This window comes from Ictalurus punctatus, chromosome 23 (assembly GCF_001660625.3).
Source record: "Ictalurus punctatus breed USDA103 chromosome 23, Coco_2.0, whole genome shotgun sequence".
Taxonomy (NCBI): Eukaryota; Metazoa; Chordata; class Actinopteri; order Siluriformes; family Ictaluridae; genus Ictalurus; species Ictalurus punctatus.
The window spans coordinates 12,601,479-12,889,836 of record NC_030438.2 but is presented as its reverse complement, the minus strand read 5'-3'; the positions used below and the strand labels follow the sequence as shown (position 1 = coordinate 12,889,836).

At 38.7% G+C, this 288,358-nt stretch overlaps 11 protein-coding genes and 2 long non-coding RNA genes across 29 annotated transcripts in view; 7 read left to right on the top strand and 6 right to left on the bottom strand.

The window, feature by feature from the left end:
• Window positions 1-6,998: 6,998 nt before the first annotated feature.
• On the top strand, window positions 6,999-27,535 carry epb41b (erythrocyte membrane protein band 4.1b). The gene is made up of 26 exons (XM_017453769.3): window positions 6,999-7,119; window positions 8,969-9,068; window positions 9,173-9,277; window positions 9,444-9,486; window positions 9,571-9,646; window positions 11,292-11,510; window positions 12,001-12,088; window positions 12,202-12,354; window positions 12,779-12,873; window positions 13,080-13,225; window positions 13,405-13,509; window positions 13,754-14,065; window positions 14,254-14,373; window positions 14,934-15,674; window positions 19,686-19,883; window positions 19,969-20,142; window positions 21,315-21,455; window positions 23,395-23,565; window positions 23,697-23,900; window positions 24,170-24,373; window positions 24,467-24,559; window positions 24,748-24,920; window positions 25,141-25,170; window positions 25,364-25,426; window positions 26,482-26,664; window positions 26,787-27,535. The coding sequence occupies exons 2-26, from the start codon at window positions 9,006-9,008 to the stop codon at window positions 26,814-26,816; spliced, it is 3,930 nt and encodes a 1,309-aa protein (XP_017309258.2). The 5' UTR covers window positions 6,999-7,119; window positions 8,969-9,005; the 3' UTR covers window positions 26,817-27,535.
• A 269-nt stretch (window positions 27,536-27,804) lies between these two features.
• On the bottom strand, window positions 27,805-35,705 carry LOC124626230 (uncharacterized). 2 transcript variants are annotated; one of them, XR_006980927.2, is made up of 2 exons: window positions 35,481-35,705; window positions 27,805-30,925 (listed from the first exon to the last, which is right to left on the bottom strand). It is a non-coding gene; the product is annotated as an uncharacterized LOC124626230 (long non-coding RNA). The 2 variants fall into 2 exon arrangements; XR_008393309.1 differs by having other exon boundaries at window positions 35,499-35,705.
• A 6,281-nt stretch (window positions 35,706-41,986) lies between these two features.
• Window positions 41,987-58,371, bottom strand: l3mbtl1b (L3MBTL histone methyl-lysine binding protein 1b). Of its 4 annotated transcripts, none has more exons than XM_017453800.3 (21): window positions 57,977-58,371; window positions 56,206-56,322; window positions 53,472-53,643; window positions 53,155-53,329; window positions 51,578-51,692; window positions 51,429-51,480; window positions 50,182-50,276; window positions 49,990-50,094; window positions 48,950-49,085; window positions 48,568-48,659; window positions 48,312-48,463; window positions 48,151-48,227; window positions 47,927-48,012; window positions 47,725-47,835; window positions 47,305-47,419; window positions 47,047-47,146; window positions 46,231-46,431; window positions 46,059-46,120; window positions 45,218-45,366; window positions 43,303-43,365; window positions 41,987-43,181 (listed from the first exon to the last, which is right to left on the bottom strand). In XM_017453800.3, exons 2-21 carry the CDS (start codon window positions 56,314-56,316, stop codon window positions 43,053-43,055), a joined length of 2,298 nt encoding a protein of 765 aa, XP_017309289.2. In that variant the 5' UTR covers window positions 56,317-56,322; window positions 57,977-58,371; the 3' UTR covers window positions 41,987-43,052. The 4 variants fall into 4 exon arrangements, with proteins under 4 accessions (XP_017309289.2, XP_017309293.2, XP_017309290.2 ...); XM_017453804.3 differs by having other exon boundaries at window positions 45,218-45,363; XM_017453801.3 differs by lacking the exon at window positions 57,977-58,371 and adding an exon at window positions 57,535-57,941.
• A 4,009-nt stretch (window positions 58,372-62,380) lies between these two features.
• sgk2b (serum/glucocorticoid regulated kinase 2b) lies at window positions 62,381-71,160 on the bottom strand. Of its 4 annotated transcripts, none has more exons than XM_017452703.3 (12): window positions 70,962-71,160; window positions 70,722-70,797; window positions 70,076-70,142; window positions 68,688-68,728; window positions 68,537-68,594; window positions 68,296-68,379; window positions 68,023-68,154; window positions 67,754-67,866; window positions 66,624-66,843; window positions 66,338-66,493; window positions 66,158-66,247; window positions 62,381-64,193 (listed from the first exon to the last, which is right to left on the bottom strand). In XM_017452703.3, the coding sequence occupies exons 1-12, from the start codon at window positions 71,023-71,025 to the stop codon at window positions 64,050-64,052; spliced, it is 1,245 nt and encodes a 414-aa protein (XP_017308192.1). In that variant the 5' UTR covers window positions 71,026-71,160; the 3' UTR covers window positions 62,381-64,049. The 4 variants fall into 4 exon arrangements, with proteins under 4 accessions (XP_017308192.1, XP_017308193.1, XP_017308194.1 ...); XM_017452704.3 differs by having other exon boundaries at window positions 68,688-68,725; window positions 70,962-71,159; XM_017452705.3 differs by having other exon boundaries at window positions 70,076-70,139; window positions 70,962-71,159.
• An 11,616-nt stretch (window positions 71,161-82,776) lies between these two features.
• On the top strand, window positions 82,777-131,101 carry ptpn3 (protein tyrosine phosphatase non-receptor type 3). 3 transcript variants are annotated; one of them, XM_047150137.2, is made up of 26 exons: window positions 82,777-83,168; window positions 92,480-92,542; window positions 102,266-102,428; window positions 102,665-102,772; window positions 103,285-103,327; window positions 106,668-106,746; window positions 106,854-106,898; window positions 107,167-107,219; window positions 107,618-107,735; window positions 107,895-107,982; window positions 108,119-108,207; window positions 108,903-108,966; window positions 109,070-109,422; window positions 109,522-109,635; window positions 109,742-109,832; window positions 110,985-111,062; window positions 111,169-111,225; window positions 111,310-111,466; window positions 112,966-113,129; window positions 113,227-113,317; window positions 113,774-113,838; window positions 124,995-125,135; window positions 125,424-125,552; window positions 127,234-127,379; window positions 129,766-129,901; window positions 130,019-131,101. In XM_047150137.2, the coding sequence occupies exons 3-26, from the start codon at window positions 102,285-102,287 to the stop codon at window positions 130,097-130,099; spliced, it is 2,634 nt and encodes an 877-aa protein (XP_047006093.1). In that variant the 5' UTR covers window positions 82,777-83,168; window positions 92,480-92,542; window positions 102,266-102,284; the 3' UTR covers window positions 130,100-131,101. The 3 variants fall into 3 exon arrangements, with proteins under 3 accessions (XP_047006093.1, XP_047006092.1, XP_017308667.1); XM_017453178.3 differs by lacking the exon at window positions 92,480-92,542 and having other exon boundaries at window positions 82,782-83,168; window positions 109,070-109,200; window positions 109,297-109,422; XM_047150136.2 differs by lacking the exon at window positions 92,480-92,542 and having other exon boundaries at window positions 82,778-83,168.
• Window positions 131,102-131,322: 221 nt separating this feature from the next.
• epb41l4b (erythrocyte membrane protein band 4.1 like 4B) lies at window positions 131,323-169,320 on the top strand. Of its 2 annotated transcripts, none has more exons than XM_017453180.3 (23): window positions 131,323-132,131; window positions 144,731-144,835; window positions 145,113-145,155; window positions 148,778-148,856; window positions 149,416-149,460; window positions 150,168-150,220; window positions 150,371-150,491; window positions 156,383-156,470; window positions 156,697-156,785; window positions 156,876-156,945; window positions 157,931-158,100; window positions 158,369-158,478; window positions 160,098-160,128; window positions 160,264-160,297; window positions 160,470-160,585; window positions 164,460-164,599; window positions 164,686-164,801; window positions 164,923-165,006; window positions 167,755-167,819; window positions 168,111-168,206; window positions 168,383-168,506; window positions 168,595-168,686; window positions 168,917-169,320. In XM_017453180.3, the coding sequence occupies exons 1-23, from the start codon at window positions 131,883-131,885 to the stop codon at window positions 168,978-168,980; spliced, it is 2,184 nt and encodes a 727-aa protein (XP_017308669.1). In that variant the 5' UTR covers window positions 131,323-131,882; the 3' UTR covers window positions 168,981-169,320. The 2 variants fall into 2 exon arrangements, with proteins under 2 accessions (XP_017308669.1, XP_017308670.1); XM_017453181.3 differs by having other exon boundaries at window positions 131,324-132,131; window positions 168,595-168,644.
• Window positions 169,321-172,480: 3,160 nt separating this feature from the next.
• Window positions 172,481-191,677, bottom strand: esrp1 (epithelial splicing regulatory protein 1). 4 transcript variants are annotated; one of them, XM_017453175.3, is made up of 15 exons: window positions 191,314-191,659; window positions 190,891-191,019; window positions 189,683-189,796; window positions 189,411-189,525; window positions 188,556-188,651; window positions 188,408-188,462; window positions 188,167-188,277; window positions 187,827-187,959; window positions 186,425-186,467; window positions 186,024-186,325; window positions 184,359-184,595; window positions 182,197-182,395; window positions 180,722-180,926; window positions 177,330-177,498; window positions 172,481-174,279 (listed from the first exon to the last, which is right to left on the bottom strand). In XM_017453175.3, exons 1-15 carry the CDS (start codon window positions 191,443-191,445, stop codon window positions 174,169-174,171), a joined length of 2,151 nt encoding a protein of 716 aa, XP_017308664.1. In that variant the 5' UTR covers window positions 191,446-191,659; the 3' UTR covers window positions 172,481-174,168. The 4 variants fall into 4 exon arrangements, with proteins under 4 accessions (XP_017308664.1, XP_017308665.1, XP_017308666.1 ...); XM_017453176.3 differs by having other exon boundaries at window positions 182,209-182,395; window positions 191,314-191,658; XM_017453177.3 differs by lacking the exons at window positions 172,481-174,279; window positions 177,330-177,498 and adding an exon at window positions 177,505-177,836 and having other exon boundaries at window positions 191,314-191,668.
• Window positions 191,678-195,735: 4,058 nt separating this feature from the next.
• LOC128628996 (uncharacterized) lies at window positions 195,736-201,391 on the bottom strand. The gene is made up of 3 exons (XR_008393295.1): window positions 200,732-201,391; window positions 197,364-197,463; window positions 195,736-197,053 (listed from the first exon to the last, which is right to left on the bottom strand). It is a non-coding gene; the product is annotated as an uncharacterized LOC128628996 (long non-coding RNA).
• Window positions 198,621-225,752, top strand: virma (vir like m6A methyltransferase associated). Of its 3 annotated transcripts, none has more exons than XM_017453553.3 (23): window positions 198,621-198,730; window positions 201,398-201,510; window positions 204,184-204,270; window positions 204,501-204,549; window positions 207,373-207,538; window positions 207,676-207,795; window positions 208,421-208,621; window positions 209,085-210,267; window positions 212,568-213,101; window positions 213,210-213,364; window positions 214,505-214,587; window positions 215,641-215,734; window positions 217,773-218,314; window positions 219,444-219,679; window positions 219,853-220,332; window positions 220,444-220,582; window positions 220,764-220,880; window positions 222,276-222,436; window positions 222,542-222,638; window positions 222,841-223,007; window positions 223,278-223,624; window positions 223,729-223,872; window positions 225,417-225,752. In XM_017453553.3, exons 1-23 carry the CDS (start codon window positions 198,668-198,670, stop codon window positions 225,602-225,604), a joined length of 5,466 nt encoding a protein of 1,821 aa, XP_017309042.1. In that variant the 5' UTR covers window positions 198,621-198,667; the 3' UTR covers window positions 225,605-225,752. The 3 variants fall into 3 exon arrangements, with proteins under 3 accessions (XP_017309042.1, XP_017309041.1, XP_017309043.1); XM_017453552.3 differs by having other exon boundaries at window positions 208,421-208,651; XM_017453554.3 differs by lacking the exon at window positions 220,764-220,880 and having other exon boundaries at window positions 208,421-208,651.
• On the bottom strand, window positions 225,702-242,666 carry rnf41l (ring finger protein 41, like). The gene is made up of 9 exons (XM_047150134.2): window positions 242,416-242,666; window positions 237,465-237,653; window positions 237,202-237,309; window positions 235,687-235,893; window positions 233,330-233,469; window positions 231,257-231,283; window positions 230,910-231,072; window positions 227,218-227,338; window positions 225,702-226,988 (listed from the first exon to the last, which is right to left on the bottom strand). The coding sequence occupies exons 1-9, from the start codon at window positions 242,664-242,666 to the stop codon at window positions 226,740-226,742; spliced, it is 1,455 nt and encodes a 484-aa protein (XP_047006090.2). The 3' UTR covers window positions 225,702-226,739.
• Window positions 242,667-245,643: 2,977 nt separating this feature from the next.
• Window positions 245,644-269,108, top strand: rad54b (RAD54 homolog B). Its single transcript, XM_017453555.3, has 15 exons — window positions 245,644-245,749; window positions 246,409-246,625; window positions 247,807-248,041; window positions 256,503-256,634; window positions 257,243-257,539; window positions 259,568-259,730; window positions 261,181-261,406; window positions 261,623-261,830; window positions 262,651-262,790; window positions 262,948-263,250; window positions 263,602-263,753; window positions 266,143-266,404; window positions 267,475-267,541; window positions 268,210-268,410; window positions 268,750-269,108. The coding sequence occupies exons 2-15, from the start codon at window positions 246,419-246,421 to the stop codon at window positions 268,980-268,982; spliced, it is 2,826 nt and encodes a 941-aa protein (XP_017309044.2). The 5' UTR covers window positions 245,644-245,749; window positions 246,409-246,418; the 3' UTR covers window positions 268,983-269,108.
• On the top strand, window positions 250,499-255,222 carry LOC124626224 (fibrinogen silencer-binding protein). The gene is made up of 2 exons (XM_047150209.2): window positions 250,499-252,449; window positions 254,465-255,222. Exons 1-2 carry the CDS (start codon window positions 252,052-252,054, stop codon window positions 255,036-255,038), a joined length of 972 nt encoding a protein of 323 aa, XP_047006165.1. The 5' UTR covers window positions 250,499-252,051; the 3' UTR covers window positions 255,039-255,222.
• A 5,204-nt stretch (window positions 269,109-274,312) lies between the features above and the next one.
• cdh17 (cadherin 17, LI cadherin (liver-intestine)) overlaps window positions 274,313-288,358 on the top strand; it is a 15,375-nt gene continuing 1,329 nt past the window's right edge. Inside the window, exons 1-18 of one of the 2 annotated variants that reach the window (XM_017453855.3) lie at window positions 274,313-274,466; window positions 276,104-276,163; window positions 276,512-276,607; window positions 276,914-277,051; window positions 277,802-277,940; window positions 278,039-278,197; window positions 278,271-278,429; window positions 279,309-279,508; window positions 279,650-279,781; window positions 279,973-280,123; window positions 280,278-280,493; window positions 281,308-281,384; window positions 281,479-281,670; window positions 281,836-282,080; window positions 282,617-282,747; window positions 283,764-283,988; window positions 284,148-284,258; window positions 284,412-284,528. In XM_017453855.3, coding sequence (XP_017309344.1) covers window positions 276,119-276,163; window positions 276,512-276,607; window positions 276,914-277,051; window positions 277,802-277,940; window positions 278,039-278,197; window positions 278,271-278,429; window positions 279,309-279,508; window positions 279,650-279,781; window positions 279,973-280,123; window positions 280,278-280,493; window positions 281,308-281,384; window positions 281,479-281,670; window positions 281,836-282,080; window positions 282,617-282,747; window positions 283,764-283,988; window positions 284,148-284,258; window positions 284,412-284,528 — 2,533 coding nt within the window. In that variant the 5' untranslated portion in view covers window positions 274,313-274,466; window positions 276,104-276,118. Of the gene's footprint in view, window positions 274,467-275,627; window positions 275,735-276,103; window positions 276,164-276,511; window positions 276,608-276,913; window positions 277,052-277,801; window positions 277,941-278,038; window positions 278,198-278,270; window positions 278,430-279,308; window positions 279,509-279,649; window positions 279,782-279,972; window positions 280,124-280,277; window positions 280,494-281,307; window positions 281,385-281,478; window positions 281,671-281,835; window positions 282,081-282,616; window positions 282,748-283,763; window positions 283,989-284,147; window positions 284,259-284,411; window positions 284,529-288,358 lie in introns of those variants that run through there. The other variant, XM_047150204.2, reaches the window with a different exon arrangement.

Sequence of the window (288,358 nt, the reverse complement as noted above, 5' to 3'; positions counted from 1 at the left end):
ATATATATATATATGCGCACGGTGGCTAGCAGTAGTTAGCACGTTCGCCTCACACCTCCAGCAAAGGGGGTTCGATTCCCACCGTGGCTCTGTGTGTGCGGAGTTTGCATGTTCTCCCCGTGCTGCGGGGGTTTCCTCCGCGTATTCAAATACTAAAAAAATGCACACTTTGTTGTCAATAACAGTATACTTTATTACTTAGCTATACTGCTTTGTACAACATACTTTCATCATTACATACTCATACACAATACAGTATTTTAAATGTGTTACCAGTATACTAAAGGAATTACTTTGGGGACTTTTTCCCAGTGCTGAATGCACTTGTTTTCAAGGCCATTAAAATAAATAACATATACCACCATCACTAATGAAGTTACATATTTCAATAACAAGTCCAACTGTTTTTATTTAAACTTTACATGGTTTCAGCATTTTAGAACTGAACAAAATTAACTGAAAAATGCTTTTTATTAAAAGAACACTGAAAATTATTGCACCAACACCCATACTGACCCTCTATACACAAACTACACATTATGCTCCTTTTTCTGGCTGAACTGCTCATTATTACACTTGCATCTGATGGCCGCTCAAACATCAGAGGCAGTTGTCTGCAGAAACTCGTGAAGAACAGCATCTGTTAACAGAATAGACAAGAGATAAGTTCAGATGGCACGTTAATACAACTTTCTTCAGCTTCCACTACATTAGTCTGTCTAAATACTGTACAGAACCAATACTATTTTTGAACAGTAAATAAAAGGATAAGTGAGAAATTGTATCAGTATGGCATGTCAATATTGCTTCCAGTATATAGTCGAACATATACAGTAAGCAACAGAAGTCAGTACACCCCTGTGCAACATCGCAATATAACTTACATCAAAATCAACACAAAAATGGTTTACTGAACAAAATTCATATTTACCAAGGGTGCCAATATTAGTGGACAACACTGTAAATATAAAATTATCCAAAACTGTTCATTTCAGAGTTTAATAGTATAGAAGTTTCTCTTATAAACAGTCAAAAATGAATACTTTAGAACGACTGTATTGAAAATTTAGGCTCCAAAGTAGAAACTCAATGCAGCAAAAGTGAATACACCTGTGGTCACTGACATAGAAGTTAGAAAACCTGTGATCACTGAAACTAAATTGATTACACCTGTGAATTCCAGTTATCCTAATTAGATGAATATAGTTATACAATGACCTGTGAACACCAGAACTTATTCAGTTTTGGACCTATTGGCTGTGTCTATCTGCATGTCTGCATCATGGCTCCACATTGAAAAGAACTGCCAGAGGAACTGAGAAATCTGGTAGAAGAGACTTCAAAAAGACGGAAAAGAGTACAGGAAGAACAGTGACCAAGTAAAACTCAGAAGAAACACAGTTGCAGCAGTAATTAGGAGGTATAGAACAAGCCATAATACCATTAATCAGAGCCACAGTGGCCGTCCTCCTAAAATGACACCATGGGCAGTGCACTACTTGCACAATCTAGCTCTGAAAAACAGACCAACAGATGCTTGAGACTTGGCACAGAGGTTATCAATGGAAATTTTCTGTGACAGCTCAGACAGTGTGAAGGACACTGCATAACATCAACCTCCATGGATGACATCCAAGAAAAAAATTCCTTCCTTGTTCTTCAGCAAAATCACTGTAAGTTTAAACTTACTTATTTGCTAAAGAAAATTAGAAGCAACCTGATGAATATTGGGAGCACATTCTTTGGTCAAAAGGCCAACATAAATTTGTTCATGTTCAAAAGGTGCAAAAGGTGCTGGGATGACATTTAGAGATGGCACCTTGGATGTCTGTGGATATACCAAAACACTAACTGAAAGATAACTACCAGTCTCCAGAATCTTGGCAGAAAATGAATATTCCAGCATGATGATCCAAAGCATGCTGCCAAAATTACAAAAGAGAAAAAAATTGAATATTAAGAACTAAAATATTGTCACTGAAGAATGGCAGATAATCTCTCCAGAAATTTGTGCAACACTGGTATCCTCCATACTGAGGAGGATTGAGTCTGTCATTAAAAATAAAGGTGGCTGTACAAAGTTTTTTTTTTTTTTTTAAATACAAAATTTTAATTTCAGTAGGTCTGGGTTGAAAATATCGATTTCCAGATTTTAATCTATTCTCATTTTGAAGACCCAACATCGATTATTAAATCCCAAGAATCGATCTTTTAGTCTGTGCTGTTTTTACTAAACATTATTTGTAGAACACCTACCATAATAATCGCAATAATATTTGTGCTTTGTTACTTCTGATATGAAACTAAGTCTCAGCTTTCAAATTCTTTCCATTTTATCACGAAATTCAAAAAACAAATACCGTTTTGACACTCTTGTCCCAAATGGCACACTTCATGCAGACTTGCGGTCTCGTGGCCTTCAGTTGCATGCGAGTCTACGAGTCCGTAGTGTGTCCCATTTGTGATTTTATTGCTTGTGAGGGTTCTCGCAGGGTAGTAGTTAGCACACTCGCCTCACACCTCCAGGGTTGGGGGTTTGATTCCCACCGTGGACCTGTGTGTGCGGAGTTTGCATGTTCTCCCCGTGCTGTGAAGGTTTCCTCCGGGTACTCCGGTTTCCTCCCCCAGTCCAAATACATGCATGGTAGGCTGACTGGCATGTCTAAAGTGTCTGTAGTGTATGAATGGGTGTGTGAGTGTGTATGTGATTGTGCCCTGTGATGGATTGGCACCCTGTCCAGGGTGAACTGCGCCTTGTGCCCGATGCTCCCTGGGACAGGCTCCAGGTTCCCCATGACCCTGAAAAGGATAAACTGTATAGAGGATGGATGGAGGGTTCTCGCGAGCGCCCCCTTTAGGCCCTCGATGCAGTCTTCTTCGAAAGCCCTCACTGCTGCAGGCTCACAGCAGTCCGCTACTTAACAGTGTTTGCGACAGTCCAGAAAGCAGAGGAGGAGTTTAGTTGATGTGTGAAGCGGAGGAGGAGTTTCAATTGCAGGTTTTAGCAAACATGACAGAGTACAGGATTTCTAAGTGTAAGTTTTTGTTTTTATAATTAACAATCATTTAAAATGTAACTTAAATGTACTCTAGCTTTTAGTAATATTTCATTATATAGTTTGAAAATAAGAAATGTGAAATTATAGTCGAAATCTTACTCTTTCTGTCATCAGTTTGTCGAGTCCATCCCAAAAGCCGTCTATTAACAGCCCCATCGCCCTCGTGAACTCCCGCCTTAGTGCCCCATAAGTCTGCATTAGGGGATGTCACCAAAGTGTGGACTCAGAGGAGAGTCACAAGGGTGGAGTGTGCTATTTGGGACAGGGCCAATGCGGCGATCATCTGTCCCACTTTACTACTAGTTATAGCACGAAATAAACATGAATAAACATGAAACTTACTGAACTGTATTAGCTCTCATGTAATCGCCCAATCTGCGTTTCAACCGCCAATTAAACAGCTTGTAAACAATATGTCACATAACCCTACATTTACCCCAGGAAAGTCATTCAAGGTCCATAGCTCTGATAGTTATCTAGAGAAAAATAACTCTAGAGAGGAGCATTTTGCTAAATATATGCACTATATTACATATTCATTATATTCATACTCATACATAACCTGTTAGTGATTTCACATTTATTGTATGTTTGAATAAATCTGTCATGAAAACAAGTTATTACAGCCACCGTTTAAATGTTTATATTTCAACAATGAATTGGAGTAGAAACATAATTATATAATTGAAAAGTTGCAATAAAAACCGCCTTAGTTAAATGTAAAATGTTTGTATATTACTCAGTTTTTATGAGTGTTGATTATTATATCTAAAATAAATAGAAATTGAATTTGGATTTGGTAAATTTAACCTTTAATATTACAGCATTGTACCAACTAACAGGGATCCCTGTGTAGTTTACAGCAATAGCTGAGAGATTGTTTTCCTTAAGAAAAATTGGCATATACTGTATCTGATATGTATCAAACAAATCAATACTGAATTGAATCGCAATCGAATTGAGAGCTTGTGAATCAAAATCGAATTGATTCATGAAATCTGTGTCAATACCCAGCCCTAAATCTCAGTAATGAAAGGTGTACTTAATTTTATTGCACAATTCCTACTGTGGGGCCCGTATTTTTAATATAGTAAATAAAAACTGCTAGTTTTTCATTTTACATACGACCAAATAGTCTACTGTTCCACTTAGAAGTAATGCAATTACTGAGAGGTGATACATTTATATATTTTAATTTTTATTTTCTTATATTTGTTATTGCACTGGTGTGCACTCACTTCCGTTGCACACTGTATTTAACAGTTATTGGTGTTTTTTTCCCAATGGCCATATGATCTTGCAGCTATAAAATTACAATTTTGAGTAGTGCTTTGTAAGTAGACAAAATATAACTCAAGACAATTACACACCTCTTGTGGCCTGCACTTTGGCAATGTCCAGCTGTCTTTTTGGGGGGCCCCCTTTCCCAGATTTCCCTGTCAGGGTGGACTGTGCAAGAACATCCTTTGTGAAAACCATCAGCCAGATCCTGGGCAAAAAAATGGTGATGTGAGAGCAGTTCAGTCGCTGGAAAGCCCTCTTCGGAACGGTCACTGCACTGCCAGCCAAGGGATGCTATATAGAGAGAGAGGGAGAAGGAGAGGCAATTAACAAATGAATACATAGTTGGGAGAACTCTGCTCTGCTAAAACTCATTTAATAATCTTGTATGGTAGCACTACTTGTTTTGTTCTCTGTTTGATATACCGCTTTGCTTGTATTTCCTCATTTGGATAAAGCATCTGCTAAATAAATGTGAATATTAAACTGGTCTATGATCTTCTGCAAGTAAAGGGCAATAATGCAATCAGACCTATATAAAGAAACAACAAAACCAAAACAAAAGGTAACCAGCTTCCCCCTAGAACATCTTTCCCTAACACTAACCCATATTTTGTTTAACACATTTCTTGGTCACTGCATAATTCCATATGTATATGTATTTCATAGTCTTAATGTTTTCATTATTGTTCTAAAATAGTACAAACTAATAAAAATAGAAATCTTTCTATGAAGAGTTTTGTGCAAACGTTTGACATTTGTTGCTTTTTTGTCTGCTTCCACAAGGTACAACAATGTCCAGTTATGTCCTGAGAGTAGTCTGCAACTGAGTAATCTGGAAATATTTCCAACTGAATGATTATAATATAATCATTCATATAATATGGTACATATAATATGGTACTGTTCTGCCATGCCCCCCCCCCCCCCCCCCCCCAAAAAAAAAGGGGTTATCATGACAAATATGATTGTGAGACAAAGAGGGAGGTTGTTTTTGCAGGTATGTCAGTGGAAAAAGTGAATCGTTGTCTGTAATGTATGCAATCGTTTTTGCCCATTCTCTAAATGGGTGCCAAATACTGCATTTTAAGTTATTTTGATAATTATCTTTAACACCTACATGTAACTGATATATATTTAAATATTAGAATATTCAAATAAAATATGTGCTCTTCATTAATTCTCAACTGATCAGTTTTTAAAGTCTGAGATTCAAAAAAAGACACAATGTTCAAATTAAAAAATATATATCTTAAATTATTAAAAGGCTGGACATTTAATTCTGCAAGCCTCATTCAAATATATATAATTACATTATTTCACAATGCCATTTTTAAATATCATTATAGTCTGACAGCTGGTATCTCTGTATTCAGTACCTTGTAAACTGACGTCTGCTTTTTTGCTGAAAAGCTTCCCCGGGGATTCGATTAAATTTGTAAAATGTTTGTGAATGAACAGATCCATTACTGTCACATTTTATTTCCATGATTGGTCTCTCACTGTTTAGCTCAGGGGTTCTCAAATTTTTCAGCCAGTGACCCCTTTAGATGTAGATATAAAAATCCATGGATGCCCAAAGAGCAGTTTTTTTTTTTTTTTTTAAACATTCTGATAGTAGGCTTATTATTCAACCTTGTACAATAATATTCTGGATTTTTGATGAAGCCATAGCGCATTCTATTCCTGAACCATCCACAGACAGGACAATGTTATTTTTCCAGTTATAAGGTATGGATTAAACCCATTTCATTCAAGTGATCAGTTAAACAGGCCAATAACTATGACGCTTGAAAGTTTTTGAATTTACTATATATCTGCATAAATATTAACTAAAACTTCATCAGATTTTCACACAAGTACAAAAAGTGGACAAAGAGAACCCAATTAAAGAAATGAGACAAAATATTATACTTGGTATTTATTTATTAAGGAAAATGATTCAATATTACATCTATGAGTGGCAAAATTATGTGAACCTTTGCCTAGAGTCAGGTGTTTTCAATCAATGGGATGACAATCAGGTGTGAGTGTACGCCCTGTTTAATTTAAAGAACAGGGATGTATCTTCACATTACATGTTTGATGAAGTGTATCATGGCATGAACAAAATTATTTCTGAGGACCTCAGAAAAATAGTTGACAACAACCCTAAGCACACAAGTCATTCTAACAAGGAATGGTTAAAGAAGAATAAAGTTAATGTTTTGTAAAGTCAGATTCCTGACCAATCCAATAGAAATGTTGTGGAAGAACACAAAGCAAACAGTTCATGTGAGGAAAACCTCCAACATCCCAGAGTTGAAGCTGTTCTGTACTGGGGAATGATTTAAAATTCCTTCAAGCCGATGTGCAGCTGATCAACAGTTACTTTTAGTTATTGCTGCACAAGCGCAGCAGATACTAAAAGCAAAAGTTCAGAAACTTTTTCCACTCTATTTTTGTCTCATTTGTTTAACTGGATTCTCTTTGTCTACTTTTAGGACTTGTGTGAGAATCCGATGATGTTTTATTTCATAATTATGCAGAAATATAGACAATTCTAAAGGGTTCACAAACTTTCATGCAGTTCTGTACCTGCAGAAATGCCCTGTACTCACTGTAGTACAGTAGTTACTGTATGCATACTAAAAGATAGCCTAGTTTTCTTTTGAAGCTCTCTTTGCCCTTATCTGAGCTGTAACGTCATGGAAGCTTCGGTTGAGTTGCGACCTGAGTCCTCACTGAGTTCTAGAGTAAGCAAATGAAGTGAGAGCTAATGAAGATTTCACTTGACCAGGTAAGCTTATAGTTTTATTGGTTTCAGTGATTTTGCTTATAGAAATAGTCTGATTGTGTGTAAAAAATAAAAAATAAATAAATAAATAAATAAATAAATAAACAAATGCTAAAAAATGCAATGTAGTACAATGCAAGAACTAAGTACAAACAATGGGCACGTCTAACCTATACCGTCAATAGCGTGATTGCTTTTATAACATGGTAAATAGAAAGTAAATATAAATATATATTTTTTATATCACTGTAAAACTAAATAATGTACTTAATAGATGGGATAGGCAATCTAAGGATAATCTACAGATTATTATTTTAAAAAATTTAATACCTGATTGATTTTAAATTGTGTTCCAGTTGAGAGTAAGGTTTGACTGAGGATTTGGAGAAATGAAAGTGATGATTTTAAGTCATTTAAATATTTTGGTAAACATTAGAACAATCAAAGAAACATTACTTCAGCATGTACTATCACTTGACAGAAGATAAAAAGAAGTTAAAGAAATATGCTGCTTAAGTTTATGTTAATTCAATTACATAGCACTCAAGTTTAATTCTGAGGAAAATAGCAGGAGCTATGAGGCATTTTGCTTTTTATCAGCACATATTCCTGTCGATAAAGTATTAAACCACCAACATTAATCAGACAACTTTATCAAGCAAATTTCAGTTTTTTAATCGTATTTGCTTGTATTTTGATTGGTGGAATAGATTATGTACAGTATTTATATATAGTATATATGTGTGTTTATTCCCGCATGTACGTGTGTGAGTGGGTTTATTGAGGGGGTTCTATGTTTATCTCCTTAAAACACCCATAGCCCTATCTTTCAACAGAACTGTGCAGTGTGGGCAGGGCAACTTTCCATCCCTCATACATACATAGATAGGAATACAAATGCACTCTTCAAAAATTACACAGTAAATGCTCTTGGTAAATTAAGGTTTTATCCAATAATTCTGTAGTTTTTAGTTATTGAGCCATAAAGCGTTGACTGTTAATAAGGTTAAATATGTCTTTGTTAAAAAAGAATAATTATAATAATCATCATCATTATCATAATCATAAAAATAACAAATGGCCATATCCAGTCTATTATCCAGAGTTTTCTTCTTGAAAATAGATAATTATTTTCAAGATCTTTATTTATGGGATAGAGGTCATTCTCTATAGTTTCTAGATAAACATGCATGCACATAATAATAATAATGAATATAATAACAATTATAATAATTATTAATATAGTTTGCATTAATACATTATGTGTGTATGTATGTTTTTATATACATTTATGTGTATGTATATGCACTGTGTGTGCGGAGTTCGGATGTTCTCCCCGTGCTGCAGGGGTTTCCTCCGGGTACTCCGGTTTCCTCCCCAGTCCAAAGACATGCATAGTAGGCTGATTGGCATGTCCAGAGTGTCCGTAGTGTATGAGTGGGTGTGTAAGTGTGTATGCGATTGAACCCCGCCTTGTTCCCCCTGCTGCCTGGGATAGGCTCCAGGTTCCCCGTGACCCAATAAGATAAGCGGGGAGCTTGTAATATATAATATTATTAAAAAAATATATTATTTAAATGTAGTTCAAAAGCGAATTGTTGTTGTTTTATTGTTAGAATATAGATAAAATAGCTTCTCCTCAATGTTTATTTTATACAATAATTTTGCTCTGTTTTATGAAGATGTCAATAATTCTGGAGTGTTCACTAGAATCAGAGACATAACAGAAAACAGAAAAGTCTTGTTTTTAATCTTAAGTGAAATTTTGGTCTAAAATGTCTCATATATTTAGTAGCATGTAAATAACATTTTTATAATTACTAAACTTTTGCTGTGTCGTAATTCATTTCAGATAAGCTTATAAAAATCAGTGTTGAAGAAGAGTAAAGATGGCGATGTTCCGTTACCGAGTTATACTTTTGGACGACATGATCATTGCGAGGGACCTGGAGGTCAGTTCCCAGTCCCAGTAATTACCTCCCAATAATTCTATCAATAATCTGTTTTACAAAAAATCTCAGATTATGAGAGCATTTTTATGTATCTGTGTTTATAGAAAAAAGCAGTGGGCCAGGTTCTGTTTGATAAAGTCTGTGAGTATCTCAACCTGCTGGAGAGGGACTATTTTGGCCTGGCAGCATGGGATTCGTCCAACAACAAGGTGAATGATTTCATTCTAGATATTTTGATATCCATGTTAGAGAGTATAACATTTAATTACACAAAGGAAGTGTTATATTAAATTTTTTATCTGATTTAAATATGGCTTTATAGTAGTTACTACTTGTAATATAGTACATTTCTGACATTTTATTTTTCTTCTGCAGGTGTGGCTGGACCTTTCTAAACAGGTTCACAAGCAGATCATAAGTGCGTAATGTGGTGTTCAGAACATATCAGATCTGTGTGTTTGTGTGCATTTATTTTTATGGTCACTGCTGATTGTGGTTTTAGGTCCTGATGCTACATTTACATTCAGTGTCAAGTTTTACCCACCTGACCCTTCTGTATTGGCTGAGGACATCACAAGGTAAAATCTCTCTCTCTCTCTCTCTCTCTCTCTCTCTCTCTCTCTCTCTCTCTCTCTCTCTCCTTCTATTGACATAGGTAGACTATATGCGCAAAAGTTTGTGGTAACCTGACAATCACACCCATATGTGCTTTTTGACCATCCCCTTCCAGATTTAGTCCCCCTTTCCTGTTATAACAGCCTCCAATCTCCTGGGAAGGCTGTCTACTATATTTTGGACCATGGTTGTAGGGATTTGCCCATTTAGCCAGAAGAGCATTAGTGAGATCAGACACTGATGTCAGGAGAGGAGGCCTGGGGTGCAGTCAGTGTTCCAGTTCATCCCAGTAGGGTTGAGGTCAGGGCTCTGTACAGGACACTCAAGTTCTTCCACTCAAACCTTAGCAAACCATGTCTTCATGGAGCTCGTTTTATGCACAGAGGTATTGTCATGCTGGAACACATCTGGGCCCCTTACTTCCAGTGAAGGGAAATTGTAATATTACAGCATACAAAGACATTCTATAAAATTGCGTGCTTCCAACTTTGTGGCAACAGTTTGGGGAAGAACCACATATGGGTGTGATGGTGAACACAAACCTTTGACCATATGGTGTATTTCTGTAGCTAATGCTATGCATACACCTACCCTTAACCTTATCTGCAGCCTCAGTAACCAAAAGGACATCTTTTGGCTCTTTTAGTTTTTGCATTTTCTGTGAAAAAAGCAGTCAAAACTGTCAGATATTTCTACGCTTGTGGGCACATTTGGTCCCCATAAAAATATAATAACCTGCTCACAAATACAAGTACACTTAACACCATTAGCTTTTCCATTGACCTGGGATTTTTTTTCTTTAAAAATTGGAAATAAACAGAAGGTTTTTAGAAATTTGATTAATTAAATTATGTAAGCAAATTTGTGATATTGACCGCGTTAACTGCTTTATCAAATTTTCCTCATCCCTAATCACATCTATTGAAGCATGTGTTTAGATGATACGCTGATGGATTTGATCTAAAATGATCCATAAGTTTTTGCACAAACTTGTGGAGTCCATGCCAGCTCAAGTGCTCACTGTCATTAAAGCAACAATGGGACATAGCAAATACTAAGAAACTCTGAAGTGCATGTAAATATTTCAAAGATTCTACTTTTCACTCAATTTTTTGTCATTAATCTGTAATGAATATTGTTGTATTAAATTGAATGCAGATGCAATGCAAATGTATTAAAAAAGAATGCAAAATAGAAGCATTTTCAATAGTGGTCTCAGTCTTTTGGATCCCACTGTATATATTACAGTATTAAAACATTATCTAAACATATCCCATCCTAAACTGAAATGTGCTAACCAAGAAAACATATTTTGTGTCATTTATTTGTAAAAAGCTGCCATTTCTGTCCAGTATTTAAAAAATACCAGTAAAATGCATTTACAATGTCAAAATGTCTGTTTTGTATAATTCTTTGAATGTTTGGCTCCTGTATAGAGAGAGACACAGTAAACACATCACACGCTCATCAAGCTTCAACAAAAGTTGTTCAAGCTGTTTAAACATGTTTCAGTTCCATGAGAATGTTTGCCCATTGATATGTGTGTGTATAACCAATTCGCTCCATGTATTTATTTACTTCTTTATTCATTCTTATTTTTTTCCTCAGATACTTACTGTGTCTTCAGCTAAGGACAGACATCCTGACTGGCCGTCTGCACTGTCCATCAGATATGTTGACAGTTTTGGGATCATACGTGATCCAGTCGGAATTTGGGGATTATAATCCTGAGTTACATGGGAAAGAGTTTTTCAGTAATATTCCCCTCGCACCAAGTCAGACTCCAGAGCTGGAAGAGAATGTGACAGAGCTGCATCGTACACTCAAGTATTTGGGTTATCCACAAACATACCAAATATAATCTCATATATACACATACATATACATATATCTATATCTATATCTATGTCTATATATATATATGTGTGTGTGTGTGTGTGTGTGTGTGTGTGTGTGTGTGTGTATGTGTATATGTATATATATATATATATATATATATATATATATATATATATATATATATATATATATATAAATGTTCAGCATCATCATGTGTAGCATGTTCAATTTAGTAACCATAGAACATAAAATATAGTAAAAACAAAAAGGATACATTACTAAAAATGACAAAGATGTTACTGTTACTTTAAAAGGAAAAAAATACAAAAGTATATTTTAATTCTTAAATCTAATTCAAGTAGAAGATAAGATTTAGGATTCTTCTAAAAAAAAAATAAAAACAGCAATACACATGCTTACACACTTACACGGATCCATATAAAATACACAAAGCAATTTTCTGTATGTGTCAATGCAGACCTATGAGTCCTGCTGAAGCAGATCAGCTTTTCCTAGAGAATGTCAAGACGCTCGACCTGTACGGAGTACACCTGCATCCTGCCAAGGTAACATGAGGAAATGTGCTTGTGTAGTGTATCATGCTGGCATAAGTTTTTCTTTGTGTCAGTATGTAAATATATTATTTGATTTGTTTGTGTTTATCGGTCTGTGGGTATAGGATGCCAGTGGAGAAGATGTGATGCTGGGGGTATGTGCTGATGGTCTAGTGGTGTATGAGGATGAGGAAAAGACACTGAGTTTCAACTGGGCAAGAGTTCTGAATATGACTTACACACGCAGCAACTTCCATCTCAGGATTTTTGACTCAGAGGTAAGCCTGTGTATCATACGCCTAACATGCTGCCTCAAGAATGGAAATCTTTTTTATTATTATATTATTATCAATATTATTATTATATTTCTTTTTTTATATATAAAGAATATATGTTATTTCTTTACATATTGTTTGGGAAAATTAAACTATCCTGGCTAATAACATGAGTTGACAAAGAACTCTTGAGAAACAATTTTTACTAAGAGTGTATTAGCAATAATAATACTTGTATAAGATATTTGATGATGATGATGATGATGAAAATGAAGATGATGATGATGATGATGATGATGATGATGATGGGGGAAACCAGCAGAATTAGAACCTACCAAGCTATTTTAGTAATAAAACAATTTAGTAGACATTAATCTTGAATATGAAATTGTGAATATATGAGCAATTCTTTTTGGATCCTAACCAGGATGGATCTGAAAATACCATCAAATTCATCCTGCCCAGCTACCGTGCCTGCAAATGCCTGTGGAGAAATGCTGTGGAGCATCATGCCTTCTTCAGGTAGCAGTTTATAGATGGTGATATACAGTTGTACACAGCCATAAGTATCATAATTTGTAGTAGTCCCCAAAGGAACCCTAATTACAACATAGTATGTAATTCATCTGAATCAAGCTTCTGGTGCAGTTCAAATGAGAGAAACCATGAAGTACTTCATATTTCTAGACACATAAAGCAGTAAATCAATATTTAACACATGCACTTAGGAACCGAGACAAGGCCCCAGAGGGACTGTTACGCTTGGGTTCTAGGTTTCATTTCCATGGGCGCACTCAAGCAGAATCTCTAGAAGCCAGCTCCACCACCAAGAGACCAGCTCCACACTTCTCACGCTCAGCCATCAAGAGAAAAGGTGCGTGCGCTTTGTGAATATCGATTTAAGGCTAAGATGCTTAACCCACCTCTGAATACGCATAAATTTCATTGCATAAATATCTCTGTGCTACTTTTAGTCGCCAACAGTGAATACAGCCCAGTGTTTTTAAGAATACATGTATGTGTGTCAACTGCTGCTAATAATTATTCTTCCAGCAAAAGAGAGAAGCCTTGTGGCTTTGAAGCGCCCAAACCGAACTGAGGTTGACGATTGGTTCCAAGTGCTTGGCTCTGATGAATCATGGCCTACTACTGGCCCAGGTAGAGTCCAGTGAAACTATCTATATCCTGTTCAGGCCAAAATATGATTATGATGGTTCACAAATTGTCAACCATCACTGCATTAGACCTGCAAAGCATTTTATATAATTAATGTAATTAATTACATTAAAAATAGAAAATACATAGAAAATCAAACTCCAGACCTTTTAACCCCAAAAAAGTCCTAATCCTGCTGGAAACACTGATAGAGATCAAGCATTAATATTTTAGTTTTTACCTTCAGTGTCCCTGCAGTCCTCTCAAGCTGAAGAGCAGAGAGAAGAGCTGGAGTGGAAAGAAGGAACCTCAGAGAAGAGTATAAGGGTTGTCAAAATAAGACAAGAGGTTCAGGCTGTGACAGAACAACATGAGGAACTGGAAATGGAAAGAAACCTAATGAGGCTAGATATGCACACAGACAAGGACAAACTAACAGGTGGAGAGATCCTTGCTTATAAAGAAAGAGAGGAAGTGGATGAGCAGGATAACGAGTGGTTTCATCTGTTGGGTGGGCGCTCCTTTCACACTCAGCATTCTTTGTCATCCTTATCTCCAGGTAAATTTAATCTTCTCCTCTCTGTTTGTCTGTGCTTGCATTTTAACTCTCCTTTTCAACATTTCCTTTCCACTTTAATCATGATTATTCTTAGTTGTTCCATTGTCATGAAAAAATACAGCAGGCCTGAATTAAATTTGTTACTGCATGACTACATTAACATTTTCCCATCTAAATGTTTTGCACAGATACTGGCATTATGGAAAGTGCTACATTGCAGCTTTGGAAACTGCAAGCTGATGATTGGTATGTCCTCCTCGAACCCCGTACTTATCAGCCCACTTTTTGGACCCTGAAGAACCTATCATGTGAGTTCTGATTTTGCAGATTGTTACTAAGGAGGTTTTCAGGTACTAAATTTCATAGCTTGTGTACATACAAGTGGCTAAAAATTGTCTTCCTATCTTTTCATGATAAATAGATGGGTCTGTCTAACCAAACTATCCCTAAAGGCCATGCAGAACAATCCTAAATAAATGAGTCAGTGAAGCCAGACTGATACCCAAGCAAACTGAAAATCAGATCATTCCAAATCTTATTTTACAGCCCAAAATCATGGCTACCAGTACAAATATATTATAAAGTTCTTTCATCAAGGTCCTAAAATGTGAATGAGCAGACCAATTCACTGACACAATCATACAGTAAGAGGAGTGTTGCAGTTTCACTGATGCGTTTACTGATTGCATTTAAAAATAAACTTCAGCTCATATATTTGGCCTGCAAAGCTTTTGATATAATTAACGAAAATAATGCAGAAAATCCATCTCTAGACCTGATGATAAAAAAGTCCTAATTCTGCTGCTAATCTGCTGACCTGGCAACACTGATAGAGATCAGGCAATAATATTTTTGTTTTTACCCTCAGTGTCCCTGCAGTCCTCTCAGGCTAAAGAGCAGAGAGAAGAGCTGGAATGGATAGGAGGAACCTCACAGAAGAGTATAAAGGTTGAGGCTGTGATTGAACAGCATGAGGAACTGGAAATGGAAAGAAACATACTGAGACCAGATGCTGTTGGAGAAAATCTAGAGTTGGATATTGAAGGCAATGAGCAAATACTAAAAGTTATGAGGGAAAAAATAGTACAAGATGGGGATGTGGAGGAAATACAAACAGTAGTAATGTATGAGCAGAGAGCACAAGAAGTAGAAACTTATACTGGACAATCTCAGAAGGTTTTTGTTGAACAAAGAATGAGAGGGATGGAAGGAGTAGACACAGTACATGAATTGATGTTAAAGACAAGGCAGGTAGTGTCTGAGGAAAATATAGAGGAGTTAGAGGAAACATTACAAGAAGTGGAGAGTATTGAACAAAGACTGCAGGACATAGAAAGGCTGAAAGTCAGATTACAGGAAGTAGAAATTTTGGAGCAAAAACTAGCAAAAGTGCAGCAGGCAGGGAGACAACGAGGGGAGAGCGACGACTGGTACATTTTGCTGGAGCACAAACTGATGGAATCTTCAGCACCTGCAAGAATATTAAGAGTGGAAACTTCTGAACAAAAGCTGCAGGATATTAAACAGAAAATACAAGAACGAGAAGAGAGAGGTGACTGGTACCTTTTGCTGGATCGCAAACCCTTGTTGGTATCTTCAGCAAATGCAGGTATGCAACTTCATTCAGATCTGTAAAGGTTACTGAACGGCATATATGTCATGTGTGTTTGTCTGCAATTATAATATCCAATAATAATTCACAAAAAAACTTTAAAGGGTTTTAAAGGTGTCTTGAGTCTGTTAAAAGCAGTATACTGTATACAATAAGCAATATTCTAATGAATTGCTAGTTTATACACTAATTGGAAACACTTTTTTGAAATACACCTTTATTGGGCCTCCACAACACATTCATATCAATTGCATAACTATATTATAAAGCAGTACTGGAGGATTTATGTCAGACTTGTGAAGTGACAGTTAGATTTTTACATAGTATGCATCTGTTTTTATGACATAAAGGGAAATAATATCCAAGACTATATCTTATCTATATCTGCTTCTGTATTTTTCACTGACCACTTTAATAGGAACACCTGTACCACTGCTAATTTATGCAATTATCCAGTCGCAGGAATCTGAGGCTACAGTAGGCACAGGTTCATCAAAACTGGACAGGTGAAAACAGGGAAAAGACCAGGCGAGATTTTTGCACCGTCAGCTGTCCAGTTTTGGTGAACCTGTGCTCAGTATAGCTTCAGATTCATGTTCTGGGCTGACAGCAATGGAACTTAATGTGGTCATTTTGCTGTTGTAATTCATCCTCCTCAAGCTTTGGCATGATTTTTGTTTTCTGAGATGCTTCCCTGCTCACCACAGTATGTACAAGGGTTTTTATTTGAGCTACTGTCACCTTCCTGTCAGCTTGATCCAGTCTGGCCATTCTCCTCTGACGTTTCTCATGAAAAAGGTTTTTCACCTACAGAACTAACACTCACTGGATTTTTTTTCTCACCATTTCGTGTAAACTCTACATAATTATCTTATTAAGGAAAATCCCAGGAGAACCCACCCTCCCCCCGCCCCCGCCCCCCCTCCTGATTTGATTATTGCATGCTTGAGCAGGATCACAGGTGTTCCTACTAAAGTGGCTGGTAAGCATAATGAATAGTTATTTCAAATAGTGTAAGCACAGTCATGAAGCTTTGAGGCATTCTCTTACTGTTATCTTACTTTCTGGGAGCTGTATTTACAGCATGTAGTCATCTGAACTTGGAATTGGATGTAGATTAACTAATGTGGTGGATGTCCATCTGTATCCAAAACTATTTCAATGCTACTTTGTTTATAAGAATCCGGTCCATCAGGAGAATAAATTATTTTCAAGTGGTAATCAATTTTGCACTTATAACACTGTTATGAAGCACTAATATGTAGCTGTAGTATTATTTTAATTTGCCTGTATATCAGTTTAATGCAGAGGTGGGTAGAGTAGCCAAATATTTTACTCAAGTACAAGTAAAACTACTCAAGTAACAGTAAAAGTAATAACGTTAATAATTACTTAAGTAAGAGTAATAAAGTATCCATTGAGAAGACTACTCAAGTAGCAAGTTACTAGCTACTTCAGATCTGATTAAAATGAAGGGAAAATCCTGAATCTCCTGAAAATCAGGAGAACTCACACATCCCTTTGAAAGTCTTTCTGTTCTGTTTATATGATACAAAATCTGGGTTCAAGATGAAGCAGCATATCCCAGTCCTGTAACAACACACAACCTGTCATTTTCAACACAAAATCTCACACACACCCCAAAAAACTAACATTTTCCCAACAGTTGACTGTCTTTATTTTCACAACATGTTAACACAAACTTTTCAGCATCTGTATTTAAACAAGACAACTGAGAACAAAATAACAGTCTATGGAACAGAACAGAAGAGAAAGTATGTGTAGAGAGACAGTGTGTGTGTGTGTGTGTGTGAGTGTGTGAGTGTGTGTCCTCCCTTCAGCGCTCATGTCTTCCCCCTCTTCGGCCATTATCTTCCAGGACTGAGCCGGTTGTGAGTAGTTGTTGTGTCCGCATTCAGACCTCTGCAGTGTATCGCGAGACTCGCCACCTCATTATACGTGATATAAACTAATTATTAAAACTACATATATTCATTAATATTTAACAGTAACAGAAGAAGGCCACTGAATGTAGGAAGTAAAAGTACATATCTGTGATTAAAAATTAGCTTGAATAAGAGTATAAGTATGGCCAATTAAATCTACTCTGAAAAGTACTTTTTTTTTCAAAAAGTTACTCAAGCAAATGTAACAAAGTAAATATAGCACATTACTACCCACCTCTGGTTAAATGAATAGGAATGGAGTGGGTCACAAAGATGTTGCAAGGCTTCAGGAATGTGCTGTTAGTAAAAACAAATTGATCACTTGCATGATAAGAATAAAAACTACATTAAAAATAGAAAAAAGAAAACTGAAAGCTCTTTTCTCTTCTTATAATACAAAGCCTATACGGTCACCACACAAGTTTTGACCTAATCCTTTCATCTATATAAATGATTTTGAATGTGTTATTGAGACACAGTGTAAGTACGTAAGATGTCTTTGAAAAATAATGAATATTCTACATAAAATATAACTTTGATAAAAAGCATTAACAGCACTAAACTAAACAAAGTCAGTATTTGGTATGATAACCCTTTGTCTTTACATCATACTGTACATCAGTAGTCTCAGATATATTCTGGGAAGATTTAAAAGGAAATTGACTGGGAGATTTTTCGGAGCAGCTTGGAGAATTTGACACAGCTCTTCTGGTCATTTTGACTGTCACACTTGCTTCTGTTTTTGGAGCTAATCCCTAATAGCCGGTATTCACTTTTTGGTCTGAAAAGTGGTCTGCTGCATAGTATGTTACCTTTCTTACTGACCTACAAACATTTTCTGCTACATTTAATTTTGGAATTTTAGGTTGGAAATATAATGCTTGGAAATGTAATTTTTTTTAACTGACTTAATAATGCAGAAGTCAAGCATCTAAGACAATATCAGTATTGAAAAATTTACAGTGCCTAAAACATTTGCACATTACTGTATATAGAAAATCTATAGTGGTAATTTACTATATAAGCCTATATACAATGGTATAAATTCCATCCACGTCATCACTTCTGTATTTTTAAAACTACAAGGTCCTACCACGGACACAGCAGAACAAAAAGCAGAGATTAGATGGTGGATAGAGGCGAAACTCCAAAAAGCAAACACTCTAACACCTGTCCAGATGAAAGATGACTGGCTACAACTGTGATACAACTAAAACCACGTCAATTATTTTATATATTCACAATAGCTACTACTTCGGACAGATGACTCTATGGAAAAAACAACAGTATTTTCTTTGTAAAATATTGATGACTAAAATAGTGACATATTGATCAGTGTGGAATGATAATAATATAACCTGCTCATAATGTTCATATATTCGTATGAGTAGTTTATAGATTGCCTTAAGTGATTTAGTACAGCTAATTTGTATGATATTATAATTTTAGGTTCTACCTTTGTAGAAGATTCTAGTTTGATGTTAACCCCATAGAGAAATGATTACAAATTGAGCATTCTTGGGACCTCATGAACGGTCAAATGATCTCCAGGCATGTCTTACCACAAAAGTACTAAATATTAAGGATTCAAATTCAGAAAAAGGATTAGAGCAAGCTTGGTATGCATGGGAGACCAAAATGTAAAGATAGGAACACTGGGCTCACATCCGTGACCACAAATAGTAATTTAACTCTGTGACTCAAGATCTGATGATTCAATATTTAGACATGTACAGTATATACAGGTGCTTCATTTGATTTTACGAGTTCTGAATGTGAGGTGTTCTGGACATAATTCTAGTTGATGTTTTTGGCATTGCAATAAGCAAAAAACCCTACCTATTTGACAATGCACAGTCAGTGATGGAGCCCAGTGATCATACTGCAAGGGCAAACCTTAAGAAGGAAGTCATAAACTTAATTATTTGTGCCATAAATTCCACAGGCAGTTTCTGAAGCCACGGTGCCACTTACTTGCATTACTTCCAATCAAAATGTTATTTGTTACAGACATCCATGTACATACAGTATATGTATATTTTCCCCCCTTTTACATTATTAGCGATTGATATCCAGTCATCTTCTGTACATATGGCAGAGGAACACAATAACTTGGGCGAGGAAAAGAAATGGAATGAAGAGAGAGCAATTCATCTGAGAGAAACACAAACAACTTTACCAGCACAAAGAGAAGAGCAGACACAGATACTGGTGGATAATTACTGGTTTATCCAGCAGGATGTTTCTCCTAAAGAAGAAGGTAAACCCAGAGATATATGAACACTCACACACGTACTGTATGAATCTGCAAAATCACATGTATTGTTGTATCTTGTTTATTGCAGTGTTTGCTAAAGCTGTGGATGTTTACAAAGAGACCACAGAGGAGGAAGTACAGCTAGTTGAAAAGGAAGTAAAGACAATAACATTTGAGGTGGACAGAAGAGAAATGGTAGAAACATCTCATGAAGTGGTTCAGATGAATCCAGTACCTTTTGAGAAAAGAGGTGATCCTTCAGGTGAGTTATATATTACTAACGTTTGCTGAGTCACAGTTACATGTCTCATTTCTCCAGTCCCAAACACCTTTTCTTCTCTTTTTATCTCTCTTCATAGTAAATACAGAAATTGTATGGATTGGGTTATTGTATTGATTCTTCAAATGACTGACCAATTCGTTGTCTGTAAAATTGGATCCAGCTGGAGTCTGTAATCATATTATTATGTTTTTACAGCTTAGCATCTCACATAATTTATATTTGATTACAGATTCTGACATAACATTAATATACGCTACCTCACCAACACATTAGGAAGTTGGCTTAATTAGCCAGCTAACTAACAATAACCAAAACATCAACTGTTAGTTAACTAACTTTACATAATGTAAAATGTAATTATGTGAGTACAGACACTCGCTGGCCACTTTAATAGGAATACCGGTACCACTGGTAATTCATGCAATTATCTAATTGCAGGAATTTGAGGCTACAGTGGGAATAGTTTTATTGAAACTGGACAGGTGAAGACAGGAAAAAAAACAGCTGAGATTTTTCCACACTTCAACTGTCCAGTTTTGGGGAAGTGGATTTTTTCCCCTCATCATTCAGTGTTAACTGAATAGACTGCAGGAAAATCCCAGAAGTCCCCCTCCCATTCTGATGTTTGATGTGAACATTAAGTGAAATGTTTGACCTATATCTGCATAATTTTATGCATTGCATTGCTGTCACATGATTGGCTGATTTGGTTATTGCATGAATGAGCAGAATCCTAGGTGTTTCTACTAAAGTGGTATTGTGTGGTATAAATGGTATAAGTGGTACTATATGGGTCATTCCATCTCAAGTGGTCCAATGCAGCTTGCTCGACAATTTTTAACTTTCCTAATTTTTTTCTGTGATTACCTCTATGTATTGTACAGCCTTCTGCTGTAAAAATTGTGAGGTTGGATGTAAACTCTGCAGGACAGTGGACCTCAAGGGCCAGATTTAAAGCACCAGCTTGATCTATCATTTTGGTACAGGTGTACAGTTGATATGCATGAATAGATTTGATCCAAATTGCAATTATTGCAATTACTTAACTTTGCAATTATTGGACCACTTGAGATGGAATGAGCCATATAACGCCATGTACAATGGTATAAATTCCATCCACATCATCACTTCTGTATTTTTACAACTGCAAGCTGCTTCCACGGACACAGCAGAGCAAAATGCAGAGATTAGACGGTGGATAGAGGCGAAACTCCAAAGAGCAAACACTCTAACACCTGTCCAGATGAAAGATGATTGGCACATTTTGCTGGAATCTTTACTTCCTCTATCAGGTACAACTAAAACCATAATCAAGTATTTTATATATACACAGTAGCTACTACTTTGGACAGATGACTCTATGGAAAAAAAAATAACAACCGTATTTTGTTTGTAAATTATTTATGAATAAAATAGTGACATATTGATCAGTATAGAATGATATATTAATATAACTACTCATAACGTTCATATCTTTGTATGAGTAGTTTATAGTAGGGATATTGTATGGATTGGGTTATTGTATTGATTCTTCAAATGACTGACCAATTCACTGTCTGTAAAATTGGATTTCACATCATTTATATTTGATTACAGATTCTGACATAACGTTAATATACGCCACCTCACCAACACATTAGGCAATCAGCTTAACTAGCCAGCTAACTAACAATATCCAAAACATCAACTGTTATATAACTAACTTTATATAAGGAATACCGGTACCACTGGTAATACATGCAATTATCTAATCACAGGAATTTGAGGCTACAGTGGGCATAGTTTTATTGAAACTGGACAGGTGAAGACCAGGCGACATTTTTCCACACTTCAGCTGTACAGTTTTGGTTAACTGGATTTTTTTCCCTCATCATTCAGTGTAAACTCTATAGACTACAGGAAAATCCCAGAAGTCCCCCTCCCATTCTGATGTTTTATGTGAACACTAAGTGAAATGTTTTGACCTATATCTGCATAATATACTGAATTGCATTGCTGTCACATAATTGGCTGATTTGATTATTGCATGAATGAGCAGAATACCAGGTTTTCGTACTAAAGTGGTATAAGTGGTATAGTGGTAATTGACTATATTGGTCATTCCATCTGAAGTGGTCCAATGCAGGTTGCTCAACTGTTTTTAATTTTACTTTTGTTTGAAGGTAAACTCTGCAGGACAGTGGACCTCAAGGGCCAGATTTGAAGAACCAGCCTGATCTATCATTTTGGTACAGGTGTACAGTTGGTATGTGTGAATAGATTTTATCCAAATATGGAAGCACAGTGTTCAGTTGGGTGTTTTACAAAGCAGTAATTGACTACAGCACAGAACTCACTTACTGCTTTTATCATAGGAGAAAAAACACCACAGCGCTGTTTATAACACTGTTCATTTGTAAAACACCCAACTAAACACTTCCATATATGGATCAAATCTATTCACGCATACCAACTGTACACCTGTACCAACATGATGGATCAGGCTGGTTCTTGAAATCTGGCCCTTGAGGTCCACTGTGCTGCAGAGTTTACCTACAATCGCAAACTCACAATTTTTACAGCAGAATGCTAATATAGAGGATTTATTTCTGTTAAAAATTTTAGATTCGTATTTGGTCCCCCACCAGGGATATTCAACCCAAAATTAAAAATGCACTTTCTCACACCCATAAAAAATAAGAGAAGTCTCAAACCTGAAATGTTCTGCATTCGGACTTACACTATATTTACCTAGGTATCCCCTAAAAAAAAATAAGATTGAGACTCAAACCCTTCCCATTATAAATTGACCCTAAATGTGGAACTGTAAGTAATATTAAGCACTTCATTTGGACTTAAGTTCTAAGTCTAAGGAACAAGAATGTGCAAAATATTTATATTTGTACATGTACCTTGTAATGTGCTCTAGAGATCAGTTTTTGTTCCAAGGAGCTTGGCCCATGTTGAGCTGAGATATTGAGGTTTCCATAAACAATGGTATAACCAAAATTTGTTGTGTGCTATGACACAAAGATGCCCGTTGTAGTTAAACCAAGTAAAATTATATTTTTAAAAAGCTGTTGATTTTGAAATAACAATATCACTCAAAAAAACATTAGGAAAGTTAAAAAATGGTCGAGCAACCAACTTTGCAATTATAGGACCACTTGAGATGGAATGACCCATATAACTCCATATACAATGGTATAAATTCCATCCACATCATCACTTCTGTATTTTTACAACTGCAAGGTGCTACCATGGACACAGCAGAGCAAAAAGCAGCGATTAGACGGAGGGTAGAGGCGAAACTCCAAAGAGCAAACACTCTAACACCTGTCCAGATGAAAGATGACTGGTACATTTTGCTGGAATTGCTTCCACGATGTACACAGACCATGCAACCTGCACTACCCCTGTCAGGTACAACTAAAACCTAACCAAGTATTTTATATATATATATATATATATATATATATATATATATATATATATATATATATATATATATATATATATCACTGTACACTGTATGGCTTTTTTGATTTCTGAAGATGCAGCAGGCCTGAGATTTCAGCAAACAGTCACAATCGAGGAAAAGGAAGTAACATTTGACAAGAAGCCGATGATCATCAAAGAGAAGCAAGTGATAGTAGGAGGAATGGAAAAGAAAATTCCTGCCACAATGCGTGAGGATGAAGACAACTGGTTTGTGCTTTTTACACCAGCACAGATTGAGAAGAAGGCCATTTCCACAGGTATTATTAACTAATTGTAATTTGTGGTTAAATTCAATCTCTATTTTTTATCAGAATCAGGCAAACTATAGAATTACAATATAGCTTTGCTAATGAGCAAACCATGGTTGATTGCCAATAAATCTATTCATCCTTACTTTTTAAGTTGTATTTGTTCTCAATTACATTTAAGAGATAAACATAAAATGTAAACCCCTCCTGTGTGCTAAAAATAGGACAGTGGTGTAAATTAATAGGCTTTGTTGACTTTTATATTGGTTGTGCTGCAGCAGGTGTGTCAGAGATGTGGATTCTGGAAGAAAAGAGATTAAGGGAGGTGCAGAAGGGGCGACTCAGAGAGGATGTGAAGAGAAGCCATGTGGTGGAGGACAGAAGACTTCATCCCTCTGTGCCTGGACTAAAAGCAGAAGGGCGTCATAGGGAAGTGATTGATGACTGGTTCCTCCTGCTGGAGCCTGTTTCTAAAAAATCAGGTAAAAAAAAAACTTTCTAGGCTCTTTAAGTCATCTTTCTGTCCTGCTCTCAGATCTTATTCTTATCTCATCTCTTTCAATATGTCTTGGCAGTGAGCGTGGACAGGAGAGCTGAGGAAGATCGGTGTAGGAAGGAGGAGTTGTTTAAGAAGCAAACCTTGGCAGAAGATAGAAAAAAAGTGGCAGGTAAAACATGGCATTAGTGAACATACAGTATATTTGTGTTTATAAAAGGAAACATGGTGGAACTGGTTAATAAGAAAGCTTTTTAAGGACCTGATAGATGAAAGTGTTGTGATTGTGACTGGAAACCACTGGGCTAAATAGAGTTCAGTGACTGAATTTCTACTTCTCACTTTTTCTTCTTTTGTTAGGATTCAAACCTCCTTCAGTTTCTGTCATCGCACTGACTCCAGCTGACCAGCCAATGACATCAACGCCCACTGCACAATCTGTTCGCATCACAAGACCCACCTATCAAGAGGAGAGTCTAAAGAGACTAGACATCACGCAGGAGATCACACAAGACATAACGCAGGAATCTAAGGTACAAACACACCAATAATAAACAAATAATTAAACCGTGTTCTGTATTGTATGTGTATTATCTGTGAGCAGGACAAAATGTAAGTAGTGAATATTATATGTCCATATTGTATTGACATCCACATTTCGGGGGTATCGTTTGTTTAAAAAGGCATAGGACTAGGTTTAATCTGTAACGGATAAACTTTTCCAGTGACCATCACCTTTCATTGCCTCTACAGGTGGAAACAGAGTCCATCATTAAGAGAAAGGTTGGCCAATCAAGCTTTGAATTTGTCTGTATTATTATTTCTTACTGTTCACTCTAAAATGCATACAAACCCAAGATAAATTCATAAATGCATATAATATATATGATATTTACATAAAATGGATGGGTACACAAAGACATACTGTACATCTGCTGCTCCACTTGTTGCCTTTTTGTTTTTTATACTATTACAGAGAAGAGAGAAGAGAATTGAGGGTGAATCCATTTACATCCGTCACAGCATTCTAATGTTAGAGGTTTGTAAACATTTAACTAGAGATATATTTATTATTCAATATTTGTTCATTATTTGTTTATTAGAAACACACATCTATACACATCAGTTTTTAATCAGTCTATCATGCGGCAGCAGCACAATACATAAAGTCATGCAGGTACAGGTCAAGAGCTTCAGTTAATGATTTCATCAAACATCAGAATGGAGAAAAACATGTTTTTAGTTATTTCAGTTGTGGGCTACACACAGCAGAAGATCACATTGTGTTCCACTCCTGTTAGCCAAGAACAGGAATTGACTGAGATCACATCTTTTCCCCATTTTTGATGTGAACATTGGCTACATTTACATGCACATCAATAGCACATCAATGGCAATATTCTGATTAGTATTGAGTCATGTAAACACCACAATCTGATTCCCCAAATTCTGAATCCCAACCCTGGAATATGCCTGTTTTCCTTGGAAATTTGTTGCATGTAAACACCTTATTTAGAAAATCCACTTAAAGGAGATATGTGCGCATGCTCAGTCTGCAAGGAATTGTGGGTGCTGACAGACAGAAGGTAGGCTAGGTATTTAGGAATGGCAACTCAGTCATACTTACAACAACCATATATACAGGAATTTTCTGATGCCTATACACATATAAACATCGTATTCAGAACATGACTGTAACCCGAATATAGACCTTAATCAGAATTTGATGTGCATGTAAACATAGTCATTGAAAATAGCTCTTGACCTGTATCTATGATTTTAAGATTGAATAATTACGTGAATGAGCAAGTGTACAGGTGTTCCTAATGAAGTGGTCGGTGAATCTGTGTGGTACATTAATTAATACATTGAGGGAAAAAAGTATTTGATCCCCTGCTGATTTTGTACGTTTGCCCACTGACAAAGAAATGATCATTCTATAATTTTAATGGTAGATTTATTTGAACAGTGAGAGACAGAATAACAACAAGAAAATCCAGAAAAACGCATGTCAAAAATGTTATAAATTGATTTGCATTTTAATGAGGGAAAATTAAACCCCCCCCCACCCCCCACCCCCCCACTCTCTCTCAGGACTCTGATGTGACTCAGGAGTTGGTGTTGAGGCACCATGCCAGCGTCAGCAAGTTAAAGCGCCTCTTTATGGAAGACTTGCCTGTGTTTGGTCCCACTGAGTGGGACAGGCGTCTCTCATCATACACTCCTGTTGTCTACCCCAAATTACCCAATGGCGAGCTATTTACTGGCATAGACATAGTGAGTCTCACACACCTCAAACATTAGATCACATTTCTGTGTGAAATTGATGGCTGTATTTGTCCAAAGCAGAACAAGGACTTGTCTCTTATCCATCACTGACAGATTATTTTATTTTCCAGATGGGAGCAGATGGATTATTGGCCATGTGATTTCGCTCCAGCCTGTTATCCAGAGTGAATCCTCTGTCATATCAACAGAACCTATTTTCTTTGTTACACCATTTTGTCATTGATGCATTGCTATTATTACTTGGTAATATAAGCTGTATACAGTTTTTATTTTTATCTGCAGTAAATACTATAGAACCTATATTTTGTAATACTTAGCATTACAGTGGTTTGTGGCCTAAAGCAGATGTCTAATATCTGGTAACGAATGTGATGATATCACTGTTGATGTAGGCTTGTCAGTATTCAGTAGCTACATTTTAAAAGCTGTGGAAACCTAACAAGAATCAGAATTGAAGCAAAATATGTGTAGGTTTGTTTGGGTAATATTAGCATTATGCCAGTCATCAGAGACCAATTAAAATTATCAGAATTAAACCCCAAACTCAGATCACTTTTAGGATTGCAGACGTTCTTCAGCCAGTATTATCAGGATCTTGGAATGGTTGTTGAAATGCTTTTATTGTCATTATGTGTATAGGTGTGGTTTTCAAAATAAATAATAAGAAGAAGAGGCAGAAGAATAAAAAAATAGACTTAGATTCACTTTGTAAATGCCCAGTTATAGTTTGTTTATTAGGTTTACAGTCTGTATATGTAGATAACACAAAATTCCACTTACAGTCTGTTTGCACAAGTTTTGTTGATTTATTCTTGTCATGACAATACTTTATTTGCCATAAAGTCTGCTAAAATATTAAGACATATATATATTATAGTTGTATATATATGCTTATATGTGTGTGTGTGTGTGTGTGTGTGTGTGTGTGTGTGTGTGTGTGTGTGTGTGTGTGTATATATATATATATATATATATATATATATATATATATATATATATATATATATATATATATATATATATATATAGTCCCAAGAGAAACTGCTGATGTAACTTCTGAGCTTTGATAAATATGGCCCAGGATGTGATGGGGGAGGTATTAAGTATGTTCTTTCTCAGGGGTTGGTCCCCCTTTATACACTGTCTGACATTTCTTCAAAGTCATCTCTTTGAACAAATGCATACACAGACACAGAAATGCAGTAGTCGGCTATAAATACGTTTGCAAATGCAGTATAACATTCAAGAAATGATGTCTGACAACAGTGAAGATACAGCACGAACAGTAAAAAATACATTATTTTTGAAACTATGAAAACTATTTCATAAAGAATCAATCCTTCTGCAAATTATTTTCTTTTGCCAGCTCTCCACAACGCAGACACAAACGAAACATGAACAACGATTTGTCAGCAATGATTAATTATTTTTACGAATTCAATATGTTGTAAAAGTAACAGTTTCAAGTAAGACTAATGAATTGTAGTGTTGAGTTAATACCAAAACTGTGCACATCGCTTTTCAGATCTCAGGCATAGCTACAGACTTTGGTGTAACTCTGACAGTTGTATGGGAGTGGGAGTTGCATCGGCACAATTCTGACACAATGCTTATGGACAAATCACATACATTTTACATGTGATTATGTGAATAATATGTGATCACATGTGGAAACCACTTCACTATGTTATGCCCTGAAAGTGCCCATGTGAACTCAAGTAAACATGTGACGTCTTTTGCGCATGTGGAAATATTCATAACTGAAAAATTAATCCACATGCCTTACATTTGAAAAATTAACATGAAAATAAATGAACTGTGTAAAAAAAAAAAAAGGAATGAATCCTGTGTAAACTTCAAATGTGAAAATGAATGAATCATAAAAAAATGAACACAAATAAATACATGTATGTAAAATCTGTGTAAAAAAGAAACATTCACATGAAAATAAAACTTCACACACTACATGTAAAGTGGCTAAAACCACATTTAAATGTCACATGTGAATCATGAGATTATTCACATATCAAGTTCATATGACTTTTTATAAGCAGACTCTGAACTTAAATATATTTTTTATACTTAAAGTAATTAAAGCTGATGAGTGCTTGGTCAGTTTATCCTTTAAACCAAGGGCACATTTTATCGTGGGAGCACATAATTTTATTAATCAGACAGCTCATCAGTCTCAACAGTAGATAATGCATTTTTCACCTTTGTCTAAGCTTGGATGGGAAAAGGTTGTTACACCTGCAAATTATAATATATTCTAAACATCTGCAAAGTTTTGAACCTTCATAGGGGCACTGTGAAATCCTTTATAACAAAGTAGAAAAAAAATATTACACAACCACTACCAAGATCAGGACAATCTGAGTGCTTGGGCAAGAAGGACAACTGTCAGAGAAGTTTCCTAGAGTCCAGCAACAACACTGAAGTGGTTACAGAGCTCACTGGTTGAAATATGAGAACCTGTGCAGACCTCATCAATATCATCAGCTCTTCGCAGGTCTGGCCTCTATGGGAGTGTGGTGAGAAGGAAGCTACGTCTAAGAAAAGCCATGTTAGAAAATCAGAGTGTTTAGGAAAGAATCTGTGACAGGAACAAATATACATTAGTGACACTGAACAGGTTTTTATTTATATCTCTTTAGCTCCAAGGGTCAAATTCTACAAATAGTCTGGAAAAATGTCAGCCTTAATGTTGCCTGGTGCTTTGATAGCACAAAAATAAATATGGAATAAACATTAATGTGGCATTAACATTAACAAACATGAACATTACATTCACCATTAACATTATTGTGCATAATGCTAAACCATAAGCTCTTGGTAAAAATGGTTAAAAATGGCTTATTTAATGTTTCCTTCCTAAAGGAGTTCTACTTCATTTGTAGGGTTACATAGAACTTTTAAAAGTTCCCCCACACAACCAGAGAACCCTTAAGAGTTCTAGATTTAACCTATTTTTCTAAGAGTAATATATTTATGCGTTATACAATCTTAGAAAAATACAGTTCCTCAAGTGCTCTTTGGATAGTTCAGGGTTTTAGGACGCATTTTTGCTCTACGCTTCTACACAGACTCTTTAAGGGTTCTCCCAGAGGGACATACAAAGAACCACTTAAGGTACTAGATAAAAAATTTTAAGCAATATACACACAGATAAAAGAGCTATTTAATTGTTTTAAATGATTATTTGGATAGTTAACGGTTCTTAGCTCCTAAATAGATTCTACTTTGAATCCTTTCTGATAGACCCACAGTTCTAAGATTCTACATTGCACTTATTTAAAAAGGGGTCTTCAGGGGGTCTTTGGATATTTAAGATATTATGGTTCTCTTTAAGGGTTTCCCCAGAGGTACAAACCAAAGAAGCCCAGGCTACTTTAGTTACCATTTTTCTAGTTTAAATATTATTGCAAGAGGAATTATAGAGTGATATTGTGGCTACTTATCCACAGTCTGTGTATACTTTAATGGTCCACACTGTCCTGTATTAATTTCTGCCCAGCTTTCTCTCATTAGAAATACACTTGAATGCTCTGTTATTATTGGCCCCGCCCTTTTACACTGGCCCCTCTCATCATGGGCTGGTAAGTGCTGTAGAAGGGGTGGAGCATCTTGACCCCTTATAAGGCAGTTGTTCAGCTTGATGACTGGAGAAATCAACATAACAGCATCCCTGCTATCTACAAGGTCAAAGTTCATCTGACTTGAGTTTAAAGAGGCAGAGGAAGGGGAAGAGCACTTAAGGGCTGGATCAGAAATCCCTCCTTGCAGGCAGTGACTGTTGATTTCAGACAAGGCCAGAGTGTGTGTGTTGGTGTTTGTTTCAGGTTGTGAGCAGCTTTTTGAGTTTCGTCGTCCCTCTAGTGTATCATTTTTTTGGCTGGCTTGCTTCAGCCTGTGGTCCCGGTTCTCATAGAGAAGTGTGTTTGCACAAATGAAGATGAAAAGCCCCACTCCCATAATTATAGGACCGACCAATTTAAGTTTTTCTGAGGGTGTGCGGCCAGATGTTGCATGATGTGGCACTGGTCTCCGATTGCGATGGGGCCAGTATCCACCGATGGCCACTCCAATGCCTACAAGCAGCAACACGCCAGCGAAGAGCACACAAGCTCCAGGTGCAGATCGAAGACGTAAACCACCAATCACAGGCCCTTTATCCTTCTGATGTAGTGAATTATCTGATTCTAAAACACTCACACCTGTCACAGTGGGTATATCCATCTCTGACATTCTGCTGAGAAAACAGAGGTCAAATAATTATCATGTGCAGATGACCCACTATAGGTGACCCATGACTAAAAATTATCCTGTGACAGGCTTCTTGCATCTTGTATTATTAGCATTATGCATCAAAAATCATAATAATAATAATAATAATAATAATAATAATAAACTTCCCTAAACATGTCAGTTTATCAAACATAGTGTATGGCCAAAGGTTTGGAGATTCCTGACCATCACACCCATACAGTGGTGCTTAAAGGTTTGGGTACCATTTAGAATTTTCTATATATCTGCATAAATATTACCTCGAACATCATAAAATCCTAAAAGCAACCAAAGAGAACCGAATTAAATGAATGAGATAAATATATTATACTTGGTCATTTATTTAGTGAGGAAAATGATCCAATATTGCGTATCTGTGAGTGGCAAAGGTGTGTGAACCTCTAGGATTATCAGTTAATTTGAAGGTGAAATTCGAGTCAGGTGTTTTCAATCAGTGGGACGACAGCCATGTGCGAGTGAACACCTTGTTTTATTTACAGAACAAGGATCTATCAAAGTCTGATCTTCACAACACATTTGTGGAAGTGTATCATGGCATGAACAAAGGAGATTTATGAGGACCTCAGAAAAAGAGTTGTTGATGCTCGTCAGGCTGGAAACGGTTACAAAACCATCTCTAAAGAGTTTGGACTCCACCAATCCACAGTCAGACAGATTATGTACAAACAGAGGAAATTTAAGATCATTGTTACCCTCTGCAGGACTGGACAACCAACAAAGATCACTTCAAGAGCAAGACATGTAATAGTTTGTGAGGTCACAAAGGAGCCAGGGTAACTTCTAAGCAACTACAGGCCTCTCTCACATTGGCTAATGTTAATGTTCATGAGTCCACCATAAAGAAAACACTGAACAACAGTGGTGTGCATGGCAGGGTTGCAAGGAGAAGATCACTGCTCTCCAACAAGAACACTGCTGCCCATCTGCAGTTTGTTAAAGATCATGTTGACAAGCCAAATCAAATTGTGGTTTAAATGAGAAGGGATATACTTTGAGGATAGAAAACACTGCATTCCAACATAAGAACCTTATTCCATCTGTGAAACATGGTGGTGGTAGTATCATGGTTTGGGCCTGTTTTGCTGCATCTGGACAACTTGCCATCATTGATGGAACAATAAATTCTGAATTATACCAGCGAATTGTAAAGGACATGTCAGGACATCTGTCCATAAACTGAATCTTAAGAGAAAGTGGTTCATGCAGCAAGACAACGACTCTAAGCATGCAAGTTGTTCTACCAAAGACTGGTTAAAGAGGAAGAAATTTAATGCTTTGAAATGGCCAATCAAAGTCCTGACCAATCCAAAGAAATGTTGTGGAAGGACCTGAAGCAAGCAGTTCATGTGAGGAAACCCACCAACATCCCATAGTTGAAGCTGTTCTGTACTGAGGAATGAGTTATAATTCCTCCAAGCCGATGTACAGGACTGATCAACAGTTACCGGAAATAGTTTAGTTGCAGTTATTGCTGCACAGTGGGGTCACACCAGATACTGACAGCAAAGGTTCACATACTTTTGCCACTCTCAGATATGTAATATTGGATCAATTTCCTCAATAAATAAATGGCCAAGTATAATATTTGTATCTCAATTGTTTAATCTGGTTCTCTTTATCTACATTTAGGACTTTTTGATTAATTTGAAAATGTTATGATGTTTTAGGTAATATTTGTGCAAATATATCGACAATTATAAAAGGTTCACAAACTTTCAAGTGCCACTGTACATAGTTATTCCCCAAACTGTTGCCACAAATTTTGTAGCACACAATTATATAGTCAAGTCAATCTTTATTTATAGAGCACATTTAAAAACAACAGAAGTTGACCCAAGCGTTTTGTAGCTCAATCAAGAAATAAATAATTACATGTTTACATAATGCTAATAATAATAATAATAATAATAATAATAATAATAAATCACAACAATATCAATCAATAACTTACTTACTTACTTACTTACTTACTTAATTAATTAATAGCTTTAAGTACAGAATTAAGTATTTACCTATTTCAACCTATTATAGGAACTATTCAAAAGCTAAAGAATAACAATACATTTACAAAGAAGATTTAAATGTGGCTTTTGAAGAAGCTGATCTCATATAGAAAGGATGAATGTTCCAGAGTTTAGGACCTACCACAGAAAAGGTATGATCGCCTCTAGTTCTATAGTGACATATGAGTAACTCTCAAAAGTAGTTGATCAGACCTGAGCGCTCTGGTCGGGGAAAAAGGAAGAAGAAGGTCACTGATATATTGGCTCATGAAACCAGAAAGTGCCTTGTAGACATAAAGCAGAATTTTTAAATCAACCCTGAATTTCATGGGTAGCCAATGTAAAGACACTAATACAGGGGAAATGTGATCCCTCTTTCTTGACCCTAGTAAAAGCCTAACTGAGCCAGCTGTAGACAGAAAAATACAGTTTAAAGGGAGACCAATGTATAATGAGTTACAATAGTCTAACCATGATTAAATTAGCAAGTGAATCATGATTTCCAGATGTTTACTAGAAAGAAAATGTTTTCACTTTAGTGACAGATCGCAGATGGAAAAAATTACCCTTGACAACAACATTGATTTGCTTGTTGAAATGATGAGTCTAAAATTACTCCAGGACTGTCCGCTAATGTACATGATCTTGTATATTCGACAACAGAGGACCTAACTTGGCAAAATGTCCAGGCATATAGGCCTTTGTCTTTGCATACTGTAGCATTAAGATTTCCTTTCACTGGAACTAAGGGACCCAAACTGTTCCAGCATGACAGTACCCCATGCACAAAATGAGATCCAAGAAAACATGCTTTGCCAAGGTTGGTGTAAAAGACCTCGAGTGTCCTGCACAGAACCCTGACCTCAACCCCATTGAACACCTTTGGGATAAACTAGAACTTCAGTTCCTGCCCTCACTAAAGCTCTTGTGGATGAATGAGCAAATCCCCAACAACCATGTTCCAAAATCTAGTGGAAAGTCTTCCCAGAAGAGTGAAGGTTATGATAACAGCAAAGGGGGACTAAATCTGGAATAGGATGATCAACAAGCACATAAGTATTCACAAACTTTTGGCCATATAGTGTACTTATAGTGAATTTTAGGCTAGTTTTGATTGGCCATGCCTTTGTCTCTCACAATCCCGGCAACACTGACCCATATGCTCTAATTATCTGACCTTTTTATTCGGATTTGAATCCTTTAACTCACCTGGGCATTCCAAGATTTTAGCTTGGATATAGTATCCTATGAAAGGGTGCATTTGTTTGTTACAGTAAAAAAAAATCCCTTTTGAGTTTCTCCTGCATGAGGTACTTGCTTTTGGGGGAAAATATCTAAATTAGATTTATCCCCACACAATACATAATATGGGCTCATACTCAGCGTTTAGCCGAATTGAAGCTGAGGCAACATTCAGTTAAAATTTCTGAGTTTTACAGACTGTAAAATATTGGAGCAGTAATACTGGATCAATACTTGACCAATTTATGACTGCAACTGGATAATTATCCTACTAACCCCAGAATCACACTTGCCTAACACATAGCAGGAGTTCTCAGGGAGTCCTTTAAACTGTCAAATAAGTTCCACAGATGCCCCAGTACAGATCTATTTCACATAAACTATACACATATTAGGTGCATTATTTAAATTACTGAAATAACATTTTGGCTATTTATTGGAGCCATAAAGTGTTTTAGTCCCAAACTTTCCAGCACATTATGTTAAAGTTGACATGAAAACTACTTGCTTAGGAGTTCAATACAAATGACCAGTCAAAAAGGTGAATATCTATAAGAATTCCACAATAATAATAATAATAATAATAATAATAATAATAATAATTATTATTATTATTATTATTATTATTATTATTATTATTATTATTGTGCTAAAAAATCTAAATCAAAACCCTACTTAAGAACCACTGGTCTATAATGAAAATAAATGTTAATATTCTGAATTTAAATAGAATCAACAATTCAACAATATATTTGTGTGTGTGTGTGTGTGTGTGTGTGTGTGTGTGTGTGTGTGTGTGTGTGTGTGTGTGTGTGTGTGTGTGTGTGTGTGAGAGAGAGAGAGAGAGAGAGAGAGTGTGTGTGTGTGGTGTCCTGTCGTCCTGTCATGAACTGGCGTCCCATCCAGGATACATTCACGTCTCGCGCCCAGTGTTACCGGGATAGGCTCGTGCCCCACCGCGACCCTCACCAGGATACATTCACGTCTCGCGCCCAGTGTTACCGGGATAGGCTCGTGCCCCACCGCGACCCTCACCAGGATAAAGCACTTACTGAAGACGAAGGACTGAATGAGTGTTTATATATGCGCTTGTTTGTAATTTGGAATTTTGCAATAGCCTGTGTCGTATGTGTACACGTTTATATGTTTAGCCCTGCGTCTCTCTCTCTCACTCTCCACACACACACACACACGCGCGCGCGCGCGCGCAGACGCACAGATACAGTAGTTTTGAACGCTAATTTCTCCCCCCACCTGATTGTGTGATTTTACCTCCTGCTGATCCTCCGAGGTTCCGCGTCCTGATGTCGCTTTACTTTCGGTCTTCGGTGCCCAAATGAACCCGAGAGGCAGATCCGATTTCCATTTAGAGAATCTGTGCGGATCCTTGACCCCCCGCGCTTCTGCTAGGTGTCCTCACTATTCCTAGTATGAGAGCTCAGAGTTTGTGTCTGACAGTTTAATTATCCAGTGACGCAGAGGCAGGATTGGGAGGGGTGTAGTGAAAAAGAAGACGAGGAACAGAGTGAGAGAGAGAGAGAGAGAGAGAGAGAGAGAGAGAGAGAGAGTTCATAAGACTTATTAATGTACCACAGAGAGAGAGAGAGAGAGAGAGAGAGAGAGAGAGAGACTGTATGGTTAAGGGGTCATGGGAAGATTAGTGCAGGCCTGTCTGCTCCCACGGTGGGATGCTGAATTATTCTTAGACTTACTTGGGATTCAGGCTTATTTTACCCACCAAGTCTTTGTGGTCACTGTTTACTAAATTACTGCTGAACTCAAAAAATGAGATGGAGTCTAGATTTAGGGTTAGTTTTTGGATGGTTGTTCCACATATATAAGATTGGTGCATAGATTAGTGTAAAATAAAATCTAATTTTTCCATTTAAAAAGACTTTCTCAGTAAAAAGGCTGATTCAGACAGGGTTACTTTGGGGCATAGTGTGGGATTTTACCAATCACATGGTTATCAATTCTATTTTTAAAGAATCACTTTAGAAAAAAAAATACCTTTGAATTTCAGCTATGATACACTTTTTCTTCCACACTGAAAGAAGTTTCTGTTAAGGTTGACCTCATTCAGAAGTCAGAGTAAGCTCTTTTGTGTTTGTTGTTCTGGGAATTAGGAATTATGCACATCTTTATTTTTGACTCTTTGGAGTTACTCATGGAGTTATCTGCTTGGCAGTTTGTGCCTATAGTTGGAGCTACAGGTTCCTATCTTCCAAAACTGGGGATAGCCTCCTCTAATCTTATCTCTTATACATTATTAGTGCTCTTTTTTGTAGAACTCTATAGACCTCCAGGGCACTTGTTAGCTTCATATGGGCTTTCACTCATCAGCAGAGCTTGCCTTAATAGGTAGCACCCAACACACTCTGTAGCCTTTTCCCCTCCACGCAGCACTTTACTCTCAATCTCCCCACCAGTCACCCCCCCCCTTTTTTTTTATCTCCTCTGAGTATTCTACAGTTGCCATCTAACTGACACCAAGTATTTAGCCTAAAGAATCATGCTGCAAGACTCAGACAGAATTCCAATAGTGTTAGACAGTTAATGAAGCCGAAGTTGGGCACTAGTAATGGGCTCACTTCCTTGGCACTGGCCATCTAATGCAGTGGTTTTCAATTTGATCCACAAAGAGCTGGTGTGGCAGCAGGTTTTCATGCCAACTAAGCAAGAGCCACACCTGATTCCACTAACGATTTGGCAGCAGACATGGCACAACCAAAATTGTTGATTCAGGAGCTGAGACTGCACTCCTTCAAAAGAACCCTGCTCCTCCTCACATTTTTCAAAGCTGCCAATCATCTAGCACTTGAACATGTTCAACTCAAATCAAAGACCCCACTTTACCCTCTGCTTAGCGTCCTTTGTCACTGATCAACACAGACACAAAAATAATAAGCAAGACCCAGCTAGAAGAATTGTAACAGTTATCCGTTTCAATAATCAACCCAGATCAAACTGGATTCATTAAAAACAGTCAACCACTAACATGCGTAGACGCCTAAACTTGATACATTACACATCATATGAAAATCTAGAATCAGCAATAGTAACACTTGATGCAGAGAAAGCCTTTGTCAAAGTGAACTAGAAATTTCTACTCACAGCATTTCATAAATCAGGTTTCGGTGAATCATTTATTCATTGGATAAAAATACTCTACACATCACCAAAGGCCACAGGTATCACTAACAAACTAATATCACAAAGTTTCACACTGCACAGAGGCACTAGACAAGGGTGCTCACGCTCACCATCCCTATTTGCCATTTTTCTTGTAACATTAAACACAGCAATAAGACAAAATGTAAATATTAATGGGATCCAGACAGCAACCATAGAACACAAAATCAGCTTATATGCTGATGATATCGTACTCTTCTTACAAAAACCTATAGAATCAATACAAGAAACTAATCACTATTCAATCGAAAAATTTTCCAAACTTTCAAATCACTCAATCAACTGGAACAAATCATCATTGCTCCCTCTCAACGTGAAACTCTCTGAAACTACAATATAATCTCTACCTATCCCCATAAGCACTGACTACATCACTTATCTTGATACCAAAATATCCACCAAGCTATCAGACTTGCATAAACTCAATTTGAACCCTTTATTGAACACCATAAATAATGATATCCAACGCTGGATAAACCTCCCCCCCTCTCTCATTGGCAGAATAGCATCCATAAAAATGATGATAGTACCCAAAATTAATTACTTATTTTCAGTGATCCCAGTTCAACCTCCTCCTTCTTGGTTCAAATCACTCAACTCCTGTATCGCTCGATTTTTCTGAAAAACAAACCAATAAGAATCAAACAAACCACTTTAAAAAGACCCAAATATCAGGGAAGACTTGATGCCCCAGACTTTCAACAATATTACCAACTCACTAACCAACTCCAATATATAATCAAATGGATAAAGCCCAGTCAGATAAAGATACAAAACAGGCACCATGCAATACAATCAGTATCTCAGACTTACAGATTACCAGTACAGCTATCAAACGCCACCCCTGTTTCACAAGACCAACAATTGCAGCCTGGTGGAAATTTTTATAAAACTATTAATTCACAACTCCTATAACTATCTGAACACACTCCCATATGGCATAACCTCGACTCCACAAACACAGTTAAGACAACAAACATCTCCACATGGGTAGAAAAAGGCACTGCACACCTTAAACACACACTGTATGTCAAAACAAATCCTTTTCATTTCCATATCTAGCCGAAAAGCATGGACTAGACAATAAACATTGACTTGAATGTCTACAACTGAAATCCATTCTATACTCTAAAATCGACCTAAAAGACAACTCATTAGACCTCCCCACATTAGGGGAGGTCAACCACTAAATATATAGCCACCACTAAAGTCTTATCCAAAATATATAAAATAATATGCAAATCCATCTCCTCAATTACCATACCTTGTAAAAGATGGGAAGATAACTTAATCAGTCACACCTAGAAAAAACTTTCGCCGACAGATATTACAGAACATGTCCCTCATAGCTAATAACACTAGTCTGCACCTGATCCAATACAAAACAATCTAAATTAACCATTACACAGGTCATAGGATATATAGAATGGGCTTCCGAGAAATAGACATCTGCAGGCAGTGCACATAAAATAAACTAGACGATTACATACATGCCATATGGGACTACACACCAGTTAAGCACTTCTGCAAACAAATTACTGAGGAAATATCTTGTTTTCTAAATAGCACCATCCCACTTTCCCCTTCACTTTGCCTACTTGGAGATACATCTGGGATCAACACTAAAAAGGAAAATACAGTAGTCCTCCTCATAGTGCTATCCATCGCCAAGAAAACCATACTAACAAATTCACAGAAATCACAGAACAATATTAATATCCCACATTGGAAAAACCTAATAATCAACTACATAACAATGAAAAAACCCTCTGCCTCAATCAAAAATAAAGCCATCAAATGTAACTCTATTTGGACACCACTGAACACCTACATACACCAGGGAATCACCTTGCCAGCAATACCGCTTCTACAGACCAACCACATAATCAAAGCCACACCACAGATCTCAAACAGGATGCTCACAAACACACATAAATAAACTAAACATACATGCGTACAACATTCACAGAATCCAAAGTCGGTGTTATACATATTAATTAACTCAACGGTGCTTTTTTGCGTAACACCGGTTGCAGCAGTATTCATTATGCCACAGTACACGTTTTTTGGGGGCTTTTTTTTTTTTTTTAAAGGAGAATTTGGACAGACTGCCCATCCATGCTTGAACTCCAAGGTCTGTGTTCTAGCTAATATGATGACTCACAAACAGGTCAGGCCAGGCCACATGCCTGCCAGTGATGTCTGTGTTGCATTGCTGGTGGTTTCACCGGACAAAACATTTCAGATGTGCACTGTCTAAATGTTGACTGCTGATGCTCTATTGTGAGCTTATGATATTGCATTACATGTGACAGACACTGCCAGTGTGTTACTTTTACTTTCTTACTGTTAGCATTGGCACAATCACGCCAATCTACTTCAGCTGATCTCTGTGTGAGGGAGCACCTTGCAGTAGAACACCTAGACCAGGATAGAGGAGACTCTCTGGTAGGCTGGTTTATGCATGGTATCAGGTGTAGTTATCACAATACTCTCTGCCAAATGAGAGCAAACTAACGCTATATAATTTGCCCTATGTATCAGCGTCGCACTTTGGACAGAGGTGCAACTGAAATTCACAGTTTAAAACAAGAGGTTCTACTCAACTTATTTTATTGTTCAGAAGGACAGCAGTTCTCGTCTTACATTTAAGAGGGTTAAACTGCTCCTCCCGTTTTGTGTAAGACCTATCCTTGGCCTCTCTCTAGCACCATGGGTGTTTTTGAGAGATATAGGCAAGAAGCCTTGTCTTCCCTCATGGCCGATGACATTAGGCTCTGTGGGATTTTAAGAGTGTAGCTCTGGGGAGTTGTGTTCATTTAACCAGAAGAGCATTAAAGAGGATGAGCACTGACGTTCGGGGTGAATTTGGTACGTATGTATGTATTTGGTGTTCCAATTCATCCCAAATGTGTTCAGTAGGGTTGAGGTTAGAGCTTTGTGCATACCAGTTCTACAGTTCTCTCACACCAACTTTGGCAAATCATGTTGTTTTGGACCTCCATTTGTGCACAGGGGCACTGTCATGTTGGAACAGGTTTGGAATCCTTTGTTTGAGAGTCTTAAATCTTAATGCTACAGCATATAAATCATTCTAGACCAGGGGTGGGCAATCTTATCCGGAAAGTGCCGTTGTGGGTGTAGGTTTTCATTCCAACCAAGCATGAGGCACATCTGATTCCACCTATTTAATCAGTTGATTTTGGCTCTCAATAGATTCAGGTGTGGCTTCTGCTTGGTTGGAATGAAAACCTGCACCCACACCGGCCCTTTCCGGATAAGATTGCCCACCCCTGTTGTAGACAATAGTGTGCTTCCATCTTTGTGGCAAAAGCCCACATATGGGTGTGATGGTCAGGTGTCTATATTGTTTTGGCCATACAGTGTGCTAACAGAAGTTACAAGCTTTTCAGAAGTGGATTATTAGCCTACAGCTGGAGCCCAAACACATGTCCATGTCTCACCAAGAAATAGTCAGTATCAATTGATATATGTGGCATTCACAGCCAGATCATATGTTCCTGTGGGTTTGGTGGAAGCAATTTTGTGAATGGTGTGCATTGCATAGGCTGGATCCAATACATTGCCTGATTTCAAAAATTCTAATTTTTCTCCAGGGACTGCAGCAAATACCCATATATGCTAAAGGTGTATGTGGCTGTAATCTCAATACTCCATAACACCAGTGAGGTGATCACTTTGGGGTCTCATTTTTGAAAGAAACAAGGTTCCTCCATCAGCTGTGTTTCCATAAGAAATCGGGATCTCCCTGTATAGCTACATTTCCATCCAAGTTGCAAATTTAACCTTGGAAAAATTGGAATATTGCATAAAACACTTGCAAATAAAGCATCATATCCATCCCATGTGTTTAAGAGAGGATGTACATAAAGGAATTTATTGGGTAAATGGGTATCGTAGTTTATGCTCATGCCTTCTTATTGAATTATTCTTATTAAATTTAACTTAAATTCTTATTGAATTATCCACCTGAATTGAGCACAAAGTTTTTATGCACATTTTGGAGATTTTATTCATAATGGTAAATGTCGTACTTATATAGTGCTTTTATCCAAAGAGCTTTACGCTGTGTCTCATTCACCCATTCACACACCAATGGTGGCAGAGCTGCCATGCAAGGTGCTAACTTGCCATTGGGAGCGACTTGGGGTTCAGCGTCTTGCCCAAGGACACTTCGGCATGTGGAGTCATGTGGGCTGGGAATCGAACCCCCAACCCTACGATTAGTGGACAACATGCTCTACCACCTGAACCACAGCCGTCCTATTCATATTTGGTGTTTCCATCCAGCATCTTTTATGTGATATCCCAAAATTCAAATAGGCAGTGAATGCACTGGTACATCTACTTGAATAACGGACATAAAAGAAAAAATACCAAACTATGCTTAGAGTAAAAATGATTAGCAAGTTAAATAGATACTTAAACAAAACCTTGACCTATTTTTTTATGCAAATGTAAGAATAAATAAATAAATAAATAAAGCAGAGGACACAATCCTTCTCAATCCATTTTGCAACTCAAATAAATGAAAGTGACAGACTCGCTTGTGTAAAGCTGTAACTCAGAGTTTGTTTTTAATTTCATCCATTTAGACTCTTGAGCATTACAGCTCACATTTCATCTTTTCAATGGAATCTGTCTTTAAGTCTCCCTCTCTCTCTCTCACACACACACACACACACACACACACACACCCTCAAAGATCAAAATACACCCAATCAGTATCACTGTACATCAATTTACAAAATTTTAAATGGATTTCACAAAGCACAATTTCGACACTAATACATAGCAAATTAGACATTCATTTTAAGATGTGACTGAACTAAAAGATTCCCTGATGCAAAGTAAAACATGTACACAGTCTCTCTCTGGAGTATACAGACACACCCACATGAGCAAACACCCACACCCACAAGCATTTCCCTCATCCTAGAGGTCTTACACACCCATCCTGACCATCGTGGATGTGATGTGGGTTCATATACAAAAGTCTGTTTTTTGCATCAATTTAAAAATTACTTTGTACATTTCAAGTAAAAGGTCCACCGATGTGTAATTTGTTCACATTTCTGAAACCAATTATTTATACAGTTAGCAACCATACAAATCATAAATAATAATAATAATGCATTGATATTGCAGTGCCTCAAAACCATGCACTTTTGAGTCCAAAACGTTAATAAAAATCAAATTAGCAATAAGTTAATGAGAATCAAATGATCAAATAACTTTTGAATAAAGTAGCAGATTTCAGTTAGGACTACATACAGAGGATACAAGAAAAATACAGGAGAAGTCAAGAAATTTTGTGCCTGGTTAGCAGCATAGTCCTCCAAAGACCTTTATATTTATACCCAACTTGTACATTCTGATGCCCAGTTCTATAACAGGACAATTACAGAAAACTGCTTTTAAGCAGATAACATTCCAGTCTGTTCAATTTTCTGAAGTACTTATTCATCATAGGGCAACCTCAGTAACTACATACAATGTGGACTCATCACCATCAAGGATGAGTCACATAGTTGGGACATAAAAAAGATGAGGAAAAAATGATTGCGCCTTGTGGTTAGAAGTACTAAGGCAGGTATCCAGGGTGTGGGGGTGCTATTCCTCATCCACACTCCTCAGCATAAGAATGCAGTTATAGATTTTCAGAGCAGGGCCCAGCTTGATACTTAGGATCTTTACAATGTCAGACTGGGTGAGAAGGAGGAAGGCTTCACCATCAATTTGCTATAAAACGACAAACATCAAATTGGATCAATATCAACATCACGAGAAATCAAAACATCATACAATAGATCCGAGAGTAAAATCACTGAAGAAAAAAAAAAAAGTAGTCATTTTATTTTACCTCATTCCTGAAAATGGCAGCATGTTCCCTGCAGCCTGGTAGCTTTCTGACAAAACTCGCAACCTGACAAAGTTTTGCACATAAAAGATGACAATGTAAAGTAACAATGACTGAAATTCATCAATGCACATTAGGGTGGAAAACCCATAAACTGATTAGATAAGTTGGAAAATAACTGAATACATTAAAAGGTGGTAGCAAATAACATATGGTAAGCAAGTTAGCTAGTGAAGTGTATTAATACACCCTAAGAAAAACAAATGAGTTTATGATTATAATCCTCTTCTAGCAAAGTTTCTAATGTAGCACATTGTGTTTGTGCTAGCGTAGCCTGCCAAGCGTTTATGCTATGAGATTTGGTGTTCTGTCCTTGCATACCATGTAAGATATTCGATTCTAACCACAAGGTGACTATGTGCAGGAAGAGAAGACAGTTTAAATGACAGTTTTGTGTCAAACTTTTTCTAAGTTGGTTTTGACGGTGTTTCCACATACACTATATGGCCAAGATTTTGTGGACACCTGACTATAACACTCATGTTCTTTTTGAACATCCCATTTCAGATCGAATCCCACTTTTTTGTTGTTCTTGTCGCTTGGAGGCCAGTCACTGTTGTTGGGGATGGTCCCATATGGACATCCCGGGGACACTTGAAATCCATGGAGATGGCATTGGACTGCAATTGGTGCAGGCAGTTCTGGTGCGGTGTCTTGGGACTGCGGCTGTGGTGACGGTTTTCGACTATAATTGTACAAACAGACTTTGCGCTCGGGTCTCCATCGGTAGACAGTTCATTATTTCAGCAGAACAGACTTTGTGTTGAGACTGTGGTGAATTCCCTGATTACACAGTTGCACTCTTTGTTTTATCGTGTAGCACACAGTTATAGAAGGGAATTATTTATAATTACACTATCAGGTGTCACCCAGATGAGGATGGGTTCCCTTTCTGAGTCTGGTTCCTATCAAGGTTTCTTCCTCATATCATCTGAGGGAGTTTTTCCTTACCACCGTTGCCTCTGTCTTGCTCTTTAGGGATAAAATGTACCGATTTAAAATATAGATCTGAAATTGATATATTTCTATAAAGCTACTTTGTGACAATGTCTATTGTGAAAAGCGCTATACAAATAAAACTAAAAACTTTGTTATTATAATGACTTCCACTATTCTGGTAAGACTTTCCACTAGATTTTGAACTGTGACTGTGGTCAGGTGCTGATGATGGGAGAGAAGACGCCATTCCAATTCATCCAAAAGGTGTTCAGTGGGGTTGAGGTCAGGGCTCGGTGCAGGCCACTCGAGTTCTTCCACTCTGACCTTGGCAAACCATGTCTTCATGGACCTCGCTTTGTGCAGTGAGATATTGTCATGCTGGAACACATCTGGGCCCCTTAGTTCCAGTGAAGGGAAACTGTAATGCTACAGCATACCAATACATCCTATTCAATTGTGTGCTTCCAACTTTGTGGTAACGGTTTAGGGAAGAACCACATATGGGTGTGATGGTCAGGTGTCCACAAATGTTTGGCCATATAGTGTACTTGCATGTTAAAACTGTCTGAAAACATGTCATCCATGCATGCTAATCCACCTAGTAAAAAATGTTCTAACATCAGCCAGACCATGCTTCAGCCAATGTAGTGCAGCAAGTGGTGGGATTTTTGCTATAGTTACAGTATCGAGGTATGCCAATTTTCTTTTAAGCTTCATACCAAATGAAATCTTTTTTTGAGTCAGTAAGAATTTTTTTTTTTTTATCTTGCTGGTTCTTAAACCTACTTGTCTACTGGGCAAGTACGAATAAATAAAAATAATAGCCCAGACATGATTTGTCCACTCATGGCATAATAACCAGACATCAGTGGGCAAGCATACAATACTGAGCATCATCAATAATAAATTGCACTTTTACCTCTTCTGTGTTCCACTTGGCCACTGTCTTTGCACTGAGACCCAGTGCTTCAGGTAACAGTTTGCCATGTTTCTCCCAACAGTGCTGAAACTTGGGTGGCTCCCAGCCACAGAACACAGAGTCATGCAAGAACTGCTGCAGAGAGTCTACTGAGAGAAACACACCAACTAGGTTCTCACATCTAATTACCCTTACCCAAAATTAATTTTTGAATGATGTCATATACGCTCATCAACCACTTATTAGGAACACCTATACGTTCATGTAATTATCCAATTTGTCAGTCACGTGGCATCAATGCAATGCATAAAAATCACGCGGTTACAAAAACCATTTAATGTTCACATCAAACATCAGAAAGGGGAAAAGATGCAATCTTCGTGACTTTGATCATGGTGTCGGAACAGTCTCTAGGGTTTACAGCACACAGTGAGCAGTTGTTCTGTGGGCAGAAATGCCTTGTTGATGAGAGCGGTCAACAAAGGACAGACTGGTTCAAGCTGACAGGAAGGCTACGGTAACTCAAATAACACCTTTTTTCAATCATGGACAGTAGAAAAGCACATCAGAACATACAATACTTCTAACCTTGATGTGGGTGGGCTACAATAGCAGAATCAGCCCATATGCCATGGTCAAAGTTACAGAGATCACATTCTCCCCCATTCTGATGTCTGATGTGAATATTAAATGAAGCTTTTGACCTGCATCTGCGTGCTTTTATGCATTGTGCTGCTGACACATAATTAGCTCATTGAATAATTGCATAAATGAGCAGGTGTAGAGGTGTTGTGAATAAAGTGTTTGGTAAGTTTAAATAAAACCAGCCTTTTTGAATTACCTTTTCCATTTCCTTCATGCTTCACCTGATTCGGCTTTGTGCACTTGGCTGCAGTAGCAGTCCTGCAAAGAAAATAATCAACAAAAAATATACGAGTCATACTTACACACAGCACCAGGCACGTTTTTAATTTGCACCTCATTTCAGTAGAAATATACACAAACCCCCTTACTTGGCTGGTGAGGAGTTCTCAGTGTTGTCATTGTTTTCAGGATTGCTGCCTGTGGGTGTGGTAGAAGGAGTCTGTGTGACTGATTCTGTGCGCCTGTGCCGTGAAGGTCCACTCAGTGTCACCGGCCTCTCTCCGCTCAGCCTGTCAGGCAGCAGCCCTTCCTTATTCAAATTCAGCTCAGAATAGGGACAGCTGACGGCCCTGAGAGAGAGTTTTTTAATGCGTTATTGGTTGAACGTGTTTGAGGTTTGTATGTTTATGAAATTGTTGTCCAATTTTAAGGCATGACGAATGTCCATGAGCATTTCACTTTTGCTTTCGAATTGGCGGCAATTCGGAGCAGCAATTGCTTGAATGGTGGGTTCATTATTATTCTTAATGAATAACACAACAACTACAAAACAGTACAATGACAAACTCCCCGATATTAAACATAGAACTTTTGAAACCATATCTTCTGCCATCGTCTCACCAGTCAGCTTGCCTCACTCTCACTCCTGCTAAATGAAATCTGACTCCTGCTGATCTGTATTGCGACTCTGACTCCTTCAGCTCATGCTGCATTGAGCAGAAATGTTCAGTTTTTAATTGTAGTGTCCGTTCTCTAACTGAACTCAATGAATTTTATTACTATAAAAAGGCAAAACGACAGTGGGGGCAGGGCCTCGGTGGGCAAGTGATGTAATCGGTGTGTGGCCCGAACACCGGTAACACCAGAAACACCATCTATCACAGCAAGCCTAGTAAACAGGAATTAAACAAACCTGACACCTTCAGTGTGCAATATGTAAAAGTGTGTCCATGTCAATTACTAACGTGTAATGTGTTCCATAGCGAGGCCCTTTAATGTGTCCAACCCCATTACATCCTGGAGTAGGGCAGCCTTGTCCTGGAGGCACCTGGGGATCACTAGAACCTGAAAACAACTAAATTCAATTAGTGTTTAACATAAAACACACATAAATGTATGTGTGTGATATTTACAGCATTATACACCAAGCGCAAAAAAGATGATTGTGTATGCATATGCATTGAATTATGATATAATTATATTATGAATTATGACTGTATTACAACTGGGGTTCTGCAGAGGATGACCAGTCTTTTGACACCATCCTACAGGATGCAGTTCGGGGCTATCAGCATCCACCCAGTAATTGTACTCATCGCTCCAACCATCAAAATGGATCTGAAATAAAACCACACACAAACACAACAGAATGTTATTCAACAACATTTTTAAAAAACGACAATTTGTGTGAAAGTCTAAGTGACAATCCAAATATACAGCCAACTTGAAATCATTCTTGCTAGCTAAATACACTGATTTAATTACAGCTGGTGACCAAATGAGAAATGTAATGTTAATTCAGCCTCAGAGGCATCTTGACTTGGAGGTAGTACATTAAGTAACAATACAATTCCCTAAAGCTATTAAAGACATTTCGGGGAATGAAGTAACTGTAACGTATGGAAGTGGTGTAGGGTGTATACCTTGACCCTGTGGTCCTCTGTGTCTGATATAGTGGCAACGCGGATGAGCATGGGGTTGCGTTTGTCCACTGCCTCCAACTTCATTCCCACCTGGAAGCCATGTGGAGGTCTCTGAAAAGGAAGAGCACGTGGATGTTTCGCCATTTGAATTTTAACATCAGAGATTCGGTTTGCTGATATGAGCACGCTCTGTCACACTCACCTGTTTGAAGGCTCTAGCAGGTGCTGCTTGGGCTCCAGTCTCTTCTAGGTATTTCTCCCATGAGAAACATTTTGGTTGCTTGTACTCTGATAAACACAGCAAACACTGTTGTATGTACAACTAAATCGAATCAATTCCATAAAATCTAATCAGTTCATCTGCTGATGTGCAGGTGGACTGGTGTTCCTAATAAATCGGGCAGGGAGTGTACATATTTTGTTTACCTGCAGGTGTGGTCAGCGTTAACTCTGCTTCCTCACAATACCCAACTGGATGAATATACGGGCTGCTAGCATCACACCTGGCAACGGATGCACAACGATTTAAAAGTTTGTACATGCACGTACAGGTAAATAGAAAGACAAACATACACACTCTTTCTTACCAGTAATCATATGTATCATCCCAGTTATCAAAGTGGATGAGGAGGCGGTTATCCACAACGGCAGAAATTGTGGCTACACAGATTAGTGATGGGTTTTTCCTGTCGACAGCCTCGAGCTTCATCCCAGCACGAAAGCCTGAGGGGGTCACTGACTGCAAGGTGTCATTAGAGAACTGTTATAATATGCGCTCTATACACACTGAAGGAGAAGAGTACATGCTGTGTTAGTAGGAGTGCATGGTACACAGCAACTTACAGTATTAAGACTTTTAAAGAAATGTTTGGGTGCCAGCTGGCCTCTACAATTCTTTACATAAGTGTTCCAATTAAATTCACCATCTCTGCAACCTACAAGGACAAGCACACACAATGAAATGAAAATTAATTCTCCAGTAGGTGCTTTTGAAAATTCTGAAGGCGGGATCTCATTACATATTGGTTAAAAGAGAGCATCTAGCCACTAATCACAACTGTTTTATATTTGCATCATATTTACCTACTAACTACAAAATTCTTAACATAACACCAAAACACTGGGAAAAAAAAGACCAGAGGTGTTTAACATTAGCCTGTCACTGAAATTGCTCCAGGAAATTATGCTCATTTCCCTTTGGGTCACTGTCTATTTTATTAACGACCTTTGGGCAGCAGCAGCTTGAGGCCCATCTTCTCACACCAGCCTGGAGGTTTCACATCCCACGAGTCTGCATTGACCCAGAAGTCATAGCACTCAGGATAACCATCGAAATGAAGTCTTATTCTGTAACCCTGGACCTGAGAGCAAGAGAACACAATCACAGACTCTTTACTTCACACACTACCTCAATTAAACGGGATTTTTTGTCAAGAACTAAACAGTGATTAGATTCAGCAATTTAAGCTTCTCAGGAAATACTATAATGTGTTAAATGTGTTTGTTCCTCTAAAACGTTCTCAGGCATATTTCTGCATTTCTGAAAATAGAACCTTCAGCTATCCAGCACCTTGGCACTAATTTAGTATTAGTTTTGCTGCTCGAGAATTTCCTGTGAACTATTTCACTTAGTGCAAATGGTGTCTCTGCAAGCAACCAAAGTAGCTGATGGTACTCTGAGAAAATGCACCGTGCAATCAAACTTCAGTAGAAAAAAAAAAAAAAAAAAAAAAAAAAAAAAAAAAAAAAAAAAAAAAACACCGGTCTCATGCCCCAATAATCATTCAGGGCCATTTAATTGAATTTTCCTTCGGCAGGATGTATGGAGTATCACTATCAGTCAGACCAACCATAATCGTGTTTCTAGTACAGTCTGTGAGATGGGCTGTATATGTGACTAAAACATTTTTACATTTTTTGAACTGCCCCCTCTTCAGGTCGAAACACAGCATCACGTTTGCGCCATCCCAAGACATGAATCATATTTTTGAACCATTCGGTTTATTTGCTTTTGTGTGTGTGTGTGTTTTGTCACTGGTTTTTAACAGATGTTATATACAGCAATTAATAAGAAAGTGTAGAGGTTAACATTTCAGAGTCTACTCCTCCCCTCCCTTCATTTTTTTTGGACCTACATGAAGTGCTATTTTACCAGGGACTTGCATATAGTTGCATTGTTGAATAAACAGTATAATAAAAATAAAAGGCATTCAAATGCTCCCAATTTTAAAACACAGCATGGAGTGACTGTTGATCATGCATTACCTCTGCCACAGTAAGCACACAGAAGAAAGCAGGATGGCAGGGGTCCAGGCCCTCCAACTTCATTCCAACCTTAAACGCATTCCTGCTCTGAGGAAAGGCCTGGTGCTGCAAATCACACACCCCAGCACTTTAACATCCTATCCAAGACATATTGTTTATCATGTGGAAATTCTCATAATTTAGACATCCTACCTCTTTAAATAATTTTAAGGGGGCAGACACAGCTTTCTCTTCCTCTAGGTAGGCTGGCCAGCTCCAAGCCTTCTTCTTCACGGGCGTGGCTGTAACTATGGCGATAGTATCATACCATACGTAAGACACGATCATATTTTGTCATTTTAAACTAGAAACATCTTGATGAAACTGATGATGAACATTTCAGTTGAAGCTCTAAAACATCATAAGATGTCCTTGCTTACTGTCCACATTAAATGGCTTGACAGCGGTTTTGATTCTGTATGCTGAGATATTTCCTTCTGAAACAGGATGTCAGCATGACAGCATGTTTAAGCGTGCGACTGATTTACACGACGGCCAATAGTGCTCGTGATACATCATGCTGTGCTGAATTTAAACAAATTTAACAGTAACTTAGCAAGCATGCTAAATATGCAGAACAGTGATGAGGACAGCCTTTTTTGAAATTTGGAGGATTTCTCACTTCCTACACCCATGTCTGTGGACTATAACAAGGATTATATCCTAGACAAGAGATATTACACTACTCGATAAAATATTTCTTAGTATAACTCCAACGAAGTATTAAGACGAAATCAACAGAATCTAAATTTTCCATCAGTCTAAGGCAGGGGTGTCCAATCTTATCCGGAAAGGGCCGGTGTGGGTGCAGGTTTTCATTCCAACCAAGCAGGAGTCACACCTGATTCCACCTGTTTAATCAGTTGATCTTGGCTTTCAATAGACTTAGGTGTGGCCTCTGCTTGGTTGGAAAGAAAACCTGCACCCACACCAGCCCTTTCCGGATAAGACTGGACACCCCTGGTCTAAGGTAACAAGGCATTCTAGCACTGAACATCCCAAAGCTTGTAAAACAATCTCTAAAATGAGCCTGTCACAGAATCACAAACTTACACAAATTCCACCCTCTTTGAAATAAAAATCTATTATTCATCAATCAAGGGATGGTTGGAAAGGGGAATAGTGTGTGTGAAGACAAAAATGCTCGGACGAGCTTGGATGTTTGCTGCTAACAAGCTGTTACTGTATAGCAAAAAATGGACGTTCATTTTACAGAGCACTTTACTAGACAAAAAATACTAGCAAAGGAAGACTCAAAATTGTTTTGTCTTTGTACTGGAAGGAATGAACTGTAAAACCAAAACTAATTTTTATTAAGATAGAATATAACACTAAGGCACAAGAACAAAACATATTTTGTTTTGATGTTATATGAGTGTACATGCATGATAGAAGGTTACCCAATCTGGCAAGTTTAGCTGCTTTTCTGCCTTTTGAGACTCTAAACTTCTCCTATAAAGTAAAGAACAGTTTATTAGCCACAGTACAGAAACCCACGTTATGTGGTCTGCATGAACTGAGCATGTGATAATGTGTGAATGCACATTACCTCCTCTTCCTCAATGTTGTCTTCCTCATCATCTTCAGACTCCATGAACATCTTCTTCTTCTTCCGAATTCGTTTACCTAAACGTTCACCTTCTCCTGTATCACCTGGAGTCGACCTTCAGAGTCAAACACACACACAAAATTAAACAAATCACTGAAAATCATTCTCGGTGCAGGCCTATCACCAGGACAACATTATTGGCGGGCTTGTGGGGTGCTCATTTTTGACATGTCTCACATTACACTGAAGTATAAATAAAGTAGCTGAGACCTACAACAATTTTATTTAATTAAAAACTGAAATAAATAACATTTACATAATAAACTATAGAAATAATGGGAACACCATTTGTAGTTTCTCCTCTGTAGCACCCCTGTGGTTCAACTCTGCTACAGGCACAGAGAACATGTCTTAGCATCCAAACATTGAGACACGTCACATTATTACAGTAATGTTGCTGCCTTCTGGTGATGCCACCCAGCACCCCTCCCCGAGCTGTACACTATAAGCTATCAGAGAGCTGAGGGGCTTGCTAAGCATTTCTGGATGATACATTATAGTAAATACGTACGCAACAACGAGTTTATTTTACTTCCCTACAACGAATTTTCTCCTTTAGCAACAACACCCTCACAAGCAATGTGAAAGTTGCGAGTTACTAATTATGGATTTGGGAATAGTAATTAATAATAAGGCAGAACAAGAACATTTACTAAATAATTACTAAGTAAGTCAGGACAAGAAGATACATCCATTACATTTACACTGATTCATTTAGCAGACGCTTTTATCCAAAGCAACTTACAAATGAGAGAATACAAGCAGAGAACAATACAGAACAAGTAGTGCTACCATACAAGATTTGTAATTGAGTTCTAGAAGAAGCAAAGTGTGCAGAGTAGAGGTGTAAGAGCCAGAGTAAGGGGTTTTTTTTAGGGGTTGGTTAGGTATTCACGGAAGAGGTGGGTCTTTAGCTGTTTGTTTTTTTTAAAGATACTGACAGATTGTGCGGTCCGGATTGAGTGGTGCTTGAAAGTTTGTGAACCCTTTAGAATTTCCTATATTTCTGCATAAATATGACCTAAAACATCATCAGATCTAAAACAACATTAGGAAACCCACCAACATCTCAGAGTTGAAGCTGTTCTGTACTGAGGAATGGGCTAAAATTCCTCCTAGTTTAGCCGTCAGGCTACTGTCTGTTTAGTTATGAGAACTATAAGCAAATTTACAACTGTAAAACTCAAACCAGAATTTGCATTTAGTATGTTATAATTCAATTTCTTATCATAGCACAGTGATTAATTGGTTTTGTAGTATCTAAAAGAGCCCATTTCATTCTTTTACATTCCATTCATTTGAAATGTCACTGACCTATTTCACTGACAAGGTATTTAAATTTGAACCCATTTAAAATGAAAATCTATCTTGGTAGTATACATGTCCTTATGTCAAAACGCACCTGAATTATTTACTGTGAACTCAAAGTAGATGTCATGTGAACCAACAGCACAGTCCATCTGATTAATATGTATTTCGACTCCAAGTGATTGTCTCACACTTGCATTTGAGTTTACCTTCCACTGCTGGGCTGTACACAGCCAGGACTGCAGAACTTTCCCTGGAGAAAAGACTCCCGTGAACCAGAGTGGCCACAGGACTTGCAGCTGGCCATCTCCACATTGGAGCGATCCTCTCTGCTGGTGCTCATTGTACTGGAGCTACCTGTCTGCGTCTGCAGTCCAGACGGGGCTGTTGAAACCAACAACAACAAAAAAAATAGAACAAACACTATTTAAATGCATTTTACTATGTTAAGGCACGTAAAGAAATTTTGTGGGATTTTCTACATGTTAAACTCAAGTTTGTTGTAGGTTCCCATGTCTATACTCACCCACATCATATGCACGTAGTTTTGCTGTTTCTGCTTGGTTTGAATGCTTGGGTGGCTCTGATGAGCCGTTAGAGGGCGTAGTCTCTGATTGTGGGCATGAGGACTCCTCTTCCTTGTCTTTCGGCTCTGGATCCGTTACGATCTCAAGTGTCCCAAATTCTGTCATCCGGAACTGAGAAAAAAAATAGTTCTTATACTTTCTTATCCAATTTACCATGAATATGCCTCAAGTCATGGTTAAAGTGTGCTGAGAGCTGGCTGGGAGAACGTCAGAATTTAGTAGTCTAGTGTTCTATAGCAATCAGCTAGCTAGTGGGAGTGTAATGATACAGCGTATCGTATCATTCATATTCATATTTATACAATGCTCTCGATTAGTTGTCAACGTACACAGCACATTATAAGAGCAGTTATTGGCATTATGAAATTTATACGCACACAATATATCATTGGAGCAGTTATTAGTGCTTGTGAAAGGCCACCTGCTTAGAAACAGGTTTTTCTTTAACCCCTGTACACTGATTTGATATAAAGAGGACACTATAGTTTCAGAGGGTGTGTGATTGATTAAGTTTAAATACTTATTTCACTTCATGTAATATAAGCCCACTTTATTATGCAGTCTGTTGAATGTATCGTTCCGTACGCAGACATAACGTATAAAAAGCCTCATATCGACCGATATGCCGTATCGTCACAGCTGTATTAGCCAGCAGTAAGAACACACAACAAACCTCTCTGCAGGATTCCCGGCTGATTCAGTCGAGGTTGGGAAGTTCATAGCTGCACATATGAGACTCTGCTCAATACAGTGCAGAACACAGGATTCAAAAACCCATCTGAGCTTGAGAGAAATGTGTGACTTTCTGAGCACAACTAGCTAACAGCAGAATGGGAATAAATCACCCTGCGCTTCAGACACGCCCCCTTGAGTCATGGCAGCTGGGTTGCCAGGGAGTTTATGCCAAATTGGGATAGGGTTGAAACAACAAATCAGAAATGTGTGCATGCCATGGTGAACTTGTTTCCCCGTGCAAAGACTTAGAAAAAGAGGAAAAATGTGCTTCCATTTCAAATGTCCAAACTTTTTGGGCTAGTTTCAGATGTGAATTTCCCTCTGGAATTAATAAAGTGAGCTGTTTATCTTTTTGAGCTGTTCTTGAGATGTAGTTGGGATTGAATTTCTGGTGAGACCGGGCAACCCTGAAAACCAGCGAAAGCTTGACCAGATGTTTGTTTGCAATTTAACACCATGCTAGCTACCACGGCTATTTTCACAGAAGGAAACAAGTTAAAATTTAGAAAAATATGAAGAATTTACATACATTTTTTTACATACACAAGTTTATCTTTGATAAACAAACAATCTAAAACTAAATCTGGCCTCACTTCATTAAAATCTTTTCATATGAATAAACCGAATAAATTTAATAGATTTTTTAAAAAAGACTCCTAGAGGATGCGAAACCGTCAGTCAGTAAAACAGTGTGCCTCAGAGATATTGCTTTGGCATGGGGGCATAAAGGAGGATCTTCAGCCCTTAATAGAAACTTGAGTGGGTCTGGAGTGGCCTATTCGACAACGGGTGTAAATGATAGGGTCCCAGCGATTATCCAAGTAGAAACAACATATTCTACCAACAACAGGGCTGATTTCGTAAAGTTTATTTGTCTTGGCCAGATGTTTATTTAGCCAAGTTTAATTTAGTTGCTTTCTAATGCACAGGGTTTTTATTTTTATTTTTATTTTTGCACTATACGCTAAAGGTCTGAATGGCTCACAGAAACACTGTCATTATTAAGTCTCAATGTTGGAGTTTTAATGTATTGGTCTTTGATATTGTTGAATGTTTTAATCAACTCAAATGGACTGGACATATTCAAAAAAATACCTATTTTTGTATTGAAAAAATACAAAAACCTATTGAAAACATATTGTAACATATCACTGTATTATATACTGATATTGAATTTTGTGTAATGTTACACCCCTACTAGCATGCACAATAATTTACCATGAAATGAAAACAGTGGCTACTGATACATTTCCAGCATTCAGCAACTGAATAAAAAAAATCTTCTGGACTTACAAGAGACGTTCAGAAACACAGTTTTTAAAGCAGCAATAAAAATCTGTCCTTTGCTGTAAAGTTTGAATGTTACTTTTCTGGACTTTAAGTCCCTGGCTAAGTTAAACCTGGTGATGCTCATTATCTGTACCAGCAATGTGGTCCATTTGTTTGCTTGTATTTTTTCTTCTTTACCCTAATCAAAATTTGGGCAGGGTTTATTTGTGTTTTATTTCTCTGACCTTTGCATCCATACCAATGGCTGGAACACCCAAATTCTGTGCTGTCTAGCATTATCATCATACCGTCAATATTTTTTTTTTTTTTTTTTAAAGATATTGTTTTGTGATTTAAATGGCAATAAAAACGAAATGTATAATTAATTACTACCCAAGCCATCTATTTCCCTATAAGTGTTAACTGTGATTATATCAAGAGATGCACCCATTCGAAATCTGTGTCAATACCAGATCATAGTCCATATACTCAGATTTTAACTCTTGCATGTGAACAGACGACACAAATTGTTTTAAAGCACGCTGCCGTCTTTCACATTTTTTGCAAAACTTAGTTATGGTAGGAATGTCACATCTCTGACATTGATGTACAGAGAATTAAAAATAATGGGTTTAGTGCGTCCCTGTCTGTATTACTGAGCGTCTGTACCCTGATGTTACTGCCAGGCAACGTGGCGATGCCGTCCTTCCAATCAAGAGCAGCTATCATGTCAAAATCTGCTCCTGGGGCTGAGCTATTGCTGGCAGGTGTGTCTGTCATTTTCCCCTGAGACAGAAACACAGACAGAAAGAATCACAGACAAAGAGAGACAGAATGAGAGTGAGAGAGAGAGAGAGAGAGAGAGAGAGAGAGAGAGAGAGAGAGAGAGAAACAGCAGTCTAAAACTTCATAGCTGATAAGTAACAGTTAAATATGACTTCTTTTCCAGCACAGAGCTCCATCTATTCTTCACTACACAGATCGTTTAACTCTGTTGTTTACCTTTTGACGTTTTCATAACTCGAGTTTAAAAAACAATAAGTTTCATTACAAGCCGACCAATCATCGCTCTGCACGACCGTGGTCAGATTCTCTGTCGACACTTTACGGAGTGACAGATTAAGCATGTGTCAGACTTGTATGTTTATAAAGACGATATAACACGCACAAGACCTTGTTTCCGAGATCAGAGACAGACACCGATACGCCCGCAACTCGGCTTACGAAATAAGCTGCGCGTTATCTGCTGTACCGCGCTTTTCCGCCAGGGGGCGACTCGCGGCCGGGACTGACTGCACCAAGCACTTAAATACGGATAAAACATGGATTTATAATTGTTTCCAAAGCGATTTGTCCAGAAACACGGGTGGAAATAAACTCATCCGGTTCTCCCTCAGGCACTCAGGCCATCCAAAACTGAAAGAAGCGAGTGAAATAAAAGTTAGAGGAACAAGTTCAGCTTTACGTTGTTTTAAAATAATCTCGTGGAAATCCCCGGTTCAGTAATGTCCACATAGTTCTGCGGGTTTAGTGAGAGGAAAAATTACAGACCGATATGTTTTCCAACACAAAACTAGACGTTTGCGCGTGTTAACATTCGTATAGTGTGGGTGACACTGTAATAACGTTCTTCACCCATCGTTTATTTTAAATCAAATCCGACTCCAGGAAGCTGTAGACACCGTGACAACGCGTCCGTGTACAGCCCGAGGATGTGTTCAACTTGTTCAAAATGTTTGTTTCTCGGCTCCAAGAGTGTTACGTCAATTTTATTCCAACCATAAATAAAGTGCAATGCGCGAGCGCCCATTATTAGCATTCGCCTGATACAAAATGGCGGAGGATAGCAAAGGGCGGCCGACACGTTAAACTATTGAAATTGTCAGAGTTATCTGGTCTAAGTAATTCCGCACGACCTTTAATTGCTATATGGAGGTCGAGTGTATAACTTGTTCTGTTGCAAGTCAATGTTTTTCTCTCAGCCAACAAACTCCTTACTTTCCCCTTGTCACGGAATGTCGTTAGCTAGCCCGGTTAGCCTCCGCTGTCTAAACCCGACTGTGGTCCAATTCAAAATGCACAGCCGGCTAGGTGAGGCTAGTAATGCTAGCAAGCGGACCACAATACGCGAAATATACACTTTCTTTTAGCTTTGAAAAAGGGAGAAAACACTCATGCAGGTGGTTTAATGGAGTTCTTCAGTAATAACCAAAACAAAGGAACTCTAGTGCGCCAGGTCCAGCAAAAACAGCGAAACGCTCGCTTTTAATTTCTTCTACACAAACTTGTCACTTCGATTTATCTTAATGGTTTTAAGCATCGTTATAAATAGTTACGGTCGCCGCAACCTGTTAAACAAACATTTCCCTGGGCACTAGTGTCATTGTTTCTTTCGTTAAGCTTTGCATTACGGAGGTATTTTAAGAAAACTGCAACTCACCTCGTTTCTCTTTTAACTCTTATTTTGAGCAGGATGGTTAAGCCGCACTGCGCATGCGCAAGGTATTACCTCTGGCCAACTTCGGGGCTCGATAAACTTCAACACGATCAATGGGGTGGAAGAGTGATGATGATAACGCACCGTGAAGGCGGTGATGTTTGCGGAAAACAAAGCCTTAGTACGAGACAAACTCTTACAGCCTGAAGCTGATGGCTGTCTGGTAAAACATTAACTCTGTGTTGTTCCGAAAATGCGTCCATTTCTGATCAGATACACGTACACATGCTGTAGTGCGCCCCGGTTATCTTCGGTTTATCACCGAGTTTGTCTTACTTTGCTTGAGCTTTACAGGGGCTCGTGCTATGCACAACGGTCTTCAGACTTGGGCTTGAGCTTTGCTCGCTTCCCTAGCTCGACTTTATTATTTTTAAACCGTTTCAAAGCGAAAGCATCTGTAATTCGGGTGGTTGTTGGGACTTCACTGATTTTGGTTTCCTGTCTCTATCACGTGTTCGGCTATACTCTATCCGTGATCAGATCTGCTCACTAACACCGGGCAGGCCCTCATAATCAATTAATACACCAGGCGTTGTTTATGTGTTTAAGTCGTAGGGTTTAGTTTGTAGCGTTGAAGTGAGATTTCATGCCGTTTATGCCGCTATCAGTTCACATTGCAGCGACGTTTTGAGGCTGCACGCTTTATGGCGCTTGACAGCTGCAGTCAGCGCAGTGCGAAGGTGGAAATGTGCAGTGCGAGGAAAAACACCACTAGATGGCGCCCCGAGCACACAAATACTCTGTATATAATTCCTGTTTATGTTCAGGTCATTGTGTAAAATACATCCGTCCATCTTCTATACCGCTTATCCTTCTGGGTCGCGGGGAACCTGGAGCATATCCCATTGGGGACAAAGTACACCTTGGACGGGATACAATCACATACACGTTCATATATATACACTACACTTTGGACATGCCAATCTAGCCTACTATGCATGAGGAAACCTGGAGAAACCCCCCGCAGTACAGGGAGAACATGCAAACTGCACACCCACATGTGGTGGGAATCGAACCCCCAACCCTGGAGGTGTGAGGCGAACGTGCTAACTAAGCCATGCAAGCATTACCTGGAATTTATGGTGCTTATTCATGCTACTCAAGCTGAATCATATGTATAAATGAAGTATACACTCACCATCCACATTAGATTAGGAACACCTATACACCTGCACATCCATGTAGTTATCCAATCAGCCAATTATGTGGCAGCAGCAGAAAGAAAAAAAATCATGCAGATACAGGTCAAGAGCTTCTGTTAATGTTCACATCAAACGTCAGAATGGGGGAAAAGTGATCTTTGTGATTTTAACAGTGACATGGTTGTTGGTGCCAGATGGGCTGGTTTGAGTATCTCAGAAACTGATGGTCTCCTGGGATTTTCACATGCAGCAGTCTCTAGAGTTTACACAGAATGGTGTGAAAAACAACAACAAAAAAAACCTTATTTGAAACACCTTGTTGATGAGAGTGATCAGAGGAGAATTACCAGACAGGTCTGAGCTGACAAGAAGTCTATAGGCAGCAAATGATCAATCTTTACAGCTGTGGTGAGTAAAGAAGCATCTCAGACCACACAAAACATCAAAGAGGAAAGTGGATGGGCTACAACAGCAGAAGACCACATCAGGTTGCACTCTTGTCAGTCAAGAACAAGAATCTGAGGCTATCATAGGCACAGACTCTTCGAAACTGGACAATTGAAGACTGGAGAAAGACCAGGTGATTTTTAAAAAATCTGCTTATATATATATGAATGTGAATATGCAGTGTACAGTACACCACATACTATATAACCAATTGTAGCATTACAGTTTCACTTCACTGGAACTAAGAGACTCAAACATGTTCCAGCATGACAGTGCCCATGAAGCACTGTGTCCATGAAGACATGGTTTGGCAAGGTTGGTGTGAAAAAACTCAAGTGGCCTGAACAGAGCCCTGAACCCAACCCTGTTGGAACACAGACTGCATGCTAGTCCTCTTCACCCAACATCAGTAACTGACCTCACTAAAGCTGTTGTGGATGAATGAACAAATCCCCACAGCAACATTCCAAAATCTAGTGGAAAGCCATCCCAGAAGATCGGAGGTTATTATAAAAGTAAAGACTAAATCTGGAATGGGATGTTCAAAAAGCACATGGGTGTGATTGGTCAGGTGGCATACTTTTGTCCATATAGTGTAGTTAAATGATAGGTATGTACATGTACTTTATTGTTCTTTATGGGGAAATCTGTGCACTGCAGTGGATTTGAAGAAGTTTTACTATGTATTTTTTAAGTGAAGGGTTTCCAAAAAAAAAAAAATATATATATATATATATATATATATATATATATATATATATATATATATATATATATATATATATATATATATATATAAATATCATTTAAAGCTTAGTAGTTTTTAAAGAAAAAAATATCCAATGGGTTTCAATACCGACTGATACTCAAGGTTTCAACATCTGTACTCAGAGAAGTGTCACTGTTCCATTTCTATCATTTCCCAGCAGCGAGGATTGTCAAGAAATGTATTGTCTTGCAGCAACAACAAACAAGTTTAACTAGTTAACACAGAAGCAAACTATTCCTCTCCCCACTGACAAGCCAACAAAATTTTATTATTTGAAGTCACTGGAATTATTCAGTTCATTATTAGTTACTGTAAGCTAATGAATTTGTAATGCTAGTGTACTTTATAAGATGTGGCCTAATGCTATATTATCTGTAACTTTTTTGTAGCTTGTGAGACAACAAATGTTTCTTAGCAGTGTCCCTTTTATGTCTGATGGAGTTCATCCTAGATTGCCACTCCAATAATTACATCAGGTCAAACCTGGCCACCCCATTGTAAAAGGTCTGGTTATGCATCTGACTACACAGTTTTACTCATACATACAGCATAAAGACATCAGGGCACAAACCCGACTACATCAATAACATCAGCTGAAACATTTGCATTCCGTGTGTGTGGAGTTGGGAAGTTATTTTGAAGTTAGTGTTGCATTTCCACCTCACATTTCCAGGTTACTCGATTTGATCCTGAGCTTAGGTGACTGTGTGGTGTTTCCGTGCATGTTCTCACTGTGTCCACATGGGTTTTGTCCAGGTTCTCAGGTTTCCTCCCACCAATGAAAAACATGCCAGTAGGTGGATTAGCTACACTAAATTACCCTTAGGCATGAAAGAGTATGTAAATGTGTGTGTGTGTGTGTGTGTGTGTGTGTGTGTGTGTGTGTGTGTGTGTGTGTGTGTGTGTGTATGTATGTTGCCTTGCGATGGACTGGGAATCCTTCTGTGGTGTATTCCTACCTTATGGACAGTGTTCACAGGATGGGCCCCAGAGCCACCGCAACCCTGAGCAAGATAAAGTGATTACTGAATATAAATCCATTTTATAGTGAAATTATTTCCAGTTGTTTGCTCTGAGAGACAGGGGGCAACATAGCATGCTGTGGAGGCAGAAAAGATTCCTCCAAACATGTTATATGAGCACCTTACTAGAATGAGTGGCTAATGGTGCTCCTGGATATTAGACCTTGGACAGGACTGGCAGAATTGTTCAGAATGTTGTCTAAATCTGTTGTCATCCTCTTCTCTGTCACAGAGTAAACTTTTCAGCCATGTGGTCCTCCAGACAGTGGTGCTGAACAGGATGAACATAAGAGGCTGGACTAGACAGGGACCACACAGTGACCTTAGGCTGCAGCACAAGGCAGGAATCACACTCCCCCCTGCTTGGTGAAAGAGCAGTGGACAGCACTCTGTAGACTGTATGCTGGATGACATGTTTTCAACTCTCAACTGCTTATTACAGGGTTACTCTAAAAATTCACTTGACAGTAGCCTATAGCATAAGTCAACTGTGATAACCTTTTGATTTAATTTAGTTTGAGACTATGTTGTCCTGCCCTACCAAGATCTATGGTTTTGGCTATTGTCAGATGAAAAACAGTTGCAATGTCTTGTCATGGGCAGTAGAGGGAGCCCAAATGGAGACCCCACAAAAGGCCTTTCCTTCACTTACAATGGGACCAGGAATTAGTCACTGCCTAATTTTTCCTTCCTTATATTTATTTTCCAGCCATCATCATATGCCCTAGGGACTTAGGGAACAAACCTTGACCAGAAAAAAAAGCAGAGCTAACACACACAATAGCCTACACTTTCAATATAATTGAAACAATTCATTTGTTTGGTAATCAATTTGGTTCCTGGGTGTGTCTGAGACACCACTGTTTTAATTCACAATGATGATCTTATTTTATACACAATATCATGAAGCCACTTGGCCACCATATTGGTACTTCCTATGAGTGCTATAAAGCAAGGGTCACGAACATTTCAATAGCAATAACTTTATTTAGGTCCATAGACAACTCAAAAACAAAACATATATACAACAAACAATAAGTAACATGTTGCAATATGGAATAAATTGTGCAGGCCTTTCAACTTTGAGGTTGAGTTGGTTGTATGTGTTGTGTTGTGTGTGTGTGTGTGTGTGTGTGTGTGTGTGTGTGTGTGTGTGGACTCGTCCAAAATCTGCAGAAGTTATGTGCTCTTTTCCATCTCTATCTCACGTGCCATCATGACAGAAACTGTAATTAATTTTGCATGCTCTACAGGAAACTGACCTCTAGTGATATGTCTAAATTTTTAACCATGATATGTTGGTAAAGGGTGAGACACCTGCCAAGCCACATTTTTGTCAAAGACCCAAGTGTCACTCGTGATCCATCAGTTCCTGACCACTGCTATAAAGTGACTGATAGTCATCTTTGAATATAATGTAAACCTATTGCAAAAAACAATGTTAACTTGCTAGTAAGGCAACTTAATAATATTGGGATGGCCTGCTCTTATTTGCTCTGTCACTCACTTCAAAAGTTAAATGATTCTGTCATATTACATCCATCCATCCATCTTCTATACCACTTATCCTTCCTTCAGGGTCATAGGAAACCTGGAGCCTATCCCAGGGAGCATCAGGCACAAGGCGGGGTACACCCTGGACAGTGGGCCAATCCATCACAGGGAACAATCACATACACAGTCACACCCATTCATACAGACAGTTTGGATATGCCAATCAGCCTACCTGACCTACTGTCTTTGGACTGGGGGAGGAAACCGGAGTACCCTGGAGGTGTGAGGCGAACATGCTAACCACTAAGCCACCGTGCACTCATATTACATAAGAAAATAAATTTAGATTGGGTCTGTGCAATCACTGGACGTCTAGGAGGACACCTAATTTCAGGGCTTATGTGTTGATGGAGCAATGGCTTCAGTTGTGCACCCCCTGTCACCGATCTAGGTTAGGTTTTGATGAAAAATATAACATGATAATGTTATACTAGTAGGCTCTTTCAAATCCATAAAATATGAGTTGAAAATGCCAATGGGATCACGATTACAAGAATCCAGGGATCACAGATCATTTTATTTTAAGTAAATGTTCAATTGCTAAACTTTTTTTTTTTTTAGGCGGCCTAGGAACAAACATAAGGTAAGTTTCCAGGCTCTTTAATATCAACTTGGAACACTGAAAAAAAGTCAGTGTTACATAATTTCTTTTATGTGCACAACATTAGGATAGTAAAAATAAATAAATTGATGAATAAATAAATTAAATGATGTAACAAATAATTGCTGAATTTATGTACAATTTTGTAAATATATAAAATATCACTTGACAATCATCCAAAAGTAAATGCAAGATAAAATACACAAATATAAAAAAAATCTAAATAAAATGAACATAGATTCACTGATTTCAGGACTAAAAAGAAACTGAAGAAACAGTGCAACAGCAACGCAATGGTCCGAATGGCATCCAGAAAATAATACATAAATGAAAATAATAAAAAGAAACTTTGCACTTGAACTTTTAGGTAAATGTGCATATCCACTCCGAGGTATAATCACAAGTCAGTTTTCCAGTAGGCAGGCTTGATTTCAGTTTGTTGATCACATATCTGAGCATTGTGATTAGAGTATCTGATTATCTACGTGGAAATTAATGAGATGTTTTCATTCACATAGCTGAAGCCAGGGAAGGTTACCCCAGCCTCCTCACACACATTCAGAGATTCTGGGACGGGAAGTCTTGTGAATGCAGGGTTAATATTTGTCAGGTCATCAGGGCCAGACTGAATAGAATAAAGAGAAATAAACAAACTTGCATAACTTTTCTTTAAGGGGTTTTAAGAGAATTTTGGGAAAATGTTGCTAAAACGTGCTCCTATTTATTTTGATTACATACATCACTACAACCCCAATTCCAAAAAAGTTGGGACAGTATGGAAAGGCAAAAAAAATAAACAAAAAATTCAATTCATTCTGTACTATATTGAAAACACATCATTAACACATTATTTGATGTTTTACTTTTTGAATTTAATTTATTTTTGAAAATATACACTCATTTCAAATCTGATGACTGCAACACTCCAAAAAAGTTGGGACAATCAACTGTTTACCACTGTGTAACATCACTTTTCTTTTAATAACACTTATTAAACGTTTGGGACTGAAGACACCAGTTGGTTAAGTTTAGAAAGCGAAACTTTCCCACATGCATCCATTAGGAATTTTTTCAGCTGTGCAACTGTATGGGGCCTTCGTTGGATTATTTTGGCTGCAGGACTGCAGGCAGGCCATGCTAGTACCTGCACTCTCTGCTTACGCAACCATGTGCTTGTAATCCAGGCAGAATGTGGTTTGGCGTTGTCCTGCTCTGGATGGCACCATATGTTTCTACAAAATGTGTACATATCTTTCTGCATTAATGGTGCTCTCACAGATATGCCAGTTACTCCATACCATGACAGATGCTGGCTTTTGGACCTGATGCTGATAACAGCTTGGCTGGTCCTTTTCCTCTTTGGCCCGGAGAACACAGCGTTTGTTTTGTCCAAAACCTATTTGAAATGTTGACTCGCCGGACCACAAAACATGATTCCACTGTTCTACTGTCCATCTCAGATGAGACCGAGCCCAGAGAAGTCAGCGGCGCTTCTGGACAGTGTTGATGTTTGGCTTCTGCTTTGCATAGTAAAGCCTTAACTTGCATCTGCGGATGCAGCGGAGAATGGTGTCGACTGACAAAAGGTTTACCAAAGTATTCCCGAGCCCATGTCAGGATATCCAGTACAGACTCATGACGGTTTTTAAAGACAGTGACGTCTGAGGGGATCGGAGATCACGTGCATTCAGAAGTTGTTTTCGGCCTTGCCCTTTACGCACCGAGATTTGACTGGATTCCTTGAATCTTTTAATCATCTGAGATGTGCACTGTAGAAGGTGAAATGCCCAAAATCCTACTGAATTGTCTTTGGGGAATGTTGTTCTCAAAGTGTTGGATTATTCACCGATGCATCTGTTGGCAGATTGGTGAGCCTCGATCCATCCTTGCTCTCGAAGGACTAGGCTTTTTTTGGAGGCTCCTTATATATTATGATTAAACGATTGCCTCACCTGTTTCACATCACCTTCTTATTTCAGCTTGTCACACCACTATTAGTCCTAAATTACCCGTGTCCCAACTTTTTTGGAACGTGTTGCATGCGTCAATTTCAAAAGAAACGTTTATCTTCAAAGAACTATGCAGCTGATTAGGTAAAACATCAAAAACCTTGTCTTTATATATATATTTTTTAATACAAGTCAAAGTACATTTACAAATCACTCCATCCATTCATCTTCTACACCGTTTATCCTTCCTTCAGGGTCATGGGGAACGTGGAGCCTATCCCAGGGAGCATCGGGCACAAGGCGGGGTACACTCTGGACAGGGTGCCAATCCATCGCAGAGCACAATCACATACACATTCACACACCCATGCCAATCAGCCTACCATGCATTTCTTTGGACTGGGGGAGTAAACTGGCATACACAGAGGAAACCCCTGCAGCATGAGAACCCCTGGAGAACATGAAAACTCCACACACAGAGCCATGGTGGGAATCGAACCCCCGCCCCTGGAGGTGTGAGGCAAACGTCCTAACCACTAAGCCACTGTGCGCCCCAAATCCACTTTGTTTTTATTAGCATTTTCCATACTGTCCCAACTTTTTCAGAATTGGGGTTATACATATGCTGATCAGGACTCACCAGTGAGGGAACGAAGGGAGGTGGGATTTTCTTTGCCACAAGGTCATCCCACTGGATAGAGGAAAAGAATGAGTGCCGCTTCAGCTCATCCTAAAAGGAGATGTAAACAATGTTACTTAGCCAATGAGTAAATGTGTAGCTATTATTGTTGTCGTTGTGTGTGTGTGTGCGTAAATTTACCATATCATGTTTAGCTCCTAGTCTCTTAGATCTGTCTTTGTTTAGCAGGCTTTTAAGAAAATCTCTTCCAGCCTTGGACACTCCAGCCTTAAGGACCAGCGGTTGATAAATTATATTGCCTAACATCTTAATGTGGTCTGCACTGTAAAAGGGTGGCTAAAGACAGAGACAGATGTCCATTAGTTGCACTTCTCTCTAGACAAATTTATCTTTAATGTACATGCATCTCATTTCCTGCCCAGCATGTGGTTTATTCACCTGCTGGGATTTTTTTTTTTTAACTCACCAGACCATAAAGCATTTCATGCAGAACAGCTCCAAGCCCCCACCAGTCCACGGTACGGTCGTACTCGTGCTGCTGGAGAACCTCGGGCGCCAGGTATTCAGGAGTTCCACAAAAGGTTTTGGTGGTTGCACGTCCCACAATGCCCTCTTTACACAAGCCAAAGTCTGTTAGGACCACGTGGCCTTCAGAATCGAGCAAGATGTTCTCCGGCTTCAGGTCTCTTTAGCATGCAAGAACAGGTATGTGAACTCATTGTGGGTGTATACAAATCTATTGCACCTACTTTTTGCATACATAAGTGCTTCTCAGCGTTTATGTAATTGTGTGTATGTGTTATGGCACGACAGTGTTTAGTTCAGTCCAACTGTCCTCAAAACAGCCTATACTCAGAGTTGGCAATTTTAGTCCAAATGTTTCATTAATATTTGCGTGGGGAAATTTGTGCATATCATGAGATGGACTAAGCATGTGCTTAAGTTGATTTTCTCTGTGCTCCATTCAGATTATTCAAATTACCAGCGTGTAGTTCACACCTCCAAGGTTACCACATTTTTCCTAGGTAGAAATGTCAGAGATGGGTTTTTTTTTTCAATAGCGTCTAGACCACCACCTTTAAACACAAGCACCTTCCTTTAAACCTAATGAAATCAGGGATAAAAAATGCAGACTAACATTTCCCCCTTTGTGGTCAAATGTAATACAAAGCAATATTAAAGCAAGAGAATTTTGAGCAAATATTGTGAGAAATATAATAATCTAGTATATTGTCCATACATTGCTACATAAAGTCATAATTGCAATTCCCTCATTAAACAAAGCAAATTTGGTTTATAAATTCACCTTTTAAAATAGCACTTGATGCAGCACATTCTATAATGTTGCTGTGTGCTGACGCCTCAACTCTGAATGCGGCCCAATGACCGGAAAACATGATGATTCTAACACTGAGAGGAATGTCTGCTGGTCTCCATGAGGACACATACGTTTTATACAAAATGCATCTTGAATTTGAAAAACTAAAAAAAAATTTAAGATTAATGTAAGACTTCAGTTTGGGCATTAAAGGATTTAGGTAGCATAATGTATTTCAGTTAATTGCCCGATAGTAATACAAGTGTGTGTGTGTTTACCTGTAGATAATATGCAGTGAATGCAAGTATCCTAGTGCACTGGCCATTTCTGCAGCATAGAATCTGGCTCTGGGCTCCCTGAACACACGCTCTTTTTGGAGGTGGTAAAAGAGCTGCGAACACACACACACACACACACACACACACACACACACACACACACACATTTTTGAACATCTGATTGTAAGTATTGAAACCAAGTAATGCCACATTTTATTATGATCCTGATGTGTGTGTGTGTGTGTGTGTGTGTGTGTGTGTGTGCACACCTCTCCACCACTTGCATAGTCCAACACTAGACAGAGCCTCTCTTTGGTCTGAAAGCTGAAGTGTAGTCTCACCAAGAACGGATGATTCAGAGTTTTCACTAGCACGTTTCGCTCACATATGATGTTTCCTTCCTGTTAGAAACAGCAGAGTCAAAATACACGCGCGCACACACACATGCTTGCGTACGCACACACGCCCACGTGCACACACTCGTACACGCGCACACACACACGCGCGTCCATGCACACATACACACGCACAGTGAAACTCACCGCTTCTTTTTTCAGGATGATGTGCTTCTGTAAAACTTTGACTGCATAGTATCTATTGTTCTCCTTATATTTTGCTAAAAGAACCTAGGGATGGAGAAACCCAAAAACCTGTTCAAATCTATTAAAATGGATTCTGACTAAATGAATTAGAAATGCTTTTATCACTTAACAAATACAAGACATTTATTGTGCACGGAACTCAAATCATAATTGATATACATTCAAAGAAGAATGTTTTTACCTTGCTAAAACTGCCTGTCCCAATCACCTTCAAGTAGTCAAAATCTGCTGCTGAAACCCTGCACCCATAGAAAGAAATATGAATGTGTGTGTATGTGTATTAGCCTATATATGTCCTTCATGCACAAATACACAGTTTATAGCCTACTTACTGAGGCCTTTGCAGCTTCCGTCCTGTACTGGCGAAGCACTGCTTTTAGAGAACAGAACGAAAATGAACTTAGATGAGGATGATTTCAAATGGAAGACATTATCTTGTGCATTGTATATGAGTAGTGATTCCATTTGATATTTCAGCCCAGCTGTCCACTTACATGTCTGCAATACTACAGGTGCATCTCAAAAAATTTGAATATCATGGAAAAGTTAATTTTTCTCCGTAATTTAATTCAAAAAGTGTAACTTTCATATATTCTGGATTCATTACATAAAGTGAAATATTTCAAGCCTTTTTTTGTTTTAATCTTGATGATTACAACTTACAGCTCGTGGAAATCAAAAATCCAGGATCTCAAAATATGTGAATAAAGAATTTATAATACAGAAATGTCAACCTGAGAAGAGCTCTAATCAGCTAATTAACTCAAAATACCTGCAAAGGTTTCCTGAGCCTTTAATCTCTGAAATGCAAAATGAATTTTGCATTTAATTTGGAAATCAAGGTCCCAGAGTCTGGAGGAATATTGGAGAGGCACAGAATCCAAGCTGCTTGAAGTCCAGTGTGAAGTTTCTAGTCAGTGATGATTTGGGTGTCATGTCATCTGCTGGTGATTGTCCACTGTGTTTTCTCAAGTCGAGAGTCAATGCAGCATCTACCAGGAGATTTTAGAGAACTTCATGCTTCCATCTGCTGCCAAGCTTTATGGAGATGATTTCCAGCAGGACTTGGCACCTGCCCACAGTGCCAAAACTACTAGTAACTGGTTTGCTGACCATGGTATTACTGTGCTTGACTGGCCAGCCAACTCGCCTGACCTGAACCCCATAGAGAATCTATGGGAGACACCAGACCCAACAATACAGATGAGCTGAAGGCCGCTATCAAAGCAACCTGGGTTTCCAGAACACCTCAGCAGTGCCACAAGCTGCTTGCCTCCATGCCACACTGCACTGATGCAGTAATTCATGCAAAAGGATTAAAGCCCAGACCAAGTATTAAGTGCATAAATTAAAATACTTTTCAGAAGGTCGACATTTCTGCATTATAAATTCTTTATTAGAATATTTTGAGATACTGGATTTTTGATTTCCATGAGCTGTAAGCAGTAATCATCGAGATTAAAACAAAAAAAGGCTTGAAATATTTCACTTTATGTGTAACGAATCGAGAATATATGAAAGTTCCACTTTTTTCAAATTAAATTTTGATAATGAACGTTTCCACGATATTCTAATGTTTTGAGATGCACCTGTATACATCCATTGACTCTTGTATGTAAAACTGAACCTCATATGTTTCCATGTCTACGTCAACTGCAACTAAAATTTGATACGTCTTCACAGTAAAGAGAGCTGAGGGGATCCTGTGAGTCTCACTTACTGCAGCTGCTGCAGATTCATCAGACAAACTGGCTTCTGGTCTCAGAAAACACTCTGAATGTGTACTGCTGGCAGAGACAGAAACCTACTATTAGTGCAAACCAGCAAAATGCAAGACATTATATTTTAACTGGTGTAGTTAATGCCATTGTTTAAGAATTACCTTGCATACCATATTTTAAGCATGCAAAAATAATTAAACACTTTCTCTCTATTGCCTGTGATATAGTACACCAACTTTCCTGTTATGAATTAAAACTCAAATGGCTCCCTATTGGCATATAGTGCCCTAAGTAGGGTGTATAAGCCCTAGTTAGGAACTAGACAGCCACAGTGAAGTCGGCCTAGGTCATACTCTCATAGTATAAACTGCAGTAGTCATTAAGCAGCAGCAAGCATCAAAACCATACTGGACACACTAAAGACTGTAGAAGCATTTACTTCACTCCCTATGTAGTGCACTTGAAGGGAGCAGCAACTCATTTGGGACTACGCCCAGGTCGTGTTCTTTAAAGCTAAGGAATCTGACCCTAAAAGCCAAGTTAAGGAAAAGGCACATTAACACGTCTATATTATACCGCGATATTCAGCGTTACATAATAAAACTGAAAGGATTGTATTGATAAGAGGATTAAAATAAATCTTACTGCTGATAGACTGGAATTCGGGTCCCAAGCTTCTGTAGCAGGTCAGTCGAGCCATGTTTTCTCTCTCTGATTAAAGCTATAAATGTAATGAAGCAGTAAAAGGCTTTTTAAAACCTGACAGTTCGCATAAAAGACCAAAAAACAACTTCGCTAGTTGATAAAGTTCACAAGTTAAAGTTTAAAACAAGGATGTAAAACGTTTTAGAAGTTTAAACAAATAAACCCGGGTTTTTAACGTACCAGCAAAGTATGAGATTATCCCCTTCATTTTAGCGGATGTAGGACTCCTGCTCTTTTTCACCATACTGAGGTTCAGCTGGAGCGCTTGCAGGCTCTGAATAAACTCGCGCGCTCTGGCAGCTGTACCGGTCTGCTCTGGTTAAACACAGCGGCTCCTGATGAAACGGTTATTTTCTGCAGCGCACGTGGACATTCGATGAACCCATGACGTCAAATGGGTTCGAGTAGTTACTCCCCCCCCCCCCCTGCTGCAGGGGTTCTCTCCGGGTACTCTCCGGTTTCCTCCCCCAGTTCAAAGCCATGCGTCGTAAGCCGACTGGCATTTCCAAAGTGTCCGTAGTGTATAAATGGGTGCGTGAGTGTGTGTAATCTGCGATGGGTTGGCACCTTGTCCAGGATCTCCCCTGTCTTGTTCCCTGAGTCCCCTGGGATAGGCTCCAGGCTCCCCGGGACCCTGTGTAGAATAAGCGGTACAGAAGATGGATGGTCGGATAATAATAACAATAATAATAATAATAATAATAATAATAATAATAATAATAATACATTTATTCGTTTTCAGTAAGTGTTTTACCCTGGTCAAGGTGGTCTTGGAGCCATAGCTGTTTCCCTGGAACACTGGGATACCAGCCCATTGTAGGGCACCATGTATACCCATTCACACACCTATTCACACTTGGGGTCATCTTATAGCCACCAGTTTTTGTGAGTTGGGAGGAAACTGTATGTATGTATCTGTGTGTGTCGAGGGAGATATTTTTAATACATATAATTAGAATATTGCCCTGTTCTAAACAGAGCACTTGCAGTCACGTGGTCCTTATCACATTCATGGCTTCAGAAGGGTGCTCATAAGCACCCTCTATGCACCCTTACTACTAAGTGAGGACCAATTACAGTGAATGGGTTTGTTAAGAGGAGAGAGCAGCAAGGCATATGAATCCTACAGTGTATATTGTTATTTATTTAACTTGTACTGCAGGAGTATAAGGAGTATTGCATTTGGTTTACTCCTTGTATGAAACAAAGCAAGCAGAGTAATCGATTAAACTGAGTATAATAACTTACCTGATTTAGAAGATTTAATTGAATGTAATTTAGACAATTTTATATAAACTGCTTGCAGTATACAGACGGCTTGCAGTAAGCTTATTTCACCACAGTACTTCATTTGAATTTGATCTGTGTGCATGTTTTTTTTTTTTAAAGTTTTTTATTAAAAAAATTTTGTGAGGGGATTGATGAATGATAAACATCTAATAAAAGCATGACGATTTCACTTGTCATTACATTGCAACTAATTATTGCTATTTATTACCTGCATATAGCATATAGAAATAATCTGCACAATGCAATTGAGTGAGTAATGAATGTGACTTCATGACTTTCCACAGAATAGTGAGCTGAATATGGCTGAACAAATCAAACAACATCTGGGAATGTGATAAAATCTTCCAAATTGTTCCATAAGGTGGTTCCAGGATTTAATTTGTGATTTGATTTTTATACTTGTATGATTCATGGATGTCAGCCTACTTCTGCCACTATTTGTTGTCCTATGCTTATAGAACTTTGCGTCCAGGATCTCTGTTGGATGTTTGACTTATTTGCCAAATAGGCTACTGTACTGTTTTGGGACACACACTTTGTCACCATTGCTTTTCTCTGCTTATCCCGCATTTTCAGGGTCTGCTAGAGTTTTGCTCAAACATTTAGAATTTGATGAAGAATGTTATCCTTTTTCCTCCTACTGCAGCTTCATTCTGCTGTTGTGAATTAACTGTATAAAAAAGTTATCCCCTTCCTTGTCATGTCTTTGTTTCTGTTCCCACAATTCCAGGGCAATTGTACTAGATTTTGATTCTGATTGCATTCATACTTAATTCAGTTGTGTCTATTTGACATTAAAATCCTGTGTTAAAGTGAACCCTGTGCAACAGGAGCTACATGACAAATGATGTTTGTAATCTGGTAGACTACTGTTTTGATCATTTGAAAAAATGTCTTCAGTGTATAGCTATAACAAAAGAATTGGTCTTTTTTTTCTGTGCAGTTCAACATAAACCACATTAACTACACTATATGGCCAAAAATTTGTGGACACCTGATGATCACACCCAAATGTTGGCCTTCCCCCAACCTTTACCACAAAGTTGGAAGCACACAATTGTATATGATGTCTTTGTATGTTGTAGCTTTAAGATTTCCTTTCACTGGAACTAAGCAGTCCAAACATGTGCACCATGACCTGTGCACAAAACGAGGTCCATAAAGACATGGTTTGCCAAGATTGGTGTTGAAGAACTTGCACAACGCCCTGATCTCAGCCCCAGTGAACACCTGAGATGTTGGGATGAACTGGAATGCCAACTGCACCTGAGGCCTTCTCTCCCAACATCAGTGACCTGACCTCATTAATGCTCTTGAGACTGAATGGGCAGAAATCCTCAAAGCCACATTACAAAATTTAGGGGAAAGCCTTCCCAGAAGAGTGAAGTGTATTATAACTGCAAATGGGGGACTAAATCTGGAATGGGAAGTTCAAAAAGAACATATGGGTGTGATGTCCACAAAGTTTTGGCCATATAGTGTATTGTATGTGTCAATGTATCAACTGGTAAAGTTGTGTAGAGAGTGCCAACAATGGAGAGATTTTAATAATCAGACAAATAAAGTGTACATTAGTCTGTTTGGTAGATTTAAGCTAGCACAGGGAAATCACAGGTGGGTAGATTAGCCAAAATTTTGACTCAAGTACAAGTAAAACTACTTATAAAAATAATTACTCAAGTAACAGTAAAAGTAATAATGTTAATAATTACTTAAGTAAGAGTAATAAAGTATCCAATGAGAAGACTACTCAAGTGGCAAGTTACTAGCTACTTCAGATCTGATTAAAATGAAGGGAAAATCCTGAATCTCAGACTACATGGAGAACTGTAAGTCACAACTCTAACTGAAAGTCTGTCTGTTCTGTTTATTTGATATAAAACCTGGGTTCAAGATTAAGCAGGATGTCAAGTCCTGTGATGGGTACAATAACACACAACCTGTCATTTTCAACACAAAAGTCTCACACACACACCCCAAAAAACAAACATTTTCCCAACAGTTGACTGTCTTTATTTTCACAACATGTTAACACAAACTTTTCAGCATGTGCAGTTAAACAAGACAACTGAGAACAAAATAACAGTCTATGGAACAGAACAGAAGATAAAGTATGTGTACAGAGATTATGTGTGTGTGTGTGTGTGTGTGTGTGTGTGTGTCCTGCCTTCAGCGCTCATGTCTTCCCCCTCTTCGGCCATTATCTTCCAGGACTGAGCCGGTGTGAGTAGTTGTTGTGTCCGCATTCAGACCTCTGCAGTGTATAGCGAGACTCGCCACCTCATTATACGTCATATAAACTAATTATCAAAACTACATATATTCATTAATATTTAACAGTAACAGATGAAGGCCACTGAATGTAGTGAAGTACATATCTGTGATTAAAAAATGAACTTGAGTAAGAGTATAAGTATGGCCAATTAAATCTACTCCGAAAAGTACATTTTTTTAAATAAAAAAAAAAGATACTCAGGTAAATGTAATGAAGTAGATATAACGCGTTACTACCTACCTCTGGAAATAACTTCCACTTGATGTAACAGGTCAAGCCCATATATTAGGAATTTACAGTTATTATGTGAACGAGAGAAACAAAAATAAAATTTGACTGGACTTGAAATACAATAGCCTCAACCACGAGAGAGTAGTTTGGGCCGTTATTTGGGAAACTTTTCAATGTGTCCAAAAAATCCATGTTCTTGGTGTAAAGACTGCTTAATACTCCTCTCTGAATGAACTTTCAAAGCCCATGGAAAGTCAGAAAAGTGGTTTGAAGACAGAAATTTGGAAAAGTCATTTTTTTAAAACAGAAACGTCTCTATGAGCCACCACCTTCCTAATGATTGGCCAGTATGACAGGGTTGTATGAACTGGCAAACTCTACTGTGTGTCTGGTGTGTGGAGATATTTTTGAGGAGAGTCTGTTCATGGTATTTCTTCTCAGAAGCACTTCTGGTAGAGGATATCTTCAAGATATCTAATACTGTAAAATACATTTTTTTTCATTAAAAGTACTTGTTTGTCCAGTATGACCATAAGACTTTTACAACCGCTCTTCAAGCAACATCTGTTAAAAACTTTATCTGGATCATGTCGGCTTCTGTGGCATGATATCTACTTGGAGGCCTAAATCGGCAAGATCGCTGTCAGCAAGAGCCTTGGTTCCTGAATTACTGGCCAGGACAGTGTCAGGGTCGGGCTTCAGATTAAATGAGCAATCTGGTTGTTTTTTTTGGTCTGTATTCTCAACAATGATGTTGAGCAACAGCATGTTTTGGTTTTATAAAAAATGACCAGCTTTTTCAAAAGCTTTTTTTGTGTGCTGTTCAAGCTGAAGGCTTCATTTAGGAGACCCTTCATTTATGGCGAATTTAAGAGGACAAATTTCCATCAACATAAATATATTTTGTAGTTGTTTATACTAATAACCTGTTATTACCATTACCATTGCACTTGTTGTTGTGGTGCCCTGGTAGCTGGGGCTAGCTTAACTGTGGTAAAACTAATTTCAATCTGAATCATAAACATAAAGCTGCTATTGTTTAGTTTGATAAACCCTAACCCTAACACCCCCCCCCCCCCCCCCCCCCCCCCCCATTCCTAATCATGTCATGGCATCATATAAACTTGGGATATGTTGCCATAATATAATTATAACGGGCTATATATATTGGGCCAATGAAATGAAAACTGGGCATTAGATTACTTATCATTTACAAACTTCATTTTTGCATACATTGATGTGAAAATGTATTTTCCCCATCCTGATTTATTATGATAAATAATAAATTTATTATTACCAATTATATATATATATATCATAATAAATTGTTTCAGAAATGAAAACAACATTTTTTGCTGTTTCCATGGTGTTTCTGAGCTCCTGGCAATTTGCTTCTCTCAAAATTTTTAATGTCTGTGGAAGTCAAAGTCAAAGTAAAAAAATAGAGAACTAAAAGAAATTAACTAAATACAAAGTTGGACATGGTAATTAATAACTATAGATGTCCTTCGGGAAAAAAAAGTTTTATTAAAGCCTATATTTAGGCTTTATTTTTCATACTTGTCAAAAAAGGTAAGATCCTCCTGAGCGTTGTCAGAAGATCATGAGTTCAAATCCCATCGTTGCCAGGAGGTAAGGTAGAGAAACTAGCCAAATATAGTAACACTGACCATTTACGGGTGTCTGAGAGTTCATGTATGCAAAAATGAGGGCAGATAGTGCTTTTCTTGAAGTGTGTTATGCCACCCTGTGATACAAATTGGGAAGAAATGGGGGTCAGGGGATGGGGGATGAGATCAGGTGTTATTAAATGGCATTTATTTTGTTCTATTCTCATGAATTATGTCTATAGGATAACTTTGTGTTATCTCTCTGTGTCCATGTTTGAGCTTTGGAAAGGCGCTATATAAATAAAACTTCTTCTTCGTCTTCCTATCAACCTACTGACCCTCTACCTCACCCAAAGAACTTTCCCTAGTAAAATGATCATGGTACTATCCATTAATGTAATTTTATAGGTTATGTAACAGTCATGCTTGCCTGTCACCACAGTCTAATTCTCTATCTCACTTACACTCACACACACACACACACACACACGGGGGGGGTGGGGGGGGTGGGGGGGGGGTTGACATTTGAAAAAAAGAAGAAGAAGAAGATTAAAAAAGGGGCTAGTTCAATACCACAATCATAATTTTAGTCTGGTCACTAACCAAAGATTTCAAAAGGTATACATTTATCTAAAATAAAATTACATTTATTATGAATATATTATATACTTACAGGCCATCTGATAGATAGTTGCTTATTTACCTGCACCCCTACTCACTTACTATTGATTTAGTTATGCTTACTTCCAAATGTAATGCTACAGAACTCAATGTTCCTATTCTAAAATGAGAGATGCTAGATGATAAGAGTCTATATTTGACCTGAGGGGTGGAGGTTGAACTACAGTCGGAATTTATTTATGTCTAAGCTACAGCTTATGTAAGATGTGAGTGATAATTTAGCTGCACCCATATCTTAGTTAGTGTGCAAGTTTAGTTGGGTAGAACAGCAGCCACTTTATGAAATGTTCCAAATGCTAGAAGACACAGGGCATTTCTTATAAATGAGTATACCTTTATTCTCCCATTGTTGTGTACTTGTGTTTTGTCCACCTCTGCAAAAATTAAATTCAAAGAAGGAAGAACACGATACTGAAAACAGTCAATTACTGTGTGTGTGTGTGCATGTGAGTGTATATATATATATATATATATATATATATATATATATATATATATATATATATATATATATATAATATACAAATATATATTTGTATATATATATATATATTTCTACAGTCCCTGCAGAATTTTGCAATCGCAGAAACTAATGCAAATTCAAGCAAACTCCACAATATTCCGAGGAGCTTGCAATTTTTCTAAATTACCACAGATTTTCCGCAGATTTGGGCCAAGACACGTCATGAACACACATCACAACATGCATTCAACCAAAGCCCTCTTCGATTCATGTGCATCATACATGGGTACAGCTAAAAGGTCACATTTGCCAAGAAATATCACTGCGAACTTTGCAAATTCACCAATTCAAGTAATTTTTCACCAAAAAAGCAACCCAAGTTGCATCACTATTTTTTTTTAAAAAAGCTGCAGCAAATTCAAGCATTTTTGGCCGCAACATTACAAAAAACTCTGTGAAATCCTGTAGAGACTGATAAACGTTCCCTCACCAGCCTTTATATCACCCTCTTGAAGTTAATGTGACAAAAAATGCAGCTTGTCATGTTATTAAGAAACTGGAAAGCACAAACTTTATTGTCCTGTAGACCTTGCCATGTCAGAAAATGTACTGACTGTTACAATGTGCTGACACTGCAATGCTTTCCATAAATGTAAAAAAAAAAAGAAAAATATTTTACATTTATACATTTTTCTTTGTTGATTCATACATTTTTAAAATCCATTTATTAGTAGCCTTAGATTATGTTGATTGTCAGTCATATAAATCCCTGTGAATTACAGACAGCATTATTGTCAGAGGTGCTGAAAACAGAAAATTAATCAGCACCTCCTGACTAAAATCAGATTTCAGACTTTGACAGTGCTGTCATACAAAATACTGTAAACCAACAATGTACAATATTGGGACTATACCATAATAAGGCTTAGTTGAACTTATGCTACAGTCCAATTCTTTTGTTTTTGCTATACACTAAAGACATTTGGGTTTGGCATCAAAAGACGAATATTAGACGATGGATGATCAGAATTTCATGTTTCACTTCATGATATTTACATCTAGATGTGTTAAACAACTTAGAACATAACATTTTTTGTTTGATCCCATCTATTTGTGAACATGAGACTGACAGTTGTTTCTTGTGCAGGTGTGCCCTGTTAGATTGGTTGTTTAAGCAATTAATAGCTCTGAATGTCTACTCTTGGTTTAAACCCTGGTTTTTGCTGTGAAGACTACATTTGTTGTTAAAAAGGATAAAACAACATGAACATGAGATGTCTATGGGAGAAAAGCATGACGTTCTGAAGCTGAGAAAAGAGGGAACATTGATCAGAACAACTGCACAAGCATTGGGCATAGCCAATACAATTTGGAATGTCCTGAAAAGAAAGAAACCTCTGGTGCACTAACAACCAGACATGGAACAGGTTGGCCAATGAAAGCAACAGCAGTTGACGACTTTGTGAGAGCTGTTAAGAAAAACCCCAAAACAACAACAGTCAGTGACATCACCAACAACCTCCACAGGGTTGGGGTGAAGATATCACAATACACCTTCAGAAGAAGACTTTGAAACAGAAATATAGCAGAAATACAGAGGCCCTACCACAAGATGCAATCCCCTCAGAAGGCCAGATTGCAATTAGCAAGAAACAGAGATATGAACCAAAAAAGTACTGGAACCAAGATTAACCTCTACCAAAGTCCAAATTGTGAAGAAAGAAAGCCTCTGCCCATGATCCAAATCATACTAGCTCATCGGTTAAGCATGGTGGAGGTAAGTGTCATGGGTTGGGCTTGCAAGGCTTCTGGAACAGGCTTACTAATCTTTATTGATAATATAACTCATGATGGTAGCATCAGAATGAATTCAGAAGTTTACAGAAACATTCTGTCTGGTAATTTACAGAAAAATTGCATCCAATCTAATTGGGAGGAACTCCATCATACAGCAAGACAATGACCCAAAACACAACAAAGAACTTCATAAGGGGGGAAAAGTAGAAGTTTTAGACTGAGCAAGTCAATCACCAGACACTAACCCATTTGAGCATGCACTTCACCTCCTGAAGAGGAGACTCAAGGGAGAAACCCTCCAAACATACAACTGAAAGAAGCTGTGGTACATGCCCGGAAAAATCATCACAAAAAGAAGAATGCAATAGTTTGGTTATTTCAGCGGGTCGTGAATTGGTGGAGTTATCGCAACCAAATATTGAGTGTTATTTACTTTAAGACTATCTGTTCCTAGACTTTTGTTCACCTAAAAATTGGGTGGTCTAAGTTCTAAGCTGTTTAACATATCTAGATGTAAATATAAGGAAATGAAAGCTAAAATTATGATATTCACCAAAATGTCTTCAGTGTACAGCAAAAACAAAAGAATTGGCTTTGCCGTTCCAGTACTTTCATAGGGGACTGTATACGGCCCAGAGTTTGTTGACACCTGACCATATGTACTTCTTCCCCAATCTGCTGCCACAAAGTTAGAAGCACACAATTGTAGGGGATGTCTTTCTTTACTGTAACATTACAATTTCCCTTCACTGGAACCAAGGGGCCAAAACCTGTTTTAGCATGACAATGCCCATGTGCACAAAGCGAGTTCCATGAAGACTCACCAAGGTTGGAGTGGAAGAACTCGAGTGGCCTGCACAGAACCCTGACCTCAACCCCATTGAACACCTCAGAGATTAATTGGAAAGATGATTGAGCCCTAGGCCTCCTCGCTAATGCTATTGTGGATGAATGGGCAAATCCCCAATGACACATTCCAAAAGGGAGGACTAAATTGGGAACAATCACATTTGGGTGTGATGGACAGGTGTCCACAAACGTTTGGTCATAGTGTATTTGTGATGCAGTACTTATATCCAAACATTATTTAGTTGTTTTTTGACAGTTACAGTGAACATTTCCTCATCCTTCTATCCCACACAGCATACTCATTTGTTATTTATAAGGCTATATTGCTTTGTCATAGGTGACCTCTATCCCAGATATAAAAATGACCTACCTTCCTGCCATATCCGTTATGAACTCTAGAGGCGCTGTTACACTTTTATTAAAAAAGGGGTGATTATCGTTTCTAGCTTTCCACAGGGATTCTACTTGATACCCTTTTTCTGAAGGGGGAACCCTGGGTTTTTCATAGGACCTTTTATCGGTTCCCTCAGAGGGAAAACTAAAGATCCCTTAGGGTGCAAGATGGAACCTTTTTTAAGAATGTATATTAAGAGAAACTTGAAAGAAGGATTTTCAGGATTACTCCCACTACTGTATTTATGTGAATTTGCTCAAAATAAAACTCAAAGGTTTATTTCAACAATTGAGTGGTGCTTTTGAATCGTGTGGTCTTGTGCACTTTTATAATATCTACATGTAGACATAGTGTTCTCAACCTAGCCTGGGATGCTGATGGGGTCACAGGAGATTTTTTTACCTTTATGCACATAAATTGCATTTATGGAGTATAATTTAAACTGTGAGATTATCTACATCTGACTTTCTGTAAAGTTGCTCTGTGATGCCCATTGTTATAATCACTAAGTAAATAAACTTCAACTGAATTGAACTGAATCTTAAGTCCATTTTACACAAACTTCAGTGGCATTCTAATGTTAATCAAAGTGGCCTTTACACCAGACACTGCATATGTGCTATTTACAATAAAAATATGCTTATTTATGGGTAGCATTGTCATGGTTTCTTGCTAGAACCTCTACATACAACACTACAAAATACAACATTCATGCTATATTTTACAGTGTGTGCCCATAATGTAAACAGCACATGGGTGATATTCCAGTTTGTAGCCTACTACAGCAGCACGCTCTGGTGTTGGTTAAAATCTAAACTTTGTGAAAGTTCTCACTGGCACAGAGTGTAGTGAAAATCTCATTTGAATAAAGAACTTTGATCATACAGTGCTGTGAAAAAGTATTTGCCCCATCCTGAATTCTTCTATTTTCATCTCATACTAAATGAAAACAAAATCTAAGATAAAACAAAGGCAACCTGCGTAAACACAAAATACAGTTTTTAAATGATAACGTTATCGATTGAAGCAAAAAAGTTTCTAATACCAACTGGGCCCGTGTGAAAATGTATTTGCCCCCGTAGTTACTAATTCCACAAATCTATGAAACTGCATTCATAATGGGGTTCTGCTGGACTAGACGTATCAAGGCCTCCAACATCAAAGTACCTACAGGCCTCTCTTGCATCAATAAAGGTCACTGTTCATGACTCCACTATCAGAAGAAAACGGGGTAAAAATGCCATCCATGGAACAGTGGTGAGATGAAAACGACTGCTAACCCAGAAGAACATTAAGGCTCATCTGAAATGGCACTTTGATGATCCTCAAAGCTTTTGGGAGAATGCTCTGTGGACTGTTGAGTGGAAAGTGGAACTGTTTGGAAGACAGGGGTCCTGTTACATCTGACGTAAAACAAACACAGAATTCCACAAAAAGAACATCCCTATGGTCAAGCATGGTGGTGGAGTGTGATGGTGTGGGGATGCTTTACTGCTTCAGGGCCTGGGCAACGTGCAATAATTGAGGGAAACATGAACTCTGCTCTCTACCAGAAAATCCTAAAGGAGAATGTCCGGTCATCAGTCCGTTAATTGAAACTCAAGAGTAACTGCATTATGCAGCAATACAATGATCCAAAGCATAGGAGTAAGTCCCAGTCCTAGAAATAAGTGAAAGACTGATCTCCAGTTTTCAAAAGCATTTGGTTGCAGTTATTGCTGCTAAAGGTGGCACAACCAGATTTTAAGTTTAAGGGGACAACTAGATTTTCATGTTGGTGACAGGTGTTGGATAACTTCTTTTTGCTTCAATATATAAAAAAAAAAAAAAAAAAAAAAAAAAAAAAAAAAAACCATAAATAAAAACTGTATTGTGTGTTTATTCAGGTTTCTTTTGTTTCATGTTGTATTTCGTTTGAAGATCTAAACCTATTTAGTATGAGATATACACAAAAATAGAAGAGATCAGGAAATGCTTAAATACAGCACTGTATATGTTTACATATATTTCCACATTATATTTAATAAACCAAGTGCAAGCATATACTTGGTGCTTTTTGGTGTAAAATTGGATTTATGCTCCTGAAAGTGTTACATGAAATGAAACCCAACCATTTGCTACCACTTACAGTATTTATGGGATGCAGGGTTCATTGCAGTTGTGTGCATCAAACAAACTTAAATAATAGCTTAAATAACTGAAATAAGGAGAATTGTGAAAAGCAAACCCAGTTCAACACAACGTGTTTAAAAACACAGGCTGTATTAATGCGAAAAATGATAACTGGATAAATTAAGCATGTCGCAAATGAAGACTTCAGTGTTGTTGCCACTTTTCATCTTCAGGTAGAAGATGGGCGTGGCTTGTTGGCGCGAAGGAACCAGCGCCCTGAGCCGGGCACGCGCACCTGAAATTCCTTCTTCTTTATAACCCGAACTTCATTTTTTTAATAACAGTATAATCTAATAAAGGTACAAAATGTCAGTCGTGGTTGTTTTTTTTATTTCTCTAGTAAGCATTAAAGTAGGATGGCTGTGGTGGGAAACCGAGAGCAGAGCTACAAAATCAGTCTCACGCGGTTAAGCTGTGTGTAACCAACTGCTCGCGTATCAATGAATCGAGCGCGCGCGGTGACGACTACACTCCCGAAGGAAGCCGTAAAAAAACAGACACAGCGTTTTCCGGAAGTTTACCAACACCTGCGACGACGGCTCGTCGAAACATGGACACAGCTGGCTTTTCGTGTGGGATGTTGAGACAGCACAAAGCAGAGTGAGGAAGTGGACTTCAGACGCAGGTAAGTCGTTTAATCCAAAATAGTTCCTCTGTGCACTCGCTTCATTTAGCTTCATGCTAAAAGTTAAATACTTTTTCCTGACAAAAGTCAGCGAACAGCAGACGTTTCCAAATGGCGTCTGTCGAACCGAGCTAGGGGTTTCAACTCTTCCTGAACACGAGTGTCGGTGTATTAAAAACAAACAAAACCACACAGGTATTTCGTAGCTATTCTCCGTGTTGCTGAACGACTCGGGCATGTCAAACTCTTCGACATGGACCAGAACATTTTGAAGGCGTGGTTGGTTCGTTCCAATTAGGAACGGTGAAGAAGCAGCTGAACTCCAAACGGCTCCTATTTCCGAAAGTAGTGCACTACATAGGATGTACGAAGCCAACACTTAATACTTGATGCCGTGAACGCGTATAGGCGGCAGGGAGACATTTGGGATTCAGCCACAGTCTCTTCTGAAATCCGAAACGAACCTAACAGAAAACTGGTCGAAAAATATTCTTCTTGGTATATTATTAATCGTCTTTAGGTGACTTAAGTTCTTTATACTTAGTTAAATAGAATTTAAATAAAACTTTTAAGTTAAAGTACGAGCTGAATGTCACTGGTCATTTGGCCATGCTGAGTGAGAGATAAGTCTTCTTCTCAAACGGAGCAACTGGTGTTCTTTCAGACAGGGCTTTAAATCAGCTGATGTTCTCCTAGCAATAACTAGACATGAATGATCCTTTTGGTATTCCTCAATCTGCATATAACCCACACACTTACAGGGCCCTCCAGTAATATTGGCACCCTTGATAAATATGAGCAAAGAAGGCTGTGAAAAATTGTCTTTATTGTTTGACCTTTTGTTTAAAAAAAAAAAAAAATCACAAAAATACTCTGCTCTCATGGATATAAAACAATTCCAAGCAAAACAGAGGTTTATCCAAAAATATCTTTGTTAAATATAGGTGTGCAACAATTATTGGCACTATTTGACACTGGCACTATTTGTATCCTAACAAAATGTCCAGGTCCTCTGGCAGAAAAACAGCCCCAATACATTAAAGAGCCACCACCATATTTAACCATGGGCATGAGGTACTTTTCCATATGGCAACACCACTTTGTGCACCAAAACCACCTCTGGTGTTTATTGACAAAGAGCTCTATTTTGGTTTCATCTGACCATAGAACCCGATCACATTTGAAGTTCCAGTAGTGTCTGGCAAACTGAAGATACTTGAGTTTGTTTTTTGATGAGAGTAGAGGCTTTTTTCTTGAAACCCTTCCAAACTACTTGTGATGTAGGTGACTTCGGATTGTAGTTTTGAAAACTTTCTGACCCCAAGATGCAACTAACTTCTGCAATTCTCCAGCTGTGATCCTTGGAGATTTTTTGGCCACTCAAACCATCCTCTTCACAGTCCGTTGAGACGATATAGACTAGGGATGTCCCGATACTAAAAGCCTAGTTGTCTGTACCGATACCACCAAAAGTACACGATACTTGATACCAAAGTCGATACCACGGTGTGGTATAAAAATTAAATGAAAAAAATCTAAATTAAAAATTCTCCTGGAGGACATCCTTCTCTGGCTGATACTGGCAAAAAAGAGAGGGGGGATATTTTAGTTATCAAACACTGTCTGACAATGAGTGGAGGCTACAAGTGGAGGTGCACTCCTAAACGCGCACGCACACACACACACACACACACACACGCGCACCCCTTATACGCAATGCAAGCGTTAGTTTAAATTCTCTGATAAGGTGACAGGCCAAAAAGATTTATTAAAAGCATGAACATTTGAATAATTATTAGTGATATTAGGCTACATTTAGCTGACAGGACACGGGCGATGCATGGTGGCCCATTAGGGGTAGTTTATAACATTGCAATACATTAGCATCGTTAACAAATAACTGGCTATAGTAAACATTACTTGGAGCGTAATGTTAGCTGGTTTCATGGCTACAGTGCCAGCTGCCTCAAACAGACATAATATAGGACCGTCTTTCAGGTGCTTCACCAAATTCGAGGTGTTTCCTCGCTTTGTTTGAAATGAACGACAGCATGGGTTGCACACCGGCTTCAGAGCATGAATTATATGTTTGTTGTCATCCGCCTCGAATGCAAAGTATTTCCATATTCCATAACACCTTTCCTCTCAACGAGTCGGGGCGAAGCTAATCTTCTGTAGTTTTTCCCCCCGTGTGATTGTAGTTGTTCTTCTTTATCACTTGTGGACCGACTAAAACACTTGCATGTATTTGCTGCCCCCATCAGGTCCGGAAGAATTGCAACCATGGTACCTTCATTACAAACGGTACTAATGCTACTGCAGGAAAACAAGAACCGTCACATTTTAAGTATGTTGGTACCGACTTGGTACAGAAGTATCGGCTCTCGTGACATCCCTAATATCGACACGCGTCCAAATCAAGGTTGATTCATTACATTTCCAGTTGAATGGAACTTCTTAATTATTGCCCTGATGGTTGAAATGGGTATTTTCAATGCTTGTGCTATTTCTTATAGCCACTTTCCGTTTTGTGAAGCTCAACAACCTTTTGCTCACATCACAGCTATATTCCTTGGTCTTACCCATTGTTATGAATGATTAAGGGAGTTTGACCTATGTGTTACCTCATATTTTTACCCCCTATAAAACAGGAAGTCGTGGTTGAAAATTTCCTGTTCCTAGTCACCCCGGTGTACTTAAAAAAACAAACAAACAAACAAAAAATAAATAAAAAAGGGAAGTAAATATCAATGGGAATATCCTTCAAATATATTTTTCTCATATGAATTCATATGGGTGCCAATAATTTTTGCACACCTATCTTTAACAATTCTTTTTGATAAACCTGTGTTTTGTTTGCAGTTGTTTGATATCCATGAGAGCAGAGTATTTTTGTGAGAGTATTTTTTTTAAAACTAAATGTCAAAAGGTTAAACTAAATTTCACAGCCTTCTTTGCTCATATTTACAAAGGGTGCCAATATTAGTGGAGGGTACTGTATCTCACACCTAATGTCATTTTTTAAAAATAATTTCTTTTTGTCATAAAGACACAAATCGTAGATTTGAAGAAGTTTTCATCAATTAAAACAGGTGTGTTAGATTTTGGTTGGAGATGAAACCTGCAGGAAGATAGATCTCAAGGAAGAGTGTTAGTCACCAATGACATAGACAAAGGCAGGTTATTGCACACAGAGTTTCATAATGGAAAAATCCTTTGGCTCCACATCATTGTCATGTGAGACTAAGCTGGATTCCTTTGTGACTCTAAAAGGGGTGTTGGATCTTCGTTTTTGTTCCTGTTACCACATAGCATTAGGGGAACGGGTAACATGAAGGAAAAATCTCTGTGAATGACTTTAATTTTATGTTAATCATTATACATAATGTGTGAGATCTTCAGCATTGTTCACGATTTATTTTGTAATTAAATCCCAAGGGGTTTTTTTTAGTCTGGTTAATGGCAATGCTGTTCAGCTACATGCTGATGGTGGTACCAGCGGTATTTAGCCTTCACGTCATCTCTACCTAAAGCTTATGATGCAGCAGTGCTTTAGCCCTTTATGTCTATCCAGCTCTCTTACCTAACTAACTGAGCTGAGTCTCTTGTCATAACTCAGCGCAACTGCATCATATACACTTATGTGGCAAAAATTTTGTGGACATTTGACCATCACACCCACATATGCTTTTTGAACATGTCTTTACAGATTTAGCCCTCCCTGTGCTGTTATAATAATCTTCTGGGAAGGCTTTTCATTAGATTTTGGCGCATTGTTGTAGGGATTTGTCCATTCAGCCATAAGAGCATTAGTGAGGTCAGGCACTGATGTCAGGTGAGGAGGCCTGGGGTGCAGTCAGCATTTCAGTTCATCTCATAGGTGTTCAGTGGGGTTGAGGTCAGGGCTCTGTGCAGGCCACTCAAGTTCTTCCACTCCAAACTTGGCAAACCATGTCTTCATGAGCACGCTTAGTGCACAGGGGCATTGTCATGCTGGAATGTGTTTGGGCCTCTTAATTCCAGGGAAGGGAAATCTTTATTACCACAGCGTACAAAGACGTCCTATACAGTTGTGTGCTTCCAACTTTGTGACAATAGTATGGGTATAATGGCCAGTTGTCCACAAACTTTTGGCCATAGTTTTTAATGTAGCTCCAGTCTGGAACTTTGAGTCCAATATTTGCTGTCTCTATTACTTCTACACTGGCTTTCTCATTAATATCTTTAATATGATGTTGAACCTCACTAGAAAATGATGAGCGAATAAAGACACTATTTTGTATTTCGGAGTGAAACCCGACCACTATCGCTTTTAGGTTGTCTAAAATTGTTCTCACATTAAACACCACTGTGACTGCACTAGAAATATGCATCTATGACACCAGCGTGGCACACAACCGCTAACCTTTCACAGAAATACAGCACCAACCACCAAATTAGTACCAGAATTGCTGAACACATCGCAAGCATTTCAGTATACACACATTCAGTGTGTTTCAGGGTGAGGTTTTCCTTTAAAAGAAGCAAGTGTTTATATGCACATTACAGAGGTTGAGAAGTGAAAACACTGGATCATGTTACTTCCACTCTGATTTTTAACCAACTCTCCAAACTTCATAAACTCATACATGCACACCCCTACATACAAACTGCAAACAACACATGGTCAAAGAGCCATGCATGCACTTTTACAAATCTCTGTCTTGCACACACACTAAGTCTGAAAGCAGTTGTTTCACATCTGTATAGAAGCATGGAATCCAGTAGAAAAAGAAAACACTCATTATTTCAGGCTATTAAGAGCAGTCATGCTCATAGAAACATGGTCTCGGTATTCAGTAAGGAGTAGTTGGCGAGAACCAGGAAGTGGAGAACAGAGTGGGTGTATTATTAAGAACACATTTAATTTGATGTCTATCCTTGCGAGAAATTAGATAAATATAGATATGTGCATACATATATAAAAAGCTGGTTTTAGATTACATTGGTCTTTCAAGATAATTACTTATCAAGCTGTACAAGAGAAGCCACTAAAACTTTTGCTGAATTTTGTAACAGATTATGTAATTCTGTATAACTGTAATCCAGGCTTTTACCAAAAACAGAATGTTTCTCTTTTTTTTAACGTTTCGCCATTAACACTAATGTACATTATATGGCCAAAAGTTTGTGGACATCTGACCATCACACCGTGTGTGCTTTTTGAACATCCCAGTTCAGATTTATTCCCCTTTTGCTGTTATAATAACCTCTACTCTTCAGGGAAGGCTTTCCACTACATGTTGGAACTTGGCTTTGGGGATTTACCCTGATGCACTGATGTCTGGTGAGGAGGCCTGGGGCTCAGTCACCAATCCAATTTTTCCCAAAGGTGTTCAGTGGGTTTACATTGTACATTTATTCATTTAGCAGACACTTTTATCCAAATCGACTTACAATTGAGAAAATACAAGCAAAGCGATATATCAAGCAGAGAACAATACAGAACAAGTATTGCTACCATACAAGATCCATTAATTGAGTTCCAGAAGAAGCAAAGTTTTTTTTTTAAATGAGTTGGTTAGGTGTTCACGGAAGAGGTGGGTCTTTAGCTGTTTTTTGAAGATGGTGAGAGATTCTGCAGTCCAGATTGAAGTTGGAAGTTCATTCCACCACTGAGGAACAGTTAGTTTGAAGGTTCTGGAAAGGGACCTTGAGCCACTCTGAGTAGGAACTACTAAGCGTCGATCGCAGATTGCGTGAGGGAACGTAATCCTTCAGGAGAGAGTTGAGGTAGGAGGGTGCTGTTCCAGACAAAGTCTTATAGGTGAGCATCAAGGCCTTGAATTTGATGCGGGTGGCTACAGGAAGCCAGTGGAGGGAGATGAAGAGGGGTGTGACATGGGTTCTCTTGGGCTGGTTGAAGACGAGGTGTGCTGCAGCATTCTGAATCATCTGAAGGGGTTTGATGGAGCCGGCTGGGAGGCCCAAAAGTAGTGAGTTGCAGTATTCCAGTTTTGAGATAACAAGAGCCTGGACTAGTATCTGTGTAAAGGTTTGAGGTCAGGGCTCTGTGCAGGACACTCAAGTTCTTCCACTCCAGCCTTGGCAAACCATGTCTTCATGGAGTTCACTTTGTGCACACAGGTATCGTCATGCTGGAACAGGTTGGGCCTCTTGGTTCCAGTGAAGGGAAATCATAATTTTACAGCATACAAAGAGACTCTATACAGTTGTGTGATTCCAACTTTATGGCAACAGTTTGGGGAAGACCCACATATGGGTGTGATGGTCAGGTGTCCACAAACTTTTGGTCATATATATCTCAACTCTCAATCAAGTAACTATTTCATGATGTGCCATTTTTATCTATCATGGCTTATGATTTTAGAAAATGATTGTTTAAATAATAAAAATTTAAATTGTACTTGTCTTTAAGCAAAATGAACCTCAAGCATCTCATTGTGCATTATGCATTTTAGTGTTTTGTGCCAATGACATTTGTTTCCTTTAACATTTAAGTGTCTGTAATAATATCATCATCATCATCATCATCATCATGTGCCTGTCCAGACCGTCTGTGACCTTAAACCTTTCCTCCTGACTCTGATGAACCACCAATTCCTCTTACAGTACAGTGTTTCAAGCATGACTCCTAGTTTATCTGTATGAGTGGATCCCCCCCCCGCCCACTTTGAGGGTGGGGGAAAAATGAGAATATATAGTCCTGTGGTAATCTTATATGGCCAGACAATTGTCTTCTACAAAAAAGAGGAAATATTGGCTTTGGATTGTTTGGGTGAATGCAGTTTTCTCTACAGTGGATATGAAAATCCCAGGTTACCCATTTCTGCTTCATCAACAATAGTATGTTGTGTTTAATGCACATGTTTTTCAAGAGAATTCTCTTGGCCTCTTGTCCAAGCAGGCTTTTGTGTGCTATAGACACAACATTGTCAAGGCTCACTAAGGCAACAGTGTTCACCTAACTGTGATTGTGATTAAGATTAGAGCTGAAAATGATCAGTGCTCTAGGACTGAATACAACAGATGTAAGTGAAGGCAGATTCAACAGAAGTTCCTTGGTCATCATGTACTGGAGCACTAAATCATCTTTTGTGGCAAAAGATTTGCTAATGGCACATCCCGGCTTTGATGCTGTCGGCCTTTTTCCCAAGAAACATGTTGTGGTGTGCAAATTATTTCCAGAGTATTCATTAGTGACAGATATTGTGTATGCTCTGCAAACAAATGGATATGAGCATGAAATAAATGTTGCCGCAGCAAGAACAGTGTCATGCTTTTGCTTTTGGCCACTGCTTTTTACACGGAGTGTGTGTACGTGTGTGTGTGTGTGTGTGTGTGTGTGTGTGTGTGTGTATATATATATATATATATATATATATATATATATATATATATATATATATATATATATATTTTATATATATAATATATATATATATATATATATATATATATATATATATATATATATATATATATTATATATATATATATATATATATATATATATATATTATATATATATAATATATATATATATATATATTATATATATAATATATATATATATATATTATATATATAATATATATATATATATATATATTATATATAAAATATATATATATATATATATATATATATATATATAATATATATATATATATATATATATATATATATGTGTATATGTATGTGTGTATATATTACAGTATCTCACAAAAGTGAGTACACCCCTTACACTTTTGTAAATATATGATTATATCTTTTCATGTGACAACACTGAAGAAATGACACTTTGCTACAATGTAAAGTAGTGAGTGTACAGCTTGTGTAACAGTGTAAATTTGCTGTCCCCTCAAAATAACTCAAAATAATCACACAGCCATTAATGTGTAAACTGCTGGCAACAAAAGTGAGTACACCCCTAAGTGAAAATGTCCAAATTGCGCCCAAAGTGTCAATATTTTGTGTGGCCACCATTATTTTCCAGCACTGCCTTAACTCTCTTGGCCATGGAGTTCACCAGCACTTCACAGGTTGCCACTGGAGTCCTCTTCCACTCCTCCATGACGACATCATGGAGCTGGTGGATGTTAGAGACAGTGAGCTCCTCCACCTGCTGTTTGAGGATCCCCCACAGATGCTCAATAGGGTTTAGGTCTGGAGACATGCTTGGCCAGTCCATCACCTTCACCCTCAGCTTCTTTAACAAGGCAGTGGTCGTCTTGGAGATGTGTTTGGGGTCGTTATCATGCTGGAATACATGCAGGGATCATGCTCTACTTCAGTATGTCACAGTACATGTTGGCATTCATGGTTCCCTCAATGAGCTGTAGCTCCCCAGTGCTGGCAGCACTCATGCAGCCCCAGACCATAACACTCCCACAACCATGCTTGACTGTAGGCAAGACACACTTGTCTTTGTACTCCTCACCTGGTTGCCGCCACACACGCTTGTCACCATCTGAACCAAATAAGTTTATCTTGGGCTCATCAGACCACAGGACATGGTTCCAGTAATCCATGTCCTTAGTCTGCTTGTCTTCAGCAAACTGTTTGCAGGCTTTCTTGTGCATCATCTTAGGAAGAGGCTTCCTTCTTGGATGACAGCCATGCAGACCAATTTGATGCAGTGTGCGGCGTACGGTCTGAGTACGGACAGGCTGACACCCCCCCAACCTCTGCAGCAATGCTGGCAGCACTCATATGTCTATTTCCCAAAGACAACCTCTGGATATGACGCTGAGCACGTGCACTCAACTTCTTTGGTCGACCATGGCGAGGCCTGTTCTGAGTGGAACCTGTCTGTTAAACCGCTGTATGGTGTTGGACACCGTGCTGCAGCTCAGTGTCAGGGTCTTGGCAATCTTCTTATAGCCTAGGCCATCTTTATGTAGAGCAACAATTCTTTTTTGCAGATCCTCAGAGAGTTCTTTTCCATGAGGTGCCATGTTGAACGTCCAGTGACCAGTATGAGGGAGTGTGAGAGCGATGACACCAAATTTAACACACCTGCTCCCCATTCACACCTGAGACCTTGTAACACTAACAAGTCACATGACACCAGGGAGGGAAAATGGCTAATTGGGCTCATTTTGGACATTTTCACTTAGGGGTGTACTCACTTTGTTGCCAGCAGTTTAGACATTAATGGCTGTGTGTTATTTTGAGGGGACAGAAAATTTACACTGTTACTCAAGCTGTACACTCACTACTTTACATTGTAGCAAAGTGTCATTTCTTCAGTGTTGTCACATGAAAAGATATAATCAAATATTTACAAAAATATTCATTCTTCCAAGCTGATCTGCAGGACTGATGAACAGTTACCGTTATTGCTGCACAAGGGGGTCACACCAGATACTGTAAGTAGTTCACGTAATTTGCCGCTCACAGATATGTAATAGTGGATCATTTTCCTCAAGAAATAAATGACCAAGTATAATATTTTTGTATCATTTGTTTAATTGGGTTCTTTTTTTTTCTTTCTTAAATCTCCTTTTAGGACTTGTGAAAATCTGATGATGTTTTAGGTCATATTTATGCAGAAATGTAGAAAAACTTTCAGGCACCACTGTGGCTATAGCTTAACTTGGCTCTGCATTTAGGTGTCTTTTACTTATGACCTGGAGAGTGTGACACTCTTGGAATGTGTGACTTATAATTGTCTGTGCTTGCTACCACTACATACAGGGCAGTAATAGTGAGCATATGTGTGAGACCTGTCATTGGTTGTATTAGAAACACTGAAGACCAAGTTAAAATAGTACTAGTGTGTCTCAGATTCAGTGTTGTTTATATACCAGAATAACATTTAAATATTCACAGCAGACTATCTCTTCTGGAGTAAGAGACCTTGAATAATATAAACATTAACTTCCACTGATTGGCTCAGAGCATGTGCAAGTGTAAGAGTAAATGTACAAAGCCAGTAGTGTTTGACATTAACATATGCACACACACAAAGAGTGTGTTAAAGGTTAGGGTCACAGCGGTAAAGGTTACAGTGGTATGCAAAATATTTTGCACCCTTGCCCAGATGACACATTTTCTTGCTTTATGCTGTGAAATGAAGTAAACATAAGTAATTAAACATTTCCTGCAAACATTAGTGCACAGTTAATTTATATTTGATGACATAAAAAGCAAAAGGAGGGAAAAAACAGTAATTGTGGCATGTGCAAAACTTTGGACACCCTGCTAACTCAGTACTTGGCATCACCCCCTTTGACAGATATCGCAGTCTTTCTATTCTTGTTTCTAGTTTTAGAGATATTCTTGCACCATCTTGCATGTTTGTAGCTCTTAATGATGTTCAAATTGGGGGACGGCCATTCCAAAAGCTTCACCTTGCATTTCTTGAAGTCATTCATGGTGGATTTTGAGGTTGGCGTTGGATCGTTGTTCTGTTGTGGATGTCAGCCTCAGTTTCCTGACTGGCTGTGTCACATTTGCTTCCAGGACTTGCTGATTATACAGTAGAATCCATTCATTCATCTGCCAGTGCAGTGTTTCCTGTGCCGCTGGATGCCATTCAACCCCAAAGCATTGTAGAGCCACCCCCATGTTTAACATTGGAAATATGTTCTTTTCATCAAAGGCAACTCCTTTCCCCCCCTCCAAATGTACCTTTTGGGGATTGTAGAATTTTTTATTTTTTTCCCCCCAATTTATTCCTAGTGTTCACATTTCCTTCTGAAAGATTCATGTAAGATTTCCTTCTGAGGACAGCTTTCCTTAACTGACATTTCCTAATGACATTTCAGACAGTGGAAATTGTGAGCTGGAAGTGCTTTGATATCTTTTTTTTATAGACTTCCCCTGTTTTGTAGGCATCAAGTAGATTTATTTTCAGATCCTCAGACAGCTGCTTAGAGCAGCCCATGGTTGTTTGAAAAGTCAGAGAATTTTTTATGCTCCATGCTCCGATGACAATTCTTGATCTGAGTAGTGAGTCAATTAAGGCCTAACAAATTAATTTGGTTCAGAGACTTTAGAATTGGAAAGGTGTCCAGACATTGAACATGCCTTTAATTGCTTAATTTCCATGAAAATTCAAAGTAACTGTGCAAAAAAATTGAGGAGTTTTTTTTTTTTTTTTTTTTTTAATAGTTTGCTGCAGAGGTTGTGTTTACTTCTTTTCACTTAAACAAACACTCAAACACTTCAGGGTTGAATGCCATGACATTTAGCTTAAGCTTTCTATTCATATACTATGCCAAATACACAATGTGTAAAGCTGGAACAATAATGTTTTTATGTCTTCTTATATTTCACAATAATAAGAAGAAAGATATTGTGAAGGATTTACTGTCACATGTACAGCACTGCTTAGCGATTTCTTTCAGGAGGGATATTTAAGGGTTCGATGTTGTATATGAATGTAAATGAAAGATGTTTTTTAATAACTACTGACAGCCAACAGGTACTTAGTGATGTATTTAATGCATTAATTAAATCTTCCTTATTTTTGTTGTTTCAGTTCACCAGGCTTGTAATGCTCCTTTGTTACTTGGTTAACTTCATCTTAAGCACGTTATTTAATTAATGAATGTTTGCCAAAACAAGGTGTGGGTGATCACAATTCTTGTTATCATTTCTATGATGCACGATACGCATGTATCACAATATATAGGTTTACTCACAAACTGCCAGCAATATAGTAGTTTTGCATTAAAATTTTTTATAGTTGGTTATAAATAATAATTTTGTTTTCATAAATAAATGAACTGCATGAAATATGAGCAATAAATGAACTAATATATAAAGTTAAAACTTTACAGTTTTAAAGAATAAGCACAATATTTTAAAACAAATTGCAAATGTTATAAAAAGATGTATGAAAACATTTTATTTTTAAAAACAAAACCATAATAAACAAGATATCTTAGAAAAGTGTATTGTGACATTGTTTGGTCATATTATTATTATTATTATTATTATTATTATTATTATTATTATTATATGGTCATATGGCTCAACTCGAACCAAAACAATTCTTATCTGGCAAAATATAAGAACTAATTTGTAAATTAAAGGAATTAATTTTTATTTGAATCTCAGATGTACAGTCACGGGGAAAATAAAGTTTACCCTCCTTCAATTCTATGTTTTTATTTATCACAGCCTAAATAACACCTGAGGTTATCTGTTTGTTTATATAAGTTGGTGAGGACCACCCAATTGTTATTTAGGCCTTTAAAAATAAAAACATAGAATTGAAGGAAGGTGTATTTTTTTTTTTCCAGTTCGACCCCTTCACTGGTCCATTTGCTCAAACTTTAACAATGATGTGTGTGGAGCGACCATTTTAGGGAACTCTTTTACTGTTATGGCTATGCTGTAAAGTTCTGCAATATTTAGCTGCATTTTGACATCATTAAGAATTTATATTTTATATATCTTAAACTACCTTTTCAATAAAGCCTGTATCATGGGATGAAATGTAAGTAAAACGTATTGTCTTTAGTAACTTGGTCCTAGTGGTTACTAATAAATCTAGTTGCAGATTTTGTTTCACTAGTGTTGTTATGGTGACAGGGTCAGTTCTTACTTGGGTGAAAATCAATATGAGTAAGCCGATTTTGCTTTCTGGAAAATTCTGTAGCCTTTGTAGTTGCACTCGGATGGATGGATGGATGGATGGATGGGATGGATTAAGACTTTTCTTCACAACTTATGATTTCTCTGTCTATATATCATTAATATCTTTAATATTACAAATAGACACCAGTGGGACAAGTTGATCGTTTTGAAAATAAATAAAAAATAATTCTAATTATAAAATGTTTTTTGGCGTTGTGTTCTTTGAAAACGAAACATTACAATACCTTTTGTGTATCTTTTTAAAATGATCTTGTTTTGTGGTGTCTTTTGCCTGAGGAGACTAGTTGTTGCAGTCATCTAGCCTATATCACGGAAGGTCTTCTCCTTATCTGTGCTGTAAAAGATGTCTGTTATCTGCTTCACAGTCTCAGTAGTAAAATGTTTCACATTCCTAAGCTCTATTGGGTGAGGAGGGGAGAAGAGAATTTAAAACAATGTAGAGACATGTTTAGGCTCAAAAAGTAGGCGTGTGTTTGTGTTAAGGTTGCACAATCTGGACAAATACACTCTTATAATGTGTCGTACTTTGAAACATAATCCCTGGAAATGTTAAACTTGTTTGTAATGCATATTAAAGTATTGGTGCACTTTAGAAAGCAGAGTTTAGAAGCTGTGTATTAAAAGTATGGTACCGCAGTGCTAAAAGCCGGAGATTGTCTCCTATATAGTGAGAAAACTTGTAAAAGGGAAAAGTGTGTAGCCCAGATTGGATTGCATGTTGTGAGTCAGAGCTTTAATCTTACTGAAGTTCCTCCAAGTTTTAGATTTGTCCTTGGCATATTCAAGTTGCTGTGTAATATGACCACACCTTTGATTATATGAAGTAAATTTAAATGAAGAAGGTCTTCGTCTATACCTGTTATTACAGCACACAGATAGGAAACAGTGACATGATCTAGAGACTTGGTGTACTGATTGAATTTTATTCCTTAAGCATAAGTGTTAGTGTTTGCTGGCTACGTTTCACATGATACGTTTGTTTGGCGAAACCACTTTTCAAAACAAATGTTGGTATGCATACCTTAGCTAGTCAAGTTAAATATTTGAAGATTCATAAACTGGCTAACAAATTAGGGATGCAATGATGCATGTATCGTAGCCTTTGATAAAGGCACTCAGTGTAATACGTCCGCATTTGTGATGCCACCACAACCGTGCTTCACTGTCGTGATGGTGTTTTCAGGATGATGAGCAGTATATGGTTTCTGCCAAATATAGTGCTTTGTGTCAAAACCAAAAGCTCAGTGGTCTCATCAGACAATCAAATCTCTAACCAAGTTTGCTGAGTCTCTAACATGTCTTTTGGCAAACTCCATATGGGATTTCATTGGGCTCACCACTGTTTCATAAATCTCATTTAAATGTGAGCTATGGATCTCTAACTCCTTCAGAGTTAGCCTTGGCCGTGTGGTTTCTTCTCTGACTGATGCCCTCCTTAAAGTCACTGACTATTGGCGGATGGCCTCCTCTAGGCAGAGTTGTGGTTATGCCATATTCTTTTCAATTGTAATAACGGATTTAATGTTCTGCAGGATGTTCAAAGTTTGAGATTTTTTAAATAGTTGATATTGTTTGGATTGGTCAATGGTCCCTGTGATGCTGTTTGTTAAGATATTCTCATCAATCCTTGTGTTTTCCAGGAACAGGTTTATTTATATAGAGATCATGTGATGTTCACCTGTGTGCAATTAAAACATCATTCAACTAATTCTGTGAGTTCTGATGGCAACTACTTTCACTAGAACTAATTTAGGGGTTTTGTTTGGGTGTGAATACTTATGCAATTACAATTTTGTAAGATCGTTTTATTCCTAAATTATTTGGCAAACTATATTAACTACTGTAAAGACAGGACACAATCCCAGTTACATCCAGTTCAGTTCCAGGATATAACACTTCAAAATGTGGAAACATTCAAGGGAGGTGATTACTTCTGCAGCACACTGTATTTATAATGTAATAACATGATTCAGCAAATCATATTATGGTTTGTTTCTACCCTGCATGTTTTATTTTGTTTCCATTAATAGATTTGGGTGTCATCTGTGAGGAGCATTAAGCTTAGCAAGGTAGCAGCAAGAAATTATGGAATTATTTTTTTTATTTCATTTTTACATTTAGGACATTTCTCTTAGTTTGGAAGTATAAACTGTGATCAAATACAAAATAATTCATACTTTGCCAAATTGACAATACAAACTGAACACCAAATCACATAAGTTTTGCTTAATGGGTGATGCCCTGCCACCAGGCTGAAGTGTGTGTTATTCCGTTGTGCCAGTAAGTCAGACTCTCCATGCCCTTTTCTTTTTCTTCTTTTATTTTTCTATTGACCACAATCTGAAAGTGTTAGACTCTGAATATTGTTCTGGCGGCATTGAATGTTTTGCAGAGCATTCTTATGGGAGATTACTTGGACTTGTGCACTGAGGGAGGAAAAACAGAAGAATCACTCAATAATATGACGAATGGTCTTAATGAAAAAATCCTCTTTCTGAAAATTGAATTTCAGGAATAAAAAAAAGGTTTGGCTGGAAAATGTATATTTATGTTATAAAGAACAGGTACTGTATGTTGAATTAACTGGCACCTGTTTTCCAGTCATCATACTTCTCCATCATATGCAAAGTAGCTATTTAATGAAAATGGAAATTACAATGAATATTTTGTAATATAGGCAAGTTATCATTAACAGGCTAATTTTGAAGAACATCTTAAGGGAGATTTAAATTAAGGTTATAAAGGGCAATTTATGTTCAGGTTCTCTCGTAGTTTTAGAGAACCTTTATAGACGCAATGAACATTGTAGATTGTACGGTGGTCTTTAGTGCTTTGTGAAGCCTTTAGAATTTTCTATACATCTGCATAAATATACATCTTATATCTATATATTTGCATATGTCCTAAAACATCCATTATATTTTTTACACAAGTCCTAAAAGTCGACAAAGAAAACCTAATTAAACAAATGAAAGAAACATATTCTACTTGGTCATTTATATATTGAGGAAAATTATCCAATATTAGATATGTGGGAGGCAAAAGTATGTGAACCTCTAAGATTAGTCATTAATTTGAAGGTGAAATTTAAGTTTTCAATCAATGGGATGACAATCTGGTGTGAGTGAGCACGCTGTTTTATTTAAAGAACAGCGATCTATCAGAGTCTGATCCTGTCTGTGGAAGTGTATCATGGCACGAACAAAGGAGGTTTCTGAGGACCTCATAAAAAGAGTTGTTGATGCTCATCAGGCTGGAAAAGGTTACAAAACCATCTCTAAAGAGTTTAGACTCCACAAATCCACAGTCAGATAGATTGTGTACAAATACAGGAAATTTAAGATCATTGCTACTCTCCCCAGGAGTGGTCGACCAACAAAGATCTCTACAAGAGCAAGACATGTAATAGTCCACGAGGTCAAAAAGGAACCCAGGGTAACTTCTAAGCAATTGAAGACCTCTCTCACATTAGCAAATGTTAATGTTCATGAGTCCCCCATCAAGAGAACACTGAACAACAATGATGACTCTCTGCGGTTATTAAAAATGCAAGGACACTTCTTGTAAGAGAGTAGGGGTATAACCCCGGTGTCCTGGTGAAATTCCCCCATTGGCCCTCATCTGTCATGGCCCCCTAATAATCTCCATCCCTGAAGTGGCTACATCACTCTCCACCAATAGTTGGTGTGTGGTGGGTGTTTTGGCGCACTATGGCTGCTGTCGCATCATCCAAGTGGATGCTACACACTGGTGGTGGTTTGAGGAGATTCCCCCAAACAATGTAAAGCGCTTTGAGTGTCTAGAAATGCGCTATATAAATATAAGCAAATATTAATTATAGGGCTGCAACTAACGATTATTTTCATAATCGATTAGTTGGACGATTATTTTTTCGATTAATCGGATGGGGCAAACTTTCAGTACCTTTTTGTCGTTTATTTAAAATAAAATTCACAAACTGAGTGTTACAATTATAAACATCAGACTAAAACTTTACCCAAGTGTTTGTCCAATTATATAAGACTGAAAAGAACCCGATACATACACACGCACCAGAATATATGTGATTAATTATATACGCACGTGTGTGTGTGTGTGTGTGTGTGTGTGTGTGTGTGTGTGTATGTGTAATACATATATATATATACATATATATACATATATATATATATATATATATATATATATATATATATATATATATATATATATATATATATATATATGTGTGTGTGTGTGTGTGTGTGTGTGTGTGTGTGTGTGTGTGTGTATGTATATATTTATATAAAATAATGACTTTTTATAGATGCGCAAAAAGCACTGAATTAATCTACAGTCCTAAATTAATAATAAAAACTCCCTTTCACTGCACCTTGTGGTTTCTGTTACTCACTGCCTTTAGACATATTATTTTACTTGTGATCATTATATTTTAATTAGACATTACAGATCTTACTCGCGCTCCCAGTGTGCATCACCCTGGCCTCGTTACTAATAGATCACTTCCATTATAAAAACAACAGAAGTTACACTGATAAAGCATATAATGACAATAAACTTAAATTAAACTAAACTTTTAAGCAACTCGCGAAAGCATCACTGTCATGCTCGTGCTACACAAACTCTGCTTTGTAAAGTTTGATCTTCTCCACGGTGTTTAATATAAAACGCTTCACTGCCTTAGAGGCCTTGGAGTTCGCACACTTTCTTCCTCAGTCACGTGATGATTTCGCCTCTGTCTGATGGTCACTGAGGTCATGTTGGGAATAAAAGGTAATGTTGACACCAGGTAAACTTCAGGTAAACTGAAGACAGTCATTGTCGGTGACTCTGGTATTAGGCTAAAGCTAGCAGTGTCGCATTACGTGCATATGACGTCATGTGCCGTCAACTAGGAAGTGGCTTATACTTGCACTTAGTAAGAAAAACCCGCTGGTGTTCTATTTGAGATGATATCACCTTTCTAAAATTCATACACTAAACGGTAGAGTATATAGTGCATAGTGTAAGTGTATAGTACTTCATTTGGGACAGAACTTTAGTAATTACTCTCCGAGGCGTGTTTTCGTAACAGAATTAACTTGATGAGTAAATCTCCCCCACGCCGTGCGCAGACCAACTAATCAATAAGGAGATTCGTTGACAATCATTTTCATAATCAATTATTATTGATTAATTGTTGCAGCTCTAATTAATTATTATTAACAATGGCGTGCATGCCAGGGCTGCAAGTAGAAAACCACTGCTCTCAAAAAAGAACATTGCTGCCCATCTGTAGTTTGCTAAAGATCACGTGGACGAGCCAGAAGGCAATTGGAAAAATGTTTTGTGAACGGATGAGACCAAAATAGATTTTTTCGTTTTAATGAGAAGTGTTATGTTTGGAGAAAGGAAAACACTGGATTCCAGCATAAGAACCTTATCCCATCTGTGAAACATGGTGCTGGTAGTACCATGGTTTGGGCCTGTTTTGCCGCTTCTGGGCTAGGGATGGGCGATATCGTTTGCTATATACCGGTAGAAATTCTCCCCACAATAAGAATTAGTCTTCCCGCGTTAATACTGATAAAGAATTGTCGATGACGTACTGCTGTGTGTGACCCATTTGCAGCTCACGTGCAGAGCAAAAACAACTATGGCGGAAGGCGGACGTGAAGCTGAGGAGGAGCTACCTCTACAATCTGGAACTGGTTTTGTTACAGAAAATCAGTTTTACTTTTAGATCAATGTTTCTATTTCTGAGGCTCTCAAGACTGCATGCAGCTGTCACTTGTCGCCAAAAACAGTGGTGAATTGTACTATATTTATATTGTCACTGATATCGTTTTTCCAATAAATACCAGAAAATATAGTGATATAGTTTTAAGTCAATATCGCCCATCCCTATTCTGGGCCAGGATGGCTTCCATCATTAATGGAACAATTCTGAAGTATACCATTGAATTCTAAAGGAAAATGTCAGGACATTTGTCCGTGAACTAAATCTCAAGAGAAAGTGGGTCATGCAGCAAGGCAGTAACTCTAAACACAGAAGTCATTCTACCAAAGAATGGTTAAAGAATAAAGTTAATGTTTTGGAATGGCCAAGTCAAAGTCCTGACCTTAATCCAATTGAAATGTTGTGAACGGACACGAAGCAAGCAGTTCATGTGAGGAAACCCACCAACAACCAAGAATTGAAGCTGTTACTGAAAGCAAAGTTTCAAACACTTTTTTGCAACTCCCTGATATGTAATATTGGATCATTTTCCTCAATAAATAAGACAGATTATAATATTTTTGTCCATTTGCTTAATTGTGTTCTCTTTGTTTACTTTAGGACTTGAAAATCGGATGATGTTTTATGTCATTTATTCAGAAATATAGAAAATCCTAAAGGGTTCACAAACTTTCAAACACCACTTAATCTGTGGTATTTGTTTGTGAGTGCGTTGTATGGAGCAAGTCATAAATAATGTTTTTCTTTTCTTCTGTTCTGACAGGTCTGATTGAGTGTAGAAGATGACGTCCCCATGGTGTACACTTGGAAACAAAATCACCTCTCTGGGTCTGGTTGACCTCTCCAAACGCACACATATGTCAAACTCTGGCATATCTTGTGTCGTGATATTCCCTGATAGCAGAACACACACTTTCACAGTCAGCGTGAGTACAAACAAGTGGGCGACTATGGATGTGTCTAAGACAGGAATGCAGTGTAATTAAACAATGAGAGTAGCTCTTTATTGGCAGATGAAGGGTGGTGAACATTATATTCAACTGCAATGATGCAATCTTGGCTTGGAGATACACTCTTTTGTATCAAACCTCCTTTTTCATAAATGGTATGTGTCAAACAAACCTAAAAGGCATGTGTTCTTTTTTTTTTCTTCTATGTACAGAAACATGATGCTGGGCTTTTATTATTTGACCTTGCTTTTGAACACCTGGGCATAATAGAGAAGCAGTACTTCAGTCTCCAGATCACTGAAGACACTTCTAGTTCACCTGTGAGTATATGTGTATGTGCTATACTGTAGATAGTATAAAACCTTTTCATCATTCACTTTTATGGTACAGGTTAGACATGTGCTGATAATCACATATGAGGTACTTTTGTTTTTGTATTGCTACCGGCATACAATTCAGGAGGTTAAGGATGCAGCATTTCTGTACTGCATTTCTGCATTCCAAGGGTAACTGTAAAAAGTTAGCTTCTAAGGTTTTATGGATGACCCCATGATTCTGATAACTTTGCGAGAATTTTCTGAAATTCGCAAAATCACAGAGGATGGAATAGTCGGTGTGGCTATTTCAATTTCTTCTTGGTTAAAATGCTGCCTAGTCAGAGCAGATAAATGCAAAAGGGTAGTATTTTCTTTAAACAAAATACGGTGTGGTGTGATAAAAGATTAGGTAAGTTAAGGTAATATGAAAATTTCATATCGGCACATGCCTATTAATGAATATCAATGTTGCTATATTAGTAAATTTTTGTTGCATTTCACATCTTGCATTTCAGAGGTGGCTGGACCCTAACAAACCTTTCAAAAAGCAGCTTAAAGGTAAGCACAAAACAAACACACAGGCACAGTGTTTGATAATATGTTGACTTATAAATGACATTTTTTCAGGCTTTTATCATTAAAAAAAAAAAAAAAGATCTTCATCCAGATATCTGATGGCCCAGTGATGTCACTGGCTTGATGCAGATATTAAGTGTTATTTACTTTAATTTACTTTAAGACTATCCGTTTCAATATTTTGTGCACCAATAATTGGATGGTCTGCCACCAAAGATGCCACGTTCCAAGTAGTTTATCACATCTAGATGTAAATATCAGGAAGTTCTGATCGTCTCATTCATCTTATGATCCTGAAATCCAAATGTTTTTGGTGTATAGCAAATACAAAAGTATTGGCCTTGCCATTCCAATACTTTCAAACAAATGGCAACAGACTTGCTACAGTCAGTAATTATATACATACAATCTGCACTTCAGCTACACGTACTCATTTGACCATTTATTAGGTAACAACTGCATTGTAGCTAAAGTGCAGTTTGTATGTACAGTGCATCCAGAAAGTATTCACAGCGTTTCACTTTTTCCACATTTTGTTATGTTACAGCCAAAATGGAGTAAATTTTTTTTTTCCTCAAAATTCTACAAATAATACCCCATAATGACAACGTGAAAGAAGTTTGTTTGAAATCTTTGCAAATTTATTAAAAATAAAAAAAACAAAAAAAGCACATGTACATAAGTATTCACAGCCTTTGCCATGACACTCAAAATTGAGCTCAGGTGCATCCTGTTTCCACTGATAATCCTTGAGATGGTTCTACAACTTGATTGGAGTCCACCTGTGGTACATTCTGTTGATTGGACATGATTTGGAAAGGCACACACCTGTCTATATAAGGTCCCAGAGTTGACAATGCATGTCAGCGAACAAACCAAGCCATGAAGTCCAAGGAATTGTCTGTAGACCTCCAAGACAGGATTGTATCGAGGCACAGATCTGGGGAAGGGTACAGAAATGTTTCTGCAGCATTGAAGATATCAATGAGCACAGTGGCCTCCATCATCCGTAAATGGAAGAAGTCTGGATCCAGCAGGACTCTTCCTAGAGCTGGCCGCCCGGCCAAACTGAGCGATCGGGGGAGAAGGGCCTTAGTCAGGCAAGTGACCAAAAACCTGATGGTCACTCCGACAGAGCTCCAGCGTGTGTCTGTGGAGAGAGGAGAACCTTCCAGAGGAACAACCATCTCTGCAGCACTCCACCAATCAGGCCTGTATGGTAGAGTGGCCAGACGAAAGCCACTCCTCAGTAAAAGGCGCATGACAGCCCGCCTGGAGGACTCTCAGACCATGAGAAACAAAATTCTCTGGTTTGATGAAACAAAGATTGAACTCTTTGGCCTGAATGGCAAGCATCATGTCTGGAGGAAACCAGGCACCAGTCATCACCTGGCCAATACCATCCCTAAAGTGAAGCATGATGGTGGCAGCATTCATGCTGTGGGGATGTTTTTCAGTGGCAGGAACTGGGAGACTAGTCAGGATCGAGGGAAAGATGAATGTAGCAATGTACAGAGACATCCTTGATGAAAACCTGCTTCAGAGCGCTCTGGACCTCAGACTGGGCTAAAGGTTCATTTTCCAACAGGACACCGTCCCTAAGCACACAGCCAAGATAATAAAGGAGTGGCTACAGGACAACTCTGTGAATGTCCCTGAGTGGCCCAGCCAGAGCCCAGACTTGAACCCGATTGAACATCTCTGGAGAGATCTGAAAATGGCTGTGCACCGACGCTCCCCATCCAACCCGATGGAGCTTGAGAGGTCCTGCAAAGAAGAATGGGAGAAATGGCCCAAAAATAGGTGTGCCAAGCTTGTAGCATCATGCTCAAAAAGACTTGATGCTGTAATTGGTGCCAAAGCTGCTTCAACAAAGTATTAAGCAAAGGCTGTGAATACTTATGTACATGTGATTTTTGTTTTTGTTTTTTATTTTTAATAAATTTGCAAAAATTTCAAACAAACTTATTTCACGTTGTCATTATGGGGTATTGTTTGTAGAATTTTGAGGAAAATAATGAATTGAATCCATTTTGGTATAAGGCTGTAACATAACAAAATGTGGAAAAAGTGAAGCACTGTGAATACTTTCCGGCTGCACTGTATATAATTACTGACTGTAGCAAGTTTGTTGCCATTTGTCAGCCTTCCTGTGTGTCATCTATCAATGGAAAGGAACCACCACAGGACCACTTTATAACAATTAATGGCTTATAGTCAGTAATTGTATACTTACAATTCTGTTTACTAAAATAGTAAATATGAATCATCTATTATGTCTAAAATATGTAATACATACTCACCGTCCAGTTTATTAGAAACCCCTGTGCACCTGCACATTCATGCAGTTATCTAATTAGTCAATCATGTGGCAGCAGCGAAATGCAAAAAGCATGCAGATACTGGTCAAGAGCTTCAGTTAATGTCCACATCAAACATCAGAATGAAGAAAAAGTGTGATCTCTCTGACTTTGATTGTGGCAGGGATGTTTGTACCAGATAGCCTGGTTTGAGTATTTCAGCAGTTTATGATCTTCACATGCAGCATTCTCTAAAGTTTGTACACGGGGCAGAAAAAAACAGGATGAGCGACATTTCTGTGGGTGGAAACACCTTATTGATTAGAGAGGTCAGAGGAAAATGGCCAGATCTGCTAGGAAGGATATAGTAACTCATATAATCACTTTTTACAACCATGATGAGCAGAAAAGCATCTCAACATGCACAAAAGTTTAAACCTTGAGGTGGATGAGCTCCAACAGCAGAAGAGCACATTGAGTTGTACTCCAGTCAGCCAAGAACAGGAATGGCACAACAATGGGCACAAACTCACCTAAACTGAACAGTTGAAGATTAGAAGAAAAAAAAAAAAATCACCTGGTCTTTTTCCAGTCTTCAGCTGTCCAGTTTCGGTAAGTCTATACCTATGATGCATGCTTCCTGGTATATTTGAAAGCTGTTGGCACATCAGAAACCTATGTTACCTAATATTTTGTTAATTCAAGGATTAAATATTAACCAACAGCCTGCTACCACTTTTGTAATTTGACCAAAATTCTGAAGGAGCTCCCTGTGTAAGCGCAACCAAACAAAATAATATCTAGCATGCCTTTTGGAAGTAAGCTGAAAATGAACACAGCAGCATAAATTAACTCGCATAACATGGATATAATCAGCTATAAAGAATAACTTGTGACCTGGATTAGGTCCACCGGAATATTTTATAGTTAATCAATACTGAACTGAATAGCTGGGTATAAAAATGTTTTCACAGCTGAGTCATTTTCTTCTCATAGGCCTTTCTTATCTCTCATTCTCTCAGGTTCTGCCCCCTTCTGTTTTATATTCCGAGTGCGGTTCTTCATCTCTGACCCTAACTCTCTTCAGCATGAACAGACCAGGTGTGTATGTGCATACAGTGTGTGTGCCTGTAAACATGTGTGGGTGTGTCCATGTGTGTATGTAGATTTGCATATGTTACTTATAACCCTGTAAATCTTCTTTGCAGGCACTTTTATTTTTTGCAGATTAAGAAAGACATTCTCGATGGCAGGTAATACAGATCTAGTAGTTTTACCATTCAGTCAGTCAGTGTGTACTGTCAAATGTAAATATGGCCCATGCTACATGATTCAGTTAAGACTATTTTTTTTAAACCTTAAATGATATGTATTTAATTTAAGCTGTTTAACAATTGTAGTGTGTCCCCTAAAGAGAAAGTAAAGGCTGCATATCCACCATTTGTACAGTCATACTGACAAGTGTCAGTAAAAGTGATTTTGAATATTTCTGTTTTTAAATGTAATGTCTTTTACATGCAGGTTAAAGTGTCCATTAAGTTCTGCTGTGGTGCTGGCATCCTATGCCGTTCAGTGTAAGTTTGATATCCCAAACATTCTCATTGAAAGAACAGTTGTAATATGTCCTAAACAATGGTGGTGCAGTGGGTAGCATTTCCACCTCAGCTCGAGGGTCTCCGGTTTGATCCTGAGCCCAGGTTACTGTCTGTGCATAGTTTTGTGTTCTCCCCATGTCCATGTTTTATTCCTTCCACCTCATAAAAGCATGCATGTAGAGAGATTAGCTGTGCTCAGTTGCCTTGTGTGTGAATAAATGTGACAGTGTGTGTGTATGGTGTCTAGCGATGGACTGGCCACCATGACCCTGATCAGGATTTGTGGTTACTGATCAGATAAGATGAATGAAGGATGAACAATAGAAGAACAATAACAATGAATTCTATTAATAGCACTCTTTTTGTTTTATAAACAGCTGAATTTGGAGACCATGTTCCTGAGACTCCTCCTGGATATCTTGACCATATCCACTTTCTTCCTGATCAGGACAAAGACTTCCTTTTTAAAGTGGAGTCACTGCATCCTCAGCACAAGTATGTACATGTACACAGAGTACAAACTGTGGTGGTAATGGATTTGTGGATGTGCATGTACCATGTGTTGGTGTGTATTCACCTGTACGTGGCTTTGAGTGTGTGTGAGAGGGGTGGAAAGAGTGAGACTGACTAACTGTTTGCTTATGTGCATTCCAGAGGCCTGTCTCAGAGTGAGGCAGAGTTGTGTTATCTGAACACAGCTAGAACCTTGGATCTCTATGGAGTAGAGCTTCACAGTGCACGGGTAACACATCCATTTGATTGTATCAAAGATTTTGATTAACAGTTTTTTTTTCAGTGCTTTCATTAGGTAATAAAAGGAGGGAAGGAGAGATTTAAAATACTTAAAAGTAGTACCAAATGATTATTCTCTTTCTTAGGATGCTAGTAACCCATGTCTCTGGGTTGGGATTGCATCAGGAGGCGTGGCCATGTTTTGCAATTTGGTTTGTTCCAATTTCTTCCCCTGGTGAGTTATCAAGCAGCCTCTTTTCTGACTATTTGATAACACTGTTGTAACCTGCTCATGATTTACGATCAGTCAGTATTAATATTTTTACAACCCGTACTGTAAGACATTATTTTATTAGGATGTTTATTGACAACAGTTTGGTGCTATTTATATAGTTTAATGTTAGAACAAATACAATCAACATCAGCCAATCTGTTTCTCTAAAGAATGAATCGTATTTTAACTGCGGTTGTATTGAATATTCAGCCGTATTTCTCAGGGTGTTTTCCCAAAAGAAAAGCTTTACTGTGAGTACACAGCTCATTGTGTACTCTGACACAATGCAGAATGATTAATGTTTCAAATGTTTCCTCACAATCTTAACAGCTGATTTCACATGACTTGAAGTATTTCAACACAGTCCTTGGTTCTTTGAAACTGGACATGATCCTAGGTGGTTAAAGCTCCCTAAAATGTTCGGTCAATTTTGACTGCACAGTTTATTGTACAGAACAAACTTTAACCATCATTTATTCATCAAGGTCTTATTAATAGTCATATTACAATTTCAGTATTTAGCCATATAATCCTGTCATTCTGTCCATATAATGCAATCACTAGTTTGACTCATGAAATGCTATTAACTCCTATTTTTAGAGTCCATTTACTAATCATTAAAGTACACCTTTTTTGCTAATCGGTTTTATGCTCAGGATCAATATAATCAAGATTTCATTCAAAAGAAAGAGATTCTTCATCCACCTTCGGCGGAAACATGTAAGTTTGTAGAAGAACAGGTGAAGTACCACACAGTTGGTTTACTTAACAACTTTGTTTTTGCCGCTCATGCAGAAGTTGAAGTGTTTTTGCTTTTATGTAGGGGGAGGTTGGACAACAAGTTGTGTCTTTGTCCATGTCCAGCTCTCGTTCCTGTAAAAACCTTTGGCGATCCTGCGTGGACCATCACACATTCTACAACAGAAAAAACTCTCATGCAGTCTCCAAACCTAAGTACATTTTCACACTGGCAAATCCACCTATGATTTCTGATTTCATTTTGCTTTTGGGTTCCACCAGTGACTGTTTCTTGATGTGGGTGTGTTGTAGGTCTGTCTCTCTGTATCGGAAACTAGTAGGTGAGGTGATGTGGAACCCTTTAATAAAGTCTCTTTCCACTGAACATCTGGAAACCAAAAGTCTCCCCTCTAGATCTCCACCCAGTACACCTAACTGGTACTGTGTTTTATACAGATATTGATTATAAATACTGATTATTAATAGGTTACAGTAGTTGTCTGTTTGATTATTGAATAGATATTGTCCCTGTTTTAGGCGTAGCCCTCGTTTGCGTCATGACTTTCGTAAGCCACGTCCATCTTCTGTAGACAATCTTACCAACGACATGAGTTATGTGACAGAGAGTGAAGATGTGTTCTATACTTACAGGTAAACAATGGCCCTCATTTGCTTTGTCTATACATTATTTACTAGAATTTCCCGATTGTAATTCAGGTGCTCAAGTCAGTAAACAGTACAAATTTGTTTAATGAAGGAAAGCTCAGGAAGATGAGAAGCCCAGCAGTGTCCAGTCCCAAACTGATGACACTTTGGATGAGGAAGATTGGCAGTGTCTCTGGGATAAGGTGAGTGGAAACTTCAGGGAGTATGTACAGTCATCTTATGGAGCAAGAAATTTGGCAAGAGATATACATACACACGCACACACACCTAAGGATACCAGACAGCAATTTTGGATGCTATCTGGGATTGCTTTAAATCTCGACTTGAATGTAGCCACAATGTTGTTTTAGGGCTAGAAGTATCATGGAAAGTTTGACTCACAGTTGAGTGTAGCTAAGGAGGTATGGTGAACAATTATTTTTCACCACTAAATCCTTCAAATCACAGTAATCATTCTTTTATTGTACTACACATACTAATGCATTTATTTAGAGCACACACAAATCAGTGTAGACACATTTATTGATAGCCTTAATACATTTTGTATGGAACATTTTATCATACCAATTAACAATAGAAATGCGAGAAATGGTTAGCGATGCCACAATACTCTGGGCGGGTATCGGGTCGCAACCAGCAAAAATTGGTGGATTGGAAAAAAAATATGAATTTTATTTGATCATGTAACAAATTGAAAATATTAGAATAGGATTTTTTTTTTTAAATTGAGCTGGAAGTGTTTGCGTATAAAGAGACTTTTGTAAGGATTGATTTTATTATATTTATACTTAATTATATTTATTATACTTGCAGTGTGTGTTTTTTTTTTTTTAAACCTCATAACAAATTCATGTTTTTAGCTATGCATTTTCTTCATTTAAGTTGTTCAGTTAAAACATCTTTTTAAGCTTAGTAGTTTTAAAAGAAGAAAATATTGGATGGGTATTGGTATTAACTGATACTTATGGTTTTTACTATCAGCAATTGTATAGGAAAAGAAAAAGTGCCATCTCTAGAAACAGTAATAGCTCCATAAATATGTGCAGCAATGTCAGGGAAATTTCCTTTCATTTCATTTTTTTACTTTAAACTATATATGTAGAATTTGCACATTATTAATTACCTGGTAATTCCATCAAATCCAAACTGCTGACTAATGAAACATATCCATACATGCTAATATTTTAGCATATATTAAATATTTTATTTAAATATGTAAACTTAAATATTTTATTTTTATTTAAGTTGGGCACATGAAAATCACTGCAATGTGGAAATGGAATGAAAAGAACCGGCTTCTTTTTCTTCTTCTTTTCTTTTTCTTATTATTGCAGGATATGGCAGCTGATGGGGAGCTTCTGCTAATCAGAATCAGCCCTGACAAAGATGGCAAGTTTGGATTCAATGTCAAAGTGAGTGTACTCTGTTATTCTTATGTGTGTGTTTGTGTGTAATGACCAAGTTTGTTTTGCTCATGGCATTACACATTATGTATTATTGAATAGTTGTTTATTTTAGGGAGGCGTGGATCAGAAGATGCCTTTGGCGATCTCTCACGTAAACCCTAATTCTCCGGTAAGGAGTATGAACAGATTGGGTTTGCAGACTTCTTGCACCACAACATGTAATACTATATGTAGCTCTGCGTCTTTGTTGCAGGCTGGTCACTGTGTGCCTGCATTGCTGGAGGGAGATCAAGTGCTCTTGATAAATGGGCGTGACATTTCAGAACACACACACCAACAAGTGGTCATGTTCATCAAAGCCAGCAGAGAGTCCCACAGCAAGGAGCTTGCCCTGCTTGTACGCCGAAAAGGTTTGTTGCAAGTAATGTGAAAGTGAATGTTCGGCTTTGGCAAATGTGCTAGGTAGATCATTCAGTTCAGCTAGTGTTTTGTCTGATCAGTCCTTACCTTACTTTGAAACAGTTGGCTTGTATTGATCATCTCTATTGACCAATATTTTCCAGTCACTAACTAGACAAGGAGCACTTGTTACATACATCACTGTGGTTCGATGAATAACTGTAATTGTTCCATGATAACTGTCAGGAGTGGTGATAATCACTTCTGCACCTTCACACATACCGAGACCTTATAACAAGTCACAAAGTGACACGATGCAGTATTTGCAATCAATACTGCTCTTATAGAGTCAGGCAGTCGTGGAAAATTTGCAGAGTTCTCATTCATAATGACAGGGAACCCTGGCAGTTATCCAGGGTTCATAGCACTATAGTTACATATGTTACTAGCATTCTATGAATCTTTTTTAACCACCGGGGTGGTGTGAATAACCTGGCTAATATATGCAAAATGTCATTAGAGACCGACACACTTTAGGCCTAACTGAAACCCTTTTGAGAACGGTTGTAATAAGTTTCTGAATCTCCAGAGAGATGCCATCCATTGTGCTGTGATGTGCAGCCCTGACTGCTACATATAGCTTTATTGAAGACGGGTCTTCCGATTGTCTAACGTTCTATGAAAAAAGATTTTTGGAACTGGACAGTGGCCAGTTGTGGGCCAATGCATCCTGTCACAGAGACTTGACTGTAAAACTTTGAAGTCCTGTCCCTAGAAGGCAGATGTTAAAAAGCATCTGTCTTTTTGGGTGATGGGAGAATTGGCACCATGCCGATCAACAGAAGTGAAGCCGTTCTGTGGTTGCAAAGCAAAACAAGGGTGGATGGAAACTGCCTTCCATCTTCTGAACAAGAACGAATGTTGAGTAGAACACTGTTCTGAACCATGGGGTAGACCTTTTGATTGTATGTCTGACTTGTTGGGGTGTGATATCGATGAGGCCCTGAGGACAGCAAAAGTTGTGGGCCACAGGGCCACTAGCTGCTTAAAGTCCAGGGAGTGTGGAAATTCCAACCAGGTGAGGAGAACAGAGGCACACCCAAATCCAACCCCAGGATGCATGTCAGTGTTGGCTGGCTAATTTAGCAAGGTCAGTGGTAAAAGCATGCAATATGCCACTAAAAACCACTAAGCCATTGTAGCAGCTTGTACTGACAAGCACACTGGTCGATGACTACTTGTAATGTGAATTTGAACAAAAAAAATAAGATTCCTTTTGTGTACATGTGTAGTCTGACATGTATGAGGCCAGAAGTAGAAAGGGAATGATAGCTGTATGACAGTGTAATTTATTTGAAAATACTATGTCATACATCACTTTGTGACTTTGTTGGAAGGTCTTGGCATATACGCACGTGGTGATTCTTGCGGTTCCTGGCAGTTTGGAGGTGTGAAATAGAAGCAGCTTACCTAATGCTTACTAAAAAAAAAGGATACTGTGTGTTTATAGGCATCTCTTTGCGAGCTGAAACACCACTACAATTTCCTGGCAGTTTTAGCCTTCAAGAAGAAATTCCTCCATCTCCTGCTCACCCATCTGGAGAGACACTGCACGAGTCGATGACCCGTCTGGAAAGGGGACTGAATTCTGGTACTTTGCTCATGAAATTTGAGGTCAGTATATACAAGAATGTGTCCTAGGCATGTCTGCCTGAAGTATGTGTGCACGTTGGTTGATGATCCTTGCATGTGTGTGTTTTGATACTCACAGAAGTTACACAGGAAGAAAGCAGGACTGTTAATGTCTTGTGCAAAGCTGTCTGAGAACATGGAAAAGAATCGGTACAAAGATGTATTACCGTGTAAGTTTCTTCTGATGTCAAAAAAATTGGCACATTTGTTTCTTCTTGACAGGCAAATTTATGAGTATTGAACCGATTCACAATTCTGGAAAAGCCATTATCAAAATAATTATGGTTTGTGATTTATTTTTTCTACACGTGTCAGCAGTCAGTGCTTCAGTTATTATTGTATTTTTAGATCCTTTTTGTTCAGCATGTCTAAAAGGGTTTTTGAATCTGAACCTGAATGTCTTCATTGTTTTGTGATTATGATAGAGCTATGTTATGATTACAGATGCAAAGCTCTGAGATGTGAGTGGATTACAGTTATAGTCAAATGTATCATTTTATTTTATTGTGTGAAAGGTTTCTGTTTCGGTTCAGACAAAATGCTCTTTAGAAACTAGTTCGATGAGGCATTTTTAGATAATCCTTAAATCACCATTTCCTCATTCTTTACTCTGTCTCTCCCTTTAGATGACATCACCAGGGTGGTGTTACAGACGGAGGAGGATAATTACATCAATGCGAGTCATGTGAAGGCTAGTACACTCACACACACACACACACACACACACACACACCCACACCCACACCCACACACACCCCAAAACAAAAACATATAATTGTTAGCCACCTGTAGTACCTGGAGTTTCACATATTTTCGGTCTGTTTCAGCCTTTACATTTCTGTATATAATACAAGTAATGGTTTTTTAGAGACAGTTACTTATTTTCTGGGAAATCTATCTATCTATCTTGGGTTTCCAAAAGAGGTCTACCACAAAGATTACAGTAATTCCGCATTCACACTAGCAAGCAACAATACGCTTGTGTCATTCCCAGGTTGTCTTTTGTGTTACCACAATACCATTATCATTTGCAGCCGTCTGCTGTCAAGCTACAGTTTCAGTAAGAAATGGCTGTGACCAAATTGTACACTATATGACCAAAAGTACACTATATGGAAAAACTTTGTGGATTCTTGACCGTCACATCCATATGTAGACCTTTCCCAACTGTTGCCACAAAGTTGTAAGCGCACCACTGTGTATGATCTCTTTGTATGCTGCAGCGTTATGATTTCCCTTCACTGGAACTAAGGGACCCAAACATGTTCCAGCATGACAATTCACAAAGTGAGCTTCATAAAGACATGGTTTTCCAAGATTGGTATGGAAGAACTCAAGTGGCCTGCGCAGAGCTATGACCTTAACCCCACTGAACACCTTTGGGATGAATTGGAACACAGACTGCTCCCCAGGGCTCCTTACCAGACATCAATGCCTGACCTCACTAATGCTCTTATGGTTGAATGGGCAAATCCCCACATCTACGCTTGAAAATCTAGTGGAAAGTCTTCCCAGAAGAGTGGAGGTTATTCCTCCATGGGGGTGGGGGACTAAATCTGCAATGGTCTGTTCAAAGTTTTATGGTCAGGTGTCCACAAACAACTTTTAGCCATATTGTATGTGAATACCTGACCATGACATGTATATGTGCTTTGAACAACATGAATATTTTGTAGCCTAACCCTAACCCACACACCTTTTTTCTGTTATAATAACCTCCAATCTTCTGGGAAGGCTTTCCACTAGATTTTAGAGTGTAACTGTGCTCATTCAGCCACAAGAGCATTACTGAGGTCAGGCACTGATATCAGGTGAGGAAGCCTGGCATGCAGTCTGAATTACAGTTCATCCCAAAAGTGTTCAATGGGGTTGATGTTCAGAGCTGTATGCAGGCCATTAGAGTTCTTTCACACCAACCTTGGCCATGAAACAATGCACAAGGGTTATTATATTGTTATTGAAGGGAAATCCTAATGCTACAGCATACAATGATATTGTAGACAACCATATGCCACCAACTTTGTGGCAAATGTTGGGAGAAGGACCACATACGGGGGTTTCATGATCAGGTGTTCACCAACTTTTGTCAATATAGTGAATATAGACTCCTGATTAATTTGTACATATGACAGTGTGACAAGCATTGTTGTATCTGAACTAAATGCAGGTGTAAATATCTAAAGTTGTGAGTGCAAAAGACTGGAAGAAAATCTGACAGCTCATGCCATTGGAGAGTTATTTATTGGACCATTTATTTCAGGACATTATGATGCAGTGATATAAATATTATGTATCATGGGTCCCTGTTTGTCTGTGAAAGTAGGGGAGGAAAACTGGGGTGGCTGAGGTCCAAGGGAATCTTTCTTTTTGCTACTATTTTCCTTGCATTTTAGCCTAACATACTACTTTCCCATTGTAGCAAACTTTAAGCAGAGTAATTAATTATTAAGTTAATTAAATAGTTAGTAATTACAGATTTTGTCCATACTAGGTCAGCTTTACTTTGAAGAACTACCCACATGTTTAGTAACCACAGAAACACTTTTTCAAGGCAGAAACCTTAATGACTTTGAATGCAGTCATCTTCATCTTGAGGAACACTTCCAAGTCTGTAAGCAGTCTGAAAAGGGGCATTCTATCCATTAACTTGTCATTCAAAAGGTGTCTCACAAATTTGACAGTGACATGAGATGCAATGCAACACACAATTAAAATATATAAAGGTACACTATAACTTTTTTTTTTGTTCAAAATAAACAAAATTTAAATAGAGTAAGTACATCATAAATCCATCTTCCAAACCATGTTTTTGCCTTACTCTGATTCACTAAGGTAAACCTATTATAAGTATTTATATTTTAGACCTATTGGGACGGATTTCGTAAATTGCGTATATACATCATTCACCCGTGCGTGTGTTTTATATTTATATTTATATATATATAATATATATATATATATATATATATATATATATATATATATATATATATATATATATATATATATATATATATATAAAAAACAGAGAAAAGTAGCTCCGGCTTCTTTGTCGCGTGTAAGGTGTGGGAGTAGTGTAGGTTAGTTGTCACAACGAGCGGGGACCCTGCAAAACAGCAAACCTCCAGGGAATCACCAGTTGTAAAAACCAAGAAACACTGAAGGGGGCAGAGTCTGCAGGCAAAAAGGGAGTTCATAATAAAACCAGAATCAACACCGGCTTGGCTTTTCAAAGATGGCGACAACTCTGAGATTAAAAGGTTTTAAAAGCGACCCGGAGATGTTTCTTCTTTTCTTACTCAACAGGTAAGATCTTTTATTGAAATGATAGATAGCCATGTAGCCCTCTAACAGAGTTCATTGTAAAGCATTATCTATTGTAAAGGGTGATTTCTGTAGTAGCGTAGTGCTGGATTTTATTTTCAATTTAGGGTCGTGTAAATTATAAACCTAGTGGGTAGCGAAGTTAACGTTTTCAGCTGTCTAATTAGTCAGCTTGCGACCCTTTCCATCTGAAATGGTTTTATCTCTTGAGCTTAGTAGCGAATGTTTTATGAACAGTAGGATAATCTCTCTTTTATTTTAGTTATGAAAAAGAACACTTCACTTCTACTCCAAGTAAAACACATCTGCCACTGCCTGTACCACTTTTGACCTTATCAGACTTGCAATCATTATGTGAACACCTTTTGTAACTAAATAAATTTCAAAATATCAGTGTTTCCAATTAGTCCAAACCAGGGGCGTAACTGGACTGTTAATCATCTGGGGTTGAGCCCAGATTCTTCTCCATGCATTTTTTCCAGCTCAGCTAGTAGCTTAAGTTTTATTTTATGGACACTAAGGTAACTTAGCTGTCAATGTATGACACGATCAGGAAAAAGTTTGATTTATCATCAAACTTTCCTCAGGTATTGTCACTGTTTGTAGGAATACCAGACCGATAAAATATCAAACTTTTCTAATTAGGTTAGTTTGGTGTCGCTAGCCAAGGGGAGGCACAACTAAGCTATGGGTTTAGCTGCTACAATGCCATGCAAAGTACATTTATCTTTCCTTATGCTCTGCTCATATCATGTGGAACTCGTATAGACATTTACACACCTTGTTTTCCTGCTCAGCATGAGAGGATACTACTGTTTCAATTCCAACCCCTTTACTGGTTTAAAAAAAAAACCCTGCATACATCCATTTCCCCCTCAAACTGACTGGTGATGCAAACCTTATTCATCCACATAGACACACAGAGCTGAAGCACAGTCAAGTCAAGTGGATTTTTGTCATTCCTCTATATAGCTTGTATACATTGGAACGAAATGATGTTTCTTCAGGACCATGGTGCAGCAGAACAGTACATAAGACTACATAAAGTGCAAATACACAACAGTGTGAGACAAGTGCAAAACAATAAATGCACAGGACAGTAAATACACAGGACAATAGATACACAGAACATGGACTGTAAACTGTAAGCTGTGGTGTAATGTAGCAGCACAAGTAAAGCAGCAATTCTGGCAGCAAAAACCAGTTCCATAGTATAAAGTGACTGATACAGCTATGTAAAGTGCAGTAGTACGGAGTTTTACTGGGTTAGTGCATGTGCAGTGGCAGGAGTCTTACTGGGTTAGGCGTTCGACTAGCCCAGGTGAGCATTGGGAGGCAGCGAGGTGTTGAGTAATCTGACTGCCTTAAAGAAAGAACTGTTGCAGAGCCTGCTGGTGGTGGCACGGATGCTCCTGTACCTTCTTCCAGATGGCAGGAGGGTGAATAGTCCATAAGAGGGGTGACGGGGTTTGTCCGCAAGACTGGTGACTTTGCGGATGCAGCGGTTGTTGAATGAGGTGTCAATGGTGGGTAGAGAGACCCTGATGATCTTTTCAGCTGTCCTCACAATTCGCTGTAGGAGACTCTTCATTGTTGCAGATGAGTCCCACAACTGTAGTGACATCAGAAAACTTGATGATATGATTTGAACTGAATTTATCAGCACAGTCATGAGTCAGAAGGGTAAAGAGCAGTGGACTGAGCACACAGCCTGGGGCATGCTGGTGTTCAGTGTGGGTGTGCTGGAGGTGGATTTGCCGATCCTGACGGACTGAGGTCTCCTGGTCAAAAAGTCCAGGATCCAGTTGTAGAGGGAGGTGTTTAAACCCATCAGGCTCAGCTTTGTTTTCAGTTGTTGCAAGCAAAGTGTTCCGCTAGAGGGCCAAAAGTTACATAGTGTACCTAGTGTGACCTTTCAATAAGGAGAAATTTAACTTTTTTAAAATAAATACTTGCATAGTTCATGTGTGTAGTTCTTCAAATGAACTACACTGCACAATGTGTATCTTTTATAAATAAAAAATAAAAAACATAATTAACGAAATAAACCCACAGTGGCTTCATATTATATGATGTAGGACATACAGTTTTTCATGCTTGCCGCTTTAGTGGGTCACAAAGCTAATTGGTCCATGTTGCATGGGTGTGCTGGGTAGCACAGTTTCATCATGCTTTTGGATTGTTCAGCTTCCCATAGTCAAGTCAAATTTTATTTCTAAAGCATGTTTAAAGACAACAGTAGTTGATCCAAAGTGCTGTACAAATCATATAACATCACATTTAAATAATATCATAAGACAAAGAATAAAAATAAGTTTTTAGAGAAGATTTTAAAATAGCTAAAGATGCACCTCACGTACAAGGGGAGACCGTTCCAGAGTTTGGAACCAACCACAGAAAAGGCTCGGTCACCTTTTGTCTTAGAACAACCACAGTGGACAGATAAGACATGTTCATGTAGTTCAGATGGTGTCCTGTTCATACAATGTTTCAAATCAAATTCCATGGTAAAGAGAGAGGCATCTTCACTGCATTCCTTCTCAAGTGGGAATGCTAAAAAAATTGTATTATAACAACAGTATTGGTAGAAATATACAGAAAAAACATGAATATTGTATTGGATTGCATTTATGAACATGCTGCAATTACAATCAAACATTCTGTAGGATGGGTGGAGTCACAGGTGGAAATGGACAGTAGGTGATGTGTTTAAGAAGGAAAAAACATTAATTTATTTTTATCTATTTACTATCCAACACATTTTAAATCAGACTGACAATGCTGACTGTTTACCGTTTTCTGTTTCCTTGTAAAATGTATAGATTCTATTTATTTTCATTTTGTGTAAACCAACATAAGGCTGCAAGGTGCTAGCATTTCCATCTCACAGCTCCATGTTCTCCCTGTGTCCTCATGGGTTTCCTCCTAGTTCTCTGGTTTGCTTCCACATGCTACAAGTTAGTTTTAGTTAGTTGGGAAATTGCAAATGGCCTTAGTCCCCCAAATGGCCTGCAAATGGCCTTAGTCCCACTGAAAATGGCTCCACCCCACCACTTTGCCACAATATGCCACAGTGGCTTAATTTTTTAGGTTTTGCCTTGACTAGATGTGTCAAGTCTTTCTTAATTTGGTCAAGGTGTTCTGATCATGTGGAACTACATTAAACAACAACATCATGCCAGTACTCTTTAAGAAAATCAGATTTACTCACAAATGTGGAAGATCCAATGCTATCTACGCATCCACTCATCGTAAAGGGAAACAACCAGGCTTATTGAAAGAATTGAGCTTTCAGTAATCAATGTAGAAATTATGACTAATCAGGTTTATTTACTAACAGACATGAAAAGCCTCATGCACAAAACTAGGCTCAGCAAAATCAGGATATATATATAATGTGTGTGTGTATATATCTCAGAATATATCATAGTTCTCTTTTTTCTGGGTTTGAAAGGATATGCATCTTTGCATAATAATCTGTGCAGAACCAACATCAAAGTCATGTGACAGAACTACAATGGGACAAATCAGGGAAAAGGGAAGACCTTGACAAATTGAATGTTCTCTTTCTCATTGTCTGACAAGTGTTATAGCATGCATCTCAAGAGTTCTTAAAGCACTTCTATCAGAAGGCATTTTCAGGTCCTCATCAAGACCTCAAGAGTAAACTGCACCACCTAAGCACTTCTCTACAGGTGGTGAAATGTCAGGTGACCATAAAGCCCCCTGAGAACCTTGTGTATGACAATGAGGTCATAAGACTAACAGGCACAGATGGCACAGAAGAAACTAATGATGACACGCAACAAAGCCAAGACCAAAGATTTGAGATTCACCTTGCAATTAAACAAATGCTGCATGTGAAACAGATTTCCCCTAGTCACTTCTGGACTGCAGCTTTAACACAATGCATTGTGATACAGAATATGACTGTGTGTCATGGAAATGTGGGATTCACATTGTTCTAATCAGCTTTATATTAATTGTGCATCTAATGCAATTGCACTGTTGAACACCAGAGGTCCTAATCTGCATAACCCATAGAGTTAAAATATAATGAGCATGTGCTGGGCCCAATAGCGTTTTTTTTTTTTTTAAAAAACTCCCGATTTATAATTTGGGACTATCCCATAGATTGGTATGCAAAACTGACCTTTCAGTAGGTTGGAAAGCTATATGTGAGGTTTTTAAAAGTCAAGCACTAACCATAGTAGAAAAAATGGCAGTAAACTGTCTAGAATAGTACACTATTCTACTAGAGTAGTCGTGGAAAAAAAAAAAAGTACACCCCATGAAAATTGTTAGCTTTTTTGACGTATTTGGACAAGCAAATATTTGATCCTCTTTGAAACAATACCCATCAATAAAGGTGATGCACTCTATCAAATGACGCATAAAACTGACATTTTGTAGTAATTTTCACAATTTAAATTAACAAAAAACACATCAGACACATGGAAAAAGTAAGTACACCCCTATATTTATCACACTTTCAAATTCATAAAATTAGAATCAGGTGTTCAAGATTGGGCGCCAGTGATTAGAACCTGCTTCGGGAGTGCAGGTGAAACCTGTCTTATTTATACCCCTCTCGTATCTAGTGTTTGGTGTTCTCTTTGTTATTGAGGTGTGTGGTGTCATCATGCCAAGATCTAAAGCAGGGGTGTCCAATCTTATCCGGAAAGGGCCGGTGTGGGTGCAGGTTTTCATTCCAACCAAGCAGAAGTCACACCTGAGTCTACTGAAGGCCAAGATCAACTGATTAAACAGGTGGAATCAGGTGTGGCTCCTGCTTGGTTGGAATGAAAACCTGCACCCACACCGGCCCTTTCTGGATAAGATTGGACACCCCTGATCTAAAGAATTCTGTAAGGCCTTCATAAAAAAGGTTCTGGATGCCTACGTGTCTGGCAAGGGATTTAAAAAGATGTCCAAATTATTTGAAGTGCATCATTCCACTGTAAGGACAATCTACAAATGGCGCAGATTTCAAATGACTGCCAATTTATCCAGGACAGGACATTTCAGCAAAATCAGCCCAAGAGCAGACCGTCTGCTGCAAAAAAATCTCCAAGAACCCCAAAAGTTAAACTGAAAGTGGACCTTTCAACAGGATAATGATCTTAAGCATACTAGCAAATACACCGAGGAATGACTCAAAAAGACTAAATGGAGGGTGGAATGGCCTAGTCAAAGCCCGGATTTGAATCCCAATTAAATGTCTGTGGGATATGAAATGGGCAGTACATGCAAGAAAACCATCAAACATCTTGCAACTGAAAGAATATTGCATGAGAGTGGTCAAAAATTCCTGCAACTGATGTCAGAGACTGGTGGACAATTATGCAAAAAGCCTATACACTGTTATAAATGTGGCTTGATTGAATATAACTCCCAGTAACATTTCAAAATTGTCGGGCACACGTTCCATTTTACTAATTTTTTTTTTTTTTGTAAAATAAATGAATAAAACAAAAGATGACCTCGAGAATTCCTCTGTCACAACCCTTTGTTTGGGAAACCCTGACCCATTGGGAGCCCACTTCCTATGTAGCAAGACCTCCTGGATAAAAAAAAATTATGTGAAAATGGCTCTATGGAAAATGGAAACAATTCTTTCAATGTACTATATAATAATTGTTCCTTAATCAATTCATTTTCTCAGTCAGCTTTACCTTGGATAACTACATTTTCATGTGTATTAGAACAGACACACTGTGGAACAGAATATTTTCAGTACCAGCTGTTCCATACGAACCTGATGAAACTCAGTTTTCTCAAGTCTCTGTATCAACAGTGGCAAAGACATTTACATAGACCTAATCTCCCCAGTCACCTGCTTTAAGCTATTTGGCTATAGCACAAGTTACAGTGCATGCAGGAAACACTTCAGGGGACTTTTGAGCAGACTATAGGTGGTGTCACCACAGTGTAGTTTTCACAAGCTGCTCCAGTCTAAAATAAAATAAACTCTAGGCACTGGGAAAATGGTTGTACATCCACAACAGTACTGGATGAAAACAATGTAAGGGCACTTCAGTAAACCCCATTTCAAAACCCCTAACCAGGACAGGTTTCTCTGTCATCTTTGGTAGACAGGTAACACTACCTATAAAAGCAAAAACTGAGCAGTTCCAGTGTCACTGAGAAAGCACACGGGCACACCAAACTCCTGACCAAACTAAGACACCGTTCCTTCTGTAAGGAAAAGGGAGTGTAATCTGTTGAATTAGAATAATGCTCGATTAGTTGAGAATAAAGAGTATTAGCAAGTGCAGTGTGCTTTTCAATGGACTGACAAATGACCAATCCAACTGGTTTGGCTAACTTTCCTTTATTAATAAGGAACGCTCAGACATTTTATGTTGAGGCAAACCAGGTCAAACTTACTGTCAGAGCTAGACCCTACCACTGTACAGTAGACTTCTAGTTAATCTGGAAGAGATTTTTCTGATCACTGCCTCAAAACTTTCTGTTAATTTAAATAGGTGACCACAGCCCATAGAACATAGTACTTGAATTCTTCAAGAAGAAATAGTTGACAAATCTCTTCTTTTTGTTTCCCTCTTCATTTTGGTAAACAAACCATCTAGCAAACATGTTCACTTTTTCTTGAGCATGCTCTACATAAATATTTTATTACGTGCCTCTGAAATGTTGACAGTAGGCCTAAAGGAAAAGCATTTAAAAATTTAACAGTATCATACTCAGGGCTCTGGTCAACTGTAAGAGACATACACATCCTCTGCCTTCCCTGTCAACACATGTTCCAGTAGTGTCCAAGTCTCTTTAGGCCACTTAAAATAATTAGCATTTAAAGTAGGAGAAACTGCTACCTTGCTTTCAGAAAATGGTGGCACCATTGTGTTTTTCCTACCAATATCAAAAGCTGAGCTGAGGGTCAGCAGAAGAAACTGATAGTTTTTACTTCTTATCTTACAAATTAACCTCATTAGTTTTTGGAGGCTTACTAGGTTTGGGACAGCTTTAAATGCTTAACTCTCTTTTGAAAGAAGGCCAAGTATTCGAACACAAATCCCCATGCAGAGTAAATTTTCACCCAATATTCCGAAAAGAAAAAAAAACAAACCAAAGCAACAGTGTCTCTATAGAAGAATTTACATTTATGACATTTGGCAGATGCCCTTATCCAAAGGGACTTACAGAAGTGCTTTGAAGTCTCTATCAATAAAGACATCCCGATACTGGTTCACTAGGTCACGGATCACGGTGTGATAAGTGATTTGAGGTAAGTGGGTGCTGGTACATTTTTGGCTTTGTAGGCAAGCATCAGTGCTTTAAATGTTGATGCGGGCAGCTACAGGAAGCCAGTGGAGGGAATGTAGCAATGTTGTGGTGTGGGAGGAAGCTTGAAAACAAGTCGAGCAGCTGCATTCTGGATCAGTTGCAGAGGTCGAATGGCGTTCAGAGGCAGACCTGCCAGGAGTGAGTTGCTGTAGTCCAGTCTCTATATGACAAGAGACTGAACCAGCACCTGAGTGGCCTGTATGGATAGAAATGAACGAATCCTTCTGATGTTGTAAAGGAGTAATCAACATGAGCATGTCAGATTAGCACTGTGAGAGGACTGATTGAATCTAAAAACCCAGCTGGAACACTACACAATGTGCTCAAACTAAATGGGTGAAATAGTTTTAAATGACTCCCCCACACACTGATTTTAAAGGAGAAAAAATAAGAAGAACAAAGAATATCCCAGACGAGTCCCCAGGTTTTATTAGGAAGCTTTATGGTGAGAAAAGGAACACTGGGGAAAATGATGAGAAGCAATGCTACTGTGGTAGGCTTGGTGAAAGAGTTAGTGTTTGACTGGGAATGAAAGCACACTATAAATTTGTAGTTGTATTATGAGAGTTTAGTATTAATGTTTTTAAGTTAAGAAATAGAATAATCAAGTTTGACCTGCTGCTCATGTACATTTTGAACGTAAAAGTATCGGCCACTCTCTTGTCTGCCCCCCCCCCCCCCCCCCCCCCGTAAGAGATATTACTATACTATCTCTTCCACTTTTCCCTAAGCAGGTTGATATCCTGCCATATGACTGCCTTTATTTGACATTTTATACTTTCTTGTTCAGTCCTTCAGATTGTCTGTTGGCTGTCTACGTCATTGCCATTCCAATATTGTCTAATGTAGCTTTGTTTTCCATTGTTGTTGATGGATACTGGGCAAAAGATTAAGTGCATTGTTAAATCAATAGAAATAAAAAAGAATAATATTATTTTAACCGATTGTTGTGACATTTACAAAGCGAGGGCCTAGGGTTAGGCCCTGTTCAGACCTAGCTCAGTCCAGTGAATGGGGATCCCTGGAGCCTATTGTTTTTTTTTGTTTTGTTTTTTTATAAGAACTGTGATCCTCTAACAGTAAGATGGAGGATTTAAAGTTTTTTGTAGATTCTGAATCAAAGGAAATGTTAAGAAGACAGAAAGTGCTATAATGTGTGTGTCTGTGTGTTTCTTTTTTTTGTTTTGTTTTTTTTGTTTGTTTTTGTTTTTTTAGACTGAGCCAGCAGGTACCACATTACGGTATATGGCAGCGCAGGGACCATTGCCCCACACATGTACTCACTTCTGGAGGAGTGTATGGGAGCAGGGAGTCAGTGTGATCATCATGCTGACCACACTGACCGAGAGAGGACGGGTAGGTTCCACAAACAAGCTCTGAGAATCTTTATAAAAACATATTATATGTATTGATGTATACAGCAAGCATACACGTGTAGAGCCGTTGAAGTGAATTACATTACACACAAAAGGAACCTTCTCGGATACACATACACACGCACACAATTTAATTGTGACTGCTGTATTCTTGAGCTCAGCTTGACTGTTGCTTGGTAACCATTTGGTCTAAACTCTTTCCGAGGGTAATTTGATATTTTGTGTGTGTGTGTGTGTGCCTTGCTTAATAATCTTGGCACTGTTTTAGACCAAATGCCACCAGTACTGGCCTCATCCTCCTGAAGTGAAGGACTACGACTACCTTCAAGTGTGCTGTCATTCCGAAGAGTGTAACCTGGCCTATGTCACCAGAGAGATAACGCTCACACACACTCAGGTAACATACACACACAGTTGTGTAAAGAGGGAATACCTGATTTCCCGGTTTCTGGCTAGTACTATAAAATTATTTTAATTTATTTTGAGAAGAAAAATACCCAAAAGTTAACTCTTATGTAGTACACTTATTTAATAGACTTATGCCTAATTAGTAAAGCATCGTTAAAAAAAAAACAAACAACAAAAAAAGAAAAAACAACCTTTGTACCTTGAACCAGAAACTGTTAATATTTATGTGTACACACGTGTGTGTGTGTGTGTGTATACATGAGCTTTTCTTTGCATGTGTGGTCACACATTTTCACAGGCAACACTACAGGACCACACACACATATATGCACACATGCATGATAATGATGATGGAGAACAGAGGCCCATCTGTTGTAGCTGTTGGTGGGAGTTAATCTCAGCACGGACAGCAGACGGAGGTTATATCACACATTCATTGGCCATACACCGTGTGTTTGTTTATGCCTTTGTCTGTGTGTGAGAGGACATGGAAAGGTAGATTAATGCATGATATCACGATCAATTGACTACTTTCTTCTGTGACCTTGCTTCAGCATTTATTCTGGACCTCACATTGAAGCAAGGCATATACTGCACCTGTATTTGCAGCCTCGAACACATCTCCTCAGTAAAAATAAATTCCTTAGCCCATTGTGACAGTGTTGCTGTTGTGTTAAAGGTAAATTTAGCATGTTTTTGGAAATTGTGTACAGTATAGAGTTTTCTTTGATAGTTTTTATAATTAGATAATATGGTTTGCTGTAGGAAAACACTTAATGGGGCGAGCAGGCACCATTTGTTGCCTTATAAATCATCTTGTAGCAGATTCAGTGGTGTCATCAAATATCGAATGGCTGCCTTAAGAATCTAATCATTTAGCATTGTGTGGAAGCCTGAGGTTTATACACGTAGTGGTTCAAATCATAAACTGTCAATCTGTTGTTACAGTTTATTGTTATTCAAACGTGGCTTAAGTCATTGCAAAATTTAATACATGTTCAGTTTGTATTAATAAATTGCACTGGAACTCCATTGTACTTGTGTGAACACGGAATTAAAATTTGTAAGGCATTCTGTTTTGAAAATTACTCTGCTATAAAATATTATGCTAATTAACCAAGATGAATTTGTCACTGTAGCGAGGTTTAATTGCTTCCATTCTTCCTAAGAGTGCTTGAATGTGTTGTTTATGTTTATTAATTATAAAACTGCTTGAGCGTATACTTTTTTCCAGCTTGTCCTAAGTACTTATAAATGACTAGTCATGGGTAACATTGCATGTCGCATTTAATCATAACCTTGTGTATGGAAGAGATACTCATAGGACGTGCTGAAAAACTCTCGTCATTTAACCGTGTGCAGGGGTGTGTCTGTATGAACCTGTTTTTGCGTTCTTGTTTTCCGCTTCAGTATCTTTGCAGTCTTAGTAGGGAAAAAGAAACGTGCCCAGGCATGCATTTTCCTTTCAGCAAACACTTGCATGCTCGCTCGCTCGCTCGCTCGCTCTCTCTCTCTTTCTCTCTCTCTCTCTCTCTCTCTCTCTCTCTCTCTCTCTCTCTGACACTCACTCACGCGCACACACACACTGACACACACTTTTATTCTTTTTCTCTCCTCCATTCTCTCTCTCCCTCTCTCTCTCTCTCTCCCTCTCTCTCTGTCTCTCTCAGCTGGGTGAACAGCGCACCATCACGCACCTACAATATGTGGCCTGGCCAGATCATGGGGTCCCAGATGAGTCTTCAGACTTCTTGGACTTTGTCAAGGCAATGAGAAGCAAACGAAGGGACACTGAACCACTTATGGTCCATTGCAGGTAGGCACAATCACAAATTAAATGATGGCCAAAAAAAAAGAATGCATAAATAAACAATGCAAATAATGATTCCAATTTTCCACTCAAACAATTGGAGAATACACTTATCTTTAACAAACATTGTACTTAATAGTTTTCTCCCAGAAACATATAGTGACATTACTGGCACCCATAAAGTATATTTAAATTCATACAGCTGACAGCCTTTAGACGATCTACAGTCATGGGAAAAAGAAAGTACACCTTCCTTCAATTCTGCTTTTATTCATCAGGGCCTAAATAACAATTGTGTGGTCCTCACCAACTTCTGTAAACAAACAAATAACCTCAGGTGACAACAAAAATATCACAACAGATTTTTAATATGTAGTCATTTTTTCCAAAAAAAAAAAAAATTTAAACTAATATTCAGAAACCAGGTGTGAAAAAATAAGTACATCCTATAATTTAGTAACACAACGAACCACTTTTAACAATAACTTGAAGTAAACATTTTTTGTAGGAGTTTAAGTCTTTCATCATTCTGGAGAAATTTTGGCCCACTCTTCTTCACAACATTGCTTCAGTTTATTGATTTTTGAGGGCATACGTTTATGCACAGCTCTCTTAAGGTTCTGCCACAGCATCTCAATGAGGATGAGGTCTGGACTTTGCCTTGCCCAAACCAATACCTTGATTGTTTTTTCCTCTTTAGACATTCAGATGTCGATTTCCTGTTGCAAGATAAAATTCCAGGCCAGCTTATGCTGCTGGACAGATGGCCTCAGATATTTTTCTCAAGAATATTCTGATATAAAGTGAAGTTCATTGTTGTTTCAATGACTGCCAAGTTTCACAGGTCCTGTGGCTGCAAAATAATCCCAAATCATGACCTCTCCACCACCATGCTCAACAGTTGATATGAGGTGTTTGTGGTGATATGCTGTATTTGGTTTTCGCCAAACATGGCACTGTGCATGATGAGCAAACATCTCCACTTTGGTCTCATCAGTCCACAGGATATCCAGAGTCTTGGACTGAATTTGCTGGGATGCCCATTCGTGGAAAGATTGCCAACTGACTTGAAGACTCTCCATTTGTAAACAGTCTTTCTCATTGTAGAATGGTGAATTTCATATTGTGTGGAGATGGTGTTCTAACCCTTTCCAGATTGATGATCAGTAACAGTTGCTTCTCTGAGGTCATGGCTGCTGTCCTTTCTTCTTGTCATGATGTAGACACACACCTCAGTGGTCCAGAAAACCAACCTACCAAATGTTCTGCTTTTATAGACGTAGTCACACTTCTTGATGATTAACTAATCTTGTGCATTTCATTAGTAACACGTAGCTGCTAATTACTCCTCTTAAAGGTTGTGGAAATAGGAAAGGTGTTTCTAAACTGGTTTTTGAATGTTGGTTTAATTTTTTGGGGAAAAATAAATACATATTGAAATCTGTTTTGTTTTGTTTTTTGTCACCTGAGGTTATTTGTTTGATTATAGAAGTTGGTGAGGACCACACAACTGTTATTTATGCCCTGATAAATGAAAACACAGAATTGAAGGAGGGTGTACTTTCTTTTTCCCATGACTCTATTTCTATTGATAAATAGACAGGTCAACAGATAGATTGAGAGATTGATTTGATTTTTGTAATGGCCATCTCAATCTTAGGATTTGAGACATGACCAAATGTTCCTTATACTTTCCCCATCGCTCGTATCTTACAAAGAAAGGATCCCACCAGAGAGGTGGTACTGTGCCATCTGGGTCATCAGGGGCACCAAGTTGTTAGATTTTCATTAAATGAGACAGGAGTTCTTGATATTTATGAACAATCTTCAAGAATCTTCAGATCAGCTTTTTGACCAACAGAAATATAACTTCAGAAAGGCTACACTAGCTCAATCTACCAATCTCACAGGCATGGTTTGTATAATAAAGACGAGGAAGGAGGAGAGTGATTGATTAAAAAAGGAACCAAAGCATATTGCTGCTTGAATCAGGAACTGCCAGCATCATGGACTTTGGTGTGTTCTCACATTGTACCAAAAGATAAGGAATAAGAAATACAGCACAACTACAGCATGTAGAGAAAACCTAGATACAAACCTTTCATGAATAATATGAAATACTTGAGTGAACATAAAACCTTAGAAAATGTTCATAGAATCGGAGGATAATAATTGATTTAAAACATTTTTTTAAATGGGTGTTTGGGAGTAAATGTTTTGCATAAGAAAATAAAACTACGGTTTAACAAAATATCACTTGTTGCATGCATTATTAATTTTCTACATGATTTAAAAATATATAATCATTTTCTTGAATGCTGCCAATTATTCTGTAGTTGACTCTACCTGTTAAATGTACGTGCTTAAATAAGTAACTATGAGCTTTCTCCAGCGCTGGGATTGGACGGACAGGTGTGTTCATCACCATGGAGACGGCCCTGATCCTGATGGAGGGGGCACAACCAGTGTATCCTCTTGAGATTGTCGCTTCACTGAGGGAGCAAAGAGCCATGATGGTCCAAACCTCGGTACGCACAGTACTTTCAGTTCCAGTGCTTTAATATCTTGTGTCTGACTTACACATTCACAAGGCACTGCAGACTATTGTTCATCTGTGTGTGTGTGTGTGTGTGTGATTTTTTCAGTGCCAATTCAGCTTTGTATGTCAGGCCATCCTGCATGTGTACCGAGAGAGATTCAAACACAGCCAAACAACTAGCAGCTGACAAGAGGAGGACAGGAGGAATGGATATGAATACAGATAACATAAAGAGATAAAAAACCAGTTGGCTGTTAGGCATGATGGATGATCGGTTGTAAGAGGGAGATTTATCTAGTTTTTTTTTTTTTTTTTGTGAAGTCTTCTGCTTTCATAGGTGCAGAGCTGATGACTGCTACAAAAGAAAAGTAGGAAAAAGTAATGAAAAATTATCCATAGAAATAATTAACAGTAAAGAAAACTCGAGATCACCTCAAATACACTACTTCTCATTGTAGTGCTGCAGCTTTGATGTGCAGGTCACAGTTCAACTGGATCTGTCGCATCACTGACATGGGATCATCTCTCTCATTTCGGGTTAGGAGAAACATTGAAAAATGACGTTTTCATAGGGTTCAAAGAATGTAAACTGACATGCAGTATAAATTATATGCATCTTTAGCAAGATTCAAAGTTTTACTCCACTAGTTAAAGATAAATATGCAATAGTACTGCACAGCAGTCATCCAAGCACTTACTGATACTCATGTACCGCCATGCTGCTAATAAAAATTCATCTCCACAAATTTTTACAAGCAAGAGACCAACCAAAAAAAAAACCCAAGACCAGTGATGCTCTCAGAACTGTGTATCTTTATGCATTCATTCACTCATGTTGTGTAACCACCTCGTGCTGGTCGGTGTTGCAGCGGCTCTGGAGCCTATCATGGGAACATGAGGTGTATGAGGCACCAGTCCATCACTATACACATACATTCACACTTGATGCAATTTAGCCTCATCAGTCCATCTACAGATGTTTTTTGGGGAGTTGGGAAGAAACCCGGAGGAAACCATGGAAACAGGGAAAACATGCACTGAAACTTGTGCAGATCTTAAGAAGACAAAAAGCACTTTGCCACTTTTAGACCTGTATAATTATATTGCATACACACATTCACAGTCTAAATAGAAATTCTACTACAACAATTATCACTTTTTAATAAAGAAATAAATACTGTATCATTTCCATTGGCTTCTCTCGTTTTTCAGTGGTGTGAGTTAGAATGGTTGTTTCCAACAATGTGCTGATAGGAATGCTTTTGAAAACGCACTTGACGGAGTCACGAGGGTTCACAGAAGATGTAGGTTTTCTTCACTGAAATGTGTTTGAAGCGAGTTTCGGAGACCAGGTATCAGTGAGGGATTGCGCAATGACACCAGGACACGCGTGTGTACTGAGCTCAAGGCAAACATCTCACAACCAGCAGGTGGCGCTGCGTCGCGCGCTCACAGAGAAAAAAAAAAGTTTGAGTATTTCTCCGTGATTTGAGCATGCGCAGTAAAAGCTGCCTGGCCAGTTTCTCTGGATTACTTACCTGGAAGGTGCATCAGTTTCGGTCAGTAGAGAAAGCGGAAAAAATGCACGCGGGTCTCAACCGCCGTCACGGAGCGACCACCGCACTCATCGGGATTTCTTTCCTTAAGTCTCTTTAGTGAAGTAAATATTACGCAGTGGGGAGACACTGAACTGAAAACGTCTGAGCAGCTCCGAGGCAGGAGTGAGTGAGTGTGTGTGTGTTCTCCCCACGATTGGCCGTCCTGCGTGACAAGTCCCCTAAGCCAGCTCTCTACAGGTCTGCGTCGCACCAGAGCCCTCTGCTGCCGCAACACTTGTGTGCTCGTGATCTCCATAATCATCTGGCAAACAGCTGGACCTCGTTTTCGCCCAGAACGCGTATACGGACCTCGGACGTGACTTTCCGCGGTTCGCCGCGTCGCTTTGCCCCGCTTTCTCTTTCATTTGAAAGATGATGGGTTTTCTGCGCAGGACGTTCAGCCTCCGCTCACGGAGGCGCTTCCGGCCGTCCGATGAGCTCGAAGGTGGCGGTCGAGGCGTGAACACGGCGCTTCAGGCGTACCAGCAGCAGCAGATGCCCGGTCCTGTCGTGGTGACCGGAGGCACTGTGGTGCACATCCCCGCCGCGGGCAACAGCAAAGCGGCCATCACGTGCAGAGTTCTGCTGTTAGACGGCTCGGATGTCAGCGTGGAGTTACCGGTGAGTGAGTGAGTGAGCAGTGTCACGTTAACATTGTGCTTTAGAAGGTAAGGAGCGAGACATCTACAACTTCCAGCATTTGAGTTAACACTAGTGTGAGTTAATATCCTATAAGAACCCGGATGACTGAAATCGTAGTGATTTGTTTTATCATCATCCCCAGAACATGTCTTACTGTCAGCTAAGACAGGAGAAATAGTGCTGGGTGAAAGTGCATCATCACTGACCGCCCGATTTGCTGCGCTGTTTTTGTTTACTCATTTCCAAACTTTGGCTGAGCGCTTGCTGTGCCACTGTGTTTCCCTCTGGGTTTCCCTTCCGCTGACAGATGGTGCTCGGGTTTGCTTCCTACCAACCGAGCGAACTCTCTCTGTCTCTAATCAACATGTTTATAGGCTACAGTACAGAACTTACTCTTTCAAAAGGCGCTGTTGATAAAGCAAAGCCCAGGCTCGAAGATTTCAGGCGGAATTATTTACTCAGTGAGGTCAAAGTGCTTTACCTTTCAGCTTCCGCCCGCCAGTGTTGCACCTGAGTTATTCAAATGAGTCAAATAGTCCCAGGATTGTGTCGTGTATAAACACAGTGTAGCTGTTTCTGTAGCTTTAGCCTTCTTTTCAGCTCTAGCTTTCCTCTGGTGTGACTCAAGAAGATTCAGTACAACACACAAACTTAAAAAAAAAAACATCAACAAAAAACTATTTGGTTTACTCTGAGTAACATTTAATAAATAGTATATATTTCAAAGTAATTTAAAGTAAACAATTGTACCTTAAGGACCATGATGTAGCTTTTAAAGCTTTACTCTAAAAGCCAATTAAAAGTACACAACATGTGCAGATATATACATTACACACACACACACACACACTGAAATATGTACTCTTGATGGTACCAGCCCAACAACAAGGAAAAGAACAGTTCGGTGCCTTTATTTCTGAGTGTGTACCCACAGTTAAACATTTGATTCAGGCATTTCCTTTTGAAAGAAAAATGTCGCTCACAACAAAGATGTTTTTGTTGGTGGCTACATTGGTAGGTGTTGTTTTAAGTGCAGGGATCATGTGTCTTTCTTGTATCATGTTACAGAAGAGCTTGTGTATTTGAGACCGAAAACACAAGTCATTAAGCTTTCGCCCGTACTGGGTGGCACACTGCTGAAAGGCCAGAGACGAGCTGTAGTTTTCTGCCAGCTGGCCCAATTCACACACCGGCATCAAGAAATGTAAGCAAACAGTTTGAGAGATTAAAAAGATTCAAATTCATTTGTCAGACATGTGGAGAGACTTATACCGGGAGCGCAGAGACCCGCAAAGCATTTGTAGGATATCAAAACACTGACCTGTAGTCTACACGGTATGACTAGTTTATTTATAAAGCACTTAAAAACACAAGTTCATACAAATGCTGTGTATTTAAAGCTTAAAATAAGCAACATGAATACAATGATAATAAATTCAAACACAAGCAAAAGTTCAGTGTAGGACTGCAACTAACAATTCTTTTCATAATAATTTTTCGATTAATCGGATTAAACAAAAAAAGCTTTCAATACCACTTATTTAAAATAAATTCCACAAACTGAGTGTTACAAATAATTTCAGACTGAAACTGTATATTAACACAACTGTTTGTTATATATATATATATATATATATATATATATATATATATATATATATATATATATATATATATATATATATATAATATTAAAGTACAGTCCTGTGGTTTATGTTACTCAGTGACTTTAGACATATTATTTTACTTCTGTTTACTTTGATACAACATATAATCACAATAAACTTGATTTCAACTGAACCTCTTAAGGAACTCGCACCAGTTTCCCCTGCCCCTTGCACACAGTGGAGTGTTTTGGATATAAACAGGAGTTTGTGCTCTTGCAGCAGTTTCATGCTTCCGTGCTACACAAGCTCCGCTTTGTAAAGTTTGCAGGTTACAGTCTTCTACACTACAGTCAATATAAATTACTCCCCTGCATTGGAGGACTCGGAGGGCGTACGCTTTTTCCCTCTGTCACTTGACGATTACGTCTCCGTCTGATGGTGACTGAGGTCATGTTGGGTGTAAAAGGTAACGTCGACTCTGGGTATCTGCTAACGCTAGCGGCATCGCATTACATGCGTTTAACATCATGCGCCATCGTCTGGGAACCAGCTAATATTTCCGGTTAGTAAAAAACTGCTCGTGTTCTATTTGAGATGATATTACCTTTCAAAAATTTCATACACTAGACGGCAGAGCACATAGTCCATAGTGTAAGTGTATAGTACATCATTTGGGACACAACTTCATCTCCGAAGCGTGTTTTTGGAACAGAAGTAACGTAGTGAGTAAACATGCTCTGTGCCGCGCGCAGACCGACTAATCAAAAATGAGATTGACGATGGTTGACGATGATTTTCATAATCGATAATTATCGATTTTATCGAGTAGTTGTTGCAGCTTTAGCTCAGTGTAATTATAAGCATAACAACAAGACAGGAACACAAGGAAGTAGATGGAAGGGAAACAATATAATTTTAGGCATACGTTATTCATAGGCTGAAAAAATGAAAATGAGTGACGTATCGGTGTTGCCAACTCTTTCAGGGACACGTAGTATACTTAAAAAGTCACCAGATGACATCATAGACCATTTACATATTCACTGAATTTTCAAGATCATTGGTGCATAAAAATGTGTTACCAGTGGCGTCGCTAGACCCTTTTCCTGATATGATTGTCTGATGAGGTAGATCACAGTAGATAGGCTTTCCTATCCATTGAACATTATCATTTACATTGTTTTAATTATTTAAAACATGAAGGCTGAATGTAATGCCAGCTGAAGCGAAAATATCCTGTGCATCTTGTTCTATCATACGCCCCGCCCCCCTCGCTGTGCTCCTCCTCCCTTCGCTTTTTCAGTAGTGATCAACTCTAAACACCGCCGCATGTTACATGAAGAAGGAAGATTTTGGGAAGACGCGTAAAATAGAACAAGAGATTTATCAGAGGATAAAAAAATAATTATTAACATTTCTTACACAAATAATTTCTTCTGAATAGACCATCTATAATTGTGGCACAACAAACTAACTTTTCACATATTTACAAAAAAAAATCCATCAAGATCATAGACAAAATGAAGCACTGGTGGTGAGTAGCCAAAGTAGTAAGAATGAAGAAGTGTGGGTGGGACAAATGATGATCAGTGATTGGTTGTTAGTGAAACCATGATGATCTGTGATTGGTCATTGGGAATATAGGTTCACACAAATGCAACTCATTCAGCCGATACACTCTGATGATGAGTCGACCTGCCTTCTCAACTCCTATAACAAGCAGCTGTGATGTGAGCTCGAGAGATGTATTGGGTGAGAGGAGGAGATGTCGCTAATGTCTCCTCAAACGTTGCTAGATTTGTCGTAAATGCCCTTCTAGTGGAGTATTCCTCTGTGTTTATTTCCTGAGTACCAATAGTTGTCACCTTGTAAGCATGACCCTACATGGTTATCCTGTAAAAGGTCCACACTACATCATGGTCGTCCTCTTTACCATTCTTGTCTTACCAAGTATTTCAGAAAATGGATTCAAGGATGTTGAATAGACACTAATATTATTTCTTGTTAAATTTGCATTTTTGAATGAATGTGTGTTGATTCACAGCTTGGAAGATGTTATTTGCATTATTACTATTCTCACCGTGTTTGACTGTGTCATAGAAACAGATACATGACCCGTTGTTTGTTTCAGTGTGAGCACTGCAGATACAGAATGATTCAACCCCCATTGTAAAATCAGGTTTCTTGTCAAAATTTACTGTCTTTCAGCGTTTTGTGATGAACAAATCAAACAAAAGCAATTGAAATAGTTCAACACAATGAATGCTTCAAGTGGTTTCCCAAAATGCAACTTATAATGATTTCTCCAGTCTCAAAATTATTCAACCCCCTGAATAGAATCCCTCACAACAGCACAAATATGCAAAACAGGTGCTGTCTCAAGCACACCTGATGCAACTAATCAAGGGCTTCTCCGGCACTCTCTTTCCACACATTTGCTTTACCTTTGTGAGCACTCACGCATCTGTATCTTGAAAATTAGCATGATGTACAGCACTTTCTTAGCCTTATGAAAAAATCTGCTACGTTTGTATGACAGTTGAAAATAACAAATTTCATGTTTGCGGTCATTCATTACGGTCAAAAATGCTTATAATTTTTTTTGTTGTTGTTTTTTTAACTTATTTAATTGTTCTTGAAAAGACAACTTGAAGCAGTCCCATGACCTCTGGAGATTAAGAGGTTCTGTAACTATACTGCATGTTTCTACATCCCATGTTCAGGAACAGATGTGATCATCTGGAATGAAGTTCTGGAGTATTTTCTTTATATCTTCATTATTAAGGCAAGTTTTTGGCTAGGCCTCAGACCTCATCTATATAGCCTGTGTCGTCTAGTATTAATACAAAGGAGTTTTTTTTTAAAGAAGAAAATTCCCCCGGTGCTCCTTTGACATAAAAGAGGAATGATAATGCGGTTTCATATATGGTCATGTGACTGTTGGGAACATGCCATATCAAAACTCGAAGGTCAAATGCGACAGCAGAGAGCAGTAACCACTCCCACCGAGTGTCCCAAAACCTCCTGACACAATCACTTGAGCTGTTTTTCCACAGCTTACATATAGCAACTGCAAACTCTGGTAGTATAAGTAATGTTTTGCTTTAACATGATACAGCTATTTGTGTTACTGTTTTAAACAGAAGCATGTACATCAGGTCTGTGATCGTTCTCCATTTATATTGGGTATTAGATATTTTTATCTGATTGGTGATTGTGATTATTTGAGAGGCGGAAATCAGTGTAGACACTGCTAATTATTCTTGCATAATGCGCGACTCCTATCATCAGTACTGCAAAACACACCTTCAAACAGACGTGTCGAAATATGACACATGATAAAGGACACAGATCAATATTATGCAATACAGTCTGCCTTTTATTTTTGTGTCTAATCCTAGCTAAATGAAATTTCTTCATGTCACATCCCGCATTGTGGACACACTGGCATTATAGGCAGTTTGTTTGGGCAACACACCACAATGCTAAATTCTGTATGTATGCACTTTTATTTCCCCAAACAGTTTTACTATTCAGCCAATGCTGGATATAATAGATTGGGATTTCAGTTGCATATTACAAATAACCTACTTGTATTTCATATTGTAGTTCATTAGTTACTCTCAGCAATTTCAGGACTTGATATCTGAAGACACCTGAAAATGCTACAGCGAGTGACTTCACAGCTTCGCTGCGTCTACTTACGACTGGACTAATATGGGGGGAAAATTGTTTTTCATCCTTATTAATACTTACAATGACCACTTTCCAGATCCATAATTCTTTTAGATTACCGTCCAGTATTTAAAGCATGATATGGCAAAACCTTAATGCGGCAATCTGGAAATATAATACCTTGTTACTGAATACTGGGGCTTTCTGCTTATCTGTTTGACAAGAGTGAACTCAGCATTTATAGGACAATGAGCATGCACCTGTCTCACCTGCAACTAAAAGGGATGCGGCTAAAGCTATTTCACATGGATATCTCATTTCCTATGCACCTTTCCAAAAAAATGTTATTTGCCAACATATTTTTTTAAAACTTAAACTGCAAAATAATTCAACTTAAGACTGGACTGGATTTGACCAAACCAAGGTTAAAGGCTTCTTTTGCCTGTACAAGAATACTTTTCATATTAATAATGTGTCTGGCCTTTTCAGTCTTTTCAAAATAGCAGAGTGAGAGAACTATAAAAGCAATATACTGCAGGCTTCAATTGATAACATTTAACACTTCTTGGAACTAAAAGGCTTTTATGAATCCCTTCATACCTCTGAATGCCTGGACTCCACCACTGCTGTGTCACATTATTGGAATGGAATATCTCTTTCTGCCATCTCAGAGGGAGATGTACAATTTATCCTTTACTCCCTTTTACTCAGGGGCTTACGGAAAACTGGCACTCACCGGAATTTTACAATAAGATTTCAGTTTAAGACACGCCCAGTTTTCATGTTGATAATAATATTTGACAAACTCCAGAGTCTTTAAAAATGTCATCCATCTACCTGCTTTTTTAAAAACAAAGGATAACATTCCTATAGATGCATTTTTTTATATATATATATATATATATATATATATATATATATATATATATATATATATATATATATATATATATATATATATATATATAATGGATTGCAAGACAACCAAAGGACTAGCCCATAGACTATAATATTCTTTCCATTCTGTCCATGCTGTTAAAAGACCAAAGATGTTAATTATAGACATGGTACTGATAACATACACACTCTCTTCTAATTGTAGATTTTCTCAGCAAAACCAGAGATCCTGTCTTAATTCTCCATTTGGATGCGGAATTAAATGAAGGTTTATATTTTTAGTAAGTAAAAAAAACCAAATAGGCCACAAATTAAACAACGTAAACAAACTATTCAAACCCAATGGTTACGGTTGGCACCAATAACAGTTTATTTGTCTATTTCTCAGTTCACAAACCTGAGGTGACTGACACAGCAAATTATTCACACTTGGTTAGAATGCTCTCTCTTGACTACTGTGCTTGCATTATTTGTGCGGTAGGTTTTTCAAGGAACGTATTTGGGTATATTCCGGCTTTTATTTTGAGTAGTAAAAACCACATATTAAATCGTGTCTACGGCACTCGTCACAACCGAAACTGTCCGAGTCCTGCATAAGGCCTGGTTTATACACTTACATATTTGTGAACATGTGAGGACATGATGTGCAGGTGGTTGCATAGGTGTCTGTCATCAGATTTGTCAACTAGGCTCATGGTTCTCGAAACAGGCTCCGAGGTCCCTTAAAATCACGTGACTGTGTTGGAGATTTATATCAACCGAGCACTTTTCAAACTACTGGGGGGTGACACACTCCAGGCAATAACTGACACGTCTGACTGTTGAAAAACCTATAAAACCTTCCAGTTCAGCTGGGGGGATCTCCTATGAGTGATACAGGGTTAACCGTGCTTTAGCGCTCACTGGCAATTAATAATCGTTTATTGAATCACTATAGCTAAAGTTGAAATATTTTAAGTGACATATGCACATATTCTGTATTGATGATAGGACCTGACATTCTTTAAATAAAGTAAGTAAGGCTTGCTGGAAAAACGTTGCACGAAACAGACAGTTACTATAGAGACAAACCGACTCTTGCAGAACGTGAACATGTCATTTTTAAAACATATTTTAGAATTAGTGTTATCTAACTCTGTGAATGAATTTTTTGCCGTTATTAGCTGCCTGAGGAGCAAAATGAAGCATATGGGGTCAAAGCAAACTACTCCGGCGTGCATTAAAAGGTGTATTATGCCCTGTTATTGGGATCCACATAGTGCTAAAAGCAAAGTACATAGTTACTCGTTGTTTTTATAGACAAAGGTGTATAAAAGCGGGTCAAACTGGTAGACAATTTTTGCTTCCCAGTTATTTTCTAGCTGCCGTATTATTGTCTAATTTGTGTTGTGTTATTTTCTTTAAAAATAACTTGTCTACGAAGTTTAATTGTTAGTGGTAATTCACGAATTGTTTGTTTTTCTTTCTCCACCATTTCAGCTGGCAATGACAGTCTACCAGCTTGACCAGTTTGGCCTGTGTTTTGGGAGCTGGTAGCTGGTCAGATACCAGTCAGGTGGATTTTTCAGCAGGGATGGTAACCTGAGAGAATATTTAACGCTGCTGTTCACTGCTAATGGAGGTTATATAACTAAGCTTATTTCACAATTTGAGAAAAGCAAAATACTTGAAGGGTGTGTCTTCAAGTGAAGGGGGTTCCTATGGCCTCAAACACACCCACTAGCCTTTTCCTATAGATGTGTCTGAAGCTCATTTGACTAAATATTACAGGCTGGTAGTGAATCCACTGCTCTGGCACTCATCACTGACTGAAAAGTGGACTTTACTATGATGTTTTCTGGTTTCTATAAAGTACTTGAATGAGTTCCATGGTCAGTATGGCTTATCTACATCTGGTTGAGCTGAAATGTTTTTCATATTTCAACTTGTCAGCATGCTGGAGTGAGCTGAGGAGATGTGTATGGTGGCACTGACTAGGGATGAAACGTTGCCGGATTCATGATAAACCACGATAAAATTCCTCGACGGTTAGTGTTACCGTGAACATTTAATTATCATTAAAACCGTCCGCGATTCTCGTGTTTTGTAAAATTTGCGGTAAATGCTGTCCAAACACACCCAGCATGAGTCTGACGCAGGCGCAGCATGCAACATTGATTTTTGAGTGTGAAAACGGACCACACTTCAGATTTGGTCCTCTTGGAAGGTTGGAAAATCTCCCGAGCGTCGTCACTGCCTTCCGCCGTGTTCTCTAACTGAACTAAATGATTGCAGCAAGCCTAGTGACAACCATCCATCATTTTATAGTCAAATATGAAACCTGTTTAAATGATTTCAGTTTGTGTATCAGTACTTTTTGTACATTTTCAGTACATTTTAACAATACCGTGATAATACTGATAACTGTGATAGTTTTGGTCACGATAATTATGATATGACATTTCCATACTGCTACATCTCTAGCGCTGACCCACAATCAGTCCTCAGGGACTATTGGTCAGGTATTTCATTCTGCTTGATGATAAAAACAACTGAAGAAAAATAATAATTGGTTGGGCAGATTAGTGTTAATGATAATTTCGTAAGCAGGAAAAGCATGTAGCTTCACTGTAGTTGAATAACTTTAGGCAGGTGACTGTATTAGTGTTGTGATCGTGGTATAGCGACATTCTGTCACGAATTGGTTGAGAAGGCGGATGCACGTGCAGATCGGTGTTTATTAAAGTGAAGCACACAAAAACAAAGACTATGTATGTGAAACAAAACAAACTAGATACACATGGCAAGAACTTGAACACAACATGGGCTAAGTGACTCACAACACAACTACACGACAAAATCTGGACAATGAGGCACATAGAATGCAGAACTTAAATAGTGACACTAATTAGGTGAAACAGGAAACAGGTGCATGTGATCAGTGAAGCATGCGACTTGATCATGATAGGAACCCGATAGGAAGTGTAGTTCTGCGCCATATTCGACACCACAATGACTAATTCCTCTAATTTAGCTTTAATGTAGCCATGCTACATTTTTTTTTTTATGTTTTATCTAGCTACAGTCTAAGAATACTTTTATCATAAGATGTTCCTGCTTTGCATCATCTTCACAGACCTGGAATTGTAATTCACAGTCAGTGTTGTCACTGGTACTAACTGTACACCAGCTCAGATATGTACAAAGGTCATCACGCCCCAGATTCAGACGCGTAAGAAGTTCATTGTGACTGGCAGGAGCCGCAGCCAATCAGGAGAGAGATATTGAGAGAGTGTAAAAACAAACAGGAGAGACAGAGTGAAAGAGTCCAGTACACTCCATTTTATTCTAAGAAAAGGACTGAGTTGGTTTGGTGCAAGAAGATTGGCATTTTAAGGAAACACAATGAATTTGTTTTATCAAACACAAAAAGCACCCCAAATAGTAGGGATGGGCGATATTGACTTAAAACTATATCATGATATTTCTGATAATGATATCAGTAATGATATAAATGTAGTACCCTTCACCACTGTTTTTGCTACAAGTGACAGCTGCATGCAGTCTTGAGAGCCTCAGAAACACAAACATTGATCTAAAAGTAAAAGTGATTTTCTGTAACCAAACCAGATCCAGGTTGTAGAAGTAGCTCGTTGTTTAGCGATAAACTCCTCCTCAGCTTCACGCCTGCCTTCCGCCGTACTTGTTTTCACTCTGCACGTGAGCTGCGAATGGGTCTCACACAGAAATATGTCATTAACTAGACTTTATCATTATCACGGGAAGACTAATTCTTATTGTGGGGAGAATTTCTACCTCTGTATTGCAAACGATAAGATATCGCCCATCCCTACCAAATAGTATACTGAAATCCAGATAACACTGGGATCGCACATGAGTATGACAGAACAGAAATAGCCTGAAGTAAACAAATGAAAAAAGGCACTACTTATGAGAAAACAAGTAAGGGCTGGAAAGACATCACACACATTTTATCCAGCCAAGTATAGAATATCTAGCAAGGATTTTAAAGACGTTTTTTTTTTTTTTTTTTAAAGTTGATACTCGTTACAACTTCCCGAGTCGCAAATATTTTCCTAACACCGGTGTGCCAGTACACAGAATGCTGAGAAATGTGCAATAAATACCAAAACAATGAAACATGTATAGCGTGTATATATTTTGAAAATGTTCAATAAAACTCAGTATTTAAACACATTTCAATACTCACTCACCTGTCAATCATCTTTCCATTTATTGTATTTTTAAATACTGGCGATATTAGTAGAGGTGGTTTACTTTTTATTAAACATTTTTAAATACACTCTCCATGCTTGATTTTCATTTTAGGAATAATTGTGCACTCTATTAAAAATGAGGGGTTTTTTTGAGGTTATGTTTCCTTGTAGAGCTGTATCTTTATCAATAGGGAGCCCAGTTTGGTTGGTGTGTTCAGCAATTTGTAAAATGATCTTTAAAAAAAACAAAAATCCGTGCCATGATATTTTTGTCAGATCGCCCACCCCTAAGTGGAACCTTGGGGAGAGCCTCTACATTCAGCGCACAGTCTGATACATTCTTTGTGTTGAGATTACAGCAGAGCAACCCTTTTCCCTTCAACCAGAGCTTATATTTTAGCTAGCTAGCTAGCTTTAGAGAGCTAGCTAACTCAACGTTAGGCGACTAGTTTGTTGCTGCTGCTGGATCAAGCAGTCACAGTGAGCGCTAACCTGGTACTCTTTCAGCTGGTACTCCGTGTCTCTGACAATCTCACTGATAATCACATCAATAAAATTCTTTTATTCACAAAATACTTCTGCAATACTGAGTAATCGTGAGCTGTCTGTACTTGGGGTTTGTCCCAAACTGTTTACAACCATACCAAATATTATATCACTACACTCTGGTGTCATTGCATTTGAAGTATAATACTTGTAGCTATGAGATTACTAATAACAGTAGAGGAGTAGCACAGCACACCCGACGTTATGAAGTATGATGTTTATCCAGAAGTAAATCATTCCAAAATCTTACATTCTGTAGCGTTAAACATCATTATGCTAGTAAAATGGTAAATGGTGTGCATTTATATAGCGCTTTTATAACCTTAGCGGTTCTACAAAGCGCTTTATGCTGGTTCTCATTCACACACACACACTCGCACACCAATGGTGGCAGAGCTGCCATGCAAGGCACTTGCTTGCCATCGTGAGCAACTTGGGGTTCAGTGTCTTGCCCAAGGACACTTCGACATGTGGATTGATGTGGGCCGGAATCGAATCACCAGCCCTACGATTAGTGGACAACCCGCTCTACCACCTGAGCCACAACCATCCATCCATCCGTCCATCTATTCATGCAACCGCCCGTCGTTCTGAGATTCTCAGATTCTTCGCTATAGCTCAAGAACTATATGTTTGAATATTTGCAGGATGATATGGAATTATGATTGCAACCAGCAGATGATTTGAAGAACTGTTTGGATTTAGATCCAAACAGTCTCAAGGTCACAGCAATAGCATCCTTCCTGTTTGAAATATATTTTAGAAGCATTTCAGGCATACATAGTTTGTCACAAGAAGGACTAGACTTTCTGCCGATGCTGTCATCTTCAAGTTCTAACTTCTTTATTAATTTGTGTAAACAAATGACAAATGACACAAATTAAGACAGTCTTGTAACTACTGGTTCCTGTGTGTGGATTGAGGTAGAGGATTATAGTCCTCAAACATCGCACCTTACCCATTGTGCAGCAGAAAGAAAAATTTAACCCTGAATCTAGAAACTAAATGAAAGATGATTATAAACCTTGGCTTTTTCTATACTTTAGCGCACTGCTAAGGTGAGTCATACTGTAGGGTGTTTTATACAGATGCAGGATGTCACACGTTTTATTAGCTAACTTTTTTTTATGGTTTGATCATAAAAGGACGCAGCAGAAAGGCAATTTAAATGAATAATCAAGCCAACAAAGGAGGACTTCTTGAGAGCACAACTTAGCCTTTGATAACAATGTAGTGTAATGTCACATAAAACTTAGTCATGAGTCATAGAACACAAAGTATATAATGAACAAATAATGTTGAGCCATGAGCGTACATCCGCAACATTAAGGCCATTTCGAATCTCAAATTTTTTAATTTTTTTATTTATTCACTTTTTTTTTATTGCATCCTCATAGTGCAACTTTGTGATTTGATTAGTGCAACTTCTCATTATATTTTTGTGCTTTAGTTCATTTGAATACAGCCTCGTTTTGTTATTCACTGAATGGTGCATCAGGAAGGTGTCATCATGCATTCATGTAAATGTTTGTGGCTTATGCAAGCAGGTTATGCCAGGCCCCACAAAAGCCTATTGTCATACTCCAGCTCTGTGCTTAGCTTTCTGTAATATTTTTTGTGTGTGTGTTTATCACAGAAAAATGCGAAGGGACAGGACCTGTTTGATCAAATCATGTATCATTTGGACCTTGTGGAGGCTGATTATTTTGGACTGCAGTTCATGGACCCGGAGCAGGTTGCGGTGAGTGCTAATCTATAAATAGGTTTGTGTGTGTGTGTGTGTGTGTGTGTGTGTGTGAGAGAGAGAGAGTGAGAGTGAAACAGAAGAAGGTACTGAACTTGAGTCTAAAAGTGTGTGTGATGAAGCCACTCTACATCAATCAGATGTAGATTTTCAGCACTTTACTTCCTCACTGCTATTGTGCTAACTTGTGCTATCTCTCTCTCTCTCTCTCTCTCTCTCTCTCTCTCTCTCTCTCTCTCTGTCTCTCTCTCTCTCCTTCTCATTTTTTCTTCAGCACTGGCTGGATGCTGGCAAACCCATAAAAAAGCAGATTAGATGTAAGTCTTCAACACACATACACACACACCATTCACAGGTATTATAGCATTGAGTGATTGGATCATAGCAGGTGTCTGATGTCCTTTTGCTCGTTATCTGCGGTTCCCATGGTGATGTTTGTTACGAGTGGGTGTAAGAGTGTTTACTCTGTGGATGGGGCAGAAGCCAGTCCTAGTAACCCAGGCAAAGAACACGCCCACCTCAGGTAGCTGGTGTGAAATTGAAACCACTGGCATGTAAAACACAAAGTTGCCCTTAATAGGGACTGGGACTTCTGTGTACTCCGATAAGATGATGTACAGGCTTTCAGAGAGAGAGAGAGAGAGAGAGAAAGCAAAGAGGACAGACAGAGAGAATGCCTACGTAATATGGAACTTATCAATATGTAAAAAGCGTGTAAGGTAAATTCTTTAGGTTTATATGTATTTTAATAAATCAAGCCTGTGTAATCTCTAGACTGGTTTAGCTCAATAATGCACAAATTGGATTTGTCACCGTTTATTGTTGAATTACTTACAATGGATATAAAAAAAAGTCAACACACCCCTGTAAAAATGGCAGGTTTTTGTGATGTAAAAAATGAAACCAAGAGAAATCATGTCAGAACTTTTCTGCCCTCAGTGAAAATTAGGTGGAAAAACAATTCGAAACATTTTAGGGAAAAATAGGAAAAATAAAAAGTTACAGTAACCTGGCTGAGCAAATTGTAAAAGGACAAGACAAAACCTTACCAGGGATGCTACACAGAGACCTTGACAGCATTAAAGGAGCTGCAGGAATATCTGACAATACTGATTACTCTCTGTGACAACAATCTCTCATATACTTCACTTGTTTGGGCTATGGGGTAGGGAGCAATGTGGCAAAATGTGTTCTGGTCCCATGAGACCAATTCCAAAAGGTATAATAATTCCAAAAGGTATGTTTGGTGCAAAAAACAAACAAACACATGACCGAAAGAAAAGGCAAAGCACTACTATGCAGGAATAATCCACAGTCACTTCACAAACACCAAGGACACTAGGCGTATGTGGCAAGACATTCAGACCATCACAGACCTCACCTGTCTGTGATGATGACGCCTCGCTCCCAGATAACGTGAATGATTTCTACACACGCTTCGAAGCACGGAACAACATGCCAGCGAGGAAAACCATCCCTACTCCCAACAGCCAAGTACTTTGTCTGTCTGCAGTAGACGTCAGGGAAATCTCTATCCCGAGTCAACCCACGGAAAGTTGCAGGTTTTGACAACATGCCTGGCCGAGTGCTCAGGGAATGTTCTGATCAGCTTGCAGATGTCCTCACAGACATCAACATTTCCCTGAGCCAAGAAGTTGTCCCTGTGTGCTTCAAGATGACCATCATCCCTGTGTCGAAGAAATCATCAGTGTCCTGCCTGAATGACCACCAGCCTGTTGCACTCGCACTTATCATCATGAAGTGCTTCGAGCGGCTAGTCATGAAACACATAAAGAGCAGTCTTCCCAACACACGGGACCCACTTCAGTATGCATACCGTCCCAACTGCTCAACAGAGGACGAGATATCTGCTGCCATCCATCTGTCTCTAATCCATCTAGACAAAAAGGACAATTACGTAAGTATGCTGTTCATAGACTTCAGTTCAGCATTCAACACAATCATCCCACAACAACTGACAACAAAGCTGAGCCTGCTGGGTTTAAACACTTCCCTCTGCAACTGCATCCTGGACTTTCTGACTGGGAGAACCCAGTCCTTCAGGATCTGCAACTCCACCTCCAGCAGCCCCACACTGAGCACCGGCAGCCCCACACTGAGCACCGGCAGCCCCACACTGAGCACCGGCAGCCCCACACTGAGCACCGGCACCGGCAGCCCCACACTGAGCACCGGCACCGGCAGCCCCACACTGAGCACCGGCACCGGCAGCCCCACACTGAGCACCAGCACCGGCAGCCCCACACTGAGCACCGGCACCCCCCAGGGCTGTGTGCTCAGTCCCTGCTGTTTACCCTTCTGACTCATGACTGTGCTGCAAAGTTCAGTTCTAATCATATCAAGTTTGCTGATGACACTACAGTTGTGGGCCTCAACAGCAACAATGAAGAGTCAGCGTACAGAGAGGAGGTGAACCAGCTGTCAGAATGGTGTAGAGACCACAATCTCTTAATGTTGATAAAACTAAAGAAATGATTGTCGACTTCAGGAGAACCCAAGCGGACCACTCACCACTGTACATCAATGGAATAACTGTGGAGAGAGTCAAAAGCTTCAAGTTTCTTGGTGTGTACATGACTGAGGACCTCTTCTGGACTCTCAACACCACTTGCCTAGTCAAGAAGGCCCAGCAGCGCATCCACTTCCTGTGGAGGCTGAAGAGAGTCAAACTCCCCCCTCCCATCCTCACCTCTTTCTAGAGAGGGACAATAGCCTCACTGTGTGGTACGGGAACCGCACAGCCTCCGACCGCAAGACCCTACAGAGCTTAGACCTGAGTCCAACTAAAATCTGTGGTGTGATCTGAAGCGGTCTGTGCACAGGAGATTCCCTTACAATTTGATGGATCTAGAATGTTTTTGCAAGAAAAAGTGGGAAAATATTGCCAAGTCAAGATGTGGCATGCTGATAAACTCTTAGTCAAAAAGACTGAGTGATGTAATAAAATCTAAAGGTGCTTCAACAAAGTATTTGTCTAGGGACGTGTCCATTTATACAACTAGGTTATTGTAAGTCTCTCCCCCCCCCCCCCTTTTTTTTTATATACTTCGTAATTTCACATAAAACGTGGGAAAAAAATCTGACAAGATTTATCTTACTGTCATTCTTTTACTCACAAAATTCTGCCAATTTAACAGGGGTGTGTAGACTTTTTATACACACTTTACGAGGGTGTGTGTGTGTGTGTGTGTGTGTGTGTATACAGGTAGGTTAGAACTAGCCGGTTTGTATAAATATTTTTTTTTTTTTTTTTTTTTTAATAAAAACCTGGCTGTATAAATACAGCCTTGCCAACCTTGCGCATTTTACCACTGTGCACTGCTATGAGTTCTCACACAAAAATATGCAAAAAGAGCAATCTTCTTTTCCCCCCAATAAAAACAGCAAACGAGCAACTCGACACATGAATCTAGAATTGTGGAGGTGTTTTGACCCCTCTAATATTAACTGACATCCTGGAGGACCTGCCCTCATCCCTTCATCTCGCATTAATTTCTAGTCTCCTCTAGACATTCTTTCTTTAGAATACATGCACCTTTGCTTTCCGTCAAGAAACTGTGGACAGTTTTGCAACATCTCGCATCAAGAGCTCGCTAGTGCACTTCTTTTTTTTTTTTCTTTCTTTTTTTTCTTCTTCTTTTGCTCTTACACCCTCCTATTCTACACAGGCTTCACATTGCTCTTGAGTCATACTGAATGTGTCAGCGAACTGACGTGTGTCTCTATGACAACTTAGTGTGGCCTTGGCTTTTGAATTTGTTTTGCTTTTTGTTTCTTTTATTTCCTTCAGTCTCGGTATACAGATTGCTGTCTTTTGATGAAAATCTCATTTCAGTCACGTTTTCTTTCCATTTCCACTGTACACCATTTAAGCCCCGTTCTCTTCCGCTTCTGGTTCCGTCTTTCTGTCTCTTTCAGACGGCCCACCGTACAGGCTGTTTTTCAGAGTGAAGTTCTACTCTTCAGAACCCAATAACCTTCATGAGGAGTTCACGAGGTAAAAAGTACAGCAGGACTGATTTTGATAGGGTACCATGTGTTATTTCTAGCAAAAGGTGTTTGAGTATTTGCTGTGTGTGTGGAAAAAAGCTTGTATACAGGCAACCTGATCTACGATTTCATTCAGATATTTTTGTTTGTTTCAAAAAATAAAATGCCAGAATGAAGGAAAATGATGTGCAATGGAGTAAGACCATTTTGCCGAAATTTGGATTTAGATCTAGTAATTAGTCAAATTTTGTCCATAATAAATATTCATTTATTTAAAATTGTCTATATTCAAGTTCTTTTTCTTCATATCATTTTATAGTAAATATGTGGCGTATTATTCAGCGATTCGTCTTAAAATATATTATTTGTTAACTACTATGGATTATAACAGCAACTATAATGAGACTATACATGTATGTAATTATGAGGAGTGTTATAAGGGTTAATAAGCTCTAAAGTACAACTATACCCATGTACAATCACAGTGACGATAAAGAACTATAATCAAGTCAAATGAAGTGGAATAATTTGGACGGTGATGATGTAACTGACTGTATTTTTCATAGGTACCTCTTTGTGCTGCAGCTCAGACAAGACATTCTGTCTGGCAAGTAAGAATTGCTTTCACACACTATAGAAATAAAGCCAAACTGTTCAGTAACCATTTTGCTATCCTCCACAAGAGTTCTGTGCCGTATTTTTTGCCGTTTCTCCTCACACAACCATCAGTAATATTTAATGCTTTAGTGTGATCTTAATTCTGGGAAGTGTGACTCAGGCTGTGGCAGTAGAATAGTAATAAGCCACTTCATATTCATGCGATGTTCTGAAGTTGTGGTGGAAGTGTAATATGGAATAAACGTTGCTGTTCTTGCTGACGCTTTCCAGAATCGTATGAGTACGCACGTGTACACACACACGCACACGCGCACACACCCACGAGGTCTTGCTTTCTGCTACAGTCCAGTAGAATCTCTGTTTCAGTGTCTTAATGTGGGTCTGATCCCCTGAGAGCTGCTCTGGTCTTATAATAAAAGAAACTGATGAGGAACCAACACTAGTTTCTAAATTAAGAGCATTGACACACTTTCCCACACAGGGGATACACTCTTTCTTATACCCATTCTTTCTCCAGCGGCATCTCTGTCTCACATACATACAGAGAAATACTGTATGTCTACTGGGTCTTTACCACACACTCGCTTGGTCTTGGTTTAAAGAATAAGCACAAAATTGCCTCGTATTCATAAAATCTGGTTTAATAACACATTTTCAAGCCATTTGATGCATCAATAAGCCTTTCCTTTTCCCTGAGCAGATTAAAGTGTCCATATGATGTATCTGTGGATCTTGGGGCTTATTGCCTACAGAGTGAGTCCTTATATGTGTGTTAATGTGTGTATATGTACATGTATGTTGGTGTGGGTATTAGGTGTGTACTATTTCTCTTTGCATTTGTGCATTTACAATATAGTCTGTTTTGTTCTTATAAATACACTGTCCTGTGTGTGCCTTGTGCAGGTGAGCTGGGAGATTGCGACCCACTGGAACACACTCCGCTGTTGGTGTCGGAGTTCCGTTTCTCGCCTAACCAGACCGAGATCATGGAGGCGGACATTTACCGCAAATGGGCCGAGTGCAGGTGAGCTAAAAAGTGTGCATTTCAGGACAGTCTGTCAGCCAATACATTATCATTAGAGCTCTGAAACCTGTCTGTATGACTTCTCTGTTTGTCACGGGCTGCGTGTGGGTGGGTGTCCCTGGCACTGATTAAAGAGTGGCGGAGTCATTCACACAGTGTCAGATTAAAACCTCCCTATTGACCCCATGTTAATCCTGCTGACAGAAATAGGCCAAAAAGATTTTCCTAAAAAGATTTTCTGTGTAGTTTTGATTATACTGCTGAAACAAGTACATATTTAATCTCTGTTTATTGCAAGCATATATTCAGGTGCATCTCAAAAAATTTGAATATCATGGAAAAGTAATTTTTTTTCCCATAATTTAATTCAAAAAGTGGAACTTTCATATTACACATAATGTGAAATATTTCAAGCCTTTTTTTTTCTTTTAATCTTGATGATAATGGCTTACAGCTCATGGAAATCAAAAATCCAGTATCTCAAAATATTAGAATAAAGAATTTATAATACAGAAATGTCGACCTTCTGAAAAATCTTAATTTATGCACTGAATACTTGGTCGGATCTCTTTTTGCATGAATTATTGCACCAGTGCAGTGTGGCATCAGCTTGACAATCAGCTTGTGGCACTGCTGAGGTGTTCTGGAAACCCAGGTTGCTTTGATAGCGGCCTTCAGCTCATCTGTATTGTTGGGTCTGGTGTCTCCCATAGATTCTCTATGGGGTTCAGGTCAGGCGACTTGGCTGGCCAATCAAGCACAGTAATACCATGGTCAGCAAACCAGTTACTAGTCATTTTGGCACTGTGGGCAGGTGCCAAGTCCTGCTAGAAAAGGAAATCATCTCCATAAAGCTTGGCAGCAGATGGAAGCATGAAGTTCTCTAAAATCTCCTGGTAGATGCTGCATTGACTCCCAACTTGAGAAAACACAGTGGACCATCACCAGCAGATGACATGACACCCAAATCATCACTGACTGTAGAAACTTCACACTGGACTTCAAGCAGCTTAGATTCTGTGCCTCTCCAATATTCCTCCAGACTCTGGGACCTTGATTTCCAAATGAAATGCAACATATACTTTCATCTTCCCCATGATTATGGTTGTGTGTACTGAACCAGACAGAGATTAAAGGCTCAGGAAACCTTTGCAGGAGTTTTGAGTTAATTGGCTGATTAGAGCTCTTCTCAGGTCGACATTTCTGCATTCTAAATTCTTTATTCTAATATTTTGAGATCCTGGATTTTTGATTTTCATGAGCTGTAAGCCATAATAATCAAGATTAAAACAAAAAAAGGCTTGACATATTTCACTTTATGTGCAATGAATCTACAATATATGAAAGGTCCACTTTTTAAAATTAAATTACAGGAAAAAAAGAACTTTTCCATGATATTCTAATTTTCTGATATGCACATATATATATATATATATATATATATATATATATATATATATATATATATATATATATATATATATATATATATATATATATATATATATATAAAACATTAAATATGAACCTTACCACTAAAAATGGGAATAGTGCACCTCCTATTAGTATCTGTATTTGCATCTATTTAAAACACATCCGTTCCTTCTGAATATTGTATTTGTATTTGGCTGCATCCATGGGGTATATGCTCACTGGCCATTTTATTAGGAATACTGGTATACCTGCCCATTCATGCGATTATCCAATCAGCCATCATGTGGCGGCAGTGGAAGTGTGACTTTGATCATGACATGGTTGTAAGTGCCAGACAGGCTAGATTGAGTATTTCAGAAACAGCTTATGAGCTGGGATATTCACACAACAGTCTCTAGGGTTTACATAGAATGATGCGAAAAACAAAAACCATCCAGTAAGTGTCAGTTCTGCTGGTGGAAACACCTTGTTGAAGAGAGTGAGAGTCAGAGAAGACTGGTTTGAGCTGACAGGAAGGCTCTGATAAATCAAATAACCACTCTACAGCCATACGTCTCTTTAAGCGCATCCCTTTATGACTACAATTTTATCTTATAATGTCTAATTCCAGCATAATAATGCACCAAGTCACAAAGCACTCTCAAACTAGTTCCATGAACTTGGCAATAGGTGTAATACAGTGGCCTCCCGGGTCACCAGACCTGAATAGAGAGTACCTTTGAGATGTATTTGAATGGGAGATTCACGACATGAATATGCAGCATTAAGTCCACAACAATTATGTGATGCAATCATGAAACACGGACAAGAATTTCAAAGGCATGTTTCCAACATCTTGTGGAATCCATGCCTCAAAGAATTGAGGGTTTTCGGACAGCAACGAGATCTTGTCCAGTATTAGTGTAGTGTTCCTAATAAAGAGGCTGGTGAGTGTACTATATGTATGCGTGTACAAGCATTGTGAGGATCATTTTCTCGTGACAGTTATAAATACAAATTGTAATAAATAATTAACTTATTTTGTCCTTGTCAGTATAAGCTAATAAAGCTATGGAATGATGGCCATTGTAGCCTTTTTTTAATATGGGGGTCAAAGCACTGAACACCATATTAACACTATAAAGGATCCTACAGTAGATTAGAACGTCAGTCAATGGCTCTATTAGTACAGGTATTGTTGCTTGTACCAACTTTACAATATTTTTATGACCTTTTTTTTTTTTTTTTTTTTTTTTTTTTTTAAAGATTTGTCCTTATCATTCTTTTGATCTCTCCAGAATACCATTTGATGGTTATCGTTCAGTTTATATACCACTAATATCAGTATTCAGAAATTCTTTCTGTCTTAATTTATGTGCGCTTGAGTGGATGTATAATTGCAATTATTTGAGCTGATTGTGGTTAATCATTAAATTCCACAATCATCTGTTCATATGTAGTCAGTTACGCACAATGTGCCAGCACACCTGAGGTACATTCTCAATGACTCCATGGCCCTGTCCCAAACAGCACATTAGCAACCTCACAGACAAGTACAAAGAAGGATGCAGGGTGTCCCATTTCTCGTATTGGGCTTCCAAGATGTGCTCACAATTGCCCTCTATGTGTCCTTACTACACTCTTTGGCAAAGCCTGTATTTGATGTAGACTTTTATCCAAAACCCCTTGCAACCATGAGGACCAATCAGAGTATGGGCAGGAAACAATAATGAGAATTAAACAAGAGTAGATGATGTTCAAATAAAGTCCTACTTGTCATTAAGCAGCATTAGGTTTATAGCTTATGTAAAGCAAACCCTGTGAAACCAAGTAAAATCAATGTATGATTATTATGTATTTTTTTTATTTGTCATTGGAATACAATTATTTCTAATTATTTCCTCACTCCTAAGTCATAAAAGCAAATCAGCACAAGGGTTTGAGTGAGTAATTGTCATAACGTCGCAGGCCAGTGACTCCATTTCCCAGAAGGCACCACCAACTTCAAACATGGCCGAAGACGACCACACACACACACACACACACACACACACACATACATTCACCTTCCTCTGAGTTCTAATTAGAGACACCTGTTCTCAATCACACCCACACCCATACCCGACATCTCTGTCATCATCCAAGCCTTATATAGTGTTTGTTTATTCTGGTTCTGACTTTGATTATAATACTCGACTTTGTATATCTGCCTTGCCAGTTTTAGACTGTTGGCCTGATCGATTGACCTCTGCCTGTTTTCGTTTGCTGCTTTCTGCCTGCTCCTTTGGATTATTGTATTCTATTAAACCACCATACCTGCACTTTCTTCCGCCTGTGCCTCCATTTCATGACAGTGATGAGACAATGAGTTATAAACTCTCAGTGTAGTGCTGAATGGCTAGACATCCTGAAAGTATCATACTGGATACTGAAACGTTCAACAATTGGGAATATGATAAAGTCTTGAGGACTATCACAAATGGTCACTTTTACACCCTCGAGCCCTTGATCACTTATTTGCCATAGGACTTTGAATCATTGTGCCCTCATGTGTCTGGTGTTCTTAGTCAAAGGCTTTTGTGTGAACTGTTTGTAATCATGTTTTGTTGTGTTAAATATGTAGGACTCCTGTCTTCTAGCAGCTGGTGTTGATGTACTTGTTTTCCAGAGGTAGTTGATCAGTCACTTTGCTGACAGAGAGAAGATTATTTTCCCTTCTGTATTCAGTAGTGCAATGATTCTGAATTGGGTGATGTTCTGGAAAGCTTGCTCTTTGGGTATAAAGATGGCAACAGCTCTTATCCACTCTGAAGTTAGGTTTTATTGGGTGGGGTACATGCCGTGGGAAGTGGAGTGTTCTTTCTTGGGGCCAGACATATCCAGGCATGTTCCTTGAGCTCCTCCTCTGTAGCTTGCCACTCTTCTTCTGCTCCAGCAGGCCCTGAGCATACTTGAATAGGTTTTTGGCAGAACCTCACACTTTCTTTCCTACTTCTGTGGATTCTCTCTGCCCACATCAAGACTGCAAGCCTACTCTTGATTTGATTCAAGAGAGCCTTCAACCCTTCTTTCTCCAGGCCTTCCTCAGGAGTACTCTGTAGACTCTCCCTATAGCTGCATTATTCATAGATGCCTGTACCAAAGAGGTGTAGCTTGGTCTCTGTGCTGACCTCAAACCACTTATCACATCCTGCACTGCACCACAATCCCTCCAATCCTCTAACACTGCACGACTGGTCCACCATCTCTCAGGGTACAAGGAAGGCATGGATCAGGACTCTTCTGTTCTGGTACCTATGTGATGGAATGAAATTCCCCTAGATGTCCAAACAGCTGAGTCAATGGCAGAAGACCTACCTCTTCCTGAAGTACTTAAATTAGGCAAAAAAATGTGTGTTCTCTGTGTGCTTTTCTTTACTACAGTATATTACCTCCCCTACAGAGCTTTCGACTGATATTTTGACTGGTATTCATAGTCTATGACCTAGTGAACTAGTATCAGGATGTATTTATTGATGGACTTCAAACACTTCTGTAAGTCACTCTGGATAAGGCCATTTGCCAAATGCCATAAATGTAAATGCTTTCTACTGGCTTTTGGCCATTGGACTTTGGCCTTTCTAGATGGTTTCTCTACTTGGCTTCCTAGCTTGTTGCTAGGCGTAGTCTTCTGAAGCTCCTGGTTGGGACTCTGCTCTTGCAGGGAACACGGTGCTTCATCCTGGACATCTGTGAATCATGATTCAGTAGCACTGTGGTGCTCAACCAGGTTTTTAAGCCTTCTTGTCTAATATATGGGTTGTCCCCAATATCACACTACATTTGCCACTCAAGATCGCCATCACACAGTGAGAACATGCCTCTTTAATTTTTTCTGAGGATCCGGAACTCAAAACTGAAATAGAATCCATGCAATATTCCATAAATGGTATAATTACTCCTGGCTTTAGAATAACCTATGTAAAACTTTTTTCTGATGAGCGGTGATGAGTTTTAATCCTTGACCTCTGCAAGCCATTGTTAGTTCTTTGAACAAAATTCCTAACACCCAAGCTATGTGCTTGGATAATAAGTTTCTTTAGATAAAAATCATCTGCCAAATGAGTTAATAAACTTGTTTTGGATAATTAATGTGGATAAAATATCAATATGCAGTATTTGAAATATTTATATAATACATATTTTTAATTATTTATAAAATATTATCTTATTCCAACATATGTACAAAATAAATGTTTGTAGCATTCTTTTAATGTTAACTAAATACAATTCCACAATACTCAAATGCAATATAAAAAAAAGAAAAAACACAACATATTTCAAGTAGATATGGGGGGAAAATAGTATTACATGCAGTGCTGGGAGGAAATGGATTGTTTACGCTACATAATCTCACTTGGTGCTGATTGCATGTTTATGTAAAGTACATGTATGTATTTGTGTGTGTGATTGATATTCTATGCTCATATGTTTGACAGGGGAATGAGTCCATCACAGGCTGAGCTGAACTTTCTAAATAAGTGTAAGTGGCTGGAGATGTATGGAGTTGACATGCACTTTGTTAAGGTGAGAACATAAACCTGCTTGTACTACATTTTTAATGGTGTAACAAATGGCATACCAATAACTATGCACTTCCATGGTGCTATAAAAAAAATTAAGAAATAACTTTTTCTTTCTTTATTTATTTATTTTAGTTTTTTTTTTTAAGTTTACCGTTTGTTTGAGTGTTATTTTAGCAATGGCTATAAGCAGATAACAGTGCTAAGTGTGTGTGTGTGTGCATTTTCAGGGTCGTGATGGTGGAGATTATGCTCTGGGTCTTACCCCAACAGGAATTCTAGTGTTTGAAAGGTCCAACAAAATTGGCCTCTTCTTTTGGTAAGTACACACTCTCATGTAATGCGTGTTATTTTCAATGATATTGCATGTCTTTTAAAAAAAAAAGTTGTTTTTAATGCTTCTTTTAAGGCCCAAAATCACACGTCTGGACTTCAAGAAGAACAGGCTGACACTAATGGTGGTGGAAGATGATGAACAGGCAAGTCAAGTCATCACTTGTATGTAGATCTGTACATTTGGACTCGGAGCCATCAGAAAGTTGGATGGTTTTTATATTTCTACGGACAGGGGCAAGCAGTCAGATATGAAACTTGTGGGAGAAAGAAAGGCCACATTCATTAAAACGCACCTATTATGGTTTTTCAAATATTACCTTTCTTCGGAGATATTGACTCACTAAAGAAGGAACCGATTCTGAACAGCTGAAACGAGTCGTTAGTAATTCCAGCCTTATTTCCTGTACAAACCTAAGTAGGTTAGTAACAAAAAGCCCCGTCTCTGGTCTTCTTCAGCTGCTCGCTGACGGTGGATGACCAATCACAACAGACTGGGACATCTCACCAATCAGAGCAGAGTATGCTCTCTGAAAGGAGTTTAGAGTGAATCCTTTAGAACGGATCATTTAACGAGTCGTTTTTGACACTGGGGGGGGGAAGGGTAATGCTGCAGTTTGAATTATGAGCGCATTAAAGTGTTTTTTGACCTTGGATGCATGTAAATCTATTGTATGAGACCTTTAAAACAAAATTAGGCCCGTTTCAAAACCATAATAGGTGCGCTTTAAGATTAAAGCATATGTGGTGCTTGCACAGTTTTTATTCATTCATCTTTAGTAACTGGTTTATCTTGATCAGGGTCACGGTGGTTTAAATGACATTTGTTTAGGTTTTGAAATGGAATAGAAAATAGAAGTTTGTCAGAAAATATTGTGGGCAGGTGCACCTCCATGTTCTTCAGCATGTTCTTAGGGAATTCTAAAAAGTTCTAACAAAGGCTTTCCATTTTATAGAGGTTTACAAATAGAACCCAGTAAGAAAGCCAAGGACCCTTAACTATCCAATAAAACTCCTTTTAATGCATAAAGTTTATATGTTCACTTCACATAAAGAATTTACTCATGTCATATAAGTGCTTTTCAAACATTGGTGCTAAATATCTGTCTGTGTTTGTGTGTGTGCGCGCAGGGTCGTGAGCAGGAGCACACATTTGTGTTTCAGCTCTCCAGCTCAGCAGTGTGTAAGCAACTGTGGAAGTGTGCCGTTGAGAGCCATTCATTCTTCCGCCTCAGACAGCCGACCCAGAACAAAGCGAGTCGTAATGACTTCACACGGCTTGGATCACGCTTCCGCTTCAGGTATACAAACTAGTGTTGCGTTACATAGAAATAAACTAGAATGCTGAACTAATAGGAATTATTCCGAATCGAATGATCTGTGCGGTAAAACTGAAACCATACCACGGTATGAATAATTATTCATTCAGAGGATTTGGAATTTTTAATCCACAAACATGCAAGCTATTCATTTGTCAGTGGACAGACACATGTTTTATGTATGCACATTCATCAATGTTTTAATGTGAACTTCAAAGTCAGGCCTAAGTATTGATTTGTGGAATTTTAGTGGAAGGACCGAGTATCAAGCGACTCACTCGGGCAGGATCAGGAGGGCGAGCACTTTCGAGAGACGACCGAGCAGAAGATATCCATCCAGAACCCAATCACTAGGCAAAGGTGAGTGAAATTAACTTTACACATTACACATGTCCATACTATATACCCCAAAACTTTCCTACTAACTCAAGTTCTCCGCTTGGTGCAATTAAATGAATGTATTCCGTACACTGTAGTGAATAATATACTGTAACTATACTAGGCCCTGAATGAACTACAAAGCTCTGGTTTGATTTATTCTTGTGTTAAAAACTAACATACCATTTTAGTCAGCTGCAGTATTCATATTTGTACCAATACCGTATGGTAAGTTCTTGTACTTGGTAACACCACCATAATTTTTGCTTCTGAGTGTAAATGTGCTTTTAAAAATGTGTTTTAAATGCAAGCAAGGAACTTCACTTCTGTGTTTTCTCCCTGTGAATGAAGAAAATAGAAAGATGTTAATCCAGGCCGCAAGCTCAGCGAATTGTTTTTCTTGGACGTTCGGATTACTATAAACGTGTTGCCACTGTATTTGTCTGACGAAATTAGTTTAGTAAAGAAAGAAAGACGTGTATGACTGCAGTGAAGCTGTCTTCCTCGCTTGGCTGGTTTAGAAGCACTGAATATCATGGCTGTTACCACTTCTTGTCATGAAAGTGAACAACTGTTTAATGTAGCTTCTTGACTTTCATGTCAAAGAGCATAGATGCTTCTCTTTATCAAGTAAATACCTCCCCTTTAAAATTGCGAAGCCAGGGAAGATAAACTTCCCATGTTCAGAAGTTCACAATAACATTTCTATTTTGTTTTTGTCCAGGCTTGTCCAGAAAAGGCCTTTGTGCTGTAGCTACAGTTCTTTTTGCCGATACTGCCAGATAAAGTTGGTATTTGGAGCAGTCTTTAAAATATTTAGTCCATCCAGGATTTTGCGATCGCAGAAATCAACTCGAAATCAAGCAAACTCCACAATATTCGGAGGAGCTTGCAATTTTTCGAAATTACCGAAGATTTAGGCCAAGATGCCTCATGTGACATTTATCAAAACACACAGTCAGCCAAAGCCCTCTTCCATTCACGTGCATTGAACATGATTCAAGTAGTTTTTCACACATAAAACCCCCACAAAAGCGCCGCAAATTGCATAACAGATTTAACTTTTTTTTTTTTAATGCAGCAAAATCGAGCAATTTGGGGCGTAACAATCACAAAAAAAAATCAGTGAAATCCTGTACGGAATGAAATCTTCAAAGAAATGAAAACTGTCATCTGTAATGGACACAGACTTTACACTACATAGAACTAACTCACAAATGAACAGTGAACAGGAGCTGTCGGTTGCAGTTAGTATTTTTACATGTACGGCATTTGGCAGGAGCCTTTATCCAGAGCGACATTTATCTAATTTATACAGCTGAGCTGTTGAGCACCCAACGGTGGCAGGTTGGTGGTGATGGTACGTGAACTAATGACCTTCAGATCGGAAGTCCAATGTCTTAACCACTGAGCCAGCAACGCCTCAAGGTTTAACGTGTTGTCTGTCTTTGCGATGCTTTTTCGGCTTGGCACAGTAGTAAAGAGTGGTCATTTGAGTTACTATACTTTTCCTGTCTGCGCACCCCAGTCTGGCCATGCAGGAATGTGCAAGTGTTCCTATTAAAGTGATGAATGTGTTTCTTACTGTTTGTTTCTTACAGCCATTACTCCAGCAAAACATCACCATCCAAGGTTAGTGTTGCTTGCAAATGAAATTACATTATCACCATTTCAACAGAGCTGTACTGTGTCTGTGTTGCTCTAAGCGTTTTGTCTGTCTGTCTGTGTGTGTGTCTCTCTCTCTCTCTCTATCTATCTCTCCTCCAGTGCCCAGGCCAGTCCTGATCCCAATTTAAAACCGGTATACTTTAGTTCCTTTCTTACCTCAAATGATTATACGATTGTAAGAATATGAACTGTTAATGGGTGTAGTGGGCTGGAGGAAAAACATAAATGGATATGTGTTTTTGTTGTATAACGGCTGTTGATGTGAAGTTGATAAATGATTACTCAATCAGTGATTTTCTTTGAAGTATCAGCACAACATTCCGATTGGTCGGGAGCCTTGGTCCAGAACACACACCCCCAGTTTGACCCCACCCCTTTACATCCAGCCCACTGAAATGGTACACAATCCACCACCTCACAGGTAAACACACATTCACCTACTGCTAAATGCTCAGTTCTGTATTTAATGCTGTTGCTGTTATCTACAATTTCAGTTTATAGCAGCAAGACATGTAGTGTGAGTTGACACAGATCACAGATTTTCCTTCAACCTTAGTGATACTTTGCGTCTACCTTTCTGATCATTTGTGTCCACATCTTTCATACATTTGAGCTTTTGGATCTTGGGTGGATTGTACATTAGACGTGCCTAAATTTAGCATTTGAAAAAGTTGTTCATTTTTGCATGTATCATTTTCAACATTACTTGTGTGTCTTGCATGTATGTCTGGTCCAGACCACCCCATTCAGGCAGACCCTCTTTCAGCGACATAGTATTGGAGGCTCCATATGACCACACGGGCAGGAGTGTGTCTGTCAAGTACAAAGACAAAGTTATGACTGCACTCTGAGTGTGTAGGAGTCACACACCTTAATGAAACAGGACAGCACTGAACAACTAACGAAATCCACTGCTCTTCCTATCCTCTACCATCCTACACATTGGATACTAACACTGTGTTTTATCTCATCCATCCATTTATCTATCCATTCATCCATCATTTCTCATGTGACTGGACTCAGCCCCATAACTGTTCTCTTACTGGAAAAAAAAAATCTTACTAAGGACTTGATGGAAACAAGTTTGTCCAAGACTTTTTGGCTTTCTGCTGGTCTACTTTGTTACTTTCTCAGTGATTGTTAGAAACCATCATTGAGCAGACTTGGATAAAAATGCAGCATGTATTGGTTGCTTCACAAGCTAAACTTGTTTTAATGTTTTAACTGCGTTAGAATTTTACATGTTTGGTGGCTTATGGGATTTACTGTTGGTCTGTGTGAACAACATTTATGCCAAAGTTTACCCTGTTTTAGAATGAGTATGGCTTCTCCACAATTCCTGTTGTTTACAAGAACTGATCATATATGCCAGGGCCACTTTTTTTTTATTTTATTTTTTTATGCAAAGTTCTCTCTTCAAGCATTAAATGCAATTATCGCTTGTTATGTAAATGTATTTCTTGCCTTAACAACTGCAACTTCATAGACAGTTGCAGTAGTGACTGTGTTTTGACATTAACGCTACTATAGTGAAACTATAGTCAAAAAGGACGAGGTGTTCGTGGCCGTCACTGATCAGCAATTGTTGCAATGGAAACTGCTTCAGTGAATAAATGCACAGTTTACACTATAACATGCTAGTTGTAGTATTTTTTTTTTATCTAAATGACTTTATACTTCAACATACGTCTGACCTGGCCCAGATAAAAACACTTTTAGACTGAAATGCTGTGAAAAAGTATTTGATTTATTACTGATTTATTACTGTGCATATCTCATACTAAATTGTTTCAGAAATTAAAACAAAATCTACTAAACAAAGGCAACCTGAGTAAACACAAAATACAGGTTTTAAATGATAGCATTATTTATTCAAGTAAAAAAGTTTTCCAATACCAACTGGGCCTGTGTGAAAATGTATTTGCCCTGTAGTTACTAATTCCCCAAATCTATGAAACTGCATTCATAATGGGGATCAGCTGAAGGCCGGATTATCTACACTTAAATAGAACTTTTTCAACAGCATGAAGTTGGTTAAAAGGTCTTACTCAGTAACATACTATGCCAAAGTTGAAAGAAATTACAGAAATGAGGAAGAAGGTGATTGGAATACATCAGTCTGGGAAGGGTTACAAAGCTATTTCAAATGCTCTGGGACTCCAAAGAATCTCCAAAAATAATGGCTCTTCAGTGAGAGCCATTATCTCCAAATGGAAAAACTTGGCCCAATAGTGAACCTTCCCAGAGGTGGCCGACCTTCCAAAATTCCTCCAAGAGCACAGCAACTACTCATCCAGCAAGTCACAAAAGAGCCAAGGACAACATCAAAGGAACGACAGGTCTCTCTTGCATCAATAAAGATCACTGTTCATGACTCCAGAAAGACATTGGGCAAAAATGACATCCATGGAAGAGTGGCGAGGCGAAAACCACTGCTAACCCAAAAGAACATTGAGGCTTGTCTGAATTTTGCCTAAACACACCATGATGATCCTCAAACCTTTTGGGAGAATGTTCTGTGGATTGGTGAGTCGGAAGTGTAACTGTTTGGAAGACAGGGGTCCTGTTACATCTGGCGTAAACCAAACACAGAATTCCACAAAAAGAACATCATACCTGTGGTCAAGCATGGTGGTGGAAGTGTGATGGTGTGGTGATGCTTTGCTGCTTCAGGGTCTGGGCAACTTACAATAAATTGAGGGAAACATGAATTCTACCCTTTTCCAGAAAATCCGTAAGTTAAAACTCAAGAGCAACTGGATTATGCAGCAAGAAAAGTCCTAGTTCTAGAAGTAAGTGAAAGGCTGATCTCCAGTGATCTGAAGTGTTTGGTTGCTGCTAAAGGTGGCACAGCCAGATTTTAAGTTTAAGGGGGCAATTAGCTTTTCACATGGGTGATACGTGTTGGATAACGTTTTTTGCTTGAATAAAAGAAATAAATAAATAAAATTTGTATTGTGTGTTTAATCAGTTGCCTTTGTTTTATGTTGCCTTTCGTTTGAAGATCTAAAACTATTTAGTATGAGATATGAACAAAAACAGAAGAAATCACTTTTTCACAGCACTTTATAAATTGATTTCATAACAAAGTCCAGGATTCACCTTTTAACTTTCATTTGCATACTTTTACTTTGTGTGTGTGTAAAATAGTGCACACAATGAATCTATTGTCCTAGAAAATATTTACCCAGGGAAAAAGTGTTATTGGGCTGTTTGAGAAATTCTTGAAAGAGATTTGTCGTGTTCACATACAGTTTGGTTACATTTTTGTAATTATGGCAATGTTTTACACTCAAACGTTAATGCATGGCAATATATGATTTAACATCCTTTTGTTTTGGTTCTCTAAACTATGTCTATATACTATGCTATATTGATATTATATCATATATTATGCTATATTATATCTACTCACCACTGGTAGAAAAAAAGTAGTTCTTATTAGTGGACAAATACTGTGCACCAGTGACTCCCAACCAGGGGTGTGTAAACCACTAGGGGGTTGTGCTGGCATTGCAGGGGATTCATACGTCTTTATAGAAAGAAATACCAATGGTGTATTTAATTAAAACGTAAAAAAAAATATTTTGTACAAGTTCTAATAATAATAACTAGAACTTGTAAAGTATTTAAGTAAAAGTAAATATATTTTTCACAAACTGAAAAACGTCTTGCCATTTCTTATGAAAGGTTTGCGTAATGTCCATGGGGTACAAATAAGTTAGGCTGAAGAGGTTTAGCTGACAGAAATTTTTGGGAGCCCCTGCTGTATATTGTCAGTCAAGGTTTGGATACACTAGATTGAGTATATCATTTATTATTATTATTATTATTATTATTATTATTATTATTATTATTATTATTACAAAGGCTTGTAATTTGACTTTTCTGCATCAAAATGTACTTTGTAAAATATAGATTTACTATAAACAAGTAGTTTTTACTTCAATTGTTCCTCAAGCAAGTAGTTTTCATGTAGAATCTGGGAGAAGCAGCCAACAATTGTTCAGCCTATTTAAGAACATTAAGAAAAGCATCCTGAGTGAAGCGCCGTCATATGTCTGTAGCTGGTTGAGTAGATGCCAAGAGTGTGAAATCCCTTCTATGAACAGGTGTATCCAAACCTTTGATTGGTACATAGTATACATTGGTATGAATTTATGATTGACCTGTAAATCCTGAATATGCACTTATTAATACTCTCTTGTACTGAGCTGATTAGTAAATCCATACGCATATTCAGATGTTCACAATGTTTACTAGTTCTCTGCACACTATGTAATATGTTTATTTAGTTTCCCACTGAGCAGTGCAGATACCCAAAGGTTTAGTGTGGAAGAGAATGAGACTCTGCTTTCTGCAACACTCCGCTACTGCTATCGTTGGCATGGATATGAGAAACAGGAAGTCCCATGCCTCACTTTAACAAAGCCTAGTAAGAATTCAAATGAACCATTCATCTAATCAAAATGAATTCACTGAATCTGGCTGTGCAGTGTTTGCAGCTTTCTTTTGTTTCAGAGCCATGGGATGTTCCTGCAGGACACACGGAAGATCTTGACCGGACTTTACGGAGTCCAAAACCGTTACAGCCAGATACAATACCCTGGCCAGCACTTCACATCAACATTGATACAGTCAGTGTAGTACTAGTTTTGGAGAGAAACAGATCCAATAATATTTGAGACTGTCCAAATCCAAATGACAGTCATTGCTCTAAAAACTCGAAAAACATCTTCCCTGTTTTACTGTACACAGCCAGAAGAAAAGCTACTGTCGGAGAAAAGCCTTCCTTCATCTCCAGTTGGCATACAGGATCAGCGCAAAAACAATATTCTCAGAGTGAGTCATCTGAAGCATACCCATTTCAAACTGCATTAAGATTAGTGTATACATTTAGTTTAGTCTTACGTAATGGCTTGTTAGTCACTCTGTTAAAAAAGTGTAAATGTGAAGAACTCTGATAACTTGGCAGCTTACCAAGAGCAACATGTTAATGGTGGGAATGAAGACCACTCAAAAACACCAACAGTATGTAGCCACGGGCCTTCTAGTCTGTCAGACAGCTGGGGATCTGGAAGTTGGGGATGAAGCACCAAAACAAAATCAGCCCAGTGGGGAGAATCAGGGGTTAATGGTGCACAAAGGCAATTTGATAGTCATTTTGCTGCTTGGATTTGAACAATCACTCCACCATGTGCAGCTCTCAATACCTCAGGACATTGGGTAGCTCTCCACGAGTCTGGTTTATGTGCAGAGAAATTTGCCCTGTGTTCCTCTTTGGGTTTGCTGCCAAAAAGGCTTGAAGAGAATGCGGGATTCAGACTCTAGAAACCAGCACCCATAAGTGATCACAGCCCAATTCTGTGTTCCAGTGCTCACACTCCTTCCTGAACAGTCAGAGTAACACCTACAGGCCCCTAGTAGTCACCTGAATGACCCCCACTCACGCTATGGGTCAGGCAAGCAGCCCCATCACCAAAGATTCCTGCACAACACAGCCTTAAAGGGCGGGAGCTGCCGATGGGATGTTTTACAGCTGAAAACATCACTGAGCCCTGATGACAGATGACAGCGGGTAAAAAATTCAGTTCCACGGTTTGTCTTTTAAAGGACAGGCATTCTACCCTTCAGCCTCTCAATGGCTAGAATGGTGCAATGGGTATTCTTGATGTATATGCAGGCAGCAGTGTTGCTTCTGATGACCAGAGGTAACAGAGTATATCTGGCCTCAAGTACTTCTTACTGGTTTGGAGACATTGCCATGGGCTGGTCTGTTCAAACAATGTGACAGTCAGAAGTATCATTCAGCAGGGAGCCCAAGGTTGGCTGTACTGTCTGCCTTACACAAAAGCTCCTCAGATGTCCCCACAATTAGCCTCACTGAGAACAACTAACCCACAGGCAGTAGAGGGATGTCTTCATCCAGAAGTGGTGTTCCAGATCTGGGCAAGCTTTGGCAAGGTACAGATGAACTTCTTAGTTGATCCCATATCAACTCACTGCTGATTGTGGTTCTTCCTGACAGTCTGCTGGGACAGGACACACTGGCCCAAAACTGGCCACACTGCCTATGATTCAGCCCATGCCATTTTGCACAGAATTCAGCAACTAGGCGTACTTGTGCCCTGAGATTTCCAGGAACACCTTGGTTTTGGTCATTAGTGATAGGAACAGATTTGTAGATTCCTCTCTGAGTAGATTTGTTGTCCCAAATGAATATAATAAATGGACATATTTGGTACCCAAATATCAGCCAGGTCATACACCACACTCCCCCAGGAGTCCAGTATGGGATCTCCTCTTGTGCTGGAGTCCCTTAAGACCTATATAATATATAATATTATATATAATATTATTTATATATATATATATATATATGTATGTGTGTGTGTGTGTGTGTATATATATATGTATATGTGTGTGTATATGTATGTATGTATATGTGTGTGTATATATATATATATATATATATATATGTATATATATATATATATATGTATATGTGTGTATATATATATATATGTATATATATATATATATATATATATATATATATATATATATATATATATATATATATATATATATATGTATATGTGTGTATATATATATATATATATATATATATATATATATATATATATATATATATATATATATATATATATATATATATATATATATATATATATATATATATATATATATACACACACATATATATATATATATATATATGTATGTATGTATGTATGTATGTATGTATGTATGTATGTATGTATGTGTATGTGTATGTATGTATGTATGTATATAGTGGTAGGGGAACTGAATGCCTTGGTTGGTGGCCAGATGATTCTGGAGTGTTAAAATCTGGGGTTTCTGCCCAAGGTCAAATCATCCAATTACTATGTTACCCAATCCAGTAACCTTGTAATGACATGGAACCTTGGTGGATATCCGGTCTTCATAGAAGCACAGTTACTAGAATTTTACTGTCCGTGAAACACAAAAATCAATAAATTCTCCTAGAAATAAACAAGATGGTATAAAACTGGAGTAAAAGGAAGACCTGCTGCAAAGGTGCCCCTTTAATTGAAATTGGCAAATCCATTACCATCTCAATCAGTATGTCTGTGCATAATTTATAGGCACACTACTCCTAACTGCTGAAAGTTTTAACTGAATATTTCAAGTCTGTAATGTATTTTTCTTAAATATTACAGTTTGTTACACTTCTAGATTGTTACCCATTGTGTACTCTCTTACATGCGATTGTCAAATTCTTACAAAAATGTATGATCTATAACATTGTCAATCTTGAAAACCCTCGCTTCTAGCAATCATACACACATCTGAATGACTTATACTGTACACCAGATGCTAATTATGGTTTTCAGGCTAAATGTACTAATCTAACACACTTCAGTTCATATACTACATTTTGATACTTACTTATATACTTTGTACACTAAGATATCATGACAAACGGCATTGTGTATATGTTTAGTGTATATTCGGTGAAATGTGCATCCCTGTGTGTTTATATGTCAGGGTCCCTAAAAGCTGTGCTTGTTTCTTTTTCCACAGCACGTGATGCACAGTGAGAGTGCAAATTCAAAGGGGAATTGTTCCAGTCGAGACCAGAACAACAGGTGTGTGTGTGTATGTGTAATTGGTTCTTGTACGTTAGCTTTCTTTTTATCACATGGGAATTAAATTCAAGCCCCACAGAGCTACAGCATGTATTGTTTATCCTACTCTAACACAATCAAGCCAACTAATTATAACTTGATAATTAGGTGAAGAGCTAAATTGGGTTTGTTTAATCAAGGAAAATGCAACTCTGTGCTACTGTTTCCTTGCTGGAGTTTAACAATCCTGTTAAAACTCAGCCATTTCTCACACTCCTTTAATTGTATGGGTTTGTGGCTGGGTTTTCACAGAATCCCCAGCTCCTCTCAGGATTCAGCCTCCAGCAGCTTGACCACGGAAAGGCTGCAAGTGGAGCGCCGCAAACGCCTTGTTAGGCAGTACAGCTTGTGAGTCTTTTAAGATAGCTATGTAACATTTTAGTCACAAAGACTTGAACATTAACGTCTGCCAAGAGGAAATTCCAAGCTCTTGTGTGTTTGCTTTATGATTCTGAGGACCATTTTGCATTGCTGTCTATGAGGATGATGTTATATGGGAATAAACCCACAGCTTTGTCCTGTAGTAACCACAGTGACGAAGATGACCTCCCAGACGCACTTGCGGCCATATCTTCTCAGAGCAACATGAGAAGATCCACATCTAACAGCTCACTGGACAAACAGATCCAGCCACCAATCTACCCCCCGGTAACTATTAATTTACAGTGATCTTAAGCTGTCGTTATAAATAAAAATGACTAATGTTGGCATTACATTCTTGGCATTCTTTTATTAGCAAAAAGTCTCACCACTGGAGCACAGCAACAAATCTCCATTCTGTCCAGGGTCAGTCCCTCATCTCCTTCCTTTCAGTGCACACTCAGTCAGGTAGCACAAACATATACAGTCCTTTAATGGTTCTTGGGTTCTTTACGTCCTTTTTTATAATCGTATAAAATCCTAAATTTTATAAGAGTGTAACAATACAAACAACAAGCATTATGTGCATGATCTATCTGGATACTATACCCTGCCCCTATTGTATTTTGCCATTACTTGATCGGACATGATTATATGAAGTGTTTAAATCTTCTTTTGTGTTTTTGTTTGTGTTTTAGCAATGAAGACCTGAGAACGGATAGAGAAAAACTGCTGAGAGCATTACTAATGACAGAACTCTGAGACTATACACACGTTTATACACGTGCATAAGCAGATTCACTGTAGTAATTTTCTACATTTACATGGTATTAAGTCTATTTTTTAATGGTAAAGCTTATCACGCTTACAGTGCACATGTACAAATTCATGCTTCTAAAAAATGTCCAATATTTATGTTTTTTGAAACCATGTTTATTTGCCCCCCAACTGTTTTTAAAGGGTACATTTAGGATACATGCTTGTTTTATTCCACTTTAGACCACATTGTATGGTGATTTATTGTAAATAATGCACTACACATGCCTACTGTACATACACTGTAAAAAAAAAAAAAAGAAAAAAGAAAAAAAGTGATCTTTCACATTGTCATTTGTTTCAATCTGTTTTCTAACATTTTGACAAAACGCTTTGCACATACACTATACAGTATTTAAATTTATATTCATCGCTACAGTATCTATAATATAATAAATGCAGAACTATTGAATGGATCAGTTCTCATGTTAATCAAAACTGGGTGGTCCAAGTTTCAATGGTCATTCTTGCTAAAACTGGATGATTTCTTTGGGATGTACAGTGAACTGCAGAAGTAATGGCGTAAATTGTAATAAAAATGAGTGTATAAAATGAACATTGCATAAAATTTTCACAAGTGAGTCAGTGCAAATGATTTTTTCCATTTAAACAAGTGGGGAGACTACTGTCCTCAAAAAAATCACTCTCATTAGAATGTTTTAAAAATTTGTATGTCATAATAGTACTTATGTCACAACTTAAAAAATACTACTACTACTTTCTGTGAGTGTGGAGAAACTCTATTACTGCCTAATGTTTCTTTTTTGCCGCCTTGGGGCATAAACATGAAGTTGCACATCTTTTGGAAATCTGTGATCCATCATCATGAGGATGTGCTTTCAACACAAAAAGTACAACTCCAATTCTGAAAAAAGTTGGGACAGTATGGAAAATGCTAATAAAACCAAAGAGGAGTGATTTGTAAATGTACTTTGACTTGTATTTAAACCAAAAAAATGTATCAAGACAAGGTATTTGATTTACCTAATCAACGGCGTAGTTTTTTGAAGGTAAACATTTATTTTGAAATTGATGCATACGACATGTTCCAAAAAAGTTGGGACACGGGTAATTTAGGACTAATAGTGGTGTGACAAGCTGAAATAAGAAGGTGATGTGAAACAGGTGAGGCAATCGTTTAATTATAATATATAAGGAGCCTCCAAAAAAAGCCTAGTCCTTCGAGAGCAAGGATGGATCGAGGCTCACCAATCTGCCAACAGATGCATCGGTGAATAATCCAACACTTTGAGAACAACATTCCCCAAAGACAATTCAGTAGGATTTTGGGCATTTCACCTTCTACAGTGCACATCTCAGATGATTAAAAGATTCAAGGAATCCAGTCAAATCTCGGTGCGTAAAGGGCAAGGCCGAAAACAACTTCTGAATGCACGTGATCTCCGATCCCCTCAGATGTCACTGTCTTTAAAAACCGTCATGAGTCTGTACTGGATATCCTGACATGGGCTCGGGAATGCTTTGGTAAACCTTTTGTCAGTCGACACCATTCTCCGCTGCATCCGCAGATACAAGATAAGGCTTTACTATGCAAAGCAGAAGCCAAACATCAACACTGTCCAGAAGCGCCGCTGACTTCTCTGGGTTCGGTCTCATCTGAGATGGACAGTAGCACAGTGGAATCATGTTTTGTGGTCTGGCGAGTCAACATTTCAAATAGGTTTTGGACAAAACAGCCGTCGTGTTCCCCAGGCCAAAGAGGAAAAGGACCATCCAAGCTGTTATCATTGTCAGGTCCAAAAGCCAGCATCTGTCCTGGTATGGGTTGTGTCAGTGCCTGTGGCATGGGTAACTTGCACATCTGTGAGGCCATCATTAATGCAGAAACATAAGTACACATTTTGGAGCAACATATGCTACCATCCAGAGCAGGACAATGCCAAACCACAATCTGTGTGTGCTAGCATGGCCTGCCTGCAGTCCTGACCTGTCTCCGATTGAGAATGTGTGGTGCATTATGAAGTGCGAAATAAGGCAACGAAGACCCTGTACAGTTGCACAGCTGAAGAAATGCATAATGGATGAACAAATGGGGGAAAATTCCACTTGCTAAACTTGTCTTCATGTCCCAAACGCTTAATAAGTGTTATTAAAAGTAAAGGTGATGTTACACAGTGCTAAAAAATCAATTGTCCCAACTTTATTTTGGAATTAGGGTTGTAGTTGCTGATCTTTAAGTGATGTGTATATAATAATACACTATCATTTAAAATATCATCAGAAGCACAGGCATGACAGTTAAAAACATTTGCCAGGAATTTGGGTGCATGGGCATCAGCTATTACATGCCCTGATGGTTGCTGTGGATGGTCCCACAAAGAAATGCGAAAGACTTACATTTCCCAAAAACAGTTTATTCCCAAGAGTCAAGCTTTCTTCAGTAGATAATCTCATCTAGATACTATAGACTTAGACTATAGACCACCTAAAAACTGCTGCTGTAATCATAAAGAGTATGATGATCATCCTTCTTTCAACACAGTTAGTATGGTATACAGTTATACAAGAGCAATGACATATCACACCATATCTAATATCATCCAGCAGGGGATGGGTTCCCTTTAGGGTCTGGTTCCTCTCAAAGTTTCTTCCTCATGTTGTCTCAATGTTGTTGTTTTCCCCCTTGCCCCCTGTCACTTTTAGCGTGGTCATTAGGGATCTAAATTTAAATCCACTTCCAGATTTCTGTAAAACTGCTTCGTAACAGTCTGTTGTTAAAAGTGCTGTACAAATTGAATTGAATTGAATTTAAGATGCCATCCTACAAACTGTTTTAAAAGAACATTAGAAAAGTAAAGAACCATTTAAATGAGACCAAGCTACAAAATGGAGGTCCTGATCGTAACCAAGCAAGCAGACTGTATACAGAGAAAAGCACCTGATATACACTGGGAAATATGGCAGTAGATCATTGATGTTCAGGGGCTCTCATGAACACTGTTGGCATCATGAATTCTGTACTAGAATATTTTAATCCAAAACTGGAATCATGCCGTGATATTAATAATTGCGGGAGGTGGATTATGTTTTAGTGACCATCTCAGTCTCAGTTTAGGTCCTAATGATAACCTGTGGTCTCAATTGAAGAGCGAAGAAATGGTCCAAGGTCCCTCTACAATTATTTCCAATCTTGTTAGACATTACAGGACACAACTAAGTGCTGTGAATCTCTTCAGGGAAGAATTCAGCAAATATTCATTTGTGCGTAAAACCAGCATATAGCAGAAAAAAATGCACTCATGGGGGGGGGTTAAAATACCATCATCATCTTTTTTAGCCTCATTTAACCTCAAAATAGATTAGTTTTAGAGGTTTAAAAACATGGTCATGCCATAACTGGGAAAATTGCCCTCTAAAGTAAAATTAAAGTGCACATCTCATTTAAAATATACAGTAAACCATGAATGTTCTTGCAGCCCACTAGATGGCAATTATGTGCTTTATTGAAGGACCAAGGTTTGCAATGATGCAGAATCAGATGGGAAATAAGTGCTCATTTAAAACAGCTTGCCCTTATTGCATTTTGATAAATTACAGATCACGAGTGTAGAAGAAATTAAATCACTAAAGTCAAATATAATAATAATTCCATACATTTGTTAACATTTTTCTTTATTTTTTTTTCTTTTTAAGTTAACATAAAAATACCAAAATAAAATAACACTTTGTCCATAACATTATAGCCAAACAAATGTCTGACATCTGATATGGCATAAATTGAGATTTTCCTGGTATAATTAAGTAGTGCTTTCTGTACTACTTCCTGTTGGCACGTTTGGGAAGGAACTCAATGGAGCTAAAACGTTGCATCTTAGTGAAAAAAATGTTTTAATCCTACATTTTATAAAAGTCTAGACATAATTAAAAATTCTTTACTAAAAAAAGCAGTGAGAACAAGCTGTGAGAATCATGGCCAATAAAAAAAAGCCTGTGCATTGACACAGGCTTGTAATTCAAATCACATTACATGCACAAACAACCTTGATAATCTGAAATACATGTGTGTATGTCTGTTCTAGTAGGCCCAAAACACTTGTTGAGCACAGTAAGTACACACACTGATTATTGCACCCACACACACACACACACACACACACACACACAGACATACATAAAACATAAAAACGTCTACCGATTTGCAGCAATTAAAACTAAATGGTACAAGTGTTTCTCTATCAAATGGTTGAGGATGACACTTGTGTATTTAAAGGATGAGGCACAACAGCTACACACACACACACACACACACATACATATATACACACACACACACACACACACACACACACACACACACACACACACACACACACACATATATATATATATATATAGAGAGAGAGAGAGAGAGAGAGAGAGAGAGAGTACAGTAAGTACTGGTTGTTCCTTTTTCTGACCCTGAATGGTTTTTGGCGAAATGATTAAAGCAAACTTCTGTGAGCGACGACACCTGTGCTCCAAACCTACTGCACTCGGCCACGCATAAGGATGTGGCATACCTTGTAAACATTTCATGTTACATAGCTCTTTGAACTTCATCGTAGAAGCTTAAAAAAAAAAAAAAAAAAAAAAAAGTCAAGCTTGAGGCCATCTATATGCGTTCCAACATACTAACTGTAGAGTCACATCAGCTGGGATAAAGGCACGAACACTCACAACATTCACATCAGACAAGGCCACACACACACACACACACACACACACACACACACACAAAAAGACAGAGATCTCTACAGAAAGATATGCAATTTTTTCTAACAATTTGGCTGAAAAATGAATAATAGAAAGTTTGATTCGAAGCAGATGGCAAAAAAAAATGCTCATTCTGGTTTAACTTTTTCCTGAGCGATTATTCGTTATAACACACACACACACACACACACACACACAAAACAAAGGCACATATATCTCTGAGAGAAACTACTACTTGTCTACAAGCAGAATATTACTGAACTCATATATAGCAATGCAGTAAAACAGTGTGCAATATATACAAACATTCTAATATATTCTTTTTATAAGTTCACATAAATAGCTAGAATGACAAAACATGCTATGTTGCTGAGGGCCAAACTTTTCCAATAAAACGATGTGGCTTTATGACTGGCACAGACTACATCAACTGCAAGTCCAGATAGGCCCCTCCTCCGAGGCTCTGATCTGCCATAGGTTGTTTGGCTGAGAGCAGGGGGGGCAGAGTAACCAAGGCTTCACTGTTGCTGGGCTGTGAGAGAGAAAGAAAGAAATATTACTATTTATAACTTGCACAGCTAGTTTAACCTCAGCGTCATTCTGTAGCACAGCACTGAATACCTCATTAACAGATAAGTGTACTTTACATGCATATTACAAAAGCATGTATTCTCTATAAAATTCAGCACACAATGTAACAATAACCTTCCTTTTAAACATGAATATTAAACCAGATTCAGTGCCCTCCACTAATATTGGCACCCTTGAGCAAAGAAGGCTGTGAAACACTGTGTTTATTGTTGAACCTTTCGATATTTTCTTTGAAAAATTCACAAAAATACTCTGCTCTTATTGATATCAAACAATTGCAAACAAAACATTTTTATCCAAAAAATAAAAATCGTTTTTAAATATAGGTGTGCAACAATTATTCCCACTCCTATGAATTCATATGAGAAAAATATATTTGAAGTATATTCCCATTGATATTTAAACATTTTTAGTACACCTAGGTGACTAGGAACAGGAACTTGTTCAACCATGACTTCCTGTTTCAGAGGGGTATAAATATGAGGTAACACACAGAATTCCCTTAGTCATTCATAACAATGGGTAAGACCAAGGAATATAGTGGCAAAAGGTTGTTGAGCTTCACAAAATGGAAAGTGGCTATAAGAAAATAGCACAAGCATTGACAATGCCCATTTCCACCATCGGGGCAATAATTAAGAAGTTCCAGTCAACCGGAAATGTTATGAATCAACCTGGAATTGGACGCGTGTCGATATTGTGTGAACGCACTGTGAAGAGGATGGATCGAGTGGCTAAAAAATCTCCAAAGATCCCAGCTGGAGAATTGCAGAAGTTAGTTGCATCTTGTGGTCAGAAAGTCTCCAAAACTACAATCTGAAGTCACCTAAATCACCACAAGTTGTTTGGAAGTATTTCAAGAAAAAAAAAACTCTACTCTCATCCAAAAACAAACTCAAGTGTCTTCAGTTTGCCAGACACTACTGGAACTTCAGATGGGATCGGGTTCTATGGGCAGATGAAACCAAAATTGAGCTTTTTAGCAATAAACACCAGAGATGGTTTTGGTGCACACAGAGAGGTAGCCATATGGAAAAGTACCTCATGCCCATGGTTAAATATGGTGGTGGCTCTTTAATGTTTTGGGGCTGTTTTTCTGCCAGAGGACCTGGACATTTTGTTAGGATTCATGGCATCATGGACTCAAATGTCAACAGATATTAAATGAAAATCTGACTGCCTCATTCTAAATTCATGTTTTTGGATATATGGGGTGGACAGGTCAGAGGTGCACAGTCCTACTGTAGATAATTTGAGGAATCAATAATTTGCAATAATTTTTTTTCCTGTTTCCAGGTGAATGCATGGTCAGAAGGTATTGCAGCAAAACTATACAATTTGTCACAAAAACAGGTATTTCAGCAACAGGTTTCCACATTTGGCTGTAACCATACAATTTTAATTTTTTTTTTAAAAAATCAAACATTAGTGTAATTCTATTCGATTTTATTTGGGTAGTGAAGCCAGATGCGACAGTGGAAGACAAAACTCTGAGATGACATGAGAAAGCTGGACTGAAATTGCGTTCAATACTATGTTGCATTCTAATTAGAGCTAATTAATTAAGAAATGAATGGATGATTTAAAAGTCATCTGGATTGCAGGTACATGCAAAATCCCAAAGAACTACCACTTTTATGCTTTTGAGTGTTCATGGGCCTGAAACCTGCTTTATACAACAGCCAAGTGTGGTCCAGTTTCAACTCAACAAGGTTGAAATCTTATGTACATTAATGCTGGTTGGCTTTAAGGACAGGTTATTGCTGTGCTTCTGCATCTATCAATTGGGTTAATATTTTTGCCTTCTGGTATTATGTCAAAGATCCTGCAGTTCCACTGAGATATCAGAAAGTAGCGCTCTTCTTAGAGACCATACTGCAGAAATCATTTAACAAAAGAAACAAATTGATCAGACGTCATTACTGGCAAGTTCAATCAGAAATATATTACCAACTCTCTTCCTGGAGATCTACTGTACCTTCCTGCAGGTTTCATCTCCAACCAACATCTAACGCACGTTTTAGCTGAACAAGAATTTCTTAAGGCGATGATTAGATGGTCAGGTGGGCACGATTATGGTTGGAGCTAAAGTCTTCAGGAAGGTAGATCTCCAGGAACAGCGTTGGTGGCCACTGCTGTGGAGTATCAGATACATGCCGACAGAGTGTGAACACGCATCAGCAAATTTCAAAATAACTAACCTTGACCCACTTACTATAAACTAATATGTGACACTCAAACATATGTTTGTGATTAAAAGAGCGTTTTTCATGTTGAGCTCATTCTCATTTGCATATTTTGCATGTTATATTTAGTTTTGAGATCAGTACTTCCTACTAATGTAATCTACTACTTTCACTGTTCCAAAATATGAGAGACGCCTGAGGACGAACAGAGAGAATACGACAGCAGAATCGTGTTACTGCAGGCCAATGTACCACACCCTGTGTAACGTATGTGAGGGAATTCAGACCAGATGAACCTGTTCAGCTTAATGCACAGCTTTTCCACTGAAACGTTTAAATCTCTTATGCTCAACACCACAGGACATAGGACACACCCAAATATTTTCTACAACCAAGCCCTACCCAAAAACACCCAACTACACACACCTTTCATTTTCCACTGAACTTTTGGGATAGAAAGCAGAACGAGGACAGCACTAGCGCACTAGCGCACTCACTGAATGGTTCGTGTTCAAAGCTTTCCTTCTGAATTTTAATTACTCAGACTCAGAAAAGTTCCGAGATACCCGAATTGGCAACAACTAAACTTGATTTAAAAAATAATAGAGAATTCCTACACACTTTGTTGAAAACTGTGTTGAATACCGAGGCACAGGGCTCTTGATCAGAAGGCTGTGACTTCGAATCGGAGTACTGCCAAGCCATCACTGTTGGGCCCTTGAGCAACACCCTCTGCAGCATATACAGCAGATACCCTCAAGGGTGTACGTATAAGCTCCTGACGGATGTGCACTGTTTCACCCACCTGATAAGCCTGCACCATGCTGAGGATTTCCTTTACTCCGTTGGTGTAGGTATGAGTGGATGTATGGCCCTGCATCCTGATCAGTGCTGCATGTGGGCTGGAGAGGACAGAGCCAGGTGTGTGTGTACTTGCTGGGAAGTAGCCCACATTGGGTGGAGAACCTGGGGGGCTAAAGGCAAAGTCATTTTAAAGCACGTAGTACAAGTATCACGATACTATACTATATATTTTCCTATTTTTGTAGCATTGTAAGTGACAAAAGACAATGACCAGCACAAATTTTTTTTTTATTTTTTTTAACAAACTCAACCATTAAATAGCAAAAAAAAAAAAAAAAAAATCATGAAGTAACCTGTTAGAGTTTTGGTCAACGCAGGACTCAACTTCTTTCATAGACATGTTAGTCTATTTTTGCTTTGATTAACGGTTTCTTACATTACCCTCAATGCCGTTCAACTACCTGCTGATAGTGGTGCCAGTGGAAATTAGCCCTTGCTTCATCTCTACCTAAAGAGAGGGATGCAGGAGCACTTTAGTCCTTTAATCTGTCCAGCTCTCTCACCTCCTTATCGGTACATGCTGCTCAAACAGATAAGGTTCCAAGGCTTCAATTTATGTTAATGCAACTATCAACACCATGGCACTTGTCATCTCTGAATCTCCATCCCTGATCTGGCTACATCACTCTCCTCTCCTCTCCACCAATAGTTGTTGTGTCGTGGGTGATCTGGCGCACTATGGCTGCCGTTAGATCATCCAAGTGGATGCTGCCATTAGATCATCCAAGTGGATACTGCTGGTGGTTGAAGAGATTTCCACCCCATACAATGTAAAGCGCTTTGAGTGTCTAGAAAAGTGCTATATAAAGCTAAGGAATTAATATTATTATCTCGTAGATAGGGTGCACAGTGGCTTAGTGATTAGCAGGTTCGCCTCACACCTCCAGGGTTGAGGGTTTAATTCTCTCCACGCTGCCCTGTGTGTGCGGAGTTTGCATGTTTTCCCCGTGCTGCAGGGGTTTCCTCCGGGTACTCCATTTTCCTCCCCCAGTCCAAAGACATGCACGGTAGGCTAATTGGCATGTCCAAAGTGTCCGTAGTGTATGAATGGGTGTGTGGATGGGTGTGTGATTGTGTATGTGATTGTGCCCTGTGATGGATTGGCACCCCGTCCAGGGGGTACCCCGCCTTGTGCCCCATGCTTCCTGGGATAGGCTCCAGGTTCCCCATGACCCTGTAGGATAAGCGGTATAGAAAATGGATGGATTATCTCGTAGATCGCTAACTAGCTGAGCCGAGTATCTGCTCTAACTCAGCGCCAGTGCTTTATGGAACTTTGATTCCAAAGTTTGTTGTCTCTTGGGCTTTTCATTAATATGATGTTGAACGTTGCTTATTTCGCAGGTGATATTCTGCATGTCGCTAGAAAATGGTGAGTGAGAAAAGAAGCTCTTGGGTTTTTTTGTTTTGTTTTGTTTGTTTGTTTTTAGGAGCTAACAGTCAAACCTGACTGTTACAGAGTATGTTAGAGATTGTGGATTTTTTTTCTCCGTTTAAAAGCCATTATAACTGCACAAGCAACGACCCCCTGTGATGTCTGAGTGGCAGACAACTGCAAGGAAAATTAAAACAGCACCAGCAACCAACAAATTAGTACCAGGATCACTACAAACTTCAGAAATATTTCAGTATGATCATATTTAATGTGTTTCCTTTTACTCACACATAGCCGCTAGGAAAATGTAGCTATCAGTACCTACAGTAATGTAAGAATTTAATAAATATTGTTCCTTACAAAATTTGACAAAGAATTTTGTGTGAGAATCATCTAAATTCTAATCTGAAAAAAAAAAAAGATTCCTATTTCATCCTGAATTGTGCGTACCTAAATGAACCTCACACTCATTTGATTTATTCAAATATCATCAGGTAACCCATCCAGTCCTCCCACACACATTTCCGTATAGGGGTTATAGGAGCTGGGTGTGAAAAACACAAACACACACACACACACACACACAGAACACAGAAACACACCCAGCTAAAATGTGCTGTTCTGGATGTGCAAGTCTTTCTTGAAGGCTGTAACAGGGTTATTATGTTCAGAGCTCTGTGAAGCTGCCTCAAGTGAATTCAAACTTACAATCAGTAAAATTTGGTGACTTAAAGTACAAGTAATGCTGAGAATTACTGGAATCAAAGTAAAAAATCTTCTTTTTTTTTTAAAGCCAACTTTCCTCCAACATTATAGTCAAAATCACGTTGTTCATTAGTAAAAAATAAACTACATAATTGTAACTGCTGGTTTTAACTAGCCATGTTTTTAAAGAGAAATTTCTACAATTTAACTCAAGGTGACTTAACACAGTCATGTACACCTCTTTATAATTTTGTGATTAATTGGGATATAAGAATATTATATAATGTTATGTTATCAAATGTTGTATCATTCATGACTTTAAAAAAATGAAATGAAAATGAGAAAATAAACAACAGCCAAGTAATTATGCAAGGGATGCTGGCATTTTTTTTTCATTTACTTGTAACATATTTAAATTTTTCAGCTGCTCTTCTGGAAAGCAAATAAAAACATAACTCATGCCAGGCCACAAGGTCTTATTAGAGTTCATTAGGTCTTGAGACTACTACAGCAACTCTCAGGCTGCACTAATATAACACACCTGGCTCGTCAGTAGAGGAATCCACTCAGATTTTTTTTTTCAGATACCTTTTTTTTTTCAGATACCTACTATATAACAGTAGCATTACTAATAACCTATTCAAAACCAGTGGCAAAACAATAGCATTTCTGCCGATTCAGCTAGAAAATGTAATCTACGATAGCTGATGTTTAACTGAATGACTTAAAATGAGCTTAATTCAAAGGTTAATGAAATAAAATCCCAGAATTCATTTACTGTACATAAAAATGAACGTCTGAGTACACTGCCAAGAACTTATTTCATCATTTATAAAAACTAGCAAGCAAAGTACCTGGTCTATATCAGTTTATATTATTTTATTGTTTTTTACATTAACTAAAAAGCTAATTAATTCATATTTTAAGAGACATTATATAAAACTGTCCTATGTGCAGCATTTGTTTCATTTCTAAAAACTGTTGTGACATCACATTATTTTCATATAATTAATATTTTTATAGTAGCTGCATGATTTTTTTAACTTTGATTTGTGGATTTGTGAACCCTACTGAACAGCATTTTATTTGACTTTATATGTCTTGCACTAAGTGCCTTTCAAAGGTTTTTACTGTGTTTCTGTATCAGGTCCTGATCCACGACTTCCAGAAACAGAACTTATAAGAATTTATAAGACGGGATACATGTGTTTGTGAGTCTCTCAATATGCTAATGGTTGTGTATTTGATCTTACCTTGGATAGTAGGCCGTGTAGTTTATGTACATCTGGTTGTTAGCTGGGTAGAACGTAGCCGGTGCCATTGGGCGGGGACTCAACAGGAACTGGGAGGGATAGAGACCTGCTGCCTCCACAGGAAGGACTGCCCCTGTAGGAAGCACTGCGCCAGCAGGAAGTACAGCCCCCGCAGGAGGGAAAGAGTAAGATGCAGGAGATAGACCTGCAATTGCAGAACACGAACGAAAGAGTTTAGGTACGACAAATCTAAAACTAATACCTCACACATCTAGTTAAAGTGACTAGGTAAACCCATAGTTAGTATTTTGTTTAAATTGTGTTTTGGACCAGATCAAATCATGCCCATTCACACTTCAGTTCACGGATTTTGATAATGCACCAGTTTCAGTTTACTTACCAGTGTGAAGTGGCTCCAGAGAACCATTGCAAACCAGAGTTTTTCAAGGAGAAACCATGCAAAGAACTGTGATAGGGCATGATACTAGTCCTCTTTAAAACACTTCAACCCAGCCTACCCCCCCCCCCCCCCCCCCCACACACACACTTTTACCATTGTATAATCTATAGTCTTCAATTCAGAGTCTGAAATCCATTGTAACTCTTAACTTCTTTTTATGACCCTGTTCATTGTTTGTTGTCAGATCATGCACTCACTCATGCACACAAACAATGAACTGCTCACTGCAAAACACTCAGTGTTCCAACCTTCAAATCAGCCTGTTCTACTGGCCGGTACTGTTTCATGTTCTCACAGAGTCTAAAATCCTATTGTTATACTCAAGATTCTTTCCTTTACAAAAGTGTGCAGACTGGCCTAAACTTCCCTCAAGAATCAGTGACTGCCACCATCATTCAACAACTAGTCAGGTGTGCCACCCTCCTCCACCAACCTTCCCAACAACGTGCACTACAGAGTCCAAAGCATGAGTGGTGTCTGTGGGACTTTCAAATGATCTGGCTTCTCCAGGTGCTCCGAGTGCCTGATGTTGGGTATTTTGGGGTCAAAAGGTGAGCAACCTGATAATCCAGACTAGATCAGATGGAAGGGAAGGAGAAAGCTATACTGCGCCAAAAGAAAAAGTGACTGCACACATGTTTTGTCCGCGTCACGTCTTGTGCATCATGCGAACAGAGTTCCATACAATTTTCAAATCAGGTAAAGGATAATCACAAGATTCATTCACAAATCAAAGATTTAATAATCCCAAATCAGTTCCAAATTAGAGCCCCACCCTCCACAGCTGGAAAATGAGTGAACCTGGAATCAGTCACCACAAATAATCACAAAAAAAGAAAAAAGAACATCCACCCAGATGGTTTCACTCCTGCCTGTTCCACTTCCGGTCTTCTTCCGGTGCCATGGACTTCTGAGTGAGAGGAAGGAAGGGAGCAAGGAAAGGAGGAAGAGGAAGGCGTGAAGCGCCACCTACCCGCAGCTCAGAGAAGCAGCCCCGCAGCCCATTAGCACTTACGTCGTAACTTACATGGTGGCGGCGAAAGGCCGCTCCTTGAGAGCGAGCCACCCATCAGCACCACATTCATCTCCTGTGCCGAGCAGGCGAATACCTCCACGTAGCGTTCCTTCATGCTGCGCTTGTGGCAGCGCTGAGCTGTAGCATGCGCCCTTTCCACCGACCGCATCTGGATGAATGCATCACCCGATGGACGGCCCTAGACACACACACACACAAATGCACTCAAATTAAACATAGGCCTATGCCTCAATTTTTATCCCGAATGCTGAATTTTTATATACACTACCCGTCAAAAGTTTGGAGACACTCGGCTGAAATGTTTCTCATGATCTTAAAAACCTATTAATCTGAAGGTGTATGATTAAATGTTTGAAATCGGTGTTGTAGACAAAAATATAATTGTGCCAACATATTAATTTCTTTCATTAGAAAACTAACATTTTATTTACAAAAATATATTTTTTAAATGGTTGACTCGGAGAGAAATATTCCGAAAAGCAGTCGATAAGTGTCCAGAGTAGGTGGGAACTCCTTTAATACTGTTTAAAAAGCATCTCAGGGAAATTCCTCAAGAAATCGGTTGAGAAAATGGCAAGAATACATTTCTGGAAATTCTAGGCAAAAAGGGGGTCTACTTTGAAGATGCTAAAATATTAAATTATTTTGATTAATTATCACAACATAATTCCCATAGTTCCATTTGTGTTACTCCAGTGTTATTCCAATTGTGTTATTATTATTATTCTAAAATGTGTGTGGTTAGGGGGGACGAGTGTGTCTAAACTTTTGACAGGTAGTGTATATGTATCATCACATAAGTAGGACAAACATAAAAGTGAAAAACAAGAAAAGATCATAAATTTAAAGCCCCTGAAAATACTCAAATATATATATATATATATATATATATATATATATATAGGTAATCAAAGCTTATATTGTGTAGCTTTTCTGTTTTATGTTTTGACTCAGATTACAGGTTGTTTGAACAACATTTTGAACCCTCAGAACCTTTCCAGGTTTTCACTTATTAATTTTATTTTCGATGGAGAACATCAGTTATTAGCTACATAAGCCATAGGAAGCAAAATGGGAACCTGCACACTGAAAAGTAAAAACAAACCCATATATGTTTTATTTACAAAACATGACTCTCATAATAACTGTCACAAGGGGGCTTTTCGAAATGTTTTAGTTTTACCGTTGAAATTTTAAACCTTATGGTGAAATGCACTTTTGTCATTTAGATTTTTTTCATATATACTGTAATTGTCTGGAGGCCACATGATGGTGAAAGACTGGATGGGTCTGAAGCCTATATACCATAAACAAGTTTATGAAGATGTATGAGGCATTCCACAACACATCTAACCACATAATCTGCATGCAAGAATGAATATTTTATTTATTTATTTATTAAAAACAGGTCCGGGCAAACCTTAAAAATAGTGAGTGCATTATATACGCGTTCTTAGTCTCATTTTGCAAAATACGTAGCTTTACAGAGATAGAAGAACCAGCTGCCCTACTGGCCTCTGTGTACTTCATGCTGAGATGATGTTTTGCTGGTTTCCATGTTTTCAATGTGATGTAAATACAGAGCATTCAGACTTCGGCAGAGGCTTGCTTGCCGTCTCGTGCACATGGCGGTTGGGTGAACTCCACAGATGAAGAAGCTATGTGACCAAGCTTCTTGTGTATGTGACTGGTTGCTGTTACAAACAATACAATACATGCCCAAGCTGATTCTGTCAAAGATGGATGACTTGAAGGAGTGTCAATCTTCTTTCTGTTGTTATGGAAACTGTCATGAAATCTAATAGCACCACCTGTAGTACTGGAGAACTTGTGCACAACAACCAATATGAAACCTCAGAGAATATACAATATTGTAATCTTGCTACGGTGGCTTTGTGTTCGTACAACCTTTGTAGATGGTGAACATTAACAATAAGATCTGTAAGAATAAGAATATGTGTGTGTGTGTGTTAAAGAAACTATCATTAACTGAGACATTTTGAGGTAATCTCCATTGTTAAAAGCTCTATACAAATAAAAATTAAATTGAAATTGAATTGAATTGAACCTTAACATTAAGAACAATCTTGCATGTGGGACCCAAGACGTCGATGTATACATTGTGTATGTACTTGTCTTACCTGCTGATTGAGAACCATGTGTACTCCATGTGGTTTAATATCGGCTGTGTATTCGCCTAGGAATAGCAGGATATCTTGAACAGTAGCGTCATATGGCAGACCTCTCAGTCTCAGACAGTCCCTCGTTCCGTGTATGGCAGCAATTGTTGGTGGCACAAACGCTGGCTGGGCAACTAAGGGCAGGATAGGTGAGGGGGCCACTGGAATTAGCGGCACCGAGGAATATCTGTTCAAAACCTGTCACATACAGATGTCCGCACAATGAAATAAAAACTTTTCCAAACATTACGACATATTAGAACAATGAGCAGCACACTGCAGTGATGGATCTGGGCCAAGAGGATACCAATGTTTGCTTTCTGCAAGAGCGGTAATAAAATGACAACACACCCTGTGTGGGTGTCTGTGTGAGCATGTGTTCTGTATGGTCCAACTTCACTGGGTGTATACAACGCTTGTATTATATCAGCAAAGAAGTTTTAAGTAATTGCGAACAACACACACACACACACACACACATATATAATTTACCCATATAAGGTACGTATAAGAAAATACATTTGACATTTGAATAACATTTAGTGCTGATCACTAATACTGCAACAATTTGGGTACAACTGCATATAGTTTGACTGAAATGCTTTGTCAGTGCACTGGCAGTTATCTTTTTATGCGCTCACACACACACTTTAAGCATCATTTACCAGGATTGCAAACTGCCAAAGGCAAAATTTCTTCACTTTTCTTTTTCTTCATCAGGATAAGATTTACCAGCTTTGTCAGTTTTTTTCCTTCATTAGTACATATTATGCTGCTCTGCTCTTTTTCTCGCTATTTAGAATATTTATTTCTCTCTTATATGTTATCTTCCCCAGACTGGAAATGAGGAACTGATTTCTCAGAACAAATTAATAAATAAAACATTTTGGTATGAGAATAAATATACTCAGGTGCTAGTCAATATACTTGGGTGCACCACTAAAATATTACCTCAAGTACAGGAAACACCTTACCAGGAAAGCCTGTTGTTATGCCTGGTTCGTTGGCAAGTTAGGCAAGAAACAATGCTGACTTACTACAGGTGTGTCAAAATCCAGAGCTGGATTACCACAGTCCTACAAATTTACGTAACATCCCTGCTGCAACACACTCAGTTCAGCCAATCAATTAGACTGACGTAGTTGATGAGTCAAATCAAGTAAGAGCACGAAAAGCAGTGCAGTGTGCTGGCTTGTGGCACCAAGTCGTATAAACAAGGGGTTCTCAAACATTTTATAGCCAGGGACCACTTAAAAACTACAAATTTATTCAGAGGACACCATCAGCACTGATGTAGTCAATTGGCATTATTTAAAGGGCCCAATAATATGTTCTCAGTTTATTAGAGCCATAGAGATTATTATTCACACTAATAATACATACTAAGTCCAAGGTGACATTATTTGTATCTGGATTCAATTATTAGACCAGTCTAATAAGAATAATAAAAACAATAGCTTTAATAATATAGGATTGTGATTTCCACCACTGTAACAAAACTGAGAACAATCATAGACTCTCTGGCTATGCTTCACTGGACCACTCTGAGAACCACTGGTCTAAACCACTGGTCACTGGTTCATACCCTTTTTAATAAATGATTCCATGAATAATATTTGTACAAACCTGTTGCACCTCTGCCGCTGTGCTCTTGAACAGCTCAATGTACCTCTTGCCCAGGATTTCCTTGTGCTTCTTCAGTGCATTCTCTGCGTACTCGTCACAGGAGAACAAGACAAAAGCGTCCCCGGTGGGCCTGCCATCAGGGAAGCGCACAAATAGTATACCCTCTGTGCCGTCCGTCACTGGGCACGACGGAGCGAAGAACTGCAGCACCTGCTCAGCTGTGGCAGTGAACGGTAACCCTCGCATGCGCACGATCACCTGGTTCTCCCGTGAGAGGAATTTTGCAACTTCATTAGAGGTGCCTGTTATTGAAACACAAATATAATGTATTTGTATTACATACAACGTTACTCCTTCTGACAAAAAGGGCACAAGATGCTGTGAGAAGACTGTTTCTTTACCTCCTGCTATCTTTAAGAAGTCTTCACCAGTTGCTTTATAAACCTGGAACACAAAACTACAATATTTTCTCTCTGCATTGCTTTATTTATTATCAGATAAAGGAAAAGACACAATTTGATCTTTAAGAAAATATTCTATAGTATAATAGCTATTATATTAGCATGCAGGTACTGTTACAGACCGTGTTCTGGGTTAATGATTGAAGTTCAAAAGTTACTTCCATATTTATGATGAGAAAGATCAGAGTAGGTGTACGCTTAAGACAAATACTGTAATTGCAGTTTTTTTTTTGTTCACTGAGAGTACTTTGTTCGCAACATTTAATGTGGCCACGAGACATGAAATCACAATGTGTCTGAGGAATTTACCCTATTTTATCATGCTTTTAATTTGCTATTTTGAATGGCTGAATGAATAAAATAATGGAAATAATTTTTTTTGTTAATACAGTGTGTTCTCCTGTACAGAAAACATGCCACCAGTTTGAAGGATAAGCTGACCAAGCACTCATCTGCGACACTTTAAAGCTTGATTTAAGTAAGTGTTATTCATAACTTTATCCATATATAATTCAGTCTCTGAGATGTCTCTGATTAATAAGCTGAATATTCTGTGGACTTTTTATTAATTAATTATCTGTTTATAAGGGCAGCAGTGGCTCAGTTGGTAGAGCGGGTTGTCCACTAATAGTAGGGTTGGCGGTTCGATTCCCGGGCCGCATTAATCCACATGTCAAAGTGTCCTTGGGAAAGACACTGAACCCCAAGTTGCTCCTGATGGCAAGTTAACACCTTGCATGGCAGCTCTAATACCATTGGTGTGTGTGTGAATGAGAACCAGTGTAAAGCGCTTTGGATAAAAGTGCTATATATAAGTGCGCCATTTATCTGTCATATTTATTTATTTTATATTGCCCTCAAATGACATTCCATCGTTTTTCCAAATCTATTTGCAGCACAAAACACACCACATTTTAGCATGAAATACTGTGGTGACAACAATTTATCGAACAGTAGCGCTGGATTTAATTCTCCGCCTCACTCGAGCTCATATCACATTTAAAAAAGTCTATTTAAATTCAAGGTCAGAATGCATAACAAAGTGCATAACTAAGACGCATGACTGTTTTTGGCAAACTCTACCCTACGCACACAACTCCTGCACAACTGTCCGAGTAGCACAGTCACATCTGGGGTCTGAATACTGGTGTGCACTATTATGTTATTAAATCAAAATACATTTCTAAATGACACACATATTAGGATGACAAAATACACATGCTTACATTGGTAAGATAACAGGATGATGTAATACAATTCTTATTAATGGAATGAGATCACATATATCAACATTAACATAGGTATAACTCTTGTTGTACTAATGATGGTTAATAAAATGCACCTCAATGTATCTTGAGCCCATGTGATGTTTATGTCTCTGCAGCGCCAGGTCCCGGTGTTCTTCACTCTCAAACCGAACGAGTGCCTCACCATTCCTTCTGCCCTGAGCATTCAGGCATAGAGCAGCACCCCCTCTACACACACACACACACACAGGCCTATGATTATATGGTCCATTTGGAAGATTTATATAAATTTTATAAATCAATAAAGCCTTGTGCTTTTGGCATTGTTAGGTACACTCTATTAATACTTTTAAGAAAGCTTTGAAATGCACTATACAATACAACATATATTACAATTATACACAATTTAAAATCACTTTAATTAGAGGTGCATACTTGGCAATGTTGAGACCCCTGAAGAAGCGTGCAACGTCCTGGTCTGAGGATTGCCAGGGAAGGCCTCGAGCCCTGATCACAGTATTGTCATCTATCCTCTCCATCTTGCTGCTGCACACACACACATACACACACACAATATAATATGCAACAATATAACCAACCATAAAGTATTATATGAAGTATTACAGAATATAACACTGAGGAACACTACATAAACGTGGTTAAAGGAAAGTCTTACCAGGTACCAGTTTCAAACTTCTCATTCACTTTCTCAGGGCACGAGAACAGTTGACCTGTGATGATATTGTAAAACTTCAAATTAAACTCTCACATATGAGTGTGTGTAAGTGAATGTGTCTGTGTGTGTATATAAGTGTGTCACTTACAGACAGGCTCAGAGACGAGTGCTAGAGCAATGCTGGACATCTGCTGAATCTTTAGCGCAGTAAAGTTATTAACAGAATCCACCTTCACATTCAGGTCTGACCAGAGGCGCAGTTAAGGAAAGCTACCAAACCCTATACTCCACACCATAACACATCTTAATTAATGATAATAATGTGATTAAAAACAAAAGAGCAGGATAATCGCTTATATCAACTCATTATAACCACTAATGTATAACCTAATGTAATCATAGTCTATTGAAAAGGAAAGTTTATGAATCACCTTTGTATGTATTATATATGCTCAAGTGTGCATGTGTGTGTGTATATGTGTGTATGTGTGATGTCATTAGGTGGGTGTGGCAGTCCAAGCTTGTTGGCTAAACATTCTTTGCTTTCTCTTGCAGGCTTATTAGGTGCACACTATTGTCTCTCTATTTGCATTTCAAAACCTTAGGGCTCCTGCAGCCAACACCCTTTTCCTCACACACACACACACACACACTCACACCCTTTAGCATACTACCTCTCACACAGGCTGTCAACTGACTTCTGACTTCAGTCTGAGTGCACGTTTACGTATATAAAATACAGCCTTTGCCTCGGAGTATCGACTATAAACATGGTGTAACTTTCATTATAACACCGAGAAAAAAGGTGCTTTTATACAATATGTTAGGAGCAATGCAAATAGAACTGTGCAAATTACACAACTTCACTGAGCAGTCCATGTTGCATAGCTGTTAATCTTGTGTATACTAGTGTATGTCAACAGATCAGCTATTCAGATTCCTGGACGGTTAATGGTCTTGATGCTAAACAATAAATAAGAAAGAAAAAAAAGCCAAAGGATACAATCTGTCATAAACTTAAGATCCAAATCCTTCAGATCAGCCGCAGATGGGACATGCTTCTTGAACTCTTTCCGCAGGTCAAAAAACGAGAAAAAACATTCGGGTAGTGGGATGTTCTGCAACAGAAAGCGCAACTACATTTAGCTTCAGGGATGCTGGCAACAGAATTTGAAGCCCAGTAACATTAACAACTGTACATGACTGATAATGTACAATATAAAATAATGTAATGACAGAGTTATAACATTAGGTTACAGTAGTAGACCTTCATACCTTGCTGGAAGCTTCTGGGTGCAGAACCTGACGCAGGTGAAGCTGACCATCCGTGCAGAGGCAGAAGGAGTTTCCTGAACTTGTGCTTATTTCTGACTGCAACCTTTCATTAAACTACAACACACAGACACATACCATTAATGAAACTATTACTGTCCGGATTTAGATTTCAACTGCAGGGTAAATGAGTCCCCCACACATTTCTCAGTACAAGTATAACAGAAATGTTATGGCCAATATCGGCACATCAACATTTTGAAGTAATTCAAATGTCATTAAAGTAACACAGTGATCATTATGTTCTTAAACCATCATTTGTAAGTTGGTCAATTACAGAGTGTCTGAAAAGTCAGAAACCAATGTCCGCAAAACTACATATACGTCGTTTTGCATTTATTGTGTACAACATACGCGCTTAAGTGTCCTTCCTTACACTCTACGCATTTTCTCAGCCGCTGTATCGTGTATGTTTGTATGGATTTTACTCATCATATTTGGATCAACATATTTGCTTAACATATTCCCTTTGGGGTTTTTTCTGACACCGTGCATAGCTGTGGACATGATACCACATGGACATGTGATGCCAACAACAACAAAAAAAACAACAACAACAAAAAAACCACTTGATGTTCATGTCTGCTTTCAATGCTATCAAAACATAAAATCAAAACCATGTCAAATAAATTTAATCCGAGTCAGGGTGATAGCTACACGAGATAAAAGCGTAAGCAATCGACTCCCTGAGCAAAACTCCAGCTGAAACCACAAAGTACAATTCCAGTCATCTGAAATTGTTGGAATAAATAGAAATCAAATTTCAACTGAGCTCAAACTCTTTTATCTAAAGATAAAATCATTCAAGACGTCAGCTGAAACCTAGAGAACCCATTAGTAAACATTCCTGCTGTCATCCTTGTAGATTATTTTACCTGTAATGCCAACTGGAATTGATCTCGGAGTCCAAATAAGCAAGCAACTAATAAATAAATCAAACTACAAATATAAATATGTAATAATGTAATTCCACTCTGTGGTTTGCATGTCGGTACACACGTTTAAAACAAACAAACGAACAAACAAACAAACTACTGACTGTTAAACAGTGGTATCATATTATTCAGTGAAGTATAAAATAAAGTGTGTGTGTGTGTGTGTGTGTGTTTAAGTGTTTATTATTACTAACTCCATGCTGTTTGATTTCGTACCTGACTGAGAGCTTGTTCGAGCGGAGCAGCAGCTGAAAGGGCCTCCTCACTGAGGCCGCTCGCCTCCCTGCAGTCCTCCGTCAGCTCCACACTCTCCGGCTTCACCAGCACTTCATTCACTGCACCAGTCTTAACAACAACAACAACAACAACAACAAGTATTCACATCAAAATAAAGTCAAACACACAAAGAATCCGTCTAAACGTGTCTGTTATACACCGAATATCTGTGAGAAACCTGTTTCAGCGTGTATGGTTTTGAATATTTTGCCGATTAGCTAGCCTCCAGGCGTCGTCGAGCTTTTTACCAAAATAAAATATTGAATAAACTTTAAAGAACAAAACAAAAGTTTGTTCTAAATGTAGAATTGTGGATAGTCAAAGTTATTCTCACTTAGCCTGACAAAAAGGATAGTTAGTTACCGTTTTATTGCCTAAATTCAAGACCTGCCACACCAGCTGAATGATTTCCTTCTCGTCTGAACCTAACAGGTCTCCGCTCGCGCCAGACGTCGTGGTGAAGAGCAGCACCAGGTATTCAGGATTGACCGTCATTTTTTAAAAATACACAAGTAAACGGAAGAAGAAAAAAAATGAAAAGAAATAAAGCAAATGTTAACAACCCGAAACCCTGATACCAGAGAAATTCCCAGGTGACAGTGAAGTAAGGGCCCCCAGTCACCCCCACACCTAAGGACAGGTAAGCACTGCGCCGAGCTCCTTTATGTCTCCGTAGCCTTTCGATTGCGTGTGAAACTCTATGCAAAAAAAAAAAAAAAAAAAAAAAAAAAACACAGTCGCGCGAGCCCCGTAATGGCTGCTCGCTCGTGCTCGCTTTTGTTCGCGCCTCTTACCTGGCTGTCGCCCACGTGACCCACAGGTAAAGCGTTACCTGGCCAGCGCGAGCGCACTCTATTGGTGCTCATAAACAGGGACGTGGCAAAGGACCAGGAAAAACACACACAAGCAAAACATATCCCACGACAAAGTAAAGCCAATCTAGCTCAATAACTTAGTCAATTCATCACTACACTCTCAGAAGAAAGTGTATTAACTGTATTACTGTAACAGAAGTGATACCTTCAAGCACACACAAGCATTTGTACCTATAGTATGCACCTTAAGTCATTGTTTAAAGGTACACTATAACCACGTTTAAAGGTGAAAGCTCTCAGTGATGAGAAAAAAAAAAATTCATAAGCTACTGTACCAGCTCCCAAAACACAAGCTGAACTGGTCAAGCTGGTTGACAGTCATTAGAAGCTGTTAGAAAGCAGACAATTTCTTAATTACTACTAATGCTACATCATAGACAAATAAGTATTAGGAACTAACAAAATGGTCTACCAGCTTGACTAGTTTGGCTTGTGTTTGGGAAGCCAGTCTGAAGACGCTGGATTTTTCAGTAGGGAGGTAGATCTTTTGTACCTATAATATCTAGCTTTCACCAGCGTTCACTATGTTCACAAAACATGGGTATAGTTTACTTTTAAAATGATTTAAGGTACAAAAGATGTACTTCCCTGCTGAAAAAATGTACACTACATACACATTTTATGTGAAGGTACAAAAGTTGAATTCTTATGGATACCACTCCATCAACAAGGAATGGTACAATGTAGTACCCTTTTTTATGAACGTGTACTGGAAAGGAAATCATGGCCCACTCAAGTAGTCATCAAATAAAATAAATAAGTGATCTGTAATAATAATGATAATAATAATCAGCCAATCTGCAAGTTACACTATTTATGTTGTGCCAGGGAATTTTCTTTTCCCATGTTCATTTGCTTGTGGATTTAAGTTTGATACCCTCAAACATAAAACTTTTGCACCTTTAGTATACAATATATCTTTAACTAGAAAGGTGCAGACCTTTAAAGCTTTAATCTAAGTAATTACAGTGGAATTACACTTTACATCTCTCTTAAAGGTACACTATATCTACATTTCCAGGTGAAAGAGACATAAACGTACACAATTTAAGGGTACCACCCTGTCAACGAAGAAAGGTATAGATTAAATACTGGTGTGTGTTTTTTCCCCCCTGAGAGTGTAGGCTAATGCAGTATTTACAGTAAGAGTACAGTAAGGTGAACTCTTTAAAAATTCTGTGTCATTAGCAATCCTGCTATCTAGGTACACATGGTACACATCCACTGATAGCAGAGAGGCTTCTGCACAGTGCCACTGCCCTAGAATGGTGCACAATCATTCACATGATGGTCAGAATAGTAAGTCTGGGCTGCAATCAAACACAAATGAGTTTGTGATGTGCAGAAATCTGAAGTACAGGAGCTGGAATATTATGCAAGTAAGGACAGTGTAAGTACCAACTTTTCAGTGTTCTTAATAAAGTGTTGCGATGCAAATAGTTCATTGCACACTTTGACAATCTACAGTGGAATGCTGTTGCACTTGTTTTGAAAAAATTCTAATGGGAAAATTAAGGCAGTCTTTCAAAACAACAACCTGACTCTGAGGCTGAGAAGTCAAACATGTGGGTTTAATGAATTATCCACTAACTCTCTCAAAATAAAATAGGAAAAATATGCTGAAAGATTGGGGGGCACGGTGGCTTAGTGTTTAGCATGTTTGCTTCACACCGCTGGGGTTGTGGGTTCGAATCCTGCCTCTGCCCTTTGTGTGCGGAGTTTGCATTTTCTCCCAGTGCTTCAGGGGTTTCCTCCCCAGTTCAAAGACATGCGTTGTACGCTGATGTCCGTAGTGAGTGAATGTGTGTCAGATTGTGCCCTGCAATGGGTTGGCACCCAGTCCAGGGTGTCCCCTGCCTTGTGCCCAGAGTTCTCTGGGATAGGCTCCAGTCTCCCTGCAACCCTGTGTAGGATAAGCAGTATGGAAAATGGATGGATGGATGAAAGGTGGTTATTATGTATAATGTACAGCATCCTCCAGAAATACTGGCATCCTGGTCAGAGTTGTGGTGGATCAAGAAGCTACCCCAGGAACACTAGGTGTGAGTTGGGAACACAGCCTGAATGAGACACCAGTTTATCACCAGGCACACACACACACACACACACACACACACACATTCACATATTCATTCACACCTAGGGCAATTAACATATCCATTCCACCTACTGGAAGGTTCTTGGGAGGACACTAGAGAACCCAGAGGAAACCCACATGGACACAGGGAGAACATACAAAACTCTACACAAACAGAAACCCAAGCTTTGGATTGAAACCTGGACCTGTGAGGCAGTAATGCTACCCTCTGCACTACCTTTCTACCTGACACCCTTTATGGCAATGAGAAAAAAATAATATATAACACATGCAGTAAGTAATATTTGGGCTCCAACATATAGGGACATTGTATAGTTTTATTTAAACATGTATTTGCACCCTTCGAATATTTTGTGATGCCTTCCCTGGGAGCGAATAACAGCACTGATGTCTAACAATGTAAGAGACACTTATAGAAGGATCTTGGTCCATTCCTCCATGGATAATATTTTAAGAATTCTAAATAAATGTGATTGACCACAGTTGGAGTAAACAAGATGTGCCAATCAATTCCTTTAATATCAAATCATCAGGAATTTAGACATTCAGGCTTTGTAATACCATGCACTGAGACACTGGAAACTTAAGAGTTCTAGCAAAAATGGCTAAAAGGGGGGTTAGTGAACTGTTCTCTTTCTGCTTAGGATGATTATTGCCTGGCTGGGCAGTTTCAGGAAGAATTAATCTTTTGAGGACATTCAGTCAGAGAAATTGCCTAGTCAGATGATAAAGCACTATTATTATTGAAGAAGAGTGCAAATGGCCACATCTGATCCCCCCCCCCCCCCCCCAATATTTCTTCTTGAAATGTTGCATGATTAAAAAGATTGTAATTAGTGAAATACAGTCATGTGAAAAAAATAAGTACACCCCATGGAAATTGTTGGCTTTTTTGACATATTTGGAGAAGCAAACATTTGATGCTATTTGAAACAGTGCCTGTTAATAAAGGTGATACACTCTGACATTTTGTGGTAATTTTCATAATTTAAATGAACAAAAAACATATAAACATGGCACATGGAAAATGTAAGTACACCCCTACATTTATCACACCTTCAAATTCATACAATTTGAAACAGGTGTTCAAGATCGGGATTAGAACCTGCTTCGGCAGTGCAGGTGGAACTTGTCTTATTTATACCCCTCTCATATCTAGTGTTTTGTGTTCCCTTTGCTATTGAGGTGTGTGGTGTCATCATGCCAAGATCTAAAGAGTTCTGTAAGGCCTTCAGAAAAAGGTTGTGGATGCCTATGAGTTTCCAAATTATTTGAAATACATCATTCCACTGTAAGGAAAATAATCTACAATTGCAAAAACAAAAACAAAAACGTTATTCAAACGTCTGGCAATTTGTACAGGACTGGCCATCTCAGCAAATTCAGCCCAATAGCAGACCGTCTGACGCAAAAAGAAGTCTTCAAGAACCCCAAAATTTCATCACAGGATCTGCTAGTAAGTCTAGCAACTGTTGGTGTCTATATATATGTATATATGGCAAGGCCAATTAAATTGTTTGTGCTATACACCAAAGTCTTGAAGTTAATTAAAGTAAGTCTTGAACTTAATTAAAGTAAATTACATTCATATTTGGTTCAGTTAATATTTGGTTGCATATCCATTGCTTGCATTAACTGCATCACGCCTACAACTCATTGACATCCCCATATTGTTGTTGTTTTTCTTATGTGATGCTTTTCAAGGCTTTTCCAGGTCTGATGATTGACTTGGCCAGTCTAAAACCGTCCACCTTTTTCGCTTAATGAAGTCCTTTGTTGAGTTGGAAGTGTGTTTTGGATCATTGTCTTTCTGCATGAAAACGTTTCTTTGAATTACTTTGGATGCATTTTTCTGTAAATCGGCAGACAAAATGTTTGTGTAAACTCTTGAATTCATTCTGCTACTACCATCGTGAGTTACATCATCGATAAAGATTAGTGAGCCTGTTCCAGAAGCAGCCATGCAAGCCCAAGCCATGACACTACCTTCACTGTGCTGGACAGATGAGCTTGTATGTTTTAGATCATGAACAGATCTGTTCTTTCTCCACACTTTGGTATTTCCATTACTTTGGCAGAGGTTAATCTTGGTTCCTGAACTTTTGTGGGTCATCTCTGTATTTTTTTGCAAATACCAATCTGGCTTTCTGATTCTTACTCCTGATGAGTGGTTTGCATCTTGTGGTAGGGCCTCTATATTCCTGCTCTCAATGTTTTTTTCGAACGGTGGATTGTGATACCTTCACCCCTGCCCTGTGGAGGTTGCTGGTGATGTCACTGACTGGTTTTTGGTTTTTCTTCACAGCTCTCACAATGTTTCTGTCATCAACTGTTCTTGGCCAACCCATTCTGTGTCTGTTGCTCAATACATCAGTGGTTTCTTTCTTTTTCAGGACTTTCCAAATTGTTGTATTGGCCATGCCTAATGTTTGTGCAATGCCTCAGACTAATTTTCCCTCTTTCCTCAGCTTCAAAACGTCTAGTTTTTCTCCCATATACAGCTCTCTGGTCTTCATGTTGGCTTATCCTTTTTAACAACAAATGCAGTCTTCACAGGTGAAATAGACAGCTAAAATCAAGAGTAGATGATGAGAGCTATTTATTGTATGAACAATCAACCTAACAGGACACACCTGGATAACAGGAAACACCAGTCAGTCACATGTTCCAATATTTTTCCTTGCCTACAAATTGGGTGGTCTGATACAAAGTGTGCTATGTTCCATGTGGTTTAACACATCTACATATAAATAACAGGAAATAAAAGGTGAAATTCTAAACCCTCTTTTTGTATTCATCTTTTGATCTCAACCCTAAATGTCTTCAGTGTACTGCAAAAACAAATACATTGGCCTTTCTGTTCCAATAGTTTCAGAGGAGACTATATATATTGGGTTAGTAGTTAGCTCATTTTCCCAACACCTCCAGGGTAGGGGTTTGATTGTCGTCCCCACCCTGTGTGTGCAGACATTGCATGTTCTTGAGGGTTTCCTTGGCCAGTCCTCCCCCAGCATTGTATGCTGACTGGCATATCCAAATTGTCCGTAGTATGTGAACGTATGTGTGATTGTTCCCTGCAATGGGCTGGTCCCCTGTCCAGGGTGTCCCCTGCCTTGTGCTCCTCGCAACCCTGTGTCGGATAAGGGGTACAGAAAAAAAATAAAATAAAATAAATTTTATATATTATATATATATATATATATATTATATATATATATATATTATATTATATATATATATATATATATTATATATATATATATATATATATATATATATATATATATATATATATATATATATATATATATATATATATATATAATATATATACATATACATATATACACACACACACACACACATACATACATATATCATATAGGAAACTGCTCATTACACATGACATATGTAATCCTTCTATGAATGGCATAATTTACCCAGATGAGAATGGGTTCCCTTCTGAGTCTGGTTCCTCTCAAGGTTTGTTCCTCATATCATCTTAGGCAGTTTTTCCTTGCCACCGTCCCCACCAGCACGCTCAATAGGGATAAATTCACACACATAAAATTTGTATCCTGTGTTCATATGTTTCTGTAACGCTACCTTGAGACAATGTCCATTGTTAAAAGCGCTATACAAATAAAATTTAATTGAATAATTTTCCTACTGTAATAAAGAAATCTTATATGAAAATATGAAGAGTGTGAGGTACTTTCATTATTACACAATACAAGCATTAGAGATAAACTCGTTAGGGAAGCACAGACTTTTTTTTTGCTTTATTAGAGCTTTCAACTTACAATATAGTACAACAATATTGAGAACATAGCAATAATTAATATAATTTACAGCAATATCCAACACCATAGCTTAAAACAGAAATAGAAAATAATAATAACAATCCATCCATCCATTTTCTGTATCACATATCATACAAAGTGTTGCAGGGAGCCTGGGGACTACTCCAACAAACTTGGGGAACAGAGCAGGGGACACCCTGAATGGGTGTCACAGGGCACAATCACACACACATTCACACGATCTGGAAAGGGCAGTCAACCTATAAGGAATGTCTTTGGACTGGGGGAGGAAACCGGAGTACCCAGAGGAAACCCCAGAACCACGGGGAGAACATGCAAACTCCTAAGAGTGGAGGCGGGACTCTAACCCCCAATCCCGGAGACACGAGGTAAACCTGCTAACCACTATCCAAAAGCCACCATGCCACCCTAGGAATAATAACTAAAAAATAATAATAATAAAGATAAACATGAAAGTAAGGAAAAAAGGGAAGGAAGAGGGCATTACTTGAATGAAGAATTTACACATCCATTAAAGTGAAGAGTTTGTAGGCCGTGCAAATGATACATATTGTAAGTGTTTTTATGTTAACAGAAAGTGAAACTGTACTCAAATAATGTTTTATTTCTGTTTAGAATACAAAAACATGTTTACATTTCTACATTTGTGAATACAGAATCTACACAGAAAAGGAATTAAATTTATAATAAAGCAAGCACTCGGATCTGCTTCAAAATATCCACAAAGAACACTTTCTGGATTAAATGAAAAACTATGCAAAACAGTACTTAAGATAAACAAACTAACATGTTTGCAACACTGCAGAGTTTCACTGCTGTCACTGCACGACCAAAAGAAACGAAGAGGAGCTTAGAAACTCAGTTTGTGGTGACCCGGAAGTGACATTTTAGCAGGAAGTACAAATGACCGAGAAACAAAGATGGCGGGTGATTCCTCAATGGAGCTTCTGTTTTTAGAAACGTTTAAGCATCAAAGCGCAGAGGTAAATGACAGAATCCTGCATATTTCATTATTTCGCAGGGCAGTTTCAATAAAATGTGTGCAAAGTTCGCGTGCTTAATTTTTTGTCGATGTGCTTTGTAAACAAAGCAAGTGAGTTAGCGACGTGGCTAAATGCACTAGCATGTCGGGACATCCAAAAGCGAAGACTGCGGTAATAATTAGCATGTTAAAGTGGTAAAAGTACTAATCCCAGTGACCTGTTATTCTTCTGAAGTAAACATTACTGCTGTATTTAGAGCTCATGGACTTTCAGACTGCGCGTGAATCTGTAGACGGATAGAAATTGATGGCTGTAAACACTGGCAGACTGCAGAGTAGCTAGATAACTGACTCTTGTCTAATTTTTACAATCCATGTACTGTAATTTGCATCGTGGATACAAACAAGATTTGATTATTGCCCTTGCAAGGCACACTGTCTTCCACACTCTTAAGTCACTCATTTTAATACCTGATTTTAATATACAGATCTGCACATCCTCCATCAGTTCCATCCAAGAGCTGTGTTCATAACTTTCACGTGTATTTTGTTGAAGGAACTAGTTTGAAAGTAATGTTCTGTCTCTGAAAGTTTTGATCGAGTGGTATGTTATGTAAAGAGAAAAAAAACATGAAAATAATCCTAGAGGATTTACTGACTACGTTTACATGGACAGTAATAATCTAATTATTGACCTTATTCCGAATAAGACAATATTCTGATTACGGTGTTTACATGAGTTGGTTTTAGAATATTCCTTTCATGTTCCCGTTTTACATGTTATAGAACAATGATCGATTAACGACACACGTCATTACGTCCCCACGCCATGCCATCCGACGTTCCCGCCAGAATTTCACGTATTAACGTACAGTTCGTCTTTGTTATGGTACCGTATAGAGTTTTGGGTGTTTTTATTTTTAATTTTACGAAAGCTTCTAGTGCAGTTAATTATTTGTCATGCTGTACGTGCAAATAGACGACTGCTTGAAGCCATGGGCTGCATCTGCAAATGCGTACTTACCTACTATATAGTAGCCAAAATGTATGTATTTCTCCTACTATATAGTCGGTAAGTATGCGGTTTCGGACACAGCTGTGTCCTGTCGCAGAATGCGGTGAAAACTCCCACACGATCCTAATAGTGTGATTAAGGTGTTTAGATGTCTGTAGTGCGACTAAAACGGGAATACTCCACATGTCCTAATTTGATTTGTGTTTACTTCGAGTATGACTTTAGTCGGATTAAGGTAGTCAATAATCGCTGTTTACATGCTAGTTTCTTAATCGGTTTAATATCTGATTATTGTTGTCCATGTAAACATACTGAATGTTACCTCTCCAAAGCTGAATATTTTCCAAAATCATGTCCCATAGTGGTGTATTCCTATTATACTACAGCAGTTTGTCCATGATTATAATCTTTAATTTATTAATGAACGTGTTTTTTTTTATGCATGTATATATTTACGTTTAATGTCGCTGAATGTCTGTGTGAGGTTATTTCCTGTTATTGCTTGTTATCGACTCTTTTTGTTCCTTTTTCTTGCGCTTAATAAAACAAAAATAATAGCAAGATTTCATTGAACTGAATCCTGAAGACTTTCCTGTACTGAAAAGCATACTGAGTGTAAAAAATAAATAGATAAATTAATTAATCAACACCACCTGACTAATCAGAGTAGAGAATTGAGGAGTGCTGTGGTATAAAGTTGTTCGATTTTTGACCTGCTCTTTCATTTTTATTTTAATTTTTAAGGTTTGCACCAATCCTACTTATTCGATTCTTGATACAGTTGATATCAGTGCTCTGTGGTTTGTTTGTTTTTTGTTTGTTTTTGGATGATGTTGATCTGAAACTAACCATTAACTAGCCATTGTTCAGCCAGTTTCTGTTGTCAAGTTATGCAGGCGTGAAGTCAGGTTGCTTTTAGACAATTTCATCTAATATCTCTCTTGAGGATTTTCCCTGTAACCCGAAAATTTAAGGAACAACACTTACCTCACATTTGACTGTTACAAAGGGCTGATATTGGAGCTCTGTTTTGATAAACCATGAAATGTTCTTGTGTAGGTTTTGACCATAGCAACTGTAACATATTTTTCTTAAAGAGCAAAGGGCCGGTGTGGGTACAGGTTTTCATTCCAGCCAATCAGGAGCCACACCTGATTCCACCTGTTTAATCAGTTGATTTTGGCTTTCAATAGACTCAGGTGTGGCTTCTGCTTGGTTGGAATGAAAACCTGCACCCACACCGGCCCTTTCCGGATAAGATTGGACACCCCTGGTTTAAAGCTCTTTTTATTCGTCAGCTATTTCAAATTATGCACCGAGTCTGCTGTATACTCACAGTAGAAATCATAGCGAGTGCATTAATATGAACCGTGAATCTTTCTCTAGTTTTTCACTAATGTTGTTGGAGAAAATTGAATTTCAGAAAATGAGTTAGACCAGTCAGTTGCCTAAATACATTTGTAGAAATGGCTTTCCTGTCGATCAGTATAATAAAGTTGTCACTTAGAGAAACATAAAATGGAGATAAACAAGCCAAGAATGAACTGTTTGTTTAATAGAAGATACCGAATGTCTTTTCTAGGTCCATCTTGTTGTTGGTTGATATTCTTGTGTAAACGTCATAGTTCTGTGTGTATATTTTTTCTGCTGTAGTTCACAAATGTGGATGTGGTACGGTTTCCGTATGGTGTAATGATCACAGAAGTCAGAATCATCCCTCCAGGTATAAAAGCACACAGCAACCTCCCGGACAGCAGAGCTTTTGGGTAAGAACACAAATTGTGTTTTTTTGCTGCTGATTTATCTCTGGCTTCAGGACTAAAAATGATTAAATGGCTGTTAATGTATATTGAAAGGCAAAAAAAAAACTAATTACAAAATTAAAAAAAAAAAAAATCAAAGATTTTTTTTAAAAAACATCTATTTACTAAAGTACGGTTTTACTAAACCTTTTTGGTTGGTTGATTAATGTACATTTCTAAATAAAAATATGTTCGATGTAACAGACAATAATCAGAGTCGCTCTTTGTTCTTTTCTGTTTTTTTCTCGTGGCTGAATCACGAGTTCTTTTGAGCCTAAAATCAGACCTGACATTCGTTGTTGTTGATTTGTGGATTTGGGATGTTATTGTGCTGGAAGGTGAAATTATTATTTATCTTCAGCTGTCTAACAGAGGCTTGCAGGTTCTGTGCCAAAATAGACTGGTATTTAGCGCTTGCCATGACTCCCCTTATCTAGACTAGTGCCCCAGTCCCAGCTGAAGAGAAGCAGCCTCATAGCACCATGCTTCCACCATCATGCTTCCACCATCATGCTTCACTGTGTGTATGGTGTTCTTTGGGAGATAAGCTGTTTTCTTTTGTGCCAAAAATATCTCTTAGTCTTATGCACAAAATGTTCCACCTTGGTCTCAATAAACCATAGCACATTTTAACTCATGCTTTGGGGTGATTGTATTTAAAATATATATATATATATATATATATATATATATATATATATATATATATATATATATATATATATATATATATATATATATATATAATTTTTTTTTTTTAATCAAAGTTTTGGTGAGCTTGGAGGTTTTCCTTTGTCAGAAAAGGTTTCCGTCTAGGCCCCCTATGTGTGGCTATGTTTATGTCCAAACATGTGAAGAATAGGATAGATTGTTGTCAAGCACAGCATGCTTGCCAGCTGCTTTAATGTTGCTGGGGGTTTCTTGGTAGCAAATACTTCATATAATTTTGGAGGGACGCCTTGGTCTTGGTAATGTCACTGTGGTACCCCATTTTTTCATGGTATAACTGATGTCTTGGAAATTCTTTTGTAACCCTCGCCTGATCGATACCTTTCGACAGCGAGATGCATACCGTGTAAGCTCTTTGCAGACCATGGCTTCAGCAGTCATGTGAAACCAAGAAGAGAAATCCAGAAAATCTTACAGAAACTGCTGATCTTTATTTGGGGTTAAGCAGAATCATGGTGTTGATGGCAGGTGTATACTTACATTTGAATGTGATTGGTTCATTCTGAGCATGCCCCATTATAAGTGTGTGCACACTTAAGCAACCAGGTAATTGTAAGTTTTTATTTGATTTTCACTTGAATTTTGTTTTTTGCTAAATCAAAAAAAAAAAGGTGGGAAAAACATCTGATGTGATTTATCATGGTTTAAAATTTTTTTTTTTACATCACAAAAGCTTGCCGCTTTAACTGGGATGTGTAGACTTTTTATATCCACTGGTAATATTAGCGACAAGAAAATACTGTAGGTAAATCGAAGGTTTCTGGTAAAATTCTGTTTCTGTAGTTTTTGCGCTTAAGTTTGTCATAATTCACCTTGCATAACTTGTGATCCAAATCATATTGTCCCAAATTCGAATGCGTTCAAAGTAATTAAAATAAACTCATAAAAGAATTTGGCAGCCCTGCCCTGAACCATTTTAGTCATTGCACAACATCACTGACAGTTACACAGTAGTTTTTTTGTTTTGTTGAGTTAATAAAGTAAGTAATCATTAAGACCCAAGTCGTTATCACGCGCACAATTCTGAAATATTACTTTAATCTGACTTTGGAGTTACATTTCCCGTGTTTTATTCCCTTCGTTGTTTTTACACACCCGTCATAACATAACATATAAGAAACATGACAGACATGTAAACTCAGTGTATCCAAGACAAGGAACTTGACACAAGCCTCCATCATTAAAGTTAGTCTGGTTTCTTTAAGTAAACATTGTGGTTACTTTAATAGTTTTAGCTGAAAGACCAGGACTTGGCTTTTTGTGTGTCTTAGGTTTCTTCTGTTCTCACTCTTCTTAGGTGTCACATGCACCACACCCCTTATTCTCCTGCTTTCAGTTATGACTCACCTATCTGTGTGTTTGTCTTCTCTTCTGGCTTGGTCTACTTACCATGTCTACTTTTCCAAATAAACTGATTTAAATTTAGAAATGATAAAAGTTTAGCTCAGTTCATTTAGGACCAGATTATTTCTGGTGATGTATGTGGTTATGCCTTTTAAACGTGGTTCATGAAATGCATGTTTTGTCCTGTTTGTGAATTGAAACAGTGCAATATATTGTACTTTCATTGTTTGGTGTTTTGTGGGTTGAGAGAAGCATTGCACTTGTTTCAGACGTTTTAAAATCGTATAAAAGCTATAGAATAGTTACTCATTACTCATCTGAGGAAGAAATTAGATAGGGATTAAAAGGAATTAGCTCTAAGGTCTTTGCCAGTGTGGCTATGTTGTATTATATTGTATTGTATTGGTATGTGAGTGGAATATATGTTGGTCATGTCTTAGTGTTTTTTTGTTTGTTTGTTTTTTCTCTCAAACCATAGGAAAGTGCATGTGTATGCTGGGGCGTTGTCAAGCTTGGATTTGAGTTCTGATATACTTGTGTGTGTGTGTGTGTGTGTGTTTTCAGAGAAACTGCTCCTCATGCATTCCAGTTGGACCTGTTCTTTAACAATGTGTCCAAACCCAGCACCCCAGTGTTTGACCGGTTGGGCAGGTACTACACACACACACACACACACACACACACACACACACACCCAACACACCAGTGCGCAAACACTTATAAATGCCAACAGTCACAACTATTATACATTTATTTAATAGTTGTGTCTTTCCATTTAAAAATGAAAAATGTTTTTTTTTTCTACATTAAACTCTTGATACACTTTCCTGAACGTACTCGTCATACCTTTTAAAGTTCTACATGTCATTTATTTCCCCTAGCTTGGAGTACGATGAGAACAAATCAATTGTCTTCAGGCCTAATGGAAAGGTGAGAGATGTGTAGACTACTTCTTTGTATAATATTCTCTCCCTTTAGTAGATTTTTATGACCTCCATTTTTTTGCATGGTGGTTTACAGGGCTGTGTTTCTGGGGAAAAAAGTCCTTGTCCTTTATAAATTGTTGCTCATGTCTTTTGTCTTTTTGTCTTCAGTTTATCATGTGCTACACTGACTGGACTTTCCAGCTTTAAGATGTCTATGCAAACTATCAGTTGTTTGCATGCTTGACATAATACTTTTTACCTCTTAACACTACAAGTGTTTCTCAAGTAGTAGATCAGACATCTTATCTTTTGAGATGGAAAGTGATCCAATAGCATAAAATCAGACATGGTTTGATTTTTAAAATTTTTTATGAGACATGTTTCAGTTAACAGAGGAAGAAGAATTCTATGCTGGTAGACATGATGTGTATGAAGAGAACTACATGTTTGCATATTAGACAGTCCCTTTGCCCCTCCCCTCCATGCTACAGTGTTTCTGAAAAAGCTCAGATGTGCTCCCTTTTAGAGAGAGAAAGTGATGTTACAGGATAGGGTTATACCGTGGTGCTTGGAATTTTCTATATTGCTTCATAAATATGACCTAAAACAACATCAGATTTTCACACAAGGATGAACATGTGCACTTTAAATGGAACTTTTTGGTTTAAATGAGAAGCGTTATATTTGGAGAAAGGAAAACACTGCATTCCAGTTTAAGAACCGTATGCCATCTGTGAAACATGGTGGTGGTAGTATCATGATGTGGGCCTGTTGTGCTGTATCCAGGCAAGGACGGCTTGCCATCATTGATGGAACATTGAATTCTGAATTGTACTAGCGAATTGTAAAGGAAAATGTCAGGACATCTGTCCATGAACTGAATCCCAATAAAAAGTGGGTAATGCAGCAAGACAACAACCCTCAGCACAAGAGTCATTCTACCAAAGAATGGTTAACCCTCTTACCCCTTAGTTCTCACAGTATTATGTGCCACAACCCTGTATTCCGCATAGATACAGCACGCCAACCCTGAGTTCCCAGGCCAAAATTGGCCCCCAAATCAACATTTTAATTTGAACATTTTTAGGCCTTGAAACAACTTATAATAATGTATTTGTGTAATATTACTTTGAAAATGAAGCAGTTCAGTGTTTTTACTCCACTTAGAGCACAATTCTTAACTAGAGAAATGACGAAAAATGCTGGCTAAAATCTTTCTACTCATTTAGAAGTACCATACGAGCATCAGTGCGGTCAATGCCTTTGAAAAATGCAAGTAAATAATAAATTAAATAAATAAATAAATGCATTTTAGCGCCAAAAGTCAAGTTTCTGGTGATAATCAGACCAGCAGGTAGTGTTTTCACGAATGCACAGAAATGGTCCCGTTATGACTCCAGACCCCTGCAGTGTCAGTCGCACTGGTTGATGCTGAAGATGAAGACGGATCAGGGTCTGAATCAGGAGAGTTTGCGTCTCTATCAGTTTCGGTTTCGGTTTCAGCATCGCCTAACTTTCACTGCTGTCACTATCTAGAATCCTCGCTCTCGCCTGTGTAACTGTGTATGTTTTCTTTTTTTTTTCTCAATATTTTAGATGTACCTGTGTTCACTGTAGGTGTAACTTTAGCTGGAACACAATTAGCTTTTCGCTTTGGCATTTTTAGTTCACTTCTACTAGTACACCAATATTCACACTTGGATCTTCATCGTAATAACGTAATCACGTTAGGGGGTTAAAGAAAAATAAAGTTAATGTTTTGGAACGGCCAAGTCAAAGTCCTGAACTTAATCCAATATAAATGATGTGGTCGAACCAGAAGCAAGCAGTTCATGTGAAGAAACCCACCAACATTCCATAGTTGAAGCTGTTCTGTACTGAGGAATGATCTAAAATTCCTCCAAGCCGATGTACAGGACCTGATCAACAGTTACCGGAAATGTTTAGTTGCAGTTATTGCTGCACAGTGGGGTCACACCAGATACTGACAGCAAAGGTTCACATACTTTTGCCACTCTCAGATATGTAATATTGGATCAATTTCCTCAATAAAACTATTGCCAAGTATAATGTTTTTGTCTCATTTATGTAATTGGGTTCTCTTTATCTACTTTTAGGACTTGTGTGAAAATCTGATGATGTTTTAGCTGCATGTTTGTGCAGAAATAATGAAAATTCTAAAGTGTTCACAAAGCACCACTGTATTTTCCTCTTTTGAGTGTGGTCCACAGAGTATTTGGTCATGTTCCCACTCTGCGTTCATATTCAGAATTTGGAACAAATGAAACAACAATAAGAAATATGACCTTATTTTTTATGTGTGTAGCAAGGCATTACATAGACAAAAGAATACAAGAAAATAGGGCAAACGTTGACAGAAATTTCTGAGTGGATAGCTCACATCTGTAACGGATTTTATATAGTGATAAATGTCAAATGTACACCAGTACACATTGCATTAAGTTTAAGTTTTTCTATTTTCCAGCTTTTAACTCCTGTCTGTCTGTGGTCAGTGTTTTCTTTTTGGTTCCTTGTATGATTTCAGGCCATAATTGTCACTGAGCTGCAGCATTGAGTTCAACTTCCTGCTGTCCTCGTGATTTTTAACTTAGGAACGATTTACTAATCCTGAAGATCTATTGTTGCACAAGACAGACTTTTCAGTAGGCTTGAAGGATGCGTTCAAACACTAAATGTAATAAAGGACACAGTGACCCCAGTTTAGACCTGTGGAATAAGCAGGCTATAGTACGGGTACTACAGGTACAGTATGTGTAATTCGTGAGCTGTATAATAAGATGTGACCTCGCTTGATTGTTTTGTCTAGATAAATACAGATGGGTTGGTGCTGCGCGGCTGGTATACGTGCCTCACTTTGGCGGTGTACGGTACGGCCGAACGCTCACATGGCCACGACCGCGATTCTCCGCCCCCGCCCCCTCCACCTCCACCGCAACAGCAGACCCCAACCTCCAAGAGGAATGTCAAGCATGGTCAGTATATCTGTTATTTACACATGCATGAACAGTATTAGAAATAAACAATGCTTCTTTCATTAAGGCTCTGTCTGTTGTAAGTGTATATCGTTTTTATTTTCACATAGTGTATTTGTTGTGTGTGTGTGTGTCAGAGTGGGATAATGAGGAGCAGTTTAATGGCAGCCCACCCAGACCACAACCCAGAGGCCCTCGAACCCCACCAGGGCCTCCACCCCCAGATGACGATGATGAGGATGCGCTGCCTGTACCAGGTGTGTGTGAAATTTCCAGAATGAAATTGTTTGCCTGTGAACAGTTTTGTTATTCTTCATATGTGATTTTTTTTAATGTTATTTTAATTCGAAGTGCCACATTTATTTAAAAAAAACTGAAAGAGCAACTTTTCAAGCAACATAAAGTTAGTACATTACTTAGGTAATGGTATTAGGTAGGTTAGGTATAGGTGTAGCCTTAGGCTGGCCAAAAAGTGTATAACATGACTGCTTGTTGTAGCAGTTTGTGCATTCCTACGAAATCAGCTAAAATCCACCAGTTTTCTGCAGCTCCCGACTGCACAGCTGGTAATATTATTACACCCTCTCATACTCTACTTAAATTTGAAGTGGTGGAAATGCAAACTTTCCTGTCTTTTTTTTTTTTAGGCTATTGGTTCTGGATGATTTAATAGTTTATTGCTGTTTTTTAAAAATGGTAAATCTGCAGCAGGGAAAACTTAGTATCGCACAGGCATGGTGGCTACAGTAGTGCTGTAATAGGATGGAATTACCCCCATAAAAATGATATGTACATGAGCGAATACTCATTTTAATTTTATTTATTTTCAAGAAATCATTTTTGAACCGTTCCTTCAAAAACAATGAATCGCTCGTGTCGTAGGCCCGGTGAAGGAGGAGAGCATGGAGCGAGGGGACGATGACTTGGAGCCTGTTTCTCCTGAACGAAACTCCCTCCCTCCTGATGATACGTACTCGGACCAGGAACCGGAGGAAGAAGAAGGAGCAGGGGAGGATGACGACGACGATGCCCACTCTGAGGGAAGTGAGCCGGAGGAGGAGGAGGAAGAGGATGAAGAAGAGGGTGAGGAGGAGATGGAGGATGATGGTGAAGGTAGGGGAGGCACAGCACGGTGTGTGTCCCTCAGGCATGTGTGCGGATGTGTTTCTCCCAGCATGCTCCCACATTAACCTGACAGAGCAGAGAGGAAGTCACTAAAATCACACCTGCATGTTAAACTGCCTCTCCCTGAGCTACAGCATAGACGTGGCACTGGTTTTTATGGGTTTTAGTATGTCCCTGTCCCTGTACTCCGGCTCATATGCATCCTGCTTTGCGTAGAAGTATGGCTGTGTAGTTATTTCTGTGATGAAAGCAAGCATACTCTTGAGATGTTGCATGCGTGCTGGACATACTTTAATTTTCTTATTAGTTTTTGTTGTTTCACCAGAATTAACTTGTAGTTTATTCTGTGTGTGTGTGTGTGTGTGTGTGCCCCCCACCTCCCTCACCAGTTCTAGATGTTAACTTTTTCCCCTTACTTTAGGTGACGATGGCTACGAACAAATTTCCAGTGACGAGGAGGATCTCGAAAGTGGGGCGTTTAAACTGCCAGCCTTCGACCTTGACTGCACCCCTGAGGACCTCGCATCTCTACCCACTGTCCAATACGATCCATATGAACGGGAACTCCGCCCCCTCCAGCACTTCACTGCACCCCATATCACGCGCTACGAGGCCGAATTGAATTGTCTTAAGGTGACAGACCTTCAGGACCAAACGTCGCAGTGGGCCGAGTCTGCCGCTAAGTTGTCAGAACTGCTAGAGGCCTGGAGGGACGGACCAGAGTCGGAGCGTGGTGCAGGCTGGGTAACAGCATTAGAGGAAGTTTCTGCTTTGCTAGTGAAAGGATTGAGCTTCTTGGCGGTTAAAGACCCAGAGGGCCAAAAGGAGCAGCTGAAACTGCTGGTTGAATGGACATCCACAGCTCTGAGTCTCGACTCGGCCCTGGCACAGCCCATTGCCCTGAACCTGCGCCAGCTGAAAGCAGGCGCCAAACTGGCATCTTCTTTGGCTGACTGTGGTACTCAGACTGTGCAGGCCCTACTGGAGAAGGGAATCATGGGTCTTCTTCTGGACCTTCTGTTTGCTGATCATGTGTCATCCACACTGAAACTCAGCATTCTGCGCTCCCTCGACAGCATCATAAGCGAACCACTTGGCATGGAGGCGTTGATTAGAGTGGGCCAACAAGACAGCGAAGGGACCAGTGGCTACCAGCGTCTGCTCGAGCTCTTTCTGTTGGACCAGACCGTCCGAGTGGCGACGGCAGGTGCTGCCATCGTTCAGAAAGGACATTTTTACGAAGTGCTGACTGATCTTCAGAAAACGGCGGGTGTGTGGGCTGAGCACCATCCTGCAGAAGGTGAGGCTGGAGAAAGAGAAGGAGGTGAGAGGGAGAGAGAAAGCACAGACAGAGAGGGAGAGGAGGGAGAAAGGGAAAACATCGAGGCAGAGCCAGAGAGCCCAATGGACATGGACACGCTGCTGGAATCGAATTCTCTATCAGAGGCCGATTTGGACAAGCTGCAAGGTTTGCTAGAAGAGTTGCTCCACCTGCTGGAAACAGCGCCTCACTGCATGGTGCAGCCACCTGGCAAGGCTTTTCCCACGACTGCGCGCATTACTGGACCTCCGGAGCGAGATGATCCTTACCCAACTCTCTATAGGTGATTCACACACCCCCACGCCTTAGGTGTTAATCAGGCTCATGCTAGCTAAATGTAGCTAATTCTAGCGAGATGTAGTAAACCTCTGCATAAAACTTTCTGTACGACTTGTAAAATGTGTATATCTCCTATTAACTGTTTAATGAAGCTTTATTATACTTGTTGGTCATTTTTGAGATCGTTAAGACCGTATTAGCCAAATCTATTGGACTTGCGCACACACACACACACACACACATACATTTTTGAAAGACATACAAGCTCTGGTATGTTTCCTGATTTCTGCTCTTGCATGAGAGCAGTGTTTAGATTATTAGTCTAGGATTTGTTATAACCAAAGGTACTCAATGTAAGATTATTTCTTGTAAGGCCTATAAGATGGAGGACACTAAACATTGTTAATCGTGGACATGCAGACCTGTTGTAAGACCAGTAAGGTCTGGTATGTTCTGTAAGTAAGGTCTGTTAGATGTTAGTAAATGCAGGGGGCCTCATTAATCAAGCTGGATACGAACCAGTGTATTTGTAAATTGTTTACATAAGAGCATTTACATAAAAACTGTGAATTATTTGTGAAAATCATTTAATTTAATCCAGAAAAAATGTTTGTATCTTATCAGAGTTCCTAAGTTGAAGATGATTCACTCATGTGAACCTTAATCAATCAGTTCAGTTTTATATACTGCATTTTTTAAAATGCTGATTAAATAAATAGAGTTTATTTCAGTTGCATACATGAATTTACAGAAAATTGTTCAAACCTCAGACTTAAAAGTAAGTCCAAAAGAATCCGTAAATTAAAAACGAATAAGACTAGCTTTTCAATTAGGACAAGAGTAATAGTATTCTTTAAAAGGAGGAGCTTTGTCTGTGTCTGTGGTAGGCGATGCACTGTTATGGCTGAGAGTTTTGTGTACAGTTGAGATCATAAGTTTACATTACCCCTTGCAGAATCTGCAAAATATTAAAAAATATATTTTTTTAAATAAGAGGAATCTTAAAAAATCCATTTTGTTTATTATTTTGCACTGCCAGATGTTTACATATAGTCCACAAGTAGGGATGGTGATATCTTATCATTTGCGATATACCTGTAGAAATTCTCCCCACAATAAGAATGAGTCTTCCCGTGATGATAATGATAAAGCCTAGTTGATGACGTATTTCTGTGTGCGACCCATTCGCAGCTCACGTGCAGAGCGAAAACAAGTACGGCGGAAGGCGAACGTGAAGCTGAGGAGGAGTTTATCGCTAAACGAGGAGCTACCTCTACAATCTGGAACTGGTTTTATTACAGAAAATCAGTTTTACTTTTAGGTCAATGTTTGTGTTTCTGAGGCTCTCAAGATCACAGCTGTCACTTGTAGCAAAAACAGTGGTGAATTGTACTATATTTATATTGTCACTGATATCGTTATTTCAATAAACACCAGAAAATATCGTGATATAGTTTTAAGTCAGTATCGCCCATCCTTATCCCTAAGACACAATAATAACTGAATTTACACAAATGAACCCGTTCAAAAGTTTACATACACTTGATTCTTAATCCTGTGTGTCGTTACCTGGATGATCCACAACTGTATTTATGTTTTGTGAAAGTTGTTCATGAGTCTTTTGTTTGTTCTGAGCAGTTAAACTGCCCACTGTTCTTCAGAAAAATCCTCCAGGTCCTTCACATTCTTTGCCTTTCCAGCATATTCTGCATATTTGACCTCTTTCCAACAGTGACTATATGATGTTGAGATCCATCTTTTCACACAGGATGACTGAGGGACTCGTACACAACTATTACAAAACAGTGCAAACATTCACTGATGCTCAATAAGGCAACACAATACATTAAGAGGCAGGGGGTGTAAACTTTTGAACAAGACGATCGGTATAAATTGTTATTTTGTTTAAAGATCTTATTTTTAAGAGTTTTCTTTGTAGCATCTGAAGGGCAGTGCTAAATGTAAAAAAAAAAACATGATCCCTCTTATTTTCAAGGCGTGTGTAAACTTATGACCTCAGCTATAAATCGGACGTGCTTTGAATGCACTTGGTAATTTACGGGTGTCTGGTATTTAATAACAGACGCATGTGAGTGTGAAGATATTCTGTGTTACTAAAACTTTTGTAAAGCTGCCGAAATTCTTCGATGAGTTTGAGCTGTGAAATCATTTACACACGACTTTACTGAAAAATTAATAACCTGATTGTCATTTATTTGATCATGTTAGCCAGATATTGGATATATCTACAAAGTCTAATAAATCTTTTTTTTTATTTTATTTATTTATTTTATTTTTTTACAGGTATATGCATGCTGCGCACTTTTTGGAGTCATTGGCGGTTGTCTTGACCTCTCCGGCCACTTGCAGCCACGTGGGAGTACTGCAGGCCGTGCGAGAGCTGCTGCGCTTCTTGTCCCAATCCCAGCAGGGACTCTTATTCCTCCTGAGCCAGCACGAGCCCACTAACATCCTGCTGCGTCTGCTCACACCTCTCACACACGTGGCTCCCCTCACACACCTAGCTCACCTGGCCCCAATGACCCCTCTGTTGGAGCCAGAGGGGGAGGAAGCTGCCACTGGCACCGAGAGCTCGCTGGATGATGGCTTTTGGGTGTGGTTAATGCAGGCCTTGCACGCCTTGCAAGCTGTCGCCGAGCTGAATGGCCTGGAGCTCGAGGAAGGTGACAATCCAGAAGTACTGTCCACACTCCACAGCTTGTATCTGATCAGTTTTAGCAGCACGGGACGAAACGCTGTCTCACACGTCCTCAGCCTGGACGTTAATCTCAGCTGCCTGGTCAACCTGCTCGAGCATCACGCCAAAGAGGGACAAGGGTGAGCACACACACACACACACACACACACCCCTCAGTAGACACAAGCAGAACAAGCTGGGGTTTCTCCTGCATATATGCGCTTCAATGTATTGATTTTCATTTTTAGGGAGGGAAAAGCCAGAAAGTCTGTAACATACAACTATGCCTGCATGCTTGTGCTGCTGGTTGTCCAGTCCTCTGCTGAGCTGAGAATGATGGAACATTTTGCGGCTCCGTTACTCACTATATGCAAAGCCGACGAGAACAATGCAAAACTTCAAGGTGAGACAGAAACCTGCTTCCCAGCAGCTTAAAAATCTCACCAAAGCCATTCAGGAATCTATACTATGGACAGACTGAACACGAAGTGTGTGAAAATGTTTTGTTTAAGGTACTATTTTGTGAGATTTTGAAGTGTTATTATAAAGTATATTCAATTCAAAAGAATGTTTTTATGCTAAAATATCGAGTTATTAAGTCGAAGTTCACTGACGTATATCAAAATAAGGACATAATATTTTGAGAAAAGTTATTAATTTGAAATAATGACGCTGCACTCAAAATGTTTCCCAAAATTTGTAATATGTAAAAAATAAATAAATAAATAATGACGACATAGCACTTCAACATATTTTTTCCACAACAGTTGTTGGAAATAACCTTAAGTCAAAGTAACAAGATACTGTGTGTTGAACTAATGAAGTAACTTGAAATAATGTTTTATTAAGTCAAAATCGTGAGATTATAAGGAATTCGGTCGAAATAATGGGTTGTCAAAATTGAAATAACAAAATAACGTTGAGAAAACGACAAGACGTTGTACAACTTGTATTCAAAATGAGTTTGGTCAAAATAAGAAGATAATTATGTGGAAATAATGAATTAAGGCATTATGTATTATTTGTCTGTATTATGTATCTTGCACTTCAGGGCTTGTGTTACTATACAGTAAAGAAAAGCATAAATCTCATGTTAACTTTGTAATAGGGCTGGGCGATATGTCAAAAATATCTTCTCATGATACTTGAGAACATTTCTACGATACATTATGTGTATCACGATTTATAATTTAGCTAACAAAGTTTTTACTACTGTTTTGTCTGCAAAACAGTAGTCAAATAAACCACATTAAACTGAGTTTCATGCTATTTTTCTTTAATGCCTACAAAGACAAAGATGATAAATGACGTCAAATCGACGGCATCCATTCAGTAACATTTAATTTGTAATTATTAAAAATCTTTTTTTTAAAAACCCAAAAACATCACCATACCAACGATATCTCAGAAAAGTGTATTTCGTAATCAATAATCAGGATAGCGATATTATATCGATATATCACCCAGAGCTACTTAGTAAACAATCTATAATTGATATTGTTTTTTCTAGGTTAATTTGGTGACTTTTTTTTGTTTGTTTCAGAGTTGAGTAAATGTCTGGAGCCACTGGAGAAACTACGTTTTGATATGAGCGGCATTCCAGCCCTTATTGACTACATCAAACAGGTCTGTTTATCAATTACAATAGAACATGGTATAAGACTTTAAAATGATTTACTGAAAGAAAGGAAAGTTGGATATTAGAGCAGCAACATATCTTCAACAGAGTTAGGGTGTTTTTAAAAATAAATAAATAAATAATTATTTAATATAAATGTACTTTGAGCCTGTCCTTAAGTACATAACCATATACTCACTGGCCAATTTATTAGGAAAGTCTGTATGCAATTCAGTTTCATGCAATTACCCAATCAGCCAATCATGGGTCAGCTATGCAGTTCATTAAATCATGCAGATACAGTTGAAGAGCTTCAGTTAAGCTTCACACCACTCATAGGAATCAGTGTCAAAACGCTGTGCTTCAAACGTCTGAGAATTTCACTACGGTATTTTTGTCGGTGCCAAACTGGCTGGTTTAAGTATTTCAGAAACTGCTGATCCCCTGGGATGTTCATGCGCAACAATCTGTAGAGATTACACAAAATGTTGGGGGGGAGGGGGGAAGAAGCATCCAATAAGCGGCAGGTGTACGGGCAGAAACTCCTTGTTGATGAGAGAGGTCGGAGGAGACGAGACTAGTTTGAGGTGACAGGAAGGCTACGGTAACTGAAGATGGGGAAAAACAGTGCCTGATCTTTTTTTCAATCTTCAATCAAATCTTTCAATCTCTTTATTAAAACCTTTATTTTTTTCCCCTTTATTCTGATGTTTGATGTTAAATGTTTTATTAACTGAAGCTTTTGACCGGTATCTGCCTGATTTTATGCATTGCTCTGCTGCCACATTATTGGCTGATTGGAAAATTGCATGTGTATCCTGACTGTTGTAACAGGACATCAGGTCTCTTGGGTTTAAAGGGGAAGGCTAATTACATTTATATGTGCACACTGTAATTGTCCACTTGTTTAAAAGATGTTTAAAATAAGGTAGCGCCAGTGTTTGTGTATAAGTAGGACTAATGCATGTATTTATACAGTGAAACGAACCAGCAATAATATATTGTGGGCAAGCTACTTAATGACTAGCCATGCATAACTGAGATTCTGTTCTTTGTGTCAGAATCTGGAGAATGTAATGATGCCAGATGGAGTGGGCCTTGTCACTGCTCTCAGAGTGCTTTGTCACATCGCCTGTCCACCAGCTACTGTGCCAGGTGCGCGCACGCACACACGCACACACGCATGCATACATCTTCTGTTTTTAACGGTATGAAATCTTTATGATAACCAGGCCAGGCCAATTGTTGTATTTTTGCTAGACACTAAAGACATTTGGATTTTAGATCAAAAGATGAATGTGAGATAATAGTTCAGAATTTCAGCTTTCATTTCCTGATATATATGTATGTGTGTATGTATATACACGTGTACATACACACACAGTGCCCTCCACTAATATTGGCACCCTTGGTAAATATAAGCAAAAATGATATGAAAGCTTTTTGTTTAACCTTTTGATATTTTGTTAAAACATTCACAAACATACTCTGCTCTCGTGGATATCAAAAAATTGAAAAAGAGAGAGAGAGATGTGTGTTAAGCAACTTGGATCATGGTGAACCCACCCATCCTTAAGTTATCAAAAATATTGGAACATGTGAATAACGGGCGTTTCCCGTTGCCCAGATGTGCCCTGTTAGATTGATTTGTTTAAATTAATAGCTCTGAATGTTTACTCTTGGTTTGAGTCCTGGGTTTCTCCTGTAAGGTCTGCATTTGTTGATAAACCAACATGAAGACCAGAGAGTTGTCTATAGGAAAAAAGCAAGCCATTCTGAATCTGAGAAAAGGGAAAATCCATCAAAGCCATTAGTCAAGCTTTGGGCGTAGCCAATACAATAATTTGGATTTCTGAAAAAGAAAGAAATTACTAGTGTACTGACAACCAAACAACGAACAGGTGGGGCAAGGTAAACAATAGCAGTTGATGATAAACATTGCAATTTTTAGGCAAGGAAAAATATTGGAACATGTGACTGACTGGTGTTTCCTGTTACCCAGGTGTGCCCTGTTAGGTTGATTGTTCATACAATAAATAGCTCTCATCATCTACTCTTGGTTTTAGCTGTCAGTTTCACCTGTGAAGACTGCATTTGTTGTTAAAAGGATAAGCCAACATGAAGACCAGAGAGCTGTATATGGGAGAAAAACTAGACGTTTTGAAGCTGAGGAAAGAGGGAAAATTAGTCTGAGGCATTGCACAAACATTAGGCATAGCCAATACAACAATTTGGAAAGTCCTGAAAAAGTAAGAAAACACTGATTTACTGAGCAACAGACACAGAATGGGTCGGCCAAGAACAACAACAGCTGATGACAGAAACATTGTGAGAGCTGTGAAGAAAAACCAAAAATCAACAGTCAGTGACATCACCAGCACCCTCCACAGGGCAGGGGTGAAGGTGTCACGATCCCCCATTCGAAGACAACTTTGAGAGCAGAAATATAGAGGCCACACCACAAGATGCAAAACACCCATAAGCAGTAAGAATCAGAAAGCCAGATTGGAATTTGCAAACAAATACAGAGATGACCCACAAAAAGTCTGGAACCAAGATTAACCTCTGCCAGAGTGATAGAAAGGACAAAGTGTGGAGAAAGAAAGGACCTGCTCATGATCCAAAATATATGATCTCATCGGTCAAGCACAGTGGAGGTAGTGTCATGACTTGGGCTTGCATGGCTGCTTCTGGAACATTCTCACCAATCTTTATTGATAGTGTAACTCATGATGGTAACAGCAGAGTGAATTCAAGAGTTTACACAAACATTTTGTCTGCCGATTTACAGAAAAATGCATCTGAATTAATCGGGACGAACTTCATCGTGCAGCAAGACAATGATCCAAAACACAGTGCCAGCTCAACAAAGAACTTTATCAGGGGGGAATGGTGACGAATTGGTGATGACGGTGGGTTGCTGACTTGATGGAGTTATTGAAGCAAGGGATATGCAACCAAATATTAGCTGTTACTTTAAGATGATCTGTTCCAATACTTTAGCTCACCTAAACATTGGGTCGTCTGCCACCAAAGGTTCCGTGTTTGAAGTCGTTAGCTTGGTTGTTCTAAGCCATTCCAGTACTTTTGGAGGGGACTGTATGACTGTATTATGACGCTACATTCTTTAAAATAAAGCGGTGTGTGTATAGCACTAGTGAACATTTATCATAAATCTGTTTTGTCTATATAGGTCAGCAGAAGGACCTGAAGTGGAACCAGGCCGTGATCACACTGTTCAGCGCTGAAGGAATGGACACGTTTATTAAAGTCCTCCAAAAGTTGACGTCTGTGTTACTACCCCCCTGGCGACTGCATGGACCCTTAGGCCCGACGCCACAGCGGATGATGATGATGTCACTGGCATCCTGTGCGCTGAGGCTCATGCGAGCAATGCTAAGCGAGCTGTTGCACGGCGGCGCGTGCGAGTTCAGGGATGTCCGTGTCCCGGCCGTGTGTGTTACCCTGCATACCATTGCATGCTCCACGCCGTTGGGACGCCTGGATGCCGAGGAGCTGCGCCTGCAGAACGACATCACTGATGTTTTACTGACTTTCACACACGCTGTGAGCAAGCAGGAGACAGGCTCTGAGGAAACCGTGGCAGCGAACAGCTGGTCTCTCATGCTGAAAGAGGTGCTCAACTCCATTACTGCTGCACCAGAGAACATTTACAGCAGCCTCAGTCTGTTATCGGAGCTACTGCCTTTGCCGCTGCCCATGCAGACCACACAGGTACTAAACACATACAAGTGATGCTAAACAATCTCTGTCCCTCTCAACGATGCTAAACATTCTCTGTCCTTAGGCGTGACGAGAAGCAGAGTAAAACCCATTAGCTGTAATAAAATCACTTTTAACACACACCCTCACATGGCATATTGTTTTTACAAAACGGCAACAAAAACAATATGATCAAATCCATTGTTAAATACATTTTACTTCATTTATTATTCATTATATTTGCAATAAAAAACATTTCCGACATGTAATATCGCAATATAACAGGTATGGTATTAGGGTAATGGTTATTAGGGTATTCTACAAAAGAGCAATAGGTGCCTCACAAATCACATACTTGTGCACTATTCTACACCATTCTGTAGTATCAATAGTGTGAGTGGTACGCGTATGATGCACATATTCAGTCGAAAAAACTAAGTGTGGCATGTTGGACACTCAACGGTCGCAGCTTTGCTTACGTAGCGGAAGAGGGGCGGGGCTACCAGGCATTGACGCTGCCTCAGATTTGCTCAGAATCAAAAATGGTCGCGTTGGGCATAAACGTTTACATTGACATAAACAGTAAAATGAAGAAATAAATTTTCGTTGACTCTGGGTATTCTGCTAAAGCTAGCCGCGTCGCATTAAGTACGTTTGACATCATTTGCCATCGACTTGGAAACGGCCTATACAGTGTTTAGTTCGTCATTTGAGCCACAGCTAACGGCTTAGTTAACAGTTTTATAGGTTTAATTCTTGGCAAATTGATATGAAACTCAATTATTGTGATGTGGTCCGAGGTGTGTGTGTATATCAAGGATAGAACAATGGCTTTGGACACGGCTCAGCCAATCAGAATTTAGAACCGAAACTATTTTAAACCATTTAATTACTATATAAAACTGTTATATAGTCCACTGATGTTTTGACATGCAACACCACAGCTCATCGGCAAAAAAATGTGAGCCAGAGACTTTCTGCCTTTTTGTCCAGGGCACTAACATGGTGCTTCAGGACAGGATAAAGATTATGGCTACATAAATAGTCTCTTTTTTTCACTTATTTTCCATAGTCTGTAGTAAGCTCACGAGGTTTTGCCGTTTAAAGATGATATACATTGCTGTTTCTGTCTATATGGCAGGCTTTGTCAGCCCAAGACATCGGAGTGGCGATGAACACGCGTAAGCTGTGGAGTATGCACCTACATGCTCAGGCACGCACGTTACAGGAAATGTTGCGGTGCGTGTGTGTGAGCAGCTGCCCAGCTCTCCTGTCCGTGCTCCGGCGAGTGTGTGTGCAGCTCTGCGACCTTGCAGCACCGACTGCCACCCTCGTCATGCGGACCCTGCTGGAGCAGCTGCACGAAGAGATACAACTGTAAGTTTATGTATCAGGATTGCACATGCATGAGTGAACAGGGCTCACGAGTGAATTCGTTGGTATTCCATTTAGGAAACGCCTGTGTGTGTGTGTATATTTAATGTTTTAAGATTTGTGTGATCCCACACAAGATGTTAGTCTACTCACATTATTGTTTATATTCTGTTTAGGGAAGCCGTGACTTCGCAGTTGACAAGGCTACTAGCTCTGCTAGACTCACTGGTGTCTCAGCGGTCCTGTAAGGCAGCCATGTTGGCTCTGCTGGGCGGAGCCTTACGCGGCGAGGTGCGGAGCGAGGGGCGGCCTGAAGACAGACCAACCGAGATGCTATCGATACTGCTTGCGATGCTCATCTCACCGGTGGACGCAAACCTATCGGTGCAACAGAACACTGAACTGATAGCCTCGATCATCCAATCACTGTGTGACCAAGACATTTCTCTGATTGTGAGCGGCTCAGGGGAGGTGTGTGTGTCTGAGGCAGAGCAGTTGGCTAATGCCTTGCCTTCAAAGGACATGATGCCGTCTATATGTGACAAAATGTTGGAGGTGCTCAGACACACACACAGCAGCTACACACTTCAGCTCACTTGCCTCAGAACCATGATGTTCCTGACTGAACATGACTATGGGCTCTATCACTTGAAGAGGTAACAATGTGCTTTTATTTAAGTGTGTATGCAGCGTATATATGGAGCAGTTCACTGACTGCTGACCTTGGTTTTTGCTATATATGCTTTGACATGCTGTTTATGTTGCAGCTCACTGAAGAAGCACGGTGCTGCCGTGGCGTTGTTGCTCCGGAGAGAAATCGCATCTTTTAACAAAGAATCGGCTGAACTGATTTCGGCGCTGTTGGACTTCCTGCGGCAGATCCTCAACAATGACTCAACAACAATGGTGAACAACAGATTTCACACAATCTGTTTCACACAATTCTGGTGTCTAGTGAAGCCAGAATTGTGTGTTAACATTACGCTTCATGTATGTATGTGAGTGAGAGAGAGAGAGAGAGAGAGAGGGTGGGGGGGGCAGGGAGAGTGTAGTATGTGTTTACGAGAGCCTGTTTGTACTGTAACAGGATGAAGATATGGACTCCCGCTCTTTGGCTTTGAACGTGAGTGATATGAAACAGCTGCTCCAGTGGAAAAATGATTCCACTGAACATCCACTCGCAGAGTTGGAGAAACACATCACGGTATGAAGTGCATCGGTACAAGAGCTGATTTGACGTATTTTCAGATCCGGAAATAAATATGTTCCAATCTCGACAGTGCCACAGCCATCCGTTTCCGGGAGCCGAGGCGAAACCAGCCGTGCTCTCCGAATGGAGGGAGGGCGTGCTCTCTCTTCCTTGACAATCAGACTTGCACTAGCTAATTGCAGGCATACAGAAGAGGGTCGATAGCACTTTCCTCACCGTGTGTTACACTGCCCTGTGATGCTGAGCAGATATTCAGAAAGATGTGTTCGGCTGGCTTCACGTGTTACAGAGGAAGCATGCGTTAGCTTTTACCCTCCCCGGTTGATAACTGTTATATGATCGGAGAAAGCAGGACAGGTGGGTGGGAACGGTAAGGGGACCAAATTTGGCGGGAACAAAAGAAGAACATTTTACACTAGACGTGGTGAAGACACTCTTGGTGCACTGGTATAAGAAGCGACAAAGACGTGTGTCACGTTGTGAGTGCTCTACCACGCTTTTCAGGACACGAGTCCGACGTGTCAGTGTAGGTAGAGTAGAGTGTGGAGTATTTTTAGTTCTATAGCAGTATTAATGTGCCTTGATAAATAATTAAGTTACACGTATTAGGGTTTTTCCTGCTCATGATTCAGTGTGTTTTTGCGGCCAAAAATGCTTGATGTAGCTGCAGCTTTTTTCGAGTTTTTATGTGCTTTTCTTTTTCAGAAAACTATAGGGATTGCGTAATCCTGGAAGGACTGAATTTAGCAGCCGTTCCTGAGTTGAAGTGCATGTGTTAGAATAGTTAAAATGCTAAAATGTGCAGTACTCCAGGACCAGGGTTGGGAGCATGTGATTTCAATTATGGGCCCAATATAGCATAAATGCTGTTTTTTAATATGGTTTCTAGCCAGGAAGACATGCCACTTAGATATACAGCAACATATTTATAAAAAAATGTTTATAATAATTATAGTACTAATAATGTTGAGTTTGACACAGAAATCTTCGATATGAACTATTAATTGTTATAGTCGTACAGTTTTCTTGGTTGTGAGCTTCTGTCATTTTCCATCAAATGTATTGCTTGAACGCGGACCGACGTTAACGTCGACCAACAAATCAATATTAAAATTCATTGCCAACTATTTTTATCATCCAGTTTTATCGCTTTTGTCTTATTATTAGTAGTCGCAGCCCTGTACTGCCCCTAGTGTTGGTACTGTGCCACACACATCCATCTTTCACATTTAAAACAGTATGCTGAATGAACTGCCTCCTCATCTTGCGTACATATATGCCTGCTTTTAAAGCAAGTGTGGTCTGGCTGAGTGTCATTATTTATTTATTTGTTTTTGTTTTTTGGTTGTGCCTCTCACATCTAATGCTTGTGTGACCAAACTATCCTAGGAACTCCTTAAAGAGGATGATTCATTGGAAGCTCTGCTTGAGAATGTGGTGGGTCTCCGGCAGATTGTGGAAAGTACCGGAGAGACTATGGGCCAAACAGAACCTGAAACAGAGCCAACTCTGCCTTCTGCAGAAGCACTCCAGACCCAATTTAACAACAGGTAACAGCAGAGGAAGTCTGTCTCACCTGCTCGTCAAGTTTTTGTTAGTACTCTGATGATGTTTTTTGGTATGTCTGTATGATTGTGTGTGCTCTCTCCCCAAAGAACCGTATATATTCTCTCTGATCTGTTGGATGATCAACTGAGGGCTCTTTGGTATCCTCCATTCCAGTCAGATGACATGGAGACAGACCAGGACATGGTGAGGGTTTGTTTTATTTGGTGTTCAATTCTACTCTATAAAACAATAGCTATAATCCTGGTACATCTGTATTATGTGAGGAAAGAGGCTGTGGCCATTAGAGGACAAAACAGATTTCCTGCTGATTTACTTGGAGATGAATGAGATACTATGCTTCTGTATTTGTACTGAAATATGTGGAGTTTGTTTTGTTGCTTTGCAGGTTAAAGTAGACCTTGTCGCACTGGCGCAGCAATGCTGCCCTGATCTGAACCTGAAGGCCGAGTTAGACCGTTCGATCCTGAGCGAGCCGACTTCACCAGGCCACAGCAAACCAGCAAAGGGCTTTAGACTGGGGAAGCACAAACATGAAACCTTTATCACGTCTAGGTACACACAAAACACATTCACATGCACTTTCATTCAGTGGTCAGAAATACAGGTATGGAAAAAGCTTTGCAGAGTGCATACAGAAATCCGAGCAATCACCCAAGCACAGGAATGAATGTGATTGCTGTGTCTGACCTGTTTAAAGGAGCACACCCAAGGGGAAAACATACCAGGGTTCAATTTAAACAGACTCAACACTGCATATGTGAAAGTGCCCTTCGTGTGCATAGAATAATCCTCAATAATGATTCCGTATGAATCTCTCGGCAGCGGCAAATCCGAGTACGTGGAGCCGGCGAAGCGTGCTCACATCATGGTAGCTCCTCGCGGACGTGGTCGTGGCGCTTTCAACCAGCTCTGCCGGCCACACGACATCTTCAGGCAGCGCAAACAGAACACGAGCCGGCCCCCCTCCATGCACGTAGATGACTTCTTGGCTGCAGAGTTCAAGGAGGTGAGCCTACCCACAGGCCTGCCTCTACCCAAACGCCCTCTCAAAGGCGGCGGAGCCAAGCCACCCACTAGAGGCCTGTTTACCGGTGGAACCAGAGGACGGGGCTTCCAGAGCCACACCCGCTTCTTCACTCCACCTGCACCCAAGAGTGCACTGCTTGCCAGTATGTACAGCTGATAATACTCAAACACATCCAGATTTTGTTGTTGCTACATTTTGTTCGTTTTTGAAAATTGACATTTGCGGGGTTTTTTCTTCGCACCGAAGGTAATTATCCTCGTCGTGAGGGTGGGCGGGGCTCCGCTTGGAGTGCTCCAGTGACTGCAGTTACTCACAGAGGGACATACAGCGAACCCCGAGGAGCACAAAGTAACTTTACGAGGCCATTACCATCGAGGCAGCCGCCAACAGGTACACTCATGTAATACCCGTGTAGATATTTAATAGCTATACGGCTAGGTAGATTCGCATTACGTTTTTCATAATTATTTAATCATCTTGTTTGGCTGGAGGGAATTTGTGTCAGTCTTATTAAAGATAAGCAAGTTATTTGAAACTCCCAGATCCATCTGCAAGTAGAGGGACAGAGTAAGAATAAGTACTGTGTGCACCACGTCATTCAGTGGAAACTAGGTCTAGCAAGATGACGCTGAGATGTAGGCTGCATCCGAATATCCCTACTACGCTACTACGCAACTACGCAGTCGGCTAAAAGCAGCACACCAAAGGAGTCGTGTGTCCGAATTCTCAGTGTTCATAAAACAGTAGGTGAGAAATACCCAGATGACCTACTGCTTCCAACTCGATTCTGTAATATTGAACCACAGGACATTGTAGATACTGCACTATCCCATAATGCAACAGGACTGGCTCGGATTCTGACAGTTCAGACAGTAGTACGTCTAGAATTGTATTCATGCTTACCACTTATACTGATCAGTACATACTGTATCAGCAGTCGAGCAGTGGGTACTGAATCGAATGCAGTAGGTACTGAATCGAATGCAGTAGGTACTGAATCGAATGCAGTAGGTACTGTCACAATACGTGATTTCAGACGCAGTCGTAGTCTAACACAGTGGTTTTCAGAGTGGGGTCCGGTAACCCACGAAGCATAATTGCGTAGTCCCTGGTTGCAAAATGTTTGAGAACCTCTGATCTAGTAGATTATTACTTGCTAACATGTATGATAAGTTGTGCAGTCTACTGATACTAACTGATACTAAAAGTACATACACCATTAGAGATTTAGGAAAAGAGAAAGTAAATGATGCGTACCCGAGACAGCATCCAGTTCCTCGATCCGATCCGCTTTTTCTGCTGTGTTTAATGCACTGTCTGTTTTCTTTTTAGATAGTCGATTCGTTCTCAACATTTGGTCCAGTCCCCAAATGGCACGCCCACTGACCGAGGGACTTTTATCGCAAGCTTCCCAAAAAAATCTCCTCCCAAACTGAATGATCATGTACCATTTATTCAAACCATCGTTCGATAAGGTCGTTCTCCCCAAACTGAAATTAAACAAATTTTCAGCTTTTCCTTTGCTTCATCTGTGTTATGTTGTATTATCACTGAGGGAGGCTTCTGTGATGGGCCGTCAGCAAGTCAACGACTGATACACGCCCATCTCGCCAATTTCTACAGAAATCGCTTATCCTGACGATAAATATCGCAGACGTCCGCAGTAACAAATACTGTACAGACACGCGTCCTGAAAACCAATCCCGTCTGAAAAAAGTAGTAATGAACTTTCAGTACCCTGAATACATGCTTTAAGGTTAAGCAATTCTCAACATTTATTCTCATGAATATTGCAGACATTTTACATGAGACTAATGCCTTTGAGGTTCAGATTTTTGCAGCTGGTCAGTAAACTAAAATAACAGTGGTATCAGTGGGGGGTTTTTTTTGGACCTATATTTTTATTTTTACTGGTTCTTCTGTATTTTCCTCAGGTGCATACCGTTTGGCTCCACGAGACCGCGCCCCCAGAGGAAGAGGCACTGGCCTTTCCTGGTTAAGTGGAGGAGGACTTGGTGTAGGGGGTGGTGGTGTAAGTAACAGTGGGCGTGGTCAAGGGAAATTTAGCAGCAGTGGGAGCGGAGGTGGACGAGGCCGGCACGTACGCTCGTTCACCCGCTAATAACTGTAAATTATCCAAGACTCAGCCACATGGCTCTAAAGGACCAACCAGGATGAAGACTTAGAGAATGAGTGGATGCATTTATTGTAATGTTATATTTGTTTTTTATGTGCGTGTCAAAAACTGATTAAAATTCTGTGAATATCCACTTGTGTTTAATATCTTTTAAAGCGGACATTTGAATTTCAGCAGTTTAAAAGCGTACATTTTTATATGGAGCTCTTTGCTAGGAAGTGCTGTTTTCCAAGAAAGACATTGTGATGGATCCTTTGCAAAGTATTTTATTGTGAGCCAGTTTGAGAAAATAGACAAATAATGTGAAATAAATCATTGTGAAAATATGTGAAGGTTCCTAATTATTTAATTTGTTTTGGAAAATCATTTAGAAAACTGCTCAGATAATATGAACACCACTGGAGTATTGAACCATACAGTCCCCTCTGAAAGTATTGAAACGACAAGGCCAATTCTTGTTTTCGCCGTGCACTGAAGACATATAAGTTTGAGATCAGAAGATGAATGAGATGTGTTAAACAATTATTTTAGTTTTTGCCACTTTTTGTTTGAACCCACCCATTTTTCGAGTGATCAGAAGTATTGGAACATGTTGACCGACAGGTGTTTCTTGTTGTCCAGGTGAACCATGTTAAATTGATTGTTTAAACAATGAACAGCACTGAATGTCTACTCTTGAGCCCTGGGTGTACATGTGAAAGAAGCTGTGGTACAAACCTGGAAAAGCATCACAAAAGAAGAAGTAACAGTTTGGTGATGACTGTGGGTTGCTGGCTTGATGCATTTATTGCAAGTAAGGGTTATGCAACCAAATATTAAGTGTTATTTACTTTAAGACTATCTCTTCCAATAGTTTTGCTCACCTAAACATTGGGTGGTCTGCCACCAAAGGTTCCGTGTTGTAAGTCGTTTAACACATCTAAATGTAAATATCAGGAAATGAAAGCTGAAATTCTCATATATCGTCTCAAACCCAGTGTTTAACAAAAACAAAAGAATTGGTCTTGCTGTTCCAATACTTTTGCAGGGGACTGTAGTTGGTTAGCAGCATGTATCTGCACCAGGAGAATCTGGCAGTTAGCAGGCCCTCGAACAGCTATGCAGTCGTGTGTGCTGGTGTTCAGAGAACCGTGACGTCTCTGCTCTTCTTCTTGAGGCAGTCTAATGTTGGGCCATGTGGATTTTGCTTGCGATGCTCCTCGTTGTGACGCGTCGCTGTTTGTGTGGCCGTGCCTGGTTTAAGAACCTCATTCTTCATACGTTCCAGAAGCTCTGCTTTCTCAAGCTCCACCCTCTGCAGCTCTTTCCAGCGAGTTTGCTCTGCTCCCAATAATGCACACACGTCCGACACCACACGGGACAGTTGGCCCTGAACACAAAATATGAACGGCTGTTACAAAAAGTGAATGCAAAAAAATGTTAATTAAATAAACGGTGACATTAATTTTTAATTGACAGAAAAATCTCTTACAGTAACCTTCTCACACGCTGTTAATTGTGCACACTCAAGCAGGATCACCAATAAAAGTGATATAAAATATACACACACAGTGTGTATATATATATATATATATATATATATAATAATGAGAGAATACCTTGAGCTCATCCACCTCGTTTTTCAGTAGGTTCTCCTTTTGCACCATGTGTCTCCTCTGAGAATCCAGCCGGGACTCCATCTCACGTCTCACTTCCACAACCTTACAATCCAGTTCAGTCCTATAAAACACACACCCCTTTAATATTCTTTAATATTATATTCTATATTACGGTCTGTTTTTACAATTCTGATAATGATGAAGGTAAATCTGAAATAGAGAACAGATACGAGTCGATCCGGCTTACGATTTATTTTCTCCTTTTTCACAAAGAACTCATCAAATTTAAAGGTTTAGTATTTTTATCCCTAAAAATCAATATATAAATCATATATATACTACTTTAAATGAGAAAATCACCATGTGGGTATTATAAGGAAAAGTTTCGTTCCTGATCGATTAAAAGTCCTCTAAGTCATGTTTGCATATTTTACACATACAGTTCTGCCCAAAAGTTTGCATAACCCATGCAGAATCGTAATATTGTTAACAAAATAAGATGTATCATAAAAATCCCATGTTGTTTTTTATTTAGTCCTGTCCCGAATAAACTATTACACATACTATTACATACCCTTGATTATTAATACTGTGTGTTGTTACCTGGATTATCCATGACTGTGTTTATGTTTTGTGAAAGTTGTTCATGAGACCCTTGTTTGTCCTGGGCAGTTAAACTGCCCTCTGTTTTGCTTTTCCAGCATATTCTGCATATTTGATTCCTATCCAACAGCGACTATATGATGTTGAGATCCATCTTTTCACACTGAGGAGAACTGAGGGACTCGTACACGACTATTACATTAGGTGCAAACATTCACTGATGCTCAAGAAGGTAACACGATACATTAAAAGCCAGGGGGATGTAAACTTTTGAACAGGATGATTGGTGTAAATTGGCAGAACATTATGCGATGTGGACAAAACAGTAAAAGATTTTTTTCATTGCGTTGACCTGAAAATTCAACTTTTTAGGAAAGCAATGCTTTTCTATAGTCCAGTTATGAAAGTTTGCACATTGTAAAACTGATGAGCTTCAAGTTCAAACGGTGGCGGCTTGTATGTTAAAGAAAGGATAAATAAAGCTTATCAAATAGATAGTAACTGACAAAAACACTATTAAACACTGAAGCCCTAAGAATGATTCTAATAAAAGAAACCAATGAAGGCAACAGTGTACTGTGGGCTGGTGGGATGCAGCAGTATCATCAATCAGCAACATCAGCTAGACTGCTATAACACAAATCATACATTGGGCCAAACAATACACTTTACATTTAGAATGAAAGTCATTGAAGGTTTAAGCCTGACGTAAGGAAACCGCTCATACGCTTGTTTTCATTAAGAAATGTTGCATTTCACTTCCTAGTGCCACATACTAACTATAGCCCATCTGAAGATTTAGTCAAATTCCCTCGAGAAACCCCACAGAGGACATGGTAAGTTTATTATTTTCCACATTTTCAGATGTCCTTGATGGACGCAGTGGATACCTGCACTTAAGTCAGCTAAATATTGGCAGGGACGAGGCTCCTAATGGCTGTTGTATGATTGGATAAAGCTGGCTGGTATAAACGGTCTAGCAGGGTTAAGCCTTTTAGTATAAGGTTTCGATTTTTGCTACCAGATTATTTGCAATTAACAAATGTTTTTAAAGTAGTTTATTTTGGACCTTTTTTTTAAAATAAAAGCACACCACCAGCACCAATGGTCATAAGGAAAATACACAGCATCATATGAGGACGTGAAGCTGGGGCTGATTTCTTTCTAGCCCAGAGTGTAGATTAAGGAAGCCTATCAGTGTCAGGAGATTACCAGGTGATCTGATATTTTTCAGCCTGCTCTGCTGACACATCCCTAACACGTCATTAGCACTGATTAAGAAGGTGCATGTGAAATACAGTTACGGGTGTAATGAATGCAAATGAGGTGGAGTATTTACTCTAATCTCCTTTTTCCCCAACAAAATGCCTGGAAGAGAAACTGAAAGTAGATCCAATAAGTGCATGTTGTCCAATCAGCTATAAACTTAGCCTTTTTTATTTGAGTTAAAGGGTTAAAATTTTTCCGTTTATCATGTTTGGTGTTCGGAGAAAATATGGCATGGACGCAATAGAATTACTAAGCAAAATAAAAATCACAACTGTAGCTGTCTATCAGCCTTTAACTGTATGTGTGTGTGTGTTCGTGTGTGTGTGTGTGTGTGTGTGTGTGTAATAGTGCCGACATCATTCTTATTGTGCCACTGATGAGACATTTTTTGATCTAATGCATTGCTCAAAGCCCTAATAGTTTCGTTGTCACACTGTTGATAGATTTTAGCCGTTCCATCTGATATCGCAACTAGCCATCACTGATGATACACTTTTTTGCCTGTACAGCAAGAAAAAGTATTAGATGTGATGACTAAAATGTGGGCAAATTTAGTACAGACAAAGAAAATACTCTAATTACTATAGTATTGAGTCGCGTAAATGCAGCAATCCAATTGCCAATCCAATTCAGATTCATTCTGATTTGAGAAGATTTTATGCTGAATCCCACCTCTGGAATATACCTGTTTTAATCGGAAATGCGTTGCATGTAAACACCGTATTCAGAAAATCCACTGAAAGGAGATATATGCGAATATTCACTCCGCAAGGAATTGTGGGTGCTAACAGATGCTTAACTGTAGGCTAGGTATTTAGGAATGGCAACTCAGGTTAAACGGACACATCTCTGGAGTGACAGTAAGACTGATTTTTTTTAAAAAAATCAAAAATTCTAGTAGTAATCAAATGAATAACTGAGTATACTCTATAACCAACGGCAGCATCTTGATTCTCCTGGGAAATAACAGCGGGAAAGAAAAAGAGCATGTCTACACTGGCATACTTACAACAACCATGTATACAGGAATATTGTAATGCATGTATGCATATAAACATGGTATTCGGAATATGGCTGCAACCCGAATATTCCCTTAAATGGAATTTGATGTGCATGTAAATGTAGCCAATGTTCTCGAAATAAAATTCTCCCTCTATTTCAACGAACAAAAAACACTCTGGGATCCACTTTGTCTTATTTGCAGCTGTAAAGCCATTGTAAACAAATGGCTTCAATTGGATCATTGTTTCCTTTTGTGGAACCAAGAACAGCAGCAACACCATCAGATGTAAAAATCGACAGAATGGTATGACACTGAGGCTGATGCCTTTTCAGCCCAGACTTTACATTCGGTTATGTCAAGTGATTACACAGACTGAAACACTCCCTAGATTTAGTGTCTATTGGGGCTAATTTATTTCAGCCTGCTTTACTGCTTTTTGACACATGCTTTTGGAGAATAAACTAGAAGTAAATAGACTGAGCAAACATTATAGTGCAATCAAATGACAAATGAGAGAACTATTTCATTTAAACTGTTTAAAAGAGCTGTATAATGGCAAGATTTTTTGTTTAATATGCTTGCTGTTATTCGGAAGAGAAACAGATTTGACTTCATATATACCAATCATGAATAGTGTTACTGATCAATTTTTCAATGAGTGTGTTCCTATGTGTACGCGTAATAGTTATATGCCTACGATGAGACCCTAAGGCTCAACCTTAATAGTTTTATAATAGTAGCACGATATAAAGAGTTTTGAAAAAGTAAACTTGGGAGTAAGTAATGCTCGTCAGAGAGATCACCTACGAGTCTCTACCTCAGCAAGTCCAGCTCAGCTCGGAGTTCAGAGATGCAGTTGTGCTGAGCCTCGTCTGCCTTTGACAGTGTGTATCCACACCCACTTGCACACACTCTGCTGCGGTACTCACAGACACACAAGTGTGCTTCCAGAGAATGCTGAGACACTCGCACTGGACAACCTGAGAGACGCAGTGAGCAGAAAGAAGCACTGGCTAGGACCTGGCTTTGAAATTCTTACATTTCATACATGAAGGCCAACTAGGGCATTTTAACATCCATGTGTCTGGGTTCGTTACAAATAGGGTATAGCACAATGTGAAATCTGTGAATATGCAAGATAGTGACACCAAGATATAAACCTACCACAGCAGTAACACAAGTATTCCTCCCCTGCACACATAAATAACAAATATTTCCATGGTTAGAGTTTTGTTGAATATGGAATTAAAATCTCTAGATGAATTAGGAAGACTAACAAGATGTACTGATGTATCCATTTCATTCAGACAGGATCATCAAAAGTGAAAAGCACACTTACCATCCACTTTGTTAGCACCTGTACACCTGTACATTTATGCAATTATCCAATGAGCCAATCATGTGGTAGCAGCACAATGCATGAAATCGTGCAGATACAGGTCAAGAGCATCAGTTAATGTAGGAAAGAATGGGGGGGGGGGGGGGGGGCTGTCTTGGTGACGTTCACTGTGGCATGGTTGTTGGTACCAGACAGGCTGGTTTAAGTATTTCAGAAACTGCTGATCAGGGATTTTTACACACACAACCCTCTCTAGAGTTTAAACAGAACGCTATGAAAAACAAAAACCATCCAGAGAATGGCAGTTCTTCCGGTGCAAACCCCTTGTTGATGAGAGAGATCATGGGAAAATCGCCAGGCTGGTTCAAGCTGACAGGAAGTCTACAGTAACTCAAATAACCACTTGCTACAACTGTGGTGAGCAGAAAAGCATCTCAGCATGCACAAAACATCAAACCGTGAGGTGGAAGTTCTACAGCAGCAGAAGACCACACAGGGTACTAGTCCTGTCAGGAACAGGAATCGGAGGCTACACTGATGCACAGGCTCATGGAAACTGGGCTTTGGAAGATGTTCTCTTGGCCTGTATGTGCATTATATCATTAACTGTGCTGCTACCATATGATTGGCTGATTGGATAACTGCATGAATAAGCAGGTGTACAGGTGTTTGGTGAGTGTGTAAAGGTGCGTAATATCTTGAAAATAGGTCAATCTATGTAATCTTACCTAACATTTCTTATTATGAGATCGTGATAAAACAAGGCTCGGACTCAACAACAACCCACAGACTCAACGACAACCCTGAGCAGGATAGGGTTGTTGTTGAGTCTGAGCCTATGCCTTGAACACTGGGAGCAAGATGAGAGAATTCACCTGTGAATGGCACGGATGGCACCTCAGGGCACCGTACACACACATTCACACACTCATTCACAGTGTGGCCAAATGTAGCATAGTCAATCAATGTACAGGTGTCATTTTAGGAAATATTGGACACAGAGGAAACTCACACTACACACTCCACACAAAATAGTACTCCACACAAGATAGTAAACTGAGCTTAGGATTGAACCCATGACTCTGGAGTATTAGTTTAATTTAGTATTAGTAGCTTTTATTTATAAAAAGAAGTCTGAATTGAATGGCTTAGAATTAGTCTTAATAATCCATCCATCCATTTTCTGTACCGCTTACCCAACACAGGGTCATGGGGGAGCCTGGAGCTTATCCCAACAGACTCGGGGTACGAGTCCCTGGACAGGGTGCCAACCCATCGCAGGACACAAATCACACACACCAATTCGCACACTACGGACAATTTGGAAATGCCAATCAGCCTACAACGCATGCCTTTGGACTGGGGGAGGAAACCGGAGTACTCAGAGGAAACCCCTGAAGCACAGGGAGAACATGCAAACACTGCGCACACAGAGCGGAAGCAGGAATCAAATCCCCAACCCTGGAGGTGCGAGGCAAACTTGCTAACCACTAAGCCACCGTGGCCCACTTTCAGTAATAATCATATAATTGTTTATTCCTATTCGCGTAATGTGAAATATTACATTTTCAACAACATTCAAAATATTTTCACTGGATATCATGCCTGCAGTGTGGTTTGGTTACTCGTTGAGCTAAATGTTATATTATACTATGTTCAGGGGCCCTCTTCATTAATAATTGAAAGTATGATTTCTCTGGTAGTTATACTTTGTGGTCACTTCATTCCATAGTAATCACCTGGCACAAATTTGTGTGTGTGTGTGTGTGTGTGTGTGTGTGTATGTGTGTGTGTGAGTAAGAGGCAATAGCACATCATCTGACACTTGCTATCTGACATGAAATATTGTATATTAATCTACCTGATGTTGTGTGTACGTGTTCGATGTGTGTATGTACCAGCACTGCTACAATTATACAGAGCAAAGTCACACTGTTCCTCATGCCGATGAATGGACTCCAACGCACAGATGACCTCACATCCTTGTGAGCGATACATGCACTTCACCTGGAGCCTCGCCAAGTCATTCCGCATGTATCTGTAACACAGGTTATGCTGTGAAATAAATGTTATAGACATATACAATCAACATCACACCTTTTTTTTTTTTAAAGCTCTGTTATGTCTAAACTAATTATGCATACGTATACGATGATGCATACGTATCTGGCCAAGAAACAACTGAGCAGCCAATTGTACAGTGACTTATGGTCTCAGAAAATGGGTGGTTCAAATATCCCTCACTCACACCTGGGACAAGAAGGGTACGTGACCGGGCTATTCTTTTATTTGTCTAGCAGCTAAGTAGGCTGAGTTAGCTAGCAGTCACTGGCTTTTTTTCTTCTCTCCTACGTGCTATTGGCTTGACTTTTGCGAGACAAGTTTTAATTTGGTATGTACTGTTTATTTAAATACAAAGTGCTCCACGGTGGTACGACACACCTCAGTGCTGTAACTATAGTGCACACTACTTGTTCTGAATGCCGCTGCACCTACTGCACTACACACATCAGCTTTTACTAAGAGGATTAATTACCATGCATAGATGACACATGACCATTTCTGAATCAGGAACATGTAGGTTTGAGGGTAGCACACGGTACTTGTTCTGAATCCCACCACCTGCTGCACTACATACATCAGCTGTGACTAATGATGTCTGTCTGATGAGACAGCTCAGAGAACTTTTTTTCTGAATTAGGAACACACAGGTATGTGGAACCACTGACCAAAAAAAGTGCAGCGCTATGCTGTCATATAACTCTCCTGGTAATGGAAAGTCATGTATCAGTTAAACATTGAAAGAAAAAAATTAAGACTCTAGCCTGACTTGAATAAAATCTTTTATGTGTGATGTGAAGGGAAAACATCACAGCTCATAGACAACAGGTGCTTCAGGTGATTTCTTTAGGGGATTAATTCAATGATTATTGCCTTGACCCCAACACGTGAATTAATATATTTGTTTGTATCTGTTTTAATGCATTTCATTAGCACTTGCTTTATTTTCTATTTCAGCATGGCTCTGTCAGTAGTTCAGACTGTAATATTAAATGATAGGTTTATATTAATGCACTAGTTCTAATACATTATCATTCCTTTAGTAACAGCTCATTCACAGGGATTTGTATGGCCCCATAATCTAATAATCCATCCATCCATCCATCCATCCATCCATTTTCTGTACCGCTTATCCAACATAGGGTCGCAACACAGGGAGCTTGGAGCCTATTCCAGGGGACTCGGGGCACAAGGCGGCGGACACCCTGGATCCATCACAGCGCAATCGCGCACACAATCGCTCACACACTCACACACATTCACACACTACAGACAATTTGGAAATGCCAGTCAGCCTACAACACATGTCTTTGGACTTGGGGGGGGGGCTGGAATACCTTGAGGAAACCCCCAAAGCACGGGGAGAACACGCAAGCTCCGTGCACACGGGGCAGAGACGGGGTTTGAACCCGCAGTCCTGGAGGTGCAAGGCAAAACTGCTAACCTCTAAGCCCCCCGCCCCATTGTTAAAAGGTTTATTTAGCATTTATGGAAGGAGTCTCCAGTGTCACAGCTTTGGAACAGTCAGAAGGTTTCCTGACATGGGAGAGTCAGATGAGTTTGCACCTTCTGGATTCTCAGCCACGTGACAAGCCGTGTTTTATCTCATTTACTTCAAGCGAGAGAATGCAGGAGAGGCTGGTGAGGAAATGACTATTGTGAATGTTCCATAACATTAAATGGTTAAAAAGTGTATCAGTAAATTTACATTTGTAATCGTAACCAAGTCACTGTGGTAGAAGCAGAATAACACACTTCGCTGTTATACGGAAATTATGTGAAGTTATACAAAAACTTTTTTTTTCGTCCAGCACAGTGGTCAGTCTTGTATTATTCTTTATGTTAGCTACCACTTTAGCCTAGTCAGTTAGGATTCCTAGCAACAAATCATGCTCTTTTCTCAAGCACATTTGAGCTTCCATTTGCCTGGTGTACTATCTAATGAATGTCTAATTTATTCACCCTGACTACTGATTTAAAGTCGATGATGTGAACCTCTAAGTCATTGTTTAATTTCAAATCCATTGTGCTAATGCCAAACCATATGCATACTGTATGTATCATGCACAAGAATGGAGAAGGCACAGATTTACATCTTCTTATTGTACTAAAAATGTGATTACGTGGTCTAGTCATGGCTGATCCCATGTTAGCCATGACGCTGGGCATGTTCTCAGTTGATTTGTACATGTACCTGTGGAGCGGCCGCAGGTTTGCGCTGCTAAGGGGGAGCCGGTCCTCGGGGCAGTTCCGATGGTTCCCAAGCCAGGCGTGAATGCAGGTCCTGCAGAAAGCGTGCTCACACGGAGCCTGCACAGGATCCTCCAATACGTCACGACACACACAGCACAGCAATCCTTCGTTCACGTAGCCCACAAAACGCTCCGACTCATAACCCATTCTGCACACAGGCAGACACACAAATACTGGGGATTTATATGGAGTAAACATGATGCAAAGGTACTTGAGACCAATTTAAGACAAATATTCTGAAAATCATATGGCACAGATGCCTCGGGGACTTTAACCAACCTTAAACGCTTTAACCGAATTTCAATGTCCCGCTGAGACATGACAAGTCAAAGAGCCAGGACTTCAGGGAAATGCACACGAAATGAGGTTTGTAAAGACTGGAATAAAGTTGGCTTGACGTTGGAGGTTCGATATTCGCGGATATGCGGAAATTAAGGGACCGTCTCTAAAGTTACATACGACATTGTTAAACACGATTCTAACTTCAATAGCATTGGAAGGGAATGACTTACAGTCATATAACCAATTGGAAAGTGTTCATCTAGGTGTCAGGTATAATGCACACCTCTTAGATTTTTTGATATTTATCAAAATAAGCTATTAAATAATATGTAAATATTGCCATGTATTTCACTACAGAATGGGCCCATACACAAAATATACCATTATTTAAAGCTCAATAGCATTTGAAGGGAATGACTTACAGGCATGTAACCAACTGGAAAGTGTTCATCTAGGTGTCAGTTATGTTGCACACCTTTTAGATTATTTAACCCTATAATGCATGAACCAAAAAAAAAAAAAAAACATTCACGAATGCATAAAGTGGGTCAAAATGACCCATACTGGATTGAATGGTTTTCTTCCAAAAAACAAGTGTCCTAATAATGAAATTATATTGATATTATATATATATATATATATATATATATATATATATATATATATATATATATATATATATATATATATATATATATACATACACACACACACACACACACATATGTGTGTGTGTATGAATAGCATTTGTATATATACAATATACATACATATGTATGTATGAATATATATATATATATATATATATATATATATATATATATATATATATATATGTACACACACACACACAAACATAAATATATATATACACACACATATATATACACATACACAGTATCTCACAAAAGTGAGTACACCCCTCACATTTTTGTAAATATTTGATTATATCTTATCATGTGACAGCACTGAAGAAATGACACTTTCTACAATGTAAAGTAGAGAGTGTACAGCTTGTGTAACAGTGTAAATTTGCTGTCCCCTCAAAATAACTCAACACACAGCCATTAATGTCTAAACTGCTGGCAACAAATGTGAGTACACCCCTAAGTGAAAATGTCCAAATTGGAGTTTTGCAAAGCTTGTAAAATGAAAAAAAAAAAAAACTTCTTACCTGTCAGACCAGGTGATCCTCCCCTGTCTTTCTGTTTCACGCTCTCTTCTTCTTACAAGACCAACCAGGATAAGCTTTGGGTTGCCTTGGGAACAACATGGCTGCCAGCTGTTAAATGGAGACACTGAGATATCAGGTCAAAATTCACAGTAGGAGGAGCTTCTACAACGTGAGCTGATCTTACCTGACTTTTTTTTAATGCATCCTCATATTCTTATGAAAAGCTATTCATAAAATAGAATGTGTGTGTAAACCAAATATACCTGTAAGGTGTGTTTTTTTGTTGTTGTTGGTTTTGTTTTTTTTTTCCATTAAAATGATTATCCTTTTTCTGCTGTGCAAAACACACAAGCACACATAATACACAGTGCATATACCCCACAGGGAGTCTCTCTCCCATGCTGGGATCACATGACCCAAGTAAGGCTGCTGTAGTCCTGGTGATCTTACACCTGTATATCACAAAGACAAACATAACAATAAGCATCATGGGACACAGCAATTCCCAGAAAAACTAGCTCCAGCATGCCCCAGGGAAAACAAGGGCATAAGGCATGAAGAGAACACACTTACACCTTAACCTCTCTTTCTGACTAATAATCTTCAAGGTGAGCCTGAATTAAAAACATGTGTGTAGGTTCATCTAAAAGATAGAAAAGTTCAAAACTTCACCTTCATTTCATCTTGGAGATTCTGAGTCACTTTCTGATATTGCGCCTGGTCCTACACAAGCTATGTTTCCATCCATGTTATTTTTATTGCGAATTTTAGGATATCACATTAGAAAATGCCGGATGGAAACACTAGATGTGAATAAAATCTCCAAAATGCGTATAAAAAACGTATGAGTTCAATTGAGGTGGATAATTTTTTTTTATTCAATAAGAAGACATGAGCATTAACTACAATGGAAACCCATTCACCGAATACATTCCTCAATGCACATCAAAAAAAGTCATGTGACTTTGCCTCAACAAATCATGCGATTGGATAATTGGCTTAGAAAAGTAAAAATGGCAGAGAGCGAGACACACCAGTTTCCACAGAAGTGACAATTTTGTTCTCTTAAACACGTCAGAAGGAAATGGTGCTTTATTCGCAAATGTTTTATTTGATGTTCAAATTTTTCACATAAGTTAAATCTGCAACTCCAGTTGTCCAGTTTGGGTGAGCCTGTGGCCACATGCGCCGTGGTCCTCTCATGAACACGTGCCGGAGATCTATGCGGAAATGACGATATTTTGTGAATAAATACATCATTTTAGTTTTTTGCACACAAAAAACATTCGTATCGCTTCATAAAATTGTAATTAAACCACTGGAGTCACATACATTACTCTTACGACGGCTTTATGAACTTTTTGGAGCTTGAATGTTTTGGTTACATGGACTGTAAATGGGTTAGCACGTTCGCCTCACACCTCCAGGGTCGGGGGTTCGATTCCCACAGTGCCCCTGTGTATGCAGAGTTTGCATGTTTTCCCCGTGCTGTGGGGGTTTCCTCCGGGTACTCCGGTTTCTTCCCCCAGTCCAAAGACATGCATGGTACGCTGATTGGCATGTCTAAAGTGTCCGTAGTGTATGAATAGGTGTGAGTGTGTATGTGATTGTTCCCTGTGATGGATTGGCACCCTGTCCAGGGTGTACCCTGCCTTGTGCCTGATGCTCCCTGGGATAGGCTCCAGGTTCCCCGTGACCCTGAAAAGGAGTAAGCGGTTGAAGATGGATGGATAGATGGATGGATTCTATATGTAGTTTTTGTTGTAAAAAAAAAAAAAAAAGAGACCTAAAATAGGATGACCTAAAACAACATAGAGTAATTGTAAAAGTAACATTTTAGTTCAGGGTTGGAGTGGATCTGGAGTCTATCCCAGGAACACTCTGGTGTGAAGCAGGAATACCCCTTGGGCATCCAATTTATCATAGCCAGTCCACCTACCAGCATGAGAACCCACAGGAGACCATGGGGAGAACATACAGAATTCCACACAGAGAGTAACCTGAGCTGAGGGTTGCACCACTCATAATTCATTAATCAATTCAAATGTTAAATATTTACTTGTTATTTCAACATTTATTCAATCATATCTGCATTAAACTATTTGTTTTCTATTCGTTTACTTCATACTGAGGCCTTGATGTGAAATAATTCCATCTGTCAACATCCATCAAAATGAAGGAGGAGCATTATCTGAAGTTGGATAAAATGTTTTTTATTTTATTTTATTTATGTTCTGTCAGAACTGCATCTGAGAAGTGTTTGAAAAGCTCATGGTGTGTCAGAACAGCAAGGCGTGATATGTAAATTTTTATTTTTGTAATGATGGAACTTTCTCAAATGTTGGTCATCTTGCCTTTTGGTAAACATCTAAAAAAAAAAAAAAAAAAAAAAAAGGTGTCCACCCCCTCCTTTCAGTCCCATGGCCTTGCCTCCATCCAACCCTGTCCCCAAAGTGCACGTGCACAGTCAAATGATGTAATGATGTAGCATCATGATCGATCCATGATCCAGGGCTGTAGAATTTTGTAGAATAAGCTTGATGAGCAGCTGCTTGGTTTGATATTACAGTGGTGATTCTGTAGCCCACATCCAGGCTAACAACACAAGATTTCTGTCTAGCTACACTATATGGTGTAAAGGACTGCCCAACTTAGATATGTTACTTTTTAGAACACTTTAGTGACTATATTTCAAAAAAGAGATTAGCAACAAATCAAGCAACTTTTAGTTAACGACTGTCCTGTATTCAGTACAGCTCTCCAGCTCACATCACACCTGCTGTTTTATGAGAGAGCAGGCTTGCTTGACTCACCACCAGTGTATAAAAACTGACTGAGTTGTGCTGTTCACTCCATTCAATCACTGATCACCACTGTTCCCTCTGATCAATCACTGATCACCACTGTTCCCTCTGATCAATCACTGATCACCACTATTCCCTCTGATCAATCACTGATCACCACTGTTCCCTCTGATCAATCACTGATCACCACTATTCCCTCTGATCAATCACTGATCACCACTGTTCCCTCTGATCAATCACTGATCACCATTGTTCCCTCTGATCAATCACTGATCACCACTGTCCCTCTGATCAATCACTGATCACCATTGTTCCCTCCAATCCATCACTGGTCAAGATTATTCCCTTCGATCAATCACTGACCACCACTGTTCCCGCCGATCCATCACTGGTCAAGATTGTTCGCTCTGACCAATCCCTGATCACCACTGTTCCCTTCGATCAATCACTGATCACCATTGTTCCCTCCAATCAATAACTGACCACCATTGTTCTCTGGACCAATCACTGATCATCATTGTTCCCTCTACCAATTACTGATCATCGTTGTTCTCTCCGACCAATCACAGATCTGTCCCATCTGCGTACTTCTTTGTTCTTCATATTAAACTTGATTTACTAATAACAAAAGCAAGTTATTTCCCATCCCTATCTTCAGAAAATCTTCCTACTTCATGTAACATTTTTTGATATGCAAATGATTATGATTCAGTGAATATGCAAATTAGTCCATGGCATCCTGTGTCAACTTCTTAAGACTTTCTGAGCATGCCATAGCTCCTTTCCCCTGAAAAGACTTGGCAGCACTACCTACCACACAAAATAATTACTTCTCATCCAGCAAAGTGAGCTAGGCATCAGTTTCCAAGCCCTCTCAGGTATCTCAGTGGTTAAAAGCCACAGTCTTGTCTTTCTTCATGCTGTTTATGCCACACTCTTCATTATCATCAATATTAACTCCATGTTAACAGCAGACGCTGCCAGTCGGAGGTATAAGTTTACTTAAGATAAAGTTAAAACTGTCACTTGGTGAAAGTGTTTCAGACATGGCTGCTATCACAAATTACATTGTGATAAACAAGAAAAACAAAGTTGACAAAAATCCACAATCTTCACCTGTACTTACATATATTTGGATTTCTTTTATTACTGTATACTTTCCACTATACCAAATACACTGTAAACTCATTCCACACCATGTACCGCATTTATTATAGTGATGTCACCTTTGATACTGACGCTCCGAGGCATGTGTGGGGTAAAAAAACCCCAAAAAACCCCAACAACCTCGGTACATTTTATTTCACATGTGACCAATGATGTCTGAAGCTCCATTTGGGCACACAACCACAGGACTACTTTAGAAACTGCTTCAACAGAAACAAAAGATATTTTAGAAATATTTAGTAGTTTATGAGATGACTAAGAAGCAAGGAAAGGGAAGCAAAGAGAAAACTCATATCAACATATAAAGTTGTCTGTATATAAGAAACTTGTATTGATAAACTCGGTGGCAAAATTAAAGCCACCAATGTTTCACTGTTTATTTAAATCCATATGAGCTTTACCTATGAAGTAATGGGCGGTGGACGAGGGCTGGGTTAAATGTAATATGTTTATGCGTGTTTGTCAGTAGGTTCACTATAACTAAGGAATCAATCATTTGGTGGTGTGATGTTATAGGAAAATAATCAATGTTACTATTGTTACTATTGAGATAGTTACTATTAAGAGGCTGGTTCTGCAGCACCTCAGGCCCATGGTGCGTAACTGCCTGAATCCACTGCAGTTTGCATACCAGGCTGATATTGGTGTGGAGGATGCTATCATCTAACTGCTTCAAAGAGCTTCCACAAACTTGTCATTTTCTTTGATTTCTCTAGTGTTTTTAACATGGTTCAGCCACTCCGGCTGGCTGAGAAGCTTTCTGTGATGCAGGTGGACCAGGATCTTGTGGCATGGATTACAGACTACGTCACTGACAGGCTGCAGTATTTGAGGCTGCTTGTCAGACGTGGTGACTAGTAACACTGGAGCACCCCGGGGAACTGTACTGTCTCCATTCTAGTTCACCCTCTATACCTCTGACTTCTGCTTCAATTCGGGAACGTGCCACCTACAGAATCAAAAGCTTTATAAGATGGTGCGACAACAACCACCTCCAGCTCAACATCGGGAAAATTAAGGAGCTGGTGGTGGACTTCCGGCGCAGCAAGAAACCCCTGTCACCATAAGTGGGGAGGGAGTGGAGATAGTGGACACCTAATAGTTCCTACGGGTGCAACTCAATAACAAACTGGACTGGTCAGACAACATTGAGGCCCTCTATAAGAAAGGACAGAGCAGGATGTTCTTTCTGAGGAGGCTCAGGTCCTTTAATATGTGCACTAGGCTGCTTCCGATGTTTTACCAGTCTGCAGTGGCCAGAGTTATCTTCTTTACTGTGGTGTGCTGTGGAGGTGGCATTGGGACTTGTGGTGCCAATAAACTGAACAAGTTGGTGAGGAAGGCCAGGTCTGTGGTAGGGATGGAACTGGACATGGAGGAGGAAGTGACTGAGAAGAGGATAAGAGGGAAGCTGAAAGCTATCATAGACGATCCTTCTACACTGTGCTGAAGAGGCTCAGGACCACATTCAGCCTTAGATTCATCCAGCCACATGCCTCCAAACCTTTGGGGGGCTCTTTCCTACCATCAACCATCAGACTCCACAATGCAACGATACCCAGTACCTCCTACTCCACTGACTGAGTCTCACAAAAACACTCAACAGTTAACTGTCATTCCACAGATACTGCACATGTATATAAATACTGACGATATTACACATGTACATATAAAAACAGAACTCTAGCATATGTACATACACACAGATCTGTTTTATTGTTCCTATTATTTCTATTATATAGGTATTTCTGAAAATCATTTTTGATCTTTCTTTCTTTGATGTTACTCATCCTACTTGTGCTGCTGTGTCAATTTGAATTTTTCCTACAGGGGATCAATAAAAGTACATCTTATCTTATCTTATCTTATCTTATCTTATCTTATCTTATCTTATCTTACTAACTCAAAGTGGACTGGTTTCCTATAACAGTATGTCCCGAAGTGTTGTATTCCTCTTATACCACAGCAATGAATCTCAGCTTGTGTTTTTATTAACTACCAAGGAACTTTTTTTTAACTACTTCCTGTTATCAGCAATAAACAGTCATTCCCTCACAAGCTTCTCGCTTTTCTCTTTCTCTTGGAGTTAATAAAACAAAAATGCAGCTTAGCATGTTATCAAGAAAACCAGAAAGCACAAAGTGCTCTGTCCTGAAGACTTTACTATGGTGGAAAACTTTCTGACCGTTAAAAAGCACGGACATCGTTCCATAGATGTTAAACAAACATCTCCTGTCCCCTGCAATGAGCTGTTACCATAGAAACGATAACCTATTAGAACGAGGGCATTAATATAAATCTATCATTTGATTTAAGGTCGCAATTATTATCAGAGCTGAGAAATTAATAAACATGTTCTGACCAATTGCACGGGATACCGGTACTACGGTAGTATCGCGATACTAAAGCTTCAAAATACCACCGATGCCACTGTATTTTTTAAGTGTAGTATTATAATTATGGTAATACTGTAAGTAATGTTGAATGTGCAGCAGTTAGTACTAATACTTTCGCTAAAAAGACACTGCTTTTGCAGAATACACAAAGGTTAGTGACACTTAACATTTAACCTAAATTCTTTACTTTAATCTTTAAAGATTTCCTGTTCGCTAGTAAACTACTGTTACGCTAACCGTTGTATGCAAATACTAAAATTAGCCAAAGTGAGCTAACATTATGCTAACCGCTGTGTTTAAATTAGCTGTGTTTGCTAGTAAGCGAGCTAACGTTCCCAATTTTATGAGTTTTTTTTGGAGTTCATTTCCAAATTCAGTTATTTATTCATAATGTTGTGTTCATTCTGAATACTCTAAGGACAACTTCCCTTTGCATGATTTCATTGCTCTAGGGAACAATAGATGAAATATGTGGCACATTGAATTAGTTGCATGCCAACTGTATGATTGTTTCTGAGTTTTTCCAATAGTCAGTTATTCATTCTCATTAATAACATATTCAAGAGGAAAATCTGGATTGTCTGTTTTCATTTGATCAAATATCTTTGTATTTCTGTAAAGTTGGTTCATTTTGTGGATTTGAATTATGAATTAACACAATATTGTGTGGTATCATGATACATCAGCTGGTGTAACATTGTATCATGTTCTAGATATATGCTATCACGGCATTGTCTTTATATAGCCTTATAATTATGTTATCAGTTGATTTTTTTTTTAAAAAAGAGAGAAAATAACGTTACAATGCTTTGAAAAGCATCGTAAACCCTATGGAGGACCAAACCTGCAGAAATTACAAATAAATAAATAAATGAATAAATGAATAAATAAATAAATAGGAAAATAAATTAAGGAATAAATGACTAGATAAAACAAATATAATTCAATTTAATCCTAAATTTATTTATGTATTACTTTTTTCCTTCATTTGCTATTTTCTGTATTTTATTTATTTATTCTTTTGTTTATTTTCCATTTAATTTCCATTTGATATATCTCCTACCAAAGCATCCAGTTCAGCATATTCCAAAGTTGAGAACAGGTCGCTTACTCAAAGAGAATAAATCACAAACTTATTATTAACCACACAACACACACAGCAATATAAGAATAAAGATAAAAAGAAATAAAATGTTGACTACATGCGGGAATAAATATATATAAAAATAAATGAATGCATAAATAACTAAATATAAAAATTATTACAAACAAATAATAAAAGAATAAATAAATAAAAGTTCAAAAGAATACAAATTTAAAAATTAACTAAATACAGAAATAATGAATGAAGGAAAAAATAATTAATTAAAAATTCATTATATTTGTTTTATTAAGTCATTTATTCCTTTATTTGGTTTCCTATTATTACATCCATCCATCTATCCTTCTATCTATCTTTAATTTCTGCAGGTTTGGTCTTTCATAAAACCCCACTTCCGCTAGCACACAGTAAACCACTATCTGGCACTAACCAGCACTTTTTCCTTTTAAAATAAATAAATTATATATATATATATATATATATATATATATATATATATATATATATATATATATATATATATATATATATATATACACACACACACACACACACACACATATATATATATATATATATATATATATATATATATATATATATATATATATATATATATATATATATAAAGCTTCGAATAATGAACTCAGCATTTTGGAGAAAACCTCGGTTAGTTTCGCTTGAGAAGTATCAAATCAATGAGCGCAACGTGGACACTTGCCCTCTCCAAGATGACAGCACAGTTGACGTGTCTGGTTTTGCCAAATGAGGCATCTGGTATTTCAACTTACCGAAATTGCTTTAAAATATATTTCAAGCTGCATGAAGAGTCCCTTTACACTGTTTCTCATGTGTATCTTACATATCTGGTACTCTAATGGTATTACTTAAAAAAAACAAAAAACAAAAAAGACCCTTTCTCTCCGCGTTTTCCCTTCAACCAATCAAAACTATATACGTCATTTCCGGTTGAAACCGCGCATTTTGAGAGGGACGCAGCCTTTATTAGCGTTTCAGTGGTTAACCTAGCTGCAAAATAATGACTGAATCGGCGTAAATACAGAATACAGACAAAACAGGCAAGTTATTAGTTTTGACAACTAATGTTTCTAAAAGTTTTCTCGTGTTAAATGCTTGTAGTGGAATCAGGAAGTTACAGTTCTCTGCACGCGCTTATCAGTAATGTAGCTGTTTACTTATCTGTCTGAGTGAAACACGTGCTTTTACACAAATTACTTACTTTGTATGTTAGTTAGATAAACAGCTTTGAAGGACAACTTTACTTTATGATTCATTTGTGTGGAAAAAAACATTCACCACATATCATGTTGCCTCTGAAGAAGACTTTGATTGACACAGACTTATATTTAAAAGTATCATTAAATCAGTCTGATTTTTATCTTCAGTAAGTGCTTTATCAGGGTCAGGGAGGATCTGGAGCTGTTCCCAGGAACACTGAACGTGAGGCGAGGATAAACCCTGGTTGGGATGCGAGGGCATCATGGTGACTCACACAGGGGCAGTTTAGAGTAGCCAGTGTACCTGACGACATGTTTTGTTTTGTGAGGTGGGAGGAAACCAGAGAACCAAGAGGAAACCCACACAGAGAGAAACTTGATGAATGTTAACCTGAGCGCAGGATCGAGGCGCTGTTAGGCAGCAGCACTATACGCTACACAGTGTGCATAGGATACCTCTAATTGCTTGTGTTCACTGTGATTATCATGTTCCTCACCAGCTACAACAGGATGCGCAGGTCCGCGGCACCGAGTCAGCTCCTCCACGGCAATGCTGCAAAGAAGCCGCGGTTTGTGCCTCCTACCCCGGTGCACATCGGTGCAGTTCCCAAATCGAACCCAGGGCCAGTGCCAACATCCAACACCATGCCAATGTCGAGACCAGGACAAGTACCAACGTCCGCACTGAAACCAGCACCTGGCGGTGTCCGTAACAAGGTACTGTTAATAACCTTTTCTGTAAACCTTCTCAGTTTGTGTGAAGGGAGAGTTGCCTTGCACAGCTAGATCAGTGTGGCCATCAACCGTCTGATTATGGATGCAGTGACCCGTGCGTTTTGCTACACGATCGGCGTCTATGGATATCTGCCATTAGTCAGGACACTGGCTTAATTGTCAGTGCGTGTTGAATAAAGATTTAGAAATAATAAATACTTTTATATCACAGTGCTGTTGAACTCAAATCCGATCTGAGGTGTCGATTAATTTAAAATAGCAGCAGCTCTGACATTAGTGCTGGCTGTAATACAAACGATAGGTCTATATTAATGTGCTCGTTCTAATACATCATCATTTCTACTGAAACAGCTCATACACCTGGACTTGCATGATGAACGCTCTATAATCTAAGAGATAAAAGTATTTAAAAAAATGTTTTGTTCATAGGGCTGGGCGATATGACATATCATATTATGATACTTGAGGACGTTTCTACAATACGCTATGTGTATCACGATATATAATTCAGCTAACAAACTGTCCACAAAACAGTAGTAAAATAAACAATATTAATTTGAAAAAGTTCAAATTAATTTCACAATACTTTTATTTAACGGCTACAAAGACAAAAAAGATCAAATAAAATATATTTTTTTAAAAGTTGCGTCAAATCAGCATTCATTCAGTACAATTTAATTTGTATATAAAAAAAACACACAAAAAAAATACATCACCATACCAACGATATCTCAGAAAAGTGTATCGTGTAATCATTTATCACAATATCGATATTGTATTGATACATCGCCCAGCCGTAATTGTTCGGTAAAGAAAAACGTGTAATCGTTGATGTAGTGAAGCTTTCTGCAAAATCTCGTTTGTCAGCGCTTTGAGGTTTTTTCACCACAGTATCGTCTTCAGGAAAGAGGAATTTACTCTTTCCGGCTCTTTAGTAACATGTCTTATTAAGTTCAAGAGAGAAAGAAGAAAAACAGCTAGCCTCTTGATTAAATTACTAGACATTTTGCAAGACCTGTATGACTGAATAGAAATAGTAGCTGGTTTTCCATTTTCAGGGTCCGGCTGCATTTATAGCACACTAGGCCTCTGCCAAAACCTGGAACCACTCGGAACTGATCCATAATCTCTGCACTATTAATTAAAGCTGTTTTCCTGTGCAGGTGCAGAAGAACTTGTCTGAGAGGACTGGAGACACTCCAGCTGTTGCCGGAGTCCCAGCAGTGGGTAGGGCTTTAGCCAGGGTTCTGAGTGTCGTTGCTCAGGAAGAGGGGAAAGAAAATGACCTGGAGTCTCTAAGCTTCCCTCTGGAATCAGGGCAGCTCCCAGTTTCGCCCTCACCACAACAGCTAGATCTACCTAGTACACACAGGACCAGCACCAGCACCATAACAACCGGTAAGATTCACCATTTGGTTTTTATTTTCTTAAAAAATGGTGGAGCTGCAGCAGTTGAGTAGATTAACACCACTGTGATCATTGGGTGCAGTGTTGCTTCTGATCTTATTTATTATTATTCTTTATTTTTTTGCACATGACTGTAGACACTTTAGGCCACTCTCAACTACTGCTGCAGTTATTTCTGATTATATCCACTTGCATTAGTTTCTAATAAACTTAACTGGACCAGTTCCCCAAAATAAATACATGTTGTTTGAACTCTATTAAGAAGGTCTTTCTTTTTTAATAAACACACAAAAATAACATTTTTGCCATGTTTAGGCTTCTCATTTGGGTTTAGAAAAGCCAGGACCAGTCAGACTGAATGCAAATTAAGACTGTTCACTTAAACATGAAAAGAAGGCACAGGCACAGTCAAGTCCACCTAGTCTAACATAAACCTTCAGAAACCCAGCAAAGGGAAGCCATTAGAAAACGAGTGCGTGCAGTGCTCTGTTCTTTCGGGAACTAAAATGGAGCAATCTTATTATTAAGTAGTGGTCAAAAGCTGTGTGCGTTTTCTCTTTGTTCCTCGGTCTTCAGTTCCGACCGCTCACTCCGGCTCGCATGAGAGTAAAAACGTCCATGCCCACAGCCTGCAGGGTTCCAGGACGGACATGTTTACAGGACGGGCATGCTTACAGGCTGCATTCGGCAAAGCAAACCGTCACAAAGCTCCTCCTCCCTAGTAGGTGAATCGGGACACAGGATATGTCTCGCTTTGCTACAGCCACCCCAGACTAGTTCTGTGTCCCACCTTGGCCACCCCAGATTACTGTAGCTCCTTGTCCCACCTTGGCCACCCCAGATTACTGTACCTCCTTATCCCACCTTGGCCACCCCAGATTACTGTAGCTCCTTGGCCACCCCAGATTACTGTAGCTCCTTGGCCACCCCAGATTACTGTAGCGCCCTGTCCCACCTTCGCCAACCCAGATTACTGTAGCGCCCTGTCCCACCTTCGCCAACCCAGATTACTGTAGCGCCCTGTCCCACCTTCGCCACCCCAGATTACTGTAGCGCCCTGTCCCACCTTCGCCAACCCAGATTACTGTAGCGCCCTGTCCCACCTTCGCCAACCCAGATTACTGTAGCGCCCTGTCCCACCTTCGCCACCCCAGATTACTGTAGCGCCCTGTCCGACCTTCGCCACCCCAGATTACTGTAGCTCCCTGTCCCACCTTCGCCAACCCAGATTACTGTAGTGCCCTGTCCCACCTTCGCCAACCCAGATTACTGTAGCTCCCTGTCCCACCTTCGCCACCCCAGTCGACAGGTTTTGGCTCAGCCATTGGATGATTATATGAAACACTGCAATTTTTGTGTTGACAGATGCTTGAAAATATTGTTTGAAAGGATGGTGCTCTGACATCTCATATTGCACATCTAATTTGAACATTTTGCACTATTCTTTAAGTCTAGGGCACACCCTAACTGCTCGGATTCTCAACCAAAAATACAAAACCTTTACAATCCCCTTAGCATTTTCATGTTAATCGAGGTACTCCTGTCAGTCAAACAATGTGCGTGGAGTTTAAGGTGTTGGAGGAAGTGAGGAAATCAGTATAAACTTGTGGTGGTGCTGGCAGCTTGTTTTGTGTTGTGGTAGGCAGAGCGAGGCTTCATGGAACACTGAAGCAGTTGAAGCAAATGTGCCGTATTGTGTCGAGGCTACGAAACAATCTGACAACCATCTTCACGATCACACCTAGTGGTCACGTGCAGGTGTTGATCTGAGGTGTGTGTGCTGTCTTGGGTTCAAATCCTGGGTGAAGTGTCCCTGTCCACATTGTTGTAAGAGCCATTTAAAAATGTGTGTTTTTTAATGTGTTAAGTTTGTAACATCTGTCTGACAGCTACATTAACTTGGTTTTGTAATAACTATATTACTCATTGTGACTAACTGTAAGTTACTTTGGTCATGAAAAATTAAGATTAATAAATGCAAAACTGTCCAAATTCTCTCTCTGTCGCTTAAGTAATAACCCACAACATCTTTCCATGTCTTTATTTTTATCAGGAAAATTGGTGGGATTTTACGTCAGATGATTAACAAAGCATCCTGAGTAGACTGACCATGGATCAGTACAAACACTATTGAATCAGTTCAGTTTTAGAAACCTACACAACAAAACTGACCGGAGAACAGTTCAAATTATTTATTAAACACTGGTTCATTGGTTCACCTGGAGATCAACGGCGGCGAACCATGGACTTTTCATATCAGTAATGACGTAACGAAGCTGCGTTTGTTGAAATCACGTGACTTTGATACAGGCGCCGAACCACTGAGTCGAAACAAAAGATTCATAAAGGTTTCGAAGCTTCACGAGGCAGTGTTTTGAAAGAGCCCATCACTAGTTTTGCGATAGTTAGAAATGTGGAGAGCGCTTACCAAAAAGGACATTTCTCGACATATTTCCAAATGATCTCGGGCTTAAACGTCTGGGAGAGTTTGGAGCGTTCACAAACATCATTATTTATTAGTGATTTCACACTTGTCTGTTTTTAGCACTCATAATTCTCACTAGCTCTCAAGCTACCGCGCGCGCGCGTGTGTGTATATAATATGTAGATGTTTTGTAATCGATATTTCATACGTATATTTATTTATGACGCACATAAACAGGTGGATCATTGTAAATGTGTTTCTGATTTATTGTGGTCGTCAGGCACTGCGTATTAAACACAACATGCTCATTAGAAAGCTGAATTCGGTTCTCATAGCACACTTTATCACCCTGCTTTATTTCTAATGATTCACCCACCGCAAATCAGATGGAACAGTGCAGTATTTACGAGGGTTGGTCTATAAATGGTGTTTTGTTAATCATTATGGAGCGTGCTCCTTGTGGATCTTCCGACACTGTTCAGAGTCCAGCTCTTATCGCCGACGCTAAGCTCGGTTGTAGAGAAGGGTTAGTACAGGGAAACGTTGTAGACAGATATGGCAGTCAGATCGAGTCCGATTTAAGGCTTTCCGAACATGTCCGTGCTTGAAAGTCTAACGCTGTAATCCAGTACAAACCTAACTTTTGTGCCGAACTGTCCTGGCTCCGGTCTGGACATGAACTGGTGTGCCCGCCCCGTGAAGGAAATGAACCAATCAGCACGCGCGGAGCATATGATTGACATCCCAATGATCAGTTGCCAGTGAGCAGATCTCAAAGCAGAGCTCAAGCACCAGAAGCGGTCTCCCGAGACGTCCTCTAGAAATTAGACGCAACTGGTGTTTCTCTTGGACACGCCGCAGTTACAGTCGTCTCACAATCATGTCCCGAGGGAAATATTGGATTATGAAATCGAATAATTCTCGCATGGAGTTTCAAAAGCTTTATTAAAGCGGTTCCTGGCTGCGTCCCAACGCGCATACTACCGCACTAAACAGTACACCCGCAGAATACAGCACAAAGCATGGTTGCTTGAAAACTACCGTACTGAACAGTGTACAGTGTTAACATTGGGTTTATCCGCTTGTCCACTAAAACAATTGGCAGTTGAAAGTGCAACGCATTTTGTCTTGATTTTTAAGCCTTTATTTAGTTCTTTGCAATCAAATGCAAATTTTATATTGACATTTTCCTTGCCCTAGGAGATACCCATTATTTTTCTGTTGTAATGCAGTTGGGTTTGTTATGTAGGTCAGGCCCGGCTTAAGCAGCTTTACTGAACCTGCGTCAGCTTAAGCTGAAAGGAATTTGAGCAGAGCCCTCCCCTATAGGCGTGGGCCTAATCGAGGCTGGCCTAGTTAAGCCTGATTTTTTTCCCCCTCACGTTTGTCAGCGTGGAGAGTGTGTGTGGCTGTGTAACAAAACCAGCACAGGAACTCTTGCACGTGCAAGTGTTTTCAAGAGAAAGACAAAGAGACAGATAGTCCAGGGCAAAAAGCCAGGGAGAAGAGACTTAGTGGAAAGAGGTGAGGAAAAGAAGCAGAGCCTAAGAGCAACCAGGACCAGCTTAGAACCAAGATGTCTGCTTTGTTTATGACTAGCAGCATGGTGGGCAAGGCACGCTCTTCGAACTTTACTCTGTCTGAGAAACTGGACCTGCTCCGCCTGGTTCAGCCGCACATCCGCATTTTGGAGGAGCACACAAACAAGCATGCCGTGATTGTGGACAAGAACCGGTGCTGGGAGAACATAGCCGAACGCTACAACAAACTGGGAGGAGAGAGGCCGCCCCGGACAGCCCAGGGGCTCCGGACCCTGTACAAACGTCTCAAAGAGAGTGCTAAACAAGAAGTGGTCCAGCGGAGCCACGCCCAGCCTGAGTATCGGGGCAGCATCTCAGAACCAACCAAACGGATCATGGAGATGATCCCGCATCTATTTCATGCAGGGGACAAAGAGCACAGCACACTCCACAGGTGAGGACAAAGTATGCATCTTTGCACACAACTAGATGGATGAAACAACATGACCATAATACAGTACACAAAAGCACATGCATATACACACATGATGGAAGACTTGTGTGCAGTGACGTGAGCATCATGTAGCATTGGTGTGATTGATTTAAACTTAAACCTACACGTACATTAGTCTTGAGCTTATTAGTCTCATGCTATGGTTTATGGGGTGGTGTGTATATATAAATATGAAAATCAGGGCTGCACAGATGTATTGGCCGATACAGATTTTTCCCGAAATCGGCCAATATTTTAAAATCATCAAATGATTAGGGCCGATTATATTCTGTCAATCAAAAGAGGGCGGGAAAATGCATTGAATTCATGCTGTGTGTAAAGATGGTGTCTCCTGTGTAGAATGACGATAAAACTGCAGTTTGTAAGCTCTGCACTGCTAAAATTTTACAGCGGACGCTGCAGCGGTGACGCGGGAGTTTCTGCGTCAAGTCTAATTAAATTTTTTTCCGCGCTATTCACACTCAATTAAAGCGCCAGTACACTGTTGAATGATTTAAATGAAGGTGAGTTGACAAAAAAGTATATATTGCACAGAAAAATATATTTGTGGAATAGTATGTTTCATATGCAGTTAATGTATTAAAAAAAGTTTTATTTCCACATGGTTTGATGTTCAATGATGGAGTAGAAAAGCTTTTGTTTGTGGTGAGTGAATGTGAGACTAACAGGGTTTTTTTTTGTTTTTTTTTAGATTTCAGTCAATTAATTCTATTAATATGAATTAATAATATTCAATAATTTAAGAAATCTTACTAAATTTCAGAATTTAGTTCATGTGTTGATGTTAGAGTAATGTGTTTTCTGTTTATGAGACCAGTTACTGTGAAACAACTTGTTGAAATGGAGAGAATAAGTATTTATTTTGATTTCTTTAATAATTGTGGAATTAATTATTATTAATTTAAAATAAGGTATAAAAGGCAGAACTATCGGTATCAGCCGATATCACTCTGAATAATCGGTTATCGTATCGGCTGAGAAATTTAGTGATATCAGCCGATACCGATAGTTCTGCCTGTTATACCTTCTTTTAAATTAATAATAATAATAATAATAATCATAATAATGAATTTCACAATTCTGAAAGAAATGCAAATAAAAACTTTAAAACTGCAGTTTTGTCGTCATTCCACATAGAGACATCATCTTTACACACAGTACGGATTCAATGTCACGCCCCCTTTTGATTGACAGGATATAATCGGCTCTGATCATCGGCCGATGGTCCATAGCATGAAAAATTGCCTTTATTGGCTGATACATCGGTGCATCTCTAATTTTTATTTATATATATATATATATATATATATATATATATATGTATGTATGTGTGTGTGTGTGTGTGTGTGTGTGTAATATAATATACACACCTCTTACTAGGTCCACGTCTCAGCTGTTTAAGTCAATATTTACGGTCTATAGGTCAAAAACAACCAACAAAGCATATAATACAAGTTAATACAGCCATAAACAACACTACTTTTCATGTTTGGCCCAAATTATATTGTGAAAAGTACATTACGTCTGTCACACTTTTTCCACTTAAGAAGATAAATTACAATTTATTATTAATCATTGAAAAATGTGGTGTAAATTTTTAGGCCTTTTTAAGAAATCCTCTCTGTAGTTCTGTTTGATAATCCTGGTCCCATCTGCCCCTTTTGTGTTCATAACCAATCTGTTTCCTTTACATTGGTCTGCCTGTGTTTGGTGGTGTGTGTGAGAGATATATATATATATATATAATATAATATCTCACACAGTGGATTTGAAATCTTAACTGTAATTAACCATATAGCCAGAAGTGTTTGTTTTATTATTGCTGCTAAAATAAAATGTAAACTTGTGCTATTACACTTACTCTCAGATCCCATAGCATTAAAGTTCATGTTAAATTTTATTTGTGTTCACATGTAACATGAACATTCTAGTACTGACTTAATTTTTTCTGTTAGGCTGCAATACAGGATGAACTCTCCAGTCGAGCAACCCGGCAGCAGTTCGTCTCTTCCTGCCATGCTGGACTACACACCTGTGGCCAGAGCGGTGAGGGTGGAGTCAGAGGATGTCAAACCTCCACCTGATCTCCAAATAGTAGTCCCGCACGATTCGCCTGTAACATTAACAACTCCTCACAGTCAGGAGCCCATTGCTCAGACTGAGAATGAAGTTGAGGAGGAGGAAGAGGAAGAAGAACTAGTCTCTAATGTTTACGCAGCCTCCCTCTCACCCTGCCCCTCCTCTGTGCATCTCCCTCCATCACCTTCAGCACCCACGTCCAGACGCAGTCTGTACGAAAGGGGCGGTGTTTTGTTTAGAAACCCTGCACTGGAGGCAGAGTCTTTGCAGATGATGCGAGAGGAGCATGAGCTTTTACTGGCCAACCACAGGAAGCTTGGACAATACCTAGACGAGAGAAGAGAGGGGCTAAAAAGAAAGCAACAGTTGGAGGAGGAGCTCTTGAGGTCAAAGGTCAAAGTGGAGAAACTTAGGGCTGCACGGCTACGCCACGGACTGCCACTAATGTAACAAACTCGCTGAAAGTAATGTAAAGACAGTAACACTGCTGGCGTGTACAGTTTTACAAATGACTCTTTTATTTGATTGACTTTTTCTGTCTGTAGAAGAAGTACATGTCTTATCTATCTGTGAATATGAGACAGACATGATTGTATTTTGTTGCAATAATAAAGCAATAATTTTTGGTTTTATAGTCATGTTTATTTTATTTCCCAAGCTTGTATTCTGATTGGTTCATACATATTTGGAATAGTCCTATACAGGAACTGCTTCATGTTGCACAGGATACATAAAATGCAGGTAAAGATGACTCCTTTATAAACTTTTGAAGATCGTGTTTTAGTTACTCGGCATTGAAAACTTGATGGCTTTAAATAAATTTTAAAAAACGGTGTTAAAATTGTCAGTCTTCACAACCTTCTCTTAAAAAAAACTCTTAATTTTTGTCACATATAACTTGAATAACGTAAGGTTGAATTCTAACAAAGGACAGGTGAGTTTAGTAAGGCATAATTGACGGCTCAGGCGTTACACGATTTTAATTCACAACGTGGATGCAGAGACCCGTCGTGGATTATCCCACTTATACCATGGTCACTTACCAGCATTGACGAGTTAAAGCTGTCTGATGTTTGTAGTGCAAAATTTCACTGCAAGGATAAAAATAACGGTTAGTTATTTTATATTCAGGTCATTAGATCTAGAATTCTGCCTGCCCTAAATCATTCACAGATAAAGATTACATTTATTGGAAGGAATTCTAATAAATAGTTATTAGAGAGAGAGAGAGAGAGAGAGATTATGTGTGTGTGTATGTGAGAGAGAGAGAATTACCTGCGTCTGGGCCGCATCTCTACTAATAATGGAGCTGTGAGTTTAACCATGTTACTATGGTTACAGTTGTATTTAGGCAGCTCATTAATTTAAAACGGTGGTTAAGTTCCCTTTGGAACTCTCTTCCTCTCGAACTTAGGGAAGTTCAGACCTTTGGTCTTTTTTTAAGCTCAACTTAAGACTTTTTTTTTAAACTTGCATTTGACTGCTCATGTCTACTTTTCTTATTATTCTGTTGTTATTTTTATTATTTGTATAATTAAAATTTTTTTCTGTGTACTGCTAATTTTATGTACAGAGCTTTGAGAAGCTGCTTTTAAAGGTGCTCTGTAAAATAAATCAAAAATAAAGTTTATTGTCAAACTTACCGGAACTACCTGGGGTTTATACGGTTTTAACGCACAGCTTCCAGCCAATCAGAATCGAGTATTCTGACAGACCATGGTATAAGTATGTATAATAAACACTTAGCTATTCAAGCAAATGCTAGAGGTGTGTGTGTGTGTGCGCACGCTTCTTAAGTTGCGTAACATTTTTCAAATGAATTATAACCATTAGAAATGCTACCCATTTCCGGTCGTTCTCTAGTTGCTGTTAATATGAGTTGTTCATTAATGAGTTTGTGCATGTGTGTTTTAGCACGCTACTACAGTGTAATGTGGTGCAAGGCATCCTCCAGGAAGCACAAGCGCTGGGAAGGTGATGCAGTGCTCGTGGCCTCAGGACGCAGCGTCGTCCTCAAAGACATGGAGGGAAGAGATATTGGACGAGGTGAACACACCACCACACACAGTTAGGCTGTATAAGCAGGATTGTGCGTGGGCTGCTTAGACGACTAGCTTCTGTCCTTGCATCGAAATCGGGGTGGTAATCTAGTTTGGGAGTTCAAAAATCTTTTTCTTAAGAGTCATCTTGTTGTGCATTGCTCAGACTCTGTAATTCAAAAGACAGTCACGGAGCTGTACAGGGCATGGCAATTGATTCGTTCATTCATCTTCACTAACTGCTTTATTCTGGTCAGGGTCACATTGGATCCGGAGCCTATCCCAGGAACAGTGGCCGTGAGCCACAAATACACCCTGGATGAATTCCCAGGCCGTCACACAGCACCGCGCACACACACATTCACACCTAGGGGTGACTTGACGTAGCCGACCCACCTACCAGCTTGTTTTTGAGCAGTTACTTTTATTTAAATAGTGCTGTTTTTTCACACTCAGTGTTACTTTACAATGTTACAGAGCCTGCACTGAGCATTTTTTTGTAACATATTAAGCTACTAGCACAAGTCAATTAAACGTGCATAGTTATACATTTACTTTTCTCATGAGCAGTTTTTGTGCTGCAGCTTACTTTGTGACTGTGAATGTGTATTTAAGGTTCAGGTTACAAAGCATCTGAGCTGGAGAGTCTGTGTGAGGGCCAGACTTTAATGGTAGGAGGGAAGCAGATCGAGGTCATGGGGGTCATCTCAGATGAAGACTACGCTAAGGGACGATGTTTTCAAGATGCCATTGTGGAGGTTCCTCTAGAGACGACTGCTAAAGCACCACCGAGACTTCAGGGATTTCAGCTGGCCAAACCCTTTGCCAGACCAGCACTGAAGGATGCAGCTATGAGATCACCCGGACCTGAGGGGCCTGTCTGCAAGCCCAGATATGACCCTAATATCCCAGGTACGTAACTGGTCTTCTATATGAAACTCACAAGTGAAAGCAGAAATAATATTAAGTACTATCCCTCTAGTAAAATTCCAGCAGCTGACAAATCAAATAAAAGCAAATCAGTATATTTTGTTTGTTTACATGTTAAAAGTTTTCTCAAGTGCATGTGCCCAAAACCCAAATACTTAAACAATTTACTTACACTCACTGACCAATGAGCTGCTCTGCATTCATTCAGTTATCCAATCAGCCATGTGGCATCATGTGTCAGCAGCACATTGGATAAAATCATGCGCATGCAGTTAATGTTTACATCAAACATCAGACTGGGGGGAAAAATGTGATCTCAGTGACTTTGACTTTGACAGTGGCAGGGTTCTTGGTTGGAGCTGACAGGAAGGCTATGGTAGCTTAAATAACCACTCTTTACAACCGTGGTGAACAGAAAAGCATCCCAGAAAGCACAAGACCATGTTGGGTTCTACTCCTGTCAGCCACGAACAGGGACCTGAGGATACAGTGGACACAGGAGAGTTGAGGATTGGAAAAAGACTAGGTGATGTTTTCCCAATCCTCAACTTAAGTTGCAAGACCGGGTGCAAGGTTTATGTTAATGTGCTAGTTGTAATATATTATCATTTATCAATATCAAATATCATTATATTCTGTAGTAACATTTTACACAGGATGTCGTATGGCGAATGCTCCACATCAGTGCATTTAAAATGGGTGTAATCATTGAGAATTGCAAGTTTGTAACTCTCAGGATGAGGAAAGTCTTCAGGATGGTCCTAAATGTGTCAATAAAATGTGTCATTCTGTAATTAATAAAAATGTCATCATGGGGAATTGCTTCGGCATTAGAGGCTGCATGTTGGGCCACATAAAACTCTCCCATCGTTGAATGTTTTCCTATAGCAGCACACACCAGTGGTCTTATTTTTTACTTAAAGTGCTGCTAATCAAGCTCAAGTGTTGAACTGTAGCATTATTTGATGTTAACAGAACCGATGTGTGGAGATATCACAGAAATTGTAAACTGCTCATCAGCTGTCATTGTATTTATTTGTAAATAATAAATGTGAATCTGGCCAGGATGAAGTGGTTACTGAAAAGGAATGAATGAAAAAGTAGTTGTTTAATTTATATTGTGCCTTTCTCAAATTCAAGGGTTGAGTTCATCAGTGAACAAGTAGGTAATTACAAATATTTAACAAAGATCTTAAAATTGCAATCCAAATTATTCAACGTCCATTGCAAATCAAGTTTATTTTCAAAATTTACAGACTTTCAGCTGTTTGCAATGAACAAGTGAAACAAAGGCAGTTAGAAATAGTTCAACTCAACGCTTCACAATGCTTCAAGTGAACCTTATAGGCTCTTCTATTTTATGATGCCGTAATACTCGCCTGCTATGCAGTGTATCCATTTTTTGTTGTTGTCTTAAAATAATACATCAAATCCAATGCACTTAATATACTTAACAGGCATTCAGCAAAATATAAGCATTATCATGTCAGGGGAAAGCAGAGACTCCATTTCCTAGAATGCACCACAACTACAAACATGGCTGACAACTACAACTCCCAAAGCTACACACTGTCGCCTTCTCTTGAGAACTAATCAGACACACTTGTTCCCAATTACAATATTACTGACACCACAATACTTAAGAGATTCTCACACACACACATACACAGCCATTGTGAAGTGTGCACTCAGTTACGCTTAGTTTCTGTTGTTACTAAGCCTTGATCCCTTGTTTGTTTATTCTGGTTTTTGACTTTGCTTATGTTTAGGATCTTGTCTCTTTGCTCTGCCCTGTTTGCTTGATGGCCTGACCTCTGCTGTTCATGATTATTGTTTTCTGCCTTATCCTTTGGACTTGTTGTTTTATTAAACTGCCATACCTGCACTTGCATCCATCCTAACCCTCATTATGTGACAAGCATTAAAAATGTATTAACATAAACATTTAATGTTTAACATTTAAAAGTAAATTATGATTAATAATAGCTAACTTCTAATTTCTCTAATTAGGAGCCCTTGTGATGCCTCGGCCTTCAGCCAATCACCAGTGGCTTTCTAATAAAAATGGACTCCCTTTAGTGGACGTGGTTGTGGACCCTCACCTAACAAATCATCTGCGACCACATCAGAGGGAGGGTGTGGTCTTCCTATATGAATGCCTCATGGGAATGAGGTATGAGAGTTTCTCTCTTTTTTTTCCCCACACTATTATGAAAAACAAACTTTGTAGATATTTTTCCATAATCACAGAGTTGTGGCAAGGTTTAGACTGGAAACAGGATCTGCTTGTCGTACATGCCCGAGCTATTGTTTCTTTGTCCACCCCTGTGTGATGTAAGGGGAGGTGGTGGCAGGTAGGTGTTATTTTAAACATATAAGCAAAGGAGATAAAAGAGAGACCCTTCCTAAAGAGAGGGTATCACTATTTTCGATTTGGGGGGAAGCTGTCTGAAAGCACTAATATACACAGATGAGCCAAAAAACTATGACCACTCACAGATGAAGCAAATAACACTGATCATCTCATAACAACGGTGCGTGTCAAGGTCTGGGATATATTCGTAAGCGAAGAGTCAGTTTTCGTAGCATGTGTTGGATGCAGAAGAATTGGCCGGGTGTGTAGACCTGAGCAACTTTGACAAGGGCCAAATTGTTATGACTGGGTCAGAGTGTCTTCAAAAACGGCAAGGCTTGTGAGGTACTCCTGCTCAGCAGTGGTGAGTGCCTACAAATGTTGGTCCAAGGAGGGACAAACCATGAACCGGGACAAGGCTTTTTCTAATGATGGTTATGGGAGCAGTGCATTGCGTCCTGCTACCTATAGGGGTGCGTAGACAGGCCATTGTACCCATACTAACCCCGGAACTGGACCTTGGAGCAAAGAAAGAAAGAAACCTTTATTAGCTTGGCAGTGCTGGGGCTTGAACACCTGACCTTCTGATCAGTAACCCAAAGCCTTAACCATTGATCCACTTGCCACGTACCCAAGCCTAAAACGTCGCAGACCAGGTACACCCCTTCATGGCAGTGCTATTCCCCAATGGCAGTGGCATCTTTGAGCCGGCTCGTGCGCCCTGCTACACTGCACACATTGTTTGTGAATGGTTTGAGGAACATAATAAAGAGTTCAAGTCCAATCCGCAGCAGGTCCACCTCGCAGCTTACCGGACTTAAAGGATCTGCCTTTAATGTCTTGATGCCAGATACCAGCAGACCTTCAGAGGTCTTGTAGAATCCATGCCTTGGCAGGTTTTGGCAGCACGAGTTGGACCAGCAGCATGTTAGGCAGGTGGTCATAATGTTTTGGCTCATCTGTGTATTTTGCTAATTTTATCGTCAAAGTGTAAGGAAAGCACTGAAGTAATCAACTAATAATGCGGACAGGGAAGGTTGAAGGAGTTTGTTTATAATAGTGAAGAGAGATTTGATCTATTACCAATTGACTTTAAGCTCTTGACCTGTCTCTGCATGAATTTATGCTTTATGCTGATGTAACATGATTGGCTGATTAGATAATTGCTTTAATGGCAAAGTGTACAGGTGTTCCTAATAAACTGGATGGTGAGTGTAATTTATCTAAGTAGTACTGAAGAAGGTCAGTGTGTATGTCTTGTATGTTGCAGGTTGGCTGGCCGCTGTGGAGCCATTTTAGCGGATGAGATGGGTTTGGGGAAGACACTGCAGTGTGTGTGTGTATTGTGGACTTTACTGAGGCAGGGGCCTTATGGGGGGCGGCCTGTACTGAAGAGAGGGTTGGTGGTTTGCCCCGGTAGCCTGGTGAAAAACTGGGCTGTTGAATTCAACAAATGGCTTGGCAGAGAGAGGATCAGCGTTTACACTGTTGACCAGGTTTGTCTCTGTGTGTGTGTGTGTGTGTGTGTGTGTGTGTGTGTGTGTGTGTGTGTGTGTGTGTGTGTGTGTGTGTGTGTGTTCTTATGTGCATCACAGTCAAATGTCTATTCTGGACTAAGAGCTTGTTGAGCGACAGTAATTCACAAGCCAGTGGATATACCTCATGTACTTGTGCATGTTTTTTAAATTTGTTTGTTTATTTTTCTCCCACAGGACAACCGTGTGGAGGACTTCATATCCTGTCCCCGGTCTCCTGTGATGGTGATCAGTTATGAGATGCTACTGCGCTCTGTAGATGCTTTAAAGAAGCTGGAGTTTGGTTTGGTCATCTGCGATGAGGGCCATCGGCTTAAAAACAGCAATATCAAGACAGCCGGTGCGCTCACCTCCCTGGCCTGTGAACGTCGGGTAATACTTACAGGTCAGTCTCACACAAACAAACTCTTTTACTTACTCACTCTTGTTAAAGGTTTCTACCTGTTCGATGTGGAGTTTGTTTTTAGCTAGAAATGCAAATTATATCACAAAAATGCACTCGACTGAACTAGAAAACATGGTATGTTCATTGTGTAGCACTGCCTTCTCACTCTCCAGGGTCACTGGTTCGATCCTGAGCTCAGGTTACTGGTCTTTGTGGAGCTCCTCTAAGTATGTTCTCCTCGTGTCCTTGTGGAGTTTATCCAGTTTCTCTTGTTTTCTCCCTTGTCCAAAAAACATTCCGGTTAGCCTAAATTACCCTTGGTATGAATGTGAGTGTGTACAAGGTGTCTTGGGATGATGGAATGCCATCCCATCCAGAGTGTATACTTGCCACACCTCCAGTGTTCCTGGGATACACCTTGGATCCACTACAAAACCAGGATAAAGCAGTTATTGAAGATGAACGAATGAAAAATTATGACATTATTGACACAATTATTGTGTTCCTCTTTCCCTGCTTGGTTAGTGCTTTTAATTATGTGGTGTTTGTTGTTGTACCATATTCATTATATTCACTTAACAATATTTAATAGTAATCTTTTTTTTCTTTGCTACTGCAGTGTTTAAGTTGCATAATAATTAAATAGTTATCTTCATACCAAAGTCCTATTAGGACTAATGAAACTATCTGCACTGTGTCCCTGTAGATAAACAGATCATTGGTTTTGGTCTGAAAGTTTGCAGACTGAGACAGACCCAATCATAGATCAAAATAAAGAAATAATGCTACAATTTTTGTGCGTGTCTATAATCATCACCAGGCACCCCTGTGCAGAATGATCTCCAAGAGTTCTACTCCATTATTGAGTTTGTGAATCCAGGCATTTTGGGAACTTCTGCAGCCTACAGAAAGATTTATGAAGAGCCAATCCTCAGATCCCGCCAGCCGACCTGCGCTGAGGTAGCGCACACATCAAAATTAAAGAAATCAGTACATGTATTTAGTTTACATGCGTGTATACGTTTGTGTCTCACACTTGTTTAAGGCAAATATCATTTGAAAATTGAACGCAAGTACAGTGCGCATGTGAGATCTGAAGAGCTGCGATGTGTTTCAGGAGGAGAGGCGCATAGGCGAAGAGCGAGCAGCAGAACTTGCTCGACTGACCGGCGCATTCACGCTACGACGGACTCAGGAGATCATCAACCGTTTCTTACCTGCGCGGCTGGAGTGGACGGTATTCTGCCGGCCCACAGAGCTGCAGGTGCAGCTGTACAATGAGCTGCTGTCTAGCCGACCTGTCAGGGCCTGTTTCGCTGCAGCCAGCACACATGCTTTCACACACAGCCCTCACCTTGCCTGCATTAATGCTTTGAAGAAACTGTGCAACCACCCTGGGCTCCTTTACAACACGATGAAGGTTTGTGATGATACACAGACAACCGCTTGTGTTCCTTTAGATGTGCGTTCATTTCTTTCATGGCTGACTAGTGAAGAGCTTATTTCACCCTTACAAAATGAAAGAAAAGTGATATTTATAACAATAGAATGTGTGTGTTCACCAGGCAGTCGTATCTCAGTTTTTAAGGTTTTCTTGCCTGTGATTAGTCTCATAGTGCCAGTGAAAATAAAATAAAAAATGGCTGGTTAACTGAATGATTTGAGGTAAGAGGGAAATTATTTGGAGCACAATCTTTGAACATGTATTGCATATGGAGATATTTATTTAGCATGGTATTTCTTTACTTTTGCCCTTTGGCCTGCATTTCAGGAGAAGACGACTGATGATTTATATGACGGCCTCTGTGTAGACGTTTTTCCTGAGACCTATGTCACTGGAAGTTTTTGCACAGGAGACTCTGGGAAATTGCTGGTGCTCACAGACCTTTTGGCTGCTATAAAGCATGTCAACTGCACAGACAAGTATAGTCATACACATCCTTGCACTATCAACAAAAATAAGAGTGAGAGCCTGTGTCATTACAATAAAACAATAGAAAGTGGTACAGTAAAAGCCCATAGTGGCTTGAGAATCTGCATAAATGAGAGCTAAAACACTTTACAAACATTACATATCTCTCTGTAACTATTGACCGAGTGTCTATTTGTAATAAACATGTAGACTAACCTAGCTGTGGATATATAATACTTAGCAAGCTATGATGGTGAAAATAAATTAGATAGATAAGCGTTCAAAATAGATTAAACCTGTATAATTTCAGTTGTGCACACAGTTTTATCCATATTAAAGTTTCTACTGTCGCGTCTGTTAAAGTACGGTGCTGTGAAAAAGTATTTCTTCTGTTTTTGTGTGTATCTCATGCTTGTCTAAAATTTAAGATAAAACAAAGGCAATCCGAGTAAACACAAAATACAGTTTTTAAAAGATAATGTTATTTATTGAAGGGAAAAAAAGTTATCCATCACCCATGTGAAAAACTAATTAAGGATTATCTTGTAGAGAGCAGAATTTATGTTTCCTTCAATTTATTGCAAGTTTCCCAGGCCCTGAAGCAGCAAAGCATCCCCACACCATCACACTTCCACCACCATACTTGACCGTAAGTATGATATTCTTTTTGTGGAATTCTGTGTTTGGTTTACACCAGATGTAACAGGACCCCTGTCTTCCAAACAGATCCACTTTCCACTCATCAGTACACAGAACATTCTCCCAAAAGGTTTGAGGATCACCAAGGTGTGCTTTTGCAAAATTCAGACGAGCCTTAATGTTCTTCTGAGTTAGCAGTGGTTTTTGCCTCGCCACTCTTCCATGGATGCCATTTTTGTCCTTTGATGTTGTCCTTGGCTCTTTTGTGATTTGCTGGAGGATTAGTTGCTGTGCACTTGGAGGAATTTTGGAAGGTCGGTCACTTTTGGGAAGGTTCAGTACTGTGTTGAGTTTTTCCATTTGGAGATAATGGCTCTCACTGTGGTTCTTTGGAGTCCCAGAGCCTTTGAAATAGCTTTGTAACCCTTCCCAGACTGATGTATTTCAATCGCCTTCTTCCTCATTTCTGGAATTTCTTTCAACTTTGGCATAGTGTGTTACTGAGTAAGACCTTTTAACCAACTTCATGCTGTTGAAAAAGTTCTACTTAAGTGTTGATTTGATTGAACAGGGTTTGCAGTAATCAGGCCTGGTTACGTAACTAGTAACTATGGACTATGGGGGCAAATACATTATCACACAGGCCCAGTTGGTATTGGATAACTTTTTTTGTTTCAATAAATAACATTATCATTTCAAAACTGTATTTTGTGTTTACTCAGTTTGCCTTTGTTTTATCTTGATTTTATTTTAATTTCTGAAACAATTTAGTATGAGATGTACAAAAAAACAGAAGAAATCAGGATGGGGGCAAATACTCTTTCACAACTCCCCGTTTCTATTAAAATTTTCGGCTCTGCTAAGACTCCGTTAACTTACCTGAGGTGGTCTGATCGGTCCTATGAGGATGCGCACTGATAGCACTCAACCTGTAGGTATTACTGTATGGCCAATCAGGAAAGTCAACATTGCGCAGCCACATGCAGAATATCCCTGCCTCTTTTTGTCAAGGAAAATAAAAAGAGATTTATTTATTTATTATTTTGCTTTCTACATTTTAGTCTAGTCTTTATTTGTCAACAATATTGCATGTTGATATAGTTAGTTGATATAGTTATATTAGCACAATATAACGTTTAAAGATTTTTTTTTTTTTTGTGACACTAAGGTGAAAAAGCAGTCAATATTTGGTAGAACCAACATCTACAAGCCTCTCTGTCAGTTTTTACATATCTGCTTCCTGCCCTTTTTTCCGGAAAAATTGTTCAAGCTCTTGGCTGCTTGGTTGCTTCTCTGAATAAACTCCTTAACCAGTCACTGGTTTATTGTGGACAGTCTCGTCCAGAGCAGAGTGGCTGTTCTGCTGTATTCTACCTTGATTGTTGCTAGTCTTGAACTTTCTTTTCCTTCCAGGAACAGATGTATTTATATTGAGATTGCATGGCACTTTACTTGCACACATGTTGGCTCCATTCAATACATCTTCTGACTTTGCATGACAGCTAGTTGCACTAAAATTAAATGAAGTATTTCAAAGCAACAGGGATGAATACTTATGATCATTTTTTACTTACAAATCATTTTTCAAACTATATTGATCCCCGCATTCAAATTGTGTTCATTTCAGTTCTATATTGTAACACTACAAAAACTTCAATAGGGGCGAATACTTATGCATAGCACTGTATTTAAATATGTCTGTTTTGACTTAAGGGAAAGATCTGATCGATTCATTTGTTCTTTACTCTCCCTTGTTTGCAGGGTTGTGCTGGTGTCTAATTATACACAGACTCTTGACCTGCTGCAAGACCTCTGTGCTCACCTTGGTTACACCTGGTGTCGGCTTGATGGACAGACACCTGTCGCCCAGCGACAGCGAATTGTAGACTCCTTTAACCGTCTGGACTCCTCCCACTTCCTGTTTTTTCTCAGTTCAAAGGCTGGAGGAGTAGGGCTTAATCTTATTGGTGCTTCCCATCTAGTTTTGTACGATATCGACTGGAATCCAGCTAATGACATACAGGTTTGTTCAAGTAGAGTCCAAGTAGTTTGAGTCATGCAAAGGAAATTAACATGTTGCACCACACACTTATATTTTAACCACACCATAAAGAACATACTGCTGCTTCATATGTTTATGCTTAAATTTATGCCTTTACAAGCACGTGGCACTTTGGTTGACCTTCTCTATTTTTAATTCCTACTGCTAGCACTTAGACAAATCAGGAATTATCAACTGCACCTCTACTGCTCTTTATGAAGCACAGCCACTAGATGGTGCTGAGTTTGTGAAAATGAGTTTCTGTCATCCTTGTGCGGTTCTATGATGACAGCGAATGATATTTTGAGTATGTAGTGTTAGTGTATTTTAATTTGTAAGTAGTTTGATTATGATGATGTAATTAGTAATTAATTTATTATTTTATTTATTATGAAATTATTCATTCTTATAAATTATGTAATGTTATGGTTTTGGGTTGTTAGTTATGGGTTGTAATATGAACACAGATTTGTTTAAAACAGCTCCTCGTACCTAACAACTAACAATGACGGAATGCACAGAATGACAAACACAAAACTAAAATAAAAAAAGTCATTTCATAATAATTTATGTATAACAAAAATATATACTCAATAGCCAGATTAGACCAATTGGTTAGATAAATATTGTAATTGCCTGACTTATTATTGTACATGCATGTTCACTACTGCCTTCTTATGTAGTAATGGTGAACAGGAGCAGGGATGGAAAACTGGTCCACATCTCTGATTTGCACTTGTTTTGCTACTTTGTGACCTTATGCCCACATTTTCCTCACACACCAATCATTGCACAGTTTGACAACAAAAATAGCAACAATGCCATAGCCCAGTAATGCTCTGTTATTATAATGTATTTACCCTGCTTACATCTATTGCACAAAATTACGCAACTTTCGGTATATTTTAATCTCATGACCATGGTCATGTTTGTCACCATTTAAAGATGTTTGTAAAAATTGCTTTTGTGTTATTTAAATTATATCCTAACGTATTAGTTATTGAGTATTGCTTGAGTAATGTGTGTTTGCTATATTTGTATTAATGTTCTAGGCCATGGCCCGAGTATGGAGAGATGGGCAGAAGAAAACAGTTCACGTTTACAGATTTCTAACAACAGGTTGGACAATAAAACTACTGCACGCACTTGTAATACCATGACTTCTCCCTCTCCTAGGCAAACTCTGCTAACGGGCACAGCCCATCACTGTAACACCCCATTACCTGATGTAGATGACACTACTGCAATGTTATTACCACTCCATGTGTTTTCACTACTGTCACACTGTTTTCACAAAAAAAATGGACCCCTTAACAGTACATTTTTCTTTTGCTTTTAGTAAATCTGCAACGTTGCAATATATCAGGTGGTCTTGGAAAACCAGTCAGACGGGATGGGCTGAATTCTATCAAGAACTCTTGCTTAGGCCTATCCTTCTTCAAATACTATGACAGATTATGATAGCCAGCTTAACAAATATGGTGAAAAGAAATCTGCCTAAAGATGTCTAAAACCTTGCTAGTTAAGTGTGAATGTCACACACTGATCGAGTTGTTGTCAAGAATGTTTTAGTTTTCCGAACTATTGGAAATGTCGAATCTCAAGGGTTTTCTCAGGCCACCATACACATCCACTTGAAACCAGGCAGTTACTGTATGACTACCATATATAAATTCCCTTTTTATAATACAAAGGGATGTTACCTTTTAAGCTAGTGTTAAATCTAGCTGAAATTAGCAGGGGGAAATCAAATTAGTTTTCAGTTTGATCTTTTTTTTCTTTGTCAGGTACCATAGAGGAAAAGATCTACCAGAGACAGGTGAGTAAGCAGGGACTTTCTGGAACTGTGGTAGACCTCGGTAAAAAGGGTGAGCACATCAACTTCTCAGCAGAGGAGCTGCGTGACCTTTTCACCTTTGACCCTAATACCGACTGCCTCACTCATGACCTGCTTGGCTGCAAGTGCCTAGGGGATGGAAGAATGCCAGGTACTCCACACAACCCCATGTTCTGGATCATTTGTATGTATAATTATTGTCTAGTCTGTGGTTGTGTAATGGATGTGCTTATATGCATCATAATCAATACACATCTGAGGTTTTTTTGGTTGCTCCTTTTATTTTTATTCTGATTTGAGGTGATAATAAGCACTGTTTTGTTTTTTGAAACTATATGCGGTGTGGAAAAACGTAAGCATGTTGCAATCAATATACAAATTCAGGGCAATAGTAAGGTATATTAGTTAAATTACATTATGATGTAAATAATTTAGCTTTAGTCTTAGTCACATTTAATTTAATCATATTTTATTCTATTATATTTGAAAGGTGTGGTTGAGGATGTACCCACGGCTACAGGGAGGGCGTGTCAGTTGGGTCGCCGTGCCGATAGTGCCAGCGTTACACAGCGGGTCAGCATGTCTGAGCTTATGCAGTGGAAGCATTTTTCTGGAACCATCTCGTCATATGGTGACATTTACTTGGACCATGCACACAGTAATATCACATATGCTTTCCAGAGCACTACTTCCAAAACCCAAGACATAGCAGAAAACACGTAATAGAGTGGATTTGATGGATGGAAAAAATCAAATGTAATGAATTCATGTAAGTAAATATGTAACTATAAATGTAACAACGGTTATGTGCTGGAAATCTACTTTTTTTGTTTGTTTGTTTGTTTGTTTTTTTAATAAAAGTGTGTATTAAAATTATTATTGATTATAAAGTCAAGGTTGTGAACACTACCTTGACTGATTTAGTATGAAGAATCACAATCCTAAAATAAAAAACACAAAAATACTTGATAATTGTGCTTTGACAGTTTCTAATGGTCTACTGACCTGATACAGTTTGCTCTAAACTGTTCTAAAACCTTTTGCAGCCAGGAATCCCTTTACCCGTCAAATAAATAAATAAAAATCCACAGACCCCGTTAATACAGAATTAATTTATGATTATAATCCTATTCAAATATTCAAACTATTCAAATATGAGTTATTTAATGTATATTTAAATATGTACAATAAAATGTGGGTATTTACTAAAGCCATAAATATTTTTATTCCTTATCATTCTGCTGTCCAAGCACATTTTTCTTACAATTTTTATTAGATAGAATTTGACATTTATTTATAGTTTTTTCTGTTTGGTTATTGAGGTTTATATCACGGACCCCCAGGCTATGCTTGGTAGACCCCCCACTTTGTGGTGTGATGTAACCACTGTTCAAAATCAGACAGTTTTGTATTATTCTGTATTATTTTTGTGGCTTTCAGTCAACAATTAACCTCGCACACCTGCAGGTGATAGATAAGTGCGTAGAAAAAAGACCACAAAAACGAAAAAACATCCCACACACTAACAGTACTCTGTGTATGGTCTCTTGATTTTTATATTTGCATACAATTGTTTGTGGTACCTTCAGTTGTTTGGAAATTGCAATGGCCTCAACTGAAATGCTTATGGACACAACAGTCACAAAATATCAAATAATGGTAAATTAGAGAGTCCATTCCCTGCTAGAGTCTGATACAAAATAGTTTCCTACCAAAAAAAATACAAAAGCAAAAAAATCCTGCACACCAACAGTACTTGCACATGTATTAAAAATAGCTATATTCTCAACATTTCGGCCCCATGACCTTCATCAGGAATATACAAACAATCTATTCAATACAATCTCATTTAAAATCAACGCATGACCAATCACTGCAATGATCCATCATTACCAATCACAATCAGTGATATAATACATCACTGTGACCACATCACCATATAAAAGGGTTACATCAAAAATGTACAAATTACCAAGACAAATGGACATAAACAAATAAACATAACTCTATAGCATCACATTTAAACAATGCTTCATCGTTCATGCCCATAGACGATGAAGTCTGAAGAGTAACAATCCAAAATAACTTGCATCTCTGTAACAGCACTTCATCACTCCTTCTTGGTGGCATATTCACTTTTTCAATACCACAAAAATGTAAGAAGGAATCTTAATGATTCAAAGAAAGAAAATGGTTCTGCAACAGGATCCGTTCTTCTAATAGAACTCTTTTGTTCACTAATTCTTTGTTTTAGTTGCCGTCATATTTTCCCAATATGACCGAGACACAAGGACAACGAATCAGATAGACAACATAAGTGGAAGCACAAGTAATGACTGAATTAATTAAAAAAATTTTTTTTGCTAGTTCTTGAATGACAAATAAAGGATGCTTTGAATGTATTATTGCATTGAGCACAATTACACACATCTATAATTTCCATTAAATTATGGAAATCTAAGTAATCTCTGACATGGATTAGGGATAACACTGAAACCGGGCATGTACTAAATAATCTCTCACATTTTTAGCCAGTTTGTATGCAATTAGTGAAGGGTGCTGAAAAAGAGCACTTAACTCAGGGTCAGAAGACAAGTGCCAGTGCTTCTTAAAAATTTATATTGTCAAATAGGACTTGGATGAATAATAGTAATGTATTGTGTTTTTTAAAATTTTTATTATTATTTATTTTTTTTTACCTTTTTTTTTGTTTACTTTCTTTGAATTATGATGTTTCCTTCTTATATTTTTGTGGTATTGAAAAAGTGAATATGCCACCGAGAAGGGGTGATGTAGAAGTGCTGTTGCAGAGACGCGAGTTATTTTGGATTGTTACTCTTCAGACTTCGTCTATGGGCATGAATGATGAAGCAGTGTTTAATGTGATGCTATAGAGCTATGTTTATTTATGTCCATTTATCTATGTAATTTTTGAAGTAACCATTTTATATGGTGATGTGGTCCCAGTGATGTATTATATCACTGATTGTGATTGGTAATGATGGATCATTGCAGTGATTGGTCATGCGTTGATTTTAAATGAGATTGTATTGAATAGATTGTTTGTATATTCCTGATGAAGGTCATGGGGCCGAAATGTTGCGAATAAAGATATTTTGATACATGTGCAAGTACTGTTGGTGCGCAGGTTTTTTTTTGATTTTGTTTTTTTTTTTTTTTTGTAGGAAACTATTTTGTAGCGGTCACTAGCAGGGAATGGACTCTGTAGCTCTGTAAATGATCTCACACGGCAAGCTGTGGTTCAGTTGGTAGAGCGCGTTGTCCACTAATCGTAGGGTTGGTGGTTCGAATCCCGGCCCACATCAATCCACATGCCGATGTGTCCTTGGGCAAGACACTGAACCCCAAGTTCAAGTTGCTCCCAATGGCAAGTTAGCACCTTGCATGGCAGCTCTGCTACCATTGGTGTGTGTGTGAATGGGTGAATGAGAACCAGTGTAAAGCGCTTTGGATAAAAGCGCTATATAAGTGCACCATTTACCATTATTTGACATGTTGTGACTGTTGTGTCCATAAGCATTTCAGTTGAGGCCATTGCAATTTCCAAACAACTGAAGGTACCACAAACAATTGTATGCAAATATAAAAATCAAGAGACCACGCAGATGCTGCATCTTTCCAGAAAGAGACACAAAATAACTTGCGGGGATGAATTAACTTTGATCTGCAATGTTCAACTAAACCCCAAGACTGGGAGGCATCAGGTACGTCACCCTATTTCTTGATCCGATCCTGCAATATCCCTTTACAAGATTATGATTGTTCCAACCACTGCTTCTGAGGATGTACTGTGGTGCTTGAAAGTTTGTAACAGTTTATAATTTTCTATATATCTGCATAAATTTGACCTAAAACATTATCAGATTTCCTAAAAGTAGATAAAGAGAACCCAATTAAACAAATGAGACAAAAATATTATACTTGGTCATTGATTTATTGAGGAAAATGATCCAATATTGCATATCTTGAGTGCAAATGTACGTGAAACTTTGCTGTCAGTATCTGGTGTGACCCCCCTTGTGCAGCAATAACTGCAACTAAACGTTTCCAGTAACGGTTGATCAGTCCTGTACATCGGCTTGGAGGGATTTTAGATCATTCCTCAGTACAGAACAGTGTCAGGACTTTGACTTGGCCATTCCAAAACATTAACTTTATTCTTCTTTAACCATTCTTTGGTAGAATGACTCGTGTGTTTAGGGTCGTTGCATGACTCGCTTTCTCTTGAGAGTCAGTTCACAGACAGGTGTCCTGACATTTTCTTTTAGAATTCAGTGGTATACTTCAGAATTCAGTGTTCCGTCAATGATAGCATCATTATGGGCCAGATGCAGCAAAACAGGCCCATACCATGACACTACCACCACCATGTTTCACAGATGGGATAAGGTTCTTATGCTGGAATGCAGTGTTTTCCTTTCTCCAAATATAACCCTTCTCATTTAAACCAAAAATTTATATTTTGGTCTCGTCCATCCGCGGAACATTTTTCCATTAGACGACTTCTTGTCCATGTGATCTTTAGAAAACTGCAGAAGGGCAGCAAGGTTTTTTTTGTAGAGCAGTGGATTTCTCCTTGCAATCCTGCTAAGCACAGCATTGTTGTTCAGTGTTCTCCTGATGGTGGACTCATGAACATTATTATTAGGCAATGTAAGAGAGGCCTTTAGTTGCTTACAAGGTAACCTGAGTTCCTTTGTGACCTTGTGGACTATTACCCATCTTGTTCTTGGAGTAATCTTTGTTGGTGGACCACTCCTGGGGAGGGTAACAATGATCTTGAATTTCCTCCATTTCTACACAGTCTGTGGATTGGTGGAGTCCAAACTCTTTAGAGATGGTTTGTAACCTTTTCCAGTCTGATGACCATTAACTCTTTTTCTGAGGTCCTCAGAAACCTCCTTTGTTCATGCCATGATGCAGTTCCACAAATGTGTGGTGAAGATCAGACTTTGATAGATCCCTGTTCTTTAAATAAAACAAGGCACTCACTCACATATGATCGTCATCCCATTAATTGAAATCACCAGACTTTAATTTCACCTTCAAATTAAACTGCTAATCCTAGAGGTTCACATACTTTGCCACTCACAAATATGTAATATTGGATCATTTTCCTTAATAAATAAATGACCAAGTATAATGTTCTTGTCTCATTTGTTTAATTAGGTTCTCTTTGTCTACTTTTAGGACTTGTGTGAAAATCTGATGATGTTCTTGGTCATATTTATGCAGATGTATAGAAAATTCTAAAGGGTTCACCACTGTATATTGCTACTAACATCAGTCTGTACCATATAATAAGCACAAGCGCGCACACACACAAAATAACATGGGATGTCCCATAACAAACACAGACTTCCACAATCAGCATGTCCATGTGTACTAGTGCCTTGACCAAAAATAAGACTTCAAATAAATCGTTGTCATACAGCTCATAAGCTCTAGTGGATAAAGCCCAGTATTGGCCATATTATTGCTGCATAAAGGAGCAGTCCAATATCTGACTATATCAATAAGGTCCATCTCTGGTAGACACTACGAAAAGAGATGTATCATCATAAAGGGTGCCAGTAATTATGAAGCTGAATGATTTAAAAAAAGAAAAGAACAATTATTGACATTAAGCTGATATTAATGGCATAATTCATTTCTTTTCACATCTAATCTTCTGATGTATGGAAATGGCAAATTGTGTGATTGTTCAATTATTTACAGACTGCTCAGTGAATGCCATTGTCTAGAAGAATGGAAAAAAGTAAGTGATGCTTGGAGAAAGGGAGACAGATCAAAGAGCAAAGTCTGTGACCTTTTAGTCTGGATTACTCAAGATACATGTACAAATATACTTAGATAAAATCACACATCTTAAAGAAGATGCAATCAGATCTTAATAAACTTTTCATATGTGGGTATGGTAAGACCCTGAGGGATAAAAGACCACTGGGTTCAGCCTGCATGCGTTTTCTATTTGCAAGCTTGTTTTTATCAGACGACTTTTACTGACTCATACAGACAAGGACTCCACTCCCATGAGCACTGGGCTCCACTCCCCTAAGCAGCGGAACCTTTAGATAATGATTAGGTTCAATAAAATGAGTTAAAGTTTCACTGTAGCAGGAAATTCTCCAAGCTAGTGACTTTCATTCTGTCACTGCTCAGTCAGAAGGGGATCTGTCCTGACAGGTATGTTTTACTCTCTTACTCGGTTACAATGTTCACTGTCTATTTTATTTTACTTTATATGGTTTGTCTATGCTTGTGGTTAATGATATCCAGAGTGATGTGATAAAGGTGGCATTGTGTGTGTGTGTTTGTGTGTGTGTGTGTGTGTATGTATGCAAGAGAGAGGGAGAGAGAGATACTCATGGTGGGAGCACATGATGTGATCTTGGTTTGACTTTGTTGAGGCTTTCCTCAAGGGTTTTAGCTGGCCTCGACTTTGTATGAAGTATTTTCACTGAAATGTCAACGTTTCAGATGTCAGTATACTTGCATTGTTATGGCTTGAACAGATTGACATTATTAAATGTTTTCCCTTTCCAGCTAATGAGAAGTGGACAGAGGTCATTGAATATGAGTGAATATGGCCTGAGAGGCAGAAATACTTTTTAGGCCCAAGCAGGAAAAATATCAGACATGCTTCAAAAGTGATTTGCGGTCAGGGTTCTCATGTGTTTGAACTAATCTACTGTATCATTCTAATCTATTCATGTTTTTAGATTAGTTATACCCTAAACGAGCCTGCACATTTTCAGTGTGGAAGACATTGAGTACAAAGATAATAGTTATTGTTATTGCTGGTCATAATTTCTCTCTGAATTAGTTGTAGTATTTGTTATTGATCATTTCAACATCATTTATTATCATCTCTAATGTTGGGTAAAATGTTGCTCATTTTATTTTTACCTCATTTCAACTGAAGGATAATTTTTTATTTTATTCAAGTAAAATAAGAGCATGAAAAGTGAAAATTAAAAGGGAAAAATATAGGAAAATAAGAACGATAAGTAAAGAAGGGAAGTGAGAGTGAACAAGTCTCAAAGTCACCTTCTCGCAATCTTGGGGCGTGTCCACGACTACATGGAGATACTGTCAAACTCACTGCCTTTATTACTACTGGTGCTAGCCAAAATGGAAAGGATTATTTTTTTTTATCATTGTGTGTTATTTAGTTTCCACACCAAGAAAACAAATCCATTATCACTTAAATACCAACAATTTGAATGGAAAATTGACTCCATTCGGTTTACTATGTAATCTATTACACCTGCAGGCAGTCAGTTGAAAGTGTATGCTTAGAATAAGATTAAGGTATTTGATTTAACATATCAGACCAGGCTAACCAGGACCTGTAAGGACATAGCAGCGTGGTTCATATTCATATTGGTCATTGCTTGGGCTTTTGAGTAACACCTTGGGTATGAGCTTGATATGCACTTTGGAGCGAGCAGGTAAAATGATGAGAATTTCTTCGAAGTGTCCATAGAATTTAAATAAGATTTTATATTCTGTGCTTCTATAATTTCAAAAAGTATCTAAAGACACGTGATGAGTTACGCCTCAATGTTTAGTCCAATAAGAAGATATCGGTTTATATTTGATCATATCACTATGCCCTTAGTCATTTATCATAAATGGAGTTCTAAATGATATAAGTGGGTTTTTTATTTGATTAGGTTCTTCTACGATACACATAAACTAGCTGGTGGTGTCGTAGAGCCACAGTATATATTTGTAATTAGTCTGTAATTATATTAGATCTATAGATGTCTGTCATGCCTTACTGAATTTCTAATTGCTTTTGTGTTTGCTTTTTCCAGGAGTTATTTCTCATTATGGCAAGCGCACAGCTGGTGCTCCTGACTCTTTTTGTCTGCTCTGTAAGTGGTGTGTGTGTGTGTGTGTGTGTGTGTGTGTGTGTGTGTAAGATGAAGCAGAGAGCAACCTGGTTACTAACCACTTCAGACTTTCAACACCTTGCACTTGTGTGGTCTCATTTCCTGTAAATCAGTAACTGTACTAAAGTCCACGCTCGGCTGTTATTTTAAATCATTAAAAAAAATTATTACACCATCTAATTAAACTGTCAACCAAAAAACATACATGCAAATAACCCCCATCAGCCTCTGTTTTATCTAGGAGAAAGCATGCCATGAAAATCCAATAACTGCAAGGGATTTAAAAGTAATTAAATTATTATTATTTTTTTTTAATTATTATTTACACAGGCTTATGGAGCTGGTCTAGAGGATAAGAAAGGACCATTAGATCATAAAGTCTTGAATGTGCCAGAAGCCACACCAGTGCCATATCCTATTTTTCAGGTAAGCAAAGATCGCGTGTCACTCTTATTGATATTAGCGTTCTACTTTTATAGTGCATTTTTTTCTTTCTGTTGAAGATGTTTTAATTCACTACACAAGCACTATACATAATCGTTTGGTTGTTTTTGATTTCCATAATGATTTCAGCTATCACTTGAAACCCAAAAGTACTAACAGTGAGTGAAATCTAGTAGAATGTTACAAAACTAACGTGTTCATGCATACAGATCTATACTTAATTTCATGCAGTGTCAGCCATTCATTAATGATGTACTCCTTTAAAGTGCTAACTCTTTTTATGTCCAGTTTACGTCCGAAGCAGATGGCGTGTCGTCATATCATGTAAGCGGTGAGACCGAGGGGAAGATTGGCATATCTACTGATGGTTGGCTGTACCTTGAAGAAGCACTGGAATGGAGCCCAGAAAAAAGACACACTCTAAGTGTAAGACAAAGATTATCCTTTAAAAAGGCAGACGAATAGAATGCGAATTTATTTACAAAAACAGGATTTTTATTGAAAGGTATTTTGTCTCATTTAATAATAGGCCAAATACACTGTCCTCCTGGTTAGTGTTTTCAGTACACTGTAGCGTACAGTAAAGCGGAGTTTCTCAACCAATTGAGCTATTCAGTGTTAAGATTTCCTCTCCTTATCATGCTCATTACCATATCACTCAGGCTTTCATGAGTCAGGTCCAGTCCGTTCGTCTTCAACAACTGCGTTATTCTGTTCAGGTTTGTAGTGGATCCGGTGTCTATCCTGGGAACACTGGGCGCGATGTCGGAATACACCCAGGATGGGATGTCGTCACAGAGCACCACACACACACACACATTTAATTCATCTGTTCATCCACTGTCTTCTGCTTATCCGGGTCTGGGTCGCAGGGGGAAGCAGTCTAAGCAGAGATGCCTAGACCTCCCTCTGCCTAGACACCTCCTTCACTTATTTAGCATAGACAATCCATGTATTGGCTTGTTTTTGGAGACCGGAAGAAAGTCACAAGGGGTGAAAATGAGAAACTACACACAGAGAGCAACCTGAGGTCAGCTGAGGCAGCAACACTGTCCTCTGTCTCACTGTCGCTGCCGCCTTCAAGTGTGTTAGGATTTCCACAACTATAGTTGCGAAACTCACAGTTTGTTGTGTTGTATTGTTAACATTAACATTTGTAAATGCATTTTCTTGTAGATTGAGGCACATTCAACTGAAGGTGAGACTGTTGATGGACCTTACACAGTTGTTCTCCTAGTTGTGGATGTCAACAACAATGCTCCTGTCTTTAATCAGAGCCTGTATAGTGGTACTATCAGAGAGCATTCACCTGCAGGTGAGACCTACTTACTGAGATGTTTGAGTTCCTGAGAATAAGCCAACGGGAATAGTGCTGAACCTTAAAAAATATCCTGTCTTACTGTTTGAATATAGGAATTCCGTTTGTGCATGTGTTCGCCACGGATGCTGATGATCCAGACACACCCAATTCACAACTGATATACAGTATTGAGAGCCAAATCCCCAACCCTACCGGTGTAGCTTTCTTTACCATCAACCCAAACACCGGGGAAATTTCCACCACACATGAGGGTGAGTTAATCATCCAAAGTTCTTTTGAAAAGGTGTGTGTTTGTGAGATTGTGTAACAATTTGTGTGTTCTAGGAGCTGTGTCACTAAGAGCTAGAACTGGGGTGATTTACAATCGTGGAGAAACTCGGGGGAATGTTGACGTTCTGAAGAGGAAGTTTGATGAATTCTGCTCTTCAAGGAATGAGATATCCTTCGAGGACAACCCCTTCTTTACTTGTGTCCAACGTGCTGGTGCGACCATGGCACACGCAGACACACACACGCACACAATTCATGCAGTATAGTGTTTTGTAAGTCTTTTTATGGGGGTGGGGGTTACCACCTGCTAGTATTGGATGTTGGTATTTGGAGCATTTGTTGTGAGTAGGAGGAAATGAGCATGGTACCGGACTGATACCCAGTACTAGTATAGTTATCGATGTGTACCTAGTTGTGAGGTTTTACTGCACTCTTGGTTACTGTCACTGATTGTTTACGGATTGGTCACTGTCGAGATTGTGGTACAAATTACAGAATACAGATCATAAATATACATTTACATATACGTTACAGAATGTTGTTCATAAGTTTGCTGTGGTTTGCCAACAATTCTGGCATTTTTGTATGGGCAAATTGAATTTCTGGAATTGAAAAATCTGGAAAAACAGTGGAATAAGGGCCTAACTGGAAAAAAATGAGAGAGGAACACATTTCTCGACCTGGAGTATGCATTTTAAGCATAAAGAACTTGCTCATTGCAGTGATTTGGAGCAGCAGCAGCTGAGATTAAGTAAGCCATCAGCCTGTTTAGCTCCTAAAACTTTCTGTACACGTACCTGCCAGGTAGAATTCGATGCCATTTAGTTGGCTAATGACAAATAGGAAGCAATTCTTCAGACATTCAGTGTACACATTTGTATATCTCTGAAGTAGTAAGGATATAGAGTATCAAATCTCAGCTTTACATTAATAGCATCACTAAACATTACATATAGTTTGCAAATACACAATTAACTGTAAGCTTGTTAACCATATTGCAAATAATCCATTAATTGTTTCTATCATATTTTTTGTAGTGGGGAATTCTGTATTTAGTGTTTCGCTCTTGTATTTGTTCTTATGTGTGTGCAGAGAACAGGCGACTGTACGCCATACAGGATCCAGACTACACTCTAATCGTGCGAGTGAAGGATTTAGGTGGTGGGGTGCCGAATGCGCTGAGCAGCATCACAAGGGTCAATATTGCTGTGACTCAGAATCTGTGGGTTAAACCTGAACCATTCGGCATCATGGAGAATTTAATAGTGGAATACCCCATGTTGCTTACCTCGGTCAGTTTTGGTTTAAGAATAAAAAATACTTCATAAAATGAAATGCAACTCTGATATGTCGAATTTTCTTTCTAGTTATTGTATTTATGTGTATATTATAATGGGATCATTTTAATCATTTTGTGTGTGTGTGTTTTTTAGGTACGTGCCAATGACCCTAATGCACTGTACAAGCTGGTGCAGAAGGAGAAAGAAATTCCCTTTCCTTTTACTATCAATGAAGATGGAGAGATCTACATCACTGGGCCACTAGACAGAGAGACAAAGAACATGGTAAAACTGCATACAAATATAATTTAGTGTAAACTACAAGTGTTTTATTATTACTAAGTGAATAGTGAGAGAATAAATGCCAACCTCTCTCTCTCTCTCTCTCTCTCTCTCTCTTTAAACATTCAGATTGTCGTACAGAAATCGCAATGATCATGTCTCTGTGTTTGGCTGTGTTTTTGTGTGTGCATTAGTACATCCTGGTAGTCTTGGCTGAGGATGAGCAAGGCGTCGAGCTGGAACCTCCTCTGGAGATCCAAGTTGTGGTGGAAGATGTGAATGATAATGCTCCTGAGTGTGCCACAGCTGAAAGTGTGTTCGAGGTGCAGGAGAATGAGAAAGTTGGTAAGATACATCATACACAACAATGTAGAAACGACAATAAATAACAACAGTTCTTTATAAAGAACAACTGGTTCTTTACAAGAAAAAGTACCCTTTCATTCTTATTTTTTTTAATTTTCATATAATTAGGGTTTTTGTGTTGTTGGTAACTTAGGTAGCCACGTCGGAGATCTGTTGGTTCATGATGCCGACAAGGAGAAAACACTGAACTCGCTGCTGACCTTCAAGCTTTTGAGCCAGAGTCCCACCAATCCATCTGATGGAATGTTCATCATTGACCAAGCGCTTGGAAGTATCCAAGTGGCCAAACATAACTTCCGTAGGAAGGATGTGCCGCAATATCATCTTAAGGTTTCAGTTACAGATGGAGGTGAGGTACTTCTCCGGTAGTGGTCTATAGATTGTTGATACAAAAGATGTCAGATACACATTTCCATCAAGCATTAGGTCTATGGTTGAAGAATCAAGCTACTCAAGGCATGGGCAAATCGCCAATATAAACAAATGACACATAAAACATTAGTGACAAGACCTCACCCTTCAACAAAGTTTCAGTTATCTCTGTGTGTATCAAAGGTCAATTGTATAGCTAAGTATACAGTCTGTGTTAAAATTATAGCTGATTACAAAAGTGAAGAAAAACATGTATTAATTGTGTCACTTGTAAGTATAAAGTATAAAAAGTAGAGATGGCATGATAACACTTTTTCTTTTCCAATACTGATTCTGAAACCCTGAACATCAGCCAGTACCAATACACATCAAATACTGTTTTCTTTCAAAACTACTTGGCTTTAAAATGTTCTCTTTTTTTTAACTGAAGCACAATGTCCTTTTTTTAATGAAGTGCTTCACAGTTAAACTCTCTCATTGTAAATACTGTAAATATAATAGAGATAATATAGTTATAAATATAACAAAGTGAATCCTAACAAAATAAAAAAAGTCAACTCTCTTTATACGTTATTTCATAAAATATTTTCAGTTCCAAAAATAAATATTGCTTACAAATCCATTTAGAATCTTTGCCATTTGTTACAGGATCAGATATCTGATATGTTTTCTCTGATATCCGATTCACCATTATTTTTCTGTTATTGGCTCGATACTGATATTGGGTATTGGATTGGTGCAATCTCCAGTAAAAAGTCAATTCTTTACTAACTACTCTTGTTCCTATGTAGTTTACGGCACAGAGTGTGATGTTATCATCAACGTTATCGACCTCAATAACGAAGTCCCCATCTTTGAGAAGAATGATGTAAGCAGCATTACTTCCGTCATTGTGTTTTATTTTAGTTTAGTTGTACTGTAGTGCCTGCTCTTATTGGCTGTGCTTGTTCTCCCTGGTGCAGTATGGGAGATACAGTGTTCCAGAATTAGCTGAAGTGGGAACTACGCTGCTAACAATCACCGCTATGGATGCTGATGATCCAGGGACAGGCAGCTCTAAGGTGGAATACCACATCACTGCAGGTGATCCGGACAATGTGTTCGCCATAGAAGTTGATGATGCCACTGGACAGGGCAGAGTCTACATAGCACGGGTAGGAAGACTAGGAACATGGCTCACCTAAACTCAAGGACGTGGATGACTAGTTTAACCAATCTTTGCTCAAATTATTTGTCCTATGTTTTTATTTGTTTCTCATGTACCTTAGACGTCTCTTTGCCACTTTCATTCACATCTCTCACCATGTTTATTTTTGTAGCCGTTGGATTATGAGGCTCAATCTACCTATAAGCTTCACATCGATGCGCGTAATCCTGAGCCACTGATCGAGGGGGTGGACTATGACAATCGTTCCAGCACGGTCGTTGTCATTGAGCTGGTCGATGTGGATGAGCCTCCAGTGTTCACTGTAGATACTGTGAATGTCAACATCCCAGAAAATATCACTGTAGGAGCCACCATCTTGACAGCTGATGCTAAAGACCCAGAGGGACATAAAATCATGTAATTAACTCCATTCAATTAAACTTTGCTTCTTTTTTTGCCATCTCAGGTGCTCAACATTGAACATACATAATATGCAGTTCGTGCTGTAACTACAAGAAGAATAATATTAAGTATAAACGAATTACGTGCAATGGATCTAGTGCTATAGACATGGCCATTAGAGTACATGTTAGTGCAGCAATGGTATAAGGAGAATCATGCTGTACAGTTTGGGTTGTCTTATTTGCAGTTAAATTGTTTCAAGTGGATTTGTAGAATTGAGAATAACACCACCTCCAATGGTCGTAAGAAAAATATACATACCACATCACCTGTAATTCTGAAGGTGCATATGAAATCCAACATAACCAAGGTGGAGAATTAAACAAATTAATCAAAGAGTGTCCAACAAAAGTAAAAATTACATGAAAGGACAAACAAAACTATAACTTTTGTATAGTTGAATGAATGAGATACAACTTTGCTATGCTTACTGTTCGGAACAGACACAGTACAGTTATAGACTAGAAATGTTTGTGGGCCTTGTGTGTTAGGTTTAAGCTGGAGGGAGATGAGCATGGCTGGCTGGACCTGAACGCTGAAACAGGGGAGTTGAAGACTAAAGCGGAGTTGGACAGAGAAATGGTGGATCAACTCACTGTCCGAATCATCGCATATGAGTCAGGTGGGAACGAGGCTATTGATGACAAGATATTGTTAAATCCTACATAAGTACTTCTGAAAGGTCACTGTCTTTATACCGGGTGTGTCTTATGTCATCTGCAAAGGGCTAGTGTGGCTGCCCTAGTTTTCATTCCAACCAAATTGGAACCGTGCCTTATTCTGCCCTTTGAATCAGTTGATGTTGGTTTTCAGTGGATTTGTAGGTGTGGTTCCTGTTGCATTGGAATGCAACCAGCCTTTTGTGGATGAGATTGGATACCACTGCTTTACACTAAAGCTAGCTCTGACAATAAACCCAAAATGCTAAAGCATCTACCAGTGAATATCTTCACAAGCATGATAACCAGTGCAAGACTTTCAAGCTATGAAATCCACAAATGTTAATAGACTATATAATGAGTTAAAATTTAGCTGAATTCAAACATTTATATAAAATGCAATTTTTTTTTTTATTACACCTAGTATTATAATTTAATGTTTAATGTTGCTCTTTATTTATCAGTTTCTCACTTTTCAGTTAGATCATCTTCAGCATATAAGCATATATCTATTTTCCATTTACTTTCATGCAATGTTTCCTAATTCTGTATGATAAAGAGTGAGTCCAGACCTATCCAGGTGTCAGATTGGTCCATGATGTTGGCTCTGAGTCTAGAGCAATTGAAAGTGTCAATGTCTTTGTCTAGCAAGACGCTACTAAGAATCACTAAAATTAAAAAGCTTCCAGAGTAACCCAAGCCCCATCAATGTCAACATCATTTAAAGATGACACCTCAAAATTTTTAAAGAATTGACTACAACCTAATTCAGAATCTCTTGACTTTGGTTTTAGGGGTTCCATATGCCAGTTGGAATATCCTGTTAATCTGTTGACTCAAATTAAGTCTCGCTGACCCAATTTGGACAAACTTGACATGTTCAGACCGATTTCTTCAAATATAATAAAATACAATGTATTCTGGTAGGTTGCATGAATGAATGATTTATATGCATGTTCCTGTGTTTGTGGCCTATCAGAGGATCAGATGCAGCAAGCTGAGAGGGAAGTGTCCATCCAGCTGATGGATGTAAATGATAACTACCCTAAGTTACGGAAGTCACAAGGATTCATATGTGTGAAGAAGCCAGAGCCCTTGATGTTGACTGCCGTGGACGGAGATGCTGAACCATTTGGAGAACCCTTTACCTTCACTCTGCAAATGGCCCGCAAATATCACAACTGGGAGATCACATCAGTAAACGGTAGACAGACTGTTAGCTTAGCTGATGATGAATGTAAATATTTGTAATGAACTATTACAAATGCAGTCATGAACACAATATATAGGAAGAAGGGCCCTGTTATGTTGTTTAATCTGGACCTACCAAAAATAGGATACGCTATTACTTTGTGTTGTGTAGGCACCTCAGCTAAGCTCGTTCTAAAGAAGCAGCCCACCAGTGACCAGACCTTCAACATCCCTGTCAACATCAAGGACAACGCAGGCGTAGGTGTTACACATAGGTTCGAAGGTAAGGACTTCTTTTTATAGATTTCTTGTTCTCTGATTCTCTGACAGTTATGTCTACGTGTATCATATTATATACTGTAAGAGTGCTGTGTTTATTCCCTGCTCTTTATTTATTTATTTATTTATTTATTTATTTATTTATTTATTTATACAGTTCGAGTATGTAACTGCACTGAGCTGGGTTACTGTTACGTGGAGCCAGGGACTCATGCCTGGAAGTTTGGCATGTCCGCTACTGTGGGCATTCTAGGAGGAGTTTTGGGATTTATCAGTAAGATACAACATATATACAATATGCACATAAAGTAGCGATTTAATTTGACCATATATAGGTGTGTAATATATATATACACGAGTGTGTGTGTATGTATGTGCATGCATATATATATATATATATATATATATATATATATATATATATATATATATATATATATATATATATATATATATATATATAATATAAAATTATAGTGTGCTGGCCTTTGGAAACTATTTACATGACCAATTATGTCATTTTCTAATGCAGGCATAGTTGTTACACAGAAGATCAAATTTGTTCTTCTGTGAATACTGCAGGTTTTCCTGAATTTAAATATGTTTCGCTTTTGCATGTCTTACGTTTTGTTAAGAGCTCAGATATATACTGGGGAGCCAGTCCAGGCAAGGGTTTATCTGTAAGCAATAGAATTATACATTCGACTCAATATCTTATGGGAAGCCAGTGTAGTGATTGCAATAAAGGAATAATATGATCATTTGTCCTTGCCTTAGTCAGGATACTAGCTTGAAAGTAAGAGATTATGATCAACACTATCGAAAGCAGCACTGAGAACAAGCAACATAAGAACAGAATGAGAGGCAGAGGCAGAAGCTATTAACAAATCATTTAGGATTTTAACCCGAGAGGTTTCTGTACTGACAGAAACCAGAATGAAAAGGCTCAAAAAGATTGTTAACAGTCTGGTGTTTACGTAATTGAGGAACAACACGCTCCAAGCAACGACAATATTCAAATTACCTAAATCCATATTCTTATTTTTTGGGACTGGTGTAACAGTAGCCATTTTAAATGCTGCTGGCGCAACACCAGTACATAAGGAAACATTTATTATGCTAAGAACAACTGGACACTAGGAAGCAAAACAAGATTTGAATACATTTGCAATAATATGACCAAAAGCATCATCAGATTTTCACACAAGTCCTAAAAGTAGACAAAGAGAACCTAATTAAACAAATGAGAGAAAAATATTATACTTGGTCATTTATTTATTGAGAAAAATGATCCGATATTACATATCTGTGAGTGGCAAAAGTATGTGAACCTCTAGGATTAGCAATTTAATTTGAAGATAAAATTCGAGTCTGGTGTTTTCAATTAATGGGATGACAATCATGTGTGAGTTTACACCTTGTTTTATTTAAAGAACAGGGATCTATCAGAGTCTGATTTTCACAACACATGTTTGCGGAAGTGTATCATGGGATGAACAAAGGAGATTTCTGAGGACCTCAGGCTGGAAAAGGTTACAAAACCATCTCTAGAGAGTTTGGACTCCACAAATCCACAGTCAGATAGATTGTGTACAAATACAGGAAATTTAAGATCATTGTTACTCTTCCCAGGAGTGGTCGACCAACAAAGATCTCTACAAGAGCAAGACATGTAATAGTCCACGAGGTCACGAAGGAACCCAGGGTATCTTCTGAGCAACTACAGGCCTCTCTCACACTGGCTAATGTTAATATTCATGAGTCCACCATCAGGTGCACGGCAGGGCTGCTAGGAGAAAGCCACTGCTCTCCAAATAACATTGCTGCTCTTCTGCAGTTTGCTAAATATCACATGGACAAGACAGAAAGCTAATGGAAAAATGTTTTGTGAACAGAGGAGACCAAAATAGAATTTTTGGAATAAATGAGAAGCGTTATGTTTGTAGAAAGGACAACACTACTGTGATGAGGAGGTGGGAGAAGCCAGGCTGTGAGGATGCACACATGGAACAGATTTGGCTAATCCATGGGAGACAGAGAGATAAAGGCGTGGCTGGAAGTGAGTGTAACAAACTTATAAGTCGGGCAAGGAGGAGGCAGGAACCAGTGGCACTTCCAGCTGCTCCTTTATCTCTCTCTCTCTCCCTCTCTCTCCCCCACTGATTAGTCAAATCAGTGCCAGGTATGCATCCACATAGCCTGGCCTCTCCCTCCTCCTCATCCCACTCTTCTGCCGCCAGATTCAGGCCCCTTGCCTGACGCACACCCCATCCCACTCTTTCGGGAGGGCGACCCCGCATCCTGGGAGCGAAAGGAGAGAAGAGGGGAGAGACAGTTAGCGAGCAGGAGACAAGGAGTGAGCAGGAGAGAGAGCCAGAGCCAGAGAAAAAGAGAGGAGGAAGGAAAAAACACTCTGGTCCCCGACACACTGTCATCTGGTTCTCAGCCAGCTGGGAAGCGATCCCCCACAACGGCCAGAGCTCTTCGACAGCGCGTCTCTCCTCCTTCTCAGGTTTCAGCACCAGTGTAACAAACTTATAAGTCGGGCAAGGAGGAGGTGGGACCTGGCTGAACATAAACATAAAGTTTAATCTTAAACAGAACGTAAACAAACATAACACACAAACGTAACACAAAGTGCACATGCATCTCTCTCTCTCTCTCTCTCTCTCTCTGTCCCATTCTCCCATTGGCACCTCCAGCTGCTCCTTTATCTCTAAATCTCCCACTGATTAGCCAAATAAGGGCCAGGTGTGTATCCTCACAGCCTGGCTTCTCCCTCCTCCTCGTCACAACTGCATTCCAGCATAAGAACCTTATCCCATCTGTGAAACACGGTGGTGGTAGTATCATGGTTCAGGCCTGTTGTGCTGTATCCGGGAAAGGACGGCTTGCCATCATTGATGGAACATTGAATTCTGAATTATACCAGCGAATTGTAAAGGAAAATGTCAGGACACCTGTCTGTGATCTGAATCTCAAGAGAAAGTGGGTAATGCAGCAAGACAACAACCTTAAGCACACGAGTCATTCTACCAAAGAATGATTAAAGAGGAATAAAGTTAATGTTTTGGAATGTCAAAGTCCTGAACGTAATCCAATAGAAATGTTGTGGAAGGTCCTGAAGCAAGTAGTTCATGTGAGGAAACCCACCAACATTCCATAGTTGAAGCTGTTCTGTACTGAGGAATGATCTAAAATTCCTCCAAGCCGATGTGCAGGACTGATCAACAGTTACAGGAAATAGTTTAGTTGCAGTTATTGCTGCACAGTGGGGTCACATCAGATACTGACACATACTTTTGCCACTAAGAGATATGTAATATTGGATAATTTTCCTCAATAAATAAATGACCAAGTAGAATATTTTTTTTACTTGTTTGTTTAAGTTCTCTTTATCTACTTTTAGAACATGTGAAAATCTGATGTTGTTTTAGGTCATATTTATGCAGATATCTAGAAAATTCACAAACTTTCAAGCACCACTGTAAGCTACGTAGTAGGAAGAGGGTTGAGTATGCTAGTAGTAGCTTTCATACCAGACACCTCTCAACTAAGCAAACCAGCGTCAAGTTGAGACGGAATTTGAGAGAAGGGCATCTGAAAATCTGGTCAAACCGAAGGAAGGAACAGAAGCGGCAGGTGGAGTAGTAAAAATGAGCTTATGAATATTATCAATTTTGGAACGAAACAAAAAAAATCAAGAAAATCAATGCATAATTGTCGTGACACAGGCAAGGTGGTGGTACAGTCAACCTTAAATAATAATACATTTCATATTTAATAATTGTGATGTGTAGAGATTGGGGTGTTAATTTGTTGGTTAGGGCTATATTTTTGTTATTCCTGTGAGAAGTTGCAGCTGCACTGACGTGACAGGGGGACATTGCTAGCACAGTTACAGTGGTGTTTAATAGGAGATAAAAATTTCAATAATGTCAAGCAAAAGAGATAACAGTCAAGTTTGAGAGCAAAAAAACCAGCAAGCGCTTTTTTTCTCGCTCACCATTTTCTTGTAAAATCGTGAGTAAAAGCGTGCTTTCTGAGCAGGAGGGATGGCATACTCCCTCTCCCCCTGTGAATCAGAGCGAGACGAGCCAATCG

What these genes read in the sequence shown, in the direction of transcription:
- esrp1 (XM_017453175.3), bottom strand. Translation starts at nt 191,445, where the DNA reads ATGACGGTCAATCCTGAATACCTGGTGCTGCTCTTCACCACGACGTCT. An exon ending in AAGTTTGAAACTGGTACCTG is followed by an intron (nt 188,278 to 188,407) that starts GTAAGACTTTCC and finishes GTGTGTGTGCAG; the next exon opens with CAGCAAGATGGAGAGGATAG. An exon ending in ACATGGTTCTCAATCAGCAG is followed by an intron (nt 182,396 to 184,358) that starts GTAAGACAAGTA and finishes GTGTGTGTCTAG; the next exon opens with GGCCGTCCATCGGGTGATGC.
- epb41b (XM_017453769.3), top strand. Translation starts at nt 9,006, where the DNA reads ATGGCGATGTTCCGTTACCGAGTTATACTTTTGGACGACATGATCATT. An exon ending in CTCAGCCATCAAGAGAAAAG is followed by an intron (nt 13,226 to 13,404) that starts GTGCGTGCGCTT and finishes TTATTCTTCCAG; the next exon opens with CAAAAGAGAGAAGCCTTGTG. An exon ending in GCCTGTTTCTAAAAAATCAG is followed by an intron (nt 24,374 to 24,466) that starts GTAAAAAAAAAA and finishes ATGTCTTGGCAG; the next exon opens with TGAGCGTGGACAGGAGAGCT.
- l3mbtl1b (XM_017453800.3), bottom strand. Translation starts at nt 56,316, where the DNA reads ATGACAGACACACCTGCCAGCAATAGCTCAGCCCCAGGAGCAGATTTT. An exon ending in GTGTGCTTACTGTGGCAGAG is followed by an intron (nt 49,086 to 49,989) that starts GTAATGCATGAT and finishes TCTTGCTCTCAG; the next exon opens with GTCCAGGGTTACAGAATAAG. An exon ending in GAGAACTCCTCACCAGCCAA is followed by an intron (nt 46,121 to 46,230) that starts GTAAGGGGGTTT and finishes TTTTCTTTGCAG; the next exon opens with GACTGCTACTGCAGCCAAGT.
- sgk2b (XM_017452703.3), bottom strand. Translation starts at nt 71,025, where the DNA reads ATGGTGAAAAAGAGCAGGAGTCCTACATCCGCTAAAATGAAGGGGATA. An exon ending in ACTATGCAAGTGGTGGAGAG is followed by an intron (nt 67,867 to 68,022) that starts GTGTGCACACAC and finishes GTGTGTTCGCAG; the next exon opens with CTCTTTTACCACCTCCAAAA. An exon ending in TAGGAGCTAAACATGATATG is followed by an intron (nt 66,248 to 66,337) that starts GTAAATTTACGC and finishes ATCTCCTTTTAG; the next exon opens with GATGAGCTGAAGCGGCACTC.
- virma (XM_017453552.3), top strand. Translation starts at nt 198,668, where the DNA reads ATGGCGGGTGATTCCTCAATGGAGCTTCTGTTTTTAGAAACGTTTAAG. An exon ending in GGATGCGCTGCCTGTACCAG is followed by an intron (nt 207,796 to 208,420) that starts GTGTGTGTGAAA and finishes CTCGTGTCGTAG; the next exon opens with GCCCGGTGAAGGAGGAGAGC. An exon ending in GATGGAGGATGATGGTGAAG is followed by an intron (nt 208,652 to 209,084) that starts GTAGGGGAGGCA and finishes CCCTTACTTTAG; the next exon opens with GTGACGATGGCTACGAACAA.
- LOC124626224 (XM_047150209.2), top strand. Translation starts at nt 252,052, where the DNA reads ATGTCTGCTTTGTTTATGACTAGCAGCATGGTGGGCAAGGCACGCTCT. An exon ending in GAGCACAGCACACTCCACAG is followed by an intron (nt 252,450 to 254,464) that starts GTGAGGACAAAG and finishes TTTTTCTGTTAG; the next exon opens with GCTGCAATACAGGATGAACT.
- ptpn3 (XM_047150137.2), top strand. Translation starts at nt 102,285, where the DNA reads ATGACGTCCCCATGGTGTACACTTGGAAACAAAATCACCTCTCTGGGT. An exon ending in CTTCAGCATGAACAGACCAG is followed by an intron (nt 106,747 to 106,853) that starts GTGTGTATGTGC and finishes TCTTCTTTGCAG; the next exon opens with GCACTTTTATTTTTTGCAGA. An exon ending in CACTGACCGAGAGAGGACGG is followed by an intron (nt 125,136 to 125,423) that starts GTAGGTTCCACA and finishes GCACTGTTTTAG; the next exon opens with ACCAAATGCCACCAGTACTG.
- epb41l4b (XM_017453180.3), top strand. Translation starts at nt 131,883, where the DNA reads ATGATGGGTTTTCTGCGCAGGACGTTCAGCCTCCGCTCACGGAGGCGC. An exon ending in ATGTCAGCGTGGAGTTACCG is followed by an intron (nt 132,132 to 144,730) that starts GTGAGTGAGTGA and finishes TGTTTATCACAG; the next exon opens with AAAAATGCGAAGGGACAGGA. An exon ending in AGCCACCAATCTACCCCCCG is followed by an intron (nt 168,507 to 168,594) that starts GTAACTATTAAT and finishes TTCTTTTATTAG; the next exon opens with CAAAAAGTCTCACCACTGGA.
- rnf41l (XM_047150134.2), bottom strand. Translation starts at nt 242,666, where the DNA reads ATGTGGCTGGATGAATCTAAGGCTGAATGTGGTCCTGAGCCTCTTCAG. An exon ending in CAAAAAAACACACCTTACAG is followed by an intron (nt 237,310 to 237,464) that starts GTATATTTGGTT and finishes TCCATTTAACAG; the next exon opens with CTGGCAGCCATGTTGTTCCC. An exon ending in ATACTTGTGTTACTGCTGTG is followed by an intron (nt 231,073 to 231,256) that starts GTAGGTTTATAT and finishes TGCGTCTCTCAG; the next exon opens with GTTGTCCAGTGCGAGTGTCT.
- rad54b (XM_017453555.3), top strand. Translation starts at nt 246,419, where the DNA reads ATGCGCAGGTCCGCGGCACCGAGTCAGCTCCTCCACGGCAATGCTGCA. An exon ending in GCGTTTACACTGTTGACCAG is followed by an intron (nt 261,407 to 261,622) that starts GTTTGTCTCTGT and finishes TTTCTCCCACAG; the next exon opens with GACAACCGTGTGGAGGACTT. An exon ending in ATCCAGCTAATGACATACAG is followed by an intron (nt 266,405 to 267,474) that starts GTTTGTTCAAGT and finishes TTAATGTTCTAG; the next exon opens with GCCATGGCCCGAGTATGGAG.